The sequence below is a fragment of the Pristiophorus japonicus genome, chromosome X (assembly GCF_044704955.1).
Source record: "Pristiophorus japonicus isolate sPriJap1 chromosome X, sPriJap1.hap1, whole genome shotgun sequence".
Taxonomy (NCBI): Eukaryota; Metazoa; Chordata; class Chondrichthyes; family Pristiophoridae; genus Pristiophorus; species Pristiophorus japonicus.
The window spans coordinates 24,813,855-25,064,927 of NC_092010.1; the positions used below are offsets into that span (position 1 = coordinate 24,813,855).

Sequence of the window (251,073 nt, forward strand, 5' to 3'; positions counted from 1 at the left end):
GTCGCGAGCTGGGTGCTGACGCACACCAACGACTGACCGCCCTCCCTAAGCGGGAGACTCAAGACCGCGGCAGAGACCCAGTGCTTCCTGTTGTTCCAGAAGAAGTCTACCAGCTTCTTCTGTATCTTAGTGACAAACACAGGGGGAGGGGTCAAAGTGACCAGCCGGTACCACAACATAGTGGCCACCAGCTGGTTTATGACTAGCGCTCGACCCCTGTAGGACAGCACTCGGAGCAGTCCTGTCCAGCGCCCTAGGCGAGCGGCGACCTTGGCCTCCAGCTCCTTCCAGTTCGCCGGCCAGGCTTCCTGGTCGGGGCTAAGGTAGACTCCCAGATAGAGGAGATGGATTGTGCTCCAGGCAAAAGGCCTGAGCTCCTCCGGCAGAGAGTCCACCCGCCACTGACCCACCAGGAGTCCGGAACATTTCTCCCAGTGGATCCTGGCGGAGGATGCGGCCGAGTAAATCTCCTGGCACTCACGCATCCTCCGCAGGTCAGCGGGATCCTCTACCGTGAGGAGCACGTCATCGGCGTAAGCCGAGAGGGCGACCTCCACGCCCGGCCCTTGCAGAGCCAGTCCCGTCAACCTCGTCCGCAGGAGGCGCGGGAAAGGCTCCACGCAAACGGCGTATAACTGGCCGGACATGGGGCATCCCTGGCGCACCCCTCTCCCAAAGCGAAGGGGCGCCGTCAAAGACCCGTTAACCTTAATCAGACACTCCGCGGCGGCGTACAAAAGTCGGATCCGGGCGACGAAATGCGTCCCGAACCCGAAAGCGCGCAGAGTTCCAAACAGATAATCATGATCCACCCCTGTCGAATGAAACTCTCATATGAAGGATGGCAGCTCGCCCTCAGCACAGCCCTAGGCTGTCAGCTTAGATTTTTGTGTTGAATTCTCTGGAGTGGGACTTGAACCCATAACCTTCTGCCTCTGAGGCACAGGGTGCTACCCACTGAGCCACAAATATTGGCCAGGACCACTGGAGATAAAGCACTTTGGGATATCCGGTGGCCGTGAAAGGCAAGCTTTTTTTTATATGTAAGTAGTGCCATGGGATTTTTTACGTCCACCTGAGAGGGCAGAAGTTTCATCTGAAAGATGGCACCTCCGTCAGTACTCCCTGAGTACTGCACTGGAGTGTCAGCCTGGATTTATGTGCTCAAGTCCCTGGAGTGGGACTTGAACCCATAACCTTCTGACTCAAAGAGAGTGTTACTCACTGAGCCACAGCTGACACCAAGAATCAGTATTCTTGGTCTTTCTAGTTCAGTGCTACACAAGGCAATGGATTAACCCACTGAGCCAATGTTTTTTTTAATATATGTATATATAGTTGTGGTGCTTCGAATAATCACGCTAGTTTGTACTGAAATTATTAGTTTAAATGCTAATAGAATAATGTTATGACTTTGAATTTGACTACTCACTTGAGCACAAGGAATGATGTAATCGCGAAGCAGAAGGTCTGGGCCATGACTAATTACTGTTGTGCATGTGGAGAACACCGAGAGAGCGACTACAAGCCCCAGAGTTCCTGGTCCGTCAGTTTCAGAGAACTCCTCGTCAGTTTCACTTCTTCCTCCAGCTTGCTCGGAGGATGTCAAGTCAAACACTCGAGCGAAACGGGGCATCGCAGGTACCTTCCTCACACCCCGGGCTGTGCACCATGATCGCCACCACAAGGAACATTTTCATGGGCAGAAAGAGGAAAAGAATCGGCCAGAACCCCAAGAGGTGAGTGTTTCAGGTTCTGTTTAATCTCTCCCTCCCCTTCTCTCTCCAGTTCTCCATATTCTGACGCAGCGCAGTGTTGTGTATGGTGTTTTTGTTGGTGGGTGCGTTATTGCTACTTTTACAAAAACAAATTCAACCAGAAAATTTGCACACAGCATCGGGGATGTTCAAATCACAGAATGGAGATTCGCCAGTTTTCTGATTCAACTGGAATTGTCAATTGAGTATTTTGAACGATCGTGTTTTGGGGCGAGAGATGCGGAGAGTTTGTGAAAAATGGCCATGTTTACTTTCCTTGTGTCCCTTAAAATATCATCGAATCTACAGGTGTCTGTGTAGTTTGTGTTTTTTGTCGACATGAGCTGGTCTGGGAGATTGTTTTCACACTACTTGCACTGAGAGTGTTTCTAATTGTTAAATGGCAGGCAGCCAAACTCAAATGGGTTCCACGGGAGTTCTTCCTCGCCGCCTCTTGCACTTAAGCGCACAGTGTGATAAATAAATCTTTCCATTCGTTTTACCTGTTTGCAGTATTAATTCTCCCGCTCCCTCTTATTTATTCTGTCCTCTCTGCGTAATATCTACTACTGAGACAGCCAATCTGCTTTTAAAAGGCAGTATTTATTTTGACTCATATATTTTACTTTGGGTGCAGTAGAATCTGAAATGTTTCAATAAGATTATTTGTTACCATTCACAAACCAGCAGTTCTTGCAGGTTCTGGAACTTTGGATTCAAAGTTGCCTTAATTCAGGGAGCAAATTGCACAACAGAGCAGGCCGCTTGATCAGCACCCCATCCACCACCTTCAACATTCACTCCTTCCACCACCGGCGCACCGTGGCTGCAGTGTGCACCATCTACAAGATGCACTGCAGCAACTCGCCAAGGCTTCTTTGGCAGCACCTCCCAAACCCGCGACCTCTATCACCTCGAAGGACAAGGGCAGCAGGCGCATGGGAACACCACCACCTCCACGTTCCCCTCCAAGTCACACACCATCCCGACTTGGAAATATATCGGCCGTTCCTTCATCGTCGCTGGGTCACAATCCTGGAACTCCCTCCCTAACAGCACTGTGGGAGCACCTTCACCACACGGACTGCAGCGGTTCAAGAAGGCGGCTCACCACCACCTTCTCAAGGGGCAATTAGAGATGGGCAATAAATATCAGCATTACCAGCGATGCCCACATCCCTGGAATGAACACTTAAAAAAAAAGTTTGATAATAACTCCTATCTGATACAGTTCATTAACTCTCACTATAGTAAGGATGCTGCTGAGCTAGAAAAGGCTACTTGAATGATGAGACTAGAGAATAAAACATGAGACTAGATTCACGGAACTGGGTCTCTCCTTGGAGGGGAAAAGACTGACGGGAGGACATGATTCAAATTAATATGGGCTGCGGAGTGTCAGTCGGGGATATTTGATTTAGTACAAGACTGCAAAACAAGAGGACATGAGCCGAAAAGGGGAATTCAGAAACGGATGTAAGAAAACATTACTTCACTGAGGGTGGTCAGTTTTTGGAATAGTTTACCAATGGAGGCTGCAGAGGCAAGTGGCAGGGATCTCCTCCAGGTGAACCTAGACATGTATCTTGAAGGGATGAAGGGGTTAACTTATGAGGAAAGGCTGAGCAGGTTGGGCCTGTACTCATTGGAGTTTAGAAGAAGGAGAGGTGATCTTATTGAAACGTATAAGATTATGAGGGGGCTCGACAAGGTGGATGCAGAGAGCATGTTTCCCCCTCGTGGGGAAATCTAGAACTCGGGACATAGTCCCAGAATAAGGGGGTCGTCCATTTAAGATGGAGATGAGGAATTTATTCTCTAAGGATCGTGAAACTTTGGAATTCTCCATTACCCCAGAGAGCTGTGGAGGCTGGGTCATTGAATATATTCAAGGCTGAGATAGACAGATTTTTGAACTACAGGGGAGTCAAGTGTTATGGGGAACAGGTAGGAAAGTGGAGTTGAGGCCAAGATCAGATCAGCCATGATCTTATTGAATAGCGGTGCAAGCTCGAGGGGCCGTGTGGCCTACCCCTGCTCCTATTTCTTATGTTCGTAAACATGTTATTGGTTCCACGTGCAAGATGATGAGAAAGACAGACTAGATGAAGCAATGGACTTGGGTTTGCACTACTCCACCCATTAAAAATGAGCAGGGCGAGCAGGAATAGAATGTCCCAGGCATGGTCTCGTCAGGCCTTGAGACTTTCTGTACTTCAGTGGGTGATGACATGAAACGTGAGCAAGGCATCGATCTCTGTTGTGAGATCTTCAAGATCGTCACAACAATTAGCTCTGGGAGTGGTGTTTTGTTTTAAAGGAAGTGTCTCCTTTGGCTCCCACCTATTTTGTGCAACGTTAATGCAACACACAGGAAAAAAAGCATCTAACCTGTCATTCTCAGCTGTCTTAGCAAAGGTTCTTTGCCTCCGCCCATGCTAAGCTGGCTGTCAGAATCATCATGAAAATGATAAAGTGATTCGATGGGGTAGATATGGAAAAGCTAGTTCCTCTGGTGGGTGAAATCCAGAACAAGGGGGCAAAACCTTAAAATTAGAGCTAGCTGAAATCTGGAAGCACTTTTTTGCATGAAGGGTAGTGGCAGTCTGGAATTCTCTTTCCGACCCCCCCCCCCCCCCCCCCCCAAAAGGCTGTGGGTGCTGGGGCTTTCAAGTCTGAGATTGGTAGATTTTAGTTGGGTAAGAGTACCAAGGCAGATAAATGGAGTTGAGCGGCATCTAATTGGCTCGAGGGGCTGAATGGGCCTCCTCCAGTTCCTATGGTAACAGGCTCGAGGGGCTGAATGGGCCTCCTCCAGTTCCTATGGTAACAGGCTCGAGGGGCTGAATGGGCCTCCTCCAGTTCCTATGGTAACAGGCTCAAGGGGCTAAATGGCCTCCTCCTGTTCCTATGGTAACAGGCTCGAGTGGCTGAATGGCCTCCTCCTGTTCCTATGGTAACAGGCTCAAGGGGCTGAATTGCCTCCTCCTGTTCCTATGGTAACAGGCTCGAGTGGCTGAATGGCCTCCTCCTGTTCCTATGGTAACAGGCTCAAGGGGCTGAATTGCCTCCTCCTGTTCCTATGGTAACAGGCTCGAGGGGCTGAATGACCTCCTCCTGTTCTTATGGTAACAGGCTCAAGGGGCTGAATTGCCTCCTCCTGTTCCTATGGTAACAGGCTCAAGGGGCTGAATTGCCTCCTCCTGTTCCTATGGTAACAGGCCCGAGGGGCTGAATGGCCTCCTCCTGTTCAATGGTAACAGGCTCGAGGGGCTGAATGGCCTCCTCCTGTTCCTATGGTAACAGGCTCAAGGGGCTGAATTGCCTCCTCCTGTTCCTATGGTAACAGGCTCGAGGGGCTGAATTGCCTCCTCCTGTTTCTATGGTAACAGGCTCGAGGGGCTGAATGGCCTCCTCCTGTTCCTATGGTAACAGGCTCAAGGGGCTGAATTGCCTCCTCCTGTTCCTATGGTAACAGGCTCGAGGGGCTGAATGGGCCTCCTCCTATACTACAGTATAGACACATTGGCGAGGATTTTCCGCCTCTGCTCGCGCTAGCTTTGGAGTGTTGCGAGTTGGCAAGCACTTGAGCAGAAAATCCCAGGCTGAGTCTCCATTCGTTCGAATGTATGTGATGCAATTTAGTTTTTAAGAAGGCAGAGGTTTTAAAAAAAAAAAAAATTAAATGAAATTGTTGCACTAGCTGTGGCTGCTGATGTTGTGTCATTGCCCCCATCTTTGTCATCAAGCCTGGTAAATGCTCATGTATATTGCGGAGGAATTTTGGTGCTCATCAAGGGGTGGGAGATAGTGTTGGGGTGCGGAACCCTTTCCCATCGTGGCCACACGGGGATTGAACACTTACTTTTACCAGGGGGTGGGAAACGGGTGGTAGCGGATCAGACCCCCGTCCACACCATGCCCCGATTTTTGTTTCCAATCGATGTTGAATGGGCAGCCGATCCACTCCCGTCTATTTTGCACCCTGGTCGGTAGTGAATGTTCACCCTCCAGGCATCCGCATCAAGCCCTTCCAAGTCAGCTACAGTGCAGGTTATGCATGGAGCAAAATTCCTTCTGCTAGAGGTGATCCAATACTCGGCTGCCCATGTCCTAACGCGCACCAAGTCCTGCTCACCCATCACCCCTGTGCTCACTGACCTACATTGGGGCTTCCGGTTAAGCAGCGTCTCGATTTCAAAATCCTCACCATGTTTACAAATCCCTCCATGGCCTCGCCCCTCCCTATCTCTCTCATCTCCTCCAGCCCCACAACCCCCTCCCCCACCCGAGATCTCTGCGCTCCTCGAATTCTGCCCTCCTGAGCATCCCTGATTATAATCACTCAACCATTGGTGGCCGTGCCTTCTGTTGCTTAGGCCCTAAGCTCTGGAACTCCCTCCACCTCTACCTCTCTTTCCTCCTTCAAGACGCTCCTTAAAACATACCTCTTTGACCTCTTTTGTCGCCTGCCCTAATTTCTAATTATGCGGCTCAATGTCAAATTTTTATCTCATAATACTCCTGTGAAGCACCTTGAGACGTTTCACTACATTAACGGTGCTATATAACTACAAGTTGTTATGTTCCGTTGATGTGCCTTTAGTTCAACTTGAATGAACACCTCTTACTGCACCATTGTGATATTTGTACAGCCCTGTTGGCCCTCTCCGGTGGGCGTGAAAGATCCCATGTCACTTTTTTGAAAAGTTGGGTGGTTCTCCTGGTGTCTTGGCCAACATTCATCCCACAACCAACAACATGAACAACAGGTTATCTGGTCATTATCTCATTGCTGTTTGGGGCACCTTGCTATATGCAAATCGGCTGCATTTTCTGTGAAGCACTTTGGGACATCCGGAAGATGTGAGCAGCTCTATGTAAATGCAAGTCCATTCTTTCTTTCTTTTATCAATGCAAGAAAGAAAGACTTGCATTTATGTAACACCTTGCACGGCCTCAGGTTGTCCCAACGCACTTTACGGCCAATTAAGTGCTTTTGACTGTGTAGTCAGTGTTGCAATGTAGGAACAGGGCAGCCAATTTGCACTGTTGGCCCTCAGCCTTTCACCTAGGATGCTCGGAGGGAACCGTGCCCCAGCAAGGCTCCGCACCTTCAGAAGACGAGCAGGAAGAAATCTGGTGGAAAATGAAACCGCATGTACATTGAATTTTGCACGTTGAATCCTGGTTCCATTAATATTGGGTCGACAGGGTGGTAAAACACTGGGGAGAGGCGTCACAAGAACTATTTTTGTGTGTCAAGTATTGGGGCAAGGAACCCAGCCAGATTGAGAGTTAACTGAGCCCTGAGCTGCTGGAGGAGAGAGTGTATAGAAAGTAACCTGGTATCCACCTGCTAAAAGTACATTACCTCCGCCCACGACAGGCTTTTAAAAGCCACGCTGCTTTGAGTTAACTTTTGCCATTAGACAATGAGTTTTATATGACTATTGTGGGAGTTCTTGTGGCTTTTGTTTCAAAACACGCTGTTGTTCCACTGTGGTTGGAAAAGCTTCTTCCTCCAGTCTCCTACGTAAAAGGATTAGGAGGCTCTGACAGCCAATTGGAGTCCTTCTTTTTGAATGTGTGTAAAAAAAAAAGCAAACAAAGCATTTCTAGAGGGATAGAACAGAAAAGCAGAGCAGTTATGTTAAATGTATCAAACCTTGGTCAGACCACACTCGGAGTACTGTGAACAGTTCTGGTCCCCATATTATAAGAGGCACAGGAGAAGGTACAAAAAAGATTTACTTGAATGATACCAGAGCTGAGAGGTTATACCGATTAGAAAAGATTGAACAGGCCGGGGCTCTTTTCTCTGGAAAAGAGAAGGCTGGGGGGGAGGGGGGCGACCTGATAGGGGTCTTTTAAGATGATGAAGGGGTTCGATAGGGTAGGTGTAGAGAAGACATTTCCACTTGTGGGGGAGACCAGAACTCAATCCAAAATAGAAGTTAATCACAATATTCAGGAGAAACTTCTTTACCCAGAGAGTGGTGAGAATGTGAAACTCGCTGCCACAGGGAGTGGCTGAGGTGAATAGCATAGATGCATTTAAGGGGAAGCTGGATAAACATGAGGGAGAAAGGAATAGAAGGATATGTTGATGGGGTGAGATGAAGAGGGGTGGGAGGGGGCTGGTGTGGAGCATAAACACCGGCACGGACCTGTTGGGCCCAATGTCCTGTTTCTGTGCTGTAAATACTAGATAACATGATGAACTAGATAAACAGGATTCTTCGAAAGGCAGTAATCAGACTTCAGCCTGTACAGTAACTCTCCAGCCAAATGATGGATTTGCCCCACGAAATGTTCCAATGCCTGAATTTAGCACCACGTCCCCACAAGCACGATGTGCCACGCAATCTGAGAGTTTTTTTTTTTAACTGCTTTTTTTCCAACAAAAGAAAAATTGCCGGTTTGACTGCATTCAGTTTCTGTCCAAGATAACACTTTCAGCTCCAGAGTTACAGCTCCAGTGGGACAGTACAGTGGGCGAAGGGCTATACAGACTGGACAGAGCAACTCCCCTTCTCCACCCTCCCCAATGGTTACAATGGATGTGGTGTTAGCTGTGGAGTTAAACCTGTCGGATTCATAGAAACAGTTCACAACTGGGAGCTTGCATGCAGTTGTTTCTGATTTGCATTCACAGCATTTACGTTTCCGGTCATGGACACACCCCATTGCTGGGAGGAAACAACAACAACAACAACTTGTATTTATATAGCGCCTTTAACGTAGTGAAACGTCCCAAGGCGCTTCACAGGAGTGTTATGAGATAAAAAAATTGACACCGAGCCACATAAGTAGAAATTAGCGCAGGTGACCAAAAGCTTAGTCAAAGAGCTAGGTTTTAAGGAGCATCTTGAAGGAGGAAAGAGAGGTAGAGAGGCGGAGAGGTTTAGGGAGGGAGTTCCAGAGCTTGGGGCCCAAGCAACAGAAGGCACGGCCACCGATGGTGGAGCGATTACAATCAGGGATGCTCAAGAGGGCAGAATTAGAGGGGTGCAGATATCTCGAAGAGTTGTGGGGCTGGGGGAGATTACAGAGATAGGGAGGGGCGAGGCCATGGAGGGATTTGAAAACAAGGATGAGAATTTTGAAATTGAGGCGTTGCTTAACCGGAAGCCAATGTAGGTCAGTGAGCACAGGGGTGATGGGTGAGCGGGACTTGGTGCGAGTTAGGACATGGGCAGCCAAGTTTTGGATGACCTCAAGTTTACATAGGGTAGAATGTGGGAGGCCAGCCAGGAGTGGTTTGGAATAGTCAAGTCTAGAGGTAACAAAGGCATGGATGAGGGTTTCAGTAGCGGATGAGCTGAGGCAAGGGCGGAGACGGACGATGTTACGGAGGTGGAAATTGGCAGTCTTAGTTATGCTGCGGAGATGTGGTCGAAAGCTCATTCCGGCGTCAAATATGACACCAAGGTTGCGAACCGTTTGGTTCAGCCTCAGACAGGAGTTGGGGAGAGGGATGGAGTCAGTGTCTAGAGAATGGAGTTTGTGGCGGGGACTGAAAACAATGGCTTCGGACTTCCCAATGTTCAATTGGAGAAAATTTCTGCTCATCCAGAACTGGATGTCGGACAAGCAGTCTGACAATTTAGAGACTGAGGAGGGGTCGAGAGAAGTGGTGGTGAGGTAGAGCATGTGGAAACTGACGCTGTGTTTTCGGGTAATGTCGCCAAGGGGCAACAAACCTTGGTATATGGTAGCAATACAGAAGGGGTGAGAACTCAGCCTGCCAACAGCTGGGTGAAAATGGCAGTTCGTGACATCCAGTGTTGAAAGTGGCAGTTCTTTTTGTTTGCTGGTCGTGAGGCTGTGTTGGCATGGGGAAAACCAGATTGTACAATAAATGTAGTCCCGGGGTGTACTTCGATATAGTGGGTTTGTTGCCAGTGGCACCATTGATGTGGGCAGCACCGTCTGTTTCTGCACATTGAATGTGTTATGTATGCAATAAAGGTTCAAACTGAGTACTGTTTAACTGTATAATCTTGCTTCTGCTTTATTTCGGCCCAAAGTGCCTGACTCACACAATGGCTGGCCTTTTATACCAGAGCAGCACCATGTGCATGCTGCTCAGTGGCCTCCAACAATGACACCATCTGGTGGCTACAAACAGCATGTACATACATGACAATACCCTCCTCTGAGATCTTATCACAGCCTTTCACAGGTTGAGACGGTCCGGTGCTTTACGGTCCCAGGTTGACCGTCTCAGTTCGATTCCGGCCTTGGGTGAATGTGCGGGGTCTGTTGTGGCTGGTGGCTGGATGGCTGACTTGTTGGGGGTGGCAGTGGCCATGTCAAGAATTGCAAGTCCATTTTTACTGAACAAGTCCGTGATGGAAATTCCGGGTTCACTGATGACCCTTGGGTTCACTGAAGGCTGCTGGTAGGTTGGTTGGTCGTCAATGGTTTCATCGTCCGACTGCTCTGGCTCGTCTATATGCCTCAGCTTTGTCTGATCCATGTGTTTCCTGCAAGTTTCCCCATTCTTGAGCTTAATAACAAATACTCTGTTGCCCTCCTTGGCCATGACCATACCAGCGATCCATTTGGGACCCTGACCATAATTCAACACATATACAGGATCATTAACAGAAATCTCGCGTGACACAGTTGCGCGATCGTGGTATCCTTGTTGACTCTGTCTTCTGTATTCAACATGATTACTTAAATCCCGGTGCACAAGAGATAACTTGGTCTTAAGACCTCTTTTCATCATGAATTCAGCAGGCGAGACCCCTGTGAGTGTGCGGGGTCTTGTCCTGTAACTCAGCAGTATGCAAGACAAACTGCAAGGGTCTGCAGTGACCCTTGAGTTACTCTCCTCATGCTTTGCTTGATAATTTGTACTGCACGTTCTGCTTGCCTGTTGGACGCAGGCTTGAATGGTGCTGACCTTACATGTTTTATGCCGTTAAGTTTTACAAACTCCTGACTGGTGAAGCACGCCCCATTGTCGTGCATCACTATGTCAGGCAGACCATGTGTCGTGAACATGACGTTGAGATTCTCTACGGTTGCCGTGGACGTACTGGATGACGTGATTATGCATTCTATCCACTTTGAATAAGCGTCCACCACCACTAAAAACATCTTGCTCAGTAAGGGACCTGCAAAATCGACATGGATCCTGGACCAAGGTTTGGATGGCCATGACCACAGACTCAGCGGCGATTCCGCTGGTACTTTGCTGAGCTGCATGCAGATGTTGCACTGATGCACGCATGCTTCCAGCTCAGAATCAATTCCTGGCCACCATACGTGGGACCTGACGATGGCCTTCATCATCACTATACCAGGATGTGTGCTGTGTAACTCACGCACAAACTTCTCTCTCCCTTTCTTAGGCATTACAACTTGATTGCCCCACAATATGCAATCTGTTTGAATAGACAGTTCGTCCTTGCGACAAATCTACGGTTTGGCCCCTCGCACACTTGCTTAGGTATGGCAGACCAATCCCCTTTGAGGATGCAACCCTTTACCACCGATAATAGCGGGTTCTGGCTGGTCCAGGTCTTAACTTGTTGAGCCGTGACAGGGGTTCCTTCACACTCAAAAGCATCCATGATTAATATTAAATCTGCCGGTTGTGGCGTTTCCATCTTCGATGTGGGCAACGGCAACCGGCTCAAAGCATCGGCACAATTCTCTGTGCCAGGTCTATGGCGAATGACATAATCATAGGCAGACAATGTCAGCGCCCACCTTTGGATGCGGGATGAAGCGTTGGTATTGATACCTTTGCTCTCGGAAAGCAACGAAATGAGCGGCTTGTGATCGGTCTCTAATTCGAACCTCAGACCGAGCAGGTATTGATGCATCTTTTTAACATCGTACACACACGCTAAAGCTTCTTTTTCTACCATGCGTAGGCTCTTTCTGCTGTAGACAAACTTTTGGATGCATACGCGACAGGTTGAAGTTTCCCCGACTCATTGGTTTGTTGCAACACGCAACCAATTCCATATGACGATGCGTCACAGGCCAAAACTAAACGTTTACATGGGTCAGAATGTACCAGCAGCTTGTTCGAGCTAAACAGAATGGTGGTTTTCTCGAAAGCTCTGTCTTGTGATGTGCCCCACACCCAGTTGTCGCCTTTTCTCAACAGCATGTGCAGTGGTTCAATTTAGGTAGGAAGTTACCAAAGTAGTTGAGTAGACCCAGGAACGAACGCAGCTCCATCACATTCTGCATCTTAGGTGCATTCTTGATGGCCTTGGTTTTCACGTCAGTAGGTCGAATACCATCAGCGGCGATTTTCCTCCCGAGGAATTCGACCTCCAGTGCCATGAAGACACACTTCAGGCGTTTAAGTCTGAGTCCCACTCTATCCAAACGCAGTAGAACCTCTTCCAGGTTGTTCAGATGTTCCTTGGAGTCACGACCGGTGATCAGGATGTCATCTTGGAACATGACACTTCTGGGGACGGACTTCAGTAGACTTTCCATATTCCTCTGGAATATTGCTGCAGCCGAGCGAATTCTGAAAGGGCACCTGTGGTAAATAAACAGTCCTTTATGCGTGTTAATGCACGTAAGTCTCTTCGACGTCTCGACCAACTCTTGCGTCATATAGGCCGACATCAAGTCCAGTTTTGTGAATGACTTCCCTCCGGCTAGCGACGCAAACAAGTCATCAGCCTTCGGTAACGGGTACTAATCTTATTTCGAAACCCTGTTGATCGTAGCCTCGTAGTCTCCACAGATTCTGACTGTGCCATCACTTATCAGCACAGGAACAATGGGGCTGGCTCATTCATTAAATTCGACCGGTGATATGATCCCTTCACGCTCGAGTCTGTCCAGTTCAATTTCGACCTTCTCCCTCATCATATACGGCACTGCCCGAGCTTTATGATGGACGGGTTTTGCATCTGAGTCCACGTGGATCTGCACCTTGGCTCCCGTGAAGTTGCTGATACCCGGTTCGAACAGCGAGGGGAACTTGCTCAATATTTGGGCACATGTATCTTGCACCGATGACAACGCCTTTATGTCGTTCCAGTTGCATCTGATTTTCTCCAACCAGCTCCTGCCGTGCAGCATTGGGCCATTGCCTGGAACAATCCACAGCGGTAACTCGTGAACTGTATGACACATTAATTTGTGCACTGCCAATCACCTTTATCAGTTCTTTGGTGTACGTGCGCAGCTTGGTCGGCAACGAATTCCACCGCGCTCTGGCCCTCCGATCGAACGTGTGTATAAAAACCTGTATCTCGAGATGATGATGCATCGTCTGGCTTGAGGTGCTCCTGTGCCAATGTACACAACTCCTGTACGTTTTCTCTGTTGGATCACTAGGCATGAGTAGATTCTTTATCAGACCGTAGATCTTTGAACCGCACACAGTGAGGAACACGGCCCGGCGCTGATCTGCATCGTCGACCCCCTTCATTTTGTTGACCACGAAGTACTGCTTCAAACGGCTCACAAAGTCTGCCCAATCTTCTCCCTCCACGAATCACTCTAAAACTCCAATCGTGCTCATTTTGCAAACACAGGTTCTTGTATTCTCGTCGCCAAATGTTATGTATGCAATAAAGGTTCAAACTGAGTACTGTTTAACTAAGCAAGGTACAACCTTGGCTCTGCTTTATTTAGGCCCAAAGTGCCTGACTCTCAAAATGGCTGGCCTTTTATACCAGAGCAGCACCATGTGCATGCAGCTCCAACAATGACACCATCTGGTGGCTATAAACAGAATGTACATACATGACCGAATGCTTCCGGACAGCTTTACTGCTTCCACAATTGCAAGAAAAGGGATCTTGTGAAGGGCCAAGCTCTATGACTTGGGATTTTAGAAACAATCACCCCAGGGAGAGGGGGCAGGGAGTGGAATGAGGGGATGGGTCCCTCCCACTATTTTTGGCATGGGTTAGGTCCTCTTTTTTTCCCCTCCCCTGCTCCAAATTTTGGAATTGTTCTTGACTCCCTCCTGCCCACGGCACGCCCCAAGTCTTCCGAGGTAGTTGCTTCTGTGTGGGGTTTGCCAAAAGTGAGAGAGAAGATGAGGTAAGTCAAGTGATCAGGTGATGCTAAGGTTGTTGAAATCCTGTAAGGTTGTAAGAGGAAGGGAAAACCGAGGGGCCAGAGGAGTTCCAGTCATAAGAACATAAGAAATAGGAGCAGGAGTCGGCCATACGGCCCCTCGAGTCTGCTCCACCATTTAATACGATCATGGCTGATCTGATCATGGACTCAGGTCCACTTCCCTGCCCGCTCCCCATAACCCCTTATCCCCTTATCGATTAAGAAACTGTCTATCTCTGTCTTTAATTTATTCAATGACCCAGCTTCCACAACTCTATGAGGCAGCGAATTCCACAGATTTAAAACTCTCTGAGAGAAGAAATTTCTCCTCATCTCAGTTTTAAATGGGTGGCCCCTTATTCTAAGATCATGCCCTCTAGTTCTAGTCTCCCCCATCAGTGGAAACATCCTCTCTGCATCCACCTTGTCAAGCCCCCTCATAATCCTATACGTTTCGATAAGATCACCTCTCATTCTTCTGAATTCCAATGAGTAGAGGCCCAACCTACTCAACCTTTCCTCATAAGTCAACCCCCTCATCCCCGGAATCAACCTAGTGAACCTTCTCTGAACTCCCTCCAAAGCAAGTATATCCCTTCGTAAAAATGGAAACCAAAACTGCATGCAGTATTCCAGGTGTGGCCTCACCAATACCCTGTATAACTGTAGCAAGACTTCCCTGCTTTTATACTCCATCCCCTTTGCAATAAAGGCCAAGATACCATTGGCCTTCCTGATCACTTGCTATACCTGCATACTATCCTCTTGTGTTTCATGCACAAGTACCCCCAGGTCCCGCTGTACTGCAGCACTTTGCAATTTCTCTCCATTTAAATAATAACTTCCTCGTCGATTTGTTTTCTGCCAAAGTGCATAACCTCACACTTTCCAACATTATACGCTATCTGTCAAATTTTTGCCCACTCACCTCGCGTGTCTATGTCCTTTTGCAGGTTTTTTGTGTCCTCCTCACACATTGCTTTTCCTCCCATCTTTGTATCGTCAGCAAACTTGGCTACGTTACACTCAGTCCCTTCATCCAAGTCGTTAATATAGATTGTAAATAGTTGGGGTCCCAGCACTGATCCCTGCGGCACCCCACTAGTTACTGATTATCAACCCAAGAATGAACCATTTATCCCGACTCTCTGTTTTCTGTTAGTTAGCCAATCCTCTATTCATGCTAATATATTACCCCCAACCTTGTGAACTTTTATCTTGTGCAGTAACCTGTTATGTGGCACCTTGTCAAATGCCTTTGGAAGTCCAAATACTCCACATCCACTTGTTCCCCTTTATCCACCCTGTTCGTTACATCCTCAAAGAACTCCAGTAAATTTGTCAAACGTGACTTCCCCTTCATAGAAACATAGAAACATAGAAAATAGGTGCAGGAGTAGGCCATTCGGCCCTTCGAGCCTGCACCACCATTCAATAAGATCATGGCTGATCATTCACCTCAATACCCCTTTCCTGCTTTCTCTCTATACTCCTTGATCCCTTTAGCCGTAAGGACCATATCTAACTCCCTCTTGCATATATCCAATGAACTGGCATCAACATCTCTCTGCTGTAGGGTTAACAACTCACTGAGTGAAGAAGTTTCTCCTCATCTCAGTCCTAAATGGCTTACCCCTTATCCTTAGACTATGTCTCCTGGTTCTGGACTTCCCCAACATCGGAAACATTCTTCCTGCATCTAACCTGTACAGTCCCGTCAGAATTTTATGTTTCTATGAGATCCCCTCTTATCCTTCTAAACTCCAGCGAATACAGGCCCAGTTGATCCTGTCTCTCCTCATATGTCAGTCCTGCCATCCCGGGAATCAGTCTGGTGAACCTTCGCTGTACTCCCTCAATAGCAAGAACGTCCTTCCTCAGATTAGGAGACTAAAACTGAACACCACATTCCAGGTGAGGCCTCACTAAGGCCCTGTACAACTGTAGCAACACCTCCCTGCCCCTGTACTCAAATCCCCTCGCTATGAAGGCTAACATGCCATTTGCTTTCTTAACCGCCTGCTGTACCTGCATGCCAACCTTCAATGACTGATGTACCATGACACCCAGGTCTCGTTGCACCTTCCCTTTTCCTAATCTGTCACCATTCAGATAATAGTCTGTCTCTCTGTTTTTACCACCAAAGTGGATAACCTCACATTTATCCACATTATACTTCATCTGCCACGCATTTGCCCACTCACCTAACCTATCCAAGTCGCTCTGCAGCCTCATAGCATCCTCCTCGCAGCTCACATTGCCACCCAACTTAGTGTCATCCGCAAATTTGGAGATACTACATTTAATCCCCTCGTCTAAATCATTAATGTACAATGTAAACAGCTGGGGCCCCAGCACAGAACCCTGCGGTACCCCACTAGTCACTGCCTGCCATTCCGAAAAGTACCCATTTACTCCTACTCTTTGCTTCCTGTCTGACAACCAGTTCTCAATCCACGTCAGCACACTACCCCCAATCCCATGTGCTTTAACTTTGCACATTAATCTCCTGTGTGGGACCTTGTCGAAAGCCTTCTGAAAGTCCAAATATACCACATCAACTGGTACTCCTTTGTCCACTTTATTGGAAACATCCTCAAAAAATTCCAGAAGATTTGTCAAGCATGATCTCCCTTTCACAAATCCATGCTGACTTGGACCTATCATGTCACCATTTTCCAAATGCGCTGCTATGACATCCTTAATAATCGATTCCATCATTTTACCCACTACTGAGGTCAGGCTGACCGGTCTATAATTCCCTGCTTTCTCTCTCCCTCCTTTTTTAAAAAGTGGGGTTACATTGGCTACCCTCCACTCGATAGGAACTGATCCAGAGTCAATGGAATGTTGGAAAATGACTGTCAATGCATCCGCTATTTCCAAGGCCACCTCCTTAAGTACTCTGGGATGCAGTCCATCAGGCCCTGGGGATTTATCGGCCTTCAATCCCATTAATTCCCCCAACACAATTTCCCGACTAATAAAGATTTCCCTCAGTTCCTCCTCCTTAATAGACCCTCTGACCACTTTTATATCCGGAAGGTTGTTTGTGTCCTCCTTAGTGAATACTGAACCAAAGTACTTGTTCAATTGGTCTGCCATTTCTTTGTTCCCCGTTATGACTTCCCCTGATTCTGACTGCAGGGGACCTACGTTTGTCTTTACTAACCTTTTTCTCTTTACATACCTATAGAAACTTTTGCAATCCGCCTTAATGTTCCCTGCAAGCTTCTTCTCGTACTCCATTTTTCCTGCCCTAATCAAACCCTTTGTATTCCTCTGCTGAGTTCTAAATTTCTCCCAGTCCCCAGGTTCGCTGCTATTTCTGGCCAATTTGTATGCCATTTCCTTGGCTTTAATACTATCATAAATCCATGCTGACTCTGCCTGACTGAATTATGCTTTTCCAAACGTCCTGCTACTGCTTCTTTAATAATGGACTCCAACATTTTCCCAACCACAGATGTTGGGCTAAGTGGTCTATGGTTTCCTGCTTTTTTAAATAGAAGCGTTACATTTGCAGTTTTCCAATCTGCTGGGACCTCTCCAGAATCCAGGGAATTTTGGTAAATTACAACCAATTCATCCACTATCTCTGCCGCTACTTCTCTTAAGACCCTAGGATGCAAGCCATCAGGTCCAGGGGATTTATCCGCCTTTAGTCCCATTATCATACTGAGTACTGTTGTGTCCTTAGATACTCTAACAATGACTCCACGAGGCAGTGTGTTGTACTTGAACTGTAGTGACCTTAGTCTTTTATTAGTTAACTCCAGAGTGAGGATCACACCTGGTGGCTTGCCTTTTATACTAGGCCAAGCACACCTGTATGGGTAACCTACGAGTCTCCCACTGCTGTGCCCTCTGGTGGCACACCTTGATATAGTACCAACAGTGGCCATGTAAGATACATGACATCACTCCCCCCTGAACCCTCAGTGCAAATCGCCTCTGCATTAACTATGCTCTGGGCTTAGCTCTATTTGGGTTCTGTCTGGTAGACCTCAAGTGGGCCGGCTCAACCTTGGGTGGGTCATTGGCGCAGTAGCGTGCTGGTGGTTGCAGTTTGTGTGTGTGTGTGTGTGTGTGTGTGTGTGTGTGTGTTCCTGACCACTCCGTTCTCCCCCCCCCCCCCCCCCCCACTCCCACATTGGTGTGGCGGGGGCTCCTGGCGTTCATGTACACGCATGTTCAGGTAAGTGGGTTCTGCGTTTCTTGTTTTTTGTGTGGTTCCGTGGTGCAACAAGAGCGTTAGATACCTTGTCGATGCGGTGACCAGTGCGTAAAGACGGCTAGTTCCGGAGCTGCTGGGTGGTGTCCCTGCAGTCTGGTGGCGGCTCAGTGCCCGGTGCTGGCAGTGGGGAGCCGGTTGGCTCGCGTAGCCTGCTCTCGGGGCTGTTGCCGTGGTCCCTAGCGTCAGGCAGGTTCACAGATGACTGTGACCGCCCCCCCCCCACCCCCGTCCTTTCCTTACGCCCTGGGTCCCAGCTGCGACCTGAGGAGCTGTCGTTTAGCAGTGCACAGGGAACTGCTGACTCACTGGCCTGGGCATCGCTTGGTTCGTGATCCTGGCTGGTGCTTGTTTCCTCTGGGGAAACAGTGGTGGGTGACCCTACATCTAGGGGTATGGCCTTGGTGCAGTCTGCTCCTTCAGGCTCGTGGCTGTTAGTGCCATCGGTTGCCTGGGAGATGGAGCCGACCCGGGGCATGGTATCACTACCGGTGCCTTTGCCCTGCTGAGGTCACTTGCCTCGCAGCTCGTGTGTGTTGGCTGCTTGTGGCCACACTTCGTGGTGCATGACTCTGGTCCCCGGGACGCAGGCTACAGCACTGGGTAGCCTGCTGGACCTGTGTGCACCCGATGGGTGTCTGCCCGCTGCATTGGCTGCGTGCAGTGGGAATCCTGCTTCGCACAGCTTTTCCTTACTTATGATGGACACTTGAGGGGTCCGAACACGATCGCGCGACTTTTCCTCGCTGGTTGCATATGCACAGTTCAAATCATCAATTACACATTGTACATAGTCGCGAGACTTTTCCTCGCTGCTTGCATGTGTACAATTCTGATTATCGGTTACACACTTTACATAATCCGTTACACTTTTAGTCTCTAACTTACAATTAAGCAATGTAACAAGAATTGTATGGAACTGTCCCTTTAATTGTAGTGGGTTGCCGGCCTCCTTTCAGAGAGCCTTGCTTGCTTTACCCCAATCTGCTTCTCCGTTTGGTGCCACGTGTTGCTCCATCAGCGCTGCACCTCGTGGTCTGGTCGCGGCCATCTTTGTCTTCAGCGCATCGCCTCGTGGTTCGGGCGCCATCTTTTCTTCGTCCACGATGGCGACTGCGGTGATCCTCTTCTCCCCGGGTTCTGGCTCCGCAGTTGGGAAGTCGCTGCTGGATCCAATTTTCTCCCTCCTGGGTTCTGCCACCGGAGCCTGGAAGGTGCGTTCAGGTCATCTCAGCTGGATCATCTCCACGCAGTCGTGCTGGGCGGTCTGTGTCTCGGGTGCTGTGCTGGACTGCTCTCCGGTGTCGGGTCCACCCTCAGGTGAGGGTTTGCTTTGCCTCTGAGCGCAGAGGGCTTCAATCGCTGGAGGGGTGAAATCTTCCCATTTCCACTGGATCTTCTCCATCCACCTTCTGCCGAGCAGCGTTGGTCCATCACCTGCAACAATCCACAGAGGTAACTTGTGCACCGCGCCATCACGGAGTATCTTTACATTCACACTACCAACGACTGGGATAATTTCATCGGTGTAGGTGTGCAGTTTTGCCTGAACCGGGGCCAACTCTGGTCGTTCAGCCGGATTATCCCATAGCCTCTCAAAGGCTCCTTGATTCATCACTGACTGGCTCGCCCCCGTGTCCACTTCCATGAAGACTGGACTTCCCTCTATCTCGACTTCCATCTTCAGCGGGGAGCACTCGGTGGTGCAGGTAAAACATGCTGTGTACCTCCCGTGGGACTGGGCTGCCTCTCTGTCTAACAATTCATAATCCACGTTGGATTCATGGCCATCTGCGGACTCCTCATCGACACAGTGAGTCATATTTCCCTTACACATTCGCTGGAGGTGGCCCTTTGTGTCGCAACCTTTGCAAACATAGTCTTTAAAACGGCACTGGTGAGCCCTGTGATTCCCTCCGCAACGCCAGCATGGGGATACTCGATTAGCCCCCCTCGGCAGACTCTGAGTTAAGGGACTCGGGGGCCTGTTCTTTCTCCCCTGAGAGGATTCGCGCTCTACAGTCCAGCTCCTGAACGGCACCACTCTGCACAGTTTGAGTCCTGAGGGTGAGACATCGGCCTAGAGCCACAGGTCGAGGTCATGAATGCCTGGCTCACAGAGATGGCCTTCTGCAGTGTGACTGTGGTATCCGCCGACAGTAGCTTGTGAAGAAGGCCCTCGTGGCCAATTCCAATGACAAAGATGTCCCGCAGCGCTTCGTTGAGGTGGTTGTCGAACTCGCACGGTGCCACCAGCCTCCTGAGGTCTGCGGCGTATTTCGTGATTTCCTGGCCTTCGGGCCGTCGGTGGGTATAGAATCAGTGTCTGGCTGTGAGGATGCTCTCCTTGGGCTTGAGTTGCTCCTGGATCAGGGTTACGAGCTCCTTGTACGACTTGGTCATTGCCTTCGCTGGTGCCAGCAAGTCCCTGACGAGGCCATAGACGGTGGGCCCACAACTGGTTAGCAGGATAGCGCGGCGCTTATCAGCCAGTGTGGCTGGGTCGTCTCCTGCCAGGTCGTTTGCTGTGAAGAAATGTTCTAGCCTCTCCACAAAGGCGTCCCAATCATCACCATTGGCGAACTGCTGCAACGTACCAAGGGTAGTCATTTTCGCGTGAAAGTTCGTATTCTCGTCGCCAGTTGTTATGTCCTTAGATGCTCTAACAATGACTCCACGAGGCAGTGTGTTGTATTTGAACTGTAGTGACCTTAGTCCTTTATTAGTTAACTCCAGTGTGAGGATCACACCTGGTGGCCTGCCTTTTATACTAGGCCAGGCACACCTGTACAGGTAACCTACGAGTCTCCCACTGCTGTGCCCTCTGGTGGCACACCTTGGTATAGTACCAACAGTGGCCATGTAAGATACATGACAAGTACCACCTCCGTAGTGATTATGATTGTGTTAAGTTCCTCCCCCCCCCCCCCCCCCCCCCCCCCATAGCCCCTTGACTATCCACTGTTGGGATATTTTTAATCTCCTCTACCGTAAAGACTGATACAAAATATTTGTTCAGAGTTTCTGCCATCTCCATGTTCCCCATCACTAATTCCCTGGTCTTGTCCTCTAAGGGTCCAACATTTACTTTAGCCACTCTTTTTCTTTTTACATACCTGTAGAAGAGTCTTGAGGTCCTCGGAAAGAATGTGTTCAAGTCAGAGATGGTGCAGTGTCAGCTGTGGCTCAGTGGGCAGCACCCTCGCCTCTGAGTCAGAAGGTTGTGCGTTCAAGTCCCACTCCAGGGACTTGAGCACATAAATCCAGGCTGACACTCCCAGTGCAGTGCTGAGGGAGTGCTGCACTGTCGGAGGTGCCGTCTTTCGGATGAGATGTTAAACTGCGGCCCTGTCTGTCCTCTCAGGTGGATTTAAAAGATCCCACGGCACTATTTCGAAGAAGAGCAGGGGGAGTTATCCCTGGTGTCCCGGCCAATATTTATCCCTCAATCAATATAACAAAAACAAATTATCTGGTCATTATCACATTGTTGTGTGTGGGAGCTTGCTGTGCGCAAATTGGCTGCTGCATTTCCCACATTACAACAGTGACTACACTTCAAAAGTACTTAATTGGCTGTGAAGTGCTTTGTGACATCCGGTGGTCGTGAAAGGCGCTATAGAAATGCAAGTCATTCTTTCTTTCAGTGAGTCTTGACTTCAATTACTGAAGAATATCTAACTCCTTATAACGGACTGGTCTGTGCACATGTTAGTTGTCAGTTATAAGCAGCTGTCTGATTTATCCTGGGAGCATCGGGATAAATTGAAGTGTCGGTGTAGCACAGCATCAGACAGCCAAGATAATGAAGGTTGGGAAACGTAGAAGACAAAAAGATCTGCTATCAACAAACTTAATAATAATAGAGAGAAACCGAGTTATCGTTTCAGGTCGATGACCCTTTGTCAGAACTGGCAACAGTTCAAAATGTCACAGATTCTTAAGGATGTGCTGGGGCCCTGAAAGGGGGAGGGGAGGAAAGCACAAAAGGGAAGGTCGGTGATGGGGTGGAAGGCAGGAGAGATTTGAGAGATAAAGGGGCTGATGGGCCGAATTGAGATAGTAATGGCCGGAGTTAGGAAACAAAAGATGAGTCTAGATAGGGTGTGAATGGCGGAATAATTACCAGCTGCCCTGGGAAACAGAGAGAAACATAAAAATAAATAAAAAGGTGGGGTGGGGGGAGTTTTTGTAAAGAAAGCAAGGAAAGGGAACAAAAAGTGGGCAGGGGTTACGCTCTGAAATATTTGAACTCGATATTGAGTACAGAAGGCTGTAAAGTGCCTAAACAAAAGATGAGGTGCTGTTCCTCGAGCTTGCGTTGAGCTTCATTGGAACAGTGTAGGAGGCCGAGGACGGAGAGGTCAGAGTTGGAGTGGAGCGGAGAATTAAAGTGACAGGCGACCGGAAGCTCAGGGTCACACTTACAGACTGAACGGAGGTGCTCCGCAAAGTGGTCACCCAATCTGCGCCTGGTCTCCCCAATGTAGAGGAGACCACATCGTGAGCAGAGAATACAGTATACTAAATTGAAAGAAGTACAAGTAAATCGCTGTTTCACCTGGAAGGAGTATTTGGGGCCCTGGACAGTGGGAAGGGAGGAGTTAAAAGGGCAGGTGTTGCATCTCCTGTGCTTGCACGGGAAGGTGCCGTGGGAAGGGGAGGGGGTACTGGGGGTGACTGCGGAATGGACCAGGGTGTCACGGAGGGAGCGGTCCCTTCGAAATACTGAGAGGGGAGGGAGGGGATGATGTGATTGGTGGTGGGATCATGCTGCAGGTGGTGGAAATGGCGGAGGATGATCCGTTGAACGTGGAGGCTGGTGGGCTGAAAAGTAAGGACAAGGGGAACCCTGTCATGGTTCTGAGAGGGAGAGGAAGGGGTGAGAGCAGAGGTGCGGGAAATAGAACGGACACGGTAGAGGGCCATGTTAACCACGGCGGAGGGGAATCCTCAGTTGAGGAAAAAGGAAGACATGTCAGAGGCACTAGTGTGAAAGGTGGCGTCGTCAAAGCAGATGCGACGGAGATGGAGAAACTGGGAGAATGGAATGGAGTCCTTACAGGATGCGGGGTGGGAGGAAATGTAGTCCAGGTAGCTGTGGGAGTCAGTGGGCTTATAGTGGATACTGGTCGATAGCCTATCCTCAGAGATGGAGACAGAGAAGTTGAGGAAGGGAAGGGAAGAGTCGGAGATGGACCATGTGAAGGTGAGGGAAGGGTGGAAATTGGATGCAAAGTGAATGAAATTTTCTAGTTCCGGGCGAGAGCAGGAAACGGCACCGATACAGTCATCAATGTACCGGAAAAAGAGGTGAGGGAGGGGACCCGAGTAGGACTGAAACAAAGAATGTTCCACATATCCCACGAAAAGGCAGGCATAGCTAGGACCCATGCGGGTTCCCATAGCAACACCTTTAATTTGGAGGAAGTGAGTGGAGTTAAAGGAGAAGTTGTTCAATGTGAGAACAAGTTCAGCCAGGCGGAGGAGGGTGATGGTGGATGGGGACTGGTTGGGCCTCTGCTCGAGGAAGAAGCGGAGCGCCCTCAGGCCATCCTGGTGGGGGATGGAAGTGTAGAGGGATTGGACGTCCGTGGTGAAAAGGGGACGGTTGGGGCCGGGAAACTGGAAACTGTTAAAGTGACGAATGGTGTCGGAGGAGTCGCGGATGTAGGTGGGAATAGAGTGGACAAAGGCAGAAAAAACAGAGTCGAGATCGGAAGAAATAAGTCCTGTGGGGCAAGAACAGGCTGAAATGATGGGTCTACCGGGGCAGTCCTGTTTGTGGATCTCGGGAAGGAGGTAGAAGTGGGCTGTGTGGGGTTGGGGATCTATGAGGTTGGTGACTGTGGAGGGAAGATCTCCAGAGGAGATGAGGTCAGTGATGTTCTGGGAAACGATGGCTTGGTGTTCGGTGGTGGGGTCATGGTCCAGGGGGGAGGTAGGAGGAGGTGTCAGAGAGTTGGCGATCAGCCTCTGCAAGGTAGAGGTTGGTTCGCCAAACAACAACAGCGCCACCCTTGTCAGCAGGTTTGATGACAATGTTGGGGTTGGATCTGAGCGAGCGGAGTGCTGCAAGTTCAGAGGGAGGTAAGTTGGAGTGAGTGAGGGGAGCAGAGACATTGAGATGGCCGATGTCCCATCGGCAGTTTGCAATGGAGAGGTCTAGAGAGGGTAAGAGGCCAGAGGGAGGGGTCCAGGTAGAGCGAGAATTCTGAACACGGGAGAAAGGGTCAGCTGTGCGGGGCGGGGGTGGGGGGGGGGGGGGGAAGACCCCTGGACGAATAAGTGGGCATAGAGGCGAAGGCGACGGAAAAAGAGCTCCGCATCGTGCCGAGCTCGAAATTCATTGAGGTGCGGGGGGGGGGGGGGGGGTGGGGGGGCGTAAGGGGATGAAGCTCAGGCCTTTGCTGAGGACCGATCGTTCGGGGTCAGAGAGGGGAAGGTCAAAGGGAATAGTGAAAACACGGCAGGGGATGAGATTGGAAGAAGGGATGGGATCAGAGGGAAGTGAAGAATCTGTTACATTTTGAACTGTCGCCAGTCCTGACAAAGGGTCATCGACCTGAAACGTTAACTCTGTTTCTCTCTCCACAGATGCTGCCCGGTGAATATTTCCAGCATTTTCTGTTTTTATTTCAGATTCCAACATCCGCAGTATTTCACTTTTGTGTTATTAATAATGATAGATCTGTTTGATTCATATGTGGGTTAGGAAGAGAGTATAGAGATCTTGGGGGAGAGGGAGGAATTTCCACAATTGAGGTAGTCTTGGATGGACTGTGGAAAATAGGCCAAATGGGCCAAATCTCCTCTATGTGTCCTTAAGGATAAAACTTGAGTGATCAGATCAGCTAGAACACCAGCGGTAGCTACAGCCAAGTATCCATTCATGATTATTTAGCAGTCACAGGATAATTACGTCTGAGGAAGTCCATTCATCTTGATTCACCCATCGTAAAAGATCCTGGAATGCCCCTCATTTCAGCATTTGTTTCTTCAATGATTCCTGCGTTTTCACATTCACAACTTTGTCCAGGAGTCCATTTCAAGTGTTGCTCACTCTGCGTATACGGAACTTCCTGATATCCGGCCGAAAGTTGTCTCGTCCTTGTGTGAATGTGTGGCCCCTTGCCCCACACTTACAACCTCAAGCAGTATTCTAGATTTACCTATCCGATATCCTTAACACTTTCTGTAAGATAAATGTTGCTCCGATCAATGGCTGCTAAGAATAGTTTTCACGTCAATTAAGCATTTCAGTTTGCTCAGTGTCGACATAAGAACTGCCACAGGTAAGGTTTCTAAATAACAGAAAGAAAACGTTTCATCTGATGGAACCCTTTGTTTTGGTATTTTCCAGCTGGTAGCCTGTTATGTTTGCAGTGTATGGGACAAGGAGTGGCAGGCGTCACCATTCTGCCTCCCCTCTCCGTGATAGAAATGACACATTTTACATATTAAGAGTTTTTTTTCTCTCTCTCCCAAGTTTCTCCCTTCCTCTCCTGAAGACATTGACTCGGTGAGTTTTAGTTGGTCTCTGGTATCTCACTCAAGTCCATTGGCCATGTATGACCCTTGATGATGAGTGTTGGTAGGTTGTACCACTGCAGAAGCCATTGCAATGACACCAATTCTGTCACGCAACATACAGACGTGCCTACTTCCTGCAGGGACTGCTGGGTATTTCAACAACAACAACAACTTGCATTTACATAGTGCCTTTAATGTAGTAAAACGTTTCAAGGCGCTTCCCAGGAGCTCACTGAGACAAAATTTGACACTGAGCCGCATAAAGAGATATTGGGACAGGGGACCAAATGCTTGGTCAAAGAGGGAGATTTTAAGGTGCGTCATAAAGGAGGAGAGAGAAGTAGAGAGACAGAGAGATTTAGGGAGGAAATTCCAGAGCTTGGGGCCTCGGTGGCTGAAGGCACGGCCGCCAATGGGGGAGTGATGGAAATCGAGGCCCACAAGAGGCAGAATTGGAGGGGCGCAGATATCTCGGGAGTGGGGGGGAGGAGTTGTAGGGCTGGAGGAGGTTTGAGATAGGGAGGGACGAGGCCATGGAGGGATTTGAATAGGAGGATGAGAATTTTAAAATTGCTTAACCGGAAGCCAATGTAGGTCAGCGAGCACTGGGGTGATGGGCGGGCGGGACTTGGTGCGAGATTGGACATGGGCAACAGAGTTTTGGATGATTGTCCTAACCCATGGATGCCGAGACCAATTGTACCACCCGTAGTGCATCCCAGTATCCATCGCTTAATTCTGCACAGATTGGAGGTCCCATACATGGCTTAACGGTAATGCTGCAAAGTAAATAATGTGGGGTTGAAATTGGGTCCTGCCGTGTTTGAGGCGGTGTTACCGCCTGAGTGCTGATTTTGCCGCCGGGCGTTAGGTGCAGCCTCAAACTGGCAAATTCAGTTTTCACGCCCAAAGGTGAGAGCGCAGCGCTAAAAGTGGCGTTGCACACTCACCCCTCGGGCGGGAGCTCAGGAAGCCGACTGAATTTTCCCCACGGGAGGCTGCCGCCACGCTGGAAAACGGGAAGGGAAGACAAGAAAGAAGAACACCTCAAACTTCTCCGACTCGCACGCAAAGTTCCCCAACGAATGAAAAAAGAAGAAATAAATGGAGAAAACCGTATCTTGCTCTCTGGGCGATTCGGCCCGAGCCCCGCTGTTTGCTCACGACTTCTTCCAGGTTGTAAGAACGCCGGCCGGGAAACTGGGTTGCCGGGGTCTGAAACCCTGATCACTTTAAGGGCTGAGTCACACCCAGCTTTCACTTTCAGTGCTGTTTGCTCAGTGGGAGCGAGCAGATAGCCCGGGAGCTTTGACCGCTACTGAGCAAATTGTTAATAACTGTAGAAATGTCCGGGGGAAAGCCTTTGCGGCGATTTGAATGGGATGGGAAAAAAAAGACTTGCATTTATATAGCGCCTTTCACGATCAAATGGCATACCAAGCGCTTTACAGCCAATGAAGTACTTTTGGCATGCAGTCACTGTTGTAATGTGGGAAATGCAGCAGCCCATTTGCTCGCAGCAAGCTCCCACAAACAGCGACATGATAAGGACCAGATCATCTGTTTTTTGTGATGTTGATTGAGGGATAAATATTGGCCAGGACATTGGGGAAGAACTCCCCTGCTCCTCTCCGAAATAGTGCCATGGGATCTTTTACATTGAGGGCAGACAGGGCCTTGGTTTAATGTTTCATCTGAAAGACAGCACCTCTGACAGTGCAGCACTCCCTCAGTACTGCACGGGAGTGTCAACCTAGAGTTTTGTGCTCAAGTTTCTGGAGTGGGACTTGAACCCACAATCTTCTGGCTCGGAGGCTAATGTGCTACCCACAGAGCCACAGCCAAGCTCTACAGCTTTTTGAGTTCCGCACAGAATTGAGAGTTGGATGAGGTTTGAACCACAAAATCCAGAGTTCTCTCTACTTTTATTAGATTTTTTTAATGTGACGTGTAAATGTCAAGAGGCAGAAACTGAGAACTCCAATACTTCATTTGTTGCTATCAGTGCATTTTCTCTATCAAGTACAGAGTTCAGAAGTTAGTTCCTTGCCACGTGACCCACTGGAATTTCCCCTTTATCTTTCTCTCACTTCCTCCCCCCAACCCCCTAGCATTCTGTCTGCACACCATGTACAATAGGCACCTCTCAACATCAGCACCCATAGACTAAGGCACTTCTACTTCTGTGCTTGTTCTCCAGAGCCGCATAGGTCACTGTGGATCAGGGGCTGGTCTCTGTAAACACTGTAATGAGGTGGCCTTGAGTGCAGATCACTGGGACCAGTTCCCTGGCTCTGTTTCACCGAGATTGGCTCCGTTCCTTCGATGGCACTTGCGTGGTCCCACAATTCCGGCCATCGTCAGTATTCCTGGCTTCCCACAACTTGGCTCGATTCCATCTCCAGCTGGAGTTGTCCAGCGGGAGAGCTGTGTGTCTTTTCTCCCACCGTCTTTCTGTTGTGTAAAAGCACCTAAACATTGCCAGTACCAGCCCCAAATATTCTCCCCTCATCACCCGAAAGTGCTGTCACATACGGAGGTATGGTCGCAGTTCGCACCCCAACCGCTTCCCTGTCCGAGATCAACTGACTCTGATCTGGGAAAGACCCTGGAATCCTCCTGGTCTGTGTCGCTCAACCCTACACTGGACATGGGTACGGTAGCATAGTGGTTATGTTACTGGACTAGTAATCTGGGGGCCTGGACTAATGATTCAGAGGCATGAGTTCAAATCTCACCACAGCAGCTGGGGAATTTAAATTCAGTTAAATAAATTTATTTATTTATTTATATAGAAAATATAAATCAGTAATGGTGACCGTGAAACTACTGGATTGTCATTAAAATCCCATCTGGTTCATTAATGTCCTTCAGGGAAGGAAATCTGCTGTCTTTACCCTGTCTGGCCTATATGTGACTCCAGACCCACAGCAATGTGGCTGACTCTTAACTGCCCCTCTGAAATGGCCACCCAGTTGTACTAAACCGCTATGACAAAGTCACAGGTAGCGCCTTCACCACACGGACTACAGCGCTTCACGAAGGTGACTCACCACCGAGGGCAATAAATGGTGGCTTTGCCAGCGACGCCCATATCCTGTGAATGAATAATTTTTTAAAAATGCACCTAGCTACTGAGCCATTGGGTTAGCAAAGCTATCACTTCAACTTTCTATATATATAATATATACACACACACACACACACAGGGTGGCAGGCAATCGCACTTCGTAAAATTAGGTGAAGGGTGAAGATCCACCATGCAGGGCAGCACCAAGGTTGAAAAGTATCGCATGGAGGACGAGGTATATCAAAAAGTAATGGTCAGTGACTCCACGCTGTAGATAGTGGAAGGAAGGGAAGAGGTAGGGAGTTCTCCAATTCACTCCGAGCTTTATCGCCTGTATCCCACACAAGGTCCTTCTTGTGTCCTCTGCCCTTGCTGACCTCCATTAGTTCCCCAGCCCACAGTGGCTTTCACTCCACCCAACCCTTCTCCTCCAGCCTTGTATCCCTGATCACACCCTCCTCTCTTCCGGCCCTGGTCTCCTGTGCGTTCCCCTCTTCCTTCACTCTGTGGTCACCAAAAAAAAGCCTCTTCCACCCCCGTCCAACGATCCTGTACCCACACTCAAAAACGATTCGCTTCTTAAATCCCTCCATCTTGTTTCATCCTGCCCCATTGTAATGTATGCACCTGTGAGTATGCTCACAGGCTTGGAGAGCTGTTGAGTTGGGTGTGTGTGTCTCTCTCTCTCTTTGTATGTATGTGTGTGTGTTTCTCTCTCTCTCTCTCTCTCTCTCTCTCTCTCTCTCTCTCTCTCTCTCTCTCTATCTATTTGTGTCTTTATGTATGTGTGTGTCTCTCTCTCTCACTCTGAGTGTGTCTCTCTCTGTATGTATGTGTCTCTCTCTCTCCCTTTCTCTCTCTCTCTTTCTGTGGGTCTCTCTCTGTATATATGTATGCGTGTGTGTGTGTCTCTCTCTATGTGTGACTCTCTGTGTATGTATGTGTGTCTGTCTCTCTCTGAGTGTGTCTCTCTCTCTATGTGTGTGTGTGTGTGTCTCCCTCTCCTGCGTGCTCATCCTTTCCCTAGAATCAGGTTGATTTGTATTTGGAATATAAATGGAAAGGTCTCAATCTCCGCCTGCACCACAACCACTATTTCCCTCACCTGAACTTAATCAAATAATTTTAAACTGGAAGCTCTGCGAATCTTGCAGACCTTTCCTGATAGCTGAGATGGGCACAGGCTGATCAGCTATGTGAAAATTCCACGGCCAAGTGTTCAGCCTTGATGGGGAGGGCGGGCGGCTTGTGGTGGTTGGGGGGGGGGCATCGAGCAGCATCTTGGGGAGGGGGGAGAGAGGGTATGCATTGGGGAAACATCCAATAAGGAGCTACTGTGCTCCTGGATACACTCGTTCATTTGCGGCAGTTCCAGCAACATTAGATCTGTACGGTAAATATAGGACAAGTGCTGTTGGATCAGTTGACAAGGGGGAATGCACCAATATACTGGTATTCTTGGCTTGAACAAAGTCGGCCTTTATCTACATTTGGTTGCACAATGCACAAGGCTGACGGGTGCTCTTGCCTGGAGTGTGAGGCATGTTCAATATGCTGTCAATGTGACATCATGTCATTGTTATTTCAATTCAAATGACCTTATTTGTTTAATACAATATCCACTTGTTACCAATGTGTGTTATTGTTGAGGGTGTAACTGCCTCTTTTGCTGGGGTGATTTTCCCCTCCCCTTCCATCTTTCTTGCTCTCCCTGTGCGCCCCGCGGCCTGTAGCTGAGATGGAGATTGGGCGACACGTTGCTGGGCATCCCAAATGCTCCACGCTGGAGTCACAGGGTGGACTGGCCGGGGGTTGCCAACTCTGGCTGGGCGCATTCCTGGAGGTTTCATCACATGACTGCTGGCTGCCTACCGCCCCGCCCCTACACTCCCGCCATTGGTCCATCCTCCGAGCGCCCGCCTTCCCACAGCCAATTGGAAAGCAAACTGACTCTTCAGTACCCGATTGGATTAATCCAGTCAAACAGCCTTTTTTTTTGCCCCATCTCCAATATTTTTACAACTAATAAATGAAACTCTTCAAAGAAAATGGGGAGGCGGGAGGGGGGGGGAAACATTTCAAATTTAAAAAAAAAAGTCCCTTTGATTTTTTTTTTCCCCCAAAATTTGCTAGCAGCAGTGTCCAGGAGATTAATCTTCAATTCGTGGAAACTGTAGGGCAATCCTGGAAGGCGGGTGACCTTAGGACTGGTGTGGGGGAGGGAGGGGTGTGAATCTCTCTGTCTCCCTGTTGGAGGAAATGTTTCTTTCCTGCATGACAGGAGTTGGGCACTCAGTTTGTGAAGAAATCGCAGGCACAAAGCCACACCCTGTAACTATGTGGCACAGTGAGTTGGTGCCATTCTACAAGTTAAAAATGGTTATTTTTTTAAAAAGTGGCGGTCTTTAGCTCCCGCTTCTGTGTCCCGCAGCCCCTTCCCCACGCCAGATGAAAGAAGATGACCAAGACCCACCACGCTGAACTAAAATAGTCGGCCATTGAGCTGAGAGGGAAGACTTTACAGACCACAACCCGTACAAGCCCAAACACTGTGTCCACTTGTCTACATAAGAACATAAGAAATAGGAGTAGGCCATGCGGCCCCTCGAGCCTGCTCCGCCATTTAATACGATCGTGGCTGATCTGATCTTGGCCTCAACTCCACTTCCCTGCCCTCTCCCCATAACCCTTCATTCCCTTCTCGTTCAAAAATCTGTCCATCTCCACCTCAATGACCCAGCCTCCACAGCTCTCTGGGGCAGAGAATTCCACAGATTTACAACCCTCTGAGAGAAGAAATTCCTCCTCGTCTCAGTTTTAAATGGGCGGTCCCTTATTCTGAAATTGTGCCCCCTGGTTCTGGATTTCTCCCATGAGGGGAAACATCCTCTCTGCAGCTACCCTGTCAAGCCCCCTCAGAATCGTATATGTTTCAATAAGATCACCTCTCAATCTTCTAAACTCCAATGAGTATAGGCTCAACCTTTCTTCATAAGACAACCCCTTCATCTCAGAGGAATCAACCGAGTGGACTGCCTCCACTGTTACTGTGACAACTGTAATGAATGCAGCTGTGAGTACGCTCATTGTAGAGCTGTTGAGTTCGGAGTGGCTTAGCGAGTCACGTGATGTTCACAAGACTCAATAAAACCCCAGCCAGTTAGGTGTAGGTCATCCACGATGAGGTATGTAGTTGTGAGCCTGCTGGATGAACTGGTAATGTGTAGTGTGATTGTTAAACCTTTTCTAATAAACCAACTCGTTCTTAATAGCAATGTGTTGCTATGAATCCTTAAGCAGTGAACCTATGAACCAATGCAACAAATGACCACATGACCATATGTTATTAAAGAGCTTTTTCTCAGCTGTGGCTCAGTGGGTAGCACATCTCGCCTCTGAGTCAGAAGGTTGTGGGTTCAAGCCCCACTCCAGGGACTTGAGCACATAAATCCAGGCTGACACTCTTAGAGCAATGCTGAGGGAGCGCTATACTGTCGGAGATGCTGTCTTTCAGATGAGACGTTAAACCGAGGCCCCGTCTGCTCTCTCAGCTGGATGTAAAAGATCCCATGGCACTATTTGGAAGAAGAGCAGAGGAGTTATCCCCAGTGTCCTGGGCCAATATTTATCCCTCAATCAACATCACTAAAACAGATGATCTGGTCACGATCATATTGCTGTTTGTGGGAGCTTGCTGTGCGCAAATTGGCTGCCACGTTTCCTACTTCTCCTTCTTGGGCGGCCCCTCGAAGCGAGGATGACTTGCTTCCCCACTTAAAAAAGGATTAATTCTCAGGTGTTTCAATAAAGGACCTAATATTCCAGGTCCCGAACTACATCCTGAAGGGTGGAAGATGCCTGGTCGTGGATTTTTTTAACGTGGGGTGACCGTTGCACACCAGCCACCACACGGGCTTGACAGAGCTAGGTCTTGGTCCAGTGGTAAGGGTTAACCAGGACCACTGGAGATGTTAGACCACACTTGAAGTACTGTGTACAGTTCTGGTCACCATATTATAAATAGGTTGTAGAGGCACTGGAGAGGTTGCAGAGAAGATTTACAAGGATGATACCAGAAATGCGAGGATATACATATCGGGAAAGAATGAACAGGCTGGGTCTCCTTCCTCTTGAAAGAAGGCTGAGGCGTGGCCTAGTATAGGTCTTTAAAATTAAGAAAGGTTTTGATAGAGTGGATACAGAGAGAATGTTTCCACTTGTGGGGAAGAGCATAACTAGAGGCCATCAATATAAGATAGTCACCAAGAAATCCAATGGGGAATTCAGAAGAAACTTCTTTCCTACTGTCATGTATCTTACATTATTATATATAACTGTGTCCTCACATGCTATACCTGACTAATAAGATATGACCTGTAACCACCAGCATACCTTACCACCAGGGGTGCACTTGCAAGAGACAGGTATATAAGGACAGGTCTCAGGTCCAAAACAGAAGCAATTCGCCTGGCACCCAGGCCCCGGAATGTCTCAGAACTGCGTGCCTTTCTCGGGCTACTCAATTACTTTGGGAACTTTATGCATAACTTAAGCACGCTGCTGGAGCCTCTCCATGTGCTATTCAGGAAGGGGTGCGATTGGTTTTGGGGGGACGCCCAGGAACGTGCCTTCAATAAGGCATGCAACCTTCTGTGTTCCAACAGTGTTTTGACTTTCTTTGACCCAGGTAAAAAGCTAGTTCTCACATGCGATGAGTCAGTGTATGGGGTCGGGTGCGTTTTGCAACATGTCAATAGTGCGGGCAAATTACAACTCATAGCTTCTGCCTCCAGGTCACTTTCGCGGGCAGAGCGCGGGTACGGAATGGTAGAGAAGGAGGCGTTCGCGTACGTGTACGGTGTCAAAAAGATGCACCAATACCTTTTCGGGGCCAAGTTCGTGTTAGAAACTGACCACAAGCCCCTCACGTCCCTCTTATCCGAGAGCAAGGCAATAAACGCCAACGCCTCGGCGCGAATTCAACGGTGGGCACTCATGCTGGCGTCCTACGACTATATCATCAGGCACAGACAACTGTGCCGACACGCTCAGCAGGCTACCCCTGGCGACCACGGAAGGGCCTGACAAACAGGACGGTGAGATAGTCATGGCAATCAATGCCTTTGAGTCCACAGGTTCGCCAAATCAGAGCCTGGACGGCCAGCGACCCCACATTATCCTTAGTAAAAAGATGTGTCCTAACCGGTGACTGGGCAGAGGCTCGCGATGCCTGCCCCGAGGAATTAAAACCCTTTCACAGGCGCATGCATGAGCTATCACTACAAGTAGACTGCCTGATGTGGGGCAGCCGAGTAGTCATGCCTCTGCGAGGCAGAGAGGCATTTGTCCGGGAGCTCCACCGCGAGCACCCGGGGATCATTCTCATGAAGGCCATAGCCAGATGTCTGGTGGCCTGGTATTGACGCGGACTTGCAGTTCTGCGTCCGAAGGTGCACCATTTGTGTCCAACTCAGCAATGCCCCCAGGGAGGCTTCACTGAGCCCCTGGCCTACCAAACCGTGGTCGCGGGTGCACGTAGACTATGCGGGCCCATTCATAGGCAAAATGTTCCTCGTAACTGTAGATGCATTTTCAAAGTGGATCGAATGCACCATTTTAAACTCGAGCACAACCTCCACCACTGTGGAGAGCCTCGCAACCATGTTTGCAGCACACGGAATCCCTGACATATTGGTCAGTGACAATAGTCCGTGCTTCACCAGCGCAGAATTCCAAGACTTTATAATTGACCACGGTATAAATCACGTCAAGACGGCACCGTTCAAGCCGGCCTCCAACGGCCCGGTGGGGAGATCAGTGCAAATCATTTAACAAGGCATGTTTAAAATCCAAGGTCCCACGCTGCAGGGTCGCCTGTCGCGACTGCTGCTGTCATACAGATCTCGTCCGCACTCACTGACTGGGACCCCCCACGCGCAACTGTTGATGAAAAGGACTTTAAAAACAAGGCTCTCATTAATCCTCCCAGACATGCATGAAATCGTTGAGGCAAAGCGCCATAAGCTGACTGAGTACCATGACAGAAATTCGAGGGGGAGATGGAATGAGATAGGGGACAAAGTGTTTGTACTAAACTATGGCAGGGGTCCCAAATGGCTTGCAGGGACAGTAATGGGCAAGGAAGGAAACAGGCTACTGGTAGTACAAATAGACAATGGCAAAACCTGCCGGAGGCATGTAGACCAAGTCAAAAGCAGATTTACCAACAACATTGCGGAACCAGAGGCAGACAACAATGTGGAACTCGCACCACACCTGGTGGACAGACAGAGGGAACAACCTGAGGAAAGGGCAATCCCAACAGACAGCCCAGGCGAGTCAACAACAATCACACCAATCGAAACAGACAGCCCAGGCGAGATCCAGCAACCACACCCAAAGAAAAACAGACACCAAGGCAAACAACTGAACCACAACTCAGACGCTCCACGCGAGAGCGTAGACCACCTGAGAGACTGAACCTATAAAGACAATAAGACCTTGGGGGAGGGTGATGTCATGTATCTTACATTATTATATACACCTGTATCCTAACATGCTCTACATGACTGTAACAAGATATGACCTGTAACCACCAGCATACCTTACCACCAGGGGTGCACTTGCAAGAGACAGGTATATAAGGACAGGTCTCAGGCAAGTGCAGCATTCCAGAGCTGTGAAATAAAGGTGCAGGTCCAGAGTGACCTTGACTTCACTACATGCCTCGTGTGAATCTGTACTGAGGGGACAGGACTTTACACCTACATTAGAACTTCGTTTCCTACATTAGAACAGTGACTACATTTCAAAAAGTACTTTGAGTTGTAAAGCACTTTGGGACATCCTGAGGTTGTGAAAGAAAGGCGTCTTTCTTGCTTTGCACCTTTTCCATAAACCACTATCTCGGCTCTGATCTTGTAAAAGTAGTTGCGTTCCAGGAAGCTCTTGACTATTATTGCTTTTGAATGAAAAAATCTGTCATGTCCACAAAACCTTTTATTGTTCTTGGTTGTGAAGGATTTGTGTGAAACAGTAGGTGGCTTGCTTGCTTTCTTCCTTTTGGCACTATGTAATATTAAAAATAAACTAGCTTCTGTTCCCCCCCCCACCCCCTGCCCCAGTTTTCCTCTCGTCTCCTCAAGGTATGAACTCTTCCATGCCTGCCAGCTGCCCACCAGTCCTGGGCCATTCTTAATGTCGGAGCCAAAGCAGGCCATTTGACCACGCAGAGTGAGCCTGATTCTGTCCTTAGCCAACACGTAGAAATCAGGCACAAGTACCCAGGCGGTAAGTATTTTGAGCGATATAACACGAGGGTGAAGTATTTTGTCGGGAGCAATTTGAGGAGAATTATGAGTATCACACAAGTGTATTGGCTTAAGTTTTCAGATATCTGAGACCAATTGTGGTGTCCCAACTGAGAAACCTGGGATAGCAAAATAAATGGCCATTACTGTGCTAGCCCGTGCCTATACCCAAACAAATGCCCAGTACTGTACTTGCATTTCTACAGCGCCTTTCGTGACCTCAGGATGCCCCAAAGCGCTTTACAACCAATGAAGTACTTTTTGAAGTGTCGTCACTGTTGTAATGTTGGAAACGCGGTAGCCAATTCGCGCACAGCAAGCTCCCACAAACCGCGACGTGGCTAATGTAGCTCTAACTACTCTCTCCAGACGTTGCCCAAGTTTGGATGGACACAATCTATAATTCTTTTGAAGGTCTTTCTCACTATTTGTGTGGACACAGTAGGAAAAACTCCTTTGCATGTTAGCATTGCTCAAGTTTCAAGTGTTAAACAAAGCAAACTTATCTTTAAGCTTATTAGTTGGATGTTGCACAGCTTCTCCAATTTACCCTGTAAAGTTCTGTCCCCGCAGTACAGACTCACACGAGGCACGTACTGAAGTCAAGGTCACTCAGGACCTGCACCTTTATTACACAGCTCTCGAATGCCACACTTGCCTGAGACCTGTCCTTATATACCTGTCTGGGACAGGTATCCAGTGTCTCCTGCAAGTGCACCCGTGGTGGTAAGGTAAGCTTGTGGTTACAGGTCATCTCTGGTTACAGTCATGTATAGCATGGTGAGATACAGTTATGTACAGTAGTGTGAGATACATGACATACCCGACTGCTATTTTCGGCTCAATTCAGATTGACGAGCTGTCTAGTGTTAGAATCTGGATCAGGTTGAGGGTACTAAGATGGAATGTCACTCTCCAACCCAACGCTCTTCAAGGTGACACCAAGTTTGTATGAGAAACCCAACGACTTTCTATTGACCCCTGGGTCCGAGCAAGGTGACTTTCAACTGTGCAGCTCCAATGAAGGCATGAGTTTGAAATGTTCAACGTAGAGTGGAGGGGAGAGGATTAGCAAACACAGTGACTCAATTGTACTTGTGCAATAGTCTTCAGTTTAAAAATCAGCTGCACAATTCATTCTGTTGATGATCCATGCAGCTCACTGTTTATATCGAATTACGTAGTATTTACAGCACAGAAACAGACCACTGGGCCCAACAGGTCCGTGCCGGTGTTTCTGCTCCACACCAGCCCCCTCCCACCCCTCTTCATCTCACCCCATCAACATATCCTTCTATTCCTTTCTCCCTCATGTGTTTATCTAACTTCCTCTTAAATGCATCGACACTATTCACCTCAACCACTCCTTGTTCCACATTCTCACCGCTCTCTGGGTAAAGAAGTTTCTGCTGAATTCGCTGTTGGATTTATTAGTGATTATCTTATATTTATGGCCCCTAGTTCTGGTCTCACCCAATAGTGGAAACAGCTGCTCTACATCTACCCTGTCAAACCCCTTCATAATTTTAAAGACCTCCATCAGGTCACCCCCTCAGCCGTCTCTTTTCTCGAGAAAAGAGCCCCGGCCTGTTTAATCTTTCCTGAGAGGTATAACCTCTCCATTCTGGTTTTAAACAAAAACAGGATTTGTACATTCAGTATACCTCATGACACCAGTTATCCAATCTTGGGGTTCAGATGATCGACACAAGCCAGTCCGACTTTGTTCTTGTGGTTTATGATCAAAGTTATGTTACAGTTGTACAGAGCCTTGGTCAGACCCTGTCTGGATACTGCGTTCAGTTCTGGGCACTGCCCCTCAGGAAGGATATACTGGCCTTGGAGAGGGCGCAGTGCAGATTCACCAGAATTATACTGGGGCTTAGAGGGTTCAATTATGAATACGGGTTGCATAGACCAGGCTTGTATTCTCTTCCGTACAGTCGATTAAGGGGTGATCTAACTGAACTGCTGAAGATGATTAAAGGATATGATCGGGTAGCTGGAGCGAAATTATTTCCTCTGGTGGAGGGAGTGCAGAACAAGGGGGCATCACCTTAAAATTAGAGCCAGGCCGTTCAGGGGTGATGTCAGGAAACACTTCTTCACACAAAGGGCAGTGGGAATCTGGAACTCTTCCCCCCCCCCGCAAAAAAAGCTGTTGAGGCTGGGGGTCAATTGAACATTTTGAAAACTGGGATTGATCGATTTTTGATGGGTAAGGGTCTTATGGATTACGGAACCAAGGCAGGTAAATGGAGTTAAGATACAGATGGTCTAATGGGATGGCGGAACAGGCTCAAGGGGCTGAATGGCCTCCTCCTGTTCCTATGTAACCTGAGACCTTTGGTTGGAATACATTCTTGAACCCATAAGTAGCATGCATCATGATCTCCAGAGTTGTCTCCTGTGAGTTATGGGCAGTGCAATGTAAAGCAATATTACACGGCTCCCCATGCTGTATCATCTGTGTAAAATGACAATGCTGTGTTTCATTGACTCGCACTCTGCCTTTGAACATTACACCATGTGTACCTGGCTTGTACCAAATTTGAAAATGGGAGCGGGGGGGAGCGGGGGGAGCTACTGGATCAGCATTCTTTCTAAAGGGTGGTGGACCCCTTTTCTCCCAATCCTCTCCCCCACTTAATTCAGTGGTTGCAGCCAAGTGTTTCTTTGACAACTTGGACCCTCGACGGGCCACCAGCTGAAGTGTTTCAGCTTTTGGATTTTCAATGCTTTGATGAGCAGAAACAGGATATTAGCAATGGGGGGAAGTGCTCCCATTGTAGGCGTCAAGCGAACCAACGTTGGATACTGAGCAACTTTGGTACCTCAGTCCACAATTGAGGGTCGCTAAACCTCCAGGAGTGCCCTGGAGTCTCTAAGCAATAAAGACTCATTTCTAAGACACTGCTGTGTGCAACCCAGGAGAAAAAACATTGGAGCAATCAAAATTGTGTCTCTTTAAAATTTTCTCAGAATAAGAGGTCGGCCATTTAGGACTGAGATGAGGAGAAATTTCTTCACTCAGAGGGTGGTGAATCTTTGGGATTCTCTATCCCAGAGGGCTGTGGAGGTCGTTGAGTATATTCAAGGCTGAGATCGATAGATTTTCGGATATTAAGGGAATCAAGGGATGTGGGGATAGTGCAGGAAAGTGGAGTTGAGGTCGAAGATCAGCCATGTCTTATTGAATGGTGGAGCAGGCTCGAGGGGCCGAATGGCCTACTCCTGCTCCTAATTCTTATGTTCTTAAAAGTGTTCAAATAGTTGCAGAAGTATTGGACATGGGGGAATTGATTGATTGACAGTCAAGAATCATCCAATTGGGTAAAGAAGAATCTGTTCGCTTTCCAATTGGCCGTGGGAAGGCGGGGCCTTGCAAGGATAGACATGTTTTTTGACCAATATCAGGAGCGTGGGAGAGGGGGAGGGGTGGTTGACGGCAGGAGATTATGCGATGAAACCTCCAGGAATACGTCCAATCAGAGTTGGCAACCCCAGCCCAACCTCCAGAGAGCACCCCCTGCTGTGCCAATCTGACATTTATCCATTTCCCATGTCCCCCATCTGTAATCGATTTGCTTCATGGGTTCTTTGCTTAAGAATCCATAGCAACACATTGCTATTAAGAACGAGTTGGTTTATTAGCAAAGGTTTGACAATCACACAACTCATTACCACTAGGCTCACAACCACCTGCCTCATCGTGGATGATCTAGAATCAACGGACTGGGGTTTTATTCAGTCTTGTGAACATTACGTGACTGGCTAAGCCACTTCCAATGCAATAGCTCTACAACTATTTTGTGAAAACTAGAAATCTAGTGCCCCCTTTTTAAAGGGGCACTAAAACCAACAAATTAACAAATAAAACTTTTGAACAACTGCGGTCAAATTAAAATTTGGTTGCCGGGGTGATGATGCACTCCAGTCCCTCCGGCACCCACCTCCCGCGGAAGGCCGCGAGCGTACCGGTGGACACCGCATGCTCCATCTCCAGGGACACCCTGGCTCGGATGTAACCGCGGAAGAGAGGCAGGCAGTCGGGGCTGAACGACCCCCTCGACCGCCCGCTGCCTGGACCGGCTGATGGCCCCCTTGGCCAGGCCCAGGAGCAGTCCTTCGAGGAGCCCTTCTGACCTGCCCGCTCCCCTCCGAACACGGTGCCCAAAGATCAGGAGTGTGGGACTGAAGTGCAGCCAGAAATTGAGGAGCAGCCCCTTCAAATATTGGAAGAGGAGCTGCAACCTCGCACATGCAAAAAAAACGTGGAACACGGACTCCTCCAGACCGCAGAAATTGCAGGTGGCCACAGAGCCCGTGAACGGACTGAAAAATTTATTGCACTGGACTGCTCTGTGCACCACCCTCCAGGCCAAGTTCCCAAAAAGGGGAGGACTCCTGGGTAGAGTGCACTCCATCGGGGACCCCCGCCTCCTCCGGACAGCAAGATATTGCGCCATGGCGTGTCCGGATGGCAGACGAGGATGGCAAGGTGGAGAGTGTGCAGGAGCAGCCCGTACAGGAAACCCCTCCGCGCAGAACTGAAAGGCACGGAGGGGATTTCCCCGAGGCGGCTCAAGTTGTGAGGCGCTGGCTCCCGAGGGAGGTTTTGGGGCATGGCGCCGATGAGGAATTCCGTCCGGACAGGGGTCAGTTTGGACGGGATCTCCCCACGTGCTTGAGCCTCCTCGACACACCGAACGGAGTCAGGGCCCAGAGCTGTTTTTAGCGACTCGATGGCATCGGCCGCGCGGCGGACGTCGGCCCAGTTTAGGCGCCATGCCAGCACGTCTGGCACCATCCAGCCCGCTCCTCCGCCATCGAGCAGGTCCCTGACCCTGGTCACCTCGCCAGCCACAGCCCTCTCATCCGCCTGCCACCTCAAACCGCGGTCATGGAGGTACGGATTCCTGAGCAGCGGCTCCTGCAGGACAGCCGCCACTCCAGACGGTGGAGAGCTGCACTTGGTGGACCCTGATGAGTTCCTGGTAAAAGACAGGCAGCCCCCGCATGACGGTCCTGATGCCCCCCCAGGCTCACAAACAGGAGCTGCATGTCATAATTGAAGCGGTACTGCTGGCGGAAGAAATGCGTCGCCAGCGCACACCATCTTGGAGGGGGCTTGACGTAAAGGTATCTCTGCAGGGTCTGAAGACGGAAAGTCGCTAGCTGTGCGCTGACGCACACCAACGCCTGACCTCCCTCCCTAAGCGGGAGACTCAAGACCGCGGCAGAGACCCAGTGCTTCCTGTTGTTCCAGAAGAGGTCCACCAGTTTCTTCTGTATCTTGGCGACAAACGCAGGGGGAGGGGTCAAAGTGATCAACTGTGTCATGTATGTATGCTTGGATTTACTAGCCACCAGGTGGCGCCAGTGTCGGAGGTCATTGGGCTGTGCGCACGTGTGTGCGGCCCAGGTATAAAAGGCCAGCCATCTTGTAATGTAATCACTTTGGGCCCTAATACAGTAGAGCCAGGTTTGTACCTGTGTTAGTTTACAGTACTCAGTCTGTTGAGTTATTACATACACAACATTTGGCGACGAGGTAACAAGACGTCGCATACAAAAATGATACAATTGGAATTCTGGAGTGATTTGTGGAGGGAGAAGATTGGACAGACTTTGTAGCCCGCTTGAACCAGTACTTCGTGGCCAACAAAATGGAGAAAGAGGCAGACGCAGTTCGGCACTGGGCGGCCCTCCTCACGGTTTGTGGTCCAAAAATCTATGGACTCAAAGAATCTCCTCTCGCCCTTAAGTCCAATAGACAAGGACTATGAAACATTGTGTGCTTTGGTACGTGACCATCTCAAACCAGATGAAGACATCATCATCTCAAGATATCGATTCTATACGCACGTTCGTTCTGAGGGCCAGGATGTATCGGAATTCGTTGCCGACCTAAGACGTCTAACTGGACTGTAAGTTTGAAACTGCGTTGGCAGACATGCCGAGGGACTTCTTTGTAATTGGCAACAACCACGAGGTGATCCTGCGTAAGCTACTGGCGGCGGAGACGCTGGATTTGAGCAAGGCCATCACGATTGCCCAATCATGCACGACAACGGACAAAAGCTTAAAGCAGATATCATTGAAAACTTGGCAAGTACTGTAAACAAGATAGTATCGTCGTTTGGCAGAGCTGCATATAGCAGGGCCGACCTGACTGCGTACATGAAATCTGTGGCTGCTCCAAGTCCACCAATGGGAATGAATCCGATATCACCGTGTTGGTGTTGTGGGGGAAATCATCGGCATCATCAGTGTCGGTTTAAACAGTATATTTGTAAAGGCTGTTCGAGAGTGGGGCATTTCCAGCGCATGTGTCCGCAACTGAGCAAGCGTGCTGCGACACACCACATGGAAGATGATGACCAGTTTAGCGCGGATCCGGATATACAATCCGAGATACCAGTGGAGGAAGTGTATGGACTGCATTCGTTCCTAACAAAGAGCCAACCGATAATGATTAATGTAAAACTTAATGGTGTGCCGGTACCGATGGAATTGGACACGGGTGCGAGTCAATCAATAATGAGCAGGAGGACATTCGACAGGCTGTGCGATACTAAGGCTGTGAGGCCTAAGCTGAGTCCAGTCAATGCCAAGTTGCGTACGTACACTAAAGAACTCATAACGGTGATTGGCAGTGCAGTAATCAAGGTGTCGTATGATGGTGCGATTCACGATTTACCGTTATGGATTGTTCCAGGCAACGGTCCAATGCTACTGGGCAGGAACTGGTTAGAAAAAATCAAACTAAACTGGAACGAGATCAAAGCGTTGTCGTCTGAGGAGGATGCTCCATGCGCTCAAGTGCTGAGCAAGTAACCCGCGCTGTTTGAACCAGCCATCGGCAATTTCACGGGAGCCAAGGTGCAGATCCACGTGGACTCAGATGCAAGACCCGTCCATCATAAAGCTCGGGTGGTTCCATACATGATGAGGGAGAAAGTCGAAATCGAACTGGACAGACTCCAACATGGAGGGATCATATCACCGGTCCAATTTAGCGAATGGGCCAGCCCCATTGTTCCCGTGTTGAAAAGTGATGGCACTGTCAGGATTTATGGAGACTACAAGGTTACGATCAACCGAGTTTCAAAACAACTCCGAAAGCTGATGACCTGTTTGCAACGCTAACCGGGTGGAAGTCATTTACAAAACTGGATCTGACGTCGGCCTACATGACACAGGAGCTGGTTGACACGTTGAAGAAACTTACGTGCATCAACACTCATAAAGGACAACAGGTGTCCTTTTGGAATTCGCTCGGCTGCAGCCATATTTCAGAGGAACATGGAGAGTCTACTGAAGTCCGCCCCCAGAACCGTCATGTTCCAAGATGACATACTGGTCACAGGTCCTGACTCTGCCGAACATCTGAACAACCTGGAAGAGGTTCTACATCGTTTGGACTAAGTGGGACTCAGACTGAAACGCTCGAAGTGCGTCTTCATGGCACCGGAAGTCGAATTCCTGGGGAGGAAAATTGCTGCTGACGGTATCAGGCCCACGGACTCGAAAACCAAGGCCACAAAAATGCACCCAAGCCTCAGAATGTGACGGAGCTGCGTTCGTTTCTTGGTCTACTCAACTACCTCGGTAATTTCTTACCTAGACTGAGCACCTTATTGGAGCCACTGCACATGCTGCTAAGAAAAGGCGACAACTGGGTTTGGGGTGTGTCTCAAGATAGAGCTTTTGAGAAAGCTACAAATCTGCTTTGCTCTAACAAGCTGCTGGTACATTATGATCCGTGTAAGCGTCTAGTATTACCCTGTGATGCTTCATCATATGGAGTTGGTTGCGTGCTCCGACAAGCTAATGAGTCGGGCAAATTACAACCTGTTGCATATGCTTCGAAAAGTTTGTCAAAGGCGGAAAGAGCCTACAGCATGGTAGAAAAAGAAGCACTAGCCTGTGTGTATGGGCTTAAAAAGATGCATCAGTACCTGCTTGGTCTTCGGTTTGAACTGGAAACAGATCACAAGCCACTCACTTCATTGTTTTCGGAAAACAAAGGTATCAATACCAATGCATTGTCCCGCATCCAGAGGTGAGCGCTGACATTATCTGCCTGTGATTATGCCATTCGCCATAGACCTGGCACCGAGAATTGTGCCGATGCACTGAGCCGTCTGCCGTTGCTCACACCAGAGGTAGAAACGCCACAACCGGCAGACCTACTGTTAGTCATGGATGCTTTTGAAAGTGAAGGAACCCCTGTCACAGTCCAACAAGTTAAGACCTGGATCAACCAGGACCCGATATTATCGATTGTGAAACGCTGTATCCTTAGTGGTCATTGGTCTGCCATAGCCAAGCAAATGTGTGAGGAGACCAAGCCTTACATTCGTCACAAAGACGAACTATCCATTCAATCAGATTGTACACTGTGGGGTAATCGGCAGGGGAGAATGTCCAGATTCATTGATGACAGTGATGAAAGGCAGTGAGAAATTTGTGCATGATATACATAGCATGCATCCCAGTATTGTCATGATGAAAGCCATTGCCAGGTCTCATGTATGGTGGCCTGGAATTGACTCTGATCTGGAATCATGTGTGCATCAGTGCAGCACTTGCATGCAGCTTAGTAAAGCACCAGCGGAATCACCGCTGAGTCTGTGGTCGTGGCCATCGAAACCATGGTCCAGGATCCACATCGACTTTGCAGGTCCCTTCCTGGGAAAGATGTTCTTAGTTGTGGTGGATGCTTATTCCAAGTGAAGCGAGTGTATAATGTCATCCAGCACATCCACAGCTACCATTGAGAGCCTTTGTGTCATATTTGCTACGCATGGTCTGCCTGACATCGTTGTAAGCGACAATGGATCTTGCTTTACCAGTATGGAGTTTCAAGAGTTCATGAAACTCAATGGCATCAAATATGTGAGGTCAGCACCATTCAAACCTGCATCCAATGGACAAGCAGAGCGTGCGGTCCAAACCATCAAGCAGAGTATGAAACGTTTAACTCAAGGTTTACTGCAAACTCGCTTGTCACGCATATTGCTTAGTTACAGGACAAGATCCCATACGCTTACCGGGGTCTTCCCTGCTGAACTATTGATGAAGAGCAGTCTCAAGACCAGCTCTCTCTTGTCCACCCTGACTTGAATAATCGTGTCGAATACAGACATCAGCAAGGGTATCATAATCGCGCTACTGTGTCACGTGGCATTTCTATCAATGATCCTGTGTATGTACTAAATTATAGTCAAGGTCCCAAATGGATCACCGGTACTGTTACGGCCAAGGAGGGTAACAGAGTGTTTATCGTTCAGCTCAAGAATGGGCAGACATGCAGGAAACATGTCGATCAGATAAAACTGCGGCACACGGATGAACCGGAACAGTCTGAGGAAGACCCAATCAGTGACCAACCAACCCACCCTCAGTCATCAGAGGACTCCGCTGTCATCAATGAATCTGGACTTTCAATCCCTGACATGGTCAATGAATCTGAACTTTCAATCCTTGACATGGTCAATGAATCTGAACTTTCAATCCTTGACATGGTCAATAAATCTGAACTTTCAATCCTTGACATGGTCAATGAATCTGGACTTTCAATCCTTGACATGGTCAATGAATCTGAACTTTCAATCCCTGACGTGGTCATTGCCTCTCCCATCAGATCGGTTCCCAGCCCCCAGTCATAACAGACTCCGAACGCTCGCCCAAGGCTGGAGTTGAACTAAGACATTCAACACAGGAGCGGAAAGCCCCAGACCGTCTCATAGAAACATAGAAACATAGAAAATAGGTGCAGGAGTCGGCCATTTGTCTCAATTTGTAAAAAGACTGTTACATGACAATATCCCCCTTTAAGATATTAGTATGTATGCTTGGTTTTACTAGCCACCAGGTGGCCCCATTGTCGGAGGTCATTGGGCTGTGTGCATGTGTGTGCGGCCCAGGTATAAAAGGCCAGCCACCTTGTAATGTGATCACTTCGGGCCCTAATAAAGTAGAGCCAGGTTTGTACCTGTTCCAAGTTTACAGTATTCAGTCTCTTGAGTTATTGCATACACATCAAAACGGTGCCACAGCATAGCGGCCACCAGCTGGTTTATGACTAGCGCTCGACCCCTGTAGGACTCGGAGCAGTCCTGTCCAGCGCCGTAGGCGAGCGGCGACCTTGGCCTCCAGCTCCTGCCAGTTCGCCGGCCAGGCTTCCTCGTCAGAGCTAAGGTAGACTCCCAGATAGAGGAGATGGGTCGTGTTCCAGGCAAAAGGCAACGGCTCAACAACTACATTTAACTGTACCAGTAATCAAGTGCTCCCCTGATTCAAAGTGGGGGGGCACATTCCAAAAACTTTTCAAGTGCCCCCTTTTTTTTGAGGGCACTCGACACACCAGCTCTACAACTATTCTGTTGTAATACTTTAATTAATTGCCCCCTGATTAAAGGGGGGGCACGTTCCAAAACTTTTCAAGCGCCCCCTTGTTTTTTTTTGAGGGCACAGAAACAGAAATTATACAAGTGCCCCCTGGCTAAAAGAGGGGAGGGGGCACAAAAACCGACAAACTTAAACAAATTAAACTTTAAAACATATAAAATCAAATTTAAATTTGGTTGCCGGGGGTGATGATACACTCCAGCCCCCTCCGGCGCCCACCTCTCGCGGAAGGCCGCGAGCGTACCGGTGGACACCGCGTGCTCCATCTCTCGGGACACCCTGGCCCGGATGTAGGCGCGGAAGAGAGGCAGGCAGTCGGGCTGAACGACCCCCGCGGCCGCCCGCTGCCTGGACCGGCTGATGGCCCCCTTGGCCGTGCCCATGGAGCAGTCCTACGAGGAGGCCCTCGGACCTGCCCGCTCCCCTCCGCACAGGGTGCCCAAAGATCAGGAGTGTGGGACTGAAGTGCAACCAGAATTTGAGGAGCAGCCCCTTTAAATAATGGAAGAGGGGCTGCAACCTCGTGCACTCCATAAAAACATGGAACACGGACTCCTCCAGACCGCAGAAATTGCAGGCCAACGGTTCTACATACCTGTGAGTATACTCACAGGTGCTTACATTGCACCATCCTGTAGTCTCTTTGCGTGAGATTGGTAGTTTAGTGCTGATATAAGGGCAGTGGCTCTATGCCAAGGAGGAACTAGAGTGATCCTTGAGAGGGGTGGGGGCAGTAGGAGAGAGAAAAAGACAAGGTTGGGGGGTTGGGGGGGAGAGGGGGTGGGGAGAAAAAGACACTGAGACTTCAGAAACAAAACCCAGGAACAAGACTGCTAAACTGGGCGGTGGATTGGGGGTGGGGGCTCAGTGGGAGGGAGGGGACGTTGCACTGAAAATCCAGCCCCTCCTCTCGGTGCAGTGGCGCCCATTCGGAGCAGTTGGCGAGGCATAGGGCAAATCTGAAAATGCTGAAACGTGTGAGGGCTTGCGAGCGTCCGCGTCCGTCGCAGTGTTCGTGCCTGTGGGATGCAGGATCAAAGCCACACTGTAATACCTGGTGTGCTTCTGTAAGAGTTGGTATTTGGGTCGATTTGGAGCAATGCCAGGTTTCCTTTGGCACTGATTTCCCTGGACTGTATTGCAGTGAGGCCCGGAATGTAACATGACGCAAAATAGTAGAATTTGCACACTGAGGCAGTTGCCGCCGATGTTTTGCACATACCAGTCAACCCCGATGCAGGCTAGGATACAGGCAGCAGTGCTTGGCATGAGCTGGGGGTTTACGGAGGGTGGGAGATGGGAGCCCGGCCAGGAGAGCTTTGGAATCGTCGAGTTTGGAGGCAACCAAAGCACTCGATCCATATAAAGAGGTAACAACCAGGGCGTTGGAAGCAAACAGGGATGCACCCATGATACTTCATGCCATGTGTTAATGAACTCTGTTGTGCCACCATGGTGAGGTGCTGGGCGAGGCTGGGCACTTGCCCGTCTCAAGAGACAGAGAGGGCAAATCCGAGAAAGACTTGCATTTGTATTGCAACTCATCATGTCTCTGCAGTGGGTCAGAGTGCTACACGTACAGTGAATTACTTTTTGGAGGACACTGACTGTTGTTATGTAGGCAAATGGAGCAGCCATTTTGGGCACAGGAAGACCCCACAAAAAGTAACACGACGAATGAGTAGTTAATCTGTTTTAGTGACAGTTCAGGGAGGAATATTGGCCAGGACACCAAGAGAACTCCCCTGCTGTGCTTCAAATGGTGCCTTGGGATCCTTTACATGCACCCGAGAGGGCAGACGAGGCTTTGGTTTAACGTCTCATCCAAAAGAATATAGCACGATGAAGAGACGGAGAACCATCCTGGGCTCCTCTGTAGCATTGCCTGTCTCCGCCCCTGCCTCAGCTCATCCGCTGCTGAAACCCTCATCCATGCCTTTGTTACCTCTAGACTTGACTATTCTAACGTGCTCCTGGCCCACATTCTACCCGACGTAAACTTGAGGTAATCCAAAACTCGGCTGCCCATGTCCTAACTCGCACCAAGTCCCGCTCACCCATCAGCCCCTGTGCTCGCTGACCGACATTGGCTTCCAGTTAAGCAACGCCTCGATTTCAAAATTCTCATCCTTATTTTCAAATCCCTCCATGGCCTCGCCCCTCCCTATCTCTGTAATCTCCTCCGGTCCCACAACCCCCTGAGATATCTGCGCTCCTCTAATTCTGCTCTCTTGAGCATCCCCGATTATAATCGCTCAACCATTGGTGGCCGTGCCTTCAGCTGCCTGGGCCCTAAACTCTGGAAATGCCGCCCCCCGCAAATCTCTCTGCTTCTCTACCTCTGTCCTCCTTCAAGACGTTGCTTAATACACACCTCTTTGACCAAGCTTTTGGTCACTTGCCCTAATATCTCCTCATGTGGCTTGGTGTCACATTATGTTTACTAACGCTCCTATGAAGCACCTTTGGAAGTTTTACTACGTTAAAGGCGCTATATAAATACAAGTTGTTGTTCGGGCTGCTTTTGAGCACCTCGGAAAGGCTGGTTAGTTGGAGTGAATCACCGGTAACACCAGGAGAGCATTGTGGCCTGGGGAGAGAGACAAAAATAGGGGAAAGGAAGAAAATATCTTGAAAAGAGAAGTCGTATTTTAAAAACAACAGGATGTTTAAATCTTGGCAGACAGTGAAAGATATGTTGGGACAAGTATAGGCGTATTGAAACCTGGAAGAACTGCCTCATACCGAATCACGCAATGTAAAATTGCTCTTTTTTTTAAAGGAAAAGCTCAGTTTTGACTGTGAAGGAAACCATTCAAACTGTTGTGAAATTGTCCCTTTGGATAACTTTGATTCCACAGTGTCAGCTGTGGCTCAGTGGGCAGCACTCTCGCCTCTGAGTCAGAAGGTTGCGGGTTCCAGCCCCACTCCAGGGACTTGAGCACATAATCCAGGCTGACACTCCCAGTGCAGTGCTGAGGGAGCGCTGCACTGTCGGAGGTGCCGTCTTTTGGATGAAACATGGCTTTGTCTGCCTGTTCAGGTGGACACTAACCACCCCACAACACCGGTTGTGACAGTGCAGCGAGTTCTCCTGGGATTGGCTAGCATTCCTCCCTTGACCCTCAATCACCAAGAAGAGATCGATTGGGTCTTCATCTTGCTGTTTATGGGATGCTGCAAGTACAGAATGGGGGCTGGGTAACAGTCACTGGGCTGCAGAAAGTCATTCACTGCGTTCGTAGACATTCCAATACGATCGGACACGATGTAGAATTGTACAGCGCAGAAGGAGGCCATTTGGCCGATCGTGCCTGTGCCGCATATATAGATACAAGCATTTTATTTTTTAGTTCTGTTTGGTGCCAGGGTTGTATCCAGAACAATCATTGTTCACTGTGTAGGATAGAAGGAATTGATTTATTTCAGAAGAACTGCAAATGAGCTTGTTAGATGACCCCTTGGGCACGGACATGATGGGCCAAATGGCCTCCTTCTTCTGTGTCGTAATTTTCTATGATTCAATGTCAGAGACTAGGATGAAGAGGGTTAATCAGGGAAAATGCAGCAGGTCTGACTGATTCTTGGAAGCGACATGTTACTATGCTTTGCTTTATTGTAACCATGTGAAAGTTTAAAAAATATATTTGAATGTAATTTTGGCCATAGTATTTTGAAATAATGCCTGGGATGTTTGGAATACAGTCTGGGGGGAATAAATACAAGAGTGTGCCAATTCCTGTGTGAGGAATATTGAGGTGGGAAGGCTCCTAGAGTTGAATAGCCTTCATAAAGGGAAGAAATATGCTGGGTCAATAGTAGTTGATGTTTACCAGTGCCCTGACAGGGTGTGATCGCCACAGCAGGGATAGAAAGGGTATAAAGAGCGAGGGTCGACACTGAGGCAGGGACCGACGTGAATCCGCCACACAAGAGAGAAGTCTCGGTTGGCATAGTTCCCAGAACAGAGATAATGACTGTGTTCCGTTCGTAGGATTGCCCACAGCAGGAATGTTGTGCAGTGTCCTTTTACTGCTGGGAACATGTTGCTGCTTTGCTGGTACTTGAAGTCTGTCATAAATAAAGTTCAAATTGATGTTTAAAAAATATACATGTGTGGTCGTGTCTGATTCGACAAGCCCAAGCCCAACTTATATTTAGAGACATGGCGCATAACATTTTGGCTAACAGGTTGGAGAGGTTGCCTGGTTTGGAGGCCGGGCTAAGCAGTGGATGGACAGGGTGCAGAGGTGAATTTTTACTCAACAGAAGTGCGGTGTCGGGATTGGAAAGTGGTTCCAGCTTGGGACTCCTCGTACATCAATCATTTCCAGCGAATCCCGGCCAGAAGCCAAGTAAATCTTCCTCTACTCGAAGAAGGTGCCTCAGTGCTCCATATTGCCACGGTGTGAATTTCTCCCTTGTCCTTAACAGCCATCTTTACAACCCCTCTGAGTGAGATTGACCACACTTTGGCACAAATTGGCTATTTTGTACTGTGGGCCTATAGCACTAGGTGGAGATAGCCCAAACTTGTTTTACATATGTGAAGGGATAGACATGCAGATATAGAGCGGAGACTTTCATTGCACTGGTGTTGGCTGGACTTATGTCTTAGTCTTGAAGAACACAGTGCTAGCCCATCTCACACCCGCCTGCTACCCCTCCACACCCCTCCCCTTTTTTCCTCTTTTCACTCTGTCTGATTTTGTTTCACTTTCTCTCAACATTTAATACATTAAGAAGTAAGAAAGAAAGAACTTGCGTTTCTATAGCGCCTTTCATGACCTCAGGGCGTCTCAAAGCGCTTTACAGCCAATGAAGTACTTTTGGAGAGTAGTCGCTGTTGTAATGTGGGAAACACAGCAGCCAATTTGCGCACAGCAAGCTCCCACAAACAGTAATGGGATAATGACCAGATAATCTGTTTTTAGTGATGTTGATTGAGGGATAAATATTGGCCAGGACACCGGGAATGACTCCCCTGCTCTTCTTCAAATAGTGCCGTGGGATCTTTTACATCCACCTGAGCGAGCAGACGGGGCCTCGGTTTAACGTCTCATCCAAAAGACAGCACCTCCGACAGTGTAGCACTGCACTGGACTATGTGCTAAAGACTCTGGAGTGGGGCTTCAACCCAAAACCTTTTGGCTCCGAGGCAAGAGTGTTCTTCACCAAGCCATGGCTGACACGATAGTAACATAATCTTTTTTAAAAATTCATTCTCGAGTTATGAGCATCACAGGCCTGGGGCCGGTCTTTATTACCCATCCTTAGTTGGAATGAGAAGGTGGTGGGTCTTCTATTATTCTATGTAGCAGTTTTATACAACTTGCTAGATCACATCAGAGGGCAGCTAAGAGCCCAACTGTGTTGGGGTGGAACAGGAGTCACCTATCGACCAGACCGGGTAAGGACGGCAGGTTTCCTTCCCTGAAGGACATTAGTGAACCAGATGGGTTTTTATGACAATCCGGTAGTTTCATGGCCACTTTTACTGAGACCAGCTTTTTATTTCCAGGTTCTTAAAAACTGAATTCAAATTCTCAATCTGCCTTGGTGGGATCTGAACTCACGTACTCAAGATTTATTAGTCTCGTACCATAACCGTTACACTACCATAAGCACCTGATAACTTTAAATTTGAGGACAGTTATGTCTTGATGCTGGAATAGTAAGCAATAATGCTGTGTGTGGACGCATGTAGAATCTTGCAGCACAGAAGGAGTTCATTCGGCCCATCGTGCCTGTGCCGGCCCTTTGAAAGAGCAATCCAATTAGTCCCGCTCCCCCTGCTCTTTCCACATGGCGCTGCATATTTTTACATAAGAACATAAGAAATAGGAGCAGGAGTCGGCCATTTGGCCCCTCGAGCCTGCTCCGCCATTTAATAAGATCGTGGCTGATCTGATCTTGGCCTCAACTCCACTTCCCTGCCCGCTCCCCATAACCCCTCACTCCCTTATCGCTCAAAAATCTGTCTGTCTCCACCTTAAATATATTCAATGACCCAGCCTCCACAGCTCTCTGGGGCAGAGAATTCCACAGATTTACCACCCTCTGAGAATGAATCCCTCCTTCCCAAGTACATCCAATTCCCTTTTGAAAGTTACTATTGAATCTGCTTCCACCGCCCGTTCCATATCACAACAACGTGCCGATTTAAAAAAAAAATCTCCTCATTTCCCCTGTGGTTCTTCGGCCAATTATCTGAAATCTGAGTCCTCTTGTATCCGACCCTCCTGCCTGTAGAAGAAGTTTCTCGCCAAAACCCCTTGTCGTTTTGAAGTCCTCTATTGAATGTTTATTTGTAAATGCTGCTGATTGGTGGAGAAATGGGACAGTCATCTCTACTTTAGGTGAATGCCCAGAACACGAGTATTTCTCCTGCGTGAATAGGAACTGCAAAAAATAGCGTCATTTCCTCTCTCGGCTCAGCATATCTCTTCCTGTTAGCAGAAAAGGTGAAGCTTCTAGCTCCTGGAAAGTGAGCACAATTCAAACCACATCAAACACTTACACACCGCCACCTTCGGAAAGATGGCTTTCAAGACAGTTGTGGTGGCTGTTTGCTGTCATTGGAAATCTAATGTGTCTGCCCACAGTGGATGTGAGTTTGTATGCACGCACAATTTCTGAGCCTGTCGCCTTGTAACTGGTTCTGTTTGTCGTCCGCCATTTAATGTGGCTTCACCGTTTAGTTACAGAGATTGGGCACTTGCTTAGTGGCAGCACTGCCTTGTTGCTTGGGCACACTGGTTCAAAGTCCAGCCCCAAAGATACTTCCGCCTGCCCTGTACCCTCAGTGTTGTGGATGTCGTGACGTCTCCCACTCCCAACTCATTCATTCCCAGGCCTCCTGAACTGCAAGAACTCGCGAAGCTCCCTCGGCCCTCCTTCCTTAACCAACACCAGAAAAAACAGATTGTCTGCTCCATTCATTTATTGGCTGTTTATAAGAACATAAGAAATAGGAGCAGAAGTAGGCCACCTGGCCCCTCAAGCCTGCTCCGCCATTCAATAAGATCATGGCTGCTCTGATCAATAAGTACGACTTCCATTAATTGTCTGGAATTAATTAAAATAGCTCCCTCCATGACTCGGTGGATGGAGTTTTATCCGCCTCACACCACCCTCCCCGCCCCATTTCCGCCATCCAGCAGGGTTTTCCTTACTCTGTTCTCTCCCGATCGGATGAATAGCTGCCCTAAGTCCTCCTTAAAATGGCAAGCAGCTTGCCAATGAAAAGAAAGATAGACTTGCATTTATACAGTGCCTCTCATGACCACCGGACGTCTCAAAGCAGCCCACAGCCATTGAAGCACACTTGAAGTGTAATCACTGTTGCAGTGTGGAAAACATTGGTTTATGGCACCTTGCTGTACACAAAATGGCTGCCATGTTTGGCTACTTCAGAACAGTGGCTTCATGCAAACATAAGAATTAGGAGCAGGAGTAGGCCATACGGCCCCTCGAGCCTGCTCCGCTAGTCAATCAGATCATGGCTGACCTTAAAGCAATTCGTTGGTTATAAAGCACTTTAATAAGAAACAAAAGACTTTCACGATCTTGGGATGTCCCAAAGAGCTTTACAGCCAATGAAGTACTTTGAGTGCAGTCACTGTTGTAATGTGGGAGACGTAGCTGCCAATTTGTGCACAGCAATGACATAATGACCAGATCATCTGTTTAGGTGGCGTTAGTTGGTTGAGGGATAAATATTGGCCCAGGATACCGGGGGAGAACTCTCCTGGTCTTCTTTTACGTCCATCTGAGAGAGCAGACGGGGCCTCGGTTTAAAGTCTCATCTGAAAGACGGCACCTCCGACAGTGCAGCGCGCTCTCAGCACTGCACTGGGAGTGTCAGCCTGGATTTTGTGCACAAGTCCCTGGAGTGGGATTTACGAATATACGAACAATGACGGACAGGTAAAGACCCTCTGGTTCATCCAGCCTGTGCCACACAATTGCGATACCTTGTGTATCACAACTTATACACTCCACCCCACCCCAAACCATGTGATCTCCTGGGAGAGGCAATAAACCAGATTTTAAAAAGCCCAGGCCAATTTGGGGGAAAAAATCTGGGAAATTCCTCTCCGACTGACCCATCGAGGTGAGCGAAACTAGTCCAGGAGATCACCCTGGCCATTAAATTCCCTGCAGTACCTGCCTTCTGTAAGAGGTAATCGCCGCCACAGCCAAAAACAAATCCAGCTTTTGCTTGAAGGAATTCAGTGAGTCTGCATCCGCCACATGGAACGGCAGCGTGTTCCAGAGGTCTACTGTTCTCTTGGCAAAAGAACCACCTCTAACCTAGATCTAGCCTTATACAACTTAAATCTGTGTCCCCTGGTCCTGCCTAACCTGTTTAATTGAAATAAACGGTCAGCTGGAACACCGTCTATTCCCTTCATTATTTATAAACCTCAATCATATTCTCCCTAAGTATACACTGCTCTAAGGTAAAGAGTCCCAACTCTTTTAACCTATCCTGATAACTAAGATGCTTTAGACTTGGAATTCGCCTAGTGGCCTTCTGCACCCTTTCCACCATGTGAGGAGACCAAAACTGGACGCAGTATTCCAAGTGCGGCCTGACTAAGGTCTTGTACAAGGACAAAACAGTACGCCTCGTCTTATACTCAATTGTCCTATGGATGCACCCCAACACCCTATTGAACAGAACATAAGAACATAAGAATTAGGAACAGGAGTAGGCCATCTAGCCCCTCGAGCCTGCTCCGCCATTCAACAAGATCATGGCTGATCTGGCCGTGGACTCAGCTCCACTTACCTGCCCTCTCCCTGTAACCCTTAATTCCCTTAATGGTTAAAAATCTATCTATCTTTGACTTGAAAACATTCAATGAGCCAGCCTCAACTGCTTCCTTGGGCAGAGAATTCCACAGATTCACAACCCTCTGGGAGAAGAAATTCCTTCTCAACTCGGTTTTAAATTGGCTCCTCCGTATTTTGAGGCTGTGCCCCCTAGTTCTAGTCTCCCCTACCAGTGGAAACAACCTCTCTGCCTCTATCTTGTCTATCCCTTTCATTATTTTAAATGTTTCTAGAAGATCACCCCTCATCCTTCTGAACTCCAACGAGTAAAGACCCAGTCTACTCAATCTATCATCATAAGGTAACCCCCTCATCTCCGGAATCAGCCGAGTGAATCGTCTCTGTACCCCCTCCAAAGCTAGTATATCCTTCCTTAAGTCAGGTGACCAAAACTGCACTCAGTACTCCAGGTGCGGCCTCACCAATACCCTGTACAGTTGCAGCAGGACCTCCCTGCTTTTGTACTCCATCCCTCTCACAATGAAGGCCAACATTCCATTCGCCTTCCTGATTACCTGCTGCACCTGCAAACTAACTTTTTGGGATTCATGCACAAGGAAACGTCCGCCACGCGGCCGATGCCATCGAGTCGCTAAAAACAGCTCTGGGCCCCGACTCCGTTAGGTGCATCGAGGAGGCTCAGGCACGTGGGGAGATCCCGTCCGAACTGACCCCCGTCCGGACGGAATTCCTCATCGGCGCCAAACCCCGGAACCTCCCTCGGGGGCCGGCGCCTCACAACTTGAGCCGCCTCGGGGAAATCCCCTCCGTGCCTTTCAGTTCCGCGCGGAGGGGTTTCCTGTACGGGCTGCTCCTGCACACCCTCAACTTTGCCATCCTCGCCGGCCGTCCGGACACGCCATGGCGTACCATCTTGCCGTCCGGAGGAGGCGGGGGTCCCCGATGGAGGGCACTCTACGCAGGGGTCCTCCCACTATTCATCGGGGACTTGGCCTGGAGGGTGGTGCACGGAGCAGTGCCGTGCAACAAATTTTTAAGCCGGTTCACGGACTCCCAGGCCGCCTGCAATTTCTGCGGTCTGGAGGAGTCCGTGTTCCATGTTTTTATTGAATGCACAAGGTTGCAGCCCCTGTTCCACTATTTGAAGGGGCTGCTCCTGAAATTCTGGCTGCACTTCAGTCCCACTCTCCTGATCTTTGGGCACCCTGTGCGGAGGGGAGCGGGTAGGTCCGAAGGCCTCCTCGTAGGACTGCTCCTGGGCACGGCCAAGGGTGCCATCAGCCGGTCCAGGCAGCGGGCGGTCGAGGGGGTCGTTCAACCTGACTGCCTGCCTCTCTTCCGCTCTTACATCCGGTCCAGGGTGTCCTTGGAGATGGAGCACGCGGTGTCCACCGGTACGCTCGCGGCCTTCCGCGAGAGGTGGGCACCGGAGGGACTGGAGTGCATCATCACGCCCGGCAACCAAATTTTAATTTGATTTTACGTTTTTTAAGTTTAATTTGTTTTAATTGCCGGTGCTTTTAGTGTCCCCCTTCCCTTTTATAGGGGGCACTGGAAAAATTTGATTTTAGCGCCCCAAAAAAAAACCAAAAAACAAAAAAAAAAAAGGGGCCTTGAAAATGTCTGGAGTGTCACCCAGGTCGGGTGGCACCGTTTAATGTTTTTATGTTTTGCAGGTAAACTCAAAAGAGTTTCATGCACAAGGACCCCCAGGTCCCTCTGCACCGCAGCATGTTGTAATTTCTCCCCATTCAAATAATATTCCCTTTTACTGTTTTTTTTTCCAAGGTGGATGACCTCACACTTTCCGACATTGTATTCCATCTGCCAAACCTTAGCCCATTCGCTTAACCTATCTAAATCTCTTTGCAGCCTCTCTGTGTCCTCTACACAACCCGCTTTCCCACTAATCTTTGTGTCATCTGCAAATTTTGTTACACTACACTCTGTCCCCTCTTCCAGATCATCTATGTATATTGTAAACAGTTGTGGTCCCAGCACCGATCCCTGTGGCACACCACTAACCACCGATTTTCAACCGGAAAAGGACCCCTTTATCCCGACTCTCTGCTTTCTGTTAGCCAGCCAATTCTCTATCCATGCTAATACATTTCCTCTGACTCCGCGTACCTTCATCTTCTGCAGTAACCTTTTGTGTGGCACCTTATCGAATGCCTTTTGGAAATCTAAATACACCACATCCATCGGTACACCTCTATCCACCATGCTCGTTATATCCTCAAAGAATTCCAGTAAATTAGTTAAACATGATTTCCCCTTCATGAATCCATCTTGAGTCTGCTTGATTGCACTATTCCTATCTAGATGTCCCGCTATTTCTTCCTTAATGATAGCTTCAAGCATTTTCCCCATTACAGATGTTAAACTAATCGGCCTATAGTTACCTGCCTTTTGTCTGCCCCCTTTTTTAAACAGACGTTACATTAGCTGCTTTCCAATCCGCTGGTACCTCCCCAGAGTCCAGAGAATTTTGGTAGATTATAACGAATGCATCTGCTATAACTTCCGCCATCTCTTTTAATACCCTGGGAATCATTTCATCAGGACCAGGGGACTTGTCTACCTTGAGTCCCATTAGCCTGTCCAGCACTACCTCCCTAGTGATAGTGATTGTCTCAAGGTCCTCCCTTCCCACATTCCTGTGACCAGCAATTTTTGGCATGGTTTTTGTGTCTTCCACTGTGAAGACCGAAGCAAAATAATTGTTTAAGGTCTCAGCCATTTCCACATTTCCCATTATTAAATCCCCCTTCTCATTTTCTAAGGGACCAACATTTACTTTAGTCACTCTTTTCCGTTTTATATATCTGTAAAAGCTTTTACTATCTGTTTTTATGTTTTGCGCAAGTTTACCTTCGTAATCTATCTTTCCTTTCTTTATTGCTTTCTTAGTCATTCTTTGCTGTCGTTTAAAATTTTCCCAATCTTCTAGTTTCCCACTAACCTTGGCCACCTTATACGCATTGGTTTTTAATTTGATACTCTCCTTTATTTCCTTGGTTATCCACGGCTGATTATCCCTTCTCTTCCCGCCCTTTTTCACTGGAATATATTTTTGTTGAGCACTATGAAAGAGCTCCTTAAAAGTCCTCCACTGTTCCTCAATTGTGCCACCGTTTAGTCTGTGTTTCCAGTCTACTTTAGCTAACTCTGCCCTCATCCCACTGTAGTCCCCTCTGTTTCAGCATAGTACGCTCGTTTGAGACACTACTTCCTCACCCTCAATCTGTATTACAAATTCAACCATACTGTGATCACTCATTCCGAGAGGATCTTTTACTCGGAGATTGTTTATTATTCCTGTCTCATTACACAGGACCAGATCTAAGATAGCTTGCTCCCTTGTAGGTTCTGTAACATACTGTTTGAGAAACAATCCCGTATGCATTGTATGAATTCCTCCTCCGGGCTATTCCGTGCGATTTAATCTGACCAATCGATATGTAGGTTAAAATCCCCCATGATTACTGCCGTTCCTTTTTCACATGCCTCCATTATTCCCTTGATTATTGCCCGCCCCACCGTGAAGTTATCATTTGGCTCTAGCTATCGCTGCACAGCATTGCTTGTGTACCTTTTAGGATGTATACACTAGAATGCCCAAATCTCTTTCTATCTCCACCATCTTTAATACCTTTCCCTGGAGGGTGTATGAATCTTGAGCATTTGCCCTGCCCATATGCATAACACTGAACTTATCTAAGTTATACATCATTTTCCAGTCATGAGGCCAGTGTCCCAACACTTTAAGATCTGCCTGAAGCAGACAAGCATTTTCTACAGTTCTAGCACTCGCACAGATCTTGGTGTCATCTGAAAATTTGCAAATTGTGCCGCCAACCCCTGAATCCAGATCATTAATAAAAATAGTAAAAAGCAACGGTCCCGACACTGATCCCTGCGGGACACCACTGGTGACCGGTCTCCAAACAGATCCAAATCCATCTATAACTGCTCTTTGTCTGCGTCCTGCCAGCCAGTTCTGTATCCAGTTCAATATATTTCCATTAATACCAGAGGCTCCGATCTTATAGAGAAACCTCTTATGAGGTATCTTGTCAAAAGTTTTTTGGAAATCTAAGTAGACAATGTCAACTGGACTTCCCTCGTCCACCAACTTCGTAACTTTTTCAAATACTCTTTGGAACAAGCTGATTTGTGTTCTGCTGGGGCCTTGGACACATCCAGTGTGGTCAAACACTCGTGATTCTCAGAGAGTCCGACGCAGTGTTTAAGTGGGTGTCTTGAGAGTTTTTCGATGCTACCTCAAGACTCAAAGTTACGAAGTATTATGAAGTATTTACAGCACAGAGCAGGCCCCTCATTCCGCCCAACTAGTCCATGCCGGCATTTATGCTGCACACGAGCCTGCTACCACCGTACCCCATCAACATATCCTTCTATTCCTTACTCGCTCATGCTTATCTAGCTTCCCCTTAAATGCAACTATGCTACTCACCTCAACTACTCCCTGTGGTAGCGAGTTCCACATTCTCTGGGTAAAGAAGTTTCTCCTGTTTGGACACTGCCGTTTGAGAATTTTTGAAGTGATTGAAGCGGGGTACATGTCTACTTATTAAAGTAGGCCAGATAGGTGGCTGAAGGTAAAGGGATCTGGGAACAGGGCGGGCCGACTGCTCATGTGGAGGATAAACACCAACATGGGCTGGATGAGCCGAACGGCCTGTTTCCGTGTTGTGCTTACTATGTAAGGCACACTATCAAAGCCTTACATAGAAAGGCATAGGGTTAGCTTGGTAACCGGAGCCAATGGAGCCTTGCCCCAGCAAAGTGTCCACCCGATGAGGAAAAAAGAAAGACTTGCATTTATATAGCGCCTTTCACAACCACCGGACGTCTCAAAGCGCTTTACAGCCAATGAAGTACTTTTGGAGTGTCGTCACTGTTGTAATGTAGGACGCGCGGCAACCAATTTGCGCACAGCAAGCTCCCACAAACAGCAATATGATAATGACCAGATAATCTGTTTTAGTGATGTTGATTGAGGGATAAATATTGGCCAGGACACCGGGGATAACTCCTCTGCTCTTCAAAATAGTGCCGTGGGATCTTTTACGTCCACCTGAGAGAGCATTCGGGGCCTCGGTTTAACGTCTCATCCAAAAGACGGCACCTCTGACAGTGCAGCACTCCCTCAGCACTGCGCTGGAGCTGTGGTGTATGTAGCACACAAATCACTGACTCCACATGGTCTGCAGTGACCTTGGTTCTTTATTGTTCAGCTCCAGAGTGCTCCACAGGTGTGGTGGATAGCCTTTTATACTGCCTCTTGCAGGTACTTCCAGGTCTCCCACCACAGCGCCCTCTGTGGTGCACGATTGTACTTATATTATACATTTAATGTACAAGAGCAATACACAACGAGTGATTTGTATGCTACATACACCACATTGGCAACGAGGACACGGACGAACTTCACACAACCATGGCTACTCTGGGCTCGCTAAAGGATTTTACCATGGGCAATGATTGGGAGGCCTTTACAGAAAGGTTCGAGTACTACTTCACAGCAAATGATCTGACGGAGGACACGAACGCAATGAGAGAGAAGCGTAAGGCGATATTGCTTTCCAGTTGTGGCGATGAGGTTTACTGTCTCGTCAGGGATTTGCTGGCACCCGAGAGCGTCAGGGACAAGTTATATGAGGAGCTGATCGGACTCATTCGTGACCAACTGAAACCGAAGGAGAGCATCCGCATGGCCAGATACAAATTTTACCATCACTGCAGACCCGAGGGCCAGGATGTCACCAAATATGCTACGGACCTCAGGAGACTCGCGGCGCCGTGTGATTTTGGCACACACCTTGACGAGGCGTTACAGGACGTTTTTGTTATGGGGATTGGCCATGAGGGTCTCCTTTATAAGCTGCTATCCACTGAACCCACAGTCACCCTGAAGCAAGCCATCACCATCAGTCGGGCACATATGACCTCGACTTGCAGCACCAAGCAGATGTTCCACACAGTCTCGAACCTGGCAGGCACTGTCCACAGGATAGTGCCCACCATGGACAAAACTGCAGAATGTGGCTCTGCCCGGGGCAGAGAGCACGGACCTCGGGGTCCTGGAACTCAGAGTCCGCCGAGGGGGGCCAATCAAGCAGCACCATGCTGGCGCTGCGGAGCAAGCCATGGGGCTCACCGGTGCAGGTTTGCGGAGTATACGTGCAATACCTGCCACACGAAAGGCCACCTTCAGCCTATGTGTAAAAGAAACCTGACTCACCGTGTAGAGATGATCCACTGTTCAGCGAGGAGCAGGCAGAAGATGATGAGGTGTTGGGACTGTACACGTGCACCGACAATTCGCCCCCAGTGATTATGGAAGTAAAAATCAACCGAGTCCCAGTGAGTATGGCAGTGGATACTGGATCGAGTCCGTCATTGATGAGTCAGAGAACTTTTGATAAACTGTGGGGTAACCCGGCTGCACGACCCAAGCTGGCCCCGGTCCTGGCGAAGCTGCGGTACTTACACCAAGGAACTGATACCTGTTCTTGGCAGGGCTGATGTGCAGATATCTCATGGGGGCGAGACGCACGGTTTACCATTGTGGGTCATTGCAGGCGATGGGCCGATGCTACTCGGCAGGAGGTGGATGGGGAAAGTCCGTGGGAGCTGGGAAGACTTCATTCCTCCACAGACCGCTGCTCCTCGGGTTCCCAAAGAGCAGTCCTGTCGGTGCAGGCCGATTGCTGGGGTGCGAGCCAGCGGGGCACTGCAGGCGATGAGCGGGAGGTCCATCGATGGCTGACAAACCGCGGGGGAGCCCACGCAGAGAAAACGTCGGGCAGCGGTAGAGGATACAGCGGCGGCCGGAACGGCCGGAGAGGAGGCTACAGCGGCGGCAGGTATGACCCGGGAGAACGCGACAAGTTTCAATTCTAAGATCTTTCCAGACGGGCTTCTCTCTCCGCACGTATAATCGCACAATCGATCCAGCCTCCTTAAAAGCTTCCACTGCTTTGCTATGTGTTACTTCCCCTACATCTACAAACAACTACCCGAAGGACGCAATCATTCCACCGCAGTCCCTCCTACCATGGTTGTTGTAATGAGAGGGCTCGGATCATCACCAACATGCGGATTATCGGTGCTACCTGCAATGCTGGAGCCCAGGCCAGAATTTCCCCCCCTCTTCAAGCGTGATTTTATACTTTCTTTCTTTCTTTGTCAGCGAGCTCAAGATGGCGGCGGCCAAGGAAAGCCTCGTGGGAACCACAAGTTGGCATCTTAAAAGGGCAATGCACCCGGGAGACTTAAAAGAGCCCCACACCATTGGTGGTCCCCACAAAGAGACTTTTGTAAGGCAAGAGCAAGTCTAGAGGAGTAATGAAACTGGTATGGTGACGTGTGTGGATAAGAGTTAAATTTTTTTGTGTTGATGTTGGTTGGTTACTCTGTTTAAAAAGGTGAAACGAGGGATATGAAGGATTTACAATGCTAAATGGGTACTGTGTTTAAATATGACGGACACGAATGATTTACGAAAAGAGTCACATCACGGGGTACAGTAAAACAAGTAAAAGGGTTAAGGGACCCGTGACTAATAATGCAAGGGTTCAGCGGCTGCAGATGAACCGCTAAGGTGACTACTGAGCACAGAGACAACGCACCAGTTGCGATACCCTGTCTCAGCACAGCCCAGTAAAAAGGGGGCAGTATATCGCCACCGTACCTTACCCAGCGGAGCTGGGATTAAACAACTGTTCAGTGCACCTGTAATCTTTTGACATACCAGCTGTACCACATATTGTATATACCATACTCATGTACCGTCTATGTATACCTGTTTTCTGTTGGAGGTTATACCCGACACTTCATCACCCATGCGAGGACTGCAAACACCGCATGCTTGCACCTAATAATCTCGACAGGGGATGGTCATGGACTCATACTCACTAACCCACCAGGACCAACAAGGCCGAGGTTACCGGCAATGGCTTTTGGAACTGTGGGGGTGGGGGGGGGGGGGGAGTGAGATGTTGTGTATTGTCCAGGTACATTAAATGTATAATATAAGTGCAATGGTGCACCACAGAGGGCGCTGTGGTGGGAGACCTGGAAGTACCTGCAAGAGGCAGTATAAAAGGCTGACCACCACACCTGAGAGGCACTCTGGGGCTGAACAATAAAGGTCACTGCAGTTATTACAACACCAGACCGTGTGGAGTCAGTGATTTGTGTGCTGCATACACCACAGGAGTGTCAGCCTAGATTAATGTGCTCAAGTGCCTGGAGTGGGACTTGAACCCGGAGGCGAGTGTACTACCCACTGACCCACAGCTGACACGAGAGGAGGGGGAAAGAAGAGCTCGGTGGCTAGGTTAAAACCCACCTTAATGCCACAGGTCTTGCCGTTTTCTTGCATTGTGGGCACAGTCTTGTTTTTATTTTTGTGCAGGTGCAAAGGTAGATTAAGCAGCCACCTCAATGTCTGAATGCGTTTTCTCCACCAGAAGGTGAATGTAGCTCCAGAAACATTGTGTTGTGATTGTGGGGTGGGGGCGGTGTTAGTTAGAATTGGGGCCGATTGGCACTTGGAGCAGTCTGAGCCCCCATCGCAGGACAGAAAGAACATCCAAGTTCTCCTTGTCCATAAAGAAACTGTCTTGCTGTTTGAATGCAAAAATAAATAGCTTTTTTCCCCGTCATTAAAAAAAAGACTTACATTTATAGCATCTTTCATGACCCACAGACATCCCAAAACGCTTTACAGCCAATGAAGTACAGTAACTGTTGTAATGTGGCAGCCAATTTGCGCACAGCAAGCTCCCAAAAACAGCAATGTGATAATGACCAGATCATGTTTTCATTACGTTGATTGAGGGATTAACATTGGCCAGGACACCGGGGATAATTTCAATAGTGCCATGGGATCGTTTACGTCCACCTGAAAGAGCAGACAGGGCCTCAGTTTAACGTCTCATCCGATAGTGTGGCACTCCGTCAGCACTGCACTGGAGTGTCAGCCTAGATTTATGTGCTGAAGTACCTGGAGTGGGACCTAAACCCACAACCTTCTGACTCACAGGCGAGTGTGCTGCCCACTGAGCCACAAGCTGACACTGATTCGTGATAGGATTCCAGACAGATATGGATATATATTTTTTTATAAAGCATTCTGTTAAAATTAATTTTGTTGTAAAGGACAAAGAAACATTTCACATTTTGTTCAAATTCTTTTTCCCAGTTTTGGATCATTATGTTGAAAAATGAGTCCTGATTTTGAAATCACAAACCCAGATACTGCATTTTCCAACAAGACTATCATTTCCTTCTGATTTACCTTGTTTCCAATTTTAACGTTTTCCTGTCTTCATTTTTAATTTTTTCCCCCTGCTTTTCTTTAGTTGTGCTGGGATTTTCAATTCCAGTAGATGATTTGTGCATTAAGGTTCACTCTCTGCTCATTTTCTCTTGGCAAATCTCAGTATTTGTATCATCAACAAGGGACGGAGGGGGACACTGGGATTAGTTTGGGGATTTATACAGGGCTATGGGGAGGGAGCGGGGCAGTGGAATTCGTTTGGGATTGATACAGGGTTATGGGGAGAGAGCGGGGTAGTGGGATTAGTTTGGGGATTGATACAGGGCTATGGGGAGAGAGAGGGGCAGTGAGATTAGTTTGGGGATTGATACAGGGTTATGGGGAGAGAGCGGGGCAGTGAGATTAGTTTGGGGATTGATACAGGGTTATGGGAAGAGAGCGGGGCAGTGAGATTAGTTTGGGGATTGATACAGGGCTATGGGGAGAGAGCGGGGCAGTGAGATTAGTTTGGGGATTGATACAGGGTTATGGGGAGAGAGCGGGGCAGTGGGATTAGTTTGGGGATTGATACAGGGCTATGGGGAGAGAGCGGGGCAGTGGGATTAGTTTGGGGATTGATACAGGGCTATGGGGAGAGAGCGGGGCAGTGGGATTAGTTTGGGGATTGATACAGGGCTATGGGGAGAGAGCGGGGCAGTGGGATTAGTTTGGGGATTGATACAGGGTTATGGGGAGAGAGCGGGGCAGTGGGATTAGGTTTGAAGTGCTCTCACAAAGGGCTGGCACAGATATGATGCACCAAATGTCCTCTTGTGCTGTAAACCTTTATGGTTCTAGAATGGCAGACAAAAGCATACTGTTCCTTTTACTCAAGGCTGCACGAACTAAGTTGGGCCGAATGGCGTTCCTCATCCGTCATGATCTTGCAAGATGTGACTTAGTTGGTAAATGCCCTGCCTGTCGTCGGAAGTACGAGAACCCTCCAGCACTTTAAGGATTTGACAAGTTCCTGAGGAAGGAGGACATTGGGGCATATAAAAGGTTGGGTTTGGGGCCCCTCCATTTTAGACAATGATGCTAAATACTACTTAATGCAATCCGGTGTCTAATCCAGCACTTATGATCATGACCAGGCGTGTTCGCGATAGGTAATGTCAAAATAGTTGGCCAAATGATGAGGGATTGGCCATCACCATGGTGTCCTTTCACCAGCTCCGCTCGGGGCCACTCTGCGGACGTATTGAGCGCGGTATCGCTGCAATTAGTTGCCTCCAAGTTGGTACTTTTTGTTCGTGCTACTGGTGAGTTGAGCCTAAATCTCTTCTTCTCTTCTTGCCAAACCCAGCGCCGAGCAGGGAACTGGGAATGCCGTCAAGTCCAACCCTTCCAAACGCCACCGCGACCGGCTCAACTTGGAGTTCGACAGCCTGCTGAGCCTCCTTCCGACCACCGACGACGTTGCTGGCAGATTGGACAAGCTGTCTGTCCTGCGTCTCAGTGTCAGCTGCCTCCGTCTCAAAAGGTTCTTTGAAGGTAAGAGCTGTGGACTTGAGATATCTGAGTATGTCGCGAGCCGATATTGGGACTTGCCTTCCAATCCCCTTTCACCCACCAAATTCCTTTTACATATATCGCCCCTTTTTTTGGAGGTGGGAGGCGGGGGTCGGGGGGGGCGGTGGCGGGGGGAACGATGAGAAACAGGTGCAGAGGAGATTTACAAGAATGTGGACTGGAGAATTTTAGCGATGAGGAAAGATTGGAGATGCTGGGTCTGTTTTCAATGGAACAGAGGAGGCTGAGGGGAGACCTTTTTGAGGTGTATAAAATGATGAGGGGCTTGGATAGAGTGGATAGGAGGGACCTATTTCCCTTGGCGGGGGGGTGGGGGGAACGGGGGGGGGTCAACAACCAGTGGGTGTTGATTTAAAGTAAATGGGGGGAGGTTTAGAGGAGATATGAGGGGAAATTTCTCCACCCAGATGATGATGGGGTCTGGAACTCACTGCCTGAAAGGGTGGTAGAGGCAGAATTTGTGCACAAATATCCTATGATGCAATCTTGAGGCCCTGGTGAAGTGTGTGTCGTGCTTGTTTTTCATTGTCCACTTTCTGCAAGGGTAAAGTTTTTAAAGAGGTTGCTGAGGTCTTGAATCCAGCTGGAGTTGCCAGCTCTGGTTGGACATATTTCTGGAGGTTTCAGCACATGACCTCCCTCCTCCAAACATCCGGCCCGGTCAAACCACCCTTCTACCCATCTCCAATATTTATATAACTTGAATGTTCAAAGTAAATGGAAAAAAAAATAATTTTTTTTCAATTGCCTGAGTTAATTTTTCTCCTGTGTTGCTCGCAGCAGTGTCGAGGAGATTAATCTTTAATTCCTGGAGCCTCCAGGGCAGTCGGCCGACAATAAAAAAAATAATAAAATGGCGTCGCCAGCAGCACCACTTCTCCTTTAAGGACGCGCCGCTCCTGGCGGGGGAGTTGCGCAAAAGGGATATTTCCCGCGGGGCAAATTCGGGAAGGGGTCGCCGCTGGTCAGTAAAGGATGCACGTCGCGGCGGGAAACCGGGCAGAGCGGTCCCCTACAGCGCTCCGACCCTGAGGAAGGGCAATGTTTAAAATGGCGTCCCCTCTGCGGAGACTCGGCGGCCATTCCGCGCCGGCCCATGGCTGCCGCTTTCAGACGACCAGATGTCTTAGCGGAAGGGGCAATTCTGGCCCCGATTAGTTTTCATCTCACCCCGATGTGGGCTCCGAGATTGTGGGTTCACCTTCCGGATGGCTGCTGGCTTGGTCCGATCCTCACATCCAGTAGGCATGGCCTGGCTCCTATACCTTCTCTCCCTTCCTCCCTCTAAACATTTCAGTGATATTGTACTCCGCAGGAGTATTCCGGCCTTGAAATTGTTAATCTGGTAGCGATTACCTCTCGCTCTGAGAGCTGGAAAGTGCGTGGTGTGTAAATAGGAAGGGGTTGTCACGAGATGTTGATTTGAGTTGGGCTTCACATTTCTCAGACTGAAAGTCCTTTGTGCGGGGGTAAGATTAGTAAGAGATAAGCAAGTCTTATGATCTGGTGAATAATGACATCCTTTCTTTCGGTAAAGACTACAGTTATTCAGTCACCTTTCACAGGACTAGGACTGAATGCTCTTAAATCTGCCCATGCCGTAAACTGGGAGAATTATATAACAACACACCGGCTGTCCATGTCTGTGTCCCCGCTCGCCCATCTGCGCGTCTGCATCTGTGTGTCTGCGTCTGTGTGCGAGTCTGCGTCTGTGCGCGTCTGGTCTGTCTGTGCGCGTGTCTGTGTATGTGCGCATCTGCGTCTCTGCGTCTGTCTGTGCGTGTATCTGCTCTGTCTGTGCGCGTGTGTCTGCATTTGTGCGTGTCTGCATCTGCACCTGTGTGCGTGTCTGCGTCTGTCTGTGTGTATGTCTGCGTCTTTGTCTGCGCGCATGTCTGTGTCTGTGCGTGTGTCTGCGCGCATGTCTGTGTCTGTGCGTGTGTCTGAGTTTGCGTCTGTCCGTCTGAGTCTGTGTCCATCCGAGTGTCCAATGGGAAATGTCTCCCTATCTGATGCGGTTTGCTTTTTCTGCAAATCCTTTGCTGTTGGTGTTTTTGTCGGCCCTTCACTGGCAGCTTTCAAATGTTTGCCATCTGCTTCACTGTCTCCCCGTTTGGTATTGTTTAGTCAGGCGCTTCGTGCCAAAGTTTCACCTGGATGTGAGCCAGCGATTGTTAATGGCAGATTGAGGAATGTAGGGGCCAATTTGTTTGTGCTGATAGAGAGTTTATCAGAGATATCTTGTGACAGATTATCTCCAGTATTGTGCTGTTCCCTATTTGTTTCAGCTGGTTTTGTTTTGCCTCTAAGTTACCCAACAACTACACACGCACACCTCCAACGGGAATCACCGGATCGCGATCATGATCGAGAATGCAACCTGATTTTTGTTCTCGGCCCTAGCTTGGAGTCACTGAGACTGACCGTTGTGTTTCCCTCCCACCCCCCCAATGCTGCCTCCACTAATTGAGCTCTGTCAAACCCTGGGCCTTACCTGGTCTGTGTGGCTCGGTGTCTCACTGAGCAGTGCAGTTAGCCACTGAGCCACCAGGGGAGCCGTTGGGCTGGATTTTCTGCTCCTTTGCGTCTCGTTTTGCGACGCGTCAAGGCGGCAAATGTTGTTTCTGGGCGTCAAACGGGGCATCCTGGGTTTTGTGCCCGGGCGGAACTTTCGGCTTTGGTTTTGCAGCGACGTTAAAGGTGACCACCCCGACCTCCGTTTGGACCGTCATGATAACGGAAATCGTCGTGCAAGGCTGCGCTCGCGCCCCGGGTGGAATTTTCGGGCCTTACGCCTGATTTAGCAGCTGCCCCAAAAACCGCCAGGAAAAAGCTGCCATTCCCATGGTGCAGCAGGCACAATCGTGACATCTTTGAACGGAAGTCGGACCATCTCACATCGGAGTTGTCAGAGACTGCTATGGTTTAGCGCTGAAAGCTGCGTGAATCTACAGTTTAAATCAGGACTTTCATGTGAGTTAACTCTTTGATAGCCAGGTCACAAAGGCACAGTACAGTGGAAGTTCGAGTTTCCAATGAGCAGGGACTGCCAGACTGTGAAGGCGATAGGCTCTGAGCGCTTTGCTTGAACGGGGAAGGGGAGGTTTGAGCGAAGCCTCGCGACTCAATGCCACCATGCTGGCTATTTCCCCACTTACTCTGCAAATGAGACACAAGACAGCATTGTTTAAGGTGAAGGAAATGTGTTATGAAAAATGTAACCGTATCAACCCCCCCCTCCCCACCCTCCCCCAAACAAAGCTCACAATAATTCAACAGATACACACTTATGGACATAAATCTGCATCCTGCAATGAACAACATGAAGATAAAAAGAAAAACTGCATCCTCCAGTACACAATATGCAACATTCATTATGTAATGTATGTATGCCTGGGTTTACCAACCACCAAGGGGAGCGACCGTCAGAGGTCATTGGGCCACAGACACACATGTGCAGCCCTTGTGTATATAAAGAAAGCCTCCATGTTTAATACTCACTTTGAGAGCTAATAAAGTAGAGTCAGGTCGTACCTGATTGAGTTCACAGTACTAAGCCTATTGAGCTATTGCATATGCAACAAATTAAGAATGCATTCTGCAGTGCACAATATGAAACATCAATTAACAACGCATTCTGCAGTGCACTACATTGCTGCGAGGCCCTAATGTTTATGGGTCATGCTTTTAGCCCCCCCCCCCTCCTTCCCTTCAAGCCCTTTCCATGCATGCTGCTCCTCCTCAATGTGGTGTCAGGGCATGCAGCAAGGCTACCAGAGGGCTGCTGTCTTGGGGACTCAGACAATGGAGACAGCGTACTGGACCAGCTCCTGGCCTGGAAGGCCCGGCTTCCGACTGGCTCACCTCTTCCTCGGCATTACCAGTCACAGGTGGTTCTGGTGTCAACTGTCGTTGGTGTTTGGTTTGGCGAGTGAGTGGTGGGAGATGGAATACTGTCATCCTGAGGAATGCCAGCACCTCCCATTACCCTGGGGTCACTCCGGCGCTGATGGGGCTGGGCCTTAGCAACTGGAGCACGATGTAAAGGAGCACCGTGCAGGCCTGTTTTGGCACCGTCACTTCCCCGTGGGACAGTGGGGAATGCAGAGAGTATGGAGGCAGACATGGACTGCATCACTTGCCCAAAATGAAGCAAAGCTTGTGCCTGTGATGCGCCTGAGTCTGCGATGTGATCAGTGGCACGCGCCACACTCTCTGGAACTCCACTGTCACTGCTTGAGGCCACCAGCCTCTGTGTGAGGGCAATGATGGCCTCACTCGACTCACGGCTCACAGCAACAATCTGTGACGCTGCCTCCACAACAGTTGCAGTGAGCCTGTCGATGCTCGTGGGGATCCGTTCCAATACATCAATGATCTCACGGTTCAGCACTGCGCTCTCCCTGGACATGTCCACCAGGTCCAGTTCCATACCTGCCTGACTTTGAGCAGACCGACTTTGCCGACTCGCCCTCCGGAGAGCTGGCCTGTGGGATTCCACCCCCGGCGCTTCATTGCTGTACGCGACTGGGGCCAGGAGCCTCCGACTCCTCAAACCCCGGGAACGCAGCCTCGTCCCCGGAGAACTGAGTCCCAATGGCCCATCTGGTGGGCTGGGATGCTCCGCCGGAGCTGTCTCCTCCAGTCCCTCGTCGCCTGCACCATGGCCTGACGTGGAGGGCTCCCTCGAGGGATGCTGCGCCTCTGGCTGGTCATGTGGAAGTAGAAAGCAACAGACGAGTGGTGAGCAGAAGTGGAGGGGGCAGGGTGGCGTGAGGAAGGTGGCTCATTTGAAGGTCCGCTGCTACTGCATTATATGTGTCGGTGCAGTGTTTTGAGCTGCGCGATCCATTTACTTCCCCTCCGTATCCCGCTCAGCATCGCCCCCGCCAACTGTCTGACCTGTGACCCTGATAAGGGCCAAGACACTCTCCTCCGCATCAGTCAGTGTCTGAGGCGGACCCCCCGCCTGTCCGCAGTTGCCCCCTCCGGTTGTGGGGAGTGCTTCGACTGAAAAGATGACAGTGGGAATGGTTGCATAAGGGTCCATCTGCTGTTGTGGCACAGATGGCCACCAAAGTAGTTTAGGCCATACTGTGAGAATGTTCGAGAGGCCTCCGTTTAATGCGCTTGGTTCTTGCATGTGCTTCATCAGTATGTATTCGAAGGTTACAGCCATCTAACATGAGGTGTGCAAGCGATCTTTCAGAAAGTGATGGGAGCAGTTGCAGTGCGATGAACGATGTAAATTATGTGCATAGCTCATTCAATAGGGTGCCGAAGTAAGCCTTCCTTTCTGTGATGCATTGTGAGAGGCACCCCACAGAGTGTTGAGCTGGACAAAAAGCATGAGAAAAATCAGATAGTGTGTCGGATTTATCTTTAAAGTCAATGGAGGATTGCATTCGATGAAAATGTTACTCACCCTGACGAGTCTCGTGAGGTCGTTAAACTTTTTTTGGCACTGTGTGCCAGTCCTGGGCACAGTGTCTGCAGCAGAGACCTCGTGTGCGATGCCTCTCCCGATCTGCTTCAACACTGGAGGCAGTAGTCTGGGTCCCCCTCAAAGATGGACTGCAGCCCATCTCCTCTCCACCGCGCCCAGCAACGCTTCCCTGGCCTCATTACTGAAGCGCCTGGCACGCTGCCTTCTCTCCTGCTCCTCCATCTCCGCTGAAGTGAGCCCGTTTTAAATGCGCATGCGCGCAGGAAGCTGCCGCGCTCTGCATTAGCGTCTGCGCCCGGAAAAGAAACCAGCAAGGGGTGGGGAGAAAAAAACTTCAAAGCGCAGGCGCAAAATGGCCACCTCCTTCAACACCGAAGGTTTCGGCTCTGGCGCACAGAGTCTCTGGTGCAACGTCGGACTTAACGCCAACGCTCCTCCGGAGCATTTTGTTGGTGAAAGTTCCTCGTGAGGTCACAAACATTTTCCCGGCGCAAACTTTTGCGTTCTGCCTCGAATTGCGCCCAGAAATCCTAAAACCCAAAAATCCAGCCCTTTCGTCTTTGTCCTTTCAGTATTGGCCGGCAGACGAAGGAGCCCAGGTAACATTGCTACATAATGATAGCATTTTGAGCTCTTGCCCGCCCAGATTAAGTATTTTATGGAATCGCATAGACAAGGAAGAGTGTATTTTTCTCTCCCTCATTTCCATCCCCCCCCGCCCTTCCAATTTTCTCTCTTCCTTTCCTGATGGCAGAGTCTTCCTGCTGGGGTGCGGTGCCAGGGACCCTCTGCTCCGCCCTATTGGGCTATTAAACTACAGGCAGCGGCAAAGCCAACTCTGTCCTCACTGGGCACGCATACTCTTCCAGCAGGTATCGCTCGATAGTGAATGGAACTGGGATATGTTATACACGCTGTGTATTACCCCTGATGGACCTGTAGTCCTGCTGTGTTACACTGTGTATTGAACTCCAGCCTAGTTGAAGGGTTATTAACATCAGCAGAAACAAACGGCACCAAACAGAATAAACTCGATTCAGTAGGGATGTGAATAACAGCAGAAGCCAACCCCTGCACTCATTTGTGAACTCGCTGGTGTCTCAGCAGGTTGGGTGACTAAGTGAATCCCTTCCCACACTCCGAGCAGATGAACAGTCTCTCCCCAGTGTGAACTCGCAGGTGAGTCAGCAGGGTGGATAACTCTCTGAATCCCTTCCCACACTCTGATCAGGTGATTTGCAGGTGTAACAGAGCAGAGAGGAGTTTAATACACTGTGTCGATATTTGATGTCTCCAAGATAAGAGGAGACTAATTGATGTCCTGTTACTGACTGCTCCATTTTTGATCAGGGCGGAGGAGTGGTAAGAGATCGAGGCCCAGGAGAGGTGAGGGTTCGGGGCCCAGAAGAGGCGAGGGCCCTGGGGCAGCACGGGCCCAGCCCACACTGCGATATGTGTGCGCACTCGGTCTGTGCAGCAGAGCTGGTCTCCAGTCGTCCTGGTTAACCCTTGCCACTGGACCGAAGACCTAGCTCCGTCAAGCCCGTGTGGTGGCTGGTGTGCAACGGCCACCCCACGTTAAAAAAATCCACGCACAGGCATCTTCCACCCTTCAGGATGTAGTTCAGGATCTGAAATATTAGGTCCTTCATTGAAACACCTGTGAACTCATCCCTTTTTGGCGTCGAAGCAAGTCATCCTCGATACCAGGGACTGCCTAATACTATACTCTGTGTCTTACCCCTGATGGACCTCTAGTCCTGCTGTGTTACACTGATGGGCCATGTTTGAGTTTGTTGGGACAGCATTTGCTGGTTTATTAGGTTGATGTGAGCATGAACATGCATCTGTGCAAAGTTACAGAAGCTTCAATTGGATTTTTTTCGCCCTGTGCAGGCGGACCTCTTCTCAGTCTTTGCATTCTGTGCCACGGTCTATGTCTGTCTTTCCGTGTGCATGTACCAGCTCAATATGTGTCCCATCTTCTCATTTCAGTAACTGGAGTCTGGCCCACAAGCAGACAGCTCCGCCATTGAATTGCAGGGAAAAACTTGTCATGTATTGTAAAGTCCTGTCCCCTCAGTACAGATTCACACGAGGCATGTCGTGAAGTCAAGGTCACTCTGGACCTGCACCTTTATTTCACAGCTCTGGAATGCTGCACTTGCCTGAGACCTGTTCTTATATACCTGTCTCTTGCAAGTGCACCCCTGGTGGTAAGGTATGCTTGTGGTTACAGGTCATATCTAGTTACAGTCATGTATAGCATGTTAGGATACAGTTATATATAATAATGTAAGATACATGACATGTATCTCATTACTGTATATAACTGTATCTTACCATGCTATACATGACTATAACTAGATATGACCTGTAACCACAAGCATACCTTACCACCAGGGGTGCACTTGTAGGAGACACTGCATACCTGTTCCACACAGGTATATAAAGGCAGGTCTCAGGCAAATGTGGGATTCGAGAGCTGTGAAATAAAGGTGCAGGTCCTGAGCGACCTTGACTTCAGCGTGTGCCTCGTGTGAGTCTGCACTGCAGGGTCAGGACGTTACAAAACTGAAGTGACATAAAAGAAGATTGTGTTTTTACAGTGCCAGCTTCAGATATACTGATGACATCAGATTCATTACTTGGGGGACTGCCCCCAGGAAATTCTGATCTTGTTTTTACTCTGTTGTAATCATCATCATCATCATCGGCAGTCCCTCGGAATCGAGGAAGACTTGCTTCCACTCCTGAAGTGAGTCCTTAGGTGGCTGTACAGTCCAACACGAGAGCCACAGACCCTGCCACAGGTGGGACAGATAGTCGTTGAGGGAAGGGGTGAGTGGGACAGGTTTGCCGCACGCTCTTTCCGTTGCCTGCGCTTGATTTCTGCATGCTCTCGGCGACGAGACTCGAGGTGCTCGGCGCCCTCCCTTTTTAAACCACCACTAATTTCTCTAGCGAGGAATTTCTCGGGCAAGTATGCAGTGGTGTCTCCCTGGGGTGGGTATTGTGAGCTCTTTTTGATGTATATTCATGAGCTGGACTCGGACATGCAGGGCATAACATCAGCCCTTGCAGACGACCACAAAACTTGGAGATGTAGTGAACTGTGAGAAGGATAGTAGCACACTTCAAGAGAATAGCCTGGCCACATGATCTGCTTTGCTCTCACTGAAAATGTTAACAACTGTCCAAATTGCCCACTGACTCCTGACAAGTGAAGCCCCATGAGGCCCACGTGCCTTTCAGCAATTCTATCTTGAGCAGTTCTGTGCATTACTGACTGACTCATTTCAGTGACCTTACTGCATTATTTAACACGTTTTTTTTCTCCGAGCAAGTTCCTTTAATAATGTCGGTAGCACTCAAACAAAAGGTTTGAAGAACAGTCCAGTTACACGCAAGGGAAGAACAAAGTGTGTAATGAAACTATTAGGAAGAGAGTTCAAAGTTCTTCCCAGAATGTGTGTGCCAGCTTTGAGTACGTGCAGCCTGCCCTGTGTAGGCCTCCTTCAAAGGAAAGGATAAAAGACTTCCTCAGACAAAGCTTCTGCAGGCCTGGCTACTTGCAAAGCCATAAATTGCTCGGAGCTAATGCCAACTGCCTTTGGCAGATTTCTGACCACAACATCCTGGAAACTTTCACAAGCATGGCATACGTCAGCCCGAGTACTCTCATCACTGTTGCAGAAACCACACCAACCATTAGAGCAAGTATCTGCACCAAACATTTGGTCAAAGATTCTCAATCTTTTGAGGATCCACCTCAAATTTATCCAAATGTTTTGTGACATCAATGTAGGGAAGATACTTTGGGGAGCAGCCTTGTTTTGCATTTTTGGCTCCCTTTCACCAGAACTGATCCCAGTTTGTTGATTTTGAACTTGCATCCTGTCATGTATGTACTTTTGGAATCACTAGCCACTAGATGGAGGCCATCGGGCTGCACGCACATGTGTGCAGCCCAAGTATAAAAGGCCAGCCATTTTGTATATTAGTCACTTTGGGCCTCAATAAAGCAGAGCCAAGGTTATACCTCTTGGAGTTAAACAGTACTCAGTCTAACAGTTATTGCATACACAACACATCCAAACCTTGGGAACTGCCGAATCGAAGTCCGGGTCCAGTTGGATATTTCAGCCAGCTCCGTGATTTTGGTTTCTCTTATTTGTTTGCGTTGAGTTTCTCAAAATTGGGAAGTGATCCTTTTCTCAAAGAATTTCCAACTCTGGGTGGTTGAAGCTGCTTCCTAGCCCTTCTGTATGTGGTGACCCCTGGGACAGGTGCTCATGTCATCGAATCATAGAAATTTACAGCACGGAAGGAGGCCATTTCGGCCCATCGTGTCCGCATCGGCCGACAAAGAGCTAGCCAGTCTAATCCCACTTTCCAGCTCTAGGTCCGTAGCCCCGCAGGTTACAGCACTTCTGTTAAGTATGGAAGAACTCCACAATGAGTATTGTGAGCTAAAACTGATGTGACCTTAGTCTCTTTAATACAACTCCAGAGTGCCTAAGCAGCATGGCAGACAACCTTTTATACTCCCTTGCACGAGGTGTGCAGGTGACCCTTGGGCCTCCAACAGTTGCGCCCTCTGGTGGCAAGTCTTACATAGTTACAATGCTTACATACATAACAACTTCAAGTACACATCCAAGTATTTTTTAAATGTGGTGAGGGTTTCTGCCTCTACCACCCTTTCAGGCAGTGAGTTCCAAATCCCCACTACCCTCTGGGTGAAGAAATTTCCCCTCAAATTTCCTCTAAATCTCATACTAATTACTTTAAATCTATGCCCCCTGGTTGTTGACCCCTCTGCTGAGAGAAATAGATCCTTTCTATCCACTCTATCTAGGCCCCTCTTAATTTTATACCTCAGGTCTCCCCTCAGCCTCCTGTGTTCCAAAGAAAACAGACCCCAGCCTATCCAATCTTTCCCCATAGCTAAAATTCTCCAGTCCAGGCAACATCTACATAAATTTCCTCTGTACCCTCTCTAGTGCAATCACATCCTTCCTGGAATGTGGAGACCAGAACTGAACGCAGTACTCTAGCTGTAACCGAACCAGTGTTTTAACCAACCGAACCAGTGTTTTAACCAACCTAAACTAACCATGGTTGGCCCACGGGGCGAGTTCCCTATCTTGGTCATGCTGTCAAGAGGAGGATGATGGTAGAGGTCTGGCGGCTCACCGAGGCAGGGGAAATTGGAGAGCAACTCCACTCGTATTCCTGGTTCAGGTATGCCTTTGATGGAGAGCGAAGTGCAGATTGCAGTGGGGCTGCAAATGGGCTGAAGGAAAATTTAAAGAGGAGGGAAAACACTTTACAAAATGGGGGGGGGAATCATTCTTTGTAAAAAGTTACTCTTTTAACATACAATACGTGTGTTACAACTTAAAGCCGAGCCTTCACCTTTATTGGCTCTCATTCACCCTCCCAAATCTTGCCAAATGTTATCAAAGCACTTTGATAATGACCATCATTTCTAATTCTGTTGTTTTCATCCTCCTCACGCCACCCCCACCCCGCACATTTATCTGGCAGACTGGATTCCACGACATGGGTTGGAGCACACAAACATGGGCAGTTGCGTTGAAGGTTGCCAAGATAGAATGGATGGATCTGAAGCAGGCGTACTTCACACTGAAGAAGTCCAGCATGTCCAGCTTGAAGAAAACTATACTACATATCATCTGGCTGAACAATTGGACAACCGCATTGCTGCTCTGTGCAGGAGGCGGGCAGAGCACTGCCAGAAGAATCTAGCAGCTGAAGGGCCTGCTCCTGTTCCCAGGCCTGCTCCTGTTTCCAGGCCTCCTCCTGTTCTCAGCCCTGCTCCTGTTTCCAGGATGCAGTGAGGGCCTGCTCCTGTTCCCAGGCCTGCTCCTGTTTCCAGGATGCAGTGAGGGCCTGCTCCTGTTCTCCTGTTCCCAGGCCTGCTCCTGTTCCCGGGCCTGCTCCTGTTCCCAGGCCTGCTCCTGTTTCCAGGATGCAGTGAGGGCCTGCTCCTGTTCCCAGGCCTGCTCCTGTTTCCAGGCCTGCTCCTATTCCCAGTCCTGCTCCTGTTCCCAGGCCTGCTCCTGTTCCCAGGCCTGCTCCTGTTTCCAGGATGCAGTGAGGGCCTGCTCCTGTTCCTCAGGGGCAGCTGCCAATTGTGCGGTGCTTATCTAATCAAATGTAATTATTTGAAACTAATGACTGAACTACAAATGATTATCTGATAGTGAGTTGCAAGGGACTCATTTTAGTATGACTATGCTGACATTACATCACTTAAGCTTCCTTATCTCCGTTTATAATGTTTTTGCAATGGCACGATTGACTGGGCTGTCTGAAACCCATTCCAGCCGCCTAATATGCCTCTTAACCTGCTGAGTAAATAGTGTCTCTGGTTACAGTACCATAGAATGTACTGACTAGCTCTGTGCCCGTAACCTGCTAACAGTGCCTGTTCGTGACCTCAGTATGTCCCAAAGCACTTGACAAGGAATGAATTACTTTTGAAGGCAGTCACAGTTGTTACATGATATGTCCTTACTATACAGTACAAATGCACACGAGACCCATGCTTGAGAGAAGGTCACTCTGTGACCAGCAACTTTTATTCCAGCACTGAAGTGATGAAGGTGGGTGGAGCTTCCCCTTTTATACCTGAAAGACCAGGTTAGGAGTGTCTCCCACAAGTTCACCACCTAGTGGTCAATGTTCTCACAGTGTACAACTAGTCAGTTTATACATGGGTTATACAATGAGAGTTAAATACATGACATCACCTTCCCCCCCCCCCCCCGCCACCCCCCGCCATCCCAAGTCTTATTGGGATTACAGGTTAAGTCTCTCTGGTGGTTTACGCTCCCTTGTAGAGCGCCTGAGCTGGGGCTCCGGTTGTTGGGCGCTGGCCTGAGTGTCTGCTGTTTGTGGTGCCTCAGGCTTGTCCGGACTGCCCACAGTGACTGGGCTCTCCTCCACTTGGTTCCGGTGTTCGGTCACCTGTGGTGGAGTAAACTCTACGTCGTGTTCTTCCTCTGCTTCTTCTGTGGGGTTGCTGAACCTCCTTTTAGTTTGATCCACGTGTTTGTGGCAGATTTGTCCATTGGTAAGTTTAACTACCAAAACCCTATTCCCCTCTTTGGCAATCACAGTGCCTGCAAGCCATTTGAGCCCTGCAGCGTAGTTGAGAACAAAGACAGGGTCATTTACGTCAATACATCGCGCCCTCGCATTCCCGTCGTGGTAGTCACATTGTGACTAGCGCCTGCTCTCAACAATATCTTTCATGGTGGGGTGTATAAGGGATAACCTGGTTTTGAGCGTCCTTTTCATTAGCAGCTCTGCGGGTGGAACCCCTGTGAGCGAGTGTGGTCGGGATCTATTGGCCAACAGGAGGCGTGATAAGCGGCTTTGTAGGGAACCCCCTTGGATTCTGAGCATCCCCTGTTTGATTATCTGTACTGCTCGTTCCGCCTGGCCATTTGAGGCCGGCTTGAACGGTGCCGTTCTGACATGGTTAATTCCATTGCCTGCCATGAAGTCCTGGAATTCAGTGCTTGTGAAGCACGGGCCATTGTCACTGACCAAGACATCCGGTAGACCATGGGCGGCGAACATTGCCCGTAGACTTTCTACCGTGGCCGAGGATGTGCTTGAATTGAGAATGTCACACTCGATCCGTTTGGAGTAGGCGTTGACTACAACCAAAAACATTTTTCCCATGAAAGGACCTGCGTAGTCCACGTGGATGCGTGAGCATGGTTTGACGGGCCAGGACCAGGGGCTAAGGGGGGCTTCCCTGGGCGCGTTGCCCAGCTGGGCACACGTGTTGCACCTGCGAACACAAAGTTCCAGGTCTGCATCTATCCCTGGCCATCAAACGTGTGACCTGGCAATTGCCTTCAACATGACAATGCCCGGGTGCTCATTGTGAAGTTCTCTGATGAACATCTCTCTGCCCATCTGGGGCATGACTACTCAGTTTCCCCACAGTAGGCAATCGGCCTGAATCGAGAGTTCATCCCTGCGCCTGTGAAATGGTTTAAATTCCTCAGGGCATGCCCTGTACGTGGCTGCCCAGTCCCCATGAAGGACACATTTCTTGACTAAAGACAGTAGCAGGTCTCTATTTGTCCAGACTTTAATCTGACGGGCTGTCACGGGTGAGCCTTCGCTTTCGAAAGCTTGCACAGCCATGATCATCTCAGCAGCATGCTCGGTAGCCCCCTCCGTGGTGGCTAGTGGGAGCCCGCTGAGTGCATCGGCGCAGTTTTCAGTGCCCGGTCTGTGCCGAATTGTATAGTCATAGGCGGCTAACGTGAGTGCCCATCTCTGTATGCGGGCCGATGCATTTGCATTTATGGCCTTGCTGTCGGCCAAAAGGGACGTTAGGGGTTTGTGATCTGTCTCCAGCTCAAATTTCCTGCCGAACAGGTACTGGTGCTTTTTTTTTACAGCATATACACACGCAAGCGCTTCCTTTTCTACCATCCCATAGCCCCGTTCTGCCTGGGACAGACTTCTGGAGGCATAAGCTACCGGTTGTAACTGACCCTTGGCATTAACATGCTGCAACACACACCCGATCCCATAGGACGACTCGTCGCACGTTCAAACAAGTTTCTTACATGGGTCATATAGGAACGAACGCAGCTCCGTCGTGTTACGGGGTCTGGGTGCTCTCTGGATCGCTTATGTTTTGGATGCAGTAGGTCTGATCCCGTCTGCTGCTACCCTCATCCCCAGGAATTCTACCTCTGGAGCTAGGGAGACGCACTTCACTTTTTTCGGACCTATCCGGTCCAGTCTGCGTAGCACCTCCTCCAGGTTGCGGAGGTGTTCTTCAGTATTACAACCCATGATGAGGATGTCGTCTTGAAAAGCCACTGTCCTCGGAATCGACTTGAGGAGGCTTTCCATATTGCGTTGAAAGATCGCGGCGGCCGAGCGAATCCCGAACGGACATCTGTTGTACTCAAACAACCCCTTGTGTGTCGTGATGGTGGTCAGCTTCTTCGACTCACTCGCCAGCTCCTGGGTCATGTAAGCTGAGGTCAGGTCCAATTTTGAAAAAAGTTTGCCACCGGATATCATCGCAAAGAGGTCCTCCGCTCTCGGTAGCGGGTACTGGTCTTGGAGTGACACCCGATTGATGGTGGCCTTGTAATCACCACATATCCTGACCGACCCATCCGCCTTGAGCACCAACACAATCGGGCTCGCCCAGTCACTGAATTCGACTGGCGAGATGATGCCTTCCCTCAGCAGGCGGTCCAATTCACCTTCTATCTTTTCCCGCATCACGTACGGCACCGCTCTGGCCTTGTGGTGTACTGGCCTGGCGTCCGGGTTTATGTGAATCACTACCTTGGTCCCCATGAAAGTGCCAATGCCGGGTTGAAATAGTGAGTCAAATTTGTCCCGGACCTGTGAGCATGATATTCGCTCCACAGAAGAAATTGCATTGACATCGCCCCATTTCCAGTTCATGACAGCAAGCCAACTCCTCCCCAGTAGTGCGGGACTGTCCCTCGGGACAATCCAGAGTGGCAACCTGTTCTCTGAATCTTTGTGGGTCACGACTACCATGGCGCTGTCTAGCACCGGAATGATCTCCTTTGTGTATGTCCATAGCTGTGCGTCAATCGGCAATAATTTTGGGTTCCTGGCCTTGGACGCCCACAATATGTTGAACTGTTTGATACTCATCAGGGACTGGCTGGCCCCTGTGTCTAGCTCCATTGATACTGGGATGCCATTGAGGAGCACTTTCATCATTATCGGTGGCGTCCTGGTGTATGAACTGTATATGTGCTCCACATGAACTCGCTGAACTTCAGCTTCCAGCGATTTCCCCAGTGTCCATTTGGCCCCGTAGGGCTTACATCGGGCCCGTCCTCCTCGTACATCAACCTGGCTGCAGGCTTCCTGCACATACGCGGCAAGTGACCGCTGACGTTGCAATTTCTGCAGGTATATTGCTGATACCTGCAAGCTCTGGCTGTGTGCTTGCCTCCACATTTCCAACATGAGCCATTGTTGGCAACAAAAGGTCCATTACCAGTCGATCGTCTGTGACTGTCTGTGTAACTGTTTTTAAGCACACCATTAACAGGTGTTGATGGCCCCATTACTGGCCGCATTGTCCCTTGCGATGGTGTGAATCGCCGTTCAGCTAGCCATTGTCTCTGTTGAATTCCCCCTTTGGGTTCGACTACATGCTGGGGCATGTTCGATTGCCACTGTCTGCCTGGAGAACTGTGTGCCGCGTTAACAATGTTGACTCCCTGTCCATTTGCTGCATTTAAACCAAGATTTTTGTCAAATATCATTCTGGTCTCTTCCTCCCCTGAGATAAATGTCTGGGCCATCAAAGCCGCTGTTTCCAGGGTCAAGTCTTTTGTCTCAATCAGTTTCCTGAAAACCCCAGCGTGCCCGATACCCTCAATAAAAAAGTCTCGCAGCATCTCCGCTCTACATGCATCTGGGAACTTACATAGGCTCGCCACTCGCCGGAGATCTGCCACGAAATCTGGAACGCTTTGCCCTTCTCGCCGCCGGTGTGTGTAAAACCGGTGTCTCGCCATGTGCATGCTGCTCGCCGGTTTAAGATGTTCCCCGATCAACTTACTGAGCTCTTCAAAAGTCTTGTCCGCCGGCTTCTCTGGCGCTAGAAGGTCCTTCATCAGGGAATACGTTCTGGATCCACAAACCGTCAGGAGATGAGCCCTGCGTTTGTCGGCCGAATCCTGTCCCAGTCATTTCTTAGTGACAAAACTTTGCTGTAGTCTCTCAATAAAGTCGTCCCAATCATCACCAACACAGTACCTCTCATCTGTGCTGCTAGTGGTCATGCTCGAGTGGTTTAAATCCCATCCTCGTCGCCAATGATATGTCCTTACTGTACAGTACAAATGCACACGAGACCCATGCTTGAGAGAAGGTCACTCTGTGACCAGCAACTTTTATTCCAGGCAGACAGTGGGTGGAGCTTCCCCTTTTATACCTGAAAGTCTAGGTTAGGAGTGTCTCTCACAGGTTCACCACCTCGTGGTCAATGTTCTCACAGTGTACATACTAGTCAGTTTATACATGGGTTACAATGACAGTTAAATACATGACATTATGTAAACAGATGTGGCAGTAAATCGGCACACTGAATGACCTCACACACAGCAATGAGATGGATGAGCGGTTAATCTGTTTTAGAGGTCTTGGTTGAGGGGTAAATGTTGGCCGGGACACCAGGGAGAAGTCCCCTGCTCTTTTTTTCAACATTACTACGAGAGCTTTTATGTCCACCTGAACTGGCAGAGGGGATGTCAGTTTAACATCTCATCCTCCGGCAATGCAGCACTCCCTCAGTACTGCACTAGAGTGCTCCTGGGTGATATGTTAAGTTTTGGAGTGTGACGCAAACCTCTCAACCTTCTGACTAATACTTGGAAGCAGAGATACTGAAACCGAGAAGCTGATAATGAATAAGTATGTGTAACAGGAAGAGTATTGTCTTATGGTGAGAGAGGGGTGTGCAGCTGGAGTAGATTTATATGTGGGAGCGTTGTACTGATGGTGGGCTACCTTCCCAAAGAATATACTGTTTAATACTTAATTTTTGCTGTTCTTGGCATCTTGTGACATTTCTGTTGGTCTTCTGGGACCAGACCCCTATTGCCAGGCAAAGCGGGGCAGGCAGCTGAGCAGCTCTGAGGAATTCATGTTCTATAGCTGGCTGTTGCTAGGCGTGTGAGATCAGCCTTGGTTACTTCATCGTCTCTTTATCTTTCTCTTCACCCCCCCCCCCCCCCCCCGCCCACACACCGATCACCATACACCCCGTGGAGATGCCTGCACTTGCCGCTTCCCCAGACCACCCGGTTACGGCTGAGGTGAGCTGACGACGGAGGGTTTGCAAAGCCTGCATCATGCCACGCCTGGGCACAGCATGCTGGCGCTGTGCTGCCGGCTCCCTTGCTGTTTTGTAGCCTGTTTCCACATCGCGCGATTCTGATCTTTTCCACAATCGTTCCTTCATTCCACGAAACCACACCTGAAATACCTCCTTCTGCACAGAGAGAGCTTCTCACACGCACTGATTGAGGCCCAAGTAGGGCAGTGGATTAATGCACTGCCATTTCCCCCTGTGGTCATGGGTTCAAACCCCTCCCAGCTTGATGGGGATAACTGGTGGATGTAGGGACACTGTCTGAGGTGAATTGGACAGTCTCCATCAAATTCCCAGTGAACTCTGGCCTACATCGGCACTGAAGTATTGGTCTCGCTCAGCGAGGCTGCGAGGAGCACTGGTGTGGGTAAGGAAACGATCATATTAGCACAGATTGGTATCACATTATTGAGGCAGAGCAAGAGGCAGTTTTATACGATCTGTTGTATTTGATCTCCAAGTGCTCAATGCTGACACTGGGTACCTGAAATGGGAAGAGTTCCATAACCGAGAAATCGTGTCCTTCACCAGAATAATACTAGTTTCAAGTCATCATCATAGGCAGTCCCTCGGAATCGAGGAAGACTTGCTTCCAATCTTAAAATCAGTCCTTCGGTGGCTGAACAGTCCAATACGAGAGCCACAGTCCCTGTCACAGGTGGGACAGACAGTGGTTGAGGGAAGGGGTGGGTGGGACTGGTTTGCCTCACGCTCCTTCCGCTGCCTGCGCTTGATTTCTGCACGCTCTCGGCGACGAGACTCGAGGTGCTCAGCGCCCTCCCGGATGCGTTATGAAGGACAAGGGCCTGGAGTTTCCGCTCGGTTGTGCTGGGTTTTTTTCGGAGCAATTCTCCCGATATGGGCTAAACCGGCGCAAAAGATCGCCGAACTTTAAGCGCAAATTGTGTTCAGCACAAATCGAGCTTGAGCTAGTTCTAAAAACATCACGCTGGAAGCAGGCCCCGCCCATCAAACTGGCCATGCCCCCCAGGGTGAATAAATCACTATTGGGAGGTTCCGCACATTGCGCCCGATTGCTGTGGGTTGTGCATTAATTAATTAATTTTCACGACTGAGATCGATCGCTTTTTATTAGATAAGGGTATGGAGGGATATGGAGTAAATGTGGGAAAATGAAGTTAAGTTAGAAGTTCAGCCATGATCTCACTGAATGGCGTGGCTGGTATGCAACGGCCACCCCATGTTAAAAGAATTCACGCACAGGTATCTTCCACCGTTTAACATGGGTTAATCAGTCACCCGTGTACTCATTTTTAGTGTGGAAGCAAGTCATCCTCGACCCCGAGGGACTGCCTATGTTGATGGAATGGTGGAGCAGGCTTGAGGGGCCGAATGGCTTCCTCCTGTTCCTGTGGTGTTATGTTTCTATGTAGTGATGATTCAGAAGAACAATTTCCAAATGGAGACCGAGGCACTTTTAAGTCCATTTGAAAGAAAGTGAAACTCCCGCCCTCATATTTCGATTTTTGTTTCCAAAAAGGAAAAATGACAGTAAGATGAAAGTCTATGTGCTGTTGTTGTAACACAGGCACACTCAAAGGGACAATTAGTAACCAAATGTAGTCTGGTTGACACTCCCGGTGCAGTGCTGAGGGAGCGCTGCACTGTCTGAGGTGCCGTCTTTTGGATGAGACGTTAAACCGAGGCCCCGTCTGCTCTCTCAGGTGGACGTAAAAGATCCCATGGCACTATTTCGAAGAAGAGCAGGGGGAATTATCCCTGGTGTCCTGGAGCCAATATTTATCCCTCAATCAACATAACAAAAACATTTTATCTGGTCATTATCACATTGCTGTATGTGGGAGCTTGCTGTGCGCAAATTGCCTGCTGTGTTTCCCACATTACAACTGTGACTACACTCCAAAAAGTACTTCATTGGCTGTAAAGCGCTTTGGGACATCCGGTGGTCGTGAAAGGCGCTATATAAATGCAAGTCTTTCTTTTTCTTTCTTTCTCTCCCCATCATGTTGGGGCAGACAGGAGGCTACTTACTGGCTTCAGTAGCAGATCTTCTAGGATTGCGTGACTTAGCTAAACACGTTGCTACTACAAGAATGTGCCAGTAACCCATTATGGTTGGCAGACTAATTTCTACTCTTTCACGTCCCGTTGGTCTCCTCATCCATGCCTTTGTTACCTCTAGATTTGACTATTCCATCATCATAGGCAGTCCCTCGAAATCGAGGAAGACTTGCTTCCACTCTAAAAGTGAGTTCTCAAGTGACTGTACAGTTGAACACGGGAATTACAGTCTCTGTCACAGGTGGGACAGACAGTGGTTGAAGGAAAGGGTGGGTGGGGAGTCTGGATGCCAGGGATTCCCAGGTGTCAGTGGAGATGTTGCACTTTATCAGGGAGGCTTTGAGGGTGTACTTGAAACGTTTCCTCTGTCCACCTGGGGCTCGCTTGCCATGTAGGAGTTCCGAGTAGAGCGCTTGCTTTGGGAGTATTGTATCGAGCATGCGGATGTGGCCTGCCCAACAGAGCTGGTCGAGTGTGGTCAGTGCTTCGATGCTGGGGATGTTGGCCTGTTCGAGAACACTGATGTTGGTGTGTCTGTCCTCCCAGGGGATTTGCAGAATCTTGCGGCGACATCGTTGGTTAAATTTCTCCAACGATTTGTGGTGTCTGCTGTATATGGTCCACGTCTCTGAGCCATACAACACACTCCTGGCTGACCTCCCACATTCTACCCTACGTAAACTAGAGGTGATCCAAAACTCGGCTGCCCATGTCCTAACTCACACCAAGTCCCGCTCACCCATCACCCCTGTGCTCGCTGACCTACACTGGCTCCCGGTTGAGCAACGCCTCGATTTCAAAATTCTCATCCTTGTTTACAAATCCCTCCATGGCCTCGCCCCTCCCTATCTCTGTAATCTCCTCCAGCCCCACAACTCTCCGAGATATCTGCCCTCCTCTGATTCTGCTCTCTTGAGCATCCCTGATTAACATAGAAACATAGAAAATAGGTGCAGGCGTAGGCCATTCGGCCCTTTGAGCCTGCACCACCATTCAATAAGATCATGGCTGATCATTCACCTCAGTACCCCTTTCCTGCTTTCTCTCCATACCCCTTGATCCCTTTAGCCGTAAGGGCCACATCTAACTCCCTCTTGAATATATCCAATGAACTGGCATTATAATCACTCAACCATCAGTGGCCGTGCCTTCAGCTGCCTAGGCTCTGAGCTCTGGAATTCCCTGCCTAAACCCCTCTGCCTCTCTCTCTCCATTTAAAACCGACCTCTTTGACCAAGCTTTTGGTCACCTGCCCTAATTTCTCCTGGTGTGGCTCAGTGTCAAATTTTGTTTTATAATACTCCTGTGAACTGCCTTGGAATGTTTTACTACGTTAAAGACCCAATAGAAATATAAGTTGTTGTCAATCCTCCAAAAGCAAAATACTGCGGATGTTAGAAATCTGAAATAAAAACAGAAAATGCTGTCAATGCACAGCAGGTCAGGCAGTATCTGTGGAGAGAGAAGCAGAATTAACCTTTCATCAGAACTGGAAGAAGTTAGAGATGTAACAGGTTTTAAGCAAGTACAGGGGCTGGGAAAGGGGGGGCGGGCAGGAGAGATTAGAGAGACAGAAGGGATGATGGTGCGAGGCAAAAAGAGATGGTAATGGGACAAGTTAAGAGACAAAAGATGGGTCTAGATAGGGTGTAAATGGCAGAACCATCAACAGCTACGATTTGAAAAAATAGGGACAGTGGTTATGGTCTGATTACTCCTTGACTTAACTAAACCAAAACAAACTGAATGGGAGTTCATCAGATCACTGGTGGCCTTCCCACTCTTCTCATTTTCCTCCAGTGGAGCAGTGGACTGTTTGGCCTGGGAACTTACCGAAAATGATGGACAGGAATGGACCTACATGTTTATCGAGCCTGTCCCACACAGATGCCTTGCATAGCACATCCCACCCAGAGCCAAGCAATCTCCTGGGAGAGGCTAAAAACCCAGGCCAATTAGGGGGAAAAAGACTGGAAAATTCTTCTTCAGCCCTCTTAGGTATTCAAAACTATTCCAGGAGATTACATTGGCCCTGCTTTACGCTACAGGATGCCTACACTTTATACGAGGTGTCCTCCACCCCAGCCAGAAACCGGCCCAGCTCTGGCTTGAAGGAATACAAGTGATGTTGCAAGGAAGGCGATGGTAAGGTAGTGTCAATGTCTGGCCCTGATAGTGATTGCATCCAAATGTACAGTCGGCACCTCAAAGCACTGGAGAAGTACCACCAACGCTGCCTCTGCAAGATCCTGCAAATCCATTGGCAGGATAGGCGCGCCAACGTCCGCGTTCTCTCTCAGGCCAACATCCCCAGCATCGAAGCACTGGCCTCGCTCGATCAGCTCCGATGGACCGGGCCACATTGTCCACATGCCCGATACTAGACTCCCGAAACAATCACTCTACCTCGAGCTACGTCACAACAGGCGAGTCCCAGGAGGGCAGAGAAAACGCTTCAAGGACACCCTCAAAGCCTCCTTGAAAAAGTGCAATATCCCCACCGACTCTTGGGACTCCCCGGCCCGAGACCGCTCAAAGTGGAGGAGAAGCATCCGAGCAGGCGCCGAGCACCTCGAGTCTCTTCGCCGGGAGCACGCGGGAGCCAAGTACAAACAGCGGAAGGAGCGCACGACAAACCAAGCTCCCCACCCACCCGTCCCTCCAACCACCGTCTGCCCCACCTGTGACAGAGACTGTAGATAGAAACATAGAAATTTACAGCGCAGAAGGAGGCCATCTCGGCCCATCGTATCCGCGCCGGCCGACAAAGAGCCGCACGGCCCTCGGTCAACAGCCCTGAAGGCTACATATAAACCAATGAACAATGTAGATCCCGCATTGGTCTCATCAGTCACCTTAGAACTCATTTTAGTGTGGAAGCAAGTCATCCTTGACTCCGGGGGACTGTCTAAAAAGAAGATTCCTTAATGGTATGGTGGTGGAGTGGGCTTGCGGGGGGATGCGGAAAGGGATGGAGGACAACGTTCGGTGGGCTTGTGTTGCCAAAAGTTCAGGAATACTAACCATGGCTGCAATTTATAGGCTGTAAACCCAATATTCAAAAGTTCAGGAATATTTTCTACAGCAGTAGGGACATAGCTGTGACTCAGAAGTTGTCACGCAATGCAGAATTTTCCACTGTCTGCACTTCTAATTTGTGCTAGATTTCAGAGTTGAAAGTGAATGTTTCTTTTCTGGTGAGTCATGGCCTGTGTCCCAGTTTTACCACAAAAAAAACGACTAACGTTCAAGCTTGTCAAGCCGATACTGAGTGGCTGTGATTGCTGAACCCAGAGGAAAACCTCAACCAAACCACATGCTAATTTATCACGCTATTCGATAGAACCGGAAGCCGGAAGAGGCACAACGTCACAGGTGAGTTTACACCACCTCCAGTGCCTGGACTAGTACGGCCCTTCAAAATAACACTGATGTTTGACTGAAGTGCGTGTTTTGGCTTTCCTCATTTTGTCACAACCCAATCATTCGAATGTGGAGACGGGGTGAATAAGAATTCTCCACTGATGGGGGAGACTAGAACTAGAGGGCATAATCTTAGAATAAGGGGCTGCCCATTTAAAACTGAGATGAGGAGGAATTTCTTCTCTGAGGGTTGTAAATCTGCGGAATTCGCTGCCTCAGAGAGCTGTGGAACCTGGGACATTGAATAAATTTAAGACAGAAATAGACAGTTTCTTAACCGATAAGGGGATAAGGGGTTATGGGGAGCAGGCAGGGAAGTGGACCCGAGTCCATGATCGGATCAGCCATGATCTAATTAAATGGTGGAACAGGCTCGAGGGGCTGTATGGCCTATTCCTGCTCCTATTTCTTATGTTCTTATGTTCTCTGTCTGCGGGGGTGAACAGAATCCAATGCGGGGTACGGTAGCATAGTGGTTATGTTACTGGACTGATAATCCAGAGGCCTAGACATGTGATTTGGAGACACAAGTTCAAATCCTGCCACGGCAGCTGGGGAATTAAATTCAGTTAATTAAATAAATCTGGAATTTAAAAAAAAACTAGTGTCAGTAACGGTGACCATGAAACTATCGGATTGTCATAAACACCCATCTGGTTCACTAATGTCCTTCAGGGAAGGAAATCTGCCGTTCTTACCCCGTCTGGCCTATACGTGACTCCCGACCCACAGCAATGTGGTTGACTCTTAACTGCTCTCTGAAATGGCCCAGCGAGCCACTCATTTGCACCAAACTGCTATGACAAAGTCAGCACTGCGGGAGCACCTTCACCACACGGACTGCAGCGGTTCAAGAAGGCGGCTCACCACCATCTACTAAAGTGCAATTAAGGGATGGGCAATAAATGCCGGCCTTGTCAGTGACGCCCACATCCCGTGAACAAATAAATTAACTGCTCACTGACGCACAAAGCCAGCTGGCTAGTTGCAGCAACATAATTTATCTTTCCAAGTTATCGAATGATTTATGTAATGAAATATTAGTTTTGCCAGAATGTAATATTGAATTAGCATTTTTTTCTTTTTTTAATTCATTTGCAGAAGGTGGGCGTCGCTGGTAAGGCCAGCATTTATTGCCCATCCCTAATTGCCCCTCGAGAAGGTGGTGGTGAACCGCTGCAGTCCGTGTGGTAAAGGTGCTCCCACAGTGCTGTTCGGGAGGGAGTTCCAGGATTGTGACCCAGCGACGATGAAGGAACGGCCGATATATTTCCAAGTCAGGATGGTGTGTGACTGGGAGGGGAACGTGGAGGTGGTGGTGTTCCCATGCGCCTGCTGCCCTTGTCCTTCTAGGTGGTAGAGGTCACAGGTTTGGGAGGTGTTGCCGAAGAAGCCTTGGTGAGTTGCTGCAGTGCATCTTGTAGATGGTGCACACTGCAGCCACAGTGCGCCGGTGGTGGAGGGAGTGAATGTTGAAGATGGTGGATGGCTCACCACCATCATCTCCAGGGCAATTAGGGACGGGCAACAAATGCCGGCCTTGCCAGCGACGTCCATATCCGATAAACGAATACAAAAAACAGTCCTGGAGCCAGTAATATGTGTCCTGCAAAGGTTAAAACGGCATTGGGTGTAGACAACACATCATTCTGCCTTTTCTTTACCGTTCTGCACATAGTTGCCATTAATTTTCAGTCTCCTAGAATCATAGAATGATACAGCACAGAAGGAGGCCATTCAGCCCATCGTGCCTGTGCCGGCTTTTTGAAACAATGATCCAATTAGGCCCACTTCCCCAGCTCTTTTCCCCCACCAGCTGAACCCTGCAAATTTTTCCTCTTCAAGTATTTATCCAGCGTTTCTCTGCGTTTTATGGTGGGCCTTTACTGCTGGCATGCAAACCATTTTTAATTTTGCCTCTGATTTCCCTGCCCCCCCCCCGCGAAAACTTTAACTCCTTTCCTGGCGTACGGTTCATGCAGGAAGTGATGGCTCCGCGGCTGGCAATGGCCAGCCAGTGACCAATAGTAACGTTTGAGCCTTGGCAGGGTGCTCTGGCTGGACAATCCTACTATGGAGAACGCCACGGCCGAGTCTGATCCTGTCCCCCGTCTGGCATCCATGCACTTCCTGCAGAGCGCGGTGCAGCAGTCAAGAGTGGAAATCCCGGCTGATCGTCAAGCTGCAGGGAAGGCCTGCATCTGCGACTCGCTCTGAGAGACGTGCACAACTGCCACTCCATGTGGAGTTACTGTGCGCCGCGTGCTTTCAATGGCAGCACCTACTGTCATTTGGCCAGGTCTGTGCGATGGCACTAAATTGCTCCTGTGCCTGTCCGTGCATACCACTGCTGGAGGGAAATGGCATCGATGAGCTTTGGGAATCCCCCTCTCATTGTTGGCTGTAACCATTTTCCCAATTAAGTTGAAGTTGGTCATTGTTCGTAGGTTTATATGTAACCTTGAGGGCCGTGTAGCTCTTTGTCGGCCAGCGCGGACATGATGGGCCGGAATAGCCTCCTCCTGCGCTGTAAATTTCTATGTTTCGATGAGTGCATCTTGGAGTTTGGACTTCAAAGCCTCAATAGCACCAGTAGGATCTTTAATACATCGATGATGTAACTTGCATGAACTTCCTATTTTCACTTCCGGTACTTCCATCCTTGCTGTCCTTTCTCTTTGTCTATACCGCATTTTTCACATGGATCTATATTACCTTTTGTGTACTTCGCCGTAATATCTTGTGCCTGGCATCCATGACGGGATACTGGGACATTCTTGTAGTAGCTACGTGTCTATCTATGTCATGCACTCCAAGAAGACCTGTTAACCTACCTGTGTTTGTTAGCTTGTGCGCCACCTTCTGCCAGATCCAGATGGTTAAGACAGCAGTCCAACTCTGCTGTGATGTACTGCAATTATTTGTGTCTTCTTTGTATACTAGAGGCCATCACAACCCTCCAAAAAATAGGTTGCATTGCTGCATTACTGTGCTAACCAAGCATTGCATGGACGCATCACTTCCTTAATTGAACATTGACACTTGCAGGGGCTAAACTTTGCCCAGTCTGGTAGCAGTCTTTCAGATTGTGCCAGCATTTACTTGTTGCCGCAGGGAAGCTCAGTAACTGAAGGCGGTACAGGTTGAACCTCCCTTATCCAGAACTCCCTTATCCGGAACCACCCCTCGTCCGGAACCATTCCCGGCCACCGGGTGGCGCATGCGCAGAACTCCAACATGAACAAATTGAAGTCCTTCCTCGCTGCCGACTCCCGCAATCGCTGGCCTGACCCCGCGATCCACCCCTCCCCCCGCCCCAACGATCTCTCTGCCGTCCTCCCAGCCCCAAGCCAGCCAGCCCCAAGATCCCCTTGCTCAGTACCTGTACCGTCCAATTTAATGTGACCACCCGTCGTCCGGGAAAATCCCTTATCCGGAACAGATCAGGTCCCGAGGATGCCGGATAAGGGAGATTCAGCCTGTAGTGGATCAGCATCAGACAGAATAGAAGCGCCAGATATCATCACGTTTCCTAGTCCAACTGTGACTGCAGTGGCCTTGTGGAATCATTTGCACTGAGGCATGCTATAAGCAGATGAGGAAAAGTTGGCTTTTGAGGCATGGCGTGAAAAATCGTGCCAACAAGTTCCTGAGTGCGATTTGATTCTGTTTTCTCTTCATCTTATTTTCACAATACAGAGTCTGTTTTCCTTTGGGAGATTGGTGGATTGCAGATGGTAATGCGGGGGCAGATATGCGGAGTGGAACCCGATCCCAGCTGCTTTTGTTTCCCGGTCCCAGCTCTGCGGACCGACCCTGGCATGAATGGATGTGACCAGTGCTGGCAAGTGCGACTTGGCAGGGAGGAGGTGGGCCCCAGTGTGCAGCATGGCGAAGGCTAGTTGTAGACACACCCACGTTGTGTTTGAGTGTGTCATGTTGGCAATGCTCAGGAGTCTTTCTCTATAAATAGACGGGTCTAATTTGATCCCTGCAGTTACATTGCACCTTGTTGGGAGAAGCAGGGAGGTGGTGTTTTTTTTGTGGCAGGCTTAAGTCTTTCATATTATGTCAGCATTGATTCATGCTGCAGGAATGATCAGTAAATAAATGAGATATTAATATTAGTGTAACCCTTTTGAGTTGTCTGCTCAATGAGTCACTGTGATGGACTATCACAGGTTTCAGTTGTTGGCAGTGACCCCAGGTATTTCACTACTAAATTCTGCATGTAAATACAGGTGCATTTGTGTGTGTTGGGTAGCTGGCGATCTTTTACGGTGACAACTCTGCAATAATTACCTGTGAAATTGAAGCCGGTGATTGCATCGCTCATACAGTTCAAAAGCAGTTTTAGGGGAGCTTTGGTATTTCTGCCCATGTTGGATTCCTGGCCCGACCCCTCATCATCCACGTGACTGGTCCTATATTTACATCCAGGAAGGCCGTGCAAGAATTTATCTTCGAGGCTTTACCGGCCCTTTCAACCTATACAGTTAAAGGAGAGACAAGAAAGTGCTAATGGTCAACTGCAGGAATCACTCCCAAGGCCCATTGAACATCAATAGGATCTACTTTTGAGGTATATGTTCCCAAGTCGTTGTTCCGAAATCAATGGTTGTGGCAATGCTAGTATCATGGCAGCTGGGGAATTTAAATTCAGCTAATAAATAAATCTAGAATTATCAGTAGTATCAGTAATGGTGACCATGGAACTAGTGGATTGTGTTAAAAACCCATATGGTTCACTAATGTCCTTTAGGGAAGGAAATCGGCCGTCCTTACCCGGTCTGGCCTACATGTGACTCCAGACCCACAGCTGCCCTCTGAAATACCCGAGCAAGTCACTCAGTTGTACCAAACCGCTACAACAAAGTCAGCACTGTGGGAGCACCTTCACCACACGGACTGCAGCGGTTCAACAAGGTGGCTCACCACCACCTTCTCAAGGGCAATTAGGGGATGGGCAATAAATGCTGGCCTTACCAGCGACACCCACATCCCGTGAACAAATAAATTAAGTGCTCTCATACACACAAAGCCAGCTGGCTAGTTACAGCAATATAATTTGTCTTTCCAAGTCTTCAAATAATTTATGTAATGAAATATTAGATTTGGTAGAATGTAATAATTGAATTTGCATTTTTTTCTTTTTCTTCATTCGCGGAAAGTGGGCGTCACTGGTAAGGCCAGCCTTTATTGCCCATCCCTAATCGCCCCTTGAGTAAGTGGTGAGCCGCCGCCTTGAACCGCTGCAGTCCGTGTGGTGAAGGTACTCCCACAGTGCTGTTTGGGAGGGAGTTCCAGGATTGTGACCCAGCGACGATGAAGGAACGGCCGATATATTTCCAAGTCAAGGTGGTGTGTGACTTGGAGGGGAACGCGGAGGTGGTGGTGTTCCCATGCACCTGCTGCCCTTGTCCTTCTAGGTGGTCGAGGTCGCGGGTTTTGGAGGTGCTGCCGAAGAAGCCTTGGCGAGTTGCTGCAGTGCATCTTGTAGATGGTACACACTGCAGCTACGGGGGTGGTGGTGGAGGGAGTGAATGTTTACTTACGATAGTGGATGGGGTGCCGATCAAGCGGGCTGCTTTGTCCTGGATGGTGTCGAGTTTCTTGTGTGTTGTTGGAGCTGCACTCATCCAGGAAAGTGGAGAGTATTCCGTCACACTCCTGACTTGTGCCTTGCAGATGGTGGAAAGGCTTTGGGGAGTCAGGAGGTGAGACACTCGACGCAGATTACCCAGCCTCTGACCTGCTCTTGTGGCCACAGTATTTATGTGGCTGGTCCAGTTCACTTTTTGGTCAATGGTGACCCCCAGGATGTTTATAGTGGGGGATTGGGCGATGGTAATGCCATTGAATGTCAAGGGGCGGTGGTTAGACTCTCGCTTGTTGGAGATGGTCATAGCCTGGCACTTGCCACTTATGAGCCCAAGTGTGTATGTTGTCCAGGTTTTGCTGTATGTGGGCATGGACTGCTTCATTATCTGAGGAGTTGCGAATGGAACTGAACACTGTGCAATCATCAGCGAACATCCCCATGTCTGACCTTGCCACAATGGATCCTGGATCCAGGGACTGGCTTTGGCTGTGAGTTTGGTTTCAATGAAAGTGAAAAGGGCCTAAAAGCCCTTAAGGTTTCTGTTATGAGTTGTACTCTTCTGGAGCTGAAGTTTTGACCATCCTGAACATGAGGAAAAAAATCAACCATTTGAAGACGAAGACCCAAAAATTAATCTTACAGTGGCATGTCTCTGAATACTTTTAGTTTCAATCTGTGTTACACAGTGACTTTATGCCAAGGGAATGCCCCAAGATTCAGCACTATGGACTGATTTTTGTCACTAAGAGTATCTGGAAATTTTTGGAAACAAAGGAAATGAAGGGATATGGGGATAGGGCAGGAAAGTGGAGTTGAGATAAAAGACCAGCCATGATCGTATTGAATGGTGGAGCAGGCATGAGGGGCAATGTGGCCTACTCCTGCTCCTATTTCTTATGTTGTGTTCCTACAATGCGATTAGGGTTTGTGCTTACAGTTTTCCACATGGTGAGCGCCTGATTTCAAGTGTGTCATCCTCGACAGTTGCCCCGAAGAGACCAGGCAATTTCCCACAGGAAAGGAAGTAAACAACTATAGTTGGCCAAGCTGGCTCAGCATGGTAACATAGGAACAGGAGGTGGCCATTAAGCCCCTCGAGCCTGTTCCGCCATTCAATTCGATCATGGCTGATCTGTATTTTAACTCTACCCGCCTTGGTTCCATATCCCATGATAACAACAAAAATCTACCAATCTCAGTTTTGAAATTTTCAATTGACCCCACACATCGACAGCTGTTTGGGGGAGAGAGTTCCAGATTCTCACTACCCTTTGTGTGAAGAAGTGCTTCCTGACATCACCCCTAAACAGCCTGGCTCGAATTTTAAGGTTATGCCCCTTGTTCTGGACTCCTGCACCAGGGCAAATAGTTTGTCTCTCTCTCTACCCTATCATCTGCTTTAATCATCTTAAACATCTCAATTAGATCACCCCTTAGTCTTCTACACTCAAGGAAATATAAGTCCAGTCTATGCAAGGTTAGAGAGCACATTAATTGGAAGTATCACAACACTGGCAGAGTGAAGGGTGTTCTCGGGCTGGGGATGAGATGCGTTTGGCTGCATTCGTGCTGTTGTGTTCTGACCTCCTCAAAATGCTATTTATTCAGTGCTGCCAAGTGTCATTTTGCACCCTTCTCCCTCCTCCCAAGTAAATGACCTTTTGCGTTTTGGGCAGACTTTCATTGAGCTATCGGAGAAGAAATGCGGCATTTCAGACCTTCCCTGGTTGGAGCTCCAATAATTATCAGTCCAAGTTTATTTGGCTCTGCATCACACATACATCAATCTTGAGTACGATAAAGAATAGCATAGTGGGGTGAAGCCAGTCCGAGTAATGGTGGGTAATAAAGTAAGATTGCTTCCATTGCACCAGTGTGATATAATCCAAACCTTATGCTCTTTTCCCTTGCGAATGGAAAGAGGGGGCGAGGGTGTACTGCATTGGTCCATAAGGTACAGTTTTAACAGAGAAAGGTTTAACAGTGAACATTGGTATTTATGTTGTGTCTTATCCTCCTGAAACATCTGATAAAATGCAACATCCCCACCGGCACCTGGGAATCCCTGGCCAAAGACCGTCCTAAGTGGAGGAAGGGTATCCGGGAGGGCGCTGAGCACCTCGAGTCTCGTCGCTGAGATCATGCAGAAAGCAAGCGCAGGCAGCGGAAGGAGCGTGCGGCAAACCTGTCCCACCCTCCCCTTACCCTCAACCACTGTCTGTCCCACCTGTGACAGGGACTGTGGTTCTCGTATTGGACTGTTCAGCCACCTGAGAACTCACTTTTCGAGTGGAAGCAAGTCTTCCTCGATTTCGAAGGACTGCCTATGATGATGATAACAATAGGGAGATGTCCGACACTTCACTCATGGGCACATAATGACATTGCAGGATGTTGTAAGCAGTCTGATGACTACGTTTTGTGTCACAGGTGGGCCCTGAGGACCTAATGTAAGAAGCAAGTGCATTAAAACGAAGGATCCAATCAAATGCTGGTTGATTATTGTTTTGCCACCTCACAGTATGATGCTGGCAGTATTCCAAACCGCAAAATTGGACCCATTTCGAATTCTTGGTGCATTGAAATTCTATACATTGGGATTGAATGGGAAGTGTTTTGGTCCATTGAAATAAATTGTTTACTACCGTTGCTATATTATTTTTCACGCCAACTGTTAACAACTGTCTTATGCGTGAGTGAAAGAGATAAGCAGTTATTTCTATTCTTGGCCAAAGTAATGTGTCCTTAACATGTAGGAATGGACAAAAAATCATACTGTAATACACTACCAATGACGGTGGCATTTTCTGATGTGTACTGCATGTTCTTGAAGCCACCCCATCAACAGTAGAAGTATTATTTTTAACCATGGCCCCCTCAGTAACACTCTGGTACAACCTTTGGGGGAGAAATTCGGCTGCTTTGCGCCTCCCGTTAGCGCCTGTGGACGGCGGTAACAGGCGCTGAGAGGTTACTGACCGGGCTCGGCGAATTCACCGACGCCCGTGAACCTGCCTGGCGGTTTTGCGCAGGCGCTAACACTTACCGCCTCGGTCTCTTGTGCCGTGTAGATCGTGACATCATCCAGTGCACTATGCCCCGTTACCGCCCTGGATGTGATATTCGTGTCAACACCGGCAGCTGCAGGAGGTGTTGTCACCTGGGCTGGCCGCTTGGGGAGCGCTAATTAAAGGCAGTGGGGGGTCAGGTCGGGCAAACGTTATTACTGGCACCAGTCTGGGGCCTTCGGATTGCTTTTCACCGCTGATTTCTGTGTGATTCCTCAGCCCTCTACTCTCTGAGTGCTTGGGGCTGTAATGCTCGTAGCGCAGGTCCCGTGGCCCCACAGAGAGAACATTAGGATTGATTCAACCCATCATTGGCCCTTCCCTTTAAAGGGGAGAAGGAGCCTGTACAGACGGCAGCACTGCACTGTACATTGCTCAGAGCTCTGCCAACACCGCCCCTCTCGCACACTTTAGCGCTGTAAGGGAAGTGCTAACGCTTGATTGAGTGCGCTACTTCCCTCTTGGAGCGCTAAAGCTGAAGTTCCCGAGAGCAGCAAATCGGTTTCGCCCGCCGATACTTTTGCGATAATTCAAAAGTTATCGCCGCAAACAGGGCGCTACGCAATTTCTAGCCCTTGGTATTTAAGGCATTCTGAGTATTACAGAAATCATATAAACCTCCTCAACTGCAGCAACTTGCATTTGTATAGCACCTTCAGTGCAAGAAAAACACTCCAAGGCACCTCACACACGTGTAATGAGATGAAAATAGGCACTGAGCCAAAGGAGATATTTGGAGGTATGATTAAAAGCTTGGTCAAAGAGGTGGATTTTAAGGAGGGTCTTGAAGGAGGTGGAGAGACAGAGTGGTCGAGGGAGGGAATTCCAGAGCCTCGGACCAAGATGACACTGCTGCTAATAGTAGGGCAAAATATGCCTCACCCATGACATATTTTAATCCGGTTGCCAAAGATTGTCTCCCAGCCAGTGTTGCACACCATCTCTAATGAGAAGACCAGTTGGAACACTACTCTAATTTCAACTGAGCTAGATTGTAATTAACCCAGGGACATCTCTTTAGGTCATTTACATTGTCTTGGGGATGGAGGGGCATGTGTGAAGAGGCCCTCAATAAAATCTAATAATCTACTCCCTAGAATTTCCTTTGGACATCAGTAAATGGTTCCTGTGTACATTTCTTCATCAGACTTCCTTCAGCTCCCTTGTTCCTCGGAGTGCTTAGCTTCTCCGAGGAAAGAGACAGAGAACCTCTGTGTTACTTCAGCTCATACCCCGATACTACACTTTTCATTCGATCTCCAATCTTTTTCATTATCCATTTGACGGATTAAAGGGAATTTATCCTTCTCCCTCCTACCTTCTCTCTCACCTTGCCCCCGTCCACGCCCCAAGAACAGACATGGGAAATATTTTCAAGTGGAATCTGGGACTGATCATGCCGACTATAGATTTCAACCTGGAAACAATTACTGTATTGTTCTGGTGCGTTCTACATGGGGAAAATGCTGGGGCTCATTACAGTCTCGCGGAAATGTGAAGCTTGTCGCGTTCTTCTTTTCTGTTCAATCCTGTTATACATCCAAACGAACATATTTAGAGGGGAAGTTAGCCCAGATTTTACAATTGGCATTATTTCAATGGCGGCAGCAACCCTTTTGGCTTTAATAACACCGATTGGAAAGTCGTATTCAAGGCGCTAAGTGGCATATAAAAGTTAACACTGTTTGGCACGAATGATGTGCACATCATATAGGTAATGTACACTTAATTACCCCTCATGATATCCAATAAATGAATATTGGCCCTTTCTATTCTCTAACCGGTGCTCTCCTCTCCTGCAGGTGCTGGCTTTTAGTTCTGTGCTCTGGTACCTCACCCAAATGGCACTTCTTCATGTATGACCTTCGTGCAAGCTATCCGATTGTGGGGATGGGGGTGGCAGGGCATCAGAACGGAATCTGATCCTGTTCTTACCCCCTCCCTATCTCTGTAACTCATTCCGCCCTACAACCCTCCCTAGCTCTGTAATCTCCTCCAGACCTATAACACTCCCTATCTCAGTAACCTCCTCCAGCCCTACAACCCTCCCTATTGCAGTAACCTCCTCCAGCCCTACAACCTTCCCTATCTTTGTAACCTCCTCCAGCCCGACAACCCTCCGAGATCTCTGTGTTCCTCCAATTCTGTCTTTTTCAAATGAATTGCTGTAATGAGCACCCCCAAATTTACTGTCTTGTGTGACTCCTGTTACTAAGGTATCACTTGGGGTTGGATTTTAGACCCATTGACTAAATAGGCAATAAGTGGGCACATGGTAGACTGGTCACAAAGGTAAAAGCCCATGGGATCCAGGGCAAAGTGGCTAGTTGGATCCAAAATTGGCTTAGAGATAGGAAGCAAAGGGTAATGGTTGATGGATGTTTTTGTGACTGGAAGGATGTTTCCAGTGGGATTCCGCAGGGCTCAGTACTGGGTCCCTTGCCTTTTGTGGTATATATCAATGATCTCGATTTGAATAGAGGGACATTGATTAAGAAGTTTGCAGATGACACTAACATTGGCTGTGTGGTCGATAATGAAGAGGAAAGTCATGGGCTGCAGGAGGATATCAATCTACTGGTCAGGTGGGCAGAGCAGTGTCAAATGGAATTTAATTCGGAGAAGTGTGAGGTAATGCACTTTGGGAGGGCTAATAAGGAAAGGGTATACACATTAAGCGGTAGGCCACTTAGAAGTGTAGATGAACAAAGGGACCTTGGAGTGCTTGTCCACAGATCCCTGAAAGTAGCAGACCAGGTGGATAAGGTGGTTAAGAAGGCATACGGAATGCTTGCCTTTATTGGCCGTGACATAGAATACAAGAGCAGGGAGGTTATGCTTAAATTGTATAATACTCTGGTTAGGCCACAGCTGGAGTATTGCGTGCAGTTCTGGTCGCCGTATTATAGGAAGGACGTGATTGCACTATAGAGGGTGCAGAGGAGATTTACTAGGATGCTGCCTGGAATGGAGAATCTTAGCTATGAGGACAGATTGGATAGGCTGGGTTTATTCTCATTGGAACAGAGGAGGTTGAGAGGAGACCTCATTGTGCTGTACAAAATTTTAAGGGGCCTTGATATAGTGGATAGCAAGGGGCTATTTCCCTTTGTGGAGGGGTCAATTATGAGGGGGCATAGTTTTAAGGTGGTTGGTGGAAGGTTCAGAGGGGATTTGAGGGGAGGCTTCTTCATGCAGAAGGTTGTGGGGGTCTGGAACTCACTGCCTGGAAGAGTGGTGGATGCAGAAACCCTCACCACATTTAAAAGTTGCTTGGATGGGCACTTAAAGTGCCGTAACCGGCAGGGTTACGGACCTAGAGGTAAGTGGGATTAGACTGGATAACCTCTTGTTGGTTGCCGCAGATACGATGGATACTGCAGGGAATCGAATCTCCTGGACTAGTTTCGATTGTCTGGATGGGTCGGAGAGGAATTTTCGCAGATTCTTTTTTTTCCCCAATTGGCCTGGGTTTTTATCTGGTTTTTTGCCTCTCCCAGGAGATCACATGGCTCCGGTTGGGGTGGAGTGTAGAATGTTTCGGTGCAAGGGGTATCGCAGTTGTGGTGAGACGGACTGGTTGGGCTGGGTGCTCTTTACCTTTCCATCATTGTTCATTGGTTTATATGTAATCTTCAGGGCTGCTGACCGAGGGCCGTGCGGCTCTTTGTCGGCCGGCGCGGACACGGTGGGCCGAAATGGCCCCCTTCTGCACTGTAAATTTCTCTGTTTCTATTAAATATAGCCCCTGATCTGCGGTAGGTTATTATGGTAAAATTATGTTGCCCGACACCCTGCCGATGGGAAAAAGATTGGGGCCTTTGCTAAATGAGGATTTTCTCCTTGCCCTGCACTTGAAGAAAACGCCTTTTTGTACTTACTTTCCAAGCGTTGCTCACCAAGTGTTGTGCTTGTGGTTGCCTTGCAGTTACTCTGGGACCAGGGAACAGATGTCGGCCTGCAGACCAGCCTGACATTGGCAGAATGGACAGGCTGTTTACAAACCTTGGCAATACAGTGCTGTCGGAAGGGGACCTGCTACTACAGGTAAAGGATGTTGCGGGGTATTTACTTATGTGGCTTTTTTTCAAGCATATATTTAGACACACGGCGGGGGGAGGAGTATGGGGGAGCTAATGTGAGGAACAAAAGCCTTGCCTTCAAGTCCCACTCTCGAGACTTGAGCACATAAATCTCAGCTGACACTCCAGTGCAGTACTGAGGGAGCGCTGCACTGTCAGAGGTGCCATCTTTCGGATGAGGCGTTCAACCGAGGCCCATCTGCTCTCTCCAGTGGATGTAAAAGATCCCATGGCACGGTTTCGAAGAAGAACAGGGGAGTTCTCCCCGGTGTCCTGGCGAACAGTTAGTTATCCCTCGGGCAACATCACGAAACAACAGATTGATTGGCCATTTGTTTTATTTGCTGTTTGCAGAAACTGGCTGCAGCATTTGCCTACTTTAGAACGGTGACTGCATGTCAAACATAATTTATTGGCTGTTCTATAGATGTGCAAAGTGCAATGTAGATGCAGGCTGTTGCTTTCTTTCCGAAAGAGACAGTCCCCTATGATTGCTGCGGTATTGATAGCATATTCACATGTGTGAAAAGGATGGGCCACATTTACAGTGCGAGGAAGACCATATCCTTGTCTTTTGAGGAACACTCTTTCTGACAAAGGTTCTGCCCCTTCAATATATTCTTGTCCTCCTTTAAGGATCTAAGGGAGGTATTGTGAATCAGGTAATCCCTTGAGAGATCAGCTGGCCTAAAAGATGCCGCGTCTTTGTGTTTCTAGGCACTGAACGGATTTGTCCTGGTTGTGACAGCGGAAGGTGACATCTTCTACGCATCGCCCACCGTACAGGAATACGTGGGATTTCACCAGGTCAGTGCTGTGTCTCGCAGTGTCAGTGACAGGAGCAGTGGTGTATGAAAAGTAGAGTGGTGTCTGACCACAGCGGTCATTGGGGATAATTCTCATCTTGTGCGATGACCTGTGGAGCGGTTTGATTTCAGTGAGATGAATATAGTAGCGGGGCAATCCACTCCGCTGCATTACTGCCCAGGTGGTGAAATTGGAAATGACCCCATCGAGTCATGCCACCTCCTGTCATGAGTTGTCAGTGGTGCATATTTTACAATGGATCAATCACCGTGTCGTGTATATTGTTTTCACTTGCTTTCCACGGCATATTTTGTACAGTAGCTTTAAGTTCATAATGATCCGGCAGGTGAGCAGAGGAGAATGTGGAAGACAGTGTGAGTTGCAGGGCAGACGTGTGTCAAGGGCGCAGTGAGAACTCTATCACATCTTCTGAAGCACGAGGTCTTAAGTCCTTGAAATGAACTGCATTCTCACCACCAACTTTAGCAAGTTCTAAAGTGTCACAAAAAGGAAGGATAAGATTGTCGCAATTCATGTTTCCGCATGCTCATCCTTTGCTTTTAAAACTATTGATTCAAGTGTAAGAAGCAATGAGTGCTTTGGAGATTCATCAGTTTTAGGTGTCAGCCTTGGCTCATTTGGTAGCGCTCTCATCTCTGAGTCAGAAGGTCGTAGGCTCGAGTACCATTCCAGAGACTTGAGCACATAATCCAGGCTGACGCTCCCAGTACAGTACAGAGGGAGCGCTGCACTGTCGGAGGGGCAGTACTGAGGGAGCGCCGCACTGTCGGAGGGGCAGTACTGAGGGAGTGCCGCACTTTCGGAGGGGCAGTACTGAGGGAGCGCTGCACTGTTGGAGGTGCTGTCTTTCGGATGAGACATTAAACCGAGGCACCATCTGCCCTCTCAGGTGGACATACAAGATCCCATGGCACTATTTCGAAAAAGAGCAGGAGAGTTAAGCCCCGGTGTCCTGGGCCAATATTTATTCCTCAACCAATATCACTAAAACAGATGATCTGGTCATTATCACATTGCTGGTTGTGGGAGCTTGCTGTGCACAAATTGGCTGTGACCTTAGTGTTTTATTGCAGGTCTCCAGGTTGCCTCTCCAACCTGTGAGGCCTCCTTAAATACCTGTGCTCCCAAGGGATTATGGGATCCCTTGGGACTCCAGGGGATAAGCCCTCTGGTGGCTGTACAGAGTAAATACAAGTTCACATTCACAACAGCCCCGTTTGGGGGTGGTAATGCTCGCGAGGCGCAAGGCGCAGATGTTTCGCCTCTCGCGAGGTATTGGTGTTACCGCCCCCGGAAGGAAGTGAGGGTGCTTTTAGTTTCTGGGGTGGGTAGCGGGGTGGACACGTCTGGAACGGGGCACAGCACTGCCACGTAGGAGGGGCTCTTCACTTAATTCAAGCAGAGTGCCAGGCTGACTGACCGGTCAAAGTGCCAAAGGGGCGCAGGGAAAAAATCGGCTTTTTTTTAAACTGCAGCCCATCTCCCCTTTAAGTATCGCCCCGTCAGTCGCCGGCTGCCCCATTCACGCCCCCTGAACCTGTCGCTGCTGTCACCCGGCACAGCTTCAGGGGTCGATACCCAAGTTAGGGTCCGGGACGGTACCGGGCCTTGCGCACGGTGATGACATCATCATTGCCGGCGCAGTGGAGCGGGGCGCTATGGGTTACCACCACTGCTAAACTCCCGGGGAATTTAGCGAGAGTCGTTAGTGGCGCCGCGCCCGATCGCAAAGTCGGTTTTGTCCCATAGAGGGCGCTAATGGGAGGCTCAAATGACCCGAATTCCTGGACCATTGTTCCTTAAATGGCTTATGTTGGTTTGAATCTCCTGCATTGTGGTAGATAATGTAGAATTGTGCCCCGTGGGCACTTGTACATGTTTGCATGTGTTTGGGTGGTCGTTGCTGCAATCTTGCATCAAATTTTGGGTTGTGGCACATGATGTTGATGGACTTTCTTCTTGAACTCTCTGTGCTGGTCCCCTGGTTCTGAAGTTGCGTGTAACAAATGACTTATGAACATACAAAACTGGCGGGCAGGAATAGACCAGCTGCAACAGCAAGCCTGTTCCCCAGCATGTTGGCTGGGCCATCATGGCTGAACACTTCTTCCCCTCTTCCCCTGCAGCCATATAACCTCCTGGGCGAAGTCAGAAAAACAGAGATAAACCTCTGGGCCAATAAGGAAAATATACTATGGAAAAAATTCTCTGCCCCCTTTTGTTTGTCTTGTTTTTAACTCTGATGGTTATTCTCCCCTCTATGTTGTAGACTGCTGTCATGCACCAGCCTGTGTTTGAACTGATTCATCCTGAATATCGCGATGAATTTCGACGTCAGCTGCATTGGACGCTAAACCCATTACCGCTCTCCAACATGGCGCAGTCAGGACCTGGTAAGACAATGCATCACAAGAGAAGCCCGTTTGTTGCTCTTGATATCCATAGAGGTTGGGAGATGGTTTACTGCAAATACTTACATCCTTGTTTCTTATTTCTGAAAGCTTTCATGAAAAGCAATGGGGACTGAGTGATGTATTGGGTTAGATATAACTATGTGACTCGCCTCCTGACTCCCCAAAGTCTTTCCACCATCTACAAGGCATAACTCAGGAGTGTGATGGAATACTCTCCACTTGCCTGGATGAGTGCAGCTCCAACAACACTCGAGAAGCTCGACACCATCCAGGACAAAGCAGCCCACTTGATCGGCACCCCATCCACCACCTTCAACATTCACTCCCTCCACCACCGGCGCACCGTGGCTGCAGTGTGCACCATCTACAAGATGCACTGCAGCAACTCGCCAAGGCTTCTTCGGCAGCACCTCCCAAACCCACGACCTCTACCGCCTAGAAGGACAAGGGCAGCAGGTGCATGGGAACACCACCACCTCCACGTTCCCCTCCAAGTCACACACCATCCCGACTTGGAAATATATCACCGTTCCTTCATTGTCGCTGGGTCACAATCCTGGAACTTTCTCCCTCACTAACTCCCTGGGAGTACCTTCACCACACGGACTGCAGCGGTTCAAGAAGGCAGCTCACCACCACCTTCTCAAGGGCAATTAGGGATGGGCAATAAATGCCGGCCTTGCCAGCGATTCCCACATCCCAGGAAAAAAAAATTTTTTTTTTAAAAAACACCTCCACCTTATTACCTCCCCGGGGGTGGAGGGAATGAATGTTTAAAGTGGCGGCTGGGGGAGCCGATCAAGGGGAGGGAGTTCCAGAATATGGGGCTGAGATGGCTGGAGGCCCTGCCGCTGAAAGCAGGTCGGTTTTCCCCTCGAGTTGCAGCAATTGCAACAAGGAAAAGTTCCATAAAATGGGAGCCATGAAAGCGGGCACAATTCCAATTTATCCCTCGGGTGCACGTGGCACTTGGGGAACCAGGAAGGGAGTGGACCTTCACAGCCTCCCACCTCTACAGCAAGGTGTTCCACCACTGGGGCCTTCCCACCACAAATAACTGCCGTGCGGATGAATTCATGGTTTCTGTCCAGCTCCTCCTTGAAACGATGGTTTGAGATATTGTATTTGTTCTTGCATCCAGGTAGCAGCACAATGTGTGAAGTTGTTGCCAGTTACGATCCACAACGACTCCCACCAGAGAACTCCAGCTTTCTGGAAAGGAACTTTGTGTGCAAAATGCGCTCCCTCCTCAATAGCCCCTCTGGCTACGTGGTAAGAAATATTTCAACGGTGCTACGTCCAGAATATAAAGCTATTGAAGCATTGCGATGTGTGGAGGTTACTTTCATATGGCCCACGGAGCAACCTCACAAGCCTCTGATATGTCCCTCGGCAAAACTCAAGCCAGTCCCTATTTTTTTTTTCCGGTTGAATTTCTGTTCTTTCCATTTGTCCAGCTGTGACGCGCGATTTTGATCATTTTCTTTCGTTGCGGCCAAACTTAAAAGCAAGTCCTTTGCGAATAAAATGATCGACTTGTGTGCAAAGAGAATCAGTCAGATGACTAAGCTGCTGGTGCATGTCTGTTCATGTGCAATTGCCCTGACGACTGTTAATTAGAGGCCGAGCAGGTTCATGCTGTTGCAGTCAGATGTGACACTCTGGCGTGGAATCTTCACCCCAAAAAACGGGTGGGAGGTTAAAGAGTTAAAAACACTGAAACCCGACTGCAACCCACCCACTTCTGCTTTTAAGAGGCGGGGCGGGGCGGGTCGCCCATCAAAATATTATAATGAGGCTCTGTGCCTCATGATGATCCACCATTTTAAATTTAACCCTGGCTGGTCAGGTTTCCCAGGCCTCGGGGAACCCGCCAGCTAAAAGGCGAGGGCTGCTGGATCTGCTGTAAGTGGATCCAGCATTTCTGCCTCGCCAATACCCCATGATCGGACACCTCTCCGAGCCTCACACCCCCCACCACGAAGACTCAGATCTCCGATCGCCCTCACCACCCCCGCCTCCCTCCCTCTCCTCTGCGGCCTCTCCATCTGGCTGGCTGCCGTGCTTTGAAATGTTAATCGGGCCCTGCTCCCCCACTTTCCACCTCCTACCGCTCCTTACCCACCTCCAAATTAAACTTCCAGCCTCTGTGTGTGCCAGTGTTCTAGGTGTGACACTCCGTGTTCCAGTGATCTTAGAATTGGGTCCCTTGGCAAAAACATGAATGAGTATCCCATGCCAGAGTGACAGATATTCAAAAGGTCGAATACATACAGGATCATTGTCTTCATTAAAAAGCAATGTAAGCCTTTCAGTCCTGTTAGTTCACTTCATTGTAGCCCTGGTTCCATTTCAGAGCGAAATTACACTTTCCTTCATATCATCATCATCATAGGCAGTCCCTCGAATCGAGGATGACTTGCTTCCACATCAAAAAGTTCACAGGTGTTACAATGAAGGACCTAATATTCCAGGTCCCGATCTACATCCTGAAGGGTGGAAGATGTCTGTGCGTGGATTTTTTTAACATGGGGTGACCGTTGCACACCAGCCACCACACGGGCCTGACAGAGCTAGGTCTTGGTCCAGTGGCAAGGGTTAACCAGGACGACTGGAGACCAGCTCTGCTGCACGGACCTAGTGCGCTCACATATCGCAGTGTGGGCTGGGCCCGTGCTGCCCCTGGGCCCTCGCCTCTCCTGGGTCCTGAACTCTCGCCTCTCCTGGGCCCCGATCACGTCCCTCTACAATCTCTCGCCGCCCCTTTGCCCCGACCTCGCCGCTCCTGCTGTACCTGCCCACGCTCCAATCACCGACCTGGACCTCGGTGACGTCCCTTTCCACTGCCGTTGCTCTCCTGCTCCAGCACGTGCTGCTCCCTGGAGTGGTGTGTCGTCACGCTGCTCCTTCCGCTCCCCGGCCTGCTCCGATATTGTTCCTTCATAATGTCACTACTGGAAGGTGACAGTAGCATCCGGCTGGCAGAGGTCACATGGGGGGCAATTTTCCCGTTGTCTTTAGCGCAACAAAAAAGTAGAATTGAAAGTGGTGTGACGCCAGTGGAAAGTGGTGTAACGTCAGTAGAAAATGGCACTGGACTATTCATTTGTGTTTGATGCTGTTTTGAGGATATGTGCCCTTTTGTAAAATGGGTCAGTTTACATAGGTGGGAAGAGAGCTGATTTTTGCTTGTTGAAACTTGAAGGGGGAGAAATTGTCCTCCTTTGCGCCTCCCGTTAGTGCCTGCAGGGGTGGGGGCTATAACGGGGCGCTAAGGGGTTACCGACCGGGCGCGGCGAAATCACCGTCGCACGCGAACTTCCCTGGTGGTTTTGTGTTGGCGCTGACACTTACCGCCTCGCTCTCTTGCGCCCCGGAGATCGTGACTTTGCCCGGTGCACAGCGCCCCATTACCGCCCCAGATGTAATATCCGTTCCCGTCCCCTGCAGCATCGCTGGGCGTCAACACCGGCAGCTGCAGGAGGCGTTGCCACCTCGGCTGGCTGTTTGGGGAGCGCTAATTAAAGTCGGTAGTGGTCGGGGAGGCCAACATTTAATAATGTCCCCAGTGTGTTGCATTTTGCTTTTTTTTGTAGGCCACGATTGCTCAGCCCCGCACTCTCTTAGCGTGCTTGGGGCTGCTATGCGCGTATTGCAGGTGCTGTGGCCCAGCATCCACAGCCTTGGGCTTCAATGAATGCAGCATTGGCCCTTCTGGCAGTGCTAAACAGAACATTGCACAGCGCTCTGCCGATACCGTCTCTCTCATTCTCTTTAGTGCTCGAAGGGAAGTTCCCGTTCGAATCAGAGAATCGGATGTGCAACGCCAAATGGGACGCTATGCAATTTCTAGCCCCAAGAGACAACTGTCACTTGTGCAGAGCTGCGATGGCGCAGAACTACCAGTGACATGAGGGCCAACATGGGACGGCCCAATGCTCAACCGCTGGAGTTGCTGCGTTGCTCATTATTGTACCTTTCTGCTGTTGAAAAAACACGTTTTAATCGAAACCGTTGTTCACGTTTCCTTTTCAAATTGATGCGTTTAGGCTCTAAACATTGAAGGCCGACTGAAGTATCTCCATGGGCAGAACAAGCGGGCAGAAGATGGCACCCTCCTGCCTCCACAGCTGGCGCTCTTTGCCATTGCAACTCCTCTTCAGCTGCCTTCCATCCTTGAAATTCGAACCAGGAGTGCTCTGTTTCAGACGAAACACAAGCTCGACTTCTCACCTGTTGCCTGTGATGCAAAGTAGGTAGCACTGCCGATCTCAGGAGCTCCCTTTATTGGCCTGCTATCTCGGTGTTTCCAATGGGGTGTGGGTGTAGGGCCGGGAGGCGGGGTGGGGGGGGGCGATTACATTATCCTTTGTCGGGGATAAATTACAGATAGCCACAGAAGTGGGAGCTTCTGAAGTGCTGATGCGCTTACTTTTTGGCCTAGCTCTGGAATGTTGCACTCACACACCATCTCTCACAAAACGGTCGCTTTGAGGAGCTGCTGGATGATTAATGGACTCGGTTTTTTCTCTTGTTCATCAGCTGTGTCGCTCTCACTTTGGAACGCCTGGACGTATATGTTAAATTATAACGAGTGGGCAAAGCTTATTGGGCCGAGAAAAGGGTTTGGCTGTGGCAGGGTCCCTCGAGGAGCTTACTTACCGAGAAACTGTTTTACTTTTACATTATTAGATTCTTGTCCTCTTTCCCCTCCCTCAAAGTTAAACCTGCCACATCAAAACTAGCCTTTGGTATAGGGCATGGGCTGCTCCAGGCCACAGACACCTTCATTGACAGGCCCTGACCAGCCTGCCAGTATGCACAACTGGGTGGTGTAGCAAGTCAAAACTGAAAGGCTGGATTTTTGGCTCCTCTGCGCTCTGCTTTTCGCCCCAGAGCGGCGGCAATGACGGCGGTGAGGTGTTCTGGGCGGTCGGTCAGCCTCCCGGGTCCCGCGGCGATCCTCGGGGTCCGGTTCAGCGGCGGCGCGCAAGAGCTGCGCCCGGTGTGCAGCGCCCCCTGGTTGTGACACCGGCGCGAGTTTTGACTCCCGTCCGCCCCGCAGCGCGCCCCGCAGTGAGCGCCTGGGAAATCGGGCGGTCCAACGATACCGACAGCAGGGAGGTAAGTAATGGACTCCTGAGGTAAACGTGTGATTGTTTTTTCTTTACATTTTTTTTTTTTTGCGATTTACGTTGTGGTGGCGTACGCTATGTTTTGGGAATGTTTTTTTTTAGGGTTTTGTTTTCTCCCCAGGGGTCTCTGGGAGCGCTCCCGGCCCGGCTCTTTAGCTCGGGAGTCTCCCACCCTAACGCCCTGAGAGAGGTCCCTTAGCGCTGCGCCCCCTGACTCAGGGCCCAGCTGCCCAAACTTACCGACTGAGGCGCAAACTGTTCCCGGGCGCTAACTTTACCGCCCCGCCGCCATTACCGCCCCGAAATCATCAAAGCCGAAAATCCCGCCCAAAGTCTTTTCCCCTTTCCTGGGCCAATTAATATTCATGTATACTAAGAAGAGGGTGAGGGATGTCCATACCACGAGAATGGAACACTTTTTAAAATCCGTTTTTGCAGCCATTGTCGGCATAGAACACCCCAAGGTCAAGTAACTTGGGAAAATTCAGAATAAAGTTTCCTCTGCTTTTACCCCCGGCAATATACCTTAACCCTAGCCTCAGAAAAGCTTCAAGGTGACATCCCCATGTCCCTCACCAGCCATTCGTGTGGCCTGTTTGAGTGGGTTTGCCAGTTGGTGCGCTCATTGGGAACTGGGTGAAGCCTGTCCCATGTTTGTTTTTTGAGAGAAAGGAGGTTGTGATCTCGTGCCTGGGCTGGATTTGAACCTAGGACCAAGAGCTCAAAAGGACAATTTGTTAACCAACTGCGTTGCCCAGTCCCCTGACGATTTAAAGCAAAAAGGCTTGGACCCCTCACAAGGGGATACGATGTGTGTGGAAGTGGGCGGACTCTGAGGAAAATGGAAAAAAGGTTGAAGGGTAAACAGCTAAATTTGAAAACCGTATTCAATGCCACTCTAAATGAAGCACAAATTGGATTCTGTTAATTATCAATGTTTAGTAACCCACTTATTCTCTCTTTGGATAGTAGGTTGTGCCTCGTATTAGTGTGAGAACAGTCATGAATACAGAACGTTGACTCTTTTTTTCTGTTCCTTTTTGTCGTTGTTTCCAGGACCAAGATTGTGCTGGGTTACTCTGAGCTGGAGCTGAGCATGCGAGGGTCCGGATATCAGTTCATTCACGCAGATGACATGCTTTACTGTGCAGACAGCCATGTTCGATGTAAGTTGTGATGAAGAGACCGAGTGTAATGTAGCCAAGTTTGCTGATAGAAACATAGAAACATAGAAAATAGGTGCAGGAGCAAGCCATTCAGCCCTTCTAGCCTGCACCGCCATTCAACGAGTTCATGGCTGAACATGAAACTTCAGTACCCACTTCCTGCTTTCACGCCATACCCCTTGATCCCCCGAGTAGTAAGGACTTCATCTAACTCCCTTTTGAATATATTTAGTGAATTGGCCTCAACTACTTCCCGTGGTAGAGAATTCCACAGGTTCACCACTCTCTGGGTGAAGAAGTTTCTCCTTATCTCGGTCCTAAATGGCTTACCCCTTATCCTTAGACTGTGACCCCTGGTTCTGGACTTCCCCAACATTGGGAACATTCTTCCTGCATCCAACCTGTCTAAACCCGTCAGAATTTTAAACATTTCTATGAGGTCCCCTCTCACTCTTCTGAACTCCAGTGAATACAAGCCCAGTTGATTCAGTCTTTCTTGATAGGTCAGTCCCACCATCCCGGGAATCAGTCTGGTGAATCTTCGCTGCACTCCCTCAACAGCAAGTATGTCCTTCCTCAAGTTAGGAGACCAAAACTGTACACAATACTCCAGGTGTGGCCTCACCAAGGCCCTGTACAACTGTAGCAACACCTCCCTGCCCCTGTACTCAAATCCCCTCGCTATGAAGGCCAACATGCCATTTGCTTTCTTAACCGCCTGCTGTACCTGCATGCCAACCTTCAATGACTGATGTACCATGACACCCAGGTCTCGTTGCACCTTCCCTTTTCCTAATCTGTCACCATTCAGATAATAGTCTGTCTCTCTGTTTTTACCACCAAAGTGGATAACCTCACATTTATCCACATTATACTTCATCTGCCACGCATTTGCCCACTCACCTAACCTATCCAAGTCACTCTGTAGCCTCATAGCATCCTCCTCGCAGCTCACACTGCCACCCAACTTAGTGTCATCCGCAAATTTGGAGATACTACATTTAATCCCTTCGTCTAAATCATTAATGTATAATGTAAACAGCTGGGGCCCCAGCACAGAACCCTGCGGTACCCCACTAGTCACTGCCTGCCATTCCGAAAAGTACCCATTTACTCCTACTCTTTGCTTCCTGTCTGACAACCAGTTCTCAATCCACGTCAGCACACTACCCCCAATCCCATGTGCTTTAACTTTGCACATTAATCTCCTGTGTGGGACCTTGTCGAAAGCCTTCTGAAAGTCCAAATATACCACATCAACTGGTACTCCTTTGTCCACTTTATTGGAAACATCCTCAAAAAATTCCAGAAGATTTGTCAAGCATGATCTCCCTTTTACAAATCCATGCTGACTTGGACCTATCATGTCACCATTTTCCAAATGCGCTGCTATGACATCCTTAATAATTGATTCCATCATTTTACCCACTACTGAGGTCAGGCTGACCGGTCTATAATTCCCTGCTTTCTCTCTCCCTCCTTTTTTAAAAAGTGGGGTTACATTGGCTACCCTCCACTCGATAGGAACTGATCCAGAGTCAATGGAATGTTGGAAAATGACTGTCAATGCATCCGCTATTTCCAAGGCCACCTCCTTAAGTACTCTGGGATGCAGTCCATCAGGCCCTGGGGATTTATCGGCCTTCAATCCCATCAATTTCCCCAACACAATTTCCCGACTAATAAAGATTTCCCTCAGTTCCTCCTCCTTAATAGACCCTCTGACCACTTTTATATCCGGAAGGTTGTTTGTGTCCTCCTTAGTGAATACTGAACCAAAGTACTTGTTCAATTGGTCTGCCATTTCTTTGTTCCCCGTTATGACTTCCCCTGATTCTGACTGCAGGGGACCTACGTTTGTCTTTACTAACCTCTTTCTCTTTACATACCTATAGAAACTTTTGCAATCCGCCTTAATGTTCCCTGCAAGCTTCTTCTCGTACTCCATTTTCCCTACCCTAATCAAACCCTTTGTCCTCCTCTGCTGAGTTCTAAATTTCTCCCAGTCCCCAGGTTCGCTGCTATTTCTGGCCAATTTGTATGCCACTTCCTTGGCTTTAATACTATCCCTGATTTCCCTAGATAGCCACGGTTGAGCCACCTTCCCTTTTTTATTTTTACGCCAGACAGGAATGTACAATTGTTGTAATTCATCCATGCGTTCTCTAAATGTCTGCCATTGCCCATCCACAGTCAACCCCTTAAGTATCATTAGCCAATCTATCTTAGCCAATTCATGCCTCATACCTTCAAAGTTACCCTTCTTTAAGTTCTGGACCATGGTCTCTGAATTAACTGTTTCATTCTCCATCCTAATGCAGAATTCCACCATATTATGGTCACTCTTCCCCAAGGGGCCTCGCACAATGAGATTGCTAATTAATCCTCTCTCATTACACAACACCCAGTCTAAGATGGCCTCCCCCCTAGTTGGTTCCTCGACATATTGGTCTAGAAAACCATCCCTTATGCATTCCAGGAAATCCTCCTCCACCGTATTGCTTCCAGTTTGGCTAGCCCAATCTATGTGCATATTAAAGTCACCCATTATAACTGCTGCACCTTTATTGCATGCACTCCTAATTTCCTGTTTGATGCCCTCCCCAACATCACTACTACTGTTTGGAGGTCTGTACACAACTCCCACTAACGATTTTTGCCCTTTAGTGTTCTGCAGCTCTACCCATATAGATTCTACATCATCCAAGCTAATGTCTTTCCTAACTATTGCATTAATCTCCTCTTTAACCAGCAATGCTACCCCACCTCCTTTTCCTTTTATTCTATTCCATGATGATGCAAAGATGGGTGGGAAAGCAAGTTGTGAAGAGGGCACAAAAAATCTGCAAAGGGATATAGACAGGCTCAGTGAGTGGTCAAAAATTTTGCAGATGGAGTATAATGTGGGAAAATGTGAGGTTATCCACTTTGGCGGGGAAAACAAAAAAGCAAATTATAATTTAAATGGAGAAAAATTGCAAAGTGCTGCAGTACAGAGGGACCTGGGGGTACTTGTGCATGAAAAACAAAAAGTTAGTATGCAGGTACAGCAAGTGATCAGGAAGGCAAATGAAATGTTGGCCTTTATTGCAAGCGGGATAGAGTATAAAAGCAGAGAAGTCCTGCTACAACTGTACAGGGTATTGGTGAGGCCACACCTGGAGTACTGCGTACAGTTTTGGTCTCCGTATTTAAGGAGGGATATACTTGCATTGGAGGCTGTTCAGAAAAGGTTCACTGGGTTGATTCCTGAGATGAGGAGGTTGACTTATGAGGAAAGGTTGAGCAGGTTGGGCCTCTACTCACTGGAGTTTAGAAGAATGAGAGGTGATCTTATTGAAACATATAAGATTCTGAGGGGGCTTGACAGGGTAGATGCAGAGAGGATGTTTTCCCTCGTGGGGAAATCTAGAACTAGTGGGGGGGGCATAGTTTCAGAATAAGGGGTTGCCCATTTAAAACTGAGATGAGGAGGAATTTCTTCTCGAAGGGTTGTGAATCTTTGGAATTCTCTGCCCCAGAGAGCTGTGGAGGCTAGGGGCCCAAAAGTGATGGCCTTACCGCCCACTGCCACCGACATTCCTCTTCGGGTTCTGCCCAGTGCAAGTTTCGATTTGGGCTGGAGCGGGCGAGAGGAGAGAACTGCCGGGAACCGCCCCGCTGACCTCAGCGGGTGACCGTGTGGCATAAGTGGATTCCCGCCGAGGTGCCCTATTGATGCGGGCGGGAGTCGGCGCTGGAACGGGAGTGGACCGCTGGCTGGTCTGTCCCCGACGGTGAGTATGAAGATCTGGAAAAAAAGGTGAGTAAACATTTCATACTTTTTTTCTTTACAGCGACTTACCTGGATGCAGTCCCCTGAAGGTCTTCCGATGTTTTTTTTTTAATGCTTTTCCTTTTCAGGTCTTCGACTCCATCCTCGGCAGCACTTGGGCCGAGATTGGGAGCTCCCGCTGGCTGCTGCCCAGGTTGGCGGCGTAAGTCCCTCTTTTGCCGCCCGACGATCTTTGAAGGACCTTTTCAATGAAAACCCTGCCCAAAGTACCATCAGGGACCTCGGCAGTCCTTTGGGTGGACGGGGGCCTTCACCAAATTCGGCCCCTAAATCATTGAATATATTTAAGGCGGAGATAGACAGATTTTTGAGCGACAAGGGAGTCGAGGGTTATGGAGAGCGGGCAGGGAGTTGAGGCCAATATCAGATCAGCCATGATCTTTCTGAATGACGGAGCAGGCTCGAGGGGCCAAGTGGCCGACTCCTGCTCCTATTTTCTTATGTTTTTTATGTCCTGTTACTGGATAGGGTCACAGTCTAAGGATAAGGGGTAAGCCATTTAGGACCGAGATGAGGAGAAACTTCTTCACCCAGAGAGTGGTGAACCTGTGGAATTCTCTACCACAGAAAGTTGTTGAGGTCAATTCACTAAATATATTCAAAAGGGAGTTAGATGAAGTCCTTACTACCAGGGGGATCAAGGGTTATGGCGAGAAAGCAGGAATGGGGTACTGAAGTTGCATGTTCAGCCATGAACTCATTGAATGGCGGTGCAGGCTCGAAGGGCCGAATGGCCTACTCCGGCACCTATTTTCTATGTTTCTATGTCTATGTCTATAGTAGATTGTGGTTGGGCCTTGGTGGATTGAATGTTACTGTCCAATGTGTTATTTTTGATTTCCCGCCCCCATTTTATTTATGTTGTGCTGATTGGTGTTGCACAACAACAGGACTCAACCAATGTCCCTGAGAAACTGATGTGACCAGGTTTTGTATAAATGGGATCCTGATGTAAAGCTAAAGGGCCAAGGCCCACAGCACAGAACATCTCCAAGGTTGAAAAGAGTAGGAGCGAAGGGAACATGAGATAAATCAAGGTTGGGTGAGTTTTAGCAGCCTGTAAGATTGTGAAATCCATCTTAATGTTAGCAAAATCACTTGTCTTTCCTTGTGCATCTGATCCTGGACATTATTTTCTTCCTCCCTCGTCCTCCCTCCCTCTCTCTTTCTGTCTCTCTCTATCTCTCTATTCCGTCCTCTGTCTGTCTGTCTCTCTCTCTCTCTCTTTCCATCCCCTTTCTTTCCCTCTCTCTGTTTCTTTCTCTCTCTTTTTCTTGCATTTTCTCTTTCAATCTTTCGAACATTTTTTCCTTCAATCTTTCTCTCTTTCCACAATTCCACACTGCAGTGCCTGGACAGGGCTATTGTTGATCATCCATTTCTGTCCTTTTCCAGTAATGAAGACGGGAGAGAGCGGATTGACTATCTTCAGACTCCTGACGAAACAGAATATCTGGATCTGGGTCCAAGCAGATGCCCGCCTGGTCTACAAGAATGGGGAGCCAGATTGCATCATAGCAAAGCAGAGACTCCTAACGTATGTAGACCCAAAATCTCTCTGTGATGTGTTTCATATTATTCGTGTGTATACTTTTCAGTTGCGATCTTGAGCTGATTGGGCAAACAGGCTGTGATACAAATGTTGCAAATGCTTATTTCAGGATGAGTAGAAATAAAGGCATTTTGCAACTTTTAATTTTTTTTTAAAGTGTTTATTTTATTAGTACATCAATAAAACGATTTCAGACATTCAGCTTTATTACTGTAATACAGGGGGATAAGTTGAATGTCACCTTTTCTGTTTTGTTTATCTAAAACTCTGTTCTGTTAATCCATCAAGTTCACCTCTGCTGGTTTTTGAGTGTGTGCCTTCTAGCCTCACTGGCTCCTATTCAGTCGTATCTCACTCAGTCTCGCTCTTGCAGCCTCGCTCGCGCTCTCTGTCGCGCATACTCTCACTTCTCGCTCGGTCTCACTCTGGCATGCAGCCTAGTGCTCGTTGTCGTGCCCCTGCTTGTCTCTTGCACTCGCCAAGGCTTCTTCGGCAGCACTTCCCAACCCCGCGACCTCTACCATCTAGAAGGACAAAGGGCAGCAGGCGTATGGGAACACCATCACCTGTAAGTTGCCCTCCGTCCTGACTTGTAAATATATCGGCCGTTCCTTCATCGTCGCTGGGTCACAATCCTGGAACTCCCTCCCTAACAGCACTATGAGAGCACCTTCACCACACGGACTGCAGCGGTTCAAGAAGGTGGCTCACCACCACCTTCTCAAGGGGCAATTAGGGATGGGCAATAAATGCTGGCCTTTCCAGTGATGCCCACATCCCAGGAATGAATTTTTAAAAACTCTCAACCATGTGCTTCCTCTCCTTCCCACTCTCGTTTCATTCTTCCACTCCATCTCTTGGTCCTTTGCATGACCCCTCGTTCTATTTCTCACACCTCTGAACTCTCGCTTTCTGTCTTGCATACCTATACCTCCTATAGTAGCCTTTTCATGCATACACTCTTTATTATTCATTTCGTAAACGTCTCAATTGAAAGTGTGCATTGAAGAATTCACTTGTTTTTCCACAGAGATAAAGAAGGCATTGATCACTTTCAGAAACGCACAATGCCGTTCCAACTTTCCTTCTCGACAGGGGAGGCTGTCTTGTATGAAACCTGTTCCCCTATGCTGGGGCTCACCAATCCATTTCCGTCTGAGAATGGTAATGCCAATGTGGAACAGAATGGATGTGTAGATCCCAACTCGCCCCTTGGAGCCATGATGAGCCAAGACAAGTCGGTGTACATCAGGCACCCGGCAGTAGAGCCCAAGTACTCCTTGAGCCGGATTGGTGGCGCAGTTGGCAGTGGACCAGGAGGAAATGCATCATGTCCCCAAAATGGAGAGGAAAATGTAACAGAGGAAGAAACCAGTTGTAAGCAGGATGATGATCTGTTGTCTATTTTGGATGACATGCTTCAAAGTGACAATGGTGAGAGGTTGACTGGCCTCCCGGATGTGCTGGAAAGCTTGGGACCAGAGGACCTGGAGCTTATGCATTGGGTGGAGAGCACATTGAGTATGGAGGTGGATTCAGAATGCCCCCTCAATGACATGCTGACAAATGACCAGGTTTTGTCCTATGTTCATGAATCGCTGAAGAAGGAGATGGAAGGGCATAGCCCTCGCCAACCCAACAGTTTGTGGCCAAGTTCAGGCACAAGGGACCAGTTGGCTCAATGTTCAGACACATCACAGAGACGGGCTAATGGGTCACCTCGCATGCCATCGTTGCACATGCAGCAGAATGCGTCGCCATCGCTTCCTCAACTGTCGGCAAGAGCAAATTACTTGGCCCAAGAAGTAGTGCGACCTTGCAGCCTAGCGCACAGCATGCAGCAGCAGGATTTGTTGCAGCAGCAAAGCATGCAATGGTCCCATTCTATGCAGCAGCAGATGCAGACCTCGAGTCCCATGCAGCAATATATGCAGCAGCAAGTCCTCCATAAGCAACGGGCCACAAGGCCCGACCCTCAACTGCAGCAGCACTTGCAGCAACCTCATGGCCAACTGCTGGCACCGTACCGCAACCAACAGTCATACCATTATACACAGCAGTGCAGTAATCCCAGTCCGTCCCCAGTGAGTGGCCTAAACTCAGCCACCACAATCAGCCACAGCATCAGCAATGGATATATGAGAGCGCCCCAGAGCTGTCTAGTTGAATCACAGCAAAACGCATCCCTCTTTAATCCACCGCCCAACAGTGCAAGTGTCCCTGCCTGCGTAGCTTCCTCTCAGCAGAGCAGACTTGACTTCAGTCATCCAAGCATTGGGCTACCGAGTCATGGACAAGACGCTCGGAATCAAACAAGCTGGTTCCCTGGGGCAAACCAATCAAATGGAACGGCATTTCCAGTCTTTAGCTCCATGCCGCCCCATGTGGGAGGGAAAAGTGCAGACCTTTCTGCGTTCCACTCAACATCTACAGTCCCATTGTCCCACATGAACGAATACTCGCACTTGCAGCCCGAGGAGCAAAATGGCTGGCGCACCGTGGATCTGTACAAGGTAAGCCCAAGTTCTTCATTTTTTTTTAAATGCAGTGATTGCAAGGGACTGGCAGAATGATAAAACACTGTCCTTTCCGATCCGGAGCAGGTTTAAATTCAGCCCACACTGGAAGACACTGATCTGAAGAAGAGCTTTCTGTGGGCTCAGGTGAACACTTCGGAGTCCAATATCCATTTTTGTAGAATTTGTAGCTGCTTACAAACAGAGCTCTTTGAATTCAGAGTGAGTGCCCTTCCGTTGGCAAAACTGTCCCATTCCTAATACGAGGTAGTTGTACCAGCACGAGGGCGTACATGAGCTCTGCCAACCAAAGTGGCCAACCTCCTCCCTTGCCCCGCATTTTCCATGTGGGAGTAGGGGTTGGAGGACTTGATTGCTGAGGATGGTGGCGGCCAATCGTGCTTGGTCACTGCTCCTGTTTTAAGTGGCGGAACAGCAATGGTAAGGAGCGCTGTTGCAGAAAACTGCCACCTGGGTGGGTTCCTTGGGACGTTTCACTACGTTAAAGGCGCTATATAAATACAAGTTGTTGTTGTTCCTGTGGAATAGAATTAGCACATTTATAGTAAGAAGCAGGAGCATCCTGTTTGCAAATGTAATGGGGGAATAAGTTAGTCCTAAAGGAATATCCAATAACTGTTGGGACTATTGACCCAAACCCAACTCCCCCTCAAAATGGAAACTTAAAAAAAAAATGGGGTTATTAAAAAGAAGACGATGGACTTTGAACACTGCGTTAACCACTGATGGTATCTGCTCTAAGATAATATAATCTTTTTCAGTCAGGTGGTAATTTGCCTTCAAATGCACAGTGTGGTCATCAGTTTCTGTCTTGAAAGCCGTAACTTTCTGCTTTTATAAACTCTTGTGGCCTGATTTTGTCACTGAGAAAGCACCCAGATGAAGACGATCAGAGGTTGATTCACTGCCTTCGCATTATACCTCACTTTGCATACTTTGAAAAGTGGACTGTTTCCAACTTGACCTGTTGTACAGATCCTCCTAAAGTGTGTCATAAGCTAAGGTCCAATCTCATTTATGACCAACGTACGAGTGTTGCATTGAGCTTTCAGTTGAGCTTCAACAGCAACAACTGGTATTTATATAGTGCCTTTAACATAGTGAAATGTTCCAAGGCGCTTCACAGGAGTATTATGAGATAAAATATTTGACACGAGTAGAAATTAGCACAGATGAGAGGTAGGTTTTAAGGAGCGTCTTGAAGGAGGAAAGAGAGGTAGAGAGGCGGAGAGGTTTAGGGAGGGAGTTCCAGAGCTTGGGGCCCAGGCAACAGAAGGCACGGCCACCGATGGTTGAGCGATTATAATCAGGGATGCTTAAGAGGGCAGAATTTGAGGAATGCAGATATTGGGGGGGGTTGTGGGGCTGGAGGAGATTACAGAGATAGGGAGGGGCGAGGCCATGGAGGGATTTGAAATCAAGGATGAGAATTTTGAATTTCAGGTGGACTCGGGGGGGGGGGGGGGTGGGTGGGGGGGAGGGGTTTGTTCTGATAATTATGACCAAGCTTGACTTGCCTGCCTCCATCTTTGAAGTCACTCAAAGAAGATCTGTGAAGATGAGAAAGGGGAACTAAAATGGGCATGACAAGGATTTGATGTGGAAACATTGATTGATGGAGAAAAACATTTTGTATATAGATGTGCAAAATCGTCAACTTGTATGTCAGGATTCATCAGTTACTCCATGCCAATGGCTGATGAATTTTGACATTTTTGAGGTCCGTTTTAGACGGGAGGGGTAATTCAAGCAGCCAACTGTGCAGAAGAGAGCGAGGAAAAATAGGTCACCAAGGACAGTGCAGCAAGCACCAGATCGGACATCAGTTACAGAGCCAACAACAGAGAATGAAAATGGAGCCAGCAATCAATGGGGGAAATGGAAGAAGACTAAGGTAATATGGGTGGATTGCGCTTTTATTCAGCTGATGATATCGCAGATTGCCTTTCTCAAAAGTATTTGGTTTCAGAAGTGAGCCATAATGAATCAATGTCAGTTATGAAACCTTTCAAGTACAATTTTCTGCTTCTAGTCTGCCAACTGAATTCAGTGCTCAGCATTAACTGCACAACTTGTAACTTCCACATGGACTCCGATCAGTTTCGAGCCATCATTTTGGGCGTATGTTGCTTCTGGAAACGGAATACTTTCTTTTCATGCACCCATTGTCTGCGTCGAGTATCCCAAATCAGTTATGGTGCTATCCTGCCTTCAATAACATAGCTTAACTCCCAACCTCACTGCTGCACCAGTGTGATCGCTCCGTTGCCCAGACCGGCCATCCCAATGTTCTTTCTGAGCTCAAACTGGCAATTTACTGTCAGATTTATGGGCAGGTTTACTCTGTGGCCTCTGGCCTACTTGAGACTGGCCGGACTCATTGCACTCTGCACCCTCACAGTCTGGACTGGATTTAAACTTGGGCTCCAGATGCGGAAGGATAAAATCGAACCTATTCCCAAGAATTTCCATTACTATAGAATACTCATTCTACAGTATTCAAATCAGCATCCATGCAGTGGGCTCATTCAGTTCTGCTGAGATTATGTACAGAAGGAATAGATCCAGTGTATATTTCCATCCTGACTTGGAAATATATCGGCGTTCCTTCACCATCGCTGGGTCAAAATCCTGGAACTCCCTCCCGAACAGTTCCGTGGAGCAGAGAAGGTTGAGATGAGATTTAATGGAGGTATTCAAAATCATGAGGGGTCTGGACATAGTAGATAGAGAGAAACTGTTCCCATTGGTGGAAGGGTCGAGAACCAGAGGACACAGATTTAAAGTGATTGGCAAAAGAACCAAAGGCGACATGAGGAAAAGCTTTTTTACACAGAAGTGGTTATCACCTGGGATGCACGGCCTGAAAGGGTGGTGGAGGCAGACTCAATTTTATCTTTCAAAAGGGAGTTGGATAAGTATCTGAAGGAAAAAAAAATTGCAGGGCTACAGGGAAAGGGCCGGGGGAGTGGGACTAGCTGAGAGTTGGCACGGGCCTTCCGTGCTGTAACCATTCTATGATTCTATGAACAGCACTGTGGGAGTACCTTCACCACACGGACTGCAGTGGTTCAAGAAGGCAGATCACCACCACCTTCTCAAAGGCAATTAGGGATGGGCAATAAATGCCGGCCTTGCCAATGACGCCCACATCCCAGGAATGAATTTTTAAAAATTTTTTTTAAGTACAACACAGTGAGGGGAATTTTAGCCCCCTCGCCAGCAGAAACCAGGTGGGTGACAGTTAAATTTGAGCGAGGGTCTTACCCATTTCCCGCCCCGATCTGGCCAACTGTAATTTTAAATTGCAGGCAGCAAGGACACCTGCCTGAAGCCAGCGAGGTCCTTCTTTAAATATGTAGATCAGGCGCCGATGATGTTGTTTGAGGCCTACCAGCAATATTCACCCAAGGCCTGAGCAGGACACACTGTGGTGGCTTCTATGCCAGGCCAAATGTGTCAGGAAGTGGATCCAGGGTCAGAAGAGGCCCAGAAAGGAAAGTAAAACATTTTTAAAAATCAGTTTCCTTGTGGGACCAGGAAGAGAAACTTCTCTGGACTTCCCCTGTCCTAGGCTTCCTCTCCCGAGAGTTGCCAGCCAGCCTGCCAGAAGTCACTAGGAATTAATGATTACATTCTAGAAAGAAAGGTGCATTTCTATAGCGCCTTTCATGACCCCCCAGACATCACAAAGCACTTTTGGAGTGTAGTCACTGTTGTAATGTGGGAAACACAGCAACCAATTTGCACACAGCAAGCTCCCACAAACAGCAATGTGATAACAACCAGATAATCTGTTTTTGTTATGTTGAGGGATAAATATTGGCCAGGACACCGGGGATAACTCCCCTGCTGTTCTTCGAAATAGTGCCATGGGATCTTTTACATCCACCTGAGAGAGCAGACGGGGCCTCGGTTTAACATCTCATCTGAGAGACAGCACCTCTGACAGTGCAGCACTCCCTCAGCACAGCGCTGGGAGTATCAGGCTAGATTTATGTGTTCAAGTCCCTGGAGTGGGACTTGAACCCACAACCTTCTGACTCAGAGGCGAGGGTGCTGCCCACTGAGCCACGGCTGACACTGTGATACCTGCCTAAAGCCAGCAAGGTCCTTCTTTAAATATATAGATCAGGTTCCGATTATATTGTTTGAGGCCCAACAGTAATATTAACCCGAGAGCGGAGCAGGGGGACATGATAGTGGCTTCTCTGCCAGGCACAAAAGAAGAAGAAAGAAAGAGTTGCATTTATATAGCGCCTTTCACGGCGACTGCGAGCAACCCAGGCGGGAAAGGACACAGTGGCATTAAAAAAAGTGTTTTTAATTCATTTTCTTTGGACACTTTTGTGTATTAATTATAAAAGAAATATTGGCGAAGGGGAACAAAAGGCTGTTTGGGCGTTCAGCGGTATGTCCTGGGCACCACACCTTCAAGAAAAATATATCGTCCTTGGAGGGAAGCAACACAGATTCACCAGTATGCAACTGGGGCTTAAAGGATTAAATTATGCAGGCGGGATGATCTAATCACGGTCTTTAAAATGATTAAGGGATTTGACGGGGATTAAATACAATGAAGCTAATTCCTCTGGAGGAATTCAAACAAGTGGGTGCAATCTTAAAATTGGAGCTAGGCCATTCAGGAGGGACATCAGGAAGCACTTTTTCACACAAAGAGTAGTGGGAAGTGAAACTCTTCCCCCAAAAGGCTGTGGATGCCCGGACAACTGAAAGTTTCAAGACTGAGATTGATCGATTTTTATTGGGTAAAATATCAAGGGATATGGATGAAAGGTGGGTAAATGGAGTTAAGGTACAGATCAGCCATGATCGAATTGAATGGTGGAACAGGCCCAAGGGGCTGAATGGCCTCCTCCTGTTCCTATGGTAACAGGCCCGAGGGGCTGAATGGCCTCCTCCTGTTCCTATGGTAACAGGCTCGAGGGGCTGAATGGCCTCCTCCTGTTCCTATGGTAACAGGCTCGAGGGGCTGAATGGCGGCCTCCTGTTCCTATGGTAACAGGCTCGAGGGGCTGAATGGCGGCCTCCTGTTCCGATGGTAACAGGCTCGAGGGGCTGAATGGCCTCCTCCTGTTCCTATGGTAACAGGCCCGTGGGGGTGAATGGCCTCCTCCTGTTCCTATGGTAACAGGCCCGAGGGGCTGAATGGCCTCCTCCTGTTCCTATGGTAACAGGCCCGAGGGGCTGAATGGCCTCCTCCTATTCCTATGGTAACAGGCTCGAGGGGCTGAATGGCGGCCTCCTGTTCCTATGGTAACAGGCTCGAGGGGCTGAATGGCCTCCTCCTGTTCCTATGGTAACAGGCTCGAGGGGCTGAATAGCCTCCTCCTGTTCCTATGGTAACAGGCTTGAGGGGCTGAAAGGCCTCCTCCTGTTCCTATGAAACAAATTTCCAATATCTTGAAACATTAACGATGTTGGGTACTGGTCTACTTAGTAATAAAAGGCATTGAAAGTTTAATACATACGTTAATAAACTGACCTTTTCAGCACAAGCTCCAAGAAAGCATTATCTGCATAGAGTTTAGAGCATGTTGAATCCATGTTGTGAAGCATAACATTGCTTTTCAACTTAGCATTGAGTTTACCTTGGGCGCAGTGCTGTAATCACAGGGTTACATCTTGTCAACTGGACATCTGCATTGTGTCTTACCCCTGTAGAGAAGCCCTTCAAGATAAGATAGGGCAGCTGTCCGAATGAGTTGATATCATGCATGTGTGATATTGGTGAAAAACCTTATTCCTATGGAATTCCTTTTCCACAAAGATGTCACCTCAAACACTGAGCTGCTGGACCTAGTGTACCCATTGTTGGTAGGATTTTAACTTGGGTTGCCTGTCCATGGCAGGCACTGTGACTGAGGGAGATTGTAATGTTCCTGAGTATGCATCAATATGCATTTAAGGGGAAGCTAGATATGTACGTGTGGAAAAGATAAGTCGAAAGATATGTCGATGGGGTGAGATGAAGAGGGGTGGGAGGAGGCTCGTGTGGGGCATAAACACCGGTACGGACCTGTAGGGCTGAATGGCCTGTTTCTGTGCCGTACATTCTATCTAATTCTATTTTGATGAAAGTTTATTTTAAATGGGTTAATGGCTTCAATTAAATAGCAGACAGAGGAATTTCATACCAGGTTTCAGCGTGGCTCATTTGGCAGCACTCTCGCCTCTAAGTCAGAAGGTCGTGGGTTCTCACTCCACTCTGGAGACTTGAGCACGAAACCTCAGCTGACATGGCATACGGTACTGAGGGAGTGCCACAGTGTCGGAGGTGCCGTCTTTTGGACTAGCCAATAAACCAAAAGCCCTGTCTACCTATTCCAGTGACGATCCCATGGCGCCAAAAACCAATAAAACTGGTCATTCACCTCAATGCTGTGTGTTAGGCTTTGACCGTGTGCAAGGTGGCTGCCATGTTGGCTTACATAACAGAACCACTGAACGTCATAGCAACCAATTGCATGTGGAGAGCTTTGAGACATTTCTGAGAGATGTAGTAAGGTAGTAGTAAGTCTTTTTAATTCACCACAATGACGAGGAGTTCCTTGTGTTTTGCCTCACGGGCTTGGGAGTGCAGAAACCCTGGCCTCAATTTCTCGACTCTTGTCGGAACTTGCTCTATGCTCTGACAGAACTATTTGCTTGCTGTGCCATATCCACTGCAAGTTGCTGATTCTAATTGAATAAATGAAAGGGGTCAGCATTGTCGGGCGAGGAGGGGGCAGAATTGGTGAGCTGGGGCTAGAAAGGTACAGCGAGAGCGATGCCCGAGATTGCCATGGGCACTCTGCAAAAGCAGATGATTTTACTGGTCCGTGTCAAACCTGGAGGTGGGCAAGATGCATTTATTCCTCTGGTGCATAGCAGCTGAAATTGCAGAGAAGGAACAAAGTGGCCTGTTCTATATGAGCCTGCAAGTTTACAAAACCTTTGATTTCTCCCCGCCGCCATTGTATGAGGGAAAAAAGTGACGGGTCACAGGCCAGAATTTGTGCCAGAATTACAATCCCTTTTCTGCCAGTTGACCCAAAGACACTTCGAATGGAGTGGGGAGGTTGGGGCCGGGGTATAACAGTAGCTCTGATAACGTCTGTCCAATTTTCTTTTCCCTTTTGTAGATGAAAGATGATCCCAATGACATTCAAGGCTTTCACCCTAATATGAATTATACCCCCATCTTTGGAAATGGCTCTGTACAGTGATGGACCATCAGGCTTTCTGTGAAAGGATCCAATGTGGTCTTTACTCCAAGCATGAACGCCCAACCCCCAACGTCTGCTTGGCAACTATTGAAGAATCCTCTGGCAAATCCGAACCTTATCAGTGAGGTGGCCTTTAGCTTTTTTCTTCAGACGATTTTCTCAAACGGTGACAGGAAATGGCTGGGCCTTGGAGGTAACCATAGTGATACAACGTGACTACCCGTAAAAGAAGATTGTCATTGAGGTTTCAGTGGACGTCATTCTGGAGGGACAGCCTTTCTTTAAGTAAGAAACCCGACTCTTGAATACTCCAGGTTAATTTATCTACTGCTTTTATACGCAGAAAGGTAAGTTGCATCTTGTGACTGGAAGGCTTTGCTTTGAAAGCACAAATATTGGTTTGTATGGAGGGCAGAAGAAAACTCAGCCCTTTCTGGACCAACATTTCAAAACCGTTTAATGTTGGAGGTTTTTTAGGAGGTTCTTCAACGTTGCCAAGTCTTTGAGAATTACAGCGATGTTTTATTTTGCAGTTGTCATAAACTGTCAAGCATTGTGTGTTGAGGATCTGAACTGTAATAGATAGGCCTCTTACGTCTGTGACAAGAGTGTAGCCGCCGAAATGCCTGTCGGAGTTGCTCTTGCAGAGAAAGCACAGTTCTCTGTCGAAAACAATTCACAGCATTGAAAAGGAAAACTCAGATCCACTATTTCCAAGTAATACCGGCTTGCACACTCTTGAGTTTGAAGGAAATTGTTCTTCAACCAGTGTTGGAAGGATTTTCAAAGCGATGCTGATTAACACGTGTAGTGCACACTGAGTGAAAGCTGACAGCGACACGCACACACGCAATGCGTGGGGATATCCTTGCTATGCAACTGCTCTGCAACTTCTATAGCACAAAGGAACCCTGCACAAAGCCAGGTGTGAGAGAACTGCCAACTTTTATCCGAGTGTGCACTTTACGAACATGCTAACAATGATGGACAGGAAAACAGCCTCTAGTCCATCCAGCCTGTCCCACACAACTGCGATACCTTGTACATCACAATATATACACTCCCCATCCCACCTGAGACCATGTGATCTCCCGGGAGAGCTGAAAAAACAGATTTAAAAACTCACGCCAAGTTGGAGGGAAAAAAATCTGGAAAATACCCCTCCGATCCTTTAGGTGATCAAAACTAGTCCAGGAGACCACTCTGGCCCTAATTAATATTGTCATGTAGCTACCGTTTATAGCCAGTGATCACCGCCCCAGCCAGAAACCTGTCCAGCTCTCTTGTAAAAGGGTATACAATGCAGCGAGAGCTAGGGTATTTAAAACATCAACTAAAAAAGGATTATGAGTGAAGGGGTATTGATAAATTGGATCTGGTTAAAGAACAAGTTAATAGTTTTTTTTTTTGAGTGATATTTTCACTTGTAGTTCATAAAACATAATTAGATTGGTGAAATTTTGGAGAGAGACTGGTGAGAACGAGAGATGGGGAGAAAGGGGCAGACTGAATGAAAGATTAGGGAGAAAGAAAGAGATGACAAAAAGGGGGGGAGGGGAGGAGAGAGAAATAGCTGGGAGAGAAAGTTGAAGAGAGAACAGGCATAGAGAGAGATCTGAATTACTGCAAACCTCACCCTGCCAGTGATTAATCTTTTGATTACACTGGGTTTATTGTTTATTGAACGGGATCCAAACAGCCAAAGATGGATATTGATTGATTAAGTTGAAGACATTACGCGTGAAAACATTTTTGAACGTAAAAATAATTGACGACAAATATTGTTTTGAGAATCCTTTCAAAGCTGTTCCCACATGCCTGCTATGTACGATCTATGAAGCAGTGTAAATATTGTTGTGTTTTTTTTCCAAACCTGGTCCCTTGAAGATGATTTTGAAACATTTCTAACTGGACAATGAATGGAGATACAGAGGAGATACTTCATTCACAGTCCCTTCTGAATAAATTGAGCTGCTGTAACATTTGTGTATTTTGGCACAAGGAAAAATATCTGTTGTTAACCTCAAAATGGACCTTTTGTCTATTCTGGTACCAAGTCTCAGATTTTATACTCCAATATTGTGGTTTACATCTGGATATTTCAGACTCAGTGCAGAATTAGGTAAATAAAGAAGTTATGATCTTAAATTATTGACTAATCAATATTTGACAATCTGTTTCTCTTAAATGCATAATGCTGCTCCCATGGAAAATTTTCTTTTTAACGTACAATCTCCCCCCCAGCCATTTCTAAAAATTGAATACCTTCTTCCTCTTCCCTCTCCTCACACTAGTCTCGAAATGAGAGGACAAGCAGCAGTGAACCTCTTCCCAGGCCTCGTGAATGCTTTTCATTAGCTGGTCACCAGGAGGTATCTGGGTCAATGAAGCCCTGGTTGATCTGGCCCCCCATTCTCCTCTCTGCCCATTGGGGTAAGGCCTGTCTTGGTTTCAAGCTGACTTTCTTGCCTGGGATTGGGGAATGAGCAGTATGAAACTACGTGCTCTTGCTCGGAAGGCTCAGGGTAGTGTGCATGTTTGGGAAGGAGGAGATCAAGTGGGCTGAAGGATCATCTTGTTCGTGTGCCATTGATGCATGACGTACTGGGCCATCAATGGGGAATTTTACACTTGGGTATAGTACAATGAAACCTTTCAATAGTGTTAGAACGAAAAACCTTTCATAGGCATAAGTTTGACATGTATTTATAATCTTGATTATGGACTCTTGATATAATTAAACTTCTGTTGCCATGAAAGGTAGCAATAGAGAGTCAACAATTCTACAAGGTCTTCACCTGAATTAACAACCATGTATCTCGGTGGGGAAAACCACCTGAGTACCAGCGACAGTAAGAATTCATTCCTGCCAAGAGCAATTGTTTAACTTTTCTCTCCAATTGGTTGTCATTTTGTCCCTAATAAGCGGAATTGTCTTTGATGTGAGCAGTGGTCTGGGCTCTTCCATTCTTCCCACAAGGGTGAAATAGGGGCTTTAAATGAAGGGAAATCTTAACTTGGGTTTAAAAAATGAAATTTTAGATTCATTTCTTATGCGCCTGTCACACTGGAACTCTTCAGCAAATTGTACTTTGCACTGCAGTCTCCAGAGACTTTAGAGGAATCAGAACGCTGACTGGAACTAAGCCTAGTTAAGCTAGTCCTTTAGGGAGACATCTTTTATCGACATAAGATTTCAGCACCAGCTGAAGTTGTCGAGTTCTCTATTGTTATGCATTTCATTGATGGTGGCAGCAAGTGTTCCATCTGCTTGGAGTGGACGAATCTGATTTTTTTTTTTTAAAAGACGCTCATAAAATGGTTCGACGTCTTTGTTTAAAGATGGCCGCCTTTCCGGGTCAGTTGGTAAATGCACAGCCGACTGTGAAACGGAGCCAGGTTCGATCTGTGCCATGTTAGCTGATCTCACTCGGGCTGGCAATAGTTAGCGAAATTTGCCTCGGTGTCTCTTAGCTAGAAAGCAAGAAAGTGAATCGGGTTGTTGCTCCCGAGTGCCCCTGCTGGAGTTGCGTGCATCTGTGGATGTCGGGCAAGGACAGGATTGGTCTCTGCTGTGATGCCCTCATGGGCACTGATCCTTATCGCCACTTGGGCACGGTAGATGAGGGTAAGGACAGCCAGAACCTGTGGAATGATCCCCCAGCATCAGGTAGCACCCTCAGGAGAATGAGGGGGTGGGGGTGAATTCTTGTAAATATGGATTTACCCGTGCAATAAAATGCTAATCTCGTGCTGCTTAGACTGCATCTTCCTTCAGTGGATTCATTCCAGCTGGCGCATGCTGCTACGATATTTGGATGAGTATTGGGTGCGGCTTTATATGAATCGTTGTCGCATTTCGAGGCGGCTGGTGTGGCAATACACAGGTGGCTTTCCCAAATGCAATCATTCTTGAAAAAAAAATGACCCGTTCTTTGCAAATCTCATCGCAAAAACCAGCGCGAGAACAAGATAGGCGGAAATATCTGGGTGGTAGTTTAGTTTAATTGTCAAATGAAAAAGCTTTGTTAAAAAAAAATGGAAGCCGTTAATTCAAGTGCCCATCCACAGTTACTGTCCCTGAGAAGACTTTGCAAGACCTGCCTATCACTGGGACCATTGTTCTCCATGCCCTCGCCAGTTGAATCTTCATCTGTAGACTTCAGCAGTGCTGCTTTGCGTAATCCGCAGTGCTCAGCAGAGCGTTCAAATGCATCAACAATCCACTGGCAATTTGTCCGTCTTAAGCTGGCAGTAGAAGTAAATGGATGCCCGCCTTTGGTCATCCAATTTCCCAACACAACCTTAGAATGCATATAGAGGAACCATCAGATGGAAAGTCTGTGGTGAGGCTGGGAATCATAGTCACGTACACTTTCGGATGGAGACCATGATGATAACACGCGCTCAAAGAAATGTGCCAGGCCATGTCTGCCTGTGATTGGCAATCCATGCTTGCATAAATTCCTTGTTCATCCAACCATTTCTGTGGGAAGCGAGGAATACATCTGAAAGCAGCTTTTCTCCGCGTCCGATTACCCGCTGGAAAATCACACTGGCTTCAGCTTTAAACCAATGTGCAAAGGAGACAATTCCACTATATTGGAATTACATTTTCTTTCACTCGTGCCTCGTTGACTTAATGCAGCAAAGGGTAGCGGCTAAAGCAAACGCTAAGCGGCAAAACAAAAAGCTTGTGTAAAGTCTTCTTCCATCAACAGATGACCCTGCACCGTTGGGGGAAGCTGAGAAAACAGCTTCAAGGCGGTGCTGACCACGGCGAGACTGTCCGGGATCCAGAAAAGCAGATGAAATACGTGCCGCGTTCTTGGATAAAACCAATGAGGGATTACCCCGGTGTCATCGAACAAAAAACCAAAGTGCTCCCTGTTTTTTTAGGGGGCACAACTAATAAGGCTCAAAACCATAAAACAGAAGAAACTTATAAAATGAAGCATCATTACCGGTGTCCACTGTGTCCTTCAGTCCCCCGCGGTGCCCACCGGTTGCGGAAGGCTTCAAGCATACCGGTGGGCACCACGTGCTCCTTCTCCAGGGCCACCTCACCTGGGCGGCCAAGACCACAGAAGAGAGGCAGGCAGCCAACGCGCTGGGAGTATGTTCCAGCTTTGAACACCCAGTTTTTTTTGTACAGTTATACAAAATCATTTCATTTTGAATGAGTTAGCCTTTCTATATAATGTTTGGCTGCTGCTAACTACCAAACTAGTTCCCCTCTCACCCGCCTCCGCCCCCCCCCCCCCCCCTCCCCAATATTGATACCAGGCACTGCCATAGTAGCCATCTGGTTCTGTGGTGTACTAGAGGGGATTTTGACTATTATGGTCTAGCATCAGCTGACGAGAAAAAAGATTTTGTGCGAAATGATCTGCTCAATACGGGGTTACAGAACTCTGTAATGAGGTCAGTAACTTTTTTTTATAGAACTTCTTCCCATTAATCCATGCCAATCACAGAACTGTCACAGGCCAGGTAATGTCGTAACAATGAGATTTCAGAAAGTTGCCTACTTAAGAGAAGCGGGCATGTAACCGTGTAATTGAGATGATCTGACCAGTAATGCTGATTAATGTGGCTCCTGTACAGTTCACTGATGATGTAAGATTTTGTGTTTCTCACATTTTTCATGTCGAGAATTGTTGCTATTTGTTTAGATTTTTGCTTTAGTTAAGAATGGGTTAATGGCTGATTATAGCTGCCCAGTACAGCAGGTATATAATGACTATGGTAAACCCAGCCCCCTCTCCATTATTCAATATAGTTATGTACAAAGATTCTGATTCTTAGTTTTCGATGTTGAAAAAAAGAATCATAAGTGCCTTCTATGTCGCCTGGAAATTGCAGAGTGATGTTATCACCTGAATGCTCCTCCTGTTCCCATTCCATTCCTCCTCCACTGTGCTACTGGAGCCATGAACACTTGTAAGCTCACTGGGTTAACTTCTGCTAAAATAGAAGGAATGGGGAATTTTAATAGGAAGGCGTTGAAGGTTCGTGTGATGACATCGTTCACTGTCATTTTCAGGCCTGTGTGTTCAAGCTTTCTGTCTCTGTTTTGATTAACTGTTCCATATGTGATAGCTATTTATTGTGCAAAGGGTAATACACAGCAGACAATACCAGGGCAAAAGCAGTCTGCCGAATTACCATGGCTGCCTCGGCACTCGAACTCCTGTGAGCTTCAACAACAGTCACTTGGGTCCTGTAACAGCTTAACCCGGGCGCAGGGAACCTCCTCTTTTTAAAATTCAAAAGGTCCAATCAGACGATTGGATTTTTGGTTCCAAGGGTTCGATTGGGTCGAGTCTGAACCGTCCAGTCAGTTGACCAAGTTATGTTGCTGCAGAGAAAGAGGGGTGAGAGTACTGTTGGCACAATAATGTTGTAGCGTTGTGGGTTAGTGAAGGACATCGTACTTGGCCCCACTCACACCACGCCAACTTCTCGCCCTGTGTCTGAACAGCATTGGGCGCTGTGCTGAAATCATCTCTGCCCTTGCTGGAGGCACCATTGCATCTTTGAAGAGAAGCGTTTGAAGCAAAAGGAAGCTGCAGGGCATTGGGGAAAAAGCGGGGCAGTGGGACTAATTCTGGACTGCTCTTGCAGAGAGCCGGCACAGACACGATGGGCTGAATGGCCTCTTTCTGTGCTGCAGACCTCTCTGGTTCTATGGTACGGCCAACAAAGGGAAAGGCAAAATTAATCATTTTTTAAATGGTTGCTGCAGGCATATGAAAGGTAGGCCTGGTTTTATCACTAGTGAAATCAAAGGTGAACTATGTTGACTGACTGTGTATTGTTCATTTTATATACGTGTATGCAAATTATTTACTTTTTACAATTAATAAAAAGGTTTACCTGCTTTTTCTTAATATTTCTGGGGGTTTGTGTCTTATTTTATTTCTCCGATCACTGGTCAAGAAACTCTTGAGAAAGGTCAATGGCCTGCAATTTCTTCTAAATTTGTGAGCGGTGAATTTATTGCTGCCCCCCCCACCCCCACCGCTCGTGCCACACACCATTCCTTGCTAGGAGAGCAAGCAAGCTGCCCAATCCTGGGCATTTGCCATTTCATGGCACAATACATTGGCGTTGATTGAGCCCCCGTCCATAATCTTGTGTTTAGTTCAGTGTTCCTTTAACGATCTGCCCCAGGATTGCATAAGCGCCTGCACAAAAGTTAATGATACACCAACCATTTAGTACAGACATCAGATGGATGTGAATGTCTCAATACAGTGTAGAGGAAAACTACAAACTCTCTACTTTAAAGAGAGGAACTGTTAAGAGTGGCATAAGCTGGAATTTGCGCCCCCAATATCGGCAGTAGGTAATGCAACTAAGAATTATTTGCAACTACCTTACGAGTAGCATATGGTCAGTGGGTAAATAGGGCTATGGTTTTTGTCCGTGTTTATCAGTAAGATTGCAGTCAGTCATTCAAGTGGCAGTTGGTGAATGTTATGATGCACTGCACCACAGCATGATGGGACAGGGGCCTATGGCAAGGAGATCTCCTGATTTCAGTCATGTCACTATGGGTAGTTGTGGAGTGGGGCTGAAGCCCTTTTCCTACTAGAAGCGATATAAAATCCACAGTTCTGTTTTAATGGGGCTCTTGTGCTCGAATAGTCCGGCTCTCCTAATAACCCTTCATTACAGATCCTCTGAGAGATCCTCCTTTCTCTTCCAAACTTTCACTTTGTCTGTGGTCAAGAAGGTCCCATAATCGTGTCTGCCTCATTGTCTGTTCCTCAACTTCCATCCCCTTAGCCTCTGCACCTGCCAGATCATCTGCTTTTACCCCGTCTACAATGTGATCCCAGTACCAAGTGCATCTTATCCTCCCCTCTTTACTTTCAGGAGGGAGTAACACTTGACACTCATTACAGCAACTAGAGGCAAATATATCCATATGAGTATTATGGATGACTCATTAGATGGATTTGATACCTGCACTTTTAATTCTAGGTTAATGATTTACCTCTGACTAGTGGTTATGCAAAGGTATGCTATGATATGAACCCTCTTGCATTGTTCCCGTTTTATCTACATTGTTAACTTATCAATTGTAAATTGTCTCAAGTACTCTCATTTTCAACTGAACAGACTCTCAGCAAAAGGAACTGAGGATACTAATTCCCACACAACATAATATATCAATTCAGGAAATGCTAGGTGGCTCAGTGGGTTGCACCCTTGCCCCTAACTCAGAAGGTTGTGAGTTCAAGTCCCATTCAAGACACTTGTGCACAAAAATCTAGGCTGACACTCCAGTGCTACACTGAGGGAGTGCTACATTGTCAGAGGGACAGTACCAAGAGAGTGCCGCACTGTTGGAGGGGCTGCACTGAGGGAGCGCCATACTGTGGGAGGGGCTGCACTGAGGGACCGCTCCATTGTCAGAGGGACAGTACCAAGGGAGTGCTGCACTGTGGGAGGGAGCGTCATACTGAGGGAGTGCTGCACGGTCGGAGGGGCTGCACTGAGGGGGCCCCGCACTGTGGGAGGGGCAGTGCTGAGGGAGTGCTGCACGGTTGGAGGGACAGTACCAAGGGAGTGCCGCACTGTCGGAGGGGCTGTGCAGAGGGAGTGCCGCACTGTCGAGGTGCTGTCTTTTGGGTGAGATGTTAAACTGAGGCTCGATCAGGTGGACATAAAAGATCCCATGGCACTATTTTTTTTTGAAGAAGTTCAGGGGAATTATCCCCGGTGTCCTGACCAATATTTATCCCTCAATCTATATCACTAAAAACAGATTATCTGGTCATTATCACATTGCTGTTTGTGGGAGCTTGCTGTGCGCAAATTGGCTGCTGTGTTTCCTACATTACAACAGTGACTACACTCCAAAAGTACTTCATTGGCTGTAAAGTGCTTTGGGACGTCATGAGGTCATGAAAGGCGCTATATAAATGCAAGTCTTTTAGATTGGAAAGGAGAGTGGATCAACGCTGTAAAAATATTTTAGAAAAAGCTCTTGCTATGTAGTGAGGTTTTTCTAACATCCACTTTAATCAAGTTAACTTTTTTCTCATGAGACGGGTGAAGTGTGTCCTTTGGTGCAAATGAAGCACTGATCATTGTTGCAGGGATGAACGGCAGCAGGGCACAAAAGGGCTCCAAAGCAGCAATAGATATTGGAGTATTCAGTGGCGCACAAAGGCTTCCTACCATTCTGCAGTTCCAAGCATTTTTAAGACCTGTTTCCCTCTCAAAAATAGGCATAAAGGTACGAATTATGAGACCATGTCACTCAATAGCTGGCACTGCTGCTGTGAGTTTCTTTGGACTCAGCATTGCTGGTTATACATATCGAAGGCGTGGCTTTGTCCTGCGCAACGTTTAGACAAGGCCCATGATCAAAGCATGGAGTTTAATTTATTCCTGGTGCACCGATCATGAGTTCAATGACGGTAACTGTTGTCACTTACTTTACAACTTGCACGCAACTGAGCAGCCAGTCAGAATGCACCTGCAATAATGCTGCTGAATTGCCCATTAAGTGTCCTAATAGGCACGTAAATGCTATAAATAATGCTCAGCGTGTCAATCAGCCGTGGACTGCGCAAATTGACGCTCCCCTGGAGGGAGCAAATGATTCCAAAAAGCTGCTCATCTCACAAGGCACGGCAGGTTATTATTGATCACGTGACAGAGTGGTAAATGGCCCTGTCTGGTTTCGAAGGGCAGCATGCTAATAAATAAGAGGCTCCAGTTGGGCAGGAGTTAAACAAGGTTTCTACCACGCTGGGAGGGATGTGCGGGAAAAGGTGTCCAGTTTGAAGAACAGTGTTGTAATGTATTTGCTTCAAGGGTTCTTTGCTTTAGAATTCATAGCAACACATTGCTATTAAGAACTAGTTGGTTTATTAGCAAAGGTTTAACAATCACACGACACATTACCAGTTCATCCACCAGGCTCACAACCACCTGCCTCATTGTGGATCCCCCGAACGCAACTGGATGGGGTTTTATTGAGTCTTGTGAACATCACGTGACTAGATAAGCCACTCCCAACTCAACAGCTCTACAAACTGTGAGCGTACTCACAGATGCATACATTACAAGTGTTAAGGCAACCAATGAACATTATGTCACGTCGTTGTATATGGATATGTTTATCAGTTATTGAGTCCGAAGGTTGTGGGTTCAAGCCCCGCTCTAGAGACTTGAGCTCATAATCTGGGCTGACATTCAGTGCAATACTGAGGGAGTGCTGCATTGTCAAGTGTGTCATCTTTGGGATGAGATGTTAAACCGAGGCCCCATCTGCCTGTACACATTGATGTAAAACATCCCATAGCACGATTGAAAGTAGAACTGGGGAGAGCTCCCGATGCCTGGCCAATACTTTTTCCCTCAACCAACACCACTAAAACAGATTAACTAGTCATCTATCTCATTACTGTTTCTGGGACCTTGCTGTGCGCAAATTGGCTGCTGTATTTAACCCCAAAACAACAGTGACTACACTTCAAATATAATTCTTTGGCTGTAATATGCTTTGGCATGTCCTGAGGTCGTGAAAGGCGCTATATCAATGCAAATTCTCTCTCTCTTCACAATTGTATTTTTTAAAATTCATTCCTGGAGTGTGCCCATCCCTAATTGCCCCTTGAGAAGGTGGTGGTGAGCCGCCTTCTTGAACCGCTGCAGTCCGTGTGGTGAAGGTGCTCCCACAGTGCTGTTAGGGAGGGAGTTCCAGGATTTTGACCCAGCGACGATGAAGGAACGGCCGATATATTTCCAAGTCAGGATGGTGTGTGAGTTGGAGGGGAATGTGGAGGTGGTGGTGTTCCCATGCGCCTGCTGCCCTTGTCCTTCCAGGTGGTGGAGGTCGTGGGTTTGGGAGGTGCTGCCAAAGAATCCTTGGCGAGTTGCTGCAGTGCATCTTGTAGATGGTACACACTGCAGCCACAGTGCACCGGTGGTGGGGGGAGTGAATGTTGAACTTCGCTTTGTCCTTCGCTTTGCAGTACTGTTCCACACCTCCTGTGCCACCATTTATACAGTTTCAGCTGTGGCTCAGTGGGCAGCACTCTTGCCTCTGATTCAGAAGGTTGTGGGTTCAAGTCCCACTCCAGGGACTTGAGCTCAAGGCTGACACTGTCTGAGGTGCTGTCTTTTGGATGAGATGTTAAATCAAGGTCCCGTCTGCTCTCGGGTGGATGTAAAAGATCCCACGGTACCATTCCGAAGAAGAGCAGGGGAGTTCTCCCCAGTGTTCTGGGGCCAATATTTGTCCCTCAACCACTAAAAAAGCAGATTATCTTGTCATTGCTGTTTGTGGGAGCTTGCTGTGCGCAAATTGGCTGCGTATCCCACATTACAACAGTCAGTGCACTTCAAAAGCACTTCATTGGCTGTAAAGTACTTTGAGACATCCTGAAGTAGTAAAAGGTGCTATATAAGTCTTTCTTTTATGTCACAACATAGAAAATGCCTGACCTAATCTTGTAATGTGTTTCTTTGTCTGTTTCATAAAAGCTTATCAACTGACATGAGAATATTCTACTGAATTATCCATGGTATGCAATGCTGTCAGGTCGGACACCATTGAAGTAACCTGCACCTGAGCACCTGAGTGTAGATTATTCTAATGGACAATATAGACCCACAATGAACTCTGGGACCATGGGTGGTTCTGGAATGCAGCATTTGTATGCGAGTTGCTTGACAAAGTGACTCTGTAATCAGCTTGGGCTTTTCGTGCTGTGGAATCAGCCCTCTTCATGTTATGGCATGAGAGCAGTCGACAACTGCACATGTGCAAGCACGTGTACATACAAGAGCTTGAAAGTCATGGTTTGCAACGATATCTTCTGCTTATTGGACCCTCCATGGTGATTGGGGCTGGGTCATGCAGGCTAGCAAAGAACAAGCACATCTGTGGGCTGTATGGGTAGGCTGAGGTCTTGGGTGGGCAGAACAATGCTGCCTTGGGGCCAGTGAAAGCCACCTCCACAGCAGACCACTAGGCCTCTAGAGACAGCAGCATTGCCTCATTTATACAACACTGCTGCTCGTCCTGGTGGCAGCAACACCATAAGGTCAAGATATCTGCCATGATCACCGAGCCACATTACACTGGCTGTAAGTTGAGTCTAGAGTGTCCCTTTAAATATCGTATGCAAGCCCCAAAATAGCACACTCTTGTTTACTACCACAATTTATTGCTGGAGGCACACCTCTGTTTACAATGGTCTGTGTGCTTCCCTAACATTGACTGCTTTCACCACAGTGACTATCAACACATCTTTTCTGTTGAATGGGAGGGGTCGCTTGCTGAGGCTTCTAATCTGGCTAGAGTTCCCCTTAATGGCTTTGTGCTTCTTTCCTGTGGCAATGGGTTCAGGCAACTCGTGGCGGCTTTGCGTGTCAGCTACAGCAAGGAAAATGCTGCCTGTTTACTGTCACCTTACACTATGGAGTCTCTCATAATTATCCCAATAATTTATATTTCAAAGGTTCAAAGATAAGATCTTGATTATGGGTTATCCAATAGGGCACAGTAAAAGGGGTTGAAAGGTCACACCTCAATCATTAACTTCCCTTTCTCTTGCAGAAGCTGCTTAACCTGCTGAGCATTTTTGGTTTTCACTTCAAACTTCCAACAATTGCAGCATTACTTGTTTTTTAACCGCCCCACTATTCTGCTTTTTGCTGTTTTTTCCAAATGGTTCTTTTTTGGGGGCTTTTGATAGAATAGACAGGGAGAACCTGTTTCCACTGGCAGGAAGGTTGGGAACCAGAGGACACAGATTTAAGGTAATTGGCAAAAAAAGCCAGCGGGGAGCTGAGGAGAATTTTTTTTTTACAAGTTGTTGCGATCTGGAACGCACTGCTTGAAAGGGCGGTGGAAGCAGATTCCGATGTTCTATCCTAATGTGGGAATGTTGTGCTCATTAAATGCAGTGTAGGAATGTAGGGACTGGCCCTGAAATACTTTCCATTTTAGGCATCCAGCCAAGGTCAGGTATAGAACAGTTAGATTCAGTTGAAAGCTCCTTTCCCCACTGATGTACTTTACTTTCAGGTACGGTAGCACAGTGGTTATGTTACTGCGCTAATAATCCAGAGATGTGACTTGAAATCCCACCATGGCAGCTGGGGAATTAAAATTCAGTTAATTAAATAAATCTGGAATAGCAAGCTCGTATCAGTAATGGTGACCATGAAACTACCGGATTGTCGTAAAAACCCATCTGGTTCACTAATGACCTTCAGGGAAGGTAATCTGTCGCCCTTACCCGGTCTGGGCCTATATGTGAGTCCAGCAGATTTAACAGTAGCTTTCGAAAGGAAATTGGATAGCTACTTAAAAAAGAGAAATTTGCAGGGCTATGGGGAAAGAACAGAGGAGTGGGACGAATTGGATCGCTCTTTCAAAGAGCCAAAACAGGCACAATGGGCCGAATGGCCTCCTTCTGTGCAGTGTGATTCACTTCACACAATGAACTTTTTTGAAGTGCATTCACTGTTATATAGCTAAACGCAACAGACAATCTGTGAAGCGATGCCCCACATGCTGCAATGAGATGAATGACCAGTTGCTCTGTTTCTGATAGCATTGGTTGAGGGATGAATGTTGGCCAGGAATACAAGCGAGCTCCCTTCAAACACTACCATGGGATATTTGAGGCCCTCATGAACAGACCGATGTTGCTTCAGTATAAAGACGGCTCCTTCAATTGGCTAAGTGACAGGAAACTGAGTAGTGGTGAACGGTTGTTTTCCGGACTGGAGGAAGGTATACAGCGGTGTTCCCCAGGGGTCGGTACTGGGACCACTGCTTTTCTTGATATTTATTAATGACTTGATGTGGGTGTACAGGGCACAATTTCAAAATTTGTAGATGACACAAAACTTGGAAGTATCGTGAACAGTAAGGAGGATAGTGGAATGGCGGACATGTGGCAGATGAAATTTAACACCGAAAAGTGATACATTTTGGTAGGAAGAATGAGGAGAGGCAATATAAACTAAAGGGGACAATTCCAAACTGGGTGCAGGCACAGAGAGACCTGGGGCTATATGTGCATAAATCATTGAAGGTGGCAGGGCAGGTTGAGAAAGTGGTTAAAAAAGCATATGGGATTCTGGGCTTCATAAATAGAGGCACAGAGTACAAAAGCAAGGAAGTTATGATGAACCTTTATAAAACGCTGGTTCGGCCTCAACTGGAGCATTGTGTCCAATTCTGGGCACCACACTTTAGGAAGGATGTGAAGGCCTTAGAGAGGGTGCAGAAAAGATTTACGAGAATGGTTCCAGGGATGAGGGACTTCAGTTACGTGGATAGACTGGAGAAGCTGGGGCTGTTCTCCTTAGAGCAGAGAAGGTTGAGAGAAGATTTGATCGAGGTGTTCAAAATCATGAGGGGTCTGGACAGAGTAGATAGAGAGAAACTGTTCCCATTGGTGGAAGGGTCGGGAACCAGAGGACACAGATTTAAGGCGATTGGCAGAAGAACCAAAGGCCACATGAGGAAAAACTTTTTTACGCAGCGAGTGGTTAGGATCTGGAATGCACGGCCCGAGAGGGTGGTGGAGGCAGACTCAATCGTGGCTTTCAAAAGGGAGTTGGATAAATACCTGAAGGAAAAACATTTGCAGGGCTATGGGGAAAGGGCGGGGGAGGGAGACTGGCTGAGGTGCTCTTGCAGAGAGCCGGCACGGGCTCGATGGGCCGAATGGCCTCCTTCTGGGCTGTAATCATTCTATAATTCAACAGTGCAACACTGAAGTGGCAGTCGAGATTTTTCAGATGGCTGTCCTGTTTTAACTTCGAATGGGAAGTAACTTCCCCCCCTACACTTTCCTTTTTAACTGTCAAGTTCTGCTTCATTAAATGCTCATTTGTCCCTTTCATGAAGTTTCAGTCAGGCTCGGTTTATGAAGCAGGCAGGTACAACAATAACTTGTATTTATAAAGCGGCTTTAACGTAATAAAACATCCAAAGGAGCGTTACAAGACAAGAACTCACGCACAGGCATCTTCCACCCTTCAACATGAAATTCGGGACCTGGAACGTCAGGACCCTCATGGACAACCCCGACAGCGACTGGCCGGAACGCCGCACCGCCATAGTTGCCCGGGAACTTAGATGCTTTGATGTCGACATCGCCGCCCTAAGCGAGACCCGGCGGGCAGGGGAAGGCCAGCTCAAGGAACAAGGTGGAGGTTATACCTTCTTCTGGAAAGGGAAACCAGAGGCCGAACGCTGCCACCACGGAGTTGGCTTCGCCATCAATAACGAGCTAGTCGACCACCTCAAAGACTCCCCCTGTGAGATTAACGAACACCTCATGACTCTTCAACTCACCCTATCCCGGAACCAGTGTGCCACAGTCATCAGTGCGTACGCCCCAACACTCGACGCAACAGATGAGACCAAAGAGGGTTTTTACTCCAACCTCTCAAAATCCCTGTCCCGCGTCCCTGCGGACGACAAACTGATCCTCCTCGGTGACTTCAACACCAGGGTCGGCAAGGACACAGCCCTCTGGGAGGCGTGATTGCAGAGAGGGGGTAGGGAAAGCCAACTCCAGTGGTACTCTACTCCTGACAAAATGTCTAGAACATGAACTCCTCATCACCAACACCTTGTTCCGCCAGAGGGACAAATACAAGGCATCGTGGCAACACCGTCGCTCCAAACACTGGCACCTGCTCGACTATGTCATCGTTCGAGCCAGGGATCGCAAGGATGTGCGCATCACCCGCGCCATGACAGGAGCTGACGACTGCTGGATGGACCACCGTCTAATCTGATCCATCATTGATATTAACATTGCCCCAAAGCGGAGGGGACAGCAGAAGCAGTGCCGCAAAAAAGTTAATGCCGGGGCACTTAAGACCCAGCTATACAGTCAGCGTCTCACAGTTAACCTGGCGTGCCTTGATGACCCGGAGATGCTGAATGCCCACAGTGTTTGGGCTGCCCTCCAGGTCTCCATAACCAGTGCCTGCAAAGAGATGTTCGGTCACTCAACCAGAAAACACCAGAACTGGTTTGATGAGAATGACCAGGAGATCCAAGAACTAATAGATCGCAAGCAAAGGGCATTTCTGAGCCTTAAACAACAACCCAACTCTGGAGCAGCAAAGCAACATTACAGATGGCTAAAGGTTAAGGTCCAACAAAAAACCCGGGACCTAAAGAACAGGTGGTGGATGGAGAAAGCACAGGAGATACAGCAGCTGGCCAACAGCCACGATATGCGAGGATTCTTCATCGCAGTCAAGGCCACCTATGGTCCAAACACCAAAGGCCCCACCCCACTGCTGGCCAAGAACGGGGAAACACTCATCAAGGACACCGAGGCTGTCAGGGCCCGCTGGAAGGAGCACTTCGAAGATCTCCTCAATCGAGACTCTGCCTTTGACCCGAGTGTTCTCGACTCCATCCCGCAACATGCGACCCGCCACCATCTCAGTAAAACCCTAGCACTACACGAGGTAGAAAAAGCCATAAGACAGCTTAAGAACAACAAGGCGACGGGAGCAGATGGAATCCCTGCTGAGGCACTTAACTTTGGAGAGGCACTGTTGGCGCGGATAGATGACCTCATCTCTCTCATCTGGAGGGAGATCTGAGATGCAGTGATCGTGACCATCTTTTAAAAAGGGGACAAATCCGACTGCGGCAACTACAGAGGAATCTCCCTGCTATCAGCCACTGGGAAAGTTGTCGCTAGAGTTCTCCTCAACTGTCTTCTCCCTGTGGCCGAGGAGTTCCTCCCGGAGTCACAGTGCGGATTTCATCTCCTACGGGCACAACGGACATGATCTTTGCAGCACGACAGCCGCAGGAAAAATGCAGGGAGCAGCGCCAGCCCTTATACATGACCTTCTTCGACCTTACAAAGGCCTTTGACACTGTCAACCGTGAGGGTCTATGGAGCGTCCTCCTCCATTTCGGATGCCCCCAAATATTTGTCACCATCCTCCGCCTGCTCCACGACGACATGCAGGCCGTGATCCTTACCAACGGATCCATTACAGACCCAATCCACGTCCGGACCGGGGTCAAACAAGGCTGTGTTATCGCTCCAACCCTCTTCTCAATCTTCCTCGCTGCCATGCTCCACCTCACACTCAACAAGCTCCCCGCTGGAGTGGAACTAAACTACAGAACCAGTGGGAAGCTGTTTAACCTACGCCATCTCCAGGCCATGTCCAAGACCACCCCAACCTCTGTCGTCGAGCTACAGTACACGGACGACGTCTGCGTCTGCGCACATACAAAGGCTGAACTCCAGGACATAGTCGACGTATTTACTGAGGCGTACGAAAGCATAGGCCTTATGCTAAACATCCGTAAGACAAAGGTCCCCCACCAGCCTGTCCTCGCCGCACAGCACTGCCCCCCCCAGTCATCAAGATCCACGGCACGGCCCTGAACAACATGGCCCATTTCCCATACCTCGGGAGCCTCTTATCAACAAGAGCAGACATTGACGACGAGATCCAACACTGCCTCCAGTGCGCCAGCGGAGCCTTCGACCACCTGAGGAAAAGAGTGTTTGAAGACCAGGCCCTCAAATCTACCACCAAGCTCATGGTCTACAGGGCTGTAGTAATACCCGCCCTCCTGTATGGCTCAGAAACATGGACCATGTACAGTAGACACCTCAAGTCGCTGGAGAAATATCACCAACGATATCTTCGCAAGATCCTGCAAAACCCCTGGGAGGACAGATGCACCAACATTAGCGTCCTCGGCCTGGCCAACATCCCCAGCATTGAAGCACGGACCACACTCGATCAGCTCCGCTGGGCAGGCCACATCGTTCGCATACCAGACACGAGATTCCCAAAGCAAGTGCTCTACTCGGAACTCCTTCACGGCAAGCAAGCCAAAGGTGGGCAGAGGAAACGTTACAAGGACACCCTCAAAGCCTCCCTGATAAAGTGCAACATCCCCACTGACACCTGGGAGTCCCTGGCCAAAGACCGCCCTAAGTGGAGGAAGTGCATCCAGGAGGTCGCTGAGCACCTCGAGTCTCATCGCCGAGAGCATGCAGAAATCAAGCGCAGGCAGCGGAAAGAGCGTGCGGCAAACCTGTCCCACCCGCCCCTTCCCTCAACGACTATCTGTCCCACCTGTGACAGAGACGGTGGTTCTCGTATTGGACTGTTCAGTCACCTAAGGACTCACTTTTAGAGTGGAAGCAAGTCTCCCTCGATTCCGAGGGACTGCCTATGATAATGATGACAAGACAAAACAAATACATTTGACACCGAGCCACATAAGAAGAAATGACGGCAGGTGACCAAACGCTTGGTCAAAGAAGTAGGTTTTAAGGTCTTAAAGGAGGAAAGAGAGGTCGAGATGTGGAGAGGTTTACGGAGGCAAATCCAGAGCGCAGACATCTCGGGGGGAGGGGGTGGATGGAGTTGTGAAGGAGATTACAGAGATAGGGAGAGGTGAGACCATGAAGGGATTTGTAAACCAAGGATGAGAATGTTTAAGTTGAGGTGTTGCTTAACTGGGAGCCAATGTAGGTCAGCGAACACAGGGGTGATGGATGAGTGGGACTTGGTGTGAGTTAGGACACGGGGTAGTGTGCACAGGGGGTGATGGGTGAGTGGGACTCGGTGCAAGTTAGGACATGGGGCAGCGAGCACAGGGGGTGATGGTGTTGAACAGGACTCGGTGCGAGTTAGGACACGGGCTGCTGAGTTTTGGATGACCTCAAGTTTACATGGGGTAGATTGTGGGAGGCCAGCCAGGAGCGCATTGGAATAGTCAAGTCTAGAGGTAACAAAGGCATGGATAAGGGTTTCAGCAGCAGATGAGCTGAGGCAGGGGCGGAGACGGGCGATGTTACGGAGGTGGAAATAGGCAGTTTTAGCTATGCCGTGGTTATGTGGCCGGCAGCTCATTTCCGGGTCAAATATGACACCTGGGTTGTGAACAGTCTGGTTGAGCTTTGGACAGCTCGGGAGAGGGATGGAAACATAGAAAAACATAGAAAATAAGTGCAGGAGTAGGCCATTCGGCCCTTCGAGTCTGCACCGCCATTCAATGAGTTCATGGCTGAACATGCAACTTAGTACCCCATTCCTGCTTTCTCGCCATACCCCTTGATCCCCCTAGTAGTAAGGACTACATCTAACTCCTTTTTGAATATATTTAGTGAATTGGCCTCAACATCTTTCTGTGGTAGAGAATTCCACAGGTTCACCACTCTCTGGGTGAAGAAGTTTCTCCTCATCTCGGTCCTAAATGGCTTACCCCTTATCCTTAGACTGTGACCCCTGGTTCTGGACTTCCCCAACATTGGGAACATTCTTCCTGCATCTAACCTGTCTAAACCCGTCAGAATTTTAAATGTTTCTATGAGATCCCCTCTCATTCTTCTGAACTCCAGTGAATACAAGTCCAGTTGATCCAGTCTTTCTGATATGTCAGTCCCGCCATCCCGGGAATCAGTCTGGTGAACCTTCGCTGCACTCCCTCAATAGCAAGAATGTCCTTCCTCAAGTTAGGAGACCAAAACTGTACACAATACTCCAGGTGTGGCCTCACCAATGCCCTGTACAACTGTAGCAACACCTCCCTGCCCCTGTACTCAAATCCCCTTGCTATGAAGGCCAACATGCTATTTGCTTTCTTAACCACCTGCTGTACCTGCATGCCAACCTTCAATGACTGATATACCATGACACCCAGGTCTCGTTGCACCTCCCCTTTTCCTAATCTGTCACCATTCAGATAATAGTCTGTCTCTCTGTTTTTACCACCAAAGTGGATAACCTCACATTTATCCACATTATACGTCATCTGCCATGCATTTGCCCATTCACCTAACCTATCCAATCACTCTGCAGCCTCATAGCATCCTCCTCGCAGCTCACACTGCCACCCAACTTAGTGTCATCCGCAAATTTGGAGATATTACATTTAATCCCCTCGTCTAAATCATTAATGTACAGTGTAAACAGCTGGGGCCCCAGCACAGAACCTTACGGTACCCCACTAGTCACTGCCTGCCATTCTGAAAAGTACCCATTTACTCCTACTCTTTGCTTCCTGTCTGACAACCAGTTTTCAATCCATGTCAGCACAATACCCCCAATCCCATGTGCTTTAACTTTGCACATTAATCTCTTGTGTGGGACCTTGTCGAAAGCCTTCTGAAAGTTTAAATACACCACATCAACTGGTTAGCCCTTGTCCACTCTACTGGAAACATCCTCAAAAAATTCCAGATTTGTCAAGCATGATTTCCCTTTCACAAATCCATGCTGACTTGGACCTATCATGTCACCTCTTTCCAAATGTGCTGCTATGACATCCTTAATAATTGATTCCATCATTTTACCCACTACCGATGTCAGGCTGACCGGGTCTGTAATTCCCTGTTTTCTCTCTCCCTTCTTTTTTAAAAAGTGGAGTTATATTGGCTACCCTCCACTCCATAGGAACTGATCCAGAGTCTATGGAATGTTGGAAAATGGAGTCGGTTGTGAGGGAACGCAGTTCTGCTGCTCTCGGTATAGCCTGTTCTACTCGTGTGGCATGAATATTGGCTGCAAGGACAGTTTGCATTGCAGGACAAATTGTCCTTTGGTTGCAACAGGTTGATGTGCGTACCACTCAAAATATGTGGTCCACATGGTACATTGCGGTAATGAGTGAGCTTTACTGAGTGGCCGGGGTTGATGACAATCCTGGGGACTGATTTCAGGGTGTAGAAGTGGCACGAGGGTGTACTGCTGTGACCCCCTGGTTTACCGATGGAGTACTTGCAGACTTACTTCAGGGTTGCTGTTGGCATGGCGACGAACTGCTGGCAGGTGCCAGGATCAGGAACAAATTTTTGAAGAATTCTTCCTGATTCAGCCATAAAAGGTGCATCCTTTTGTGGGATTGGGCTATCTTCCGTAGTGCTTCAGTGCATGGGGCAAGGTCCTTTGCAGCTATTTCAGGGGCGGGGCTCCAACAGAGTCTATGAAGAAAAAAAATCGAGTCCAGATTAGAATCTCAGAGGGCTGCCAATGGGGAGGCCCAGGACACCATTATCCACCCGAAACGCTAACTCTGTTTCCCTCCCCACAGACGCTGCCTGACCCGTTGAGTGTTTCCAGCATCCGCAGTGTTTTGCTCTTGTCACGGTGGGCAGGGTCTGGTTCAATGAGGTGCTTGGTGATTTTATGGAGAGCACCGCAACCATGTATGTTTACACACACGAGAAACACTGCGGTGACTCTGGGAATTTACCTCGACAAAAAGGTAGGGCTGGAATATGATCTCCCGTGAATTTTAACTTGTCTGTGTGGAACGGTGTTACTATCAGTCGAATGGTCACCGTACAGGAGGAGGCCATTCGGCTCGCCGGCTCTCTGCAGGAGCACTTTAGCTAGTCCCACTCCTCCCGCCCTTTCCCCTGCAAATTTATCTTTTTTAAATTAAAAGAAAACCAGCTCTTTCATGGCTGAAATTTGGTGACACAAACACTTTATTGCAGACCGTGCCATTCACGTCGCTTTCTGGAGAATCTACCGACCAACGTTTCGAGTGATGCACCGTTAAATGGGAACCTCCGCGCACGGTGCAACAGCGCCGCCTGGCAGGCAGTCGCGTCAATTTCACTGTCCGGTGGAAACTGACACACATTGTTACATTGATAAAATGCGGGCGGCATAGTAAGCACCTGCCTGCAGCATCACGCGAGCCGTGCCCAGGAATATCCACACAGACAGCAGCAACCGTCACCTCGAGCCCTTCTTAACTTCGATTTCTACACTTTGCCATTAGATGAGAATATATATATATATATATATATATATTTTAATTGCCAAGGATTTAACAGTGAAAGATAATTGAGAGGAAAATGTACGCTGGACGGAGGAGAAAGAAACCTATTAAAAAAACGTAAGTTTTTTTTATATATATATGTGTATATATGTATGTGTGTATATATAGTGTGTTTGTGAGTTTAAATCTGCGATTTGCAAATTCATTTAGAATTATGTTAAATAATGTATTTAAAAGCGTTAAAGAACTGTTCTGACCTGAATTTTTCAAAGATATGTATGCATATATTGTGTGTATAAGTGTAAAATATGTATGTATGTATATATATTTTGTGACATAAATATCGGAGTCTTACGTTTAATACTTTGTTTTATATTTTCCTGCATTTTGGCAAAGAAATGAAGACACTAAGTCTCAAACAGTAAAATTTGAGACTGTGTAATTACAGTTCATTCCTCTGGCTACAGTTAAGTGCATTGGTTAGCCCTCCATCTCTCTCTCTCTCTCTCTCCTTGATTGCATAGAATGTACAGCACAGAAATAGGCGATTCCTAACAAAAGTGAGTTGTAAAATTGTCTGGACATTAAATTGTATATTAGACATTGGATTCTGCATATATTCCAGCTTGTGCTTCAAATCTGGAAATATTCTGGTCGAGCTGATGAACATCCGATTAAGCCATGAAGGATTGTTTGCCTACATGACAATGACTGCACTCCAAAAGTGATTCACTGTGTGAAGCGTTTTGAGACGCTTTTGGGAGACGTGATGAGTCATTGTTTACAGGTACTTTTGGGCTAGACTTTTGGCAATATTCCGCCCATATTACCGCTCAGTTTTTTGGTTTTTAGCCCAATACCACCCATTTTTTGTTTCTAGAGGAAAATTCCACCCACTTACCGCCCATATACCGCCGGCGGTAATTTCGGCAGCCTATTACCACACCAGAAGTAAACTGATCCGCCGCCCATCATCTGCAGGTGATTTTTCATGTAGTCAGGCGGTATTGATACCTTGATAACTTCATACTGTACGATTACCGCCGAGATATGGGCGGTAGCGGCAGCAAATGGAAAGTCCAGCCCAAATATATATATATAAAAGAAGGCAACATTTCACGTAGTTGCATCATTATAAAATCTCCATCAACAATTGACCTTCCTTCAGTTTCTTTAATATTTTATGGGACTCAGAATGAGGAGTTAACAGTGCTTGGGATAGTATGTGACTGGAGACATGAGTACAATTCCACAGCTCCAGTTGAAAAATGAAAGGCAGACTTACATTTCTGTAGCACCTTTCCGAACTCCGGACTTCCCAAAGTGCTTCACAGACAATTAATTATTTTTGGAGTGTTGTCACTGTTGTAATGTAGGAAATGCAACAGCCAATTTGCACACAGCAAGCTCCCACAAACAGCAATGTTTGATGGGAATGGTAGCATAGTGGTTATGTTTACTGGCCCAGTAATCTAGAGGCCTGCACTAATGATCTGGAAGACTTGAGTTCAAAGCCCACCATGGCAGCTGGGGGAATTTAAATTCAGTTAATTAAATAAATCTGGAGTAAAAAGCTTGTATCAGTAATGGTGACCATGAAACTATCGGTTTGTCATTAAAAACCCATCTGGTTCACAAATGTCCTTTTTTAGGGAAGGAAATCTGCTGCCCTTACCCAGTCTGAGCCTATATGTGACTCCAGACCCACAGCAATGGGGGGTTGACTCTTAACTGCCCTCTGAAATGGCCTAGCAAGCCGCTCAGTTAAGGACAATTGGGGATGGGCAATATATGCTGGCTTTGCCAGCGACGCCCACAGCCCGTGAATGAATAAAGAAAAAAATGTGATAATGACCAGATGCTCTGAATTCGTGATATTGCCCAGGACAGCGAGGAGCACTCCCCTGCTCCTCTTCAAAATAGTGCCATGGGATCTTTTACATACACCTGAGAGGGCAGACAGGGCCTCGGTTTAATGTCTACATCCGAAAGACGGCATCTCCGACAGTGCGGCACTCTCTCAGTACTGCACTAGAGGTGTGAGCGTGGATTATGTGCTCTGGAGTGGGACTTGAACCCACAACCTTCTGACTCATCGGTGAGAGGGGTATGAACTGAGCCATGGCTGACACTTTTGGTTTCAACAAGTGGTGCGTTATATTTAAATGAAATTGTAGGCCGACAGTTCCCTGTGGTAGGGCAAGCGAGTTCTAACCCTTGCTCCAGGAGGTATTGAGCAGTGATTGGGGGTTTCCACATGGGGAGGGAGGGAAGTTGAGTGAGCAAGGCGGCCCAGTCTGCTCTGAGAAAAATCTTAAGTGCCAGTTGCAGAAGCTTGGGAATAGACTACGTGCCCATTGTCTCGGATGGGTAATGAGTGTGGTGGTTGGGGAGCAGATCAGAGGGCAATGCAATAAAAATAAAGAATAGACTTGGGGGAATAATGTGGAAGATCCATACCTTAAAATGTGCAACTTGTTATTGCGTAATTATTTACACGTGTTGAAGATATAATATGCAAAGGGAAATGTTCAGTTTTGGCTTGTTCTGACTCTTGATGTTATGTTAGTGCCAAAGTAGAGTCTCCAGAAGAAGTGAAGTCAAATCCATCCAGAAGACACAGGGAGCGGGTGAATGCGGAGCTGGAACAGTTGGCTGGGCTCCTACCCTTTCCTGAGGAGGTAACTTCAAAACTCGACAAACTATCGGTTCTACGCCTGACTGTCAGCTACTTGCAGGCAAGGACCTTTTTCGATGGTAAGGCTCAGTTACAGGCCTCATTTAAAAATGTTTTAAAACAAGCTCGTTTCTTATCATTCTTAATGGCATCTGAAAGGATTCCCCGTCAAATTAACCTTTATCTACATGATGGTCAGCTTATCTCCATTTGTAATAGTTTCCAATAACGTACTAATTTGGTAAAGAAATGGCTTGAATGTAATGTAGTTGATATTGATTGTGACTGTACTCAATAAAAGGCTAGTTTGCAACTGAGGCATTGAGTGACACAAAGGGCAAGAACACTGACTTTCCACCTCTAGGATTTGGGCTTGTTTGCAACACTAATGCGATCAGTCAGATTTTCTCTCTGGCAGCTGAAATGTGTATGGGCAGTCTCAACTCAGTTCCGAGTAGGTGCAAGCCCAGAGCACAAAACTGCCTCTAACTAATTGGTCTCAATTGTTAGCTCACTCCGAGAAGCCTTCAGGATGGATTGTGGTGTGGGAAATGGATCTGTCAGATTGGTTCAGCACAGTGCACTCTTTAGGACATCACTGGGACAGAGTAGAGACAGCTTAACTCTGCATCTAACCTGCGTTAAGTCTGATCCAGAAGTTTTGATGCTGACACTGCAAGCAAAAAGTGATAAATAAAACTTCATTCCCTAGTCCCTTAACCGAAAGGGTACAAAAATCACCCCGAAAAATCAAAACCGAACTTTAGAATGAGGGCGAGGGGGTGGGGGGTGTGAATGGAATTTTCTGTCGGGGCATGATTGGGAAGTTACACCTGAAATTACACCTGTTCATGTGCCCATTTTGCCAGTGTCTATTTACACCCAAATTTCCTGCCAATCTCATTAACATATGGCAGAACGTAAACATGCGGAAATGCACATGCACAATCAGGGCCTGAGGAAAGTGCCAAACCCACACCATATATTCCTCCTTTATGTATGAAAATTAATGTTTCAAACCATCCATGCACATTAGTCGCAGCGTGTTTAAGAACATGCAATCGTGGAAGCTTTTCAATTTTTAATGTGACTTACACTGATGCCATAAAAATCATTCAGAGACACATTGAAATACAGAACAGGTCTCCGGGAGGGTACATTTTTTAAAGCTGTCTCTCAAAATTGCAATTAAACACCCCCAAAAATGACGTCATTTCCCGCTGTGCCTAAAATTCTGGGAACAGTTTTACAGCTGATTTGGGCCAGCATAGCCTGGGAGTGGAGCCATTATAATGAGCAGCGATGCTCCCGGGTGCAGGAATTGATAGGGGAGGAGAGAAAAGAGCCAGGAAGTTCAGGTGTAGCGTAATTTGCGCCTGAGTTTTCACAATCTTTTACGCTGGGTGCTTGCTTTATGCCCCGACTACACATGTCTTTGGACACAAATACACAGGAAATTCCACCACAGTGTTTCTTCAGTACATGATTCCATGGTCGAATTTTATATTCCTCTCCATCCCAATCTCTGTTGATCTAACAGCAGAATACGTTGAAGAATTGCTCCATGTTTGAAAAAGTCTGAAGATATTTTTTTTGCTGAAGTTTACTTGTGCAGCTACATAGACTGATGGGATGGAGCGAAGCAAGGGCAGGAGTTATCACTGAAGACAGCTTCTTTTCTTTCGTGAATGTGATTTCAGAACACACATTTTGCACGAATGGACACATAGTGAGACAGAGTACAGGGAGCTTTATCCTGAATCTAACCCATGTTACATCTGATCTACAAGAGATTTATCATAACACCATAGATAGAAGTGGGAGAAAACAGGGGAGAGGGGATTTGTGTTTTTAATCACAGTGTAACTTCTTACAATAAATTGTATAATTTTTGTATTTGAGGTAAAAGTCTTCAATCTGATTGCCTTAACCCATGCTCTGTCCAATTGCCTGTCCCAGTTTCTGTTTATTAAAGAAGATAGGAACAGGAGGCAGCCATTCAGTCCACTGAGTCTACTTTGGCATTTTTGTTTCTCCCTTTTTATTTCTAATCCATTGCCCTTTCTCCTTGTCCCTTAATACCTTAACTCCCGAAATAAGTATGCACCTTCCTTTTAAATACTTCAATTGATTCTGTGTCTATGGGCTTCTTTACAATGCAATGTGCATTCTCACAACCCTTAACAGAATCACAGAAGGCGGCCGTTAAGCCCATCGCGTCTGTGCTGGATATCTCACTAAAACAACAACAACTTGCATTTATATAGCGCCTTTAACGTACCAAAACATCCCAAGGCGCTTCACAGCAGTGTTATAAAACAAAACAAATAAATTTGACACCGAGCAACATAAGAAGAAATTACGGCAGATGACCAAACGCTTGGTCAAAGAGGTAGGTTTTAAGGAGCATCTTGAAGGAGGAGAGAGAGGTAGAGAGGTTTACATAAGAACACAAGAAATAGGAGTAGGCCATACGGCCCCTCGAGCCTGCTTCGCCATTTAATACAATCATGGCTGATCCGATCATGGACTTGGGTCCACTTCCCTGCCCGCTCCCCATAACCCCTTATTCCCTTATCATTTAAGAAACTGGCTATTTCTGTCTTAAATTTATTCAATGTCCCAGCTTTCACAGCTCTCTGAGGCAGAGAATTCCACAGATCCACAACCCTCTCAGAGAAGAAATTTCTCCTCATCTCAGTTTTAAATGGATGGCCCCTTATTCTAAGATCATGCCCCCTAGTTCTAGTCTCCCCATCAGTGGAAACATCCTCTCTGCATCCACCTTGTTGAGCCTCCTCATAATTTTATACGTTTCGATAAGATCACCTCTCATTCTTCTGAATAAGTAGACGCACAACCTACTCAACCTTTCCTCATAAGTCAACCTCCTCATATCAACCTTGTGAACCTTCTCTGAACGTATATCCTTTTGTAAATATGGAAACCAAAACTGCACGCAGTATTCCAGGTGTGGTCTCACTAATACCCTGTATAACTGTAGCAAGACTTCCCTGCTTTTATACTCCATCCCCTTTGCAATAAAGGCCAAGATCCATTGGCCTTCCTGATCACTTGTTGTACCTGCATACTATCCTTTTGTGTTTCATGCACAGGTACCCCCAGGTCCCACTGTACTGCAGCACTTTGCAATCTTTCTCCGTTTAAATAATGCTCTTTGATTTTTTTTTTCTGCCAAAGTGCATGACCCCTCACTTTCCAACATTATACTCCATCTGCCAAATTTTTGCCCACTCACTTAGCCTGTCTTTGTCTTTTTGCAGATTTTGTGTGTCCTCCTCACACATTGCTTTTCCTCCCATCTTTGTATCGTCAGCAAACTTGGCTACGTTACACTCGGTCCCTTCTTCCAAGTCGTTAATATAGATTGTAAATAGTTGGGGTCCCAGCACTGATCCCTGCGGCACCCCACTGGTTACTGGTTGCCAACCCGAGAATGAACCATTTATCCCCACTCTCTGTTTTCTGCTTGTTAGCCAATCCGCTATCCATGCTAATATATTACCCCCAACCCCATGAACTTTTATCTTGTGAAGTAACCTTTTATGTGGCACTTTGTCAAATGCCTTCTGGAAGTCCAAATACACCACATCTACTGGTTCCCCTTTATCCACCCTGTTCGTTACATCTTCAAAGAATTCTAGCAAATTTGTCAAACATGACTTCCCCTTCATAAATCCATGCTGACTCTGCCTGACCAAATTATGCTTCTCCAAATGTCCTGCTACTGCTTCTTTAATAATGGACTCCAACATCTTCTCAAGCACAGATGTTAGGCTAACTGGTCTATAGTTTCCTGCTTTTTGTCTGCCTCCTTTTTTAAATAGGGGCGTTACATTTGCAGTTTTCCAATCTGCTGGGAACTCCACAGAATCCAGGGAATTCTGGTAAATTACAACCAATGCATCCATAGTTGGGCACTATACCATTACATTTTTTTAATTTTAGGGTCTTCATATACTGTAAGGGAGATAAGATAAATATAAATTTATGAAAATATCAAAAACTCTTTCAATCCCAAAAGCCTTTCACTGAAAAATAACCCACTAGCAGGATCTGTGGTCTAACCTTTGCTTGGTAGTTTCTCTTTTTAAGTCAAGCACTTCCTGTGATGCATTCCATTGATGTGCCAAGCTAAGCTTGCTCGCAGGAGCTCTAAAGGCTGGATGATTAAGATGCAAAGCAGCTTGTTGGTTTACTGTATAGAGGAGGAGAACTGTGAGATGGCACTGGCTTGAAAGGGAATCCAGTCTTGTACCTATGGAAGGGTTTATAAGAAATAGGAGCAGGAGTAGGCCATTTGGCCCCTTGAGCCTAATCCGCCATTTAATAAGGTCATGGCTGTTTTTTGTTGATTGAGGGATAAATATTGCCCAGGACACCGGGGATAACTCCCCTGATCCTCTTTGAAATAGTGCCAAGGGATCTTTTACATCCACCTGAGAGAGCAGGTCAGGTTAACAAATCAAGCATGACAGTAAAGTGGATAGGAAACTCCCATGGGCCAAGCATTGCTATTTCAATTTTCTAAGCACCTCCGATGTCCAGCGACACAAACTGCGTAACATTTCAATAAGACAGGACTATGGGAGTGCATTTGGATTAAATTTGTAACATACACGCGCTGAATCTTAGAGGTGTGAGAGCAGAGGTGCTTTACTATGACAATGACAAAGAAAAGAAATAAATGGACTTGAGGTAACCTCCCCAGTCTCCTGCTCCCAGCTTGGAACTGGATGTTTCACAGCTGTACGAAGGTGTCTTTTAAATATTTACCCGAAACTTGCGGTCAGCAGTGAGGGGAAGGCATTTGCCACTGGCCCCGAACTACACCTCGCACAAGGATCTCACGGTCCCTGTGTCGAGAACTTCTGGTTTTCCGACACGTAATTCAAATCAACGGCGTATATTGGGGATTCCCTTGTGCGAGCTGCTGTGGCGTCAATAAGCTGTCTGAGCAGCCAATCAAAATGCAGAATTCTCACACAGCAAACCAGGAAGTGGGCAAGCTCTTCAAATTCTAGCTTTTAAAAAATGTTAAAGAGAGCAAAACAAAGAGTGGGGCTCTTGGGTGGGGAAAAAGCAAACCTGAAATAAAGATGACCAAACTTTTTTAAAATGTACATTTTTTTTTTTTAAGTTTCTTCAAAATTTAATTTTTATTTCACACTGCACAAAATTAAAATTTGTTTTCCAGGCCCTTAACATTTGTTTAGAAGTAATAACTCTGTCAAACGCCGTCTTTCAGATGAGACGTTAAACCGAGGCCCATCTGCTCTCTCGGGTGGATGTAAAAGATCCCCTGGCACTATTTCGAAGAAGGGCAGGGGAGTTATCCCCGGTGTCCTGGTCAATATTTATCCCTCAATCAACATCGCTAAAACAGATTATCTGGTCATTATCACATTGCTATTTGTGGGAGCTTGCATTGCGCAAACTGGCTGCCGCGTTTCCCACATTACAACAGTGACTTTCTGGTGTCATCATTTGTGGTTTTGCTTTTGTGTCAACATTTACCATTGTACATTTCTCATTCGGTTTTGCTACGTTAACTGTCACAATGTAGTTGCAGCCTTTGGCCACCAGGTGGCTCACCGAAAGATTTTCAAATATCTCAACGCAGTCACCATCTTATGTATATAAAAAAAAACGATATTCATCAATTGCCACTAATGCTGCTATTTCTGTTGCAGTTGCTTTGAAGAACCGCAGATGTCCGTCTGTGGGTAATGGGGCGAAAGGCAACAATGGGCAACAAGCTCTTCGCGAGGTGCACTTGTCCGAGATGGAACTGATTTTGCAGGTAAGGAACTGTGGGGGCGAAATTCGGTTACACTCCATTTGGGGGCAGTAACCGAGGGGAGGCGGGACTTGTTGAGCTCGGCGTGAAAGCCCCTCCCCGGGCGCGAAATTACGGTTACCGCTCCTCGCAGGAAGTGGAGTGCAATGCTGGGCCCTCCACTTCCTTCTGGGGTGGGTTCGGGAGCACTGCGCCATCTCTCCGTACAGTGCTGACACATTTCAACACCCCTCCGAACTCTGCAGACCCTTTGAAGGCCTCCACTGGGCCAGCGATCGCAGCCTGGGCCCCGAGAAAGGAGCGGCCAACGGCCCGGCTGATGAGTCGGGAAAAACAAAGATGGCGGCGCACACCTCCTTCAAGGTCCGCTCCGCGATGGGTGACCAGCCTGGTTCGCGACCCGCAAGGCTGGCGTAGGTATTGCCCGCGGCCAGTTTGCGCCGCAGGGCATCGCCGGAGGTGGAGCGACCCTGAGCGTTACCAGCGGGGTGCGCCTCTAAGTCCCGCGCAATTTCACGGGGGCCGGTAGCGCCGCCGCCCCCCTTCTCCTGGGCGAAAACCGTTTCATGCCCCATTAGCGCCCCCCCCCCAGAGGTGCTAACGGGAGACGCACAAGGGAATTTCAAGAAAGGTGCAATAACAGTTGTTCATTGAGTATCCTTTATATATTCTGTGGGTTTCCTTGTCATATATACAGGGGACGAGCTAAGGTCGAAGAATTGAGGGGGAGCTGGAAGGGGGGTGGGGTGGGGGAGGTCAGCATCAAAATTTGGCCAACTTGGCATAGAACTGTCACAATGACATCCTCCAATGCAGTACTGCCATTTGCGTCAGACTCAAAATGGCAACACGATCGACATTTTAAAAGTTAAGCGAGCCAATTATTTGCAGCTAGTTTTGGCCGAATCCTGACCTACAAAATTGGCTGCCCCCATGTAACCCACTACCCCTCAATTCCCCACTGGATATATAGGCTTGTTCTCCAGGAGACCAAACTATATGAAACATAGCAAATTCTAGATACTTTCAGGGCCTTAGATTGGTGCCTGCCTGGTCAAGAATGGGAGCGCAATGGAATGAGAGAGTATCCACCTTGCACATTGCCATTCCAGTGCCATCAATAGACACGGGGAGAAAATAAGGGGAATCAATCCCTCTTCTACTATTGGTATAACAGGTGGAAAACATCTTAACTCCAATCTCAACACTTAATGTACAGGTTTTCTAGCCACAAAGGATAAATCTAAATAAGCCTATTGGCTCACTGAACTTTTAAATTCCCCATTGCGTTGCCAATTTTCCAATTGCATGTGGGTGGCACAGTGGTGCAGGGCATGGGAACAGCAATGTGCAGGGCAAACACTGCCACCCACTTCCAATTGGGAAAACTAATCTTGACCAGCAGCATCCAGCGTAAACGAGTAATTTTCTCATTTCGATTTATCCTCTGTGGATTCGGAACCTTGTATATTGTGTTGAGACTGGAGTTGAGATGTTTTTCATTTGTTGTACCAGTAATAGAAGTTTCTTCCCCCCCACCCTCCCCTGTCTATTGATGGCATTGGCTTGTGCTCGGGTGTGGTCACAGCAACTCTGGCTGTTATTTTATTACCACCCCCTTCCTGGTCCAGGGACTTTAAGGTCAATTGTAGTGCCCTCATCCTTACCTTTTGGATTACATAGGATTACATCGGATATACGGCACAGAAACAGGCCATATGCTCCACTCGAGCCTCCTCCCGTCTTTCCCCATCTAAATCTATCAGCATAACCCTCTATTCCCTTCTCCCCCATATACTTGTCTAGCCTCTCCTCAAATACATCAATACTATTCACTTCAACCACTTCCTGTGGCAGTGAGTTCCACATTCTCACCCCTCTCTGGGTAAAGAAGTTTCTCCTGAATTCCCCATTGGATTTCTTGGTGACTATCTTATATTGATGGCCTCTAGTTATGCTCTTCCCCACAAGTGGAAACATCCTCTCTGTATCCACTCTATCAAAACCTTTCATCATTTTAAGGACCTATTAGGTCACCCCCCCAGCCTTCTTTTTTCAAGAGATAAGAGATCCAGTCTGTTCATCCTTTCTGATATGTATACCTTTGCATTTCTGGTAATATCCTTGTAAATCTTTTCTGTACCTTAGCTGGGATCACCTAACTCAGCACAGATCAGGGATCAAACTTGGGAACTTTGTGGTCTGCATGACTTCGTACCTCACCACACCCTCCATTCACCTATTAGATGGGGTTTTTATGTACATTAAAAGTGTGATACCATTGGCAACATATAATTTTGTGTTTTTCGTATATGCAGGCACTGGATGGCTTTGTGGTGGTTATAACTGCTGAAGGAGACTTCTTTTACACCTCCCAAACAATTCGGGATTATCTGGGCTTCCATCAGGTCAGTTTATTGAGATTATTACTTAACAAGACACTCCTCCATAAAAACTGCAAAGACCTTTATTGGCAATAAATGAGCTTTCTTGGGGAAACGTTTCTCCTGCTTGACTGAATAAGTTTTTAATCAGCAAAATGTGTGGGGCTACACTTAATATGACATACACATAACCTGAGGCCATTGAAACCTATCCAAAGAATTTGAAAGATCCCCTGCCTTTATTGCAGCAGCTAAACCTTAACAGCTACCATCTCCAGGCCTGTTCACGACCGATGGCCAGATCCTCGCTAGCACAGCTGTGAAGCCCATCTGAGGACCAGGTCCGGCCTGCAGTTAGTCAACCTTCCCAGCAGCTCTGACGGGCTTCTCGCTCGCGGGCACCTTGCACAGTTTGTAGCCCTTGGCCGCAGATCGGAGAGATTGCTTCTTCCAGTCATCCTGAACATGCAGCAAGCTTAAATAAAGGAGACTGTGAAGGTTTGAGGGCTGAGTTGGCTAAAGTGGACTTGGAAAATAGATTAAAGTGTGGGACGGTTGATGAACAGTGGTGTACATTTAAGGAGATATTTCACAACTCTCAAAAAAATAAATATTCCAGTGAGGAGGAAAGGGTGTAAGAGAAAAGATAGCCATCCATGGCTAACTAAAGAAATAAAAGACTATCCAATTTAAAAACAAGGGCATACACTAGTGGGAGGATAGAAGATTGGGAAGCTTTTAAAAGCCAGCAAAGAATGACTAAAAAAAATGATTAAGAAAGGGAAGATAGACAATGAAAGTAAACTAGCACAAAATATAAAAACAGATAGCAAGAGTTTCTATAGGTATATAAAAAGGAAAAGAGTGGCTGAAGTAAATGTTGGTCCCTTAGAGGACAAGACCGGGGGATTAGTGATGGGGAACATGGAGATGGCAGAAACTCTGAATAAATATTTTGTATCAGTCTTTGTTGCAAAGGGGATGGAGTATGAAAGCAGGGAAGTCTTGCTACAGCTACACAGGGCATTGGTGAAGCCACACCTGGAATACTGCGTGCAGTTTTGGTTTCCATATTTAAGAAAGGATATAGTTGCTTTGGAGGCAGTTCAGAGAATGTTCACTAGGTTGATTCCAGGGATGAGGAAGTTGACTTATGAGGAAAGGTTGAGTAGGTTGGGCCTCTACTCATTGGAATTCAGAAGAATGAGAGGTGATCTTATCAAAATGTGTAAGATTATGAGGGGGCTTGACAAGAGAGGATGTTTCCACTGATGGGGGAGACTAGAACTAGAGGGCATGATCTTAGAATAAGGGGCCGCCCATTTAAAACTCAGATGAGGAGAAATTTCTTCTCTGAGGGTTGTAAATCTGTGGAATTCGCTGCCTCAGAGAGCTGTGGAAGTTGGGACATTGAATAAATTTAAGACCGGAATAGACAGTTTCTTAAACAATAAGGGGTTATGGGGAGCGGGCAGGGAAGCGGAGCTGAGTCCTTGACCGGATCAGCCATGATCTTATTAAATGGCAGAGCAAGCTCGAGGGGCCATATGGCCTACTCCTGCTCCTATTTCTTATGTTCTTATGTTATTCACTGATTCTCACTTACCAACTGATCAGCTACAGTGTGTTTATTGTATGTGTGTTTGTTGTAATGAATGTAATGACTCAAGACTTGTTTCTGTAAACTGCCTCAGGTGCAAACCTGATCCAACTTTATTCGCGCCCAAAGTAGCCCGCGTGACATGGTACCCGCACTTATATACCAGTGACCGCGTACGCGCGTGTACAGCCGATTACCTCCGACAGTGGCGCCCCCTGGTGTCTGGTGACCCCAAGCATATGTGTTATTCAAATTTGTGCCTATTCAGTTGAGGGATGTCAATATTGGGAGAGCTTTTCCACTTGTGTGTGCCATTGACAGCATAAAGCACTCCCAGGTCAGGTATAGTTGTCATGTATTTGCTTCAAGGATTCTTTGCTTAAGAATTCATAGCAGCACATTGCTATTAAGAACTAGTTGGCTTATTAACAAAGGTTTAACAATCACACTACACATTACCAGTTCATCATTGCTGTGCATAAATTCCGTACATAAAAACAGTGACTACACGCAAAAGTAATTCATTATCTGTGAAGCGCTTTGGGACATCCTGAAGACATGCAAGTCTGTTATTTTTCCTCCTTTAACTACGGTAAGACTAATCGGCCAGCAATTTCCTGGTTTCTACCTTCCCTCTTTCTTGAACAGCGGTGCAACATTTGCCACGCTGTGTTCCCTTTGCAAATAATGAGTTTTCCCCCTCCATTTCAGTCTGATGTGCTGCACCAACCCGTGTTTGAGTTTATACACACGGAAGATCGTCACGAGTTTCATCGTCAGCTTCACTGGGCACGGAATCCAACGGCAGTACCCCAAAGTGACCTCGTGGGACAGGGTAAGAACAACACTGTTGATCTGGAGTGGCAGAGTCAGGAAAAGGTAACCATTAGAGATGTTTGTTTCTGTTGGACAAGACGCCAACCTGGATCTGTCAGACATGAAGTGTTTTTATAGTTACTAAGGGAGCCCTGTGGAGTGGTGCTCAACTGGAAAGCTGTGATTCTGCGTTGTTTATTTTACCTAGTGAGGCCCCCTGCTAAGACCTGTAGAAGCCAGAGGCCATTGATTTCCACCGCGATGTGCCAGGAAATAAATCAGGAATTAGAAGGCTTTTCCTTCTAAATGAAGACTTCTTGACGGAAAGTAGGTCTCTGCTGCAACAGCACCATCAAATGTGGGCTCATATCTATTGGCGAGTGCAGCCGGTGTCAGGCAAACCAATGTGTTTGCCATTCGCTGCATTTTTCCAACATGAAAGCAATTCGGAGTGAAGTTCATGTTTAAACCGTTTGAGCTGCAAAATCTATTCTTTCAGCCCTGCATTGGAATGTTGGTAATAGTGACTCAAGAGGCACCGTCCTTTGGAGCTTTTGACCTGCAGGATGGTAGAATGGGGTCCGTGCCGGTGATTTCCCGCCTGTGAGGTCCTCATCGCAGCTGCACTTTCAAGAGGCGACGCCAAGAAAGGTCAGGTGCCTCTCCGAGGGGAGGGCAAGAAAATGAGAGGAATATCTATCCCTGCCTGCCTTTAAGTGCAGATGGCTACAGGGTGCCAGCAACAGAGTCTTAACCAGGAGCCCAAAGAGGAAGAAGCGATGGTGAAGGGGGGGGTGGGGTGCTAGCTGGTAGAGAGAAAATAAAATCAGTGAGTCAACGATGCATGTAATCAGTCAAAGCCAAAACTCGCAGGGTGGGGGGGCGAAATTGGCCCATTTTATAGCCTCATTAGCACCTCCTAGTGGGGCGTAATGGCATTTTCGCCTGGGGGAGGAGGGTGCGACCCTTTCATGGACTAAGCTCCGCGCTAACGCCCCGGGGACAGCGCTCCACTTCCTTTGAGGGGCGTACGGCCCAATTCTGTGGCGGGGGCAGGACTTCCGGGCCGGGCGTAGGACGTCCTGGCGCCAGAAGGTTACCGCCCCCAATCGGGACGAATGGCAATGCTTGGGGCAGTTGGTAGCACTCCTGCCTCTGAGTCAGAAGGTTACGGTTCAAGACCCACACTAGGACTTGAGCATATAATCTAGGCTGATGTAGTGCAGTACCGAAGACGCGCTGCTTGGTGGAGCTGCCACTCTTCACACTACACCTCTGGCACAACTTAAAGATGAGCATGTCGTTCTGGTGTCCTGGCCAACATTCTGCCCTCAACAAACACCACCCAAAACAAATTAACCAGTTGGTCATTTGTCTCATTAATGTTTCTGGGATCTTGCTGAGCGCACAATGGCTGCTGTATTTACCTACATGGATTAAAATTGTGAAAAGGGAATTTTATGCCAGCAGAAAAATATATAGAAAAAATATATAGAAAACATTTTCTTTTAACTATTTATTAACCTGTAATACGGGTCTGTCCCTTAGGAGAAAGTTGGCCCAATGTATCAATTACCACTGGCAATCCTGAGCAGCTTCCACTGGAAAACCTATCCTTTCTGGAACGGAATTTTGTCTGCCGGTTTCGTTGCCTGTTGGACAACTCGGCTGGATTCCAGGTAATTTTCTGGTCAATGTTGACTGCGGCTAAAATGACGGATTAATCCTTACGTTCCAAATCCATCTGAATCAGGCTCTACCTCTCTAACCTAAAGCCCTTACTTGTAAATGGTCTAAATATTAAATGAGAGCGGTTAAGAATGAGAAGGTGGTAGATTTGACTGTAATAGCAAAACATAGGGGAGGCATATATTCATGAATGCACTGTCTACCCTTCGTAAAAACTTAAAACTGGAATACGCAGCATACAGACATCTATAAAGGAGTCATATTGTTACTGAGCTCCAACAACAACCACTTGTATTTATATAGTGCCTTTAATGTAGTGAAACGTCCCAAGGTGCTTCACAGGAGTATAATGAGATTTAAAAAATTGACACCGAGCCACATGAGATATTAGGACAGGTGACCAAAAGCTTGGTCAAAGGTAGGTTTTAAGGAGCATCTTAAAGGAGGAAAGAGAGTTAGAGGTTTAGGGAGGGAATTCCAGAGCTTAGGGCCTCAGCAACAGAAGGCACGGCCACCGATGGTTGAGCGATTATAATCAGGGATGCTCAAGGAGGCAGAATTAGAGGAGTGCGGACATCGCGGGGGTGATGGGGGGTTGTGGGGCTGGAGGAGATTACAGAGATAGGGAGGGGCGAGGCCATGGAGGGATTTGAAAACAAGGATGAGAATTTTGAAATCGAGGTGTTGCTTAACCGGGAGCTAATGTAGGTCAGTGAGCACAGGGGTGATGGGTGAGCGGGACTTGGTGCGAGTTAGGACACGGGGCAGCTGAGTTTTGGATCGCCTCTAGTTTACGTAGGGTAGAATGTGGGAGGCCAGCCAGGAGTGCGCTGGAATAGTCAAGTCTGGAGGTAACAAAGGCACGGATGAGGACTTCAGTAGCGGATGAGCTGAGACAAGGGCGGTGATGGGCGATGTTACGGAGGTGGAAAAGGCGGTCATAATTATGCCGCAGATGTGTGGTCGAAAGTTCATTTCAGGGTCAAATATGATGCCAAACTCACCATGACTCACCAAACAGGCATCCGCTCCTCTATAACCAACACAGTTCAGTCTACTGTTTTGAGGTTACATGACCATTGCACCTCCTTATAAGTTGTACCTGTACCAATCTTCTCCCCTGGCCATTCTTCACCAATAGCAACAAGTCTCTTGTGTTTGTTATCGTCGGGGAAAATGATGGAGACATGTTTGGGGAGGGAAGGGCAGGTGGAAGGTGGTTTGGTTTGAGTTATTATTCCCGTACATACCTCTGCCATTTGTGCAAATACCTCAAAAGAGGAGGGGGGAAATTGGTGCGAGTAAATATTCGTGCGTATTCAGCTGAGAGTTTGACCAGAGCCCCTCTTCATGGGGTTCTGATTGTAAGACACAGAGGGTTGACTCTGTTCCAGGCACCTCCTTGAAAAGCTCCCTCCAAAAGCAATAAAAGGCCTTTAATGTGGAACAACTATGACGCATTGGCATCTGTACAATTGTTTTTGGTGGTTAGCCAGAAGTAACGTTCCTTACTATTCAAATATTATCCTTGCATGTTGATTTGGTTACACAAAAGATAACTCCGCTTAAGTCAACAGACTAAGCAGGATTGAATTCCACTGGATTGTGCTGGACTCTTGCACTGACAGGCGACGTTGGCAAGACTGAATTACTCTTAGATGCCCTTGCAGCACCAAGTGAAAGCCACTCTTTGGTAGCGACTGCCCCCGTTGCCCTACAGGATCCACAACAGAGGTGCCTCACTTTGCCAACACCAGGACCAGTGAGGCAGAACAGACAGAACATGACATCTCTTGAATTATACATCTCCTGCAGCTACTTTAAAATAGAATCACAAAGGCAGCCGATGAAAGATTAACAACCTTGGAGCCGTGTTAACAGCTTAGAGATTTTATCTCCTCTTTTCAAAAACAGTGTGGCTTTTTAAAAGGATTTGAACTCTTCGCAGCTCAAAAATACACACGATGTAACGGCAACGAGAAAAGCCGTGTGTTTTGCAATTTAACTTGCATTCTCCAAATTGTATGAAATGCATGAAAGATGATGAGCTTCAGTGTTGATGTTCTGAGTGGGTTGGTCTCAGTAACGTCATCTTCTGTCCATCAGGGTGCTTTCCCCCTACCTCTTCATTTCGCTCACCTGAAGGCACTCACTCTTGCTGGAGTGTGGTTCCAGAGGCCATGGCTGCTCTCCAGCACCTCATTGGCCATTCTTCATGTGCAAGACCTGGCAGTGATCATCCGCAGGCTGTTTGACCACGTGAGGGATAGCACAGTCAAACCCATTTCTGGCCTTGCCCAACATGCGTGCACATTCTTGCAGGAGTCAATGGATAGTAAACAGGAGTCTTTGTTGATTCCACCCCCCTTTCCTTGACATGGATTACTGAGAACCGCTACAGCATCCCGACTTCCACCCTTGCTGCGATCAGGTAATTGAGCAGAGAATGGGGATTGAACCCGGCGCCTTCCTGGTCTGCCTGGCCTTGGGCTTACTTACCCATTGAGCCACCAGGGCAGTCCTTATTGGTGTTTTCTGTGCAACCACTAAATCTAGGGTTGAGGCAACCAACTGAAGTTTCAACATTCAATGATGATTCAATTCCGTGCACTTGACAGACCTCAGTCTGAACTGAACACTTGAGATATAGAGCAATAGAATTAAAATCATAAATTAAAACTGACTCTGCAGCAATGCAGGGGTCTGTGGGGCCGAAATTCAGGGTCTCAAAGAGACCCGTTAATGCCCGTTTGTGACAGTCATTCCGAAAAATCGAATGGCCGCCACTTTGGGGTCAACTGGCCGACCCGACCTAAATTCAGGTCGGGGATGTTTCGGCCTGGACCCCATCCCGACCAAGTGGTTGCACCGCCAATTTAAAACAATAAAAATACTTGCCTATCCATATTCAGCTCTATCCGTCGATTCCCCCGCCGCGCGATGCCCCTGGCAGGTTTTTCTGCCGATGCACCAGCTCCGCACTGAGTGCGGCCCGGCAGCGTGGCGGCCCTTAAAGAGGAGGGGCCATTGCCGCGGCCACAATGCAAACATTTTTGCCGGCCGACTTGCCGATCGGCCGGCAAAATACTGCCCCCGGGTTCGGCCGGGTCGCTTTTGGGTACCAGGCCGCTGGCCCGGCCGAAGCCCTCCCTGGTGGCCCAGTGGCCAAAGTTTAAAAATGCTTGAATCTCTCCCCTTTAACAGAGGGGAGAGAGCGTGGTGACGCACACGCGCTGTGACATCACCACGACTGAATCGTTGATTGACAGCGGGGGAAGCCCCGACCGACCCACTTTCAGCCAGTCAGCCTGGCTTTGAGTCGAAGGCCCGCCCCCATTATGACCCATATGGTCACTTTGAAAAAATGTCAAAGTCCTGAAAATGGATCGACTCACTGTACCAGGAGTTCCAGCGGGTGAGTACCCCTCCAAAACTCATCGGTGCGCCTGCTTTCTGGTGCACCTGAATTTCGAACTATGTATATCTACAGGTCTTAGCAAATTCATTCAGCACTTCTTCACACAAAATGTAGTCTGGCACTCTCTTTTCCCCCATAAAAAACTGTTGAGGCTGAGGGTCAATTGAAATTCTCAAAACTGAAATTGATAGATTTTTGTTAGGTGAGGGTATTGAGGGTTCCAGAACCAAGGCGGGTCGATGGAGTTAAGGTACAGATCAGCCGTGATCTCATTGGATGGCGGAGCAAGCTCGAGTAGCTGAATGGCCTACTCCTGCTCCTATGTTCCTCGTTCACACAGCAGCAAACTCTCTTGGTGAGTCCTCAAAAGGGGTTTTATTAGAAGAGCCTTATCCTCAGTGCTTGGAGAAGGACAGGTTCTTCCTGACAGTGGGAGGGGGTTGGGGGAAGAGGTGAATAGTGCTGATGTGAACGTGGATGACTATTCTGCACTTTTGTTTCATTATCTTTGGGGATCGGGGAGTATTATTGGAGATCAGGAAGCAGCTATGTAGTATTTTCCCTCAACATTAAATGGATGAAGTAGAATCTATAATTTAACCCCCGTGTAAACCTGACCCATTCCATATCGACATCCTATCAAGTAATTTGTGTTGGGATCGTTAAAATGTAATATATGCATAACGCACTCATCAAGTCACACTTGTTGGTAAAACTCGTGGGATAGAGATCCCCGTTTAGAAGATTGACCATTTGCCACGTTGAGTTTATCCCCAGAGTGGATAACATTGACTGCTGGCTTTTCTAGGAATTATCCCAAAGGATAATGTGGGATATTTGCACATTTACGTAAGTAAGTAGAATATATTTCAATATCTGAGAATGAAAAAATATCTGTATTCATGTGAGTGAAGAGAAACGGAATAGAAACTCTTCCCTACCCCCAGGGGGCTGACTAAAAGCAGGCAGCCCGAGAAACCTCCGCCTGCTCTCGCATAAATGACACTGTCATCATTTTTCATGAAATACTCACCCTAGATTTCAGGAGAGCATTTCCCCTTCTGCATCTTTCACGCAATGCTGTGTGCCATCTCCTGATTTTGGTCTCTTCTCTTCTGACACAAAGACCTGCTGACTCCTCCCCAAGGCTACGCTGAGTATTGATGACCTTTACCACAGGTCCATCTGCTGGGTGCCAACATCAGACAGAGACCAGTCTGAACATGGGTGCATGGGTCAGGTTCTTAAGCTGCCACGGCTGTGGTGGGGCAATCGTTGAGACCAAGATGGGCGGAGATGTGCCATGTTATTCCCCCATCCCTTTGCACATGCTCTGAATACAGGATCACCAGGAAGCTTGAATTTGAATTTTTAACTCTGGTTTTGTGCATATTAGAATATATACATGCAATTTAAAATTGCAACCACCCGCTGGAGCAGATGTGCTTAATTGAAAGGCCTGAGTGTATTTGTCTCTGAACAGGTCCTAAATATACAGGGCAGATTGAAGTTTCTTCACGGACAGAGCAAAACCGCTGAAGATGGCTCCCTGGCCCCAGCACAGTTTGCCCTGTTTGCTATAGCATCTCCGCTCCAAACTCCTTCCATTTTGGAAATCCGAACAAACAGCATGATCTTCAGAACCAAGCACAAGCTGGACTTCACACCTATGTCTTGTGACGCTAAGTAAGTATCAACCAACACAATAAGACCCTCGACCTATTGGTCCCAAGGTTTCTCAAGCGATGTTGCAGCAGCCCAGCCTTGCATTCATTTGCAGACTTATAGCAGGTGCTTTAGTTTTTTTTCTTCACTAATTTATTTCTTTCTCTCCTGAATTTCCCAGTCTCGCACATCTTCCCACTGAAAGGACAGGGATGCAAACTGGCTCTCACAGTTCCACCAGTACTTCTCCACAACTGAGAGAACTCCAGGAGGTGGGCAAGTGCAGGTTATGGTTCCTGACCTCTCTCCCAATATGCAAATACCTGGTCTCCACTCAGCCCCTCCCAAATCAGCATAGCTAATGTCAAAAGCTGACTGTGGGGAACTACCCCTCCACGGGCAGGATTCTTGAGCTCTGGGCTGTCCGTAGCATTTAAAATTAACGATAGCTGAACCAGCAGTCAAATTTATTACAAAAAATTCACACACCAGCATGAATGAAGCAAAACAATGTTAAACTTGAATGCAAACTAATTATTGACTTCAAAATAACAATGCTTTCTCGAATCACCGGCAACAACCCCAGATTATTCATTTCTTCACTTCCTTCGCTCGGGGCACTCAGATCAAGTGTTCTGCTGTCTTTCTCTCTCTCCTCTTTTATCTCTTTCCCCCCCCCCCCCCCTTTTCCCCCTCCCCCTCTCTTTCTCCCCCCCCCCCCCACTCTCTTTTGGACGCAAAAGGTCCCATGGCATTATTTTGAAGAAGAGCAGGTGAGTTCTCCCCGGTGTCCTGGTCAATATTTATCCCTCAACCAATATCACTAAAACAGATTATCTGGTCATCACATTGCTGTTTGTGGGAGCTTGCTGTGCGCAAATTGGCTGCCGCGTTTCCCACATTACAACAGTGACTACACTTTTAAAAAGTACTTCATTGGTTGTAAAGCGCTTTGGGACGTCCAGTGGTCGTGAAAGGCGCTATAGAAATTCCCTCCTTCCATCCATCCTTCCATCTTTTTTTTTAAAAACCCAGATTATCTGGTCATCACATTGCTGTTTGTTGGGAGCTTGCTGTGCGCAAATGGACTGCCGCGTTTTCTACATTACAACAGTGACTACTTATCAAAAAGTACTTCATTGGTTGTAACGCGCTTTGGGACGTCTGGTGGTCGCAAAAAGCGCTATAGAAATGCAAATCTTATTTTTTTTTCCTCTCTTGGTGCGCGCGCTCTCCTGCTCTCCTGAATCGTGCCACCGCTCACTCCTCAGTCATTGCCGTAGCTCAACCTTGATATTGACAATATATTTTCAAGATGCAATGTTCCCTGACCAAACAACAGTAAAACTCTTCGTGACCTGAGCCTGTGTTGACCAAACAACAAGACCTTTGGCCTTAAAAGGAGCACAGCTCCACCTTTGCAGCAGAACATGTCCTGTCCTTGTAAACAAATCATCACTCGAATTACCATCACAATCCAGACATCACACTTCAAGGTGTCACCTTTAGTACAGATGCAAAACTATCTGAAAGAAGAGAAAGTCAGTCATTTCATAATTGGTTCTTCTGACCTCGAGTGGAAAGGAATTGAACAGTGGTTTTTTTTTTTTTTAATTCGTAGCCAATCGTTCCAATTCTTTGTCAAATCACAAACGCCAGAGGTCACCTTGCACATGCCAAGGATCACTCTGCGCCAATGCTCTTAGCCAAAAGGCCTAGAGCCACTGCACCGTTCCTGGAAGTACTGCAATACCAGGTTCGTGCCATGGAGGTGGATGGGTCAGGTCCCCCACACACCTCCGTGGAGGTGGATGGGTCAAACCTCCCCACCCACCTCCTGTTTCCAAAAATGCAAGCATATACCTTCCTGACCAGGGAGAAACCACCCGGAGGTCATGGTGGCTGGTCAGAAACGGTACTACACTTGATCTTAGCCAAAAGGCCGAGAAGCGAGAATTGAACAGTGGTCTTAAAGGGACACACCAGATTAGCAATGAAACACCACGTTCCAGACCCCAGTCTACATGTCAGCAATACCATGGGAGATACGCTAGTGTGTCTGTATGTGTATTTACTAATAAACAAACCATTCATTTTGGTGATTTTATAAATTGCAATAATCTCAACCCTGGACACAAAATGAACCTGGTGATTGGGCGTCTCATAAAATATAATGATCTACAAAACATGCAAAAATATTTTGTATTGGTTTTATTTCTTTTAAAACCAGCTCTGTACCAAAGAGAATGAACTTGATTGCGTCAAATCTCGAAATAAAACATAACCACAAAAATAAAACTAACCCTTCTTGATTTAATAAATAAAAAAATCAAATACCACATTTTTGGTGATTTTACTTATTCCGTTATTTGCTAGGTCAATTGGCCGATAGTGATCTTGAACATGGACACTTCTCCTGCACTTCTAACTACACCACCATACAGTCTTTGCATTGCTTGCTTGAAAGAAGCTGAGAACATTGACTTGAAGATGAGTGTGGTGAACCATAGGCGGGATGTTTTAATTTTCCCCACTTGTTGAGAACAGAGCAGGGGCGGCATTAAAATGGAGGGGCTCCATTTCCCACACCGTTCCCTCCGCTGTCCAATATTAGCGCCGTTGGTTTTAGTGGCGGATGAGGTCCCCACTGGACTTGGGTGGGAGCCTCATTAATAAATGCCAATCGGAGTCCTATTATGTTCGGAGGGCCTGAGTGGGGAAACCGAGGTGGTTTTTCCGCTAGGCTGAAGCAGGTCAGCAGCTGGCGGGAAGGACAAAGAGGCCCTCCAGGTAAGGGAAAGCATTGCCTTTGTGCGGCCAGGAGTGCTTGTCTGGGCCCCACAAGGTAAGTCATGGCCTCTCCTGCCCCGGGCTCCCCCATTCCATCCCACAAGACCCTATCAAAACACCCACTTGCCTGGGAAACGGCTGGGCTGCCTAATTTTCACCTGCCAGCAGTCGCTTTGTGCCCTGTTTCTGCCTGTTCCAGGTGGGAAGTTGTCCGGCGGTATTTAAATGAGGCCCAGGAGTTAAAGTACCCGGGCCTGAAAATTTAGGCCAGCAAGTGCATTTCATGCTTATCTTGCACCTCGCCCACCCGAAATCCACCACGGGTTAAAATTGACCCAATAGCATCCTCCGTTTCATGTGCCCACTCTAGAGCCAAATCAGTCTTCAATCCAAGCCGTCAAGGCCACTCACTTGCAATGGCACATGAATCTGGCTCACTGCTCCGAAAGATGCACCAAATGTATGTTGGTGAAAAGTACTGCTCTCACTGTCCTTTATGGCTTGCAAGTAGGGAGAGGAGTGTGGGGGAGATGACCGTAAACTTACAGATTCAGCTACAAACTGAAGAAGGTCCCCTGCAGTCAGAATCGGGGGAAGTCATAACGGGGAACAAAGAAATGGCGGACCAATTGAACAAGTACTTTGGTTCGGTATTCACGGAGGAGGACACAAACAACCTTCCGGATATAAAAGGGGTCGGAGGGTCTAGTAAGGAGGAGGAACTGAGGGAAATCCTTATTAGTCGGGAAATTGTGTTGGGGAAATTGATGGGATTGAAGGCTGATAAATCCCCAGGGCCTGATGGACTGCATCCCAGAGTACTTAAGGAGGTGGCCTTGGAAATAGTGGATGCATTGACAGTCATTTTCCAACATTCCATTGACTCTGGATCAGTTCCTATGGAGTGGAGGGTAGCCAATGTAACCCCACTTTTTAAAAAAAGGAGGGAGAGAGAAAACAGGGAATTATAGACCGGTCAGCCTGACCTCAGTAGTGGGTAAAATGATGGAATCAATTATTAAGGATGTCATAGCAGCTCATTTGGAAAGAGGTGATATGATAGGTCCAAGTCAGCATGGATTTGTGAAAGGGAAATCATGCTTGACAAATCTTCTGGAATTTTTTGAGGATGTTTCCAGTAGAGTGGACAAGGGAGAACCAGTTGCTGTGTTATATTTGGACTTTCAGAAGGCTTTCGACAAGGTCCCACACAAGAGATTAATGTGCAAAGTTAAAGCACATGGGATTGGGGGTAGTGTGCTGACATGGATTGAGAACTGGTTGTCAGACAGGAAGCAAAGAGTAGGAGTAAATGGGGACTTTTCAGAATGGCAGGCAGTGACTAGTGGGGTACCGCAAGGTTCTGTGCTGGGGCTCCAGCTGTTTACACTGTATATTAATGATTTAGACGAGGGGATTAAATGTAGTATCTCCAAATTTGCGGATGACACTAAGTTGGGTGGCAGTGCGAGCTGCGAGGAGGATGCTATGAGGCTGCAGAGCGACTTGGATAGGTTAGGTGAGTGGGCAAATGCATGGCAGATGAAGTATAATGTGGATAAATGTGAGGTTATCCACTTTGGTGGTAAAAACAGAGAGACAGACTATTATCTGAATGGTGACAGATTAGGAAAAGGGGAGGTGCAACGAGACCTGGGTGTCATGGTACATCAGTCATTGAAGGTTGGCATGCAGGTACAGCAGGCGGTTAAGAAAGCAAATGGCATGTTGGCCTTCATAGCGAGGGGATTTGAGTACAGGGGCAGGGAGGTGTTGCTACAGTTGTACAGGGCCTTGGTGAGGCCACACCTGGAGTATTGTGTACAGTTTTGGTCTCCTAACCTGAGGAAGGACATTCTTGCTATTGAGGGAATGCAGCGAAGGTTCACCAGACTGATTCCCGGGATGGCGGGACTGACCTATCAAGAAAGACTGGATCAACTGGGCTTGTATTCACTGGAGTTCAGAAGAATGAGAGGGGACCTCATGGAAACGTTTAAAATTCTGACGGGGTTGGACAGGTTAGATGCAGGAAGAATGTTCCCAATGTTGGGGAAGTCCAGAACCAGGGGACACAGTCTAAGGATAAGGGGTAAGCCATTTAGGACCGAGATGAGGAGGAATTTCTTCACCCAGAGAGTGGTGAACCTGTGGAATTCTCTACCACAGAAAGTTGTTGAGGCCAATTCACGAAATATATTCAAAAAGGAGTTAGATGTAGTCCTTATTACTCGGGGGATCAAGGGGTATGGCAAGAAAGCAGGAATGGGGTACTGAAGTTGCATGTTCAGCCATGAACTCATTGAATGGCGGTGCAGGCTCGAAGGGCCGAATGGCCTACTCCTGCACCTATTTTCTATGTTTCTAAGAGTTCGGCTGTTAGAATGGTATTTTCTTGGCTTTTGACCAATTAAGTGAGACCTCATTCTGCGGCTCAAGCTCGGCTGAGATCGTTAAGTGGCATTCGATACTCTCCGTTGAAATGTTTTGTAATCCCCTTGTCTGCTCAAATTTCCAGTCAGGACCTATAAAAACGAATTGATCGACTAAACTGATTTCAATTGGAGTTTGGAACAGGACTTCTTTTCCATTTAGCCATTTGTCCCTAACCACAAATCCTATTCGTGGTTGTTTTCTTTTGACAGGGGGAAGGTTATTCTTGGTTATTCGGAGGCTGAGCTGTGTATGCAAGGGACAGGATACCAGTTCATTCATGCAGCGGACATGTTATATTGTGCTGAAAATCACGTGAGAAGTAAGTAATGAGAAATAATCTCTCCTTAGATCATTAACTGATGCATTTTAATATTTTTAATGTGGTTCAAGTCCTATTCCAGAGACTTGAGCACAAAAATCCAGGTCTGACACTCCGGTGCAGTGCTGAAGGAGTGCCGCCTTTCGGATGAGACGTTAAACCGAGGCCCTGTCTGCCTTCTCGGGTGGATGTAAAAGATCCCATAGCACTATTTCGAAGAGGAGCAGGGGAGTTATCCCCGGTGTTCTGACCAATATTTATCTCTCAATCAACGTAACAAAAACAGATGATCTGGTCATTATCACATTGCTGTTTGTGGGAGCTTGCTGTGCGCAAATTGGCTGCTGTGTTTCCCACATTACAATATTGACTACATGCCAAAAGTACTTCATTGGCTGTAAAGTGCTTTGGAATGTCCAGTGGTCATGAAAGGCGCTAGAGAAATGCAAATCTTTCTTTCAACGAATAGTACACAGTCAATTTTGAATGACAGAGGAGCAGTGTTAAGCTCTGGGTTTTTAAACACAAAATATTTTCTTGCGTTCCGTGGCATAGATCACTCCAGTAAGTCAGCACTTTCTCCCGATGACCAGGAGTGCGCCTTTACCTGCCCAATGCCCATGTGAATGTAATAAGCCCTGGGATTGAACAGGCAAGTTCAATTACATTTTTAACAGCAGCAGACTTTTGAAGAACTCTTGGTGAGAATATGGCCTTTTAAAAACAGACTTCCAAACTTTGCATCTTATTTTATCAGTTCCTAAACTAGAAAACCCAAATATAAAATTTAAGGAAATGCAGCTTTGATTTTTTGCTGAGATTCTTACAACTGTGACACAGTAGAGTTTATTTTAATAGTATTTACCTCCTGTAATGTTTGACTGACCAGGGGGGAGATTTGATGCATCTCATTGGATGCAGTTTTCGCTCCAATTATACAGTCTGAGCTCTCCATAGTTACCAGTTATCGCAGCAGCTGTTTCTCGCTCACCGCCGCTTTCTCCCGGCCCTACGCGCCGTCAATGGCGGCACGCACGGGCGTGCTTTGAGAGGGCAGTAAGAGGAGCGGCGAGATCCAAAGTCGATGAGCGTGTGTCAACTCACCGCTGCACTCCGACTGACGTCACGTTCCTGGTAATTAAAATACTTGCGGCCAAATGGTGGCCGCCACAGGACACGCCGGAAGCAAGGAGGCCGCCATTTTAGTCAACAAAACTGACCTTAACGGCCAGTGCTAAACTCCTCAATTTCTCGGCTTATCTCTCCAGGTTAGAGAGAGCTGCTAAACAAACATCCATAGGATGCTGAATACAAATAATGTTTGCTCGTCGGGATAATCTCTGGCATCTCTTGAAGCTTGAGACCTGTGATTATAGGATACTCACATCTATCTGGACAGTAATCAGCGATCTCGCTGGATAGGATGACACCGTGCTCAACATATATTAGCATATTAAACCTCCTTGTGTTTCATGGTAGTAACATATAGAGGCTGTGTCTCTATTCTTGCACAAATGTCTATCAGACAGGAGGCATTCTAACTGAACTGGAGTTTAACCTGAAGGCATGTTAACAAGAGAGGAAAATAAAATAATACACCATAGACAAAAATGCTGCAAACTATTTACTGTTCCAGTTGTTGGTTCTGGTAAATAAAGGTGGAATTTTCACCCATTCAGTACAGTTAGAGGACCCAATTTCTCATTTGGCCCAAGGTGCCCTATAATTTGACACTAATTGGACGTTTCCTTCAGAGAGGCCATTAGGAGGACTGCACTCGATGGCCCGAATGGCCTTCGGTGCTGTATCTGTGATTCTATCATTATCAGTTGCATCAGACGTGTGTTTCTGAGCTTGGAGGGGGGACCCATTTTTAAGGCAGAATAGAAGAAGCTCCACATAATGTCAGAATGGACTTTGGCTAACTTGGGAAATCTTGATAATGACACTGTGCAAATGGTGGAAAATATTCAATTTCTCACTTTATTGAGCACACCATTCACCTGAAAAGAAACTTTTCAAAAATTCATGTTGTTCCACTTCAAAAACTCCCAAGTAGAGCCATAGTCAGTGGGGGAATAGTCCACTTTCCTAATGTAGGCTGCGCCACTGTTGGTGGTCGTCATAAATGTAAATGTAAGAGACTGCATGGAGTCAAGTCGTTATGTGGTAATTCTGGAGGGACAATGATGAAAAGAGGGTATATATTTAAAAAAAAAATGTCTACTATTATGTGTTATAGTGGTGAAAACAGGAGAAAGTGGGCTCACTGTCTTTCGGCTCCTAACAAAGGAGAAACGATGGACTTGGGTTCAGGCCAATGCTCGTCTAGTCTACAAGAACGGAAGACCCGATTACATTATAGCAACACAAAGACCTCTGATGTGAGTAGATTGCATTTTTTCAACCAGGGGTGATTTATCTCTGAATTTATCGCTGAATCGATACTGTTGTCACTTGAAACAAATATGGTGTGTGATATATTGAACATGATGAAAATCCTCGGTTTATATGCTGCAACAAATAACCTTGCGTTACCTGAAATTACCTGAACATGTGATGTAATCTCGACTTGTTTACCTGCATTGCTGCCTCCCTATCTTAGATAGTCAACCCGATGTTGGGGAAGTCCAGAACCAGGGGTCACAGTCTAAGGATAAGGGGTAAGCCATTTAGGACCGAGATGAGGAGAAACTTCTTCACTCAGAGTTATGAACCTGTGGAATTCTCTACCACAAAGTTGTTGAGGCCAGTTTGTTAGATATATTCAAAAGGGAGTTAGATGTGGCCCTTACGGCTAAAGGGATCCAGGGGTATGGAGAGAAAGCAGGAATGGGGTACTAAAGTTGCATGATCAGCCATGATCATATTGAGTGGTGGTGCAGGCTTGAAGGGCCAAATGGCCTACTCCTGCACCTATTTTCTATGTTGGCAAAACTCGGCAATTACCGCAGAAGATTATTACTCAAACTCCAAATGTTTAACACTGGTGACAAGACATAAGAATCTACATGATAGGGAGGGAGTTGTAATGAGTGACATTGTGGGTTAGAATACTATCACTCTAGCCACGAGACTTTGGTTTAAATCCAGACCAGACTGACCACACAAAAATCTCCTTGTTGTACAATGTAAGGAGGGTTCTAAGTGAAATTAGTTTGTTTATAACCCTGCTTATTGCTATAACTCCACAAAACCACCACGAATTTGGCACTGATTAGCACTAAGAAAAGGGCGAAAGAATGCTAGGAATCAGCCTGAAAATAGATGAGTCACAATGCCATTTAATGAAGTGGATGCAGTCCAGTGGAATCCTCTTCACTTGTGTAGTCCCATCACATCCCCTTCAGTATTTTCGCTGCTGAGACTGAGGATGTGCAAGGCTTCACAAGGTAGCTCCATAAATGGGAATGTTGTTTAGAAAGTATTTGAACTTGGATTCCAGGAATGTGGAGTTCTCTACCACAGAAAGTTGTTGAGGCCAGTTCGTTAGATATATTCAAAAGGGAGTTAGATGTGGCCCTTACGACTAAAGGGATCAGGGAGTATGCAGTGAAAGCAGGAATGGGGTACTAAAGTTGCATGATCAGCCATGATCATATTGAATGGTGGTGCAGGCTCGAAGGGCCGAATGGCCTACTCCGGCACCTATTTTCTATGTTTCTATAAAAGGCATGTTGTATTCAACAGTGCTTCTTGTGGAATTGTTGCCACTGTAATTTTGAACCATCGACTCTGTGTGTGAGTGGCGGGGAGGGGTGTAAGCAGAGAGGGAGGGGTGTGCGGTAGTGGGGAAGGGTGAGGTGTAAGCGGGGAGTGCAAGAGAAGTGATGTCTACATTAAAGAATTCATGGTACAAAATGATTGTATCTCAACACATCACTAATGGCCATTCTCCGAAATGTTACTGCCCTTCATGTTGCTTACTAGGGAGCAGTTAGGAGAATGTTTTTTGATGCAGAGAGTTGTTGGTAAATGGAATGCCCTACCAGCAATAGTGGGGGAAGCAGACTCCATAATATCTGTTAAAAGTCAAGTGGATTGAAAGAGAGAAACTTAAAAGGATATGGGGAAAGGATGGGGAAATCTGATTAAGTGGATAGGTCCATGAGAGCCAGCATGGGGTTGATTGGCTGAATGGCCTCCTTCTGTGCAGGAAAACTCAATGATCCTCTGTTTCTGCATCTGCACTGTTCCCCCACGATGATTTTATAAATTGATGTATCATTTGAGATATCTGCAGAAAGCAGGAGGGTATTAAAACACACACGTGGCAGTATGAATAAAGGTACACATAGTTAAGATTTTAATCTTGCATGCCAATATGGTTTGAATAAAGAGAAATTAAGGGGGTAAAAAGTTCATCTCGAATGGGGGCCTAAAACGGGCGATATCAGATCAGCTGCTCCTTATATACCCCACCTGCTATTCAGTCCCGTTCGCTTTAGTGGAATGGAATACATCCCTGATGAAATGCATCCCAGGGTATTAAAAGAGATGGCGGAAGTTATAGCAGATGCATTCGTTATAATCTACCAAAATTCTCTGGACTCTGGGGAGGTACCAGCGGATTGGAAAGCAGCTAATGTAACGTCTCTGTTTAAAAAAGGGGGCAGACAAAAGGCAGGTAACTCTAGGCCGGTTAGTTTAACATCTGTAGTGGGGAAAATGCTTGAAGCTATCATTAAGGAAGAAATAGCAGGACATCTAGATAAGAATAGTGCAATCAAGCAGACGCAGCATGGATTCATGAAGAGGAAATCATGTTTAACTAATTTACTGGAATTCTTTGAGGATATAACGAGCATGGTGGATAGAGGTGTACCGATGGATGTGGTGTATTTAGATTTCCAAAAGGCAATCGATAAGGTGCCACACAAAAGGTTACTGCAGAAGATGGTACGCGGAGTCAGAGGAAATGTATTAGCATGGATAGAGAATTGGCTGGCGAACAGAAAGCAGAGAGTCGGGATAAATGGGTCCTTTTCGGGTTGGAAATCGGTGGTTAGTGGTGTGCCACAGGGATTGGTGCTGGGACCACAACTGTTTACAATATACATAGATGACCTGGAAGAGGGGACAGAGCGTAGTGTAACAAAATTTGCAGATGACACAAAGATTAGTGGGAAAGCGGGTTGTGTAGAGGACACAGAGAGGCTGCAAAGAGATTTGGATAGGTTAAGCGAATGGGCGAAGGTTTGGCAGATGGAATACAATGTCGGAAAGTGTGAGGTCATCCACCTTGGAAAAAAAAACAGTAAAAGGGAATATTATTTGAATGGGGAGAAATTACAACATGCTGCGGTGCAGAGGGACCTGGGGGTCCTTGTGCATGAATCCCAAAAAAAAAGTTAGTTTGCAGGTGCAGCAGGTAATCAGGAAGGCGAATGGAATGTTGGCCTTCGTTGCGAGAGGGATGGAGTACAAAAGCAGGGAGGTCCTGCTGCAACTGTATAGGGTATTGGTAAGGCCGCACCTGGAGTACTGCGTGCAGTTTTGGTCACCTTACTTAAGGAAGGATATACTGGCTTTGGAGGAGGTACAGAGATGATTCACTAGGCTGATTCCGGAGATGAGAGGGTTACCTTATGATGATAGATTGAGTAGACTGGGTCTTTACTCCTTGGAGTTCAGAAGGATGAGGGGTGATCTTCTAGAAACATTTAAAATCATGAAAGGGATAGACAAGATAGAGGCAGAGAGGTTGTTTCCACTGGTAGGGGAGACTAGAACTAGGGGGCACAGCCTCAAAATACGGGGGAGCCAATTTAAAACCGAGTTGAGAAGGAATTTCTTCTCCCAGAGGGTTGTGAATCTGTGGAATTCTCTGCCCAAGGAAGCAGTTGAGGCTAGCTCATTGAATGTTTTCAAGTCAAAGATAGATAGATTTTTAACCAATAAGGGAATTAAGGGTTACGGGGAGCGGGCGGGTAAGTGGAGCTGAGTCCACGGCCAGATCAGCCATGATCTTATTGAATGGCGGAGCAGGCTCGAGGGGCTAGATGGCCTACTCCTGTTCCTAATTCTTATGTTCTTATGTAATATCGGGCGGGGCGTATAACAGGCGGCCCTTGCAATTCCACCCGTTTTGCATTACCGCCCAATATCTTTAAAGCAGTCTTTTACATTGTCTCATACTTATGGAAAATGTGAAAAAAGTAATTTCTTAATTCATAGTGATGATGAAGGGGAAGAGTACCTCAGCAAACGCTCCTTGCATCTTCCGTTTACATACTCTACTGGAGAAGCTGTTCTTTATGAGACTGGCACCTTTGCTCCAGGACTTCCAGATCTTCACCAGGTGAAGCGAAAGGATGGAAAAGCCAAGAAGAGCACCGGAAAGTTTAAACACAGGGAGAAGAGCGAGCGCATTGACCCCAATTCCTTGTTGGGAGCCATGATGAAGCAGGATGAATCTGTGTACGTCAGCCACGCAGCTACAGAACCCAAGTGCTCCTTCAATGCTGGTTTCTTTAATGAAATTGGTAAAAATGACGTTAAGAGTAGAATGGAAGGCATTGGTCCAGTGTCTCTTGGAGAACAAAAAACCTCCTATCAAGATGATGGTCTCTTGGCTACTTTGGAAAACCTCTCTGAAAACAGCCGACACAACCAAGTCAGTGTTGAGATACAAAGCACATTACAGGACCTAGGTGTTGAGATGAAAGATCTCGAACTGCTCCTCCTTGATGAGAGGCTCATGCAAGTTAAAATAGACCCTAATTATGCTCCTTCTCTGACCGACTTTTTAACAAACCATGAAATTTTATCTTATGTTCATGACTCTTTGATAAAGAGTAGCGATGGCTTAGATGCTGTAGAGGAACAGGCAAGTTCTGCTACTGCAAGTAAATACCCAGTGCATGGTCAGCAGTATCTACAACCAAGATGCAGTCCGATACAACAGCATCAAACACCGTTCCAGCAAGTTGACCCAATACAAAAATCTCTGCTCAGTTCACAGGTGTACATGGACAATGAGGGGCATTGCAGTGGGCACCAAATATATGGCAGTAATCAACCAGACCAAAGCAGGCAGCAGCTTCCACAGGCAGTGCCCACTGGGCAATGTAATTTGCAGTTGCAGGAAATGGGCGTGCAGCAACAACAGAATAACATGCAAGGGTCTGTCCAAAATACGCAGCAGCCAATGTGCATTGCTTCCGATCCGTTTTGTAATCTACAAATGCAAGCCAACAGAATGGGCCACAATATCCAACAACAGGACCAAAACCTCCAGCGCTTGCATTTCTTCGAACACAATGTGCAACATCTCTGTAAAAGCCCATATGAACAACATACACAGTCCCTTCAGTCGCATGATGCGTGTCACCCAGCAGTTAATGTGCAGCAGCAACTGTGCAGTGTACCAAACCACCAGCAGTACTGCTCTCCTGATTCGATGCAACAGTGTCACGCTAACCAATGTCAACGTCAAAGCAATCGTCAAGGGTTGCAACATTGCATACAAGAAGGAGGAGAAAATGTGCAACAGCAGCAGAATCAAACTATCCAGTGGTGGCCCCAGAGTGTGGAAGAGACCCAGAGACAGGAGTGTTGTAATGTGCCGCAGTGGCCAAAACTGGGGGCAAATATGACGGATCACGAAAGTGTCAAATACTACCAGATCGCTGCGGTGATGGGACATCCAAAAGACAAAGCTGGCAATTTGCAGGTGACCTGGCCTGAGAGCCAACAAGGCACAGACACCAACCATCAACAGAAAAATTGTGTGTGGTTTACCCATGAAAATTGCCCATTTAATTCTTATGGCCCAGAACAACCTGTGAATATTTCTCGTGACCAAACCGCTGCAACTCATGAATGGCAAATGATCAACCCTATTGAAACTACATTTGCCAATTATAACAGCCACAGGGTTGTAATGGACAACACCACATACCCTAGTGGGAGCGAAGATGATATTGCTGTTCCTTCATCTTCATCCTGTATTAGTGCTGAATCTTTCTTACAAATGATGACAGAAGACCAACCAACAAATGATATTATTGACATATTATCTGCGCCAGCATTTCAAAATGAGGTAAGCAAAGATATTTTAGGAAAGCTTTTAAATAAATCTTTTGATTATCTGCTATTTGTCTATATTTTGATTATCAGCTCCAGTGGGCAGCACACTCGCCTCTGAGTCAGAAGGTTGTGGGTTCGAGTCCCACTCCAGGGTTTGAACACACAAACCTAAGCTGACACTTCAGTGCCGTGCTGAGGGAGTGCTACACTGTCAGAGGTGCCATCTTTCAGATGAGACGTTAAACCATCTGCTCTCTCAGGTGGACGTAAAAGATCCCATGGCACTATTTTGAAGAAGAGCAGGGGAGTTAACCCTGGTGTCCTGGTCAATATTTAATTAACAGTCAATCAACATAACAAAAACAAATTATCTGGTCATTATCACGTTGTTGTTTGTGGGAGCTTGCTCTGCACAAATTGGCTGCTGTGTTTCCCACATTACAACAGTGACTACACTTCAAAAGTACTTCATTGCCTGTAAAGCGCTTTGAGACATCCGGCGGTCATGTCTTTTTAAAAAAAAAACATTTTTTAAATCCTATGTGTGTTTAAAAAAGACTTGCATTTATACAGTGCCTTTCTTACTTTTAGGAATCCCAAAACATTTCACATCCAATGAATTTGTTTTGAAGCGCAATTACAGTTGTTTTGTAGGCAAAACACAGTAGCCAATTTGTGCACAGCAAGCTCCCACAAGCAGCATAGAGATGAATTATCAGTTAATCTGTTTTGATAGTTTTGGTTGGAGGGCTGAATTTTGGACACGTAGAAAACTCCCTGCTCTTCTTCGAAAATGTGCCATGCAATCTTTCATGTCCACCTGAACAGGCAGGAAGGGCCTCTGTTTGAGGTTGCATCTGAAAGATGACACTTCTTACAATGCAGCACTGATGTGTCAGCTAAGATTATGTGCTCTGGAGTGGGGCTTGAATCCACAACTTCCTGACTCGGAGGCGAGAGTGCTGCCACTGAGACAAGTTGATACCTTTATGTGCCTGTGCGCCCAGCCACCCAGTTACATTAAGAGGTATCTCACTCGTTTTATTATTTTGTACTTATAAGAAGTATTTGCTATGCAGTAGTTCTGCTGGCTAACATTTCCTGAGACAGCAAAATAACATGTATGTGTGTAAGATGGTGAAATTGTGGTCTAAAGTTATATGTGAACTTACAAAATAGAGCATTTTAAATTTGTGATACAGGTGCATTCAAAACCAGACTGGACTGTAGCTGAGATCAATATGATTGTGTATATATATATATATGTACAGTCAATAATCACACGATAATTTGATATAGGCAAATATATTCAAGGTATACTTTTTAAATTTATCAATACTGCTTTGCATATAAATGTTGCTATAACCATGCCCTTACCTGCCCCAGATTATTGTCTATAACCAACTTTCTACAGGCGTTTGTATCTTCTGGTCCGCCTGTCAGTCTTTGACGAGTTATCTGACTAATTTTCCTTAATGCCTCTTGGGCTATCAATAAGCTTATTAACCTTCGAAGATTATCAACAAAGCCTTCAGATGTTCAAAGGTCCAAAGATTTTGTATGTCATTCAAAGCTTGGCACATGTGTATGTGCACATGATGTATTTCACTGTCCCTCTTACCATTCACATTCTTGGACATAATGTCATATCATCAAGGTCAGGGTGTTCCACATCTAAAGATATATAATTATCCAGAAGAAAGGACACCTTTCAAGAACGATAAATGATAGAATGTTTTTTGTGGTGGTGGGTAAGCTACAATTGGTCTCGGTGTCCCCGGGTTTTTGGTAGGGGGGGTGTGATGGGGTTCAGTCTGGGGCCCACCTCCCGAGCTGTGACCAGGATTTCCTTGCAGGAAAGTCATTGTGTGTGGGCAGTGCATGGAAAAAGATCAGGATCAGATGCAATGCTGCCTCTCATAGAAAAATAGCCTGCTGGCACTCGCTGCTTAAGCCTCACATGTGATGACTCCCCCACTTGTAAAGGATACTGGAGATAACCAGCACCCATGGGACTTTATCTCAGCATGAAAAGAAAGACTCTGTACGATAGTAACATAACCACTGCACTATCGTGGTTATGTTACTGAACTAGTAATCCAGAGGCCTTGGATTAATAATAATCCCATCATGGCAATTTGGGAATTTGAAAATGTCACCTGGAAATAAAATCTGGTATCAGTAGGAACAGAGGGAAGCCATTCAGCCCCTTGAGCTTTCAATTAGATCATGACTGATCTATACCTCAACTCTATTTACCTGCCTTTGCTCCACATGCCTTGATATGCTTATCTAACAAAAATCTACTCATCACAGTCTTGAAAGCTTCAATTGTCCTAACATCCACAGCCTTTTGAGGGAGAAAGTTCCCCATTTCTCCGACCCTTTGTGTGGAAAAAGTGCTGCTTGATTTCCCTCCTAAACGGCCTGGCTCTAACTTTAAGATTATGTCCCCTCGTTCTTGATTCCCCCACCAGAGGAAATAGTTTCTCCTTATCTACCCTACTGAATCCTTTTATCGTTTTAAACACTTCGATCAGATCACCCCTCAACCTTCTGTACTCACAGAAATACAAGCCAACTTTATTCATAATAAATGATGTCCTCAGAATTGAACCCTCTAAGCCCTGGAATCAGTCTGGTGAATCTGTGCTGCGCTCCAAGACCAATATAACCTTCCCGAGGGGCAGTGCCCAGAACTGAACACAGTGTCCAGACAGGGTCTGACCAGAGCTTCGTACAACTGAAGCATCCCTTCCTCTTCTTTGTATTCCAGCCACCTCGAGATAAGGCCAACGTTCCGTTAGCTTTTTTGGTTACTTTTTGTACCTGTCCACTAGCTGTTAGTGATTTGTGTACATGGGCTCCCAAATCTCTTTGCTCCTCCACAGTTTCTAGATTCTCAACATTTAGAAAATACTCCGATTTACCTCGCACCGTGGCCACATTAAACTCCATTTTGCCATAGTTTTACCCACTCATTTAATCCGCCTATGTCACTTTGTAACTTCCTGTTCCCATCTGCACTACTTGCTGTCCCTCCTAACTTAATGTCATCTGCAAACTTGAATATGCAACTTCATTCATTCCTTCATCCAAGTCATTTAATAAATATGGTAAAAAGTTTCATAGAATGATACGGCACAGAAGGAGGCCATTTGACCCATTGTGCCTGGGCCGACTCTTTGAAAGAGTTATCCATTTAGTCTGCTGTTTTGTAGGCAAATGTGGCAGCTACATACAGCAAGGTTCCCCCAGACAGCAATGAGATAAATTACCAATTATATTTGTTTTTTGGTGGTGTTGGTTGAATAGTACCATGAGATCTTTTACATCCACCTGAACAGGCCGACATCTCAGTTTAACATCTCAGCCGAAAGTCAGCAGCTCTGACAGTGCAGCACTCCCTCACTACTGCACGGAAGTGTCAGCCTACACTATGTACAGAACTCTCTGGTGTGAAGCTTGAACCCACAACCTTTGGATTCTGGCCACAGTGGGACCACTGAGTCAAGCTGCAAATTGATGGAATGGAAACATTGAATTGGGGAGGGTCAATCACATCATCCACCCAATCTTTCATTCCTTCATTTCTTTTTTTTTCTCCTCTTGCTTTCCCTTTCTTTGACTTTTATAAACACCAGCAACATTCTCCTTGAAGTTTATCCAAAATTATCCATCCTTTCACTTGACATTTTTCACTTATCTTATTTTTTGAGTTTTGCTTTTCTTTCTTCCCTTTGTTCTTTCTCGTTCTCTCTCTCTCTCTCTCTCTCTCTCTCTCTCTCTCTCTCTCTCCTCTCTCTCGGTATTAGGACTCACACCTGTGTTTTTTTTTCAGAATTTGCCATGAAGGAATGCAAAGCATTCAAATGCCTCCGAACAGTGAAGAGTTGGTTATTCCATCCAACTCGACATCCAACTGGACCAGAGGTTGGCTTGTACCCAGGATGAGGAAAATTATGTACTTGTGCAAAAGCTTTGTAAAAGGATGAATTTTCAATATATATATTGTCATATTGTTGTCACACAATGGGGAAGGGCAGAGCTGGAAAGGGAAATTTCCTTTAATATAGAAAGGAAAGAACGTGCATTTTTTCGGCCTCAGGACATCCCAAAGCACTTTACAGCCAATTAAGTATTTTTGAGGTGTGGTCACTGTTGTAATGTAGGAAACGCGGCAGCCAATATGTGCACAGCAAGCTCCCACCAGACAGCAATGTGATCAGATCATCTGTTAGTTGAGGGATAAATATTAGCCAGACCTCCCGCCCCCCCCCCCCCACTCTAAATAGTGCCAAGGAACCTTTTACATCCAACTGAGAGGGCAGACAGGGTCTTAGTTTCACGCCTCATCCAAAAGGTGGCCGTGCAGTACTCCCTCAGTACTGCACTTTTTTGGTGCTCAAGTCTCAGGAGTGGGACTTGTACCCACAACCTTCTGATTCTGAATAACGCTGCAGTGAACCACTCCCTCTTGGTACAAAGGAAGGAGAGAACGAGCAGTACTAGTAGCACTAGTCGCACTCTGTAGAGACACAATTCTATTGACTAGTCACAGAGGAGTATGTGGTGAAAATCTCTGATCTCCACCCCTGGATTTTAGCTGCAGGATGCAGTGTGCTGGTAAAAGGCAGTAGTCGGTGAGTCAAAGGAAAAACATGAGGGAAATACGAGGTTCACAAATAATTCTAAACCATGATACTAAAAAGAAAACAAATGGCTTTCTGTGAATATCGTCACATATCATTGTAATAAATGTGGTCATTAAAAACCTTCCATTGCAACAAACCGTATCATTATACACCACCTATAATGCAGTACCAAGACCCGTTTAGCCTACCCGGATGGCTGTGGGTAAATGAACTGCTGATGTGGTACAGGGTACTGAGCTATCTTGGGCAGGCAGATCCTAGGTTTGGTCCCTGGTGGGGAGGGCACTACAATTTGCTTTCTCATCTCATCGGCAGTCCCTTCGAAATCGAGGAAGACTTGCTTCCACTCCAAAAGTGAGTACTCGGGTGACTGAACAGTCCAATACGGGAATTACAGTCTCTGTCGCAGGTGGGACAGACAGTGGTTGGAGGAAAGGGTGGGTGGGGAGTCTGGTTTGCTGCACACTCCTTCCGCTGCCTGCGCTTGTTTTCTGCATGCTCTGGTGCTTTAGTGCCCATGGGCTAGACAGAAGAAATATCAGCCATGGTTCCTTCGCCTGATCGCTACTCATTGGCCCCTGCTGGAAGGTGTCATTGTTTGGATGTCAGATGAAGACAGTGCACACCCTGCAAGAACTGGCATTGGTACACAGATATGTTCATTGCGTATGTCATTTGTACAAGAGTTGTAACACTACGTATCTTTGAGATGTATTTGACATGCTGTTGATAATTATTGGACTTGTCTGAGATTCTAGAGTGATGCAGAGCAGCTCTTCCAACACCGTTTACCCTGCTCTCAGGTACTGGCTTATCTCTGATGGTGGCTTTCACCAGATTGAATACACGAGTCAACCAAGACATAGAAAAGCCACCCTTTACCAGATACGAACAAGTTGTCCATTTTACCGGTGTGTATTGTGGGGTAGAATTTCCACGGGGTTCTCCTGACCTCCCGCTGTAATTTTGGTGAAAGTTCGGCAGAACCCCTGGAGAAATGACCATTTACGCTGTTTCTTGAGGGTTTCCATTGATCAGGAGACCCTTACTGAAGTTCCACTTGCATATTTTTTGAATGCACTGTTGTTGCTCCTAATTGATCTGGAGCGACACAAAGTGTTTTCGTGGGTCAGCTTGATTCCTTGCATCCTTTCCTGGACCACAGACGGTGAGCTCCTCTTTCCCCCCCCCCCCGCCACCACCATTCACAAACTATAGCCGTTAGCAGCTAACACCAGGTGTGGATATTGCTGCTTAAAAATTTCAGTTGGCCCGAAGAATGTAGAAGTCCCTACTGTGGCTTGGTAAGATGTAGCTTTGTGATTCTGCACATTGTAATCAGACATTGGGAGAGACACTTGGAGGAGGCAAGGAGTTTTGTCCCTTCGGAGGCATGAAGAATTGGAAGGCCAGTCACCATTTGAACTGGTCAGAAATAATTGTCATATTTTGTTTATAACCAACTGATGTCCACTGCTCTTCAGTACTGACTCCATTCCAGATTATCTCAAGTTCTGAAAATTCGAACTTATTTTTTTAAGGAAAATAGAGCAAACACCTCAGCGTTTAAAATAACTTCTGCTTTCTTGACCTGCACTTCAGAATTGCGTGGTGATTGTTCAGCAATTCTAACTTGTGGGAGGAAGTTGAATGAATGTATTCTCGATGCAGAGTGAAGCAGCTTTGTGTATCATTCCAATCATTTTCTCAATGAGGTGATTTGAATGTTGGAAGTCAGTGTTGACTCGGCCTTAGAATTACGCTCAGGCCTGTGAGAGTATCTCCAAACTGGCTTGGATTGCTGCAGTACTTTACTAAAGATGTTTTCAAGTTGACAAGAGTAACAGTTTGTTATTTCCAGTGGTCGATCTATTGATAGTTCTTACTTGTGCTGAAACAAGCAGGAGCTCCCCGGTACATGGGAAAACACACATAGTGGATACGTGAGATAAACTCCCATTGAGAGCAGTTAATGTTTTTAAATTCATCCATAAAAAACCTGTCTGGATGTCTGCTCAGCAACAGGACCAAAGGTTATAGCGATAATGGCCAAACATAATCAAATGCACTGTGGTTCCTCTGCTGTTGGGACCATAAAAAAGTCATCTATGCAAAGCAGGTGGCTCGGTTTGAATAATGGAGATGCGAGGGTAGGCAGATAACGGGGAGTTTGCTCAACTAACTTTATGATTTAGGGGAAAGAAGAATTTTCCGTTCTGATTAATAAGTGGGGTTGAAGCCCTGATAGAGTAGATTCTACATGGTCTGAGAAAGCGTGACCCCTTCCCGCTTTGGGCTTTATGTTCTGATAATTAGTAGGTGCATCGATTTCCTGAAACAGGCACATTCTGAATGATTTATACAGCACTAAATGTAATGGATATGTTCGAAAGATAATGGGAGCCGGCAATTCTCACTGATTTATATTTCTGAGTACTTGTTGGTACTCTTCGATGGGAAAGGAAGTTTTCATTCTCCAATGCTGTCATCCTCGTGTTAAGCAACACAACACGAAAATGTACATAGCTAATATAATGTATGTAAGCAATAAAATCCATTACAAGGGAAATTATGAGATAATGACTATTGACTATGCGAAGTAAATGCCAAGACTGCAGATTGCAGATGAAGCCTAATACACATATACATGTAAAATGCAGTTGAATGTTGCCAAGTGCACAACTGGACAGCCAAGGAATGTTATTGTTGAATCTGGTCATCTACCAACCAGTCTAAAAATGGGCAGATCCTGGTCATACTACATTTTTCATTCAGCCTGAAGGGAAAAGCAAGTGTTGAAAAGTACAAAAAAGGTGACCTATGTTCCTGTCTCGGTGAATGTTGGCAGTCGATTGATTATGTTTGTACTGTACTGAACGGTAAAGGCTAGATAATTGGGAGGCAGGTTTTTTTGTATTTAACTGATGGGCTTGAATCAGGAATTCTATATAAATTGACTCCGTGCGATTAATAATTACATAATAATATGGCCCCTTTTACATCAGAACACTTTTTGTGGTGCAGTGACTGTTCTGTAGGCAAACAGCAGCCATTCTTGCCAGCAATGTCTAACAAACAGCAATGGGATGAATGACTACCTTAGCAAAGAGGTGATTGACCAGCTAACTGCTTTTGATGGCGCTGGTTCAGGGAAGAGTGTTGGCTGGGGGAACTGAGTGCTCCTCCTTGAATAGAGTCATGGGATCTTTAACATCCACTGAAACAGGCAAGAGGGCTGCCCAGATGACCCAATTTTGTGCAATGGCAGTAAATGGAAAGTGGTTTGGTGCATGGCTACGGTATACACCAGGGGTCAATGAAATGTGATTTGATCCAATGGAATTCTATACAGAAGAAGGCAATCAAATGTAGTTTGGATCCTTGCAGTTCCATATGAGAGGCATGAGTTGGATGAGTTTGGGTCCATTGGAATGTTTGCACATTGGGTGTAATTTGGGGAAGGTTTGGTCCATTGGAACTCTCAACGGTGGCAGCTAGTTTGACATATTCTATGAAACAGGTGTGAATACAAAGTTGTTTGTCCCATTGGCATTCTATGTTTGGTTCAAAATTATACCTGGATCAGAAATGTGCTTATTACAGTTAACTGTGCGTACCTTTGGAGGTGCTCCACACACTGCCGTAGGGCTGATTGTACCAAGATTTAGCCAATTCAATCAGTTTAGGTGTATGCAGTGTACTTAATTGAAATGGGCGCTGGTGATTCAAAGTCTAAATTGATCTAATTTGGTAAAACTATGAATTGATCTAAATTAAGCTTCAAGTCCTACAGTGTATGCAGAATGGCAACAGGGGCTTCTAATGATATAAAATGGGAGGAAAATATAAATAGCATGCATTGGAGTGTCAGCTATGGTTCAGTGGGTAGCACACTTGCCTCTGAGTCAGAAGGTTGTGGGTTCCAGTCCCACTCCAGCGACTTGAGCACATAAATCTAGGCTGACACTCCAGCGCAGTCGGAGGTGCCGTCTGTCAGGTGAGACGTTAAACCGAGGCCCCGTCTGCTCTCAGGTGGACATAAAAGATCCCACGGCGCTATTTTGAAGAAGAGCAGGGGAGTTCTCCCCGGTGTCCTGGTTATATTTATTCCTCAATCAACATCACTAAAACAGATTATCTGGTCATTATCACATTGCTTTGTGTGGGAGCTTGCTGTGCGCAAATTAGCTGCCGCGTTTCCCACATTACAACAGTGACTATACTCCAAAAGTACTTCATTGGCTGTAAAGCACTTTGGGACGTCCGGTGGTCATGAAAAGCGCTATAGAAATGCAAATCTTTTGGAGTTATTAATGTGGCAGTTTACAGGTGGTGTACACGACCTGATAGATTGTATTGCTGTTATACTTTTGTGAAACAAAACGAACAAATAAAACATTCTGTCTTGTCTTATGGGAGGACTTGGTGTCTAATATTTGCCAACCTAGTATTTCATTTATTTTCATCCCTGAGGTTGCCATGATCTCAACAGGCATTTCCTCCTGGAGCATGTCGGCTGCCTGTCCCCATATTATATGCAGGAATTGAGTGACTCATTTCATTTCTTGGGTGAATGGCCAGCGGTACAGTATATTAAGGCAAGTGATGTGATGTGGTGAAAACCTCAGACATTTGTGGGGGGAAAGTGGCAAAAATTGAGGACCGGTACAGAGCATACTGTATCTTTACGGCGGGGGATGAGTCCCAGTCATTGTCTAATTGTGTTAATATCCGGCTCAAGCAACTTATTTTGACTAAATCAATGAACAGTGCAGTACAATACACCACTGTGTCTTTATGCCCACATTATGGGGAGGCAATCACAGAAAAAGTGCTCAAACCTATGTGTTTGGACGTTGATACATCTGAGGTGGAAAACTGCGGTGTGACCATCAGATAACCCCCCTCCAAACAACGTTTTTCTGCTTATGATGATTATGCTGGACTTTATTTTAACTAACAATTCTGCATCTCCCTCCAGCCTGAGTCTAGAGGTACAAGTCTCTCTTCATTCCACCAGAAATTCCTCATGTAAATGCTCTTTTAAAGGACATCATACTTGCTTGAATGGGCCAAATTCAAGTTTGCAAGCGTAACCTCAACGTGCAATAGTAACTTAATTAGGTGCTAGTCCCCCGTCTCTTCCACCCTCATCTCTAGTGCCAAGTGGGAAGAGCTCACGAATTTCCTGATCTCTGAGGATTGGCACCACCGAGCAGCTCTCTGGTGATGTCTCACCCTTCTCCTCCCCCACTGCTGCTGCCCTGCCCCCCGCACTATCTGATGCCCCGTCGCTCTGCAGTTTCCCTGCCCTCAAAGCTCACCTTTATCAAGAGAACCATGTCCTGCTCCCCACTGAACTCTGGGACCCTCTTACCTTGTATGCATACTGACATTACAAATGGCTCTTTGTTCAGGCACTGACCAGTTCCCTTCCAAAACAGCCACCATCAACCCCCCCCCCCTCCCCCCCTCTCCTCAACAATCTTCCATTTGCTCCATCCTTGCTCTCCAATTACCGTCCCGTCCCTAATCTCTTTTTTTTTTTCCTAAAGTCTTTCAAAATCTCTCTCCACCTCTCCCAAAACTTCCTGTGCAACTCCCTCCAGTCCTGCTCCCGCCCTGCTCCCAGCAACAAGACAGCCCTGTCCTGCCCTGCTGCAGAAATCCGACGTCTTTTTGAAATAAAAACTTTCAAGGATGGCTCATTTTCTCGCTATTCCTCTGCAGGGACGGAAACATTTATATAAAAAAAAAAAAAAAATATTTCAGACTCTACAGAGCGATTTAAATGAATTACTGTAAAAGTTTGCAGGACAGAAAGTGCTGCTTACCTTGTGATCTCCAGCCTCTGATGGAGGAACTTTTTTCCCTCGCCTTTCATAATGTAAATGTAGATTCTTTTCCTCAATCTGGTTCAGTAAAATTACTGAGTCGAATACCTATTGTGCTTTCAGCAAAGCAGTCTTTATTTTACCGGCCGGCAAGACTTATCAGACAGAAGATATACTCTCTCGATAGAGCGTACACACTCCCTACGGATAAGTGACGTTACATTGTCAAGGCACGATGGTTATACATTTTTGGCAAAAGATAACAAGATAGGGCTAGAGTGACATCCCAGCTCAGCCCATCTCTTTTGATCCCTCCTTCCCTTTGTCCACTCATAAGCCGACCCAAGCATGGTCCGATTTTAAACAAAGACCTTCTGTCAATGTTTCAGGTTAATAACATGATTTAATAAGACCTTGAGGTTTTTTTGCAAGCTGTGGGTTTTGTTTCAATATGTGTTAGTGTTGTAACATTTCACAGTCTCGAGTCTGAGATGTCATGGCTATTCCTCCATGAATTGTTTGTTAGCTTATACTGTCCCTATACAATTCCCACGTTCTCAACTTCAATGTCTCTATACATTTTTAAACATTCACATTCCCCCCTTTTATCATTCCATGATAACATTTAGGATCATTCTAGGAGTAAAATGTATAGGGAATGTGAACACACCCAACATCTAGAAAAGTTCCCATTTTGCGCATAAACATAAGACATGTAGCTCTCGTCTCTGTCTCCCCTCCCATGCGCCGAAACTGTCATATATCAACACTATTATACAGACTGTGGCATACAGACAGTTTCATCTTATGGCTCAGGGTTCAGATAAATAGTCCATTTTTTGCTGATTAAAAGAGTTCAGTTTTCCCGTCTCGCTTAGGTCACCGTCAGTGTAGCTGGCTGTCTATCACTACGGGTAAAAGTTCAAACTGGTCCACGTTCCAATTAGGATGCCAACGGCCTTGTTCAGCTATGGAGAAGAGGAAGTCTGGAACAGAAACAGGAGTTGGAATAACCAGTAAAATAGGTTCGTTAGAGGGTGGTGAGCTTGCAGTGGTGCAGGTGAACCCAGGCACTTTTCCCCTCAACCTTGGCTGCAGTGGGGGTAGTGAGTAACACCTGAAAAGGCCCCTCCCATTGTGGCTCTAATCCCTTCCGAATCCATACTTCCCTGGTGCCACGAGGGACAATTCGGGTAAAACTGGGAGGTCGAGGTGAGCATCTTGAACCTGGTTGTGAACTAGTCGCAGAGCCTGAGTCAGAGAAAGAACATAGGTGGTCATCAGTCGAGCTGAGATACCATATCTAGGAACAATTTCCCTCATTAACACCTTAACAACAGTTATTGTCCAGGGTAGGGTAGGCTTCAATCCATCTGCTAAACACATCTTCTATTACTAACACATATTTGTAACACTGAACTTTTTGCAACTCAATGTAGTCCAACTGAAATGTCTCAAAGGGACCTTCGGGTAGGGGCGTTTTACCCCAATCACAGGGGACTCCCTTCCCTGGATTATGTTGCTGGCAAACCAGGCAACGACTACTGATGTTCTGGGTGAGCGCCTGGAGTCTAGGGTGCCACCAAGTAGCCAAAAGTATGTCACTCGTGGTCCTTGCTCCACAATGAGTAGCAAAATGCATACATTCAATAACCCATAGAGCCAACTCGTCAGACATGCAAGTCTGTTCCGCGGGAGTGGTCCAGAGTTTAGAAACATTGTCATAAGTACATGCATAATATTTCCACAACAGTTTATCTTTTTCAGGAGCGTCCTCCTGTGCTTTTATAACATCTTGGATGGTTGGCATTGGTTTTTCCGAGGCTAACTTATCCTTCGCAGGATTTTTAGTCTGACTCATAATTTTGGGCACTACCATCTGTTGGTCACGAGAGGCCTGTTTGGCCTCTTGGTCAGCACAACGATTCCCTATATCAACCAGAGAATTTCCGGTAGTGTGGGCGGTACATTTGACAATGGCAATGCGTTTGGGGAACATGAGGGCTTGCAACAAATCAGATACTAGCTGTTTATGAGATATCTCATTCCCCTGTGAGGTTAGGAATCCCCTATTTTTCCATAATTGTCCGAAATCATGGGCCACCCCAAAGGCATACCTAGAGTCGGTATAGATATTGACTTTGAGATCTTTGGCCAAGATACAGGCTCGGGTGAGGGCGAATAGTTCAGCTTGTTGAGCAGAATAGGCAGTTTCAAAAGCGGCAGATTCCAAGACCTGATTCTCCTGGTTTACTATGGCGTATCCTGAGATTCGTGTACCTTCTGGATTAATTCCGTCAACATACATAATACAGTCTGGATCTTCAATTGGTACATCAACAAAATCTTCCCTGACTGATGTGGCCTCTTAAATTAAAGATAAACAATCATGACTGGGTTCTTCCTCATCTTGGGGCGGCTCAGTAAGAAAACAGGCTGGATTAATTGCAGTACAGTGCCGAAAGGTCAGCTTAGGATTGTTTAGTAAGTAGATCTCATATCTGCTTTGCCTGGCCATGGTAAGGTGTTGAGTCTGCAGTTGGCCCAGGAGGGCAGCTACGGAGTGAGAGGTGTTAAGACAATGGTAGCACAGTCTTTCAGAATTGTACAATACAGTTGAAAGGGCCGGTCATAGAGGGGCCAGCCCAAAGCCGGAGCTTGCAGCAGGGCTGTCTTTAGTTCCTTAAAGGCTTGGACGTCTACGGTTTCTATTTGTATACGGGGTGAGGTGCTTAGTCATCAGGGCAACATTTGGGATCCAGGATCTGCAGTAATTGATCATCCCCAAACACTGTCGCATTTGTTTAGCCGTGCTAGGGACTGGAAACTGGCAAATTGGTTCGACTCGGCTAGCCTCCAAAGCTCGGTGGATACTCGGTATTGCCTGTGATAACCCACTTGGGAGAGGTCCTCTGCCCACACATGAGGATCCACATAGTCAGGTATGTCAGAGCCAGTATGATGCTGCAGAGTCGTTAAGACCTTCTCGGGGTCCCCGTGGAATTTGCACATCCCGGCTGGTAGGGTCAGCCTCGTCTATAGCCTGGCGCACCATAACTCCCAAATCTTTAGCGTGGTCGGGTGGTAATACTTCACGAGTAATATGTGGTGCCACCGTTGGGGGCTGTCCATTTCCACAAAATCTGCCTTCCCTTCCGGTCCAGTCACTCTAGCCCTTAATAGAATTTCCTTCACTTCCCCTTCGTGATCCTGATAAAAGTTCTGCAGGTCCTGATTCTTTCCACTGGGATCGTATGCTAGGGTCACGTGATAGGGTGCCTGCGGCAGGTCCAGAGACCACCACTGAGGGGTTCTAGTGGTATAAGCATGTCTAACAGCGTGCTCAATTTGGGAAGAAAGTTACCAAAATAGTTCAGGAGCCCTAGGAACGAACGCAGCTCCGTCGTGTTACGGGGTCTGGGTGCTCTCTGGATCGCTTCCGTTTAAGGGTTCCCTGTTTTACAATAATCCCATCATCTCCACACTCCAAATGCAACTGGAATTTGCAGAGGAGGTCTCTAGCCATCAAGTTACAGTCCAGATTGGTTGTGATAACAACTCGTTGTTCCACCGATTCTTCCTGGTAACCCATTTTAACCGGTTCTGACACTGGGAATGTCGAGATTTGTCCCAGGAATCCTGAAAGTTCCTGTGTTTCAGTAGAGGCAGGGAGTTTAAGCTTTGATTGTACAGAAGACATGAAGGCTCTCGTATCTATCAAAAAGGGTTGCCACTCATTCAGAATTTTTAACAATATCATTGGTTCGTCGTCCGGGGAGGATCCCTGCACAATCAAGCTGCGTAGTCAATCGGGGGACAATTGACCAAAGGGGTTGTTCTGGGAGAAGTTAGTGTAAGATCCTCCTCTCCCCCTTGCCCCCCTCCTCTTCCTCCTCTTCCTTTTCCATGCTGACGGTAGGGGCAATTTTAATTCCAATGTCCTTCCTGCCCACAATTAAAACAGTCAATTCCTCTTACCCAATCCCGGCCTCTTCCCATACCATGCCGGGGACAATAGGGAGGTTTATTAGCAGGGCTCGGGCCGTTTGGTTGTTTAGTATAACCGTATCCTTGCTTATCCATCCAATCCTGTATGCAACACTGCGGTTCTATTGATCCTTCCTCCCGAGATGGCTCTTCCTTTCTAGTCACGTATTCAGTCTTGACCTGGGTTGGGGGCGCACCTCCCCCCTCCCCTTTCTTTTCCTGCCAATAATATCTAACTGCCCTTTCCATTTGTCCGGATAGCGTGAGCAATCAAATAGTTGTTCGAAGATCACATAGACATCTATAGTGGGGTGGTCTGCAGCTTGTTGTGCATCAGGATTTGGCATTGGTCTGACAGGGAATTGGTGTCAGGATTTTGGGATCTTGGAAATCATTCCTAGGTCGGAGGATGTTTCGGAGCTGTCTGACTGCTTGATAGTTCTGCGTCTCGATCGGCGGGGGTGTTTGCTATGTCTTTCACAACTTGGACTGGTAGATTGACTAGAAGATTTATGGGACTGTCTGTGATATCGAGATATAGTTCTGCCCTTTCAAGTGTGAGATCTGGTCCTTTCGGCTATATTGCTTGTGAACTGGGGATCCGAATCGCTATCAGAGGATGAGGAGTCAGTTTGGGTTTGTTGCTTTGGTGGTATGGGGTTATTTTTAACTCCTTTCGCCGGAGTGTAAGGTGGAGGGTGTTGGGAAGAGGACTGGAGCAAGAGGCCAGGGGGTGCGGGAGGCGCCGTTGGGCGCTGAGTCAGTGACTACTCATCAATTTCATCATCAGCCTCGGTTAACACAAAGCCAGCCATTTTACTACGTAGTTGGTCAATACCTTTCTCAGAGGTCCCAGAGGATCTCTTAGTAAGTTTCTCGTGCGCACATTCTTTTTTTTTAAGACGTCTACAGTTTTAACATGTGTTCCCTCTGTCAATGAGAGTCCCAATTTAATAGCATTTATTTGCCAACTTGACAGAAGTGATGCATCTTTTAATTTTTGACAATCCCTGTGCTTTTTTGCTACCTCTACGCTTCTAGTGCCACCTAGAGGCCACTGGTCATCTCCTAATAATTTGTTCAGGGCTCCTGATAATTTTCTAAAGTCTTCAGCTCTTTCAGGGAATTCCTCACATAACTTTTGTAGCGGACTATCCGCATCCGTTGTTTTATCCAACTGATTACCCATTTTCACGCTGTCCCTCGTATTACCGTGTCGTTACGCGTTCACGTCGTCGTGCGATTTGAACAAACTTAAAACAAGCAGACTTTACTAAAACTAACACAAAGCCGCGTCGCCGCGCGATTCGAAACACTTGAAATAAACGGACTTTACTAAACTAACACAAAGCCGCGTCGACCCGCGGCTCGCGTCGCCGCGTGATTTGAAACATTGAAAGAAACGGACTTACAATAAACAGACTTACTAAAATCAGCACTGACTTTGATATTACTTCGCGGTCCGCGTCGCTGCGCGTTCGCGTCGGCCCACGTTCACTCGGCCGTGCACTCGTGCCGCCGCTCGTCCCACGTCACTACGCGTTCACGCTGCCGTGCGTCTGCGTCAGCCCTCCTTCACTTGGCCGCACACTCGCGCCGCTGCACGTCTCGCGTCGCTATGCGTTCCACGCTACTGCGTGTCTGCGTCAGCCCTCCTTTACTCGGCCGCACGCTCGCACCGCCGCACGTCTCGCGTCACTGCACGTTCGCGCCGCTGCGCGTCTTCGTCGGCCCTACCTTTCGAGTTGCTGCGTGATTTAAATTCAATCAGTGCCTAGACGGGCCAAGTGATATACGAGGTCGACGTCACACCTGACTTGAACACCTATCTTCTATTTAATTCACCATAAGCCTTATTTAATTCCCTGTGAGCCTAATTTTCTAAATTTAATTTCTTTTAGTCTCCAAATTTCCCTATCCTTTCGCGTCACTGCGCAGTTTAAATCCAATCAGTCAATGAAAGCCCTAATTTAATGGAGTTTTTCTGCCAACTGGACAGGAGTGATTTTTTTTCTTTTAGACTGCAGTGGAATTTTTCTCATAATTTAAAATCTCAGAACATTTTTTTTAGCACCTATTTAGTACGTTACTTTTTTTTTCTTTTCCATAACTAGAGAGAAGTCTGGCACGTAGGCTGTGGACTGCTTTTCGTTATCTCAATTGTTCCAGCCTCAAGGTCGTGTTATTTAATATAATATTTTTTTTTGAATCTTTTTGAATCCATCTCAGTTGTTTTGCTGTGCCTTCTCTGAATGTTTTCTTTCGACAAGTAAGTGAGCATGTTAAATCCTTTTTTTTTTAACCACCGGGACCATGTAAATTTTTCTTTTTTTTTACTCAACAAACCTATCCTTTGTGCATTTCCTGGCTCCGTAACTTATCATCCGAATATATGTAATTCAATAAGGTTCACACTCTTAAACTTCCCACATACAGGACAACACTACGAAGGGTTAAAAAAAACGTTCATTCTGTTTGAAAAAGTAGGTGGAGATAAAACAAACCACAACTCCCCGGCTTTTTTTTTTACAGTAAAAATCACAGAAACATTTCTCATTTAAACAGACGTTCACAAGAGTCTCTTTTCTTTCCTATTAATTTTTGGATCCATGATTGATCATCTATCCCTATCTAGCTCTAACTATAATCTATCTTTCCAAGTCGCCGCTTGGTTTGCGTCATCGCGCAATTTCCCTATCTCTATCCCTATTCTAAGTTTGAAAGGTATTCACCAGATTGTCCTGGATCTCGTTCAGACACTACCTGAGAACCAGCGAGTGGCTAAACTTTCCTCAGACTTTTGAAACCGGGGGAAACTGGAGCAGTATTGAAATCATACTCACTCCAGTGGCCACTTTCCCCTCGTCTCGTCCAAGGCTAGTCTGGCTCTTAATTCACAAGTTTTCGGCAGTCGTCCGTTGAGATCCCACTTCTGACACCAAATGTAAATGTAGATTCTTTTCTCTCAATCTGGTTCAGTAAAATTACTGAGTCGAATACCTATTGTGCTTTCAGCAAAGCAGTCTTTATTTTACCGGCCGGCAAGACTTATCAGACAGAAGATATACTCTCTCGATAGAGCGTACACACTCCCTACGGATAAGTGACGTTACATTGTCAAGGCACGATGGTTATACATTTTTGGCAAAAGATAACAAGATAGGGCTAGAGTGACATCCCAGCTCAGCCCATCTCTTTTGATCCCTCCTTCCCTTTGTCCACTCATAAGCCGACCCAAGCATGGTCCGATTTTAAACAAAGACCTTCTGTCAATGTTTCAGGTTAATAACATGATTTAATAAGACCTTGAGGTTTTTTTGCAAGCTGTGGGTTTTGTTTCAATATGTGTTAGTGTTGTAACATTTCACAGTCTCGAGTCTGAGATGTCATGGCTATTCCTCCATGAATTGTTTGTTAGCTTATACTGTCCCTATACAATTCCCACGTTCTCAACTTCAATGTCTCTATACATTTTTAAACATTCACAATACTACCCCACTGGCCCTGTTCCAGTCGTGAATGCGCGGACATTTGCGCACAATTTCTCCTCAGGCAGACGGGCGCAATGTTGGGCGCAACTTCCCGATTGTGCCCAAGGAGGAAATTCCAGGCCAGCATGTCTGGTGGCATGTGTTAGCCATGTGTTAACTTTGTTGCAACCCGTTCAGAGACAGAATTAGATCTCATCATAAGTCACCAGCCCATCCTCTGGTCAGGGACACAAATGGCAAAAAAGTAATAAAAAATGAGTATCTCACACATGCCGAAGGGGATCTGCCTTCACAGATTATCTTCACCGCATTTCCTAGTGGGCTAATTTGACAGACAATGTGAACATAAAATAGGCCAATGCTTTGAATAGTAAATATACTTTCCAGCTTTCAAATGATGCACATTTTATGTCAAATCCACAATTGCCACCTGTTCAAAAGCTCGGTTTAGAACCTGCAACTCACTCTTGTTTTTTCCTGTATGGCAACTGCTCTATTTTCCAAACTCCTCCACTTTGTTGATTTCTGTCTTGTAACCGCAGGAGACTGTAACCTTAGCTGGTTGTCGTGTCAATGGCAATTTCATGGCTTCCTCCAGCAGCAGTTGAGCTTGGCCTGGAGGTGAGGCAAGCAGCAGAGTGCGGTCAATGGCAGTGTCTCCTTGCAGCTCACAACCCATCTCCAGTTGTCAGTTACATTTTTTAAAATTCATTCCTGGGATATGGGCGTCGCTGGCAAGGCCGGCATTTATTGCCCATCCCTAATTGCCCTTGAGCTGGTGCTGAGCTGCCTTCTTGAACCACAGAGGGCAGTTAAGAGTCAACCACATTGCTGTGGGTCTGGAGTAACGGGTAAGGACGGCAGGTTTTCTTCCCTAAAGAACTTTAGTGAACCAGATGGGTTTTTACACCAATCCGGTGGTTTCATGGTGACCATTCCTGCTACTAACTATTTAATTCCAGATTTATTTAATTAACTGAATTTAAATTCCCCAGCTGCCGTGGTGGGATTTGAACTCATGTATCTGGATTATTAGTCCAGAGCTCTGGATTACCAGTACAGTAACATTACCACCATGCTACTGTCAGTACAGATGCAACATAGGAACAGGAGGACATAGGAACAGGAGTTGGCCATTCAATTAGATTGCAGCATATTGGATCCGTAGATGCCCGTTTTACACCTGTAAGATGGGCGTGACGCAGTCACATTTTTACACCATTGTCTCAGTCTAAAGTAGACAGTGAGCCACGACATTCCACAAACTGTCTTGTCTAGCTCAGATATACATTTTCAATGTCTGTCCCACTAAACGATAAAGGGGGAGAAATACACGATCGCCCTGTTTGGGGGCGCTAATTTTTAAAAGTTTGAAAAGTTAACGCCTGGCGTTAACGATTTCAAACTTTCAAAAATTTAATGTTTCCGTTGCAAAGTGGAGGGGAAACACTAAATCAGAGTCTCCACTTCCTCCTTGGAGCACAATGGGCAGCAGGCGGGGCGGAGACTTCAGCAGTTCTGCGCACGGGGCCGTGCAGCGCTGCCGCGTTCAATGGTTCCTTCCCTCCCACAAAGGGAAGGGCCGTCACTGCAGGCTCTGCGATATAAAACGGACCTACCTGGACCACCCAAAGTGGGGGGAGGGTGCTGAGCTCCTTGAGTCTAGTCGCCGAGAGTGTGCAGAAATCAAGAGCAGGCAACGGAAAGAGAGTGCAGCAAACCAGTCCCACCCTCCCTTACCCTCAACGACATAGAAACATAGAAAATAGGTGCAGGAGTAGGCCATTCGGCCCTTCGAGCTTGCACCGCCATTCAATAAGATCATAGCTGATCATTCCCTCAGTACCCCTTTCCTGCTTTCTCTCCATACCCCTTGATCCCCTTAGCCATAAGGGCCATATCTAACTCCCTCTTGAATATATACAATGAACTGGCATCAATAACTCTCTGCGGCAGGGAATTTCATAGGTTAACAACTCTCTGAGTGAAGAAGTTTCTCCTCATCTCAGTCCTAAATGGCCTACCCCTTATCCTAAGACTATGTCCCCTGGTTCTGGACTTCCCCAACATCGGGAACATTCTTCCCGCATCTAACCTGTCCAGTCCTGTCAGGATCTTATACATTTCTATGAGAACCCCTCTCATTCTTCTAACCTCCAGTGAATAAAGGCCCAGTTGATCCAGTCTCTCCTCATATGTCAGTCCAGCCATCCCTGGAATCAGTCTGGTGAACCTTCACTGCACTCCCTCAATAGCAAGAACGTCCTTCCTCAGATTAGCAGACCAAAACTGAACACACTATTCCAGGTGAGGCCTCACTAAGGCCCTGTACAACTGCATTAAGACCTCCCTGCTCCTATACTCAAATCCCCTAGCTATGAAAGCCAATATACCATTTGCCTTCTTCACCGCCTGCTGTACCTGCATGCCAACTTTCAATGACTGATGAACCATAACACCCAGGTCTCGTTGCACCTCCCCTTTTCCTAATCTGCCGCCATTCAGATAATATTCTGCCGCCTTGTTTTTGCCATCAAAGTGGATAACCTCACATTTATCCACATTATACTGCATCTGCCATGTATTTGCCCACTCGCCTAACCTGTCCAAGTCACCCTGCAGCCTCTTAGCATCCTCCTCACAGCTCACACCGCCACCCAGTTTAGTGTCATCAGCAAACTTGGAGATATTACACTTAATTCCATCATCTAAATCATTAATGTATATTGTAAAGAGCTGGGGTCCCAGCACTGAGCCCTGCGGCACTCCACTAGTCACCGCCTGCCATTCTGAAAAGGACCCGTTTATCCTGACTCTCTGCTTCCTGTCTACCAACCAGTTCTCTATCCACGTCAGTACATTACCCCCAATACCATGTGCTTTGATTTTGCACACTAATCTCTTGTGTGGGACCTTGTCAAAAGCCTTTTGAAAGTCCAAATACACCACATCCACTGGTTCTCCCTTGTCCACTCTACTAGTTACATCCTCAAAAAATTCCAGAAGATTTGTCGAGCATGATTTCCCTTTCATAAATCCATGCTGACTTGGACCGATCCTATCACTGCTTTCCAAATGTGCTGCTATTTCATCCTTAATGATTGATTCCAATATTTTCCCCACTACTGATGTCAGGCTAACCGGTCTCTAATTACCCGTTTTCTCTCACCCTCCTTTTTTAAAAAGTGATGTTACATTCGCAACCCTCCAATCCATAGGAACTGATCCAGAGTCGATAGACTGCTGGAAAATTATCACCAATGCATCCACTATTTCGAGGGCCACTTCCTTAAGTACTCTGGGATGTCGACTATCAGGCCCTGGGGATTTATTGGCCTTCAATCCCATCAATTTCCCGAACACAATTTCCCACCTAAAAGGATATCCTTCAGTTCCTCCTTCTCACGAGACCCTTGGTCCCCTAGTACATCCGGAAGGTTATTTGTGTCTTCCTTTGTGAAGACAGAACCGAAGTACTTGTTCAATTGGTCTGCCATTTCTTTGTTCCCCATTATAAATTCACCCGAATCCAACTGCAAGGGACCTACGTTTGTCTTCACTAATCTTTTTCTCTTCACATATCTATAGAAGCTTTTGCAGTCAGTTTTTACATTTCCGGTAAGCTTCCTCTCATACTCTATTTTCCCCTTTTTAATTAAACCCTTTGTCCTCCTCTGCTGAATTCTAAATTTCTCCCAGTCCTCCGGCTTGCTACTTTTTCTGGCTAATTTATATGCCTTTTCCTTGGATTTAACACTATCCTTAATTTCCCTTGTTAGCCACGGTTGAGCCACCTTCCCTGTTTTATTTTTACTCCAGACAGGGATGTACAATTGTTGAAGTTCAATGACTATCTGTCCCACCTGTGACAGGGACTGTGGCTCTCGTATTGGACTGTTCAGCCACCTAAGAACTCATGCTAAGAGTGGAAGCAAGTCTTCCTCGATTCCGAGGGACTGCCTATGATGATGATGAACTGGGGGGGGGGGGAGAGGAAGGAAATCTGCCCCCATGCCACTATTTGCATGCAGTGGGCAGAAAGAGAGTGGCCAGTGGCGGTCCGAATGGGATCATGGAGAAAATCTTTGAGTGGTGAGAATGTGGAACTCGCTACCACAAGGAGTAGTTGAGGCGAATTTCAGGGGAAGCTAGAAAGGAATAGAAGGATATGTTGATGGGGTGAGATGAAGTAAGGAGGGTGACGACCTGTGTGGAGCATAAACACCAGCATGGACCTCTGCCCATATTTTGCTCCCTTTCTTCCTTTTTTTATAACCCACCCCACCCCCGATCTTATGTAATTTCTCTCTCTCTCTGTCTCCCATGGCAGCTGGTAATTATTCTGCCATTCACACCCTATCTAGACTCCCCCTTTTTCTAACTTTTGCTATTACCATCTCAAGTCGGCCCATCATCCCTTTTCTCTCTCTAATCTCTCCTGCCTTCCACTCTATCACTGACCTGCCCTTTTGTTCTTCCCTCCCCTCCCCCTTTCAGTGCTCCTTAAGAATCTGTTCATTTCGAACATTCGCCAGTTCTGACAAAGGGTCATCGACCCGAAACGTTAACTCTGTTTTTCTCTCCTCAGATGCTGCCTGACCTGCTGAGATTTCCAGCGTTTCTGTTTTTATTTCAGATTCCAGCATCCGCAGTATTTTGCTTTTGTACCGGCATAGATGTGCCGGGCCGATTGGTCTGTTTCTGTGCTGAACATTCTATATACGGAGAATTACCGCCTTTGCCTCAATGCTTGCAACCTGTGGCTTTTTAAACCTGTGCAAATTCATTTTGTTTAAATGCAACACTTAAACATTAACAAAGTGAAAAAAAAAATCAAAGAACCTGTAATGTGATTATCCGAACAAACTCATTGGCCCCGTAATAATTGCGAGTTGGGTAGGGAGCAGGGGCGAGGAGGACGGGGGTGGGGGGGGGGGCGGGAGATTTAGCGGCTGGGAAACTGACAGTACGGGTTTCCCAGAGGTCCTGTTGAATTTAACGCCAGGACCCGATTCAACTTTTTTGAATGAGTTTCCTTGCCACAGCCAGCCAGATTGGGGGGTGGAGTTGGAGTTGGATATCGGGGGCCCAATCGCGGCGGGGGTCCGATTGTGGGGAGGTTAACAGGGTAGCTTGGGGGGTCGGGTTTGGCGGGGAAGCATTCCTGCTCCTCTTGGCCCACAGGCAGTGCTAGAAAGTTCCATACCTGTTGTATCCAGCTGTTCCCGCTTCAGCTGCCGGATTTCCCGAGGCCTGGAAAACCTGGCTCCCAGGAGTTCAATGTGAAAGCGGTTAAATTTGAGGCAAGCAGCCTCATTAAAATATTTAAATGAGGGACCCACCTCTGGAGAGCAGGTTAGTCGCCTACCACCCCAAAACCCGCCTCCATTAAAATCGGAAGTGGGAGGCGGGTTGGGGTCGGGTTAGCCATTTGAAAACGTTTTAACCGACCTCCCCAGTCCCTGCCCATCCTAAAGGATTAAAATTCCTACCCATTACATCATTGTCTGCCCCCGAGAGTGTGGTGCGAGAAAGATGTACAGCTGCATAAAAATATAAAATTCACACTAAAAGAACTGCAGCAGTAACCCAATCTGTTCTCCTTTGCTTCTTTCCAAGGCCGATCGCCGCATGCTGCGGATAAACATGCACTTTAAACCAACCTCTTTAATGCACGACACTCAGCAAACAAACTAGGGCAGAGTCTGACTTGACTGCAGACCGAAATAGTGTTGTTTTCGAATCCTTTGACAATCTAATTGTGCTTGCACCTTGTGTTAGTGGAGCAGGAGCTGAATTAACAAATGGATTGCTTGCTTTCTTTCACCCAATACTGTTGTGTATCTGTAAAGCATGCACTCCCATGTTCCGCCACCAGGGAGCGCATCCCCTGAAGTCCCAAGGGATCCCAGCATCCCTTGGGAGCACTGTATAGAAGCCGGTCCCTAAGGCCTGTTCCTCACTCTGGAGTGTCTTAACAAAGACTGAGGTCACTGTTACTTTAACCTCCCTGTATGCAGTCTCATCTGTGTTAGGAACACAATAGTTTGACATTGCCGCAAGTAGTCGTCATGTACCTCGTCATGGACAGCTCGTAGTGCGTCTACTAACTCTCATGATTGCTTGTGCTTACTGTCTTGTAGAAGCAACAAATTTCTCTGACATTTGTCCCATTGTAAATCCACTCTTAAGAGCTCCCTCTTTTTTGTGTTTAAATGACCTTAACCTGTGTCCTTTTGTTCTTTTTTCTTTAAAACACCTCTCACCCGTCCCACATTTCCATCTCCATATTATCCGTTGGAAATTTCAACCTGAGAATGTCTCTATAGATATCATCAACAACGTGCATTTATACAGCATTTTAGTTCAAATGTCCCAGGGCGCTCCACAGGATCGTAATCAAATAAATTTGAAGCCGAGGCACATAAAAAGATATTAGGATAAGTGATCAAAAGCTTGGTCAAAGATATAGATTTTAAGAAGCACCTTAAAGGAGGAGAGGGGGAGAAGCAGAGAGATTTAGGGAGGGAATTCCAGAGCTTAGGGTCCAGGCAGCTGAAGGCACGGCCACCGATGGTGGAGCGATGAAAATCGGGGATGCCCAAGCGGCCAGAATGGAAGGAGCGCAGAGATCTCAGGGGGTTGTAGTACTGGAGGAGGTTACACAAATAGGGAGGGGGGTAGGGGCTGGAGGAGGTTACAGAGAAAGGGAGCGGGGTAGGGCTGGAGGAGGTTACAGAGATAGGGAGGAGTGTAGGGATGAAGGAGGTTACAGAGATAGGGTGGGGTGTAGGGCTGGAGGATGTTACAGAATTAGGGAGGGGTGTAGTATTGGAGGAGGTTGCAGAGATAGGGAGGGGTGTAGGGCTGGAGGAGGTTACAGAATTAGGGAGGGGTGTAGTGTTGGAGGAGGTTGCAGAGATAGGGAGGGGTGTAGTATTGGAGGAGGTTACAGAGATAGGGAGGGGTGTAGGGGCTGGAGGAGGTTACAGAGATAGGGAGGGGTGTAGGGCTGGAGGAGGTTACAGAGATAGGGTGGGGTGTAGTGCTGGAGGAGGTTACAGAATTAGGGAGGGGTGTAGTATTGGAGGAGGTTACAGAGATAGGGAGGGGTGTAGGGCTGGAGGAGGTTACAGAGATAGGGAGGGGTGTAGGGACTGGAGGAGGTTACAGAAATAGGGATGGAGGAGGTTACAGAGATGGGGGGAGGTGTAGGGCGGGAGGAGGTTACAGAGATAGGGAGGGGGTAGGTTTGGAGGAGGTTACTGAGATAGGGAAGGGTGTAGTATTGGAGGAGGTTACAGAGATAGGGAGGGATGTAGTATTGGAGGAGGTTACAGTGATAGGGAGGGTTGTAGTATTGGAGGATGTTACCGAGAGAGGGAGGAGGTGTAGTATTGGAGGAGGATAAAGAGATAGGGAGGGGTGTAGTATTGGAGGAGTTTACGGAAGTAGGGAGGGGTGTAGTATTGGAGGAGGTTACAGAGATAGGGAGGAGTGTAGGACTGCAGGAGGTTACAGTGCTAGGGAGGGGAGCAGTATTGGAGGAGGTTACTGAGATAGGGAGGAGTGCAGGGCTGGAGGAGTTTACTGAGCTAGGGAGGGGTGTAGCGCTGGAGGAGGTTACAGAGATAGTTAGGGGTGTAGTATTAGAGGAGGTTACAGAGATAGGGAGGGGTGTAGGGGCTGGGGGATGTTACAGAGATAGGGAGGGTTGTAGGGCTGGAGGGGGTTACAGAGATGGGGAGAGTTGTCGTATTGGAGGAGGTTACAGTGATAGGGAGGCATGTAGGGCTGGAGGAGATTACAGAGTTAGGGAGAGGTGTCGGGGCTGGAGGAGATTACTGAGATAGGGAGGGGTGTTATATTAAAGGAGGTTACAGAGATAGAGAGGGGTGTAGGGGCTGGAGGAGGTTACAGAGATAGGGAGGGTTGTAGGGCTGGAGGGGGTTACAGAGATGGGGAGGGTTGTAGTATTGGAGGAGGTTACAGTGATAGGGAGGCGTGTAGGGCTGGAGGAGATTACAGAGTTAGGGAGAGGTGTCGGGGCAAGAGGAGGTTACTGAGATAGGGATGGGTGTAGTATTGGAGGAGGTTACAGAGATAGGGAATGTGTCGGGGTTAGAGGGGGTTACAGAGATAGGGAGGGTTGTAGGGGACTGGAGGAAGTTACAGAGTTAGGGAGAGGTGTAGGGGCTGGAGGAGGTTAGAGATAGGGAAGGTCGTAGGGCTGGAGGAGGTTACTTTTATATATGGAGAAAGAGTCAGACTGAACACTGTGAGCTCAAAGTAAAGTGTGACCTTAGTCTTTTATTGCAGGTGTCCAGAGTGCCTCTCCAACCAGTGAAGCCTCCTTAAATACCTGTGCTCCCAAGGGATTATGGGATTCCTTGGGACTCCAGGGAATGAGCCCTCTGATGGGTGTACAGAGCAAATACAAGTCCACATATATAACAGTTATAGAGATAGGGAGGGTTGTGGGGCTGGAGGGGGTTACAGAGATAGGGAGGGGCATAGGGGCTGGAGGAGATTAGAGATAGGGAGGGTTGTGGGGCTGGAGGGGGTTACAGAGATAGGGAGGGGTGTAGGGGCTGGAGGAGGTTAAAGAGATAGGGAGGGGCATAGGGGCTGGAGGAGGTTACAGAGATAGGGAGGGGTATAGGGGCTGGAGGAGGTTACAGAGATAGGGAGGGGTATAGGGGCTGGAGGAGGTTACAGAGATAGGGAGGGCTGGAGGAGGTTACAGAGATCTCGAAGGGTTGGAGGAGGTTCCAGAGTTGCAGTGGGGCGAGGCCATAGAGGGATTTGAAAAGAAAGATGAGAATTTTAAAATTCAGGCATTGCCGGACAGGGAGCCAATGTAGGTCAGCGATGGGTGAACGGAACTTGATGTGTTAGGATAAGGGAAGCAGAGTTTTGGATGAGCTGAAGTTTACAGAGTAGTGCAAGGTGGGAGGCCAGCCAGTAGAGGATTGGACTAGTCGAGTCTGGAGGTAAGGCATGGATGTGGGTTTCAGCAGCAGGTGGGCTGAGGCAAAGGAGGAGATAGACGATGTTATTACTTAGTCAGCCCACCAAAAACCACACTTATTTGAGGTAACCTAGCTGAAAGGTTAGTATCTGGTGTACTAGACGTGCCACAGTTTAAAAAGTCTAGGTGATAAGTTGAGGTAAACCAGATGTTGTGATAAGGTGGCATTAAACTTGAGTTTAAAGCCCCTGTAGATTGTAGGAGGAAGGCAAGACTGAGGAAGGCAAGGAGTTCCATAGTTTCAAGCTCCTGGGAAAGAAGAGTAGGAGATGGATTGAGTCTTGATTTCAACACAGTGAGTGCGCAGTGAGTCGGAAGAATGGGTAGGATGGGGTATTTGGAGCTTCGGAGGAAGAAGAGACAAAAGCTCAGATGAGCACTGACCACAGTAGTATCAGTAAACTAGGAAAATGCCTGAAAGGCTGTGACGGTGAGGTTGGGGACTGGGTGTGAGAAAGGAATCGCTTATCAGAGAACAAGGTTTCTCGATTATCCTGTCCAGGAGCGTAGACATGTATTGGAAGAGCCTCCCAGATATGAGAGCAGTTTTCAATTCTTGGACCGACGCATGAAGGGACGATGCCCTCCCTCCTGCACTATCTCAGACCGATTCCCTTCCTGCTTCAATGGGCACCATGACGGCATTGAACAATCAGATTCAAAAGTACCATTACTATCGAGAAGATGCAGCAAATGCAAGTTGCACAGTCCCTTCCTTTACCTGGCCTGATATCATTTACTGGTGGCACTTGTCCTGTTTGAATTAATTGTGTACACAAAAGTGGCAGGACCAGCCCGTGGGAGAGCTGTTTTTAGTGAGTTTAAGGAATTATTGTACCTGTGTGAAAGAGTTTTATTGCTTCTTCAGCTGTCAAACTCAACGTTACAACTGCAGGACCCAAATGTCGCTGCTATTTGTGTTTGGGGGCAACACTGAGGATTTTTTTTTTCAGATGGTGTCTGAGTGGGCTTGATGCTCTAACCGCAGAGCTTGGAAAAACAAAGCTGATGTTACCAAAAGGGCATTTCCCACAATCCCATAGCAGTCGTCATGTTGAGTTAGCTAATGGCCATTACTGGAGCAGAAGAATGGATGTATTATGTATCTGAGCACTTAAATTGCTCATGGAAGATTGAGTGGCAGACTGAAGGAAATGAAAGCTCCACTGACCTGCACTGTCAGTTGTTATTTACATCTTAATGTCAGGCTTTCTTTTTAATGTTGACAGAAAGTTCTGAGTACTGAGCTCTCAGCAATTCTAAATTGAGCTGCCCCGATGGCTCAGGGGTGTCATCCGATGTGACTGGGAAAATCCAAGTCCTGTCCACAGCCTCAGCTGAGTTTCCTGATTTCATCCTGGCCACAGTAGTATCAGTAAACTAGGAAAATGCCTGAAAGGCTGTGACGGTGAGGTTGGGGACTGGGTGTGAGAAAGGAATCGCTTATCAGAGAACAAGGTTTCTCGAGTATCCTGTCCAGGAGCGTAGACATGTATTGGAAGAGCCTCCCAGATATGGAGTCGCTACAACTCAGTGCCCTTGAGCTCGGGAGGGGAACATTCAGTTCACGGTTGTGGTTTTGCTACAAGTAAGGAACAGAGGAAATCTGCCCTCTTCCCCGTTAGTTTTTCCTGGTGATGTTCATGTCTCAGTGGGTAAGTGCACCGTGCGGTCTGGTACTGAGCCATAGGGATCAAGACGGTTCCACCTCTGGCCTCTGCTGAGTTAGCAGACAAGCATTCTGGCAAGCGGAGAGCCAAAGGCTACAAAGTTGGGAATTTGTAAGTGCACTTGTAAATTACTTGAAGGAGCAAGATCTTGGTCCAGTGGCAAGGGGGTCCAAGACGACTGGCGACCAGACACTGCTGTATGGGTCTAGTTGCCTACGGCGGGGTGCGAGCCATAAGCTCAGTGATGAGCAGCGCCCTCCGGTGAGGTGGTGAGAAAACCGAGGCCTGGCTGAGGGCAGGCCTTGGGATGGTCAGAGATCCACTTCGTGGAAAGAGGCGAGGTCAGAGGTCCACGTCGTGGAAGGAGGATAGGTCAGAGTGGTCACAGCCATTGTGCACATCATGTGCTCGACAGAGACGCCGCCAAAACTCTGCCAGCGGCCGGGGGGAGGCCACAGCGTTGTTGGAGGAAGGGAGGCTCGGACATTGCCGGTGGAGTGAAGGCCAGGATGTCGCCGGTGGAGTGAAGGCCGACATCGACAACGAGGTTCAACACCGCCTCCAGTGCGCCAGCGCAGCCTTCAGCCACCTGAGGAAAAGAGTGTTTGAAGACCAGGCCCTCAAATCTGGTACCAAGCTAATTGTCTACAGGGCTGTAGCGATACCCGCCCTCCTGTATGGCTCAGGGACATGGACCACGTACAGTAGACACCTCAAATCGCTGGAGAAATACCACCAACGATGTATCCGCAAGATCCTGCAAATCCCCTGGGAGGACAGATGCACCAACATTAGCGTCCTCGATCAGGCCAACATCCCCAGTATCAAAGCACTGACCACACTCGACCAGCCAAAGGCCACATTGTTCGCATGCCTGACACAAGACTCCCAAAGCAAGCGCTCTACTCAGAACTCCGACACGGCAAGCGAGCCCCAGGTGGGCAAAGGAAACATTTCAAGGACACCCTCAAAGTTTCTTTGATAAAATGCAACATCCCCACCAACACCTAGGGCGGTCTTTGGCCAGAGACCCCGAAGTGGAGGAAGAGCATCCGGGAGGGCGCTGAGCACCTCGAGTCTCGTCGCCGAGAGCATGCAGAAAGCAAGCGCAGGCAGCGGAAGGAGCGTACAGCAAACCAGACTCCCCACCCACCCTTTGCTTCAACCACTGTCTGTCCCACCTGTGACAGAGTCTGTAATTCTTGTATTGGGCTGTTCAGTTACCCAAGAACTCACTTTTAGAGTGGAAGCAAGTCATCCTCGATTTTGAGGGACTGCCTATGATGATGATGACTTGGAGAGTTTTTTTCCCGGGGCAGATGCAGGAGGAAGTGGGGTTGGAAGGGGGTTGTGAGTGGTGAGGGATACAAGGAAGTGATCAAAGATGGTCTTGTCTGTGATCGAGATTATGGGAGTAGAGAGGACACACAAGATGGCAAGGCCAAGGGGGTGGCCGTTGTGATAGATTCACAGAGCCACACTACACACAAGTCTTTACGATGGCTTCTTGTCAGGTGACCTGACTGTTTATTAAACACTCTGGTGCAGTAACACAGTACATCCACAGGTGTAGCTATGTACACTTCTCCCACCTTAATGAAGAAGTAATTATAACAAACAATCAGCATACATAACTTGCATGGTTATATATAACAAAGGATATGGACTTATTTTTCCATATTTACAAATCAAGCTTAACCACTTATTTTCTGTTTCGAAGAGGATACCTTCGCTCTTGAACAGAACCTTCCAAACATGGTGCCGAATTTAAATTCAATCGAGGCTGATCCTGAGGAAAGTTTTCCTCCAAGGGATGCCCTTGATTTCCATTTGAACTCACTGACTTCAGACTGTTTGTTTACCCGACTCGGACTCAGACTTAAATTCTGACTTTCTCTTGGATTTGTTTCCAGTACATTAGATGTAGGATATGCTACTGGTGTATCAAAACTATCTGATGAGTCAGAAATAATTGAATCATTCCTACCTTCAACTCCTTCCATGTCTGTAGGTAAAATATCAATGTGAACAAACCTAACTTGTCCATTATCAAACATTTTTACCAAATATGTGCGAGGGCCACATATCTTCACCACTCTTCCTGGTAACCACTTTAACCATTTATGGTGATGGGTCTTCATTCTCACCTTCTGGTTTAATTTCACACTTCTCTCTTTTACTCTACCTCTATCATGATTCTCTTTCTGTCTTAATTGGGTCTCTTCTACGGACTGTGCCAAGTTTGGTTTTAACAACGAGAATCTGGTTCATGGCTGTCGTTTGAGAAACAACGCTGCTGATGTTTTACCAGTAGTTGTAAGAGAAGTATTACGATACGTTATTTGAAAATTAGCCAATTTGTGGTCCAATGACAACTGTAGTTTCTTTAGATTTGGATCCAACATTTGTTGGATGTGGGCACGTTTTACAATTTGTACAGTGCGCTCTGCTGCACCATTCGAAGCAGGATGGTATGGTGGAACCTTGGTATGTTTCACCCCATTTTTGCTCGTGAACTGTGCAAATTCTTCTGAACGAAATTGTGGTCCATTATCAGAAACAATTTCTTCTGGGAGGCCAAATGAAGAAAATAAACTTCATAAAATGCCTAATGTTTTACTTGTTATTTTCCACATTGGAAACACCTCAACCCACTTCGAATGGCTATCAATCACAATGAACAATTGTTGTCCTTCTAACTCAGCAAAATCAATATGTAGCCTTTGCCACACCCTGGGAGGCCATTTCCATGGCGGTAATAGTACTGATGGTGGTTGCTTGCTTACCGATTGACATGTCGTACACTGACTCACGATGTACTCTATATCTTTATCAAGACCTAGCCACCATAAATAACTGCATGCAAAACTTTTGGTCAAGCACATTCCCAGATGCTGGTCATGGAGGTCTTCTAATAATTTGGAACTGAATTTATTTGGTATAACCACTCTTGCACCACACATGATACAATTTTTATCGACTGATAATTCATTCCTACGAATGAAGAATGGATGAATATCTTTGTCTGTTACCTGGTTTGGCCATCCATTTGCAATATACTCATATATCTTTGACATCACTGGGTCACGTTTGGTTGCTCTACCAATCTCTTCAGCTGTGACTGGCAGTTCATCAATGTATGAAAAATAGAACACTTTTTCCCTATCGGGTGTAACTTGTGATGGGGAAGGCAATCTATACATTGCATCAGCGTTACTGTGATCAGCTGATCGTCTGTATTCAATATCATATGTATATGCTGACAAAATCAAAGCCCATCTCTGCATTCGGGCTGCAGCTAATGTTGGAACTGGGGACTTTGGATGGAGGATTGCTGTTAGGGGCTTATAGTCCGTAACAATGGTAAACTTATGACCATCCAAGTATTTGTGGAACTTCTTGATCCCAAAAATTAATGCCAAAGCTTCCCTTTCGATTTGCGCATAATTACTCTCACTGGCACTGAGAGTGCGTGAAGCAAAAGCAATTGATCTCTCCTCCCCACTACGTGATACATGAGAGATTACTTAAGAACATAAGAACATAAGAATTAGGAACAGGAGTAGGCCATCGAGCCCCTCGAGCCTGCTCCGTCATTCAACAAGATCATGGCTGATCTGGCCGTGGACTCAGCTCCACTTACCCGCCCGCTCCCCGTAACCCTTAATTCCCTTATTGGTTAAAAATCTATCTATCTGTGATTTGAATACATTCAATGAGCTCGCCTCAACTGCTTCCTTGGGCAGAGAATTCCACAGATTCACAACCCTCTGGGAGAAGAAATTCCTTCTCAACTCGGTTTTAAATTGGCTCCCCCGTATTTTGAGGCTGTGCCCCCTAGTTCTAGTCTCCCCAACCAGTGGAAACAACCTCTCTGCCTCTATCTTGTCTATCCCTTTCATTATTTTAAATGTTTCTATAAGATCACCCCTCATCCTTCTGAACTCCAACGAGTAAAGACCCAGTCTACTCAAGCTATCATCATAAGGTAACCCCCTCATCTCCGGAATCAGCCAAGTGAATCGTCTCTGTACCCCCTCCAAAGCTAGTATATCCTTCCTTAAGTAAGGTGACCAAAACTGCATGCAGTACTCCAGGTGCGGCCTCACCAATACCCTGTACAGTTGCAGCAACACCTCCCTGCTTTTGTACTCCATCCCTCTCGCAATGAAGGCCAACATTCCATTCGCCTTCCTGATTACCTGCTGCACCTGCAAATTAACTTTTTGGGATTCATGCACAAGGACCCCCAGGTCCCTCTGCACCGCAGCATGTTGTAATTTCTCCCTATTCAAATAATATTCCCTTTTACTATTTTTTTCCCCCAAGGTGGGTGACCTCACATTTTCTGACATTGTATTCCATCTGCCAAACCTTAGCCCATTCGCTTAACCTATCCAAATCTCTTTGCAGCTTCTCTGTGTCCTCTACACAACTCGCTTTCCAACTAATTGGGGCAGATTACTGCCCCAACTCCATCCGGAGAGGCATCACATGCTAGTTTGATCTTCTTAGATACGTCATAGTGACTAACATGGTGCCCTCTACCAATTCGCTTTTACACTCCTTGAATGCTGTATCACATTCTTTTGACCAATTCCAATGGACCTGTTTTTTCAATAGTTCATTCAGTGGATGTAATACTGTAGCCAAATTTGATAGGAACGTCCCATAATAGTTCAAAAGACCTAATAATGATCGAAGTTCAGTGACATTCTTGGGAGTGGGTGCATTTCTAATTGCATCCAGCTTTCCCATGGTTGGATGTAAACCATCTTTGTCTACTCTGTACCCTAAGTACTCCACTGAGTTTTTAAATAACTCATACTTACGAGCAGACACTTGTACTTTGTGCTTCTCTAACAGTTTGAGGACTTCATTCAATGGGCCCAAGTTTCCACACGATAAAAAACGGGCGCCCCTCCGAGCTGGGCACCCGTTTTTCGCGCCTAAAACGGCGCCGGAAAAAAACCTCATGATTCTGGAGAGCCCTGCAGCTCCTTGTCTGTTTGGCGCGGCGCCCAGGGGGGCGGAGCCTACACTCGCGCCGATTTTGTAAGTGGGAGGGGGCGGGTACTATTTAAATTCGTTTTTTTCCTGCCGGCAACGCTGCGCGTGCGCGTTGGAGCGTTCGCGCACGCGCAGTGTGAAGGAAAACATTGGCACTCGGCCATTTTTGTAGTTCTTTGTAGCTGTTTAATTTTTGAACATTTTTTAATAAAAGCACATTGCCATCAGCACATCAGCACTGAGGCTTCCTGCAGCCTTCTCACTGTCTCCTTCCCACCCGCCGTCTGGAACGTCTTCCTCTCCCCCCCCCCCCCCCCCGCTGCGTTCGGTCGGGCAGGCCCGCACTCCCTCCCTCCCGCCGTCTGGAACGTCTTCCTCTCCCCCCCCCCCCCCCGCTGCGTTCGGTCGGGCAGGCCCGCACTCCCTCCTCCCCCTGCCGTCGGGAACGAACGAACGAACTTGTGAGGCTGGCTGAAGCACTTTCACACAGGTAGGACGATGGTTTATTTAATCTTTTCTTTGCTTATAAATGTTTATTCAGGTTGGATTTATTTGTATAATATTTGTAGAAGTATAAATAAGGATTTATTGTTGAATTTAATGACTTCCCTCCCCCCCCCTTCTGGACGCCTAATGTGTAACCTGCGCCTGATTTTTTAATGTGTAGAACAGGTTTTTTCAGTTCTACAAAAAAATCTTCTCTTGCTCCATTCTAAGTTAGTTTGGAGTACGTTTTCACTGTGGAAACTTTGAAATCAGGCGTCAGTGGCCGGACACGCCCCCTTTTGAAGAAAAAATTCTGTTCCAAAGTAGAACTGTTCTACCTGACTAGAACTGCAGAAAAGAAATGTGGAGAATTGCGATTTCTAAGATAGTCCGTTCTCCACCAGTTGCTCCTAAAAATCAGGCGCAAATCATGTGAAAACTTGGGCCCAATATGTTATTATAAATTTGCCTATTTGGTGCTGAAATTAATATGTCATCTAAATAACATACTACCCCTTCAATACCTTGCAAAATCTGGTTCATTACCTCTTGGAATATGACAGGGGCGGAAGACACTCCAAACGGTAGCCTATTTAATTGATATAGGCCTAGATGAGTATTTATAGTCAAGCATGACTTGGACTCCTCATCTCGTTCAAGCTGTAAGTAGGCATTCGTAAGATCCAGTTTTGAGAAGATCTGACCACCTTTCAGTGTTGTGAACAAATCTTCTATATTCGGCAATGTATTGAGGATATTGCCCTCTAGAACGTGGTTTACGGTTACTTTATAATCACCACACAATCTTACCTTACCATCGGACTGAGGTACAACAACAATGGGTGTAGCCCAATTACATCGATCTAGCTTAGAAATAATGTTCTCAGTCTCTAGTCTTTTGAGTTCTTGCTCAACTTTCTCCTTGAGTGCATATGGTACGGAATGTGGCTTGTAGTAAACCGACCTAGCGTCCTCCTGTACCCTGACACTCGCCTTGAAGCCTTGGATCGGACTGCCCGTTTCACAGAACACCTTCGGATAATTCTTGATGACATCATCCATTGATGCAAATCTCGTTTCAACACGAAAAATCTCACTCGAATCCAGCTTCAGTGATCCCAACCAATTTCTTCCGAGTAAGGCAGGCTTGTCTGCTGCCACTATTATTAGAGGCAAGCTCTGAACTTGATCTTTGTATTTCACCGGTACGGTGATACGACCTACCACAGGAATGTTCTCTCTCTCGAGTAGCCTCGCAGCTCTATCTTGGATTTCTCCAGTTGGAAATCACACAATTTGTCAAGGTATAGTGACTCCGGTACTACACTCACGGATGCACCCGTGTCGATTTCCATGGGTATCTTGAATCCCGTAACATCAATGTGGATTATGATACTTTTCAAATCTCTGTCTGTTAACCTCGTGCTCCTGATGACGTTTAACTCTAACATCTCTTCATCCTGTTGTTGTTCTTCCATGCTCTGTAGTCTCTGGGGATTGCTACTCATAGCTTTGAAAGCTGGTTTACCCTTCAGTCGGCATGCCTTCGCAAGATGCCCAGTTTTCCTGCAGAAGAAACACTCTGCCTTCACATATGGACAACTTTGAGTAATGTGTTGTCCCAGGCACCTATAGCAGGACTTCAATGCTCTGTTACAATTTCCAGTTTCTGAGACTTTGGGCCCCCACCGCCTTTTACTTTGAACCTGCAGGCGATTCACCTCGGTTATCTGATGACTGAAAATAGTATGAAATTCTCGAGAATATTGGTCGGCCATGCTCATCGACCTAGCTGTCTGACAAGCAAAATCAAAAGTCAAGTCAGGCGTTGTCAATAACTTTCTTCTGATCGCATCATTTTTCATCCCACAAACAAAGCGGTCTCGCAATGCTCGGTTCTGAAAGTTTCCGAAATTACAGTGAATAGATAGCTTTTTTAATGCTACAATGTACTCACTGATATTTTCATTGGCCTTCTGATTTCGTATATCAAAACGATAGCTTTCAGCAATTTCCAAAGGTACGGGGTTGTAGTGCTGTTCCAGTTTAGTTAAAATCTCCTTAAGCATTGTGTCCTTTGGCTCGGCAGGCACCAGGAAATTTATCAGCATTTCCGACAACTCAAGCCCAGCTTCAGTTAAGAAAATCGCTCTTTTTCATTCCAACACCGCCCGGTTCTGGTCTGCATTCTCTGGAACTTTGATTGTCATTTGCAGTGAAATACATTTCTAGCTGATCCACATATGCTTTGACTCTTTCCCGGTCGCGTTTATATTCCCCTAAATGCCTCATCGCTCCCATAGGTGCAGCCATTTTGACTCTGACAGTTCAACAGTGTGCTCATAATTTACCTCGCATTTGTCGCTGTAATCAAAACAGAGAAGCTCTCAAAGTCTGTCTGTTGGCTGGCTGAATCCTTCACCAACAACATTTTCAGCTTTATATTATCCGAAATATCCCATATTCATCGCCATTTGTGATAGATTCACAGAGCCACACTACACACAAGTCTTTACGATGGCAGCAGCTTCCGGAACTCTCTAGAAGTCTGTGGAAGCCTGCTTCTTGTCAGGTGACCTGACTGTTTATTAAACACAATTGTGCAGTAACACAATACGTCCACAGCGTGGAGCTACAGACATTACAGCCGTGAATATGTGTGACAGGAAGGAGAGTTTGAGAGAGGACAGGAGGATATCACTCAGGAGTCAATTACTGCAGAGGCTGAGGGAGGAAAGCAGTGAAGCTATCTCGATGAGAAAATTGGCATGGGGCTTGGGTGGGCGATAGAGAATGAGGATTTTGAAGGAGAGGGGTGGAACAAGGTGAGATGCTTAAGGTGCCAGAGGAGTCAAGGGGAAGGTGAGCTAAGTTTCAGTCAAGACCATGATGTTAATACAACCATCCACAATAAGCTCATAGATGGCGATAGCTTTGTTCATAAGTGAATGGACATTCTGGAGGGAAACGTTGAGAGGGGCAATGATAATTGATTCGCGGACGGAGTCTGAGGAGGCAATAGTGGGTGAGGTGAGCGGGACAGGAAGGAGCTTTGCGAGATTAGCCCCCAGCGGGCATGCTGGGCGGGAAAGACAGCGAGAGACTTGGATGGGGCATGTGGGGTGGCTGCGTGTAAGGAGGAACAGAGGAACCAATGGGTGCCTTGGTTAGCCCTCCGAAGCGGACAGAGGTAGCTTGAGGTTTATTCAAGGTTGGAATAAAGCCTGGGACACCTGCAGGTCAGCAGGAAGGCAGAGGAATAGTGAAGGGTTGGGGAAGGGGGCAGTTGGACAAAGTACCTGAGAGAGGAGAAATGGAAGGTGCATGACTGGGTGACAGGAAGGCATGGAGACAGGAGAGAAGGGGCAAAAGAGAAAAATAGGTAGATAGAAGTCATTGTTCTGGTCTGGAGAGGCAGCCAAAATACACAAGTAAATGGACACAAAGGGAATTCAGGCTACATAGGCATGGCAGAGATTAAGAGAGACATGTTCTGGTTGTAAGCAGAGTAAGGAGGAGATGATATGAGAGAGTGCAAGGTTAAAGTCTGAATTGCATTATAGCCATAAATTGCAGTCTTAATACAAGCACTTAGTACAGCTGAGGGAATGTCTCTAAATTACTTAATGAAACGGATATATTGTTCCAGCTAATATATGTCAAGCTGTTTGTCATAAAGTGAAGATGAGACAGACAGAGGGCACAGTGGGTTAACCATCAGATGTTAAAGTGTAAAAGGGGAAAAGTCATCCAGACAAATCCGTCCCAGATGATGGATTCTTCTCTCTAATGGTTGTCGAGGCTTCCATGTGAAATGAGATGAGCAGTCTTAATCCGGCCTGCAGTATAACACACTTCACAAACCTGCCCCTCAATTTAACAATCTCACTTGGAGATGCCTATAATGATGAGAAGGTCAATAGAAATATGATTTTGATGCATTCGAGGGTGATTATCAGGGTAATATACACGTCAAAGGAGGCCTGGGTTCTATCTGACCCTTGACTTGCATGGCTTTGGAGTGGTTAATCCTGTCACTGTTTCATTTCTCAGCACTCTGCAGGCTTAAGTGGTGAATTTTCACCTGTACTCAGACAGACCAAATTTGACCCTTTTCGGGCGTTTATACATTTACCTCATTAACATTTAGATACTTGCCGTGTAAAGAATTATTTTGAAGATGGCTAATGTTTCCTTTCAAGTCTCGTCGGGAGATTACACTGGGTACCGTGCTTCCTTCCTGTTGTGAGCGGCAGGAATTGGGATGTTAATATTGCCCTCGTGACCCTGAGCACAGGAGAGGAAAAGTCAGCCAGGATTCCCACTGCTGAGCACGCACCGAGGATTCACTGTCCAGTATCCAGTGAGCAGGCACCTGTCTGCTAAGTGCATACCCCTCAATGTCAGGTGAGGACAGTATTCGGCTTGGCAAGGGACACCCTCAAAGCCTCCCTGATAAAGTGCGACATCCCCACCGACACCTGGGAGTCCCTGGCCAAAGACCGCCCTAAGAGGAGGAAGAGCATCTGGGAGGGCGCTGAGCACCTCGAGTCTCATCGCCGAGAGCATGCAGAAACCAAGTGCAGGCAGTGGAAAGAGCGTGCGGCAAACCAGTCCCACCCACCCTTTCCTTCAACCACTGTCTGTCCCACCTGTGACAGGGACTGTGGTTCTCGTATTGGACTGTACAGCCACTTAAGAACTCATGTTAAGAGTGGAAGCAAGTCTTCCTCGATTCCGAGGGACTGCCTATGATGATGCTGAATGCCCTCTATTGAATGGCCGGTTGACTCTCACTGACTCGATTCGTACGTGAACAATAAGCAAGGTACTGAAGGACTGCTCACACCTTTGGGAAGCGGTGGAGGGGAGAAACAGGCCACAATAAATCCTTTCAAGTTGAGAGGAAAGGCAGCCACAGTAGGTTTGGGGGAAAGTGATGAAGTCTATACTTGTGCAAGCTGCAGAAGTCACTGTGATAATGAATCTACAATATGTGTTACAAAACTGATTTTTAGTTTCAATGACTAAACAGCAGAAACCTTGGTCAAAACACTGTCCTTTCAATTTGCTTATTGTGCCTCATCACACCTTCCAAGAAAAGTTCCAAAGTGCTTCATGTACAATGGATTGCTTTGAAGTGCAGTTACAGTTGTTATGCAGACAAATGCAGCAGCCTTTTTGTGCTTGGCAAGATCTCAAACAACAATGAGTTGAATGAGCAGTTGAACTGCTTTTTTGGTCATATTAGTCCATAGAATCATAGCAATTTACAGCACGGAAGGAGGCCATTCGGCCCATCGTGTCCGTGCCGAGTTGAGGGAAAAATGTTGGGTCAGGACACCGGGAGATCTCCCTGCCCTCTAGTGACAAGTGCAATGGGATCTTTAACGTCCAACTGTACAGGCAGCTGGGGCCTCATTCTGCAGCTGGTCGTCATCTCTGCGGAGGCAGCACTCCATCAGTGCTGCACAGTGTCACCCTTATGTGTTCTCAAACCCGAGACTGGGGCTCCGACTCTCCAACTTGAAATAGTTGGTGAACAGGAAAGAGCAGAAAGAGGAAACGCAAACTCGTGGCTTTTCACAGAGGTCCGCATCATTCCACACGCGAAGCAAAAGTCACCGCTGTTTTCTGCTTCCTCGCCGGAAGTCCCATTCTGAAGAGAAATAGTGAACGGTTACATGCAGCGAGTCAGCTTCCAGTCACTGGCATTATCCCTCTGACGAGCTTTGGAGGCCACTCAACCAGCAGCCCAGTATACAGTCACAATAGTCAGTTTCAGAGCAAAAGCAGAGGCCTGGAAGGAAGTTTCCTGCCTGAATAGACTAGGATAAGTGATGAGGTAGAAAGGGATAAGATCATAAGAGAGAGAGAATGGAATGAGAATAGACCGTTTGACACGCGCAGCACTTTGCCTCCATCGACCATGTACAATCTGCTCTATCACAGATCACACTCAACTCATTTAATTCTCTGAGGAAAGGCTCTCTCAAAGTTTCGCCTCTAGCCCACAAAGGTAAATCAAACGTAACTGCACAATACAGATCTAACCTACCATCCAACGGTATTCATCTTTGACCAATTGCCTTCCTTGGTAAACATAGAAACATAGAAAATAGGTGCAGGAGCAGACCATTCAGCCCTTCTAGCCTGCACCGCCATTCAATGAGTTCATGGCTGAACATGAAACTTCAGTACCCCCTTCCTGCTTTCTCGCCATAACCCTTGATCCCCCGAGCAGTAAGGACTTCATCGAACTCCCTTTTGAATATATTTAGTGAATTGGCCTCAACTACTTTCTGTGGTAGAGAATTCCACAGGTTCACCACTCTCTGGGTGAAGAAGTTTCTCCTCATCTTGGTCCTAAATGGCTTACCCCTTATCCTCAGACTGTGACCCCTGGTTCTGGACTTCCCCAACATTGGGAACATTCTTCCTGCATCTAACCTGTCTAAACCCGTCAGAATTTTAAACGTTTCTATGAGGTCCCCTCTCATTCTTCTGAACTCCAGTGAATACAAGCCCAGTTGATCCAGTCTTTCTTGATAGGTCAGTCCCGCCATCCCGGGAATCAGTCTGGTGAATCTTCGCTGCACTCCCTCAATAGCAAGAATGTCCTTCCTCAAGTTAGGAGACCAAAACTGTACACAATACTCCAGGTGTGGCCTCACCAAGGCCCTGTACAACTGTAGCAACACCTCCCTGCCCCTGTATTCAAATCCCCTCGCTATGAAGGCCAACATACCATTTGCTTTCTTAACCGCCTGCTGTACCTGCATGCTAACCTTCAATGACTGATGTACCATGACACCCAGGTCTCGTTGCACCTTCCCTTTTCCTAATCTGTCACCATTCAGATAATAGTCTGTCTCTCTGTTTTTACCACTAAAGTGGATAACCTCACATTTATCCACATTATACTTCATCTGCCATGCATTTGCCCACTCACCTAACCTATCCAAGTCACTCTGCAGCCTAATAGCATCCTCCTCGCAGCTCACACTGCCACCCAACTTAGTGTCATCCGCAAATTTGGAGATACTGCATTTAATCCCCTCGTCTAAATCATTAATGTACAATGTAAACAGCTGGGGCCCCAGCACAGAACCTTGCGGCACCCCACTAGTCACTGCCTGCCATTCTGAAAAGTACCCGTTTACTCCTACTCTTTGCTTCCTGTCTGACAACCAGTTCTCAATCCACGTCAGCACACTACCCCCAATCCCATGTGCTTTAACTTTGCACATTAATCTCTTGTGTGGGACCTTGTCGAAAGCCTTCTGAAAGTCCAAATATATCACATCAACTGGTTCTCCTTTGTCCACTTTACTGGAAACATCCTCAAAAAATTCCAGAAGATTTGTCAAGCATGATTTCCCTTTCACAAATCCATGCTGACTTGGACCTATCATGTCACCATTTTCCAGATGCACTGCTATGACATCCTTAATAATTGATTCCATCATTTTACCCACTACTGAGGTCAGGCTGACCGGTCTATAATTCCCTGTTTTCTCTCTCCCTCCTTTTTTAAAAAGTGGGGTTACATTGGCTACCCTCCACTCCATAGGAACTGATCCAGCGTCAATTGAATGTTGGAAAATGACTGTCAATGCATCCGCTATTTCCAAGGCCACCTCCTTAAGTACTCTGGGATGCAGTCCATCAGGCCCTGGGGATTTATCGGCCTTCAATCCCATCAATTTCCCCAACACAATTTCCCGACTAAAAGTTTTCCCTCAGTTCCCCCTCCTTACTAGACCCTCTGACCCCTTTTATATCCGGAAGGTTGTTTGTATCCTCCTTAGTGAATACCGAACCAAAGTACTTGTTCAATTGGTCTGCCATTTCTTTGTTCCCCATTATGACTTCCCCTGATTCTGACTGCAGGGGACCTACGTTTGTCTTTACTAACCTTTTTCTCTTTACATACCAATAGAAACTTTTGCAATCCACCTTAATGTTCCCTGCAAGCTTCTTCTCGTACTCCATTTTCCCTGCCCTAATCAAACCCTTTGTCCTCCTCTGCTGAGTTCTAAATTTCTCCCAGTCCCCAGGTTCGCTGCTATTTCTGGCCAATTTGTATGCCACTTCCTTGGCTTTAATACTATTCCTGATTTCCCTAGATAGCCACGGTTGAGCCACCTTCCCTTTTTTATTTTTACGCCAGACAGGAATGTACAATTGTTGTAATTCATCCATGCGGTCTCTAAATGTCTGCCATTGCCCATCCACAGTCAACCCCCTAAGTATCATTCGCCAATCTATCCTAGCCAATTCACGCCTCATACCTTCAAAGTTACCCTTCTTTAAGTTCTGGACCATGGTCTCTGAATTTACTGTTTCATTCTCCATCCTAATGCAGAATGCCACCATATTATGATCACTCTTCCCCAAGGGGCCTCGCACAATGAGATTGCTAATTAATCCTCTCTCATTACACAACACCCAGTCTAAGATGGCCTCCCCCCTAGTTGGTTCCTCGACATATTGGTCTAGAAAACCATCCCTTATGCACTCCAGGAAATCCTCCTCCACCGTATTGCTTCCAGTTTGGCTTGCCCAATCTATGTGCATATTAAAGTCACCCATTATAACTGCTACACCTTTATTGCATGCACCCCTAATTTCCTGTTTGATGCCCTCCCCAACATCCCTATTACTGTTTGGAGGTCTGTACACAACTCCTACTAACGTTTTTTGCCCTTTGGTCTGAGACTTCCGTGGACCCAGCAGCTCAGGAACCATCAAGAACATAAGAACATAAGATATAGGTGCAGGAGTAAGCCATACGGCCCCACGAGCCTGCTCTGCCATTTAATAAGATAATGGCTGATCTAATCATGGACTCAGCTCCACTTCCCTGCCCACTCCCCATAACCCCTTATGTCATCTATCTCACATTACTGTATATAACTGTATCTTACCATGCTATACATGACTGTAACTGGATATGACCTGTAACAATAAGCATACCTTACCACCAGGGGTGCACTTGCAGGAGACACTCCATACCTGTCCCACTGTGGTATATAAAGGGAGGTCTCAGGCAAGTGCAGCACTGGAGAGCTGGAATTAAAGGTGCAGGTCCTGAGTGACCTTTACTTCAGCATGTGTCTTGTGTAAGTCAGTACATTAGAGTCAGGACTTAACAGTGGCGACGAGTTACGGGATCACAGAATCCACAGAATGGCTACCAACAGCTCAGATGAGAAATACAATGCTGGAAACAATTGGGATGACTTTATAGAAAGGCTCCAGCAAAGCTTTGTGACCAAAGACTGGCTGGGCGACGATAATGCAGACAAGAGAAGAGCCCATCTCTTGACCAGCTGTGGCTCGAAAACATACGCTTTAATGAAAGACCTGCTGGCACCTGAGAAACCATCAAGCAAGTCGTTTGAGGAGTTGAGCACACTGGTGAGAGACCACCTGAAGCCAGCGACCAGTCTACACATGGCCAGACACAGGTTCTACAACTACAAACGCTGTGTGGGCCAGAGCATACCCGACTTCGTGGCAGAACTTCGGAGGCTGGCTAGTTTATGTGAGTTCCCCGATGAACTAAGGAGAGAAGTACTGAGAGACTTTTTTATTGAAGGAATAGGCCACGCAGGCATATTCCGAAAGCTTATAGAGACTAAGAACTTGACTCTAGAGGCAGCAGCACTGATCGCACAGACGTTCTTGGCAGGCGAAGAAGAAACGAGGCTGATCTATACTTCCAATGAGGCATCGGAACAAGGGGTTCACATTGTGAAACAAACCGCTACCCCCACACACAGACAAAGGCAGGAGAGCAGACCTTCAACAGCAGACAGTGGCGCCAGAAGCCATCAAAATCAAGGGCCACATAAACGGCCGATCACACCTCATTAACCCACAATGCGAGCAATCAACAACAGATTGAGAGAAGCTCAAGAGAGATCAGCCAGATGCAGCTCATCCTTCGGAAACAATGGAAACGGTCTGTGTTGGAGATGTGGGGGAAGGCACTCAACCAGGGTGTGTCGATTTCAGCATGCCGTTTGCAGAAACTGCAACTACACAGGGCATCTGGCTCGCATGTGCAGAAAAACAGCAGCTCGGCTGGTATGCGAATCGGAAGGGTCGGAAAGCGGACCAGAAAACGGTTGGAACAGTGCACGGGACGCCGAGGTACAGCGGGTTAACATGATCAATGGCCACTGTTCTTACACCAAGACGCCTCCAATTATGATGAGGGTTCTACTCAACGGGATACCCGTCAACATGGAACTGACATGGGGGCCAGTCAATCCCTCATGAGCGTTCAACAATTTGAACAGCTGTGGCCGCACAAAAGCAACAGACCAAAACTCACAAAGATCGACACCAAACTAAGGACCGATACGAAAGAAATCGTCCCAGTCCTTGGCAGCGCCATGCTCTCAGTTACACACAAAGGGATGGTGTACCGACTTTCCCTGTGGATTGTCCCCGGGGATCTCCCAGCCCTGTTGGGGAGAAGCTGGCTAGCAGAACTTAATTGGAAATGGGATGATGTTCACGCCATGTCGTCAGAGGAACGGACCTCCTGCTCAACAGTTCTAAGCTGTTTTGAACATCTCTTTCAGCCAGGTGTGGGCACCTTCAAAGGGGCTAAAGTTAGGATCTACATCACACAGAATGCCAGACCAGTCCATCACAAGGCTAGAGATTGGCCTTATGTGATGAGGGAAAAGATTGAAAATGAACTGGACCGGCTTCTGCGGGAAGGCATAATTTCTCCCATGGAATTCAGCGACTGGGCAAGCCCCATCGTCCCCGTCATGAAGCCTGATAGATCCGTGCAAATCTGTGAGGATTACAAGTCTACCATAAACAGAGTCTCTTACAGGACCAATACCCGCTGCCCAGAGCGGAGGACCTATTTGCCACGTTGGCTGGAGGAAAACTTTTCTCGAAACTTGACCTCACATCTGCGTATATGACGCAAGAACTGACTGAAGAGTCTAAGCTACACACCACCATCAACACACATCGAGGCCTTTTTGTGTACAATCGATGCCCATTCGGCATCAGGTCGGCAGCTGCTATATTCCAGCGCAACATGGAGAGTCTGCTCAAGTCCATCCCGGGGACGGTTGTGTTTCAAGATGACACACTCATCACGGGCAGGGACACCGACTCTCATCTCCACAATCTTGAGGAAGTACTAAGTCGATTGGATCGGGTAGGCCTCAGAGTTAAGAAATCCAAGTGTCTGTTTCTCGCACACGAGGTTGAATTTTTGGGCAGAAGGATTGTCGCTGATGGAATCCGCCCAACCGAATCCAAAACCGAAGCGATTCGCCTGGCACCCAGGCCCCGGAATGTCTCGGAACTGCGCGCCTTTCTCGGGCTACTCGATTACTTTGGGAACTTTATGCAGAACTTGAGCACGCTGCTGGAGCCTCTCCACATGCTACTCAGAAAGGGGTGCGATTGGTTTTGGGGGGACGCCTAAGAATGCGCCTTCAATAAGGCACGCAACCTTCTGTGTTCCAAGAGTGTTTTAGCCTTTTTTGACCCAGGTAAAAAGTTAGTCCTCATGTGTGATGCGTCAGCACGACAATGATGCGGGTAAATTGCAGCCCGTTGCTTATGCCTCCAGGTCACTTTCGCGGGCGGAGCGCGGGTACGGTATGGTTGAGAAGGAGGCGCTCGCGTGCGTGTACGGTGTCAAAAAGATGCACCAATACCTTTTCGGGGCCAAGTTTGCGTTAGAAACTGACCACAAAACCCTCACGTCCCTACTATCCGAGTGCAAGGCAATCAACGCCAACGCCTCGGCGCGCATTCAGCGGTGGGCACTCATGCTGTCGGCTTACAACTACACGATAAGGCACAGGCCAGGCACAGACAACTGCGCCAACGCGCTTAGCGGGCTACCCCTGGCAACCACAGAAGGGTCCGACGAACAGGACTGTGAGATGGTCATGGCAATCAATGCCTTTGAATCCGCAGGTTCGCCCATGACGGCTCGCCAAATCAGAGCCTGGATGACCAGCGACCCCATGTTATCTCTAGTTAAAAGATGCGTTTTAACCGGTGACTGGGCAGAGACTCGCGATGCCTGCCCCGAGGAGGTCAAACCCTTCCATAGGCGCATGCATGAACTCTCACTACAGGCAGACTGCCTGATGTGGGGCAGCCAAGTTATGCCCTTACGAGGCAGGGAGGCGTTTGCCCGGGAGCTCCATCGCGAGCACCCGGGGTTCGTCCTTATGAAGGCCATAGCCAGATCTCATGTCTGGTGGCCTGGCATTGACGCGGACTTGGAGTTCTGCGTCCGTTGGTGCACCATTTGTGCCCAACTCTGTAATGCCCCCAGGGAGGCCCCCCTAAGCCCCTGGCCCACCAAACCGTGGTCGTGGTTGCATGTAGACTATGCGGGCCCATTCATGGGCAAAATGTTCCTCGTAGACGTTGATGCATTTTCAAAATGGATCGAGTGCACCATTTTAAACTTGAGCACCACCTCCACCACTGTGGAGAGCCTTAGAACCATGTTTGCAACGCACGGCATTTCTGACATATTGGTCAGTGATAATGGTCCGTGCTTCACCAGCGCAGAATTTCACGATTTTATAGTTGACCACGGTATAAATCACGTTAAGATGGCACCTTTCAAGCCAGCCTCCAATGGCAAGGCAGAGCGAGCAGTGCAGATCATTAAACAAGGCATGCTCAGAATCCAAGGTCCCACGCTGCAGAGCCGCCTGTCGCGACTGCTGCTGGCATACAGATCTCGTCCGCATTCGCGCAACTATTGGTGAAACAAACCTTAAAGACCAGGCTCTCGTTAATCCTCCCAGACATGCATGAAATTATTGAGGCTAAGCGTCAAAAGCTAACTGAGTACCATGACTGAAATTCGAGGGGGAGGTGGAATGAGATAGGGGACAAAGTGTTTGTGCTAAACTGTGGCCGGGGTCCCAAATGGCTTGCAGGGACAGTAACAGACAAAGAGGGAAACAGGCTACTGGTTGTACAAATGGACAATGGCCAAACCTGCTGGAGACATGTAGACCAAGTAAAAAGTAGATTCACTGATAACACTGAAGAACCAGAGGCAGACTACAATGTGGAACTCACACCACACCTGGTGGACAGACAGGTGCAACAACCTGAGGAAAGGGCAGTCTCAACAGACAGCCCAGGAAAGATACCAACAATCATACTGAACGAAACAGACAGCCCAGGGGAGATACCAGCAATCACACCGAATGAAAAACAGGCACCAAGGCAAACAACTGAACCACAACTAAGACGCTCCACGCGAGAGCGCAGACCACCTGAGGGACTGAATCTATAAAGGCAATAAGACCTTGGGGAGGGTGATGTCATGTATCTCACATTACTGTATATAACTGTATCTTACCATGCTATACATGACTGTAACTGGATATGACCTGTAACAATAAGCATACCTTACCACCAGGGGTGCACTTGCAGGAAACACTCCATACCTGTCCCACTGAGGTATACAAAGGGAGGTCTCAGGTAAGTGCAGCACTGGAGAACTGGAATTAAAGGTGCAGGTCCTGAGTGACCTTGACTTCAGCTAGTGTCTCGTGTAAGTCAGTACATTAGAGTCAGGACTTAACACCTTATCCCCTTATCATTTAAGAAACTCTCTATTTCTGTCTTAAATTTATTCAATGTTCCAGCTTCCACAGCTCTCTGAGGCAAAGAATTCCACAGATTTACAACCCTCTGAGAGAAGAAATTTCTCCTTATCTCTGTTTCAAGTGGGTGGCCCCTTATTCTAAGATTATGCCCTCTAGGTCTAGTCTCCCCCATCAGTGGAAACATCCTCTCTGCATCCACCTTGTCAAGCCCCCTCATAATCTTATACATTTCGATAAGATCACCTCTCATTCTTCTGAATTCCAATGAGTAGAGGCCAAACCTACTCAACCTTTCCTCATAAGTCAACCCCCTCATCCCCGGAATCAACCTAATGAACCTTCTCTGAACTGCCTCCAAAGCAAGTATATCCTTTCGTAAATAAGGAAACCAAAACTGCACGCAGTATTCCAGGTGTGGCCTCACTAAAACCTTGTATAGCTTGAGCAAGACTTCCCTGCTTTTATACTCCATCCCCTTTGCAATAAAGGCCAAGATACCATTGGACTCCCTGATCACTTGCTGTACCTGCATACTATCCTTTTGTGTTTCATGCACAAGTACCCCCAGGTCCCGCTGTACTGCAGCACTTTGCAATCTTTCTCCATTTAAATAATAACTTGCTCTTTGATTTTTTTTCTGCCAAAGTGTATGACCTCACACTTTCTAACATTATACTCCATCAAGTTCCATACAGCAACCAGCATCTCCATCTATACTCCTCCTTATAGCCCTGAATTCCACCTCGAAACAGCATCATCTGTTTAATCTATTGCCCAACTCCATCGCTCCGGGAGATGGAGGGAGGAGGCTGTGGAGGGATATTGTTTTCTTGTTGAATGTTCCCTCTACTGCTGCACTCGGAGCCCAAGAGGAGGAGGGGAGGGGGGGGGAAGAGGGGTATCAAAACTTCTCATGTATAGAGTAGATGCACCTCCACAAATATATTCCTGAGGGAACATTTTGATGGAAATTTTCCTGAGGTCTGTGTCGCACAATCTCCTACAGGTGACATGGTTGTCATTTTTTTTCCAGATCAAGGCACTGCCTTAGGTCTCAAATAATTGAAAAAATACAAGAAAATATCAATACAATTTTACATAACAAAGAGCTGCTGAAGTTTTTAAAAAGAGATTTGCATCTGCCAATATTACTCGAGTTCCACTAACAGACACTCATTTGTGATCAGAGCTCACCGATTCAACAATCGGGCCTTAAATTACACTGGCGATTCACTTCACATCCTTGCACGGAATTCCTTTTGAGATGGATCAGCGAACCCAACACATCCCAGGGAACTGCCCTTCCCTGTTTTCCATAGCTCAGTGTCACTTAACATGGTGCATTTGTCAACTGAGCCACGAGGGGCGTCTGATAGAAACTTTCACAATGCTATTAGAATAAATGAAAAATATTGGCCCAGATTTTCCGGGGCATATGCGCACGAGTAAAAGGCACCACAGGTTCCAGGTTTCCGCAGGCAATGCGCATGCGCGAAAACCCGGAACTTGCGATCTGTCCAGTTTCAGCTGGACAGATCGTCTGCACGCGCAGGAAATGGACATTCACTGGTGCAGGGTCAGGCTATTTGCCCAACGACTTCCCAGCGGATGCCCATAAAACTCTTCCGCCTGATAAAAGCAGCTGTAAGGCTTTCTTTTACCGGCATAAGGGTGAAAATAAATATTAAAATATATTTTAAAAAACCATTTAAACATTCAAAAACCTTTAAAATTAGTTTAGGCCCTTTTAAAAATGTTTACGTTATTTTTGAAAATATTTTTGTTTCAAATGTTTAATTAAATTGTATTTGAATTCATTTTGAACATGTGGTGATTTATTTTTATTTAGGTTGTGTGGAAGTGTGTTTTTTATGTGATTCCTATGAAGCTTATGGGGATTCCATTCATAAATGGAATCTCACAAACATAATGGGAATCCTCCTTTGTGATTGGTTGGGCCCAGCCCATGTGATCCCAGGGAGACTTGCGAACCACCTGCGCCCCTGGGATACATGGGTCTCTACGCAGGCTCAGGAGCGCGAGTCTTCGTTAGTCCCAGGCCATCAGGTAAGTAGGGATTTTACATGTGGTTCTGAGGCATTCGCCCGCAGGAAGCCTCCCAACGCAAATTCACGTCCATTATCATCATGTTCGCTCAGGGACAGCACTTTTCAGAGGGAATTGCAAACTGTTGCAGTTCCTGCTCTCCACCAGTTGATGGCAGACCTCTTTGTAAAATCCCATTTCCTTCATTAATCTGAGCACTGCACTTGTTTAAATGACCAGGACAACAATCTCCTTGCAAGTAATGGTTGAGCGGAGTTATTGAATGGCATGTAGCCACGTTTTGAGAAATCACTTTTGAATGTTTAGCTACAAATTGTACTTCAATAGATAAGTGTTTGGCACCACCTTTTCTTAGAAGATTAAAATGATAGAATAATGAATACCTCCGTGTGATCTAATTTCAGGGTTCAGACAGTTTATATAGAGAACAATGGAATAAATATACAAATAGATAACCAGATACGAAAATGAATCTTAGTGGTGGTGGCTACAGAGGAGTTACGTTTAATCCTTGCTCTGTCTGGAGTTAGATGATCTAGCCCGGGTCAAAGGGCAATTGGCACTCCTTACTGTGTTAAGGGGGAAATTTAGCTTGAGTTCCGACCTATGATCCTTACCCAGCAAGCCCTGCTGGGAGGTGTGCGTGTGTGCATGCATGTGTGTTTCGAATAGGATCATAGAATCATAGTATCATACAGCACAGAAGGAGGCCATTCGGCCCATCGAGCCCATGCCGGCTCTCTGCAAGAGCACTTCAGCTAGTCCCACTCCCCCGCCCTTTCCTTGTAACCCTGCAATTTTTTTTTCCTTCAGGTACTTATCCAACTCCCTTTTGAAAGCCACGATTGAGTCTGCCTCATCAGGCCGTGCATTCCAGATCCTAACCACTCGCTGTAAATAGGCTTTTCCTCATGTCACCTTGGGATCTTCTGTCAATCACCTTAAACCTGTGTCCTGTGTGTATACACACATCGGATGAGGACAAAATTGGGTTTTACTATGATGACCCCATGGCCGAATACCCTGCCAACGCTCATAACTTTTCACATGTGAAGAATGGTCACTTGGACGAGATGTTGGATACCTGCCAGCACCTGTGAGACTACAGTCTACGAGAAGAGACTACCTTCAAAAGTAACTAAAATAGGACTATCATAACTAAAGCCCACTGAAGTGTGTCCCACAGGCTTGTCCACAGCTATAGCGGGCACTGTTTGTATGTATGGTTTAATAGGTGCGAGTCAGAGTGGCGCAGAATCCCATCATCATGCAACTGAACTCTGGGTAAAATGTCGCATGGTGCCTGTATCACCATGGAAACAGAACAGCAGTGAGAACCTGCCCAAAGTCAGTGCAGGAGCTCCAATCCTCAATAGCAATGTCACAATAGATTAATGCCCATTTTTTTGTTGACTGAGGTCTTAAGTTTTGAAACTGGAATCCATTGATGCTTGAAGTCCAATGGAGGGATGCTGTGGGCCAGGAACATCGCAAGCTGCAGCTTTGCTGTCTTGGCAATCCTGTGTTCTGTATCTGTTGACTTAGCAGTCATATCTCCTCTAAACTGCTGAAACATGGCGCCATAATTTGCTGTAGGAATGAATCTAATGGCACCTGCCATTAGCTTGACTTGTCCTTGCACATTTAGTTGTTTAAATGATTCTCGTGGCAAGTTACTGACAGTGTGAGCGAATAACCTCCCAGCAAGAGGAACGGGACATCTAGGACCCGAGTGAAGAGGCCAAGTGACTGTGTATCGCCTGAGGAAAAGAGTGTTGGAAGACCAGGCCCTCTAAACTGCCACCAAGCTCATGGTCTACAGGGCTGTAGTAATACCCGCCCTCCTGTATGGATCAGAAACATGGACCATGTACAGTAGACACCTCAAGTCGCTGGAGAAATATCACCAACAATGTCTCCGCAAGATCCTACAAATCCCCTGGGAGGAATGACGCACCAACGTTAGCGTCCTCGACCAGGCCAACATCCCCAGTATTGAAGCGCTGACCACACTTGATCAGCTCCGCTGGGCAGGCCACATTGTTCACATGCCAGACACGAGACTCCCAAAACAAGCACTCTACTTCGAACTCCTTCACAGCAAACGAGCCAAAGGTGGGCAGAGGAAACGTTTCAAGGACACCCTCAAAGCCTCCCTGATAAAATGCAACATCCCCACTGCTACCTGGGAGTCCCTGGCCAAAGACCGCCCTAAGTGGAGGAAGTGCATCCAGGAGGGCGCTGAGCACGAGTCTCGTCGCCGAGAGCATGCAGAAATCAAGTGCAGGCAGTGGAAAGAGCATGCGGCAAACCAGTCCCACCCACCCTTTCCCTCAACGTCTATCTGTCCCACCTGTGACAGGGACTGTGGTTCTCGTATTGGACTGTTCAGCCACCTAAGGACTCATTTTAAGAGTGGAAGCATGTCTTCCTCGATTCCAAGGGACTGCCTATGATGATGATGATGATGTCCTTAACCAATCAGATTGCAGAATTGTGAAATTAACAGCGCAAGGACTGAGAACAAAGTGTAAATTAAAATGGGCGAATTCAACATCACATCAGATACAGAAAGTGAATAAAGAGTGGGAATGAAAGATTGGATTACAAGAGAGAGAAAAAGGAAACTGAAAGGAAAAGAGGGAGAAAAATTCAATTTTACATTTTTAAAATTTCAAACAGCAATGAAATCCTGAAGCAATGAGACGCCGCAATTTTCAGTGCCAGAGAGGTTGTTTGGCAGTATATAACACTTATCACATCGTCAAAAGGGTACTTAGAAGGGTAAGATCATAACTTTCTGCGATGGGTTTAGTTAATATATACCACGCAAATATACCACTCAATGCAGGGCAATGGTGATGCAGTTTTCGAGAAACTAACGGCGGAGCAGTGCAACTCAGACAGCAACTTCAGGATATTTGAGTTTACCTGCGCATCTGCCTTCGCCTGAAGCTGCACGTCAATGACACTGAGCCCAATTAGCCTCACCGTTATTTTGACAGCAAGTTATGGCCCATGCTTTCGGCAATGAAAGCATTCTTTTTCTTTAGACAGTTGACACATCTTTTGGAAGTTGCATCAGTGGTCCTGAGCAAAGTGTCAGTGTTTGCAAGGACTCCCCTAGGAATATGTCAGTATTTACAGGGGGTCCCCGGGAGAGTGTCAGTATTTACAGGGGGACCTCGGGAAAGTGCCAGTATTTACAGGGGGACCCCGGGAGTGTGTCACTATTAAGAGGGGGTCACCGGGAGTGTGTCACTATTTACAGGGGGTCCACGGGAGAGTGTCAGTATTTACAGGGGGTCCCCGGGGTGTGTGTCAGTATTTACAGGGGGTCCCCGGCAGTGTGTCAGTATTTACAGGGGGTCCCCGGGAGTGTGTCAGTATTTACAGGGGGTCCCCGGGAGTGTGTCAGTATTTACAGGGGGTCCCCGGGAGTGTGTCAGTATTTACAGGGGGTCCCTGGGAGTGTGTCAGTATTTACAGGGCATCCCCGGGAGTGTGTCAGTATTTACAGGGGGTCCCCGGGAGTGTGTCAGTATTTACAGGGGGTCCCAGGGTGTGTGTCAGTATTTACAAGGGGTTCCCGGGGAGTGTGTCAGTGTTTATAGGCGGTCCCCGGGGAGTGTGTCAGTATTTACAGGGTGTCCCCGGGCGTGTGTCAGTATTTACAATGGGTCCCTGGGAGTGTGCCAGTATTTACAGGGGTCCCCGGGAGTGTGTCAGTATTTACAGGCGGTCCCCGGGGAGTGTGTCAGTATTTACAGGGAGTGCCCGGGGAGTGTGTCAGTATTTACAGGGGCTCCCCTGGAGTACTTCACTATTTACAGGGGGTCCCCAGGAGCGTGTCAGTATTTACAGGGGGTCCCCGGGAGTGTGTCAGTATTTACAGGGGGTCCCCGGGAGTGTGTCAGTATTTACAGCGGGTCCCGGTGAGTGTGTCAGTATTTACAGGAGGTCCCCAGGAGCGTGTCAATATTTACAGGGGGTCCCCAGGAGCGTGTCAGTATTTACAGGCAGTCCCTGTGAGTATGTCTGTATTTACAGGGGGTCCCCGGGAGTATGTCAGTATTTACAGGGTGTCCCCGGGAGTGTGTCAGTATTTACAGGGGGTCCCCGGGAGTGTGCCGGTATTTACAGGGGGTCCCCGGGAGTGTGTCAGTATTTACAGGGGGTCCTCAGGAGTGTGTCAGTATTTACAGGGAGTACCTGGAAGTGTTTCAGTATTTACAGCGGATCCTCATGAATGTGTCCGTATTTACGGGGGGTCCCCGGGAGCGTGTCAGTATTTACATTGGTGCCTGGGAGTGTGTCAGTATTTACAGGGGCTTCCCCGTGAATGTGACATTATTGACACGGGGTACCAGGGAATGTGTTAGTTTTTACAGGAGTTCCCCGAAAGTGTGTCAGTATTTACAGGGGGTCCCTGGGCGTGTGTCAGTATTTACAGGGGGTCCCCGGGAGTGTGTCAATATTTACAGTGCATCAGAACAATTAATTCTCCACACTAGGCTGCAAACTACTGTGCGTAACGTTACTGAGCAGACGGTTAATACACTTGCAGCAAATTCCTCCGCTGATGTTCAACATTCATACAGAAACATCATTTCCCGGCAGCTAAAATACGAGACTTCATAATCTTCTTGTCACTCCTTCATCATCTTTTAGTTTGGCTGTTATTTTACCTTTGAATGTGATTTGTTAAAGAGCTGTACAGGAAGGAAAATGCTACCACTATTGCTTGTGAATTGGCAGATTACTGAGAGCAGATGCCACACAACCTGTAACCTGCATGAAACAGGCAGAAAGTTAACCAATTTAAAAAATAAATTGAAGCTCTGGATTATAATGAAACTAATATTAACTGCAGTTTGTGTGCTGGAGGGGGAAGTACAGGTATTGACTCCTGGGTTACAGAATGCGAGTGAGCATGAAATCAAACGTGAAATCATACAGCCTCTCTCTGCTCAATATTTACGAGGGTTATAACCAAAATATTGTGTACATTTAAAGCTTGTGCTGTCAAACTTTCTTCAATCTGTTGCAGTCAACTGTGAAGTGCTATGTCAGACCACATCTTGAGTATTGTGTCCAATTCTGGTCATTGAAGAGGTAAGGGAGCCATTCAAACCCTGGAGACGGTATCAAGGTAGAGCCAAAAAGGCACATCCCCAGTGTCAGAGGAATGAGATGTGAGGAAAGACTGAAGGAAACTGGGCTTTTCGGCCTGGAAAGAAAGTAACTAAGAGGGGACTTCCTAGAGGTACAAGAGACGGTACAGGAAAGATAAATCCGCATTACTGCTTCAAACTATACAATATGGGCACGCAGGCTCAAATGAGTAAAGGGAAAATTTAGGACTGATATCAGGATGTTCTCCACAGAAAGAATGGGTAGGGTAGGTAGACATTACAATACCCACATCATGCCATCACTTAAGAAACAGTTGAATGCCATGATGGTGAGATGGTAGGGTCTTCCTGGGTAGATGAGCTAAGATCGGCTGAATGCTTTTTCTCATCAATATATGTCTTGTCTCCCCAACGATGTCTCCGCAAGATGCTTCAAATCTCCTGGGAGGACAGACGCACCAAAGTTAGCGTCCTCGACCAGGCCAACATCCCCAGCATCGAAGCACTGACCACACTCGACCAGCTCCGCTGGACGGGCCACATTGTCCGCATGCCAGACACGAGTCTTCCAAAGCAAGCGCTCTACTCGTAACTCCTTCATGGCAAACGAGCCAAAGGTGGGCAGAGGAAACGTTACAAAGACACCCTCAAAACCTATCTGATAAAGTGCAACATCCCCACCGACACCTGGGAGTCCCTGGCCAAAGACTGCCCTAAGCGGAGGAAGTGCATCCGGGAGGGCGCTGAGCACCTCGAGCCTCGTCGCCGAGAGCATGCAGAAATCAAGCGCAGGCAGCGGAAGGAGCGTGCGGAAAACCAGTCCCACCCACCCCTTCCCTCAACGACTATCTGTCCCACCTGTGACAGGGACTGTGGCTCATGTATTGGAATGTTCAGCCACCTAAGGACTCATGTTAAGAGTGGAAGCAAGTCTTCCTCAATTCCGAGGGACTGCCTATGATGATGATGATGCCTTGTCAAAAAAAACTCCCAGCATTTTCTCCTCCCCACCACTGAAGGTGTTGATTTATCCTGTGTTACTGTTCCACAGTCACTGGAAGCCTTCTGGAACTTTGCCCCAACGCCTATTCTTTGTGTGTGAGCACGGACTGCAAGTGTGGAGAGGCTAGTGTATGGGTAGATCCTGTTCTCAACCGGCCCCCCTCCCACACTCACATTTTCTAGCAAGTTTCACTGGATAGTGATCAGGAGCAGGAGCTTTTGGCTGATAGTTTTGTTTTTGTCCTTGCCTAACCCAGGGACAGTGAGGCCAATTGTCCATCAGGCTGAGACCAGTTAACACAGCACAGACTGGAATTTAACCCTGGGACCTTCCTGGTCCTTATGGTTCAACATCATCATGGGGAGTGCGCTTACAGATAGAGCCATCCGGGATTGGAAAAGGTTTGTGTGTTTGTTCTCATTTACAGGAATTGTGGTGCATGATAATTATCTTTTTCACTGGTACAGACATAAGCTGTGTGATTAAGTAGCATTGAGTGTAATAAGAAGATTGTGCAAATACAGATGATAACTTTCTTGTGAAAATATTTGCCTGATGAAGGCAATGGAATCATTAGTGCTCGTGCATTCCTGATTATAATCGCTTCACCATTGGCGACCGTGCCTTCAGCTGCCTGGGCCCCAAGCTCTGGAACTCCCTCCCTAAACCTCTCACCTCCTTTAAGAAGCTCTTCAAAATCTGCCTCTTTGTCCAAGCTTTTAGATCACCTGTCCCAATACGTCTTTACTTGGAGTGATAAAGGTTTGAAATAATATGCCAGGTGAGATAATAAGGGCACAAAAAGAGCTGGCAGTTAGGGTACTGGAGGGATGGGTTTCGATGGGAGGGTTAGGGTACTGGAGGGATGGGCTTCGATGGGAGGGTTAGGGTACTGGAGGGATGGGCTTCGATGGGAGGGTTAGGGTACTGGAGGGATGGGCTTCGATGGGAGAGTTAGGGTACTGGAGGGATGGGCTTCGATGGGAGAGTTAGGGTACTGGAGGGATGGGCTTCGATGGGAGAGTTAGGGTACTCGAGGGATGGGCTTCAATGGGAGAGTTAGGGTACTCGAGGGATGGGCTTCGATGGTTGAGTTAGGGTACTGGAGGGATGGGCTTCGATGGGAGAGTTAGGGTACTGGAGGGATGGGCTTCGATGGGAGAGTTAGGGTACTGGAGGGATGGGCTTCAATGGGAGAGTTAGGGTACTGGAGGGATGGGCTTCGATGGTTGAGTTAGGGTACTGGAGGGATGGGCTTTGATGGGAGAGTTAGGGTACAGGAGGGATGGGCTTCGATGGGAGAGTTAGGGTACTGGAGTGATGGGCTTCAATGGTTGCCGTGGCGTTAGCCTGGCACTCAAGCGGAATAATCAGGAAGCAAATAGAATGTTGGTCTTTATTGCAAGGGGGATAGAGTATAACAGCAGAGAAGTCCCGCTACAACTGTACAGGGTATTGGTGAGGCCACACCTGGAGTACTGCGTACAGTTTTGGTCTTCGTATTTAAGGAAGGATATACTTGCATTGGAGGCTGTCCACAGAAGGTTCAGTAGGTTGATTCCGGAGATGAGGGGCTGACTTATGAAGATATGTTGAGCAGATTGGGCCTCTACACATTGGAGTTCAGAAGAATGAGAGGTGATCTTATTGAAACATATAAGATCATGAGGGGGCTCGACAAAGTGGAAGCAGAGAGGATATTTACACACATAGGGGATACTAAAACTAGGGGACATAGTCTCAGAATAAGGGGCCACCCATTTAAAACTGAGATGAGGAGGAATTTCTTCTCTCAGAGGGTTGTAAATCTATGGAATTCTCTACCCCAGAGAGCTGTGGAGACTGGGTCTTTGAATACATTTAAGGCGGAGATAGACAGATTTTTGAGCGATAAGGGAATAAAGGGTTATGGGGAGCGGGCAGGGAAGTGGAGCTGAGTCCATGATCGGATCAGCCATGATCTTATTAAATGATGGAGCAGGCTCAAGGGGCCTAATGGCCTACTCCTGCTCCTATTTCTTATGTTCTTATGAACTGAATAACTAGGGCAGTAGACAGGGCTGAAAAGAATGAAGTGGGGGGCGGGGTTGGGAGGATTCAGGAAAGAGTAAATTTAAAAGCAACAATAGAAATGTCAAGGCTCCAGAGCAGAGTTTTGAGTAAAAATAAGCATGGTGGGTCAGAAAGGGACAGAGAGAGTAACAAAGGTAATAGGGCATCAGTGACTAAGGTGACATCAGGGAAAAATAGAAAAACGTCAAAGCTAAAGACACTATGTCTGAATGCGCAAAGTATTTGCAACAAAATAGATGAATTAATAGCGGAGATAGAAATTAATAGGTTTGATCCAATTAGCCATTACGGAGATGTGGTTGGAAAGTGTCCAAGGTTGTGAACTAAATATTCCAGGATACTTAACTTTTAGAAGAGATGGGCAAAATGGAAAAAGAGGAGGGGTACATAATTTACAACAAAACATACATTCCTTTAAGGCACAAAAACCCCACGGGAAAAGTGGTCCAACTGTGGCTAACAAGAGAAGTTAAAGATAGTATTAGATCAAAGGAAGAGGCTTATAATGTTGCCAAAAAGAGCAGTAGGCCTGAGGATTGGGAAGATTTTAGAATTCAGCAAAGGAGGACCAAGAAACTGATTAAGAAAGGGAAAATAGAATATGAGAGTACACTAGGGAGAGACATCAAAACAGACTGTAAAAGCTTCTATAGGTATGTAAAAAGGAAAGGGTTAGTGAAAGTAAATGTGTGACCCTTACAGGCTGAGACAGGAGAAATTACAATGGGGAATAAGGAAATGGCAGAGAAATTAAACAAATACTTTGGGCTGGAAATTGCCCTTCGCCTCGATTGGGGGCAGTAACCTTCTGGGGCCAGGATTTCATGCGCCTGGCCCAGAAGTCCTGCCCCCGACGCGGAATTGGAGGGGCGCTCCCACGGAGGTAGCGCGGCACTGAGTCCAACGCTGCACGGAGAAGGCCAGCACTATGTGAATGCTCCACGCACTCTGCAGGCCCTTTGGGGGCCGCCACTGGGCTACCAGGGAGGCGATCAACTGGGCCAGCAGCCCAGCACCCAAAGAGGAGTGCCGGGCTGCACACAAGAGTCTGCCGACAAATAAAAATGCTGGCCCGGGGCACGAAAGGCCTCCCCTTTCAGGGGCGCCCTGGCGGTGGAGGTCCACCAGCGGCCTGCGGGGCAATTTTGCCTGTGGGGCACAAAGAGGTCCTCGTGGGGCAGTGCGCACGCCGATGACGTCATCAGTGGCTGCACGCTGGCTCGGGTGTTAATCACAGTGCGCGGTGCTGCCAGGATAGCGCCCCCCAAACATCCGGGGCAATTTCCCCAGACCCCTCCCCGGGTGAAAACGCTATTGCGCCCCGTTAGCGCCCCCTGGAGGCCCAACGGGGCAATAAAAGGGGCAATTTTGGCCCCTTTGTGTCTGTCTTCACGGAAGAAGACGCAAAAAACTTGTCGGAAATAGTGGGGAACCAAGGGTCTAGCGAGAATGAGGAACTGAAAGAAATTAGTATTAATAAAAAAATGGTGCTGGAAAAATGAATGGGACTGAAAGCTGATAAATCCCCTGAACCTTATGGCCTATATCTTAGGGTTTTGAAAGAGATGGCTATAGAAATAGTGGATACATTGGTTGTCATCTTCCAAAATTCCATAGATTCTAGAATGGTTCCTGCGGATTGGAAGGTAGCAAATGTAACCCCACTATTTAAGAAAGGAGGGAGGGAGAGAGAAAACGGGGATCTATAGACTGACATCACGAGTAGGGAAAATCTATTTTAAGGATGTGGTAACAGGGCACTTAGAAAAGAATAGGATTGGGTAGAGTCAACATGGATTTATGAAAGAGAAATTATATTTGATAAATCAGAGAGTTTTTGGAGGTTGTCACTAGCAGAATAGATAAGGGAGAACCAGTGGATGTGGTGTATTTGGATTTTCAGAAGGCATTCCATAAGGTGTCACACAAGAGGTTATTAAACAAAATTAGGGCTCATGGGATTGTGGGTAATATACTAGCATGGATTGAGGATTGGTTAATGGACAGAGAGTAGGAATCATTTTCGGGTTGGCAGGCTGTAACTAGTGGGGTACCGCAAGGATCAGTGCTGGGGCCCCAGCTATTCACAATCTATATCAATGATTTGGATGAGGGGACCAAATGTAATATATCCAAGTTTGCTGATGATACAAAGCTAGGTGGGAATGTAAGTTCTGAGGAGGATGTAAAGAGGCTTCAAGTGGGTATAGACGCTAAGTGAGTGGGCAAGAACATGGCAAATGGAATATAATGTGAAGAAATGTGAAGTCATCCACTTTAGTAGGAAAAATAGAAAAGCAGAGTATTTTTTTAAATGGTGATTGGGAAATGTTGGTGTCCAGAGGGACCTGGGTGACCTTGTACACCAATCACTGAAAGTTAACATGCAGGTACAGCAAGCAGTTAAGAAAGCCAATGATATGTTGGCCTTTATTACAAGATTTGAGTATAAGAGTAGAGACGTCTTACTGCAATTATACAGAGCCCTAGTGAGACTACATCTGGAGTATTGTGTACAGTTTTGGTCTCCTTACCCAAGGAAGGATATACTTGCCAGAGAGGGAGTGCAACAAAGGTTCACCAGACTGATTCCTGGGATGGGGGGATTGTCCTATGAGGAGAGATTGAGTAGGACTAGGCCTATATTCTCTAGAGTTTAGAAGAATGAGAGGTGATCTCATTGAAACATACAGAATTCTTACAGGGCTTGACAGGGTAAATGCAGGGAGGATGTTTCCCCTGGCTGGGGAATCTAGAACCAGGGGTCACAGCCTCAGAATAAGGAGTCGGCCATTTAGGACTGAGCTGAGGAAAAATTTCTTCACTCAGAAGGTTGTGAATCTTTGGAATTCTCTACCCCAGAGGGTTGTAGAAGCTCAGTTGTTGAGTATATTCAAGACAGAGATCAATAGATTTTTGGATATTAAGGGGATCAAGGGATATGGGGATAGTGCAGGCAAGTGGAGTTGAGGTAGAAGATCAGCCATGATCTTATTGAATGGTGGAGCAGGCTCATGGGACCAAATGGCCGACTCCTGCTCCTATTTCTTATGTTCTTATTGAAAATGAACGGGTTAAGAATTGCATTAAAATAGCGCAGAAAGGAATTTTAAGAAAATGAGCAAATAGTGCACTACAAGAGGAAATTAAACCTGTCTTTGTTCTTGTGAAGATGCAAAGCATCAGATGGGTTTCCAATGAGCTCCACCACTAGATGACAGCATTTCAGCATCTCATTCAAAAAGCAGCATTTCCAACAAGCTACTCCCACAGTACTGCAATTAATTGTTAGCCGACATCATAGAATGATACAGCACAGGAGGCCATTTGACCCATTGTGCCTGTGCCAGCTCTGTGAAAGAGCGATCTAATTAGTCCCACTCCCCCTGCTCTTTCCCCACAGCCCTGTAAATATTTTCTTTTTGAAGTATCTATCCAATTCCTTTTTGAAAGTTGCTACTGAATCTGCTTCCACCGCCCTTTCAGGCAGCGCGTTCCAGATCACAACAACTCGCTGCGTAAAAAGCAGTCCCCTCATCGCCCCTCTGGTTCCTTTGCCAATTATCTTAAATCTGTGACATCGGGTTACTGACCTTCCAGCCAGCGGAAACAGTTTCTCCTTATTTACTCCATCAAAACCCCCTCAGAATTTTGAACACCTCTATAAAATCCCCCCTTCACCTTTTCTGTTCTGCAGAACACAATCCCAGCTTACGTGCTCAAGGTCCTGCAAGTGGGGCTCGAACGCACAAGTTTCTGAACCGGAAGCGAGTCCCACCCGACGACCCAGATTCGGGTTACATCCCCCCGAAAGCAAACTGGGTCAGAGGGGATTAGTGAGGGGCGCAGCGCTACGCCGTGGGACGGGGCGAAAGCGGGGCGCTGCGCACGGTGACGGCATCAGCATCGCGGGCACAGCGCAGCGGGGTGCTACGGGTTACCGCCGCCGATAAACTCCCGCCGAATTTAGCGGGAGTCGTTAGCGGCACCACGCCCGGGCGAAAAGTCGTTTGCGCCCCCCCCCCCCGGGTGTGCTAACTGGAGGAGCAAACGACCCGAATTTCTCCCCCTTTATGTGCAAACTCAATGGGGGAGATTTTGAGGTCTCTCGCCCGGCAGAAACAGGGCCCTATAAATGATGGGTAAAGTCGGCGTTCCCGCTGTCCCTGTGGCCGCTGGAATCCTCCCTTGGGCCTACCGCTGGCTAGCAGCACAACCACTTGAGCCAGGCTCTACGCCACTTTAAGGTGAAACTCAGTGTCCTACCACATGCATAGGACCCTGTTTTCCATTTGAATGAATCCCTTCAAATTAATGTGTTTTTATTTTAGAAGGAAACCATTTGGCCAACCGTGCTTGTGTTGGTCTTAGCTCGCAATCAATACTATCTAATCTAACCCCATCCACCTAATATTTCTTTGTGCCTTTAAACATTTTTCTTCAAGTGATTTATCCGATTCCCTCGTAAATGTCGTGATTTCCTAGGCTTCAATAGCCACTTGTAAAGAATTCCAATGTCATTTATACTGTGAACTTTTTCTGGGTGGGCTGGATATTTTTGTACCTTTACTGGATCTTAGTTCACTCTTGGATTGCCAGAGAGCTTTGTGTTATTGATCCATGTTGAAGTTCTCAATGAGGGATAATCTTTTCTGCAGAATTTGCAGCTGATCAGTAGGAAGCTCTATGTTTTATGTATATACATATCTAAAATATATTGTTAAATAATTCATGCCGGCAATTCAGTGATGGGTCAATGTTCTCCATACCAAACATGCATTATATGCAATTTGCACATCTTTAAAATACTTTGAAGGGTATTAAATGTGTCATGGTTAGTGGAATTTCTTGCAACTTCTAATAATAAAGAGGTTGTCTTTGAAGTTAAGGAGCATCCCCAGATTTACAGGCCAACAAAACCCATTTACTATAAATTGAGATTGACCTGCAATGTTCTGATGCTATCTCGGCAAATTGCACTGTCATGGGAAACTGGGATAAGACATCCCTCATTCATTGTGTTCGGTAACAACAGTCCTCCGTTCTTAATGCAAGTTAGTCAATGTTACAGAAATCAGTACTGATCTCACTGAGTGTGAGGGACAATTGATCACTTAGCACAGTCATTTGGAGCTTGATTGGCAAGTACGATGATGGTGGTATAGGATTCCAACAGGCAAAGCTGGACTCAGGTGACAGCAAAAGAGAGCGCGAGACCGTCCCTTGCACGGACTCCAACTGCAAAGACTTTCAGGCCGCAAATTGTATAAATAAATTTCGGAAGAAAGCAAACCCTAAGGGGGGGTGGGGGGAATTCAGGGTGTTTGCGGGGACGCTAACGGGGCGCAAACGGCATTTCGCCCGGGGGCGGGGCGCCGCCACCGACTCCTGCAAAATTCCGCGGGAGTTTAGCAGCAACGGTGGCCGGTAAGCGCCCCGCTCCGCTGGCATCATCACTGTGCGCAGTGACCCGTTTCCACCTCGGAGCTAAAATTCGGGCGTGCCCCCTGAAGCTGTGCTGGATGATGCCATAGGCTGTAGGCCGCTCGCGGGGCAAAGTTTAAAGGGGAGGCGGTGCTGTGTTTAAAAAAAAAAAAAAAAAAAAATCGGCCGACTTACCAGTCGCGGCCTGCTGCCTGTTGGATCGCGGGGTCCGCGCCACGATCGTGCGGAGTGCCGGGTTGATGCCACGGCAACCAGCTCCCCAGTGGTCCAGCTCAGAACCCGTTTCTCCCCCCCGCAGAGTCAGCAGCTTAACCTCCCCTTTAATGAACGGGAGGGCCCTGTCTACGTGGCAGCGCTACGCGTCCCACCGCCCCTCTCTGATCCCTTCAGCTCTGCTCGCGCCCCACAGAGCACGTGGAGCGCATTATTTTGTGCTCCACCTGTTCTCGGGGGTGGTAACCCGAATTTAGGTTGCGGGGCGGGACTTCCGCGCCTGGCACAGGGAATCCCGCCTCGCGGCTGTTACTGCCACCGAACGGAGCGCGACGCAAGTTCCCCCATTAGTTTTCTCCGACAAGTGTTTTGAGTTCAGCAAGCTTTAATTGTTGGCATATGGAACTCGGTTAATTCAGCACCTGAAAGGTGTTCATATTTAGTTCATTCAATATAGGAGGCAAAAGGTTGTTGGCACCATTAGAGAGAGAGAAATACAGATTTCACTTAGCAACAGCCAGTGTTCAAGACTAAAGTAAGGCTTTGGGATGTTAATAGTATTGCCACACTGTAAACATCCCACCAGATGCCATTGCACCCTTCGCAAGGGGATGTTGAAGTCTCTCTCTTCGGCAGTCCCCCGGAGTCGAGGATAACTTGCTTCCACTCTAAAAATGAGTTCTCAGGTGACTCACTATCGGGTGGGACCTACAGTCTCTGTCACAGGTGGGGCAGACGGTGGTTGGAGGGACGGGTGCTTGGCTTGTTGTGCCCTCCTTCCGCTGTTTGCGCTTGGCTCCCGGTAATGAGACTCGAGGTGTTCGGCGCCTTCCCGGATGCTTCTCCTCGACTTTGAGCGGTCTCGGGCCAGGGATTTCCAAGGGACGGCGGGGATGTTGCACTTTTTCAAGGAGGCTTTGAGGGTGTCCTTGAAACGTTTCCTCTGCCCATCTGGGGCTCGCTTGCCGTGTCGGAGCTCAGAGTAGAGCGCTTGTTTTGGGAGTCTCGTGTCAGGCATACGGACGATGTGGCCCGTCCAGTGGAGCTGATCGAGCGTGGTCAGTGCTTAGATGCTGGGGATGTTGGCCTGAGCGAGGGCCATGTTGAACCCTCGCTCATGTTGAAGTACAAATTGGTTGAAGGGCAGTGGATTGAATGTAAACTACCGAACGTTGATGTACGAGAAATGTAAACTTATGTGCATAATAATCGGCTGAAGGACGGTATATTTGACCGGCGAGTATCAAATAAGGCCAGGCCGCTTACAGTTTGATAAAGAGAATAATGCATAAAGATAGAAGCTTTTGTGTTAAATAGAGAGGAGAAAGAGAGAACATGCCTACACCCAGAACTGCTGTCAAAACTCTGCTGCAAACTGTGTTATACTCTGAAGAAGTTATACTCTGCTTTTAGATTGTTTTTTATGTTGAAGTAGGAAAAGTGTTTGAACCATAAGACTGAATTCGTTGCTACTCAACTGAGCAACAGAAGGTGGTTTTAAAACAACATGGGCAAGCCGAGCGAAGGACCTGATCCTGTTGCCGTTTGAAAACCAGGGGCGTCGAGATCGGACTGAAGTCGAACTTCAACCATCAAGATCTTAATCGAAATGAGCTCTGGGCAAGAGGTAGACTACTTTCACCACTGACAAACCAAGGCCACGCAGCAAGACTCAGGATAAAGAACACATACACGTGTGAGTAATATCATTATCCGATTTGATAAGGGAGTACAGCAGAGATACCAAGTTATATGGGCTGGATTTTCAGCTTTGATGATTTCGGGGCGGTAATGGCGGTGGGGCAGTAAAGTTAGCGTCCGGGAGCAGTTTGCGCCTCAGTCAGCAAAATTGGGCAGCTGGGCCCTGAGTGTGGGGTGGAGCGCTAAGGGGGACATTACACACCTCTCTCAGGGCGCTAGGCCAGCTGAGCAACTGAAAATCCCCAACTAAACAGCCAGCCTGGGAGCGCACAGAGAGGCGTGGGGGGGGGGTGGGGAGGGAAAAAACATCAAAAACATTCCCAATACATAGCCCACGCCACCACAACGTAAATTGCAAAAAAAAAAAGAAACATTACTTACCTCACTGTGGCCAGTGTAGGTTGGGCCGCTCATTTTCACAGGGGATCCCAGCACGGCGCGCTGCGGGGGCGCACGGGAGTCAAAAATTGAGTCGGTGTCCCAACCAGGGGCGTTGCACACCGGCTCAACTCTTCCGGGCGGTACTGCTCCGCGCCCCGGCAAACCGGCCCCGAAAACCCCCGCGGGGCGCTGGAAGCTGGCAGCCTGCCCAGAAGCCCTCATTGACGGAGCTCACAGAAGTGCACATCACCGGAAAGTCCAGCCTATGGTATTTTAACGTGACAGTGGCTGGGAAATCACTGTGCTAATCATAATGTCCTCAATCTCTTACAGGCATCATAGGAAAGGGGAGATTGTTGGAAGTGGGGAAATTGGAGGCTGATTACCTCCAATAAAGGTCGAGTCCAAGAAGGAGAGGGACAAACAGAGAACAGCTTTACGGCTAGACTTTCCACTAGGTGGCTAAGGCCCCAAAAAATGGGCCATGTTCCAGCGATATGGAATGTCTCGGCCTTGCTGATCGCTGGCACCAGGCCCTTTTTTTTTTGCGATTTTCCACTCGGCCTTACCCCGGCGATGTCAAATGGGCGATGTGATTTTTTTGGTGATCTCACGATCGCCCACTGAAAGCGGAAAACATAGAAAATAGGTGCAGGAGTAGGCCATTTGGCCCTTCGAGCCTGCACCACCATTCAATATGATCATGGCTGATCATGCAACTTCAGTACCCCATTTTGTTGAAGATTGATGCCTTCCCACCCCCCCCCTCCGAACACACCCGTTTATCTAAATTTTAAAAAAGGCACAGGACTGTCAACCTGTGACTCGAGGGAGGGTATTCGACATGTACGAGAGAGAGAGAAACTTTTTAAGGAGGGGAGCTCTTGTAGGATTTTTTGGAAATACGGGAAAGGTTAGTTAACAAAGGCACTTGTTTCAACGAGACGGGCAAAAGTTGTCCCAAAATTTTTTACAAGCCCGTCTCTCTTCACTGTGGTTCTAATTCGGCTCATTTCAATTTCAGGACGTGGTGAGTGTCTGAGGCCCCGCTGACATCGAGACAGTGCAGCGTCTGTTCCTTCTGCACAAAACCAAACTGCCGGTGGAACGGACCTTCCTTCGCCGTCTTGCCACACCTCAGCAGGCTGTCCCCCACCGAGATCTTTTTGATGGAGGGCAGGTCGTTCAGGACGGCGCTCGACAGCGTCGCCACTCCAGACATTTTCCAGGCTCCGCTCCTGCAGGGCGCCCAGGCCATCGAACACCGCCACGTTCAAGGACTTCAGCCTCGGGTTGCGCGACAGGTCCAAGATCTGGAGGCCCTGCAGCCCCCTTTGAGGCTGTTGGGAGACAGCGCGCTCAGCTCGGGAAGGCCGCGGAGCGACAAGCGGGTCGGCTCCTGCAGCCCGGTGAAGGCGTTCTCGGGAAGGCTGGAGATGGCGTTGCGGTCCAGGTCGAGATAGCGCAGCGGGACGTCGGAAAGTTGGCGGGTCGGCACAGCTCGCAACCGGCTCCCCGACAGGTTCAGGCTGTAGATGTTGGCGACGCTTTTTGTCGAGGCTTCGGACGACAGTGGCGATGAGATTGCCCGAGAGGTCCACGCTGAGCGGCTTCCTGTGCCCCTTGGACGCGAAGGCATCCAGATTGATCTCGCGGAGCTCGTTGTGGCTCAGGTCGACCTCCCCCGAGAGGCAGGTTGGAAAAGATTCCCTCTTCCAGGGAATTGTGACTCAGGTTCAGCGCCTCGAGGCACCGCAGTTTGGAGAGGGTGCTGGCGGACATGCCGGCGATCTCGTTGTAGCTGAGGTCGAGACTCACCAAGGTGGTGTAGCCGGGCCCTGTGAACATCAAGGGGGAGATGGCCTTCAAAGGAGATGGAAGTCAAAGAAGAAGAAAAAAAGCTTCCCTCGCAAATGTATTCTGCGCATGTGTGGGATTTTTTTTTGAGGTTGATTTTCTTTGCCGCGTTTTGAGAGGTCAGGGGTCATCACACATGCTCAGAAGCACAGGGAGGGTCAGAGAGAGAGAGGAGGCTTGTGTGTTCAGTGGATAGTGAATCTTGTATTTGAATGTAAAAATAACTAATCTGAAAGATCTTTGGATTATTTTTTTGAATTTCAAATAATTATAAGTATAATTATATCTTTGTTAACAGTATTTTAATTCTGAAATACTGTAACATGCTAAAAAAAAATCAAAATGGAGGGAGAAAGTAAGAGGAGAAGGGCCAAACCCTTTAGCGAGGAGGCCAACGAGGCCCTCGTAAATATCGTCAGCACAAGGTGGGAGGACTTGACACGGGGTGGGCATGGGAAACCTTCACCCCGTGCATATAGGAGAATATGGGCTGAGATTGCCGATGTGGTCAAATCGGCATCCAACGAAGTGCGCACACCAGACCAGTGCCGTAAAAGATGGAACAGCCTGCTGGCAGCAGCCAGAGTAAGTTGAAATTTATATTTAATATCATACATATGTATTATTTAAATGATATATGGAAATTTTAATTAGAATCTTCAATGTCATTTCGTTATAGTATAAAATAATTAAATAATGAATTAAATTATGCACCCTAACACTAAATTGAATCTTATATTATGAAATATTCATATGCAATGCAATGCTAATTTTTAATCGAACTTTTAAATCTGTCAGTCTTAAATGTTTATTGCGAAGTCCATTAGCTTATGCCGTGCAATGTTATCTTATCATTTACAGAAGAAGATATCTATCAACCGTTCAGAGCAAAGGAGGACGGGCGGCAGCTCTGCTACGGTACATATTCTCAATGAATACGAGGAGCTTGCGGTCGCCTTGGTGGGGTCTGAAAGCCATTCGGTCATGACCCATGGTGTGGCCGAACCCACCCTTGAATCTCGTGAGTAATGCGAACTGTGCACTGTGCAATGTATCAAACATTACTAAATACATACCAAAAAATATCATAGTTATGCATGTAATGCAATTATAATGCAATTTGATATATAATTTTGATGTACTCTTCATCTATGAATGAGGTCATGTTAGCCCCGGTGAATCCTTGTGCATATGGGATCTTGAAAAGTAATGTAATGTTTTGGGTTATTCAAATATTGATATGGATTGTTATAAGTTGTTTACAAATTTCATTCATCTTTCTAAGGTCAAGTGTTCCCTTCACTTCCCTTCCCTTCCTTTTCTTTCCCTTCCTTTTCTTTCCCTTCCCTTCCTTTTCTTTCCCTTCCCTCCACTTCCCTTCCCTCCACTTCCCTTCCCTCCACTTCCCTTCCCTCCACTTCCCTTCCCTCCACTTCCCTTCCCTCCACTTCCCTTCCCTTCCCTCCACTTCCCTTCCCCTCCCTTCCCTCCACTTCCCTTCCCCTCCCTTCCCTCCACTTCCCTTCCCCTCCCAATCCCTCCACTTCCCTTCCCCTCCCTTCCCTCCACTTCTCTTCC

At 47.4% G+C, this 251,073-nt stretch overlaps 2 protein-coding genes and 2 pseudogenes across 4 annotated transcripts in view; 2 read left to right on the top strand and 2 right to left on the bottom strand.

Annotated features, from left to right (window-relative positions):
* The first annotated feature begins 1,435 nt into the window (after positions 1 to 1,435).
* Positions 1,436 to 185,946, top strand: LOC139240877 (uncharacterized). Its single transcript, XM_070869384.1, has 22 exons — positions 1,436 to 1,739; positions 65,850 to 66,037; positions 101,531 to 101,649; positions 102,402 to 102,491; positions 104,782 to 104,905; positions 106,068 to 106,198; positions 108,976 to 109,178; positions 111,118 to 111,227; positions 116,458 to 116,599; positions 117,645 to 119,127; positions 126,297 to 126,376; positions 148,246 to 148,290; positions 150,743 to 150,930; positions 156,565 to 156,674; positions 158,990 to 159,079; positions 161,367 to 161,490; positions 163,020 to 163,150; positions 168,062 to 168,264; positions 173,679 to 173,788; positions 176,031 to 176,172; positions 179,966 to 181,832; positions 185,661 to 185,946. Exons 1-22 carry the CDS (start codon positions 1,498 to 1,500, stop codon positions 185,670 to 185,672), a joined length of 5,934 nt encoding a protein of 1,977 aa, XP_070725485.1. The 5' UTR covers positions 1,436 to 1,497; the 3' UTR covers positions 185,673 to 185,946.
* Positions 169,963 to 170,197, bottom strand: LOC139241041 (U2 spliceosomal RNA; annotated as a pseudogene).
* Positions 185,947 to 248,468: 62,522 nt separating the features above from the next.
* Positions 248,469 to 249,547, bottom strand: LOC139240930 (tsukushi pseudogene; annotated as a pseudogene).
* Positions 249,548 to 249,645: 98 nt separating this feature from the next.
* The window catches only part of LOC139240931 (myb-related transcription factor, partner of profilin-like), an 18,592-nt gene continuing 17,164 nt past the window's right edge, over positions 249,646 to 251,073 (top strand). For all 3 annotated transcript variants that reach the window (XM_070869474.1, XM_070869473.1, XM_070869471.1), the window contains exons 1-2: positions 249,646 to 250,080; positions 250,357 to 250,516. In XM_070869474.1, the coding sequence (XP_070725575.1) occupies positions 249,838 to 250,080; positions 250,357 to 250,516 (403 nt within the window). In that variant the 5' untranslated portion in view covers positions 249,646 to 249,837. The remainder of the gene's footprint in view (positions 250,081 to 250,356; positions 250,517 to 251,073) is intronic.

Coding starts and splice junctions, on each gene's coding strand:
- LOC139240877 (XM_070869384.1), top strand. CDS start 1,498: ATGTGGAGAACACCGAGAGAGCGACTACAAGCCCCAGAGTTCCTGGTC. Junction 163,151..168,061: donor ACAACTCGGCTGGATTCCAG/GTAATTTTCTGG, acceptor GTCTCTGAACAG/GTCCTAAATATACAGGGCAG. Junction 173,789..176,030: donor TGCTGAAAATCACGTGAGAA/GTAAGTAATGAG, acceptor TATGTGTTATAG/TGGTGAAAACAGGAGAAAGT.